This window comes from Triturus cristatus, chromosome 10 (assembly GCF_964204655.1).
Source record: "Triturus cristatus chromosome 10, aTriCri1.1, whole genome shotgun sequence".
Taxonomy (NCBI): domain Eukaryota; kingdom Metazoa; phylum Chordata; class Amphibia; order Caudata; family Salamandridae; genus Triturus; species Triturus cristatus.
Genome location: NC_140593.1, coordinates 135,653,499 through 135,941,856, shown reverse-complemented (window position 1 = coordinate 135,941,856; position 288,358 = coordinate 135,653,499). Strand labels below are relative to the sequence as shown.

General features: G+C 45.6%; 1 protein-coding gene across 1 annotated transcript; it reads right to left on the bottom strand.

The window, feature by feature from the left end:
• Positions 1–125,623: 125,623 nt before the first annotated feature.
• On the bottom strand, positions 125,624–283,047 carry LOC146789039 (uncharacterized). Its single transcript, XM_085631019.1, has 5 exons — positions 282,951–283,047; positions 279,597–280,390; positions 274,412–274,463; positions 207,334–207,423; positions 125,624–126,612 (listed from the first exon to the last, which is right to left on the bottom strand). Exons 1-5 carry the CDS (start codon positions 283,045–283,047, stop codon positions 125,624–125,626), a joined length of 2,022 nt encoding a protein of 673 aa, XP_085487145.1.
• Between the last annotated feature and the right edge of the window lie 5,311 nt (positions 283,048–288,358).

Here is a 288,358-nt window from a genome sequence, read left to right as displayed (position 1 = left end):
TCATATCGCACATTTAACATAAGACAGTTGGTAAAGAACAAAAATAAGTTTTTATGGTCTAATGATTGAGAAACCGAATTTTTCGATGTTAAGAACGCTATTTGTAATGCTACCGCCCTTTCCAGTTTTAACCCTTCACTCACATGCATCATTAACACTGATGCCAGTTCAAAGGGTTTAGGAGCTGTTCTGGCTCAGAGATCTGAATCTGGTAGAGAATGTATTATTGCACACGCGTCCAGAGCACTAACGCCGCAGAAAAAAAATATTCAACTATTGAAAGAGAAACCTTAGCAGTCGTCTGGGCTCTGGAACACTTTAGGATATTTGTCTGGGGTAAAGAATATTTAATAAGAAGCGATCACAAACCTTTAATACGTTTACTTACCACAGAAGGCATGTTGAAAGCTTCTGCACGCATAGCACGCATGTCTATGCGACTCCCGGATTTTGTCTACACTATTGTTTATGTTCCGGGCAAGGATAATGTCACTGCTGAATTCTTGTCTAGAAGGCCTTTGCCTCTCAAAGAAGACATTCATAATGAGTGGGATGATTTTCAAATTGCTTTAGTGCATGATGAAGAATGTATGCCTATAGACCAGGCGGTGGGGAGTGAGGAATTTGCCAAAGAAACTTTGTTAAAAAAAGTGGAAAGCTATATTTTGGGTGGATGGCCAAATAAAAAACCATCAGTCCTGATCTTAGATGTTATTGGGAGGTAAGAAATTAATTGTCTTGCACTGATGGTGTACTTAGAAGAGGCGACCGTGCCATTCCTCCTAACAAGTTAAGACACAGCATAGTTTTACATGGTCATGAAGGCCATAGTGGTATTGTCAGAACCAAGCAAATGTTATGTTATGTTATGTTAGGTGCCATTTGTAAAGCGCACTGACGCCGAAGCTTCCTGGCGCTGCTAGACAGGGAAGGAGAAAACGGAATACAGAGCAACCTAACATAGGGGTGGGAAACGATGGGTCTTTAAGAGTTTTCTGAATGAAAGAAGAGAGAGGGAAGATTTGATAGACAGAGGGAGGGAGTTCCAAAAAGTGGGGGCCAAATGAGAGAAGCGGCGACCACCAAATTTCTTGGTTTTTGTTTTTAGGGATAATTAGTAAGTCATTGCGGGCAGAACGAAGATTGTGTGTGGGGCGGTAGGGTCGGATGAGGGAGTTGAGAAACCCTGGACTGGGGCAGTGAAGACATTTAAAGGTGAGACATGCCACCTTAAAGGCGACCCTTTGATTCATTGGGAGCCAATGGAGGCTGTGAAGCAGGGGTTTAGCGGATTGCCATCTAGGTAATCCGTGGATCAAGCGGGCTGCCTGATTTTGTACGACCTGAAGGCGGTTAAGCAGATAGAGTGGGAGACCGTGGTAAATAGAGTTGGAAAAATCAAGGCGAGAGAGTACAAGTGAGGTGACAGATTGAGTGAGTGCCGCAGAGGGAAGAAGGTGACGGACTTTACGAATCCTCCGAAGTTGGAACATGCATGATGAAATTACCGCTCCAACTTGGGCTTTGAGGGAAAGTTCAACGTCGATTATTACACCCAGACTTTTTATTGTTTTAGCTGGGGTAGGAGGGGAACCAAGCTCCGGCGGCCAGAACTGAGGGCCCCAATGGGTGTGGCTTAGGCCGGGGAGAAGGAGCTCAGTTTTTCCTGGGTTCAATTTTAATTGATTCTGGTCCATCCAGAGTTGTATGTGGATCATTACTGCGTGGAAGGTATTGATAGCTAGTGGGGAGTTAAGTGAGAAAACGAGCTGCAAATCATCAGCATAATTGAAGATTGTGATGTCCCATTTGAGGAGGGATTGAATCAGTGGCCGGAGATACAAATTAAATAGAAGCGGAGAGAGGGAGGAGCCCTGGGGGACTCCACAGGGCGTAGAAGATTTTTTGGCCGTATAAGGGCCCAGGCGAACTGCCTGTGTTCTTCCAGTAAGGAAGGATCTGACCCATTCGAGAGCAGGGCCTCGGATGCCAGCCTGCTCGACACGGTGGAGAAGGATGTTATGGTCCACCGTGTCGAACGCGGCGGACAGATCCAGAAGGACGAGGGCTTGGGGATTCCCGACGTCAGCGTTGCTCCTGAGAGTATTAAGAACCGCCAGAATGACCGCCTCGGTCGAGTGGGCAGGTCGGAAGCCCGCCTCGTTAGGCTCGAGGTACTGGGAAGATTCAACAAAGTTTGATAGGCAGCGGGTGACATGGGCCTCCAAGATTTTAGAGAAATAGGGGAGGAGGGAGATGGGACGATAGTTCGATGGCTCGGCAGGGTCGGCACCTGGCTTCTTAAGAAGGGGCACTAAGATGGCCTCCTTAAAAGAGGTGGGGACACTGCCACTGGTGAGTGATCTATTGAGTAAGTGTAAGATGCTATCTGGCAGATTAAGGCAGATGCTACGCAGAACATAGGGAGGGCAGCAATCATTAGGGGAGCCCGATTTCACACGGGTGGCAAGTTCCGCTAAGGAGGTCGTGTCTAAGACAGGAAAGGAAGTGAAGGTCAAGGTGTTATTGAGGGAAGGGTCCAGAGGAGGAAGCTGGGCAGGGGGAGGGATAGATTTTTTAATTTTGATGACTTTTTCCAAAAAAAGGAGTTCAAAGTATCACAGGTGGCCTGAGTAGGGGTCTGAGCTGGAAGAGATCTTTCATCAGTGGTTAGCTCGTTTAGAACTCTGAACACTTCCTTGGATTTATTTGTAGCTGAAGCAATCCTATTGGAGAAGTGTTCCATTTTTGCTGACCTAATAGCAGATTTATAGTTATTACGTGTGGCCAGGTAGGCCTGTCTGGCTGAGTCAGAATAGTCGCGCCTCCAAGTGCGTTCTGACTGGCGAGTTTTTAATTTCAGAGTCTTAAGGTCGTCGGAGAACCACCTGTGAGAGTACCGATGCCTGGTACAAGGGAAAGTAACCAGGGGGGCGAACTGGTCGCTGGCAGACTCCAGCCAGGAACCTATTTCCTGTTCCAGATGATCGATGTCGCTGGAAGGGTAAGGATCGGGACAAGTTTCGATAAGGGCGGAAAGAAAGCCCTGGGCATCATAGGTGTTCCATTTTCGTGACTGTCCCCCGGCCATTAGGGGAGTGAAAGTCTGGCCGGTGACTGTGATGGTAGTATCCACCAAGTGGTGGTCAGACCAGGTACAAGGGAGAATAGCTGGTGAAGACAGGGCCAGATTACAGGACCAAATCTGGTCTAAAATATGGCCCTTGATATGGGTAGGATGAGAGACATGCTGAGTGAGGTTCAGGTTCGCAAGAGTCTCAAAGAGCTCAGTGGCGTGAGGGCCAGCATTGGGGTTGTTGAACCAATAATTTAGGTCACCAAAAATGGCGAAGTCAGAGTGCACTGTTAATAACGCGGATAGTTGTTCACTCAGGATGAAGGGGAAGGAGGGCATAGAGTGGGGAGGTCGGTATAATAGGAGAAAGGTGAGGGTGCCAGTGTCGGTTTGTACACTAAAAAGTAAATTCTCAACCCCCGGTAAGACAAGGGAATTAGAGGAGATAGAGGTAAGACGTTTAGATATAATGGCTGCCACCCCTCCCCCTGGCCGGTCGTCAGGGCGGTCGGTATGGAGAATGTAGTAATCAGGGGGGAGGGCTGCCAGGATATCAGGGAGAGCCTCGGAGGTTAGCCAGGTCTCCGTAAGCAAGAGCAGGTCGGGGTTGGAGTTAGACAGGAGAACAAAAATGTCCTCGGAGTGTTTCACTAGCGAGCGGGTGTTTAGGTAGAGTACCCTGATTGAAGTGGAGCTCCTGCTAGGCGTACCTGGGGGTAGATGTCCATCTAAGCAGAGTTGGTTATGGCGCGAGATGCCAAGGGCAGTTGTACGTCGGATGGCGGTAGGGGGAGCCGTAAATGCGGGATATTGAAGATCCCTAAGGGATTGGGCTGAATAAGTGATGGGCGGAACAGAGTGCCATGCCCCATGGCTCGGTCTGGCGCGGACGGGTGCAGACGGGCTTGCCTTAGGCGCGCCTTTGGCGCGCAGACGGCGCGCCCGCTGCGCGTCCGAGAGATGCACATTATTTATTGGGAGTGAAAGGATGGCGTGGGGGGTGTGGCCTCGGTCCTCGCCGAGCTGGCGGCGGGAAAAGCTTGTGGGGGCTGCGGCAGCGATAACTCGGCTGCGCAGGAAATCAAAGAAGCCAAGAAGCAAGTGCACACAGGTAAAGTGACAATAAAGTTTTTTAAAAATAAGTTGTAGAACAAGTTAAAAAAGCTCTCGGCTTTCCGCCTCAAGAGCACAGTCTGTCTGGGCTGCGAGCGCTAGTAATCAGCGCTTTTGAAGGGTGGCGTGGGGGGCGTGGCTTCGCAGGGGGCGTGGCCTCGCAAGGGGGCGTGGCCTCGGTCCTCGCCGAGCTGGCGGCGGGAAAAGCTTGTGGGGGCTGCGGCAGCGATAACTCGGCTGCGCAGGAAATCAAAGAAGCCAAGAAGCAAGTGCACACAGGTAAAGTGACAATAAAGTTTTTAAAAAATAAGTTGTAGAACAAGTTAAAAAAGCTCTCGGCTTTCCGCCTCAAGAGCACAGTCTGTCTGGGCTGCGAGCGCTAGTAATCAGCGCTTTTGAAGGGTGGCGTGGGGGGCGTGGCTTCGCAGGGGGGCGTGGCCTCGCAAGGGGGCGTGGCCTCGGTCCTCGCCGAGCTGGCGGCGGGAAAAGCTTGTGGGGGCTGCAGCAGCGATAACTCGGCTGCGCAGGAAATCAAAGAAGCCAAGAAGCAAGTGCACACAGGTAAAGTGACAATAAAGTTTTTTAAAAATAAGTTGTAGAACAAGTTAAAAAAGCTCTCGGCTTTCCGCCTCAAGAGCACAGTCTGTCTGGGCTGCGAGCGCTAGTAATCAGCGCTTTTGAAGGGTGGCGTGGGGGGCGTGGCTTCGCAGGGGGGCGTGGCCTCGGTCCTCGCCGAGCTGGCGGCGGGAAAAGCTTGTGGGGGCTGCGGCAGCGATAACTCGGCTGCACAGGAAATCAAAGAAGCCAAGAAGCAAGTGCACACAGGTAAAGTGACAATAACGTTTTTTAAAAATAAGTTGTAGAACAAGTTAAAAAAGCTCTCGGCTTTCCGCCTCAAGAGCACAGTCTGTCTGGGCTGCGAGCGCTAGTAATCAGCGCTTTTGAAGGGTGGTGTGGGGGGCGTGGCTTCGCAGGGGGGGCGTGGCCTCGCAAGGGGGCGTGGCCTCGGTCCTCGCCGAGCTGGCGGCGGGAAAAGCTGGTGGGGGCTGCGGCAGCGATAACTCGGCTGCGCAGGAAATCAAAGAAGCCAAGAAGCAAGTGCACACAGGTAAAGTGACAATAAAGTTTTTTGAAAATAAGTTGTAGAACAAGTTAAAAAAGCTCTCGGCTTTCCGCCTCAAGAGCACAGTCTGTCTGGGCTGCGAGCGCTAGTAATCAGCGCTTTTGAAGGGTGGCATGGGGGGCGTGGCTTCGCAGGGGGCGTGGCCTCGCAAGGGGGCGTGGCCTCTGTCCTCGCCGAGCTGGCGGCGGGAAAAGCTTGTGGGGGCTGCGGCAGCGATAGCTCGGCTGCGCAGGAAATCAAAGAAGCCAAGAAGCAAGTGCACACAGGTAAAGTGACAATAAAGTTTTTTAAAAATAAGTTGTAGAACAAGTTAAAAAAGCTCTCGGCTTTCCGCCTCAAGAGCACAGTATGTCTGGGCTGCGAGCGCTAGTAATCAGCGCTTTTGAAGGGTGGTGTGGGGGGCGTGGCTTCGCAGGGGGCGTGGCCTCGCAAGAGGGCGTGGCCTCGGTCCTCGCCGAGCTGGCGGCGGGAAAAGCTTGTGGGGGCTGTGGCAGCGATAACTCGGCTGCGCAGGAAATCAAAGAAGCCAAGAAGCAAGTGCACACAGGTAAAGTGACAATAACGTTTTTTAAAAATAAGTTGTAGAACAAGTTAAAAAAGCTCTCGGCTTTCCGCCTCAAGAGCACAGTCTGTCTGGAAATGGTGAAGAAAGGATTTTGGTGGCCTGGTGTGGACATGTTCATTGAACGCATTGTGAGGAACTGTATGTTGTGCACTAATTCTGACAAATCTCTCATTATACTCAAACCTAATATGGGGATCACATAATTCCTGATAATCTATGGAATACTATTGCAATGGATATTATGGGACCCATTGGACCTCATTCTAAATGTATCCTTGCTGTCATTGATGTATTTTCAAAATGGCCGGTTATTAAAATTGTAGAAAAGGTTGACACTGACAATGTTTTGACATTTTTGGATGAAACCTTCACTGAGGAAGGACTTCCTGTACGTCTTATCACAGACAACGGTGTTCAATTTTTGTCCAATAAAGCCAAAACATATTTCAAAAGAATTGGTATATCCCATTGCACCACTTCTTGATACAATCCCAGTGGTAACGGTATCATTGAGTGATTTAACAGAGTCCTCAAAGGCGCAATACAATTAGCTGTAATGGACAATTACAATTGGGAAATGCACATTTTTAAAATTGGATGTACATGACCACTACCAATGTCATGACGGGTTGCTCTCCTTTTGAGGTCATGAGGGGCAGATTACCTAGAACCAAATGTAATCCAGCATGGTTGGCTCCTTCCACCTCTTGCAACCTAGATTTGGTAGCTATCAAGGAACAAATTGCTCAGACTCATGGTACCAATAAGGAATCTTTTGATAAAAAGAAAGGCTCTAAACAAGATCCCATTGTCAAGGTTGGTATGCTTGTTAAAGTGAAGAAACCTTGGAGAGTTAAAAAAGGCGAGAGCCAGTTCATGGGCCCATTTGAAATTAAGGATGTTCTAAAAAACACTGTGAGGCTAACCAATTACAAAGTCTGGAATTTAAGGAGAATTGCTGTTCTCAAAGCTAACAAAGAAGTGTATCTTAACACTAATGATTGCACGCATGAAAAACAAAGTGCAAAGGATATCAGTTATTTAGATAGCTTAGATGAGAACCTGGTTGAGAATCCTGTTTCCATTCCCTGTGTTGACAATGTTCGCAACACTGTTGTATGTACTAAAGAACTTGGGAAACGGTCACGGAAAAAACCTGGTTTGATGTCTGATTTTGTTTCCCTTATCAGAAACAAACTTGTCAAATAATATATATATATAAATATATATATATTTTTTCTATTTAAAGGGGGAAGGTGTGTTGCATATGCATCTTCTGTTTGTTCTCGTGCTTGCATGCACGCTTTTGCCTTGTGTGTTTTGCTTTGAATCTCTTGGCTCATGGCACGATCACGATGTTCTAGAATAGAGCATCTGATCGGGTCTGTGAGCCGAGATTGTCAGTTTCCTGGAGTCTCCCGGTGCTGGAAGAGTTGTAGGCGGTGGTACTTCCTTTTGTGATATTAAACTTCTTTTTCTCTACAAATTGCTTGCGACTCCTACTTAACATGCGCTCTATTTACTACAATATGACGCACCCTTGTGTTTTCCTTAGCGCTGGTGCTAAAATTTGCTGGTGCTAAAAATTACTATCTTGGGCACCCTTGCACTATAGTGCAGGGAGTGATTATTTATATTCAGGAAGGGACACCTTCCTGCACATAAACAATCCATAATGGCGATTTGATAATTCTATGTGTGCTGTAGAATGCAGCACACATAGAAGTAGCAAATCATCATTATTTAATGATTATTCATGTGGGGGAAGGTGCACCTTCCTGCACATAAACAATCATTAATGGAGTTTTGTTCTTTCTATGTATGCTGCAGAATGCAGCACACATAGAAAAAGCAAAAACAAGACGAAATAAAAGCATTTCTCTTCATTTCGCAGTTCTAAGGCGTGCTGTTGCATGGCATTCGTTTTTGGCGCTACCTCAGATGGAACGCCCACAGCAACCCCCATTGCATGCCCCTTTCAGACTAAGTGATGTATGTAAAGGGGCCTTATTTACAAGGCGGCATTAAGCCACAAAAAGTAGCCTAATGCCAGGTTGTAAATAAGGAAAAGGGCATAGCGTCACCAGAATGTCGCTGTCCCCTTGTAAATATATCCCCCAAATGTGGTTACTGTTAAATTGCCTCAACTATAATAGGGGCATATTAACAAGCGTCAGTAATAATTATCGCTGGCCGCTCTTAGCGAGAAAAATGTTATCGCTGGCTATCGCAGAAAATTATCGCCATGCTAGTGTTGTATTAACAACGCATAGCGTAATGGCGATAATTTCCTAGCGATAGCAATGTTTTCCATGGAACATCGCTGGTTATCCAGCGATGTTCCATGAAAACCGCGATAACATTGCTGATACGACCCTGTGGTCATATCAGCATAATCCACCCCCAATGGTAAGTATAGCTAAGTCTGCATTTTAGCAGACGTTAGTTTTTGGAGAAAACAGCGGTTTTCTCCCAAAACTAACGTCTGCTAAAATGCGTGGGCAGCCTTGTAAATATCGCGATGTGTACATCAGCGATATTTACAAATTTGTACTGCCCAGTGACGCCCACTTTGCATCTCATTAGAGATGCAAAGGGAGGCCTCGGGTAAAAGGGTGCTAACATGCGGTAATGCATGTTATCACCCTCTTGTAAATAGGGCGATATTTTTATCTCCGCTTTTTTGGTTTTAAAAGCCAAAAAAGCGGAGATATGGCCCTTGTAAATATGCCCCATAGTTGGTTACACCGTCACCAATGGCACCTCCAGCTTCAGATAAAAGTGTGAGCCCAGCAACAGCAGAAGGGCTACCACCCAGGAAGATATTTTTGAAGGTCGGTGAGCGAGAATGTTCAAGGCAAAGGACAGCCACAATCTCTCTAGGTTTTCTCTTGGTACTATCAGGCTCAAGACTTAGCACTGCACAAAATGTGCAGGATGCAGGGAGGACCCAAGCACAACGCAAAACAAGTGCCTGGAGAACTTAAAGTCCAGCCAAATGAAAATATAAATAAAGTATAAGTATATCAAATAGATCACATCAATTGAATTTAAAACAGACATCACTGTTCCATACTGTTCGTAGTATGATATAATATTTATTTATTTATTCGAATTTTGTGTAGCACAAGCTAGAGACAGAGTATGAGAGACCACTTTGCATAATGTCAAGTTACCAGTCCCTGGTTGTAATAGAGCAGGAATCAAACAGAAAGCAAATAAAACAAAAGAAAGGACGCAATGACACACACTGATAGCAAGGCATACCCCATATATGTGGGTGCTGCACATATTATAGATACATAATTGCAAAATTAGGAGCATACATAAGTAAAATACAAGAACGTGTAAAATGTTGTGGATATAAAATAAACAACTACAGAATACCGACTTTCCGGATCAAATCTGCTTGGCACTGGTATGTTAGCCTCATGTTCTGAATTAGTGTTGAATCAACATCCCTTTTCATTCTCTTCTGAAAGGTGATACAAGAAGGTAATACATTATTGTCAGGAGTTTCAGTCAGATCCTGGGGCCGCTGCAGGAAAGGATTGCGTTAGTGTCTTAGGGGTTTAAGGAGATCCGTTGGTTGACTGCCAATGGAGACACATAAATCAGAAGGGCCACCCTATTTAGAGCGTCTTGAGATGCACAGTTTTCCTCCCCTAGTCTGCTTTGCAAGGCTTGGCAGGCCTGGGCAAGGAAAACTAACAAAGGCTCACACTTGTATGAAGGAAAGCCTTTGTGCATTGTCAAGAAGGTGTGGCTCTCGAAATACAGTGGAAGGTCTTCCAAGTGGGGAATGGGGCATCCACTGTTGTCTAAATCACCTGGTTAGTATTTCTGAAAGATGGAATTTCAAGAAGGGGAGTGTATGAGCTACAAAGTTGTTTTTAGCTGCATGTGATGGGCAGTTTCTTCAAAAGAGGGGTTGGGGTTCAAGAGTGCAGTACCTCTGGGCGATACAGGCTAACTCATGGATGCTTCATGCCTCAATGGTGAGTCAGCAAAAGACACACAATTGATGGACGGAATGCAGAACAAATCAAAACATTCACCCCAGTCAAGAGATCTGGGTTAAATCCATCATTATTTTGCTCACCATGCCACCCCAGTTTAGACCAGTTTAGTATATCAGTCTTGACCCTGTGCCACATGGGAACAGTCCAGCCCAAAAGTGCCAAGTCAGGTCCCCCCTGGACCGGAAACAAGCATCCTAGGACCGGTTTCGGGGTTTCACCCCTCTTCAGCCAGGATAGCTTGATTCCAGTGGCACAATGAACTCAGGACCCACGTTTGGGCATACCTGGCACACTTAGGGCGAGAAAGCAAAAGACACACAATTGATGGACGGAATGCAGAACAAATCGAAACATTCACCCCAGTCAAGAGATCTGGGTTAAATCCATCATTCTTTTGCTCACCATGCCAATCCAGTTTAGATGGTGAGTCAGTTCACTGTGCACAATACTGGAGAGATATGATCCAAACCTTTTTTGTGCCAGTGGCCAGCATAGCCTGTGTGTGTGTTGCCACTTTCAGATGGGTTAGCTGTCGTTTTTGGAACTCTTATAGGTAGATTGTCTCCTATAGCCCAGCCTCACCTCACTCACTCAAAGTAGTTGTTTGGGACGGAGGGCTGTATACCACATAAAGGCATAAGCTGATCCTGGACTCCTTTAGTAAAAGGATGATGTTCGTTTGAAGGTAAAACTCTTGTGTGGGTAGAAGCCTGGTGTTTAGGCCCTATCCACATGGGTAGGTTGACAGTTAAGAATGTGTTGAGATAGGCTTGGATTGGGATGGTGTTATTAAGAGAAGAGATTAAAAGGAACTCTGTTGTGTGTGTATTGAGTTTGATGTGGTACATTGTCATCTAGGACTGGAGAGAGAAATTTCCAGTTTTACAGATTAACACCAGATCTGGAGGTATGATCAGAAGCATTTAGGAACTAGTAAACCCCATTCTATTAATTTGTCCAAGAGAATGAGTAGGGAGAAATCTCCTTTTCCCTTGAGTGTGAAGTGCATTGATGAAATTGCTGTTTCTGTGTTGCATCCCTGTCTGAAGTCTGTCTGTAGCTCATCAAGGAGGTCATTTTCTGATATGATAATTTTTTAGCTGATCATCTGCACAGCTTTCCAGGACCTTTGAGAGAAATGAGGGATGCTTTTTTAGGTCATTAAGGTCCTCAGAGGCGATGTGTAAAGTGTTTGCGCAACACACTCACACAGCAACTCACTGAATACACCACAAAAGAGACTCCACATGGGATTATATAAAATATATATAGTATATTCTACATAAAACAAGACCAAAATGACACAAATCATAAGTACTGTGCATCCAATCCAATTACTCGGATAATACTCATTATCCTGGACAATTCAAGGCAAAAACGACATACAACAGGAAATACTTAGGGCATGAAATGTAGTAGAAAAGCACATCAGTAACAGTAAGTACACATTGGCACAGGAACCCCTACACTCCTATTAGCAGGGTTGCGATAGTCACTATTTCCTGACTGAAACAAGTGCATTAACCAACAGAGTAGGGCGCTGGAGCACTTGGGTGTCTACTACAGATGATATGGAAGCCAGGAAAAGTTCCTCGCGGTGGTACCCAGCCCCGCTCGGGGACCCCCATCAAGGTTTCTCCCCATAATACTTACAGAAGATCAAAATGCTCCCAAGATCCGTGTCAATAGGGGGGGGGACTCCAGAATTCAGTGGGAAGACCTCGCTGGGATCCCCTGCATGTAGAGTAATCAAAGGCAGCTTCCCGAGAGCACTCGGTGAAGCTGCCAAACACATATTGAAGCTCAGTCCCTTTTTAAAAAGCCAGGCTGCCCGCAAAGGAGCAGTGGCAGTGGTGTTTCCACTGAGGCCCCCACAGTACTTTGGGGCACTGTGGGGAGAGCCTTCGACGTGGCGCTCAGGAGCGGGGATGACTTCTTGTGACTGCAGCTTGCAAGCCCTGTACACCGCTTCTCTCATGGTGGAGGGGCCTCGCTGAGGGGCGTTCCAAATGGCCGGCGATATTACTTCCAGGCAGGGAGAGGGTGCCACCGGACAGCACTTCTCTCCCCAGAGTTGTACATCATGGTCCCCTTAATGGGGGACCATACTGGAAAAAACACACCGCTCAATTTAGGAAGTAGGACTCACTCAATAAGCGCTGCTAATGCACTTCTTGCTACAGGGAGCAAAGCCCTCAACACAAGCTGCTCCGTAGAACGTGCACTGCAGCCGACAGGCACAGGGACTCCTGGACACCACACAGTAAGGGTGCGAGCTAGCAAAAATGAACACACGGCTGCAATTGCAAGCTCTCTGTACTGCAGTTTCGTCCTTAGGGAAATAACGCACACAGGGTGAAACCTGTAGCTGGTAGAGTCCCACAGCAAGTGTTTTGTGCAATCCTTTATGGCCCTGAGATTGCAGGGCCATAAAACCCTTGGAGAACATTTGGGGCACAAGGAGAGTAGGAGGCAGGCCAGCACAGAAGTCCTAGTTGCAGAGTGGCAGACCCTCCAGCAGCCCAGCAGTCCGCAGGCAGCCGGCCAGCACAACAAAGCAGTTTGCCTAAATGGCGGTTCCTTCTGGCAGCACATCAGTCCTTTGGCAATGTGCAGTTTGTAGAGCCAGCAGTGTCTGGTTACAAGTCCCATCCAGTGTCTAAAAACATGGGGTCAGAGCTCCAGTACTGATGAATGCAGATGTATCCCCTGTCACACCCAGCCCTTCCTGTGGGATGGTTGTCTTGAAAGTATGCACCAAGTGTAGCTGTCACCTAGCTCAGGCGTGTATTGGAGGCACTCTGCAAAGCACAAAGAGTCATGAGGACAGAGAAATGCCTGCTTTCTAAAAAAGTGTAAAGAAAGCCACTCGCCAACTAATAGGAATATGAAGGCACACCGCACGAGTAATCGATCTGCAATGCAGGTTGTGCATTGTCCAAAAAATCACATTTAAAATGAACAACAATCCTTCATTTATCTTAAGAGCTTCGAACTCAAAGAATTCCAGTCACGGCCCTGAGGAGAAGCCCCGGATTAAAAGGGCTTCGAAATGCGTTGGCACCTTGTTCACCAACAGGGGACTATGTGTTTGAAATAATGCAGCAACTGAAGAAATGAATTCAAAATAGGTTGCTTATAATATATATCCCCGTTGGGTGGTGGCCCTGAACCGTGGGCTTTGGGCAGCTGTTGTTGATCTCTGCTTACGACTGGTAGCAGTGTATATTTGTGATTACATGTCAATGTTGAACAGTCATTGGATGTTTTTTTCTGTGTAATGTGGATTTTTGTCTAAATTCATTTATGTCTAATTGTAGATGAAATATAATATGTGTTTTGTATATGTTTTGTAAATAATGAGAAGTGTGCATTGTTGTTCCTTATCCAACACCAAAAATCTTTTTGTGGACATAACAAAAATATTTAAATATTGATATGATTAAATCATTGGATCGTTATATTTAATAGTTTGGTCTTGCAGTGATTGATAGTGGTTGAATGTCCAGCTAGCTTCTTTCTCTTTAGTGAATCTTAATATTGACCCTGTCGAGCTGGATGGTATAGGGTCCACCCGTTCCTTATATATGCTTTCTAAAAGTGGCATTTCTAAAATAGTAATGTAACATCCAACTACACCAGTAAGCAGGATGTCTCAACACTATTCTAAAATATAGCAAACATGGCAACGCCACTCCTTTCTGATCAGGAATTTTCACATAAAAGTATATAAGGGATGTTCCAATGCTAGCCTATTAGAGGAATAGGCCTCACAACATTAAAATCGAAAATAGGCTGTTTGTCACTACCAGGACATTCCACACATAAAGGCACATGTCCTACCTTTTACTTACACTGCACCCTGCCAGTAGGGCTACCTAGAGCCTCCCTTTGGGGTGGCCAGTGTTTGATAAAAGGGGAACTTAAAACTTGGCAAGTAGTTGTAAATGCCATGGGGAAATTACAGTAAACTGCACACACAGGGCCTGCGGTGGCAGGCCTGAGACAGGTTTGAAAAGATAATTGTATGGGTGGCACAATCAGTGCTGCAGGCCCATTAGTAGCATTTAATGTTTAGGCCCTGGGTATATGGTATACCACTTTAAAAGGGACTTACAAATGTACCAAACAGGTAAAAACCAATCATACCTTGTTTAGAGGAGAGAACAAATGCACTTTAGTACTGATTAGCAGTGGTAAAGTGCCCAGAGTCCTAAAGCCAACAAACAAAAGGCCACAAAAATAGGTGGAGGAAGGCAGAAAGTTTGGGGATCACCCTGTGGAAAGGGCCAAGTCCAACACTACCAATCTTAGATTTTCATTCTGTAAGTTGAAGTCTTCCAGGAAGCTAGTGTTACCTGCAAGATCGGATTATACTTCCACAATTGTTATTTTGTCACTGAACAGGTAATAGATGACAAGTAATTTAGTAGGAATACAGCCAAGTAATTCCCTTTCCACAGATAAAGCTCTAGAATTACTTCTAGCATACAATGGCCTCTTTATGAAATTGCTGTACCTTTTTTCTCCCAGTTTTCTCTTTCCAATCAAGGCAAATATTGTAGCACTCAAGTGCAACAAGTAGGTCTAGTGTTGACTGGTGTGATTAATCCAGCCTAGTTTCAAAGGTATGGAAGTCTGAGGATATTTGAGATAATCAAATCTGAAATCTCAAGGCAATATTTCCTCAGCTGACTTGCAGTTATGCAGTAGGCAGTTCATAGAAGGCTACATGGTCTTGCCTATGGTGGCATTTGTTAGTTTTATCCAAAAGGATCATCCAGATCTTTAATTGAAACATTCAAAATTATCATCTCTGCATTGGATCATAATCTTCTTATTAAAGATGGAGATTGAGCGATTGACTTTGACAGTTTAAAGGGAGAAATAGAGTTTGTGGCTAAAAGGCGTTTTAGCATTGTGATCACCTTCAAATGTTTTCAGAATAATTCTGAGCAGAAAGAGAACAACATGACATCTGTTTGAAGGCTGCTGCTGCAACTGTTCTTACCAGCGGATTTTTCAGTGGCAATTCCCTTTCTCAGGCATGTTATGCTGCATCTTCTAATTTGGTTCCTATAACCATGCCTGGTAATTCCACAGCTGCTATAATGGTAATCTTACAGCCGGCCTACCTCCTGAAAACATGCAGTAGTTCCAGTTCTGCTTACCCTGTAACAAAGGTCTATGTTTCTTGACAAAGCTCTCTCATTTGGGGTTGCACTCTGTGCCAGACACCCATTGCCAAAGAGTGGTGCCAAGCATGGGGCTCATCTTCTACACCTTTCACATACATGGAACTAGCTTGATTTCCCCTAAGTGCTGAGATGTTCTGCTCCCTCATCCGTCCATGGACTACTTAAAAAAAAAGCTTCAGAAACCATTTTTTGGCGCATTCTTTTAACTGGCTTGTTGGATGATTAGCATCTAAAAAACGTTATGCAGAAGTGGTGCAGTGCCATGCGTGATCTTAACATCTCCCTGCTCATACATTGGCATGCGTATAAAAATAGAGTGTGCTCCTCTCTTCACCCATTCTTGTCTCTTCTGCCTTTCTTGTCAAAGTCCATTTTGTGTCCCACATTTGTATGGGACTCCCTGATATCAACCACAGCTCCTTGTTGTGAGTGGTCCTGTTGAAGAAGTAAGGCAACATGGCATCTATTGCAAGCAAGGAAAAAGGACCCCGCCCATCCCAGTTAGGTAGGAAAGGCATCTATAATTAAGGGGCAGTGGTCCATCTCACCTCTGGACCAGGGTAGCGCTGCACCAGCTACACTAATATTATGTAAGCCCATATGTTCCTACATTTGAGGATTTCTTCTAATGAAGTTGTGATTAGGTACTCCATTGGGGTTGATGGCACTGTTTTGGGGTAGGCAGATAAGCTATAATATATCCTGCTGTATTTTTCCTTCCATAATGCAACATGACAGATAATTTATATGACCTATAACTTGGAAAGAGACACACTGCTTATTAAGCCATAAAGAATCATCAAACAACTAGGCTGAGTGTGTTTTGTGATCCTGTGCATCACAGAGGCCAACAAACTCACAAGTGATACAGCCTGGTTTGTAAGAAATTGATTTTCATCCTATCTGTGAAATTCAGTGCGGATTTGCTACTAAATTTACCCGGCCACCTTAACAACCCTCAGGAAATGTGAAATAGAACCTGTGGGGCTTTAGTTGTGAAAAAATTCTCATACGGAACATACTGTCATCAGTGCTCCTGTGTGCAAAGACTTTCTCTTATGACAAAGGCCTCGCTTTATATGTTGGTGAAAAGAGACCTCCATTGCGGCAGCAACAGAGTTCCTGCCCCGCCAAAATTGTGGTCCGCCCACCCGATCTATGTGCAGTTAAACCTTAAGTTTGGCCACAGCAGAGATCATGTCCCTGCTGTGGCCAAACCTCTCCAACATCCCTAGGGAGTAGGGGGCATCAGAGAAATGGCTTTCACCGCCAGAAAAACCCTAGCTGTGAGAGAACGTAAAATACAAATAATGCTCCTCCTCCATGGGTAATGACTCCCATGGAGGAGAAGGGAGCATTACTTTTTTGTTGTAACTTCTCCTTTAAGCCCTGGGTTCTGTGTTGGAATGTGATGACATGGGCCAGAGGTGAGAAGGGACTGAAGGGACAGTTGGATCTGAAGCTGTTTGTCATCGCTGCATATTTGGTGGGTGTTGTGATTAAACACATGAAAGAGACTACAGACTGCGTGTACTCCATCATTACAATACTGGCGACGATCTAGGAGAAACACCCACCAAAGGAAACCCAGCGTGCCACTTAAAAGTGAGAGAAGAAATAAGCTTAAAGGTCGGTTTTTGATTAATAGCTGAACTGAAGGGCTGCCTGCGTGATTCTTGGGAGTAGAGTGAAGATCACCGATGGCATATTTGTGAGAGGCAAGACTGATTTGTTTAGAAATTACAGTCTTGATTTAAAAAAGGAAAAAGAAAAACGCGCATTTCTGAAACCAAAGTGTGAAGTGTAATTCAGACGCGTTTGATGAGCGCAGGATGACAGTGGCTTGAAGATCGATTAATGTACATTTTTAAGAGGCAAGAGTTGTCTAATTTGGGAATTATGGCCTCACTTTAAATAACGCGCATTGTTTAAACAGAAGCGCGAGGTGAGAGTCAGGCGCGTGATAACAGCTGCTTGCTTGTGAAGTCTAAATAAACAAAGGAGGAGAACGTCGGCGCGTGTGGCCTGTGAGCCATGGAATGTTAATGGACTGAGTCAGCTGAGTAAACAAAGGCTGAAGAAGTCAGCGAAGGGTGTCATTATTAAATGGAGCAGCTGTACAAGAATTGCTGAGAATATTTTAGAGTTTTTCGACGCTTGCTGGCAAAATAAATATAAATGGAAGGAAACAAAGGTGAAATCTTCATTTACAAATGGATTATGTGCTGACTTGTTGTTTAGAGCATTCAACAAGTGATTAATAGTACAGTAAATGAATATTGGTTGGTGAAGTTTTCTGTTATAAAAAATTAATAGGAATCCAACAAGGACTGGATTTTGACATCGTTTTTATCAGATTTTTTTTTTTTTTGGTGGAAAATATATCAACAGCTCTAATTACAACATAGTAATTCTGCACATGAATATATATGCATATATTCGAGTTAATCTCTTCCATTTGAGTTTAAAATAAATTTAAGAACAGTGAACTTCAGTGAGAAAATATCCAGACATGGCGTCGGGAAGTGGCATGAGTCAACCACCACAGTTTTTAAGTGAACGAGGGGAACCTGTACTTCCCTGGAAAAAATGGGTACCGCTTTTTGACTCATATTTGTTGGCGATTGGTGGTGAAAAGTTTTCTGCAATTAGGAAACAAGCTATCCTACTTCACAACCTGGGCACGGAAGGAAGGAATATTTATGACAGCCTGGATTCTATACCAATTGGCAGAGGTGCAGGTGAACCCAATGATGTGTATGAAATGACTTTATTGCAATTGCAGAGACATTTTGGACCTCGCATAAATGTAGTTATGGAGAGACACAAATTTTTCATGCGTACACAGGCTAAAGGAGAGAGAGTTGGGAACTATGTGGCGGCATTAAAGTCTTTGGCTCAGACTTGTGAATTTGAACAATTATCTGACTCTCTCATTCGTGATCAACTAGTACGATGCACTAATGATCCAAAGGTTCAGGAAAAACTACTGTCAAAAAATCCTAATCTTAAAGATGCTATTACGATCGTGGAAAGCATTGAACATACTTCTTTTTGGGTCAAAGAGATGCGAAGCGGCGCACCTTCCTCTGTTCCTATGTCTAGTGTCAATATAGTGGATCAAGAAAGTGCGTCATGTGAAACACCTGTTGCGTTGGTTGGTAAAGCAAATACTAACCAAGACAAGCCTGCCGCTAAATTGGATAAACAGAAGCCTGATTTTACTTTTAATAAAGAGAATAAGTTTAAATGTCCCAGATGTGGCAGTCAGAACCACGGACAGAATTACCCAAACTGTTTTGCCAGAAGTACCATTTGTAGAAGCTGTGGAAAAAAAGGTCACTATGCTCGCATGTGCAGGAACACTAAAGTGAATATGTTAAGGGATGCTGATGAGTTCTCTCAGTTAGCAATACATTGTATCACAGATAGTAAAGTTGAGGCAGTGAATAATGAGAAAACTGTAGACAGTGGTGATGTTAACATGCCTTTATGTGATGTATACATTGGGGGTAAATGTGTTCCTGTGTTAGCTGATTCTGGTTCACTTTATACTCTTTTGAGTGATAAGTTTTGGTATACCACTTTTGGTTCTTGTGATGTCGAACTCTTGACACCTGACATCAATCCGGTGGGTTATGGAGGGCAGAAAATCGATTTAAATGGCTTTTCAATTCATCCCATTGTATTCAATGGAAGAGAAACAGTAGGGAAAATATATGTTGCAAAAAGAGGAGATAACCTGTTGGGTTGGCGTCATCAAAGGGATCTGGGCATCATTCTGAACCCCAATGCACCAAACCAAGTTATGTTAGTCTCACAACAGAGTGATGTTCAGGATATTTTGGGGAAGTTTCCTGAAGTCTTTAGTGATAAGCTGGGGTGTCTCAATGGTTTTAAACATAAAATAATTTTAAAGAAAAATTCCACACCCATTGTACACAAAGTGAGGAAAGTTCCCAATCTTATGTTGGAACCCTTAAAAGAAGAAATTAATAGGCTTCTTGACCTGCAGGTAATAGAAGAGATAGAGTCATCTGAATGGTTGGCTCCCATAGTTTTGGTTCCAAGAGACAACGGGAAAAAGATCAGGATGTGTGTGGACTTGAGAAGTCTAAACAACTGCATTTGGGTAGACAGACAACCTTTACCTAACATCAATGAGGCATTATCAAAATTGGTGGGGGCCAGTCTATTCAGTGTAATGGATTTATCTGCGGCTTACCATCAAATTTTGTTAAATGAGGAATCAAGACATCTTACATCTTTTGTAACCCCTTTAGGTGCATACAGATTCATTCGCATGCCTTTTGGTTTAGCAAGTGCTGCAGCTTGCTTTCAGAGAGTGATGAAAAATGTTTTGAGTGGAATTGATTCTGTCTTATTTTTCCAGGATGATATTCTTGTCCATGGTCAAGATAGGGACAAACATGATGAATCAAGACATCTTACATCTTTTGTAACCCCTTTAGGTGCATACAGATTCATTCGCATGCCTTTTGGTTTAGCAAGTGCTGCAGCTTGCTTTCAGAGAGTGATGAAAAATGTTTTGAGTGGAATTGATTCTGTCTTATTTTTCCAGGATGATATTCTTGTCCATGGTCAAGATAGGGACAAACATGATGAAATTTTAATCCGTGTCCTGACAAGGTTGAAGGAACGAGGTCTCACGTTAAAAAGTGAAAAATGCAAATTTAGAGTTACTTCTGTTTCCTATTTGGGACATTCAATTTCTGGAGAGGGCATTAGTCCCAAAGTAGATTTAGCTGAGGCAATATTACAGGCACCATCTCCAGTGAACAAAGATCAAGTTAAATCCTTTTTAGGATTATCTGAGTTTTACTCGAAATTTGTGTTTAATTTTGCGAGTGTTATGCAACCTTTAAGAGTTCTGCTTAAAAAAGGAGTGGAATTTAATTGGTCTGAGGAGTGTGAAAATGCATTTAAAAAAGTAAAGCAGGAAATTGCAAGCATGCCTACTTTAGGACACTTTGATGTTCAAAGAAAAACTGTTTTAACTACTGATGCCAGTGTGCGAGGATTGGGTGCGGTGCTATCACAAGTGGTAGATGGCAGTGAGAAGGTAATTGGTTTTGCTTCTCGTTCATTGAAGGGCGCAGAGGAGCGCTATTCGGTGATAGAGCGTGAAGCTTTAGCTTGCTACTGGGCTATCAACCATTTCAGATTTTATTTATGGGGTATACCTTTTCTTGTGAGAACAGATCACAAACCACTTGTACATATGTTTTCCTGTAGGAATGTCGAAAGCACCACACCAAGGATTAAAAGGTGGGTTGAGGGACTATGGGAGTACAACTTTACTGTGGAATATTTACCTGGACTAAGGAATATTCCAGCAGATTTCCTTTCTAGAATGCCTTTAGAGAAAGGTTCTATTAATAGTCTTGACGGCACTGTTTGTTGGGTGAAAGAGTCAGCTATTGATAAGAAGGAATGGGAAGCTGCTTGTGAGGGTAATGAGGGAAGAAGTATCATCATGAATTTCGTTGTCAATGGTTGGCCTTCTTTGAATATGGTTCCAAATTGTGGAAGAGGTTTCTGGAATGTACGTGAAGAGTTGAATATTCTTCAAGGTGAACTCTTGCGGGGGGATAGGTTGATACCTCCTGTTGGTATGAGAGAGAAAGTTGTCAATCTCGCTCATGAGGGTCATCTTGGGCGTAGTTTAACCAAAGCGAGAGTTAGAGAGTCTTATTGGTGGCCTGAAGTAGATCGCCAAGTGGAAGAAGTGGTCAAGGATTGTGTCATGTGTGCAGGAAATGACAAGTCAAGGAAAGCCAGGACTGCTCCTCTTTCTCCCGTTGCGATACCTGAGCGTCCATGGTCAAAGCTTGCGATTGATATTGTAGGCCCGTTTGACACCTTGTCTCCCTCAGAAAGGTTTGTTGTAGTTTTAGTTGACTATACATCCAAGTGGGTGTCTGCCTCCTGTATGAGTTCGGTGGTAACTAAGAACATTATTGAATTTCTTAAAGACGCTTTCACTTGTGAAGGTATACCAGATGTTCTTGTTTCAGATAATGGGGTGCAGTTCACCTCTCAAGAAATGGCAGATTTTTTGAAAGAGCTTTCCATTACACATCATAGAACTGCTCTCTATGCTCCACAGGCAAATGGATTAGTTGAGAGTATGAATAGATTAGTTAGAGCTTCTGCTCAGAATGCCCTGGAGAGAAGTGCCCCACTCAAGCCCATCCTGAGAGAAAAATTGTGGGCGCATAGGAATGCACCCAATAGTGTGTCTGGGTGTTCTCCGTTTGAAAAACTTAAAGGGAGGATAGCTGGTTCAAAGTTAAATCCTCTTTGGTTGAGTGTGAAAGATAGGGGTTGGGTTGTGCAGAATTGGAGACTTAAAAAATATCAATATGGTTTGATAGGAAAAATGGTGTGTGTCAACCTACTTGGAAAATTGGTGACTTTGTGTTTGTCAAGAAAGCAGTTTGGTCTCCCAAAGGTGAAACAAAGTATTTTGGTCCGAGACGTATTGTTAAAGTCATGAAGAATGTAGTAATGCTTGATAAGGGGGATGTGTGGAGTATGTCCCGGTTGTCAAAATGTGCCCATCCGGCAAATGGTTACAGAGATTCGTTGTATCAGCCCAAGGTTCCAAAATGTAATCAAGATGGTACTTGTACTGATTTGTCCATTCATGGTTCCAGAATCAGGAGACCACCAATGTATCTTCAAGATTATTGTGTTAAGTACAAATAGTATTTGTAAGTTTTATCTTTGTATCTGCAAGTTAACTGAAAATGTGATTGGCTGTTTCCCTAAATTTTGTAATTTACTTATGTATCTGTTCAATCTGTTTTATTGTATCTTTCTTCTTTTCTGTTCTTTCTGCTGAGTTCTTTCACATTTTTATAAGGGGAAGATGTGTTGTAACTTCTCCTTTAAGCCCTGGGTTCTGTGTTGGAATGTGATGACATGGGCCAGAGGTGAGAAGGGACTGAAGGGACAGTTGGATCTGAAGCTGTTTGTCATCGCTGCATATTTGGTGGGTGTTGTGATTAAACACATGAAAGAGACTACAGACTGCGTGTACTCCATCATTACAATATTTTTTTATTTACTAAAAGAAAATCCTGTTTTGGGATTTTCTTTTGAGGAAATAAAAAAAAAGAAAAATGTTTGGCACAGGGCTGTGTCCTGCTGATGCAGCCCTGTAGCAAAGAGTACAATGCATTGACAGGAACCCTCGTGACAGCGGTTCCTTCTAATGGTTTTATACAAATAATGCTCCTCCTCCATGTGAGATGGGAAATGATTCCCATGGAGGAGAAAGGAGGACTACATTTTTACTTACTAAAACAAACATCCTGTTTTGGGATTTTCTTTTTGGAAATAAAAAAAAAAAAGAAAAATGTTTGGCACAGAGCTGCGTCCTGCTTCTGTAGCCCTGTAGCAAAGAGTAAAATGCATTGACAGGAATCATCATGACAGTGGTTCATGCTAATGCTTTTATAAATGACCACCTGCTTGGAGGTCATTTATAAATTAGGCGGGCAGCTCCTCTGTCATGGGGATGGACTATTTTACTTCATCTCCATGACGAATCTGCTTGCTGTCTGCCTGAATATACATCGGTCTCAAAGTGATTAAAGTCTGCATTGATGCTCTTGACACTTTTTCACAAGGGACCTGTAATTTAACTTTATAATATGTGGATGATTAATTGATATCTATTTATTTAAGTTTTGGGGAAGCTTCCTTTGACCACTTTCCTTGGGATCATGCGAAGATTGAGTCACAGGAGTAGATCAGGAAGGCACTGTACAGAAAGTGACTCGGCTCCCATGCAACTGTAAATCTTCAATTAACCACTGTGGAAGGATGAAAACGACTTGAGAAAGACTACCAAGTTCATGCTCTGGCCATGAAATGGTTGAACAGATCTTCTTGTTGTGGCCATCTGACCAGACTACGGTCCAACCAATGACATTAATTACAAATCAGTCTGACCTTGCCCCAAAAGTAATCACATGGCACGCACAAACTAGCGGGTCACAGATTCCTTCTAAAGTGTTGTTTGTCGAGTTTATTGAGCAACCAATTCAGCAATAATGTAGAGCGGTGGATACAAATCATCATACTACAGCATCATGTTGCCAATCACTCCTTTGTTATATATTTTTACCCCATACCGTAATCAAGATGCCTAGGCAGCGTGTTTTAGGCGAGTAGTAACCCCACTATGCATGCATGGATGTGTTGCATGGAATGAGTGACTGAATGTGTACACTGAGCAACATAACTTATATGTCCTGATGAAAGCCCTGGACCTAATCGGCCTTCAATATAGGGGCTGAAACATGTCGACGATAGTAAAGTTTTAGAACCATTAAACCAAAACCACTGAGAATAAAGTGACATATTGGTTGCTTGAGGTATTTCTTTATTAGGACCCTGGCAGGAAAAATATCCAAAGTGCTCCCTGGAACATAGTCAAGCCCATCCTGGTTGATAGGTACCAGGATGAGACCCGACGATGAAGCATACCACTACTAGAGTGGGTAAGTGCCTAACAAAAAGCAGCCGGGTGTTTGATTAGAGGTTGACTTTTTACCTCTGAATCAATAGGGAAGGTATGAGGTTCTTTTTGTGATGTGAGTTATATTAGAGATAAGCCACAATGTTTAAGAAAGTGCACTTGTATATTTACATATGACATTTTTGAGAAAGCTACTGAATAAGTACATCTACAGATGGCGTGTGTAATAGGAGCTATGCAATTTGCATTGCATGGCATTTTTTCTCTTATCGCTGTCAATTTTGTTCTTCTTTTTTAGCCAACAGCAAGGTAGAGGAATCTTCTGAGCATTTTCAGAAGTCCAAAACACGTGCCTGCCACTGACTGGACTTGAGATTTCATGGATAAAGCATCGTCTATTTTCACTCCCAAATTCTTGACAGTATTAACCGCTGACTGGAGAGGGGACATGGCCACCATGGTTTCCAAACGTCTAGCGGAGGGGAGCCAAAGAAGATAATCTCAGACTTTTCCGGATTGCATTTGAGGTGCTTGTGTCTGAACCAGGAGAAAACTTCTGTAAGACATTTATTTGTCTTCTCTCTGTTGAACTCCTCCCCTTTCTTACATGTGAACAACAACTGAGTGTCGTCAGCGTAGGATATAATCTTTGCCTCACCGGCTTCCGCCAGGGGAGCCATGTACAGATTAAAGAGTACTGGGCTCAGAATGGAACCCTGTGGAACGCCGACTTTCAGAGGCGGAACACTGGCTGCAAAATGGGGGGACCAGACTTCTTGTTTTCTGTCCTCCAAAAATGAGGAAAACCACTTCCACACCATGTCACCCAGACCGCACTCCCGTAATCTCTGCAGGAGGTGGATGTGAGGCACGTTGTCGAAGGCCGCAGAGAGGTCCAAGAGGATCAGAACCGTTTTGCCTCCTTCATCAAGGGTCTCTGATGGATTCGGAGACCTCGAGCAAGGCCATCTCTTTCCCACAAAAAGCATCAAAAGAGCATTGAATGGTTGTGATCTTCGCATGGAAGAAATTTGCTAACTGTCCAATCCAATCAGCTGAAAGGACAGACTGTCTGGTCACAGCACTGGGTGAAGAGAAGCTTTGTGCAATACTAAAAATGTCTCTACTTTTATTCCCTGCAGACTCGATTTTAGATGCAAAGAAGCTCTTCTTAACTTCCTGGATCCTTTTGTGGTAGGCTCTTAGGGCCTTTTTTTAATTTCCTTTATTTTCCTCAGTGAAATCTTTCCTCCACATTCTTTCCTGACGTTTACTGTCCCTTTTGCAATGTCTCAAGCTGTCATTGAACCAGAGAGCTGAGCGTCTAACAGCTTTAGGCGAGCGAGAAATCAGGGGGGCAAGAGCCCAGGTACCTTGCTTGACCCAACTTTCGAGGGCCTTGGTATCCCACTCTATATTGCCACTCGGCGTGAAAGGATGTTGGGCTAATTCATATTTGAGGGCAGCCGGGGTAATTCTGTGAAAAGGTCTAGATGTAAAAGGCGGCAACTTAGCCTGGATCAGCAGACCTTTCATTAATTTTGGTAGCCTGAAGCCCACCAGGTAGTGATCTGATCATAGTAAAGGTAGAGGAGCATCAGTCTGGATTTTAATGTTGGAGAATATTTGGTCAAGGGTGTGGCCCTTGTCATGCGTAGGGGAAAAGACATATGGTGCAAGATTAAGCGCGTCCATAGATTCCAGTAGAGAGACAGTATCTGGAATATCCTGAATATCCATATGGATATTAAAATCCCCCAGGACAAGGAAGTGTTTAAATCTGGAGGCCAGTGGCACTATGGAGTAACTAAGGGATTTCAGGAAGTCCCCTGCATGGCCCGGGGGTCTATATATTAGGACTCCAGCTAGGCACTGATGGGGAGAAATAGTGCACTGAAAATTTAGGCACTCAGCCCCTTCAATTCCTTCCATGGGAATACAGGTGATTGGAAGGTCTGTCTTACTGATAATTGCAACTCCACCCCCCTTGCCTCCTGCGCGATCCTTCCTCAAAATAGAGTAACCAGGGGGAATGGCTATAGCAATTGTCGGATTCAACATATCAGTTATATGAAGAAAATGTAGCTTTGCGCCAAGTGTTGGCTGCTAAGACATCTGATGCACTCGCAGTCTCTACCACCACTCCTCATTATTCTGGGGATCCAAATAAATTGAAAGAATTTCTGGATTACTTAACAGTATTTTTTGCCTTCCGCCCAACCCCAATTTGCACTTGACAGAACTAAGGTTGGGTATCTGATTAGCACCTTGTCTATTCCTGCGTTGGCATGGACAACTCCCTTGGTAGCCTTGGAAGATCCTAGGTCGTCAAATTACATATCCTTTCTGGCTGCCTTTAAACAAATGTTTCAAAGACCTGGCTTGGAGACCTCAGCAGAAGAAACCCTGTGTGACATTCAACAGGGGAACCAGGATGTCCAGCAATACATCACGCACTTCAGACAACTGGCCGCAGAGACCACTTGAGTGGAACGAACATTAGTCACTCTTTTTTGCAGAGGTCTATGAGAAGACATTAAAGACGAATTGGTGCATTCTCCTTGCGCAGAAACCATGACTGAACGAATGGATTTAGCACTGCCAGTTGAACATCGCCTCAATGGAATGTCAATTGGAAAGGCGAAAAGTACATGTCCATCAACATACAGGAATGACACAACCTTGTTCTCGTAGAACAGAAGCTCCTGTACCAGAAACATTACCTTCGACAGGAGAAGAACCAATGTAGATGAGTCTGACCAGAGGACCACTGTCTGTGGCCTAACGAAAATACAGGAGAAAACAAAGACTGTGCCTATATTGTGGAGCTTCTGGTCAGATGATTCACAATTGTCCTACCCGTCCATCGAGGGAGTCGGAAAACACCAGATCCCATCCTCTGTAAGAAGGGAGAGGACTGGATGTTCTGGAATACCTTCAATTTGCACGTCAAAAGAAACCTTAAATTCTCTTTTTCTCCTACCTATGTTTCAACTGTTATCTGATGGTACTAAAGAAATTGTACTAGCACTGTTAGATTGTGGTGCCAGCGGAATATATTTGGACTAAAGATGGGCTACAGAGAGACGAATATGACTATCCGAAGGAGACTCCAGATCAAGTAAATACAGTGGATGGGACTCTTCTTGCTTACGGACCAGTCACAGAAATGACGCAGTCACTACAACTGTCTCTTAGAAGACACCAAGAGTACTTGTCCTTTGACCTGATTGCCTCACTCAATACTATCATGATTTTAGGCATACCTTAGCTGATGAGACACAATCCTTACATCAATTGGGAAACTAGGACGTTATCCTTATCGTCACATTTTTTACAACAATTCTGTTATCCTACTGAGGAATCTGGTCTCCAAAAGAGATGCCTATGGGGAAAAAAGAGGCTTGTAACTCCGTTAACACAGTCCAAGGTGTACTCAGTCGCTACCAAATGTATGCGGATGTGTTTCAGAAACCAAAGAACTTGACACTGCCCCCTCACAGGGAGTTTTATTGTGCTATTCTTCTAGAACCAGGAGCGACAGTTCCTTTTGGAAGAATATACTTTCTCACTGAATCTGAGAAGGAAACCCTTAGACAATACCATGAAGAAAACCTTAAAAATGGTTTGATTACTCACTCAGTATGTCTCACCTACTGGGGCACCCCTCTTCTTCGTGCCAAAGAAGACTAAAGATCTACGGCCATGTATAGACGCGATCTCTTGCCCTTGATTAAAGATATTTTGGAGTCTGTTAGAGGGGCACAAATATTTACCAAATTAGACCTATCATCTCCTTCGAGTCAAAGAGAGTGGATAACTGCATTCAGAACACCCTTGGGCTATTTCGAATATTGAGTTATGCCCTTTGGACTAACCAATGCTTCTTCCATCTTTCAAAGATTCATGGATAACGTGTTCTCGGATCTCTTAAATCAGATTGTTGTGATATATTTGGATGACATTCTGGTTTATTCAGCTCCTCCTGAGTTTTATTATGCACATGTCGCTCAAATCCTGGAATGACTACGTCAAAACAAAATTTTCTGTAAACCTGAGAAGTGTGAACTCGACAAATCTGAAGTGGAATATTTGGGTTACCGGATAAACAAGACAGGGATTGCCATGGATCCACAAAAAGTAAAGGCTATTTTAGATTGGACTTTGCCTTCAACCATCAAAGGAACCCAATGTTTCTTAGGATTGACAAACTTCTATTGCCAATTCATCGATAATTCTGCTCACTTTACAAGTTATATATCCCAAACCTTAAAGAAGGAAAATCTCCGACAAGGCTTCAAATGGACCGAAGCTGCTGAAAGAGCTTTTCAGACATTGAAACAGGCATTCACTCAAGCTCCTGTTTTACGTCATCCAGATACAACAAGGAAGTTTATTGTGGAAACACGCTTCAGACAGAGCAATAGGTGCTGTGCTCATACAACAACAAGAAGACGACGGGCTGGAACATCCTTTTTTTTACTTATCACACTCCTGTCAAATTCCGAGAGAAACTACTCTGTTCTCGAGCGAGAGCTATTAGCCATGAAGTTGGCCTGTCGTGCATGGAGGCAGTTCCTAATGGGTGCCAAGGAACTGTTCGAAATCAGAACAGATAATAGAAATCTACAATGTCTTTGCAACGTTTAGTGTCAGAATAATCGTCAGGCCTGGTGGGCTTACCTTTTTAGCCAATACGATTTTACCATCACTTACATACCAGCATCTCAGAACAGTCTGGCAGATGCCTTATACCGTCATTATCCAGAAAGTCCAACACTCCCACAACAAAACATAATCGAGCCACAACGACTCATTGGCACAGTTTAATCATTCATAGACAGAGTCCAATCACAGTATACCTCCCTAAACCAAGAAGAATGGAAGAAGGTGAATGCCCAGATTAAGCAACAATATAGATACTATTACTATGATAGAGCATTATTCCTGCCTACCCAAAAAGTACAACTTGAAGCCTTACAAATGTGTCATGATTCTCCTGTCGCTGGTCATCGTGGTTCGAAAAATACTCTAGAATTATTATTTGGATCGTTTTGGTGGCCACCAATAAGAAAATATACTGAGATCTATGTATCGTCTTGTCCTGTCTGTGCCCAAGCCAAAACGCCTCACACTAAACCAGTGGGGTTACTCCAGCCCCTACCTGTTCCACCAGCACCATGGCATAACATGTCCACTGATCTAATTTCCTCTCTACCTCCTTCTGCAGGTAACCAACTCATTATGGTGACAGTAGATTCCTTTTTCCTTTTCCAAAATGGCACATTTCACTGCTTTAAGGAAACTACCTACCGCAAAAGAACTTGGAAAAATCTTCATACAGGAGATTTACCGTCTTCATGGTCTTCCATGGATCATTATATTCGACCAAGGCCCTCAGTATATATCCCGGTTTTGGAAACACTTTTACAAATCCCGTCATATTGAAGTAGCCTTATCCTCAGGGTTTCATACCCAGACAAATGGTCAAACTGTACGTTTAAATCAGGGGCAAGAACAATGCCTTCATTGCTTTTGCAACTCCATCCAAAGTGACTGGTCTTCATATCCACCCTTAGCAGAATATTCCTAAAACATCACTGCCCATAGTGCCTTCAAGACTACCTTGTTTTTCTGCCTGTATGGTTACCATCTTAGGACCTTTTCATCAGTTTTACAAGACACGACAGTTCCAGAAGCAGCCTCTTTTCTCCAACATCTCCGAGTGGTCGGACAAAAAGTACACATTAATCTTCAGGAAGCCAAAAAGAAAATGAAAGACACCACTGACGTCCATCGACGTCAGTCTCCATTTTATCAGGTTAATTGTAAAGTTTGGCTTTCCTCAAAAAAATGTACCTCACCACTTGTCCCTTAGTAAATTCAAGCCATGCTTTTACGGACCCTTTAAAATCAAAATTAAAATCCAAAAGATTTTTTTGGCTTTTTCCCAACAAACCTGGGGCTTCAGGAGGGGGACCTACTGTTGCACCGTGGACCATGGCTCAGCCAGTGGCGCTGCACGCTTCATCATCGCGGGCTGCGGTGCAGCCTCCTTTTTGGGCGCGTCACGATGCTGTACAGCTGCCTGCTGTTTCAGCATCGCGGTTACACTCCGTGACGCTTATGTCTAGACGAGCATGCCGCAGCACCACGTGGTGGCACGCTAATGCTCATTAATACACATTAGGAACACCACAGCTCCAATTTTGGAGCTGCGGCTTCCAGTACTTCTATTGTGCATATTTTCACTCACCTTTTGTTCTGCACTTTTCACTGCGGCTTTCAGTATATTCTCCTGATCTTATCTTGTTACTTCTTCTTCCCATGAGTCCTCAGTCTTGTTTCTCAGAGGGCCTCGGAAAGTTCTTTGTTTTACCCTTTCTAAGATGGCGACCTTTACTATTCCTTATGTTTCCTTTGCCTATCCAAGATGGCAACTGCCTATTTCCTGTTACCTCACTTCCTGCTACATCACTTCCTGTTACATCACTTTCTGCCTATGGGTATTTAATTTAAGGGGCTGAATCCTTCATTGCCTTACGTTGCAACACCACTTGCTCCTGCTGGTGTGCCCTCGCTCCTGCTGGTGACCTTTGCTTCTGCTTGGTGTATTTTTGCTTCCTGCTGGCGCACTTTTGTTTCCAGTTGGCGCTTTCTGTTTCAGTTTGGATTCCTTTAAACCTTCCACTCCTATTTGGAATTCTTGCCTTCTATTCTCCACTTCTTGCTGGTGTTTGCTCTTCTTTCTGAGCTCTTTCCTTCCTTTCTACTCCTGGAGTCTCCGCCTTCAACAGAGGTTTTTCCTTACCGGGTTTTTTCCTCTTGGGACTTCTTTTGGAAGACACAGTCTGCTCTGGCGTTTTATTGTCAGCAGCACCGTGGATACCAGAAAGGGTCGCCCTTACCTCGGACAGACCCGAACCCTCAAGAACCGAAGTCGAGAACCTCTCCAACCTGCCAGAACTGGTAAGAACATTACAAGTCGTGACAAGAAATGCATTGGAATGGAGTGTGGAATTGTTGTGTTGTGTAATTAATGTAAGAGGGAAAGTCTCTTCAATAGAGTGAACTTATTGTTCTTCTCTTTTCGATTTAAAATCGAACGTCAAATTTTATGTTCACAATGATTGCATTAAATATAAATTATTAATGAAGGATTTCAGTCTTTTTCATTTGGATTTGTTTTTTAAGAGGAGTCTTCCCCAGATGAGTGCACAGCCAGCAAGTCTATACATCAGTTGGATATTCAGCATCTGTTTGAGTATGTGAGGAGTCGCCATGGAGTTGAGTGTCAATTGATTACCTAAGGTGCAGGACCCGCAGGACTTATGGATGACACCCAGGTCTCCTCCCTTCTTATGGTCCGCATGATGGATGCTATAGCCTATGAGAACAAGGATGTGTAAGATTGGCGAAGATGACGGGGTAACCCTTGTTTCTGTGATGGAAAGTCCATCAAAACTGTGATAGGTGATGAAGTGTGCCATGTCTGGAGCATGAAGTACTGCGGATTGAGCATTAATGAGCATGACCTAGAATGCATATTCAGATGTTTAAGGTTGTGTGGTGGTAGGTGGGAAGTGTCTGAGGTTGTGTTTATGTGTTATGTGGAGGCTAAGTAAGTGCTTCTGTGGTCTAAGTTTGGCTGAGAATCTGTGGCTGAGCAGTGTGGGGTGCTAGATAAAGAACACCATTTTTTGTTAACTTACCTTGTATGTTGCAGAGGAGCAGGGGTTCTGGATGAAGGCTCACCTCGGTTCTAACAATCCATTGTTGCCCTGGTCACACCTGGGCAGTGGCACGCCCTGAAGTGTTGAATGCAGTAAGCAGAAGGCAAGAAGTGATGTCACTTCCTGTAGAAGTGGATGATGGGAACTGCTGTGATGTCACTTCCTATGTAGATTTATGATTGGGAATGGTGTCTGCTTGTCTTGCTTCTTCTTTTACAGATGGTTTTGGGGGAAAAACAGTGATGTCACTTCATGAAGTGGTGAATGCTGGGAAATGCAGTGATGTCACCTCCTGTAGAGGTTTAGACTGATAATCACTTATGAGGATTTTGGTGATGGAGAATGAAATCCACATCTCGCTTCTTTTTTTAAAGATGGTTTTGGGCAGGAAACCAGTGATATCGCTTTCTGAAGAGGTGGAGTCAATGAAATAAAATGATGCTGCTTTCTGTGGAGAAGGATGATGCAAAAAGAGGTCCACTTTTCTAGCTTCTTTCTCTAAATATCATTATGGCAGGAAAACAGTGATGTCACTTTCTGAATAGGAGGATGCTGGAAAATGCAGCAATGTTACTTCTTGTAGAGTTGGTTTCTTTGCTCAAATTGTTTTGATCAGTGAATAATCAGGGTGCTGCATGACAGACTTCTTTAATTGGTGACATTGAGGAATCAGAGGCCAGCAAGCAGACTATTAACCCATCAATGCGGGACAAGGCGAGAGCATGGACTGTTGATTTTGTAGTGTGTAGGTAGAAGAAAGGGTTTTATTTTGTGAAATGTTGAAAGCTGAAAGTAAGGTGATGAACTTTTTTGTGGAGTGAAGTTTGAGTGGAGTCATTGAGAGAACCTAATCATGTGACAGGTGATAAAAAGTGGGACATAAGACTTCTAAGTCCATACTATTGAACTGTTTCTGGGCGAAAGGCTTGGTGATTCCTCTATTTAACATTAAAAGAATAATGCAGTTGAGCAGATCTGCCATAGGTGTATTTTGGGGATAATCCTAATCAAAATTGTTTTGACTAATCCACAGGTAGCATTTCCAACCAAAGAAATTGAGAAGGTAAAAAGGTGAAAAATGTCTAAGTTGCAAACAACAACTTGCACAGTATGTTTTGGTGTACAATGGCACAGAATTCAGCATATGAGTTCCATTTACATATAGATATCTTATTTTTTTCAATCTGATAAAAAGCAAAACATGATCTGTATTACTCAGTGTAAAGTTGTCACTTCACCACAAGAAAGCTTCTTCAAACGCGTAGTCTGTATTAAGTAGGGATTTAATCACCTCAGCCATCAACTAGTAGATATCAACTGCCCCAAACAGAATTCTCACTTGTTTCACAAATAACATTCTACTTAGAATTAACACAGACTAATAATTCTTAAACCTTAAAGTGACAATGTCACACATCTTCCCCCCTTTATAATAATAAACAATAAACATCTCTACATACACGGGATAACAATATGGTATACAAAGTAAAGAAATAAATCACACATAGTCTTTCATGTATACTGGGAGTCTCCGCAACCTCTGACTCCTTTCTCTAACACCTGTAACTGTCCTAGGAGAACTATCTGAGGTGGAAACAGACGAACTCGCCAAAGAACATGACGAGTCGTTAGAAACCCCCTGCTCATTGAAGGAAGACAAATTGTGATTAACAGTCACAACACGATTTTTGTTCCATATCCGGCCATCATCAGTTTTAACAGCATTTTTGAACAATTTGACTATTGACATGCACCTAGAAAACTTAGAACCAGGTTGACATCCAACCGGAGCTTTTAATTTCACCAAGTCACCCACTTTTACCTCTTTAGGTTGTACAGATTTCCTCCTATCAAAATAAACTTTCCTCTCTACCTGTTTATCTAGTTCCCTCTCTCTCCAGGAACCAATTTGGTTATTAACCAAACCTTTGTTAAGCTTCATCCAACCTGGACACAACTTAGAATTAGGCACCCTACCTCTGAAAAGTTCAAAAGGTGATCTCCCAGTAGTCATGTGAGGAGACATGCGGTAAGCTGTTATTCTTTCTTGCAAAACCTCCTTCCAGTTTAGATTGTTTACCCTCGCAAGCTGTATACTCTCCTTTAGAGTTTTGTTTACTCGTTCCACAGCCCCATTAGTTTCTGGATGATAAATTGCACTTCTTTTTTGAACAATCCCACACTCACCCAAGAAACTTATAAACTCTCTAGAACAGAATTGTGGTCCGTTATCAGAAAGAATACTATTGGGAAAACTCTCCCTTTTAAAAATCCCTTCCAAAAATTTGATGACACATCCCGATGAGATTTCTCTCACAGCACCCACTTCGATCCATCTAGAATACAGATCTAACACAACTATTAGATAGGGAGTGTCACTCACATCTTGCAGCGGGCCCACAATGTCAATGGCTATCTCATCCCAAGGGTATTTCGGTAGTTTTCTACATACCATAGGAATATGCCTAGTCTTCAACACTTTATCACTCGCACAGCACTCCAGACAATCTCTAACCATCCTTTCAATTTCTAGATCCATGCCTGGCCACCAAAATTGTAACCTTATAAACTCTTTCGTTTTAACAATCCCAAGATGTCCAGAGTGAGCTAACCCAAGAAGTTTGCCCCTTACGCCTGCAGGAGGAACAAGCCTAGTACCACGAGTAAGTAGACCCTCATTAACTGAGAGCTCATCTCCAACCAGAGCCCATGGTTTCTCCAACCGACCATTGCATCTCAAAGTTTCCATCACCTTCTTTATCTATCCATCTTTCTCCAATTCCTCTTTCCAATCAGATTCACTTACGGCCCCTGATGTCACTTCACAAACATTAACAGAGTCCTCTTCTTTACTGACATCATCACTGACAACAGACTCATTAGGATCAACTAGCCTAGACAGACAGTCTGCAGACTTATTGACCACTCCAGGAATATAGTCAACTTCAAAATTAAATTCTTGGAGAGCAATGATCCATCTCCTAATCCTCAAGGAGATAGAATCCAAACCTTTCTTTGAAAATACCTCTTTAAGTGGTTTGTGATCCGACAAGACCTTCACCCTGGTTCCCCAGATCAAATTCTTAAATTTTCTCAGAGCCCAAAAAATGGCCAATGACTCTTTTTCAATCACCGAATAATTTAACTCAGGACCTCTCAAACACCTCGAAGCACACGCAATTAACCTCTCTGCACCATCATGCTTTTGGACCACCACAGCTCCTAGACCCTTCATTCTAGCATCAGTAAAAATATACGTATCCTGTCCCGGAACAAATGCCTGTAGCGAAGGTGCTTTCATCAACTCCTTTTTTAACAAACAGAACTCATTCCCACATTCTGCAGACCACTGAAAAATAATACTCTTGCCCGTAAGACTCCTTAAACTCTGAGTCTTGTCAGCGTAACCAGGAATAAATTTACTATAGAATTCTACCATACCAAGGAAAGATAACAGTTCCTCCTTGTTGGTAGGCTCCTTCATATTCACAATAGTATCCACCAACTCCTTCTTTGGGAACACACCATGACCAGTAATGCAATGTCCCAGATAATTCACCTCCTCGACACCAAACCTGCATTTCTCTCTCTTTAATGTCAAACCTGATTCCTTCAATCGTTTTAACACGGCACACACCCTCGAGTAATGCTCCACCTTTGATCTTCCATAAATCAGCAAATCATCCTGATAGCACCTGACCCCTCCAATGCCTTTCAAAATCCTATTCATGATTCGTTGAAAAACTGCAGCCGCAGAAACCAAACCAAAAGGCATCCTACAAAATTTATATGTGCCCATTGGTGTCACAAAAGCCGTTAACTCCTGTGAAGACTCTTCCAGTTCAACCTGGTGATAGGCCGATGCTAAATCCAGCGTGGTAAAGAACTTTGCACCCTCCAAAGTCCCAATCATCTCATCTATATTAGGTAACGGGAAATGATCTACTATCACCTCCTTATTTAGAGAGCGCAAATCAATGCAAAGCCTAAGCTCTCCACTAGCCTTCTTGGCCACAACAATGGGAGCCAACCACTCTGTTGCTTCCACTGGCACAATGACACCCGAATCGACCAACCGTTCAATCTCTTTTTGCACACCAGCTTGTTCATTAATGGGTATCCTTCTACACCTTGCCACAACCGGAATCGCTCCTTTTTTCAATCGGATGCAATGTCTGTATCCCTTGAGACAACCTAGTTTGTCTTCAAACACCTCAGGAAATTGTTCAGCAAACATTGAGCCAACATCACCCACCTGTTGTACTTGAACTTGAGGAACCATGTTAGGATTCAGAGTAACCCCCAAAAGACGTTGATGAGGCCAACCCAAAAGCGCATCACCAGATTTGGCCACATACACCTTCCCAGCAATCATTCGTCCACACAACTCAATAGTTGCTAAAAAATATCCTAACATTTTAATGGTCGCCCCACCGTATCCTTGTGGAGACACATCACTTTTGAAAAGCTTCACAGAGCTACCAAAATGCTTAATGAAAACATCTTCATTCATCATCGTCAAATGAGAACAAGAATCAAATTTGAATTCTAATTCCACACCTTCAATACTTACTGGGTGTGAAGGATGAACAGCTTCCCGAACATCAACTTGAAAGGTTACTACTTTGACCTGAGGCTGCACTTTTACTTGATCCCTCTTCCTTACCTTACTTCTGCAACACTTTGCAACATGTCCTTTCCTACCACACGTAGAACACGTTATCTTTAAAGCAGGACAAAAGGGTGCATTAGCTAGATGACCTAGCCTCCCACACCTATAGCACGTTGCCTTACTAAAACTCCCTTGTGCGCTCTCATTACCCTGCGTAGAGCTATCTTTCTCTTTTACATCTAAATCTTTTTTTACCACTTGACATACAACCTCTTCAACACTAGTATTATTTGCATTCGGTTTGTTTTTCTCCCCACTCAACTCATCAACACATTTCATCATATGTTCCACCTGTTTTGCAATAGTAATTACTTCATCTAATGGTGGCTCATCTTTCAGCCAAAGTTCTTTCCTTATGTTATCATGAGCACATTTCAAAACAAACTGGTCTCTTATCCTTTCTTCCGTAGCACCCCCAAACTTGCATGAGGATGCTAACTTTCTTAAAGCAGAAAGAAATTCCTCCACAGACTCATCCTTTTTTTGTTCACGCAGTCCAAAATGATACCTCTCCATGATAGTACTTAGACGTGGAAGATAATGCCGATCTAACTGTTCCATACAAATCTCATATTCATTCAAGTTTCTCTGTTCTGCAACAGTAAGGTCAGGTAAATGTTCCAGAACCTCCTGACCTTCTCCTCCTAAACAATGCAGTAAGAGAGAATGCTTACATTCCGCACTTAAATTAGTTCCACAGACTCTGGCGTAGTTCACGAATATTTTCTTCCACTTTTGCCATTTAATACTTGGTTCACCCGGACTTGACAAAAAAAATGGAGGTTGTGTAACGTTCTGCATGTTAAATTACCTTGTTGCCAGTGCCTAAAAACTTAAACCACTTCCAAAAGATACCAGCGTTGAAAAAAATAATTAATTAAGTATGCTGAATTCTTCAAATGGCCAATAAAATATAAATAAAGTAATGTTTTTAAAATGGTATATGTAGCCCACCTTTCAATTATAAAAAAAAAAAATATATATATAATTGTATGTAACACTCCTCCGAAAGAAAGTGCCACACTGAAGAATCTCGCCCACTCGATTTCCAGCCAGCCCAAACCTGCGCAAACAGAGACTGTAAAACGTCTTTTGTATTCTCTCCTCGATTTCCAGCCTGCCCAAACCTGCGCAAACAGAGACTGTAAAACGTCTTTTGTATTCTCTCCGCGCACGCGTGAGAGACAGCCAACACCTTTCTTCCGATAATGCAGTGTACACGCTCCTCTCACTTCGCGCATGCGTGAGAGACAGCCTTTCTTATGGAATACAGTGTACTTGCTCCTTGGGCATGCGCAAACACTGCGTGACTGGAACGCAGATGAAACTCTTCACAACACGCCTCCAATACAGTGTACTTGCTCCTTGGGCATGCGCAAACAATGCGGTGAGCGTCACTGGAACGCAGATGAAGTTCTTCACAAGCCTCCTTGAAAGAACGTCGTCACTGGTTGCCGCGCCCCCTTGAAGGACAATGGCACATCGTCACTGGAACGCAAACCAGACCGTTACTACTACGTCACTGAAACGCTTGCATCCCTCGAACTCCGCCAGCTCTTCACACCCCTAATCCTTTTAAGATTAGCCCTCGGGGTATCGTCAAAAGACGTCGGACGAGAAGTCTCCTCCTCACGATCATCAAAGCAGATGCGAAGCAAAAGTTCACTGCAATGAAACGGATGTGCTGCACACACAAATCTGCAGGTATGAATCGGATGCTCTGGATGTTGAGGTGATGTTCCTCTATGATCCCACGATCGTCGCCAATGTAAAGTTGTCACTTCACCACAAGAAAGCTTCTTCAAACGCGTAGTCTGTATTAAGTAGGGATTTAATCACCTCAGCCATCAACTAGTAGATATCAACTGCCCCAAACAGAATTCTCACTTGTTTCACAAATAACATTCTACTTAGAATTAACACAGACTAATAATTCTTAAACCTTAAAGTGACAATGTCACACTCAGCAGTTCATCTTGATGAGGGGCAGACATTGATGGCAACTGCAGCAGATAGAAGTAAAAATTAGAAAAAGTGAAAAATGAGCCACTGTTTTGCAATTAACTTGTGCAAAAGCGTTCATAAGAGTAAAGAAAGGAAATTATGTAAATTAAATAAAAAGGGTTCTTTGCCATTTTCATGTTCTTTGTAATTGCTACCCATATATGGGATATAAAATTGAAAATTGGATTCAGAAACTGCTCTACTAGTGAAGACAGCAGCAAAAGAGGTGCAGCTATAGCTTCACAATCGATATGTGCTCATGGAAAAGTCGTGGGAGCAATTATGGCGGTGATAATGGGCTTTATAATATGCCGCAGAGAATTCCCATAGAAGCCCATGTTGACACCAGAACATGGGCTTCTATACGAATTCTCTGCGGCATATTATCAAGCCCATAATCGCCGCTTTAGCGGCAGTTTTCTGCCGCTGAAGCAGCGATAATTGTAACGCCGTCCTTGATAATATGCCCCTCGGTTCTCAAACTGGATATTGAAGCTATGGTTATTATGTCAGAACATTACTAAATGGCCAACAAACATATCTCACTAATGCAACATTACACATTTTACACACAGGCACTTGCTAAAAGATTTGATGTGCATGGTTGAATCAAAAATACAGGAGAACTCTACCAGGGCCAGAGTGGCTGTACGGGCATCAGGCGTTTCACCGGGAGGCTGGAAGGGTACACGCTGGGTTTGCAGCAGTGGGGGCCAGTTTTGTTACTGGGGGACGGTTTTGCAGTGGTGCTGCAATATGGGCCCCCAGTAGCAAAAGCAGCAGTGCTTCACACTTGCGCCCCTCTCCCCTTCCTCCCCAGGGGCTGGCTGGTCTGACCAATTTGCCAGGGCTGCTTTGAGTTCCCAGTCCGGCCCGGTCTACACCACTGAAAGGGTGAAGACAGGTAAAACTGTCCTCTGGTCAATGAGCCTGGGAATGGGCAGGGCTGTGGTTGACGTCGGCTGAGGGGAAAAACAAACATGGCGGCCTCAAGCCACCACTGAGCATTTGATGTGTGGGGGGAATTCTTTTTAATGAATGTTGATTTGCGATACTCTGTATTTTTTTTAGCTACGTTTTGATTGGCTGTACACTGCATATTTAACAACGATCACGTTTACATGTCACAACTTGAGTATTACAAGTATTACCGCTATTCACAGCCTTCTCGTTTCATTCCCCCATTTTCGTGCTCCTTGTTTTCATAATATTTAACAATTGAATTAAAACACGAAATGCCATAAACTCCTTTGCAATGGAGATTAAACCTATCATGCGACCACAGGGCAGAAGCTGCACAGTCCTCAGTCATCATCATCTTCCTCAAACAACAAGCAAGGCTGGGAAAACGCACAAAACACAAGACTGCAGTTCCCTCTTTCATATAGAACATCATGGGGTATATTTAGCCAACACATGATGTGACTCAATAGATCGTCACTATTGCAAACTATTGTTTCTTCAGACTTTTACAGGTTGATACATGACCTAGAAGCGGGTCAAATAGTATTCCAAGGGGCTATGAGTTAGGAGGGAAACACAGTTATTCTTGGTGCTACCCTAGCTAAAAGTACCTAGGGGAGCAGGGAAAGTGATGGAACTCGAACAAAAAGACGAGGAGCTGATTAAAGCCTTTCAGTATCGTGCAGATTGCGCTCAAAAAATGTCATGTCTCTGAGCAGTTACAAAAAATATTAATGTCCATGGCTTTTGAAAAAAATGTATGTCTATGAGCAGTTGAAAGTAAGGTACAATTTACAGCACAATCAGATGGTCAGTTCCTCTAAATTGTTGAGCTCCCGTGTTATCGAACTATATTTGTGAACAGATTGGTATTCTTTCCAGCAAACAGCTGGCAACATCACAATTTCTGGGGATTTTTGAGATAATGTCAATTATTTGCCATGCGTGGTCATTCTTATTGTGCCCAGCAGCGCATTCGAAATCTTGCATCAGATCCTGTGTGATGTTGTGCAATTTCCCAGTCATGCATCTACAAAATGTGTTCCTAAATACGTCTGCAGGGTCTCCTAATGTCCTATACCACATTGCTGGCTGAGGTTCCAGTTCCAAAGACAATTAAGCAAGAAACATTTGGATTGAAGGCTCAAGAACTTATGGCCTGATTATGATGATGGTGGGACCGCCATCGACAGCCCGTTGGTGGCGATCCCACCTCCATCGGGATGAGGATTCCCACCCTCCTCGTAATGATGGCGGGGGATGTATGGCGGTCAGAGAGATCGACCGCCATGGATCTGACTGGCTCAAAGAGCCCGTCAGTCCGTCGGAGGAGCAGTAATACCTACAATGGTGGTGGTGCCTGCCAGGCACCGCCATAGGTATTACAATGTTCCTTTCCGCTGGCTCATTCAGGGTGGTGAACCCGCCATGAAAAGGCTGGTAGAAAGGGACATAGGGGCCCGCAGCAGGCCCCCCTTCACCTCTGGGCCTCAGCTTTGGGTCTTGGGGGCACCAATGGTGCCACCCTACATATCCGGTTCTGGGGGCTCAGTGGACTAATGCATCCACTGCAGGGGCCTGTGTTCGACTTCATGGTCATAGGTTCAAATCCTGGCAGGTCCACTCAGCCTTTCATCCATCTGAGGTTGATAAAATGAGTACCATTGAGTTGGGTAACAATAAACATCTGTTATTCAGCGCCTTGAGACCCACAGGTGATAATGTGCGCTTTACAAATACACGTGTTATGTTATCCCTGCACCATGTGGCAGGTGCCGCATGATGCCTGCCATGTAGTGCAGGGATATGTCAGACGTCCATGTTTTGTTTTGTGCGTGTGCTGCAGCCCACAGCACCCGCCGCAATACAAAAGGTTGTGCCGTGGTGGCGGTCGCATCCTAATTGGGCTGGCGCGACTGCCGACTTGTAGTTGCGCGGTCCCATTTCTGAAAGGATGGTGGTCGGACATAAGTCTGACCGCCATCCTAATGAGGCCCTAAGTACTATCAGTAAATTTATATGCCACACAGTCCCCACATTAGTGGTGACCCAATGTAGGAGGGAGCCCCCACGCTGCTGTGACGGTTTTATTTTTAGGTGATTGTTTTCGTGCTCTTAGTAGATAATCATATTGCTATTCCTTTAAAACACAAACATGCACCTTGCAAAGTTAATATCACCAGCAGACGGAATGGGCCACTGTTTTTGATACTCTTCACATTTTGATTTGAGGCCTGGTTGAAGCTGGACACACATAAGGGCTGTTCTCAAGGATGGGTCTAAGCCTAGGAGCAGGTCAAATCTATCTATATCTAATGCATCTCGTGCCTATTTTTTCCCCATCCCCATTCATTTTTGTTGGCCTTCATCGCGCTCTAGCTGGTTCTTTTTTATCCCTGCTGTCTTACTGTGTCACTGTTTTCTTATCTTTCTCTTCCTCATTCGTTCTCCATTATCCACCTTGTCTCTCTTACTCTGAGTCAAAGTCTAATGAAAAATAAGTCTCGGCCCCCCAAAATGAGTGCCAGTGCCCTCCATCTGCGACTACCAGTACAAATTAAGCTCTGCTTTGAGTGCAAGCACAGATGCTGGTTTTGGTTATGACACCATTTTCGTGAAAGCTTAATTTAAAACAATACGTTCAGATGGCTTGGTGAATTCCAAATGCGCTCCAATATGCTTTCAGAACTGAATATTTCCTGCTACGCAATATACTTTTCAGCTGGGAAAAGCCTGACACATGTTGGAGGCAGTGATTTAGCTGGAAGCCTGGTGGTTTGGAGAATGCACTGCTAAGTAGCTTAATTCCTGGAAGTGACAGGCCTTTCACATAACTAAAATAACTAAAATAAACCAGACGGTAAGATTTCTCTAGATCTGCGAGTTTCTTACAATTGCTTTCGTAGTTCAAGCTATGCCTGTGTGATTCTTTGCCAATACTCCTGAGACCCTTTCCAGTCCCATTAGACTCAGAAGTTCTCAGTCATGCATGGGTGCATGTCCTGGAGGTACAACTGGCTAGCAGCCCACATTTCTCAGGCCTTGAAGTCAGCTAGGAGCCCCTGAACCACTTGATCCCTTCTCCAAAAGTCTACCCTTTGGGCTGCCCTCCCGCCACATCTCAGGCATGAAGGTAAGCAAGAGAGGATTTACTGTGCACTGAAGCTTTGCCAATGATTCTACGCATAAAACCAAAAGCTTCCCCTATCCTTGCTTCCCTCAGAACTCAGCTGCACTCGTCCAGAGCAGCTGTCTAGACGCATTGATTCTCCCCACCCTCGGGCCCCTCAAAACCCCCATCTTTCCTTGGTCCCAAATAGGACTCAGTTCGCCTCTTTGTATCTCCCAGGAGCACATGGTTCAGTGGTGATCCTGCTTACATGCTTTGCCCCTCAGACAGTCTTTGGCTCCCCTTGAGTTGCCTCTTCAGACTCTCCTGCTCCCTGTCCTTTTCTGGGCCCTGCCCAACCTCCCACCACAATATCACCTTCTTGTGCTACTCCTGCCCACATGCAGGGCAAATTGAACCCATCTGCCTCCTGTCCCTCTCGCACAAGTGGATCTCACAATTCTGTGTCTGGGTCCAGTCACAAGGCACTGCTGAGCTCTTCCTGCTTCACTTCCCTGGGAGCTGGCCATGATATCCCTACATGACAACCAGTGCCCGTCCGGCTTGTACTGCGCCATCAAACAGGGCACGCTGCTCCAGTCAATGATGCTTCAAGCACCATCTGCTGACCTTCTGCTTGGTGCTCTGCTAGGTACTGGGCACCCCTGAAACTGTTTGCTCTTCCTCTCCCAGGTGTGGATTCCTGCACCGTTCCAGGATATTGTTAGATTGTGTCATTTATGGCCGGGAGCTACTGAGTTCTTACATCATCAATTGTTACACCCTGTCTATGGGATCTTTTGGTAGAATCTCTTTATCAATGCAAAGAAATGCGAACACCTCTAACCAAGTGAAAGGTCAAACACTACACTTCCATCTCTATACCACTTCCCCACTATATGCCCTTTTCATTCACTTTATCCTAGAATGGTGAATTCCCTGTCAGGTCCAGCAAGGTCTCGCTTTGAGTATATATGATGAACCTTCACACCTGCACTACTATTTAGACCACCTGGCTCGATAAAGGCTGACCCTGCCCCATTTAGCTGCAGCTTCAGGTCTTCATAAATGCAACTATAGCCTATTAAACCCACCCAACATCCACCCGCCCAAACGAATCTCTTCAATTTCCAATTTTCTGAATACACACTACCCATAATTTGCTAGTTAGGAGATGGAACTGATTTCATATATTCACAGAGGCCTGGTGTTCAGAGACCAGTTAAGAACCGAATCGTTATTGCCTGATCCATCAGGTCTTCAACTAGTTTTTTTTTATCTTGCCTCATTTTTTTTCTGAAAATTTCTTCTGCAGTAACCCATTCCACCATATCTTCATCCCAACTAACAATAGTCGGAGGCCTGAGGTTTGGCCCATGCATGGCTATTCGACCTTTGCAAGCACTGCGATTAATATCATGAATTTGCTGCCCAAATAGCATTTCTTATTCTTTGGGCATTACCAGGTAAACATAGTTCAGTTTCCGGTTGTAGTGTCCCGATGACACATTGTCTGAGCCTAATTAGCACTTCTGACCAAAAACCCTATATTGATAGTCAATTCCATGCTATATGGATGAAATAAGCCTCAGCAGTGTGGTGCCTCAGCCAGCCAGAGGTTTGTTTCGGATAAATTTCAATCAATTTAGTAGGGGTTAGATAAGAAATGTTTATGTAATTATATATGTACATATTAAATGTGGGTGCGCACAGGAAGCGGTTACCATTTCTCACCTGATAGATCTTTCTGGTTGACTGAGAGGCAGTTTGTGTGACCCATTTGGCCACACAATAAGAACCAGAAATCGGTAACTAAAGTTAAGTGGGTTTATTACAAGTTAATAATCATTCTAGTAAATGCAAACATCAGGAACATGTTACAGATGTAAAGATTTCTGACAAGCAAACTAATGCAGCAAAGCCAATTACAATTCAGTAGCCTAAAGCATAAAATAACAGCAGTCTGAAGAATTTTAATTTGGAGTTTTTTCAAGGTACTCCGCTCCTCCTTTCTAAACATGAATAGATTCTAAAGTCATCTAATCAGGATCTAAGTCTAAAACAAGGGTAGTTTGGAATGAAAGATTTTTCAGGTGAATTTAGAAATGCAGAAGGCATTAGACCTGGGTGGAGCTCGCGAAGTTTCACTCTGCGGAATTCCGCAGAGTTACCAAAAATATTCCGCCAAATTCCGGGGAGTTCCATGAGTATTGCTCAGCTACCCCTTTACACTATATATCACACATTTTGGTTTAGTGTGGATGCCGGGAATGAAGCCATTTTAACCCCCATCACCACCACACATAATGGGTATTCCTGAATAGGACAAGTCCTATTCAGACTTGTCCTCTCAGCAGTCAGGGAGTCCTTTATTTTGAGTTTGAAGTTAGTCCCAACCCCACCATCCCCACCCTGTCCCCCTAAACATAATATGTAGTATGAGCAACGCTGTCATCACCTCAAAGTATGGCAGGCCCGGACCAGCGAGAGCAGCTTCAGATGTCGGAACTGAGGCAATAATATCGCAGTAACATCTAGAATTTATTTATTTGTTTGTATAGCGCCTGAATCGACCCCCGAAGGGGTATCTCTGCGCTTAGGACGGGCGGCAGAACATGAGGCTGAATTACAATGCGTGTGATATCTGCACCCCTCAATATTGGCAGTTAAAGTGCTGGGAAATGTCGTCAAATATCGCTCTTTACTGGTCCTGAGACAGGGTGATTACCAATTCTAGCTCCTTACCAGGCTCATGTCTAAGCCTACACAGTATCTGGACCTTAACATACACCGTTTGCGCATCCAGTGTCAGTGTCACAGCACTAGTGGCATGATTTACAATTCACAAACATAGTGCGTAAGTTTGCATTCATAAATCAGTTTCCTGATAATATTAACCTTGTAGACAATTATAATCAGTCGTTCCTTCCCTTAGCCTCTCTCACCAGTACTGCCACAGTCTCATTCTTCAGCAGTGTCAGTCCCCTGCTTCCACTCTTTAGCAGTGCCAATACTCTCACAGCAATGTCCTTGACTGACTCTTTCAGCAACCTCCAAAGCCCCCGTCCACTGTCACTGCCCAGGTTTCACTATGCGGCAAAGCTCCTGTCTGACCCCAGCAGAGCCCAGTCTCACCCTCTCAGCAGTACCCCGTTTCCTCTTAGCAGTCCCTCTCTCTTCCAGAAGCACCAAAACTTACTGAGCAAGCAATGCTGAGAGCTCACTCCCCAGAAATCTGACTTTCCCAGTAGAGCATCATTTTCACTGCCCCAGAAGTGGCCGCTGTCTCACTCTGCAGGGAACCATCCTCTCTGTCGGAGCAGTGCCAACAGCCCCCACTGCCCACCGCCTCGCAGTGCCACATTTCTGGATGGCTGCAGTGCCTTTAATAGCACTTACTCTGAGGAATGTGTTGAATCCCACTCAAACCAGTGCCTCATATCTCACTCCCTCTGCCCACCACTGATATGAGTCTCACTCTCACTCCTCACCTCTGTCAGGGTTTCTTTCTCTCTCTCTCTCTCTCTCTCTCTCTCAGGTGCCAGCATTCCATACTAACCGGGCAGGGCCCCAGTCTTACCATTGCAAAAACAACAGTTGATGGACAGGATGCAGAACAATGTCATACATTCACCCCAGTACAGAGATCTGAGCCTAAATTCATCGTTTTTTTGCTCACCATGCCCTTCCAGTTTGAACCCAGCCATAAAAATCAGTCTTGACCCTGTGCCTCATGGGAACAGTCCAGTCCGAACTGCCAAGCCAGGTCCTCCCTGGACGGGAAACAAGCATCCTAAGACCGGTTTCAGGGTTTCACCCCTCTTCAGCCAGGAGAGCTTGATTCCAGTGGCATGGAGAGCAAGGGACCCACGTCTGAGCATACCCGTCCCACTCGGGGTGACAAATGCAAAAACAACAGTTGATGGACAGAATGCAGAACAATGTCATACATTCACCGCAGTACAGAGATCTGGGCCTAAATCCATCGTTTTTTTGCTCACCATGCCATTCCAGTTTGAGCCCAGCCATATGCAAATCAGTCTTGACCCTGTTCCTCATGGGAACAGTCCAGCTCGAACTGCCAAGCCAGGTCCTCCCTGGACTGGAAACAAGCATCCAAGGACCGGTTTCGGGGTTTCACCCCTCTTCAGCCAGGATAGCTTGATTCCAGTGGCATGGAGAGCACAGGACCCACGTTTGAGCATACTCGTCCCAGGGAGGACCTGGCTTGGCAGTTCGGGCTGGACTGTTCGCATGAGGCACAGGGTCAAGACTGATTTGCATATGGCCAGGTCTAAACTGGGGTGGCATGGTGAGCAAAAGAATGAGGGATTTAACCCAGATCTCTTGACTGGGGGAGAATGTTTTGATTTGTTCTCCATTCTGCCCATCAATTGTGTGTCTTTTCCAGTCTCACCATTAACACACTGTAAGCAGGACATATTTAATGCCAAAATAAAGTGAAATTACGCATAATTGTGCGTAATTTCACATAATTATGTTGGAATGTTACATAATTAAGCAAAAGCAAATGACACATATTCAATATATCCATACTAATAATACCACTAGTCCACACTTCTTGTTTGTGTGCTGTGTCTGGAGAAAGGGTGAAGAGAACCTAAGAAAGTACCTGCTGGTTCTGGCATGCATTGTCCATTACCAAAGTGTGTCCTTTTCCACGTAAGGTTTGCAAGGGGTTTATGGGGAACCTCTTTGTTTTCCTGCTCTAGATTGTAAGCGTGTATTCGTGAATTATCAGAGGGCCAAGGGAAATCTACCAGGTGTGACCAAGATTATGTGGCAGTGCAACAATACCCAAGTCTGCTCTATGGGAGCTGGATCAGTGACTGGAAAGGAACTGTATAGAACAGAGAAGAATGCACACATGGAAGAACATGCTGGCTGCCTCCCAGCTGGATCGATGACAACATAAAGAAGCCAACACATCTCAGCCGAGCTGAAAGGACCACAAGCCACAGAGGGTTGCAAGTCTGTTGGACTGCAATATCTCTGGGTCACAGAGCAGACCTTCTGACTCGTGGCAAAAGAGTGAGAGTTCTTTGTAAAGGGCTGTGTTGAAAGTGAGTGCTAACACCAAGTATACCTCCAACTCTAGTGTAGCAGAACTGAACCAGGTACACACCAAAACTGCCAGGATTTGTACAGGGGGCCACACTGTCTTCAAGCATTAACTCTGTAATATTAGCTAATGAAGGGGCATATTATCAAGAAACTACGTTAAAATCATCGCCGCTTTAGCAGCAGAAAAATGCAGCTAAAGCGGCGATAATGGGCTTGATAATATGCCCTTGAGAATTCCCATAGAAGCCCATGTTCTGGTGTCAACCTGGGCTTCTATTGGAATTTTCTGCGGCATATTATCAAGCCCATTAACGCCGCTTTGCTAAACGGCGATAATTTTAACGCCCTGCTTGATAATATGCCCCCTGGAGTCTTAAGGCACCAATATATGTCAATCAGCAAAGAAGGCAAGAAAGTCTTAATGCCTCATCCACTTGCATACTGTAGGTCACTAGCCACAGTGCCCTCATATTACTATATAAGAAAACCTCAGGGGCATGGACATTACAGTTGTCTTCCTGTCATGTTTGGCTTGAATCACAGGTTAGTTGACTGTCCACTTTATCTTGTCTTACCAGTTACTACCCACTAGAATGTCAACCTTTCCTTTGCTTTGTTGTTTAATCCTAAGTGACTTTTTCCGTCAAGGCACCTTGGCCATGCTCAACCAAGGGAGTGGGGGGATCAGTGGCTGGGCCTGCACCCATCCCCCACCAATGTAAGAAAGTGTGTTATTACATGAGGAGGATGTTAGACTTTGTTATGCCGTGCTTTGTGGGTGGTTGACCACAGGGTCTGGCCTTTGGCCTGGGTCTGAGGCAAACCCCCCACAAGCAGCCTGAAACGTTTTACGGCATGGACAAAGTGGCTCTGGCCCAGGGCCTCCGCCTTTCAGGCCAGCTGATAGAGCCACCTCTATTCTGCAGAGAGTCTTGCCCTGATGACCTTGAATAATTCTTGAACAGATTGTTTTAAATACCGTTTTCCTTTCATTTATTTGTAATGTGAGTTATGTGTGAGAGTCTATTACAGACATTTTGCAGAGAAATGCTGTGCTTGTGTTTCATGCAACATCCATTAAAACAACTTTCTTTTAGATCAAAATAGGACCTCACATATGGGAAAAGGGACGGTGTAACAGAAATTATTTGCAGTAGTATCAGTGAGCTGTTGTGTTACAATATTGAAAACATCTCTATCCCTGAATATTCGATGTAAACACATGTAGAATTTGGACGAGTATGCCTGTGCACTGTCAGTGACCTAGACAAAGACAGCATGAAAGAGCTGAAATTAGATCATAAATTCAAAGCTGTTCCGAACAGGGGCCCCAAAATATGTTTGGCCCAGGGCCCCCAAACACTTAAGATGTCCCTGCAGGCAGCCAACCCCATGGTATGCGATAGGGCCTGGCGTGCGACCCAGCCCTCTGGCCAACATATCCGGAGGCATCCCCCCGGCTGCCTTCAGCTGTGCCCATCAGGGGGTTGGACTGCTACCAGGCCCTGTAGCCAAACACCCAGCAGACTGCCAACCCCACACCGCACACTGCCTTTGGCATGCATACCGTAGGGTTGGCCTTTGGGTCTCAGGGACCCCATCTCTGGAGCCAAAACATATATATATATTAAAAGGAGGGGGGATGCAGTCCCCCTCCCCAAGCCTTAATTGTCTCTGGGGACCCGATCACCCAGGGCAAAAATCTAAGCAGAGGGGGACATGCAGCATCCCTCTTTGAGCCTTACCAGGGCCAAATATAATTAAAAAAAGGGGAGGGAGGTCACGCCACGCCCTCCCCAAGCCTCATTAGGCCCTGGAGACCACATTCTCCAGGGATCTATGTATTTTAAAAGGGGAGGGGGCATGTGACACCCTTCATGAGCCTTCATAGGCCCCATAAACCAAGTTCCCTTGGGCCATATTCTATTAAAAAGGGGATGGGGGCCACAAGGCCCCTTCCCCGAGTTTTTTCAGATCACATCCCCACAGGTTCTCTCTTTCTAATAAGTGGGTGACCTGGTGCCCACCTGGGGAACCCACCAACCAACATGTTGGAGGCCCAGCCAACATTGCTCCCTTCCTGAGGGAGTAGCATCTTTTTCCATCTTCCCTTGTGACTTGAGCAAAATGTGTTTGGTTTCCCTGCCCGCAGGGCAGGGGTGTAACACAGGCCTCCGCATCCCCCGTGGTGCAGGGGGGCCCCCCAGCTCCAGGGGGCCCCTCAGAACAGAACTACGGTCTGAGGCCTCCGGATAAAATGCGGAGTGGAGGCCCCTCTGTGTACATTGCAGGGGGGCCCCTTAAACTTTAGTTACGCCACTGCCACAGGGGTGCAGGCAGGGAAACATAACACAGGTCTGTTCCCAGCCGGTGGGATCTTTTTTAAATCTCCCACCTGCTGATAGCAGACTTAGTATTTGCTCCCGTTTGGCGGGAGATTTAAAATGCTCCTGCTACACAGGAGCAAGCACATGTTTCCCTGCCCACGCTGGTGCGGGCAGGGAAACTACTGTGTCCCGGGGTGGGCTCACCCGGACACAGAAAGTGAGCCAGCCCAGAGGGGCCTTAAAAAGGCTCAGCTCACGTAGGGAGGCCACGGAGCCCCCCTCCCTTTTAAATACTGCTACGGCCCGGGAGATGCGGTCCATGGGGCCTTTATAAATCTTGGGGAGGGGAGCTGTTCAGCCCCTCCCCTTTTTTTACATTTCATCCCTGGGGGATGGGGTCCACGGGCCTAAGTAGGCTAAAGTAGAGGGGCCACAGTGCCACCTCCCTTTTAAAAAAACTAATGGCCCCAGGGGATGGGGTAACAAGGTCCTTCACATGCTCAGCAAGGGGGTTTCGGAGGAGGGGTCCCCGGAGCTTAAAATGGGCTAGTGGAGGGAGGCCTATTGATGCCCCCTCCCCACATATTTGATATAAAATGGAAGGCTGCTTTTTTGCCAATGATTTTTCAATTTTGGCACCAGGGGTGGGGTCCCTCGGAGTCCCCCTCACAGGGTGAAGAGGGGCAGGTCATCACTAATCCGGCCCCATATATTATTTTTCATTTTTAACTTCAGGACAGTGGGCTAAGTCCCAGAGTCCTGTAATTGGCTGCCAGCAAAAATGTTCTCATGTTGCTGGCAGCAAATCAGAGTTCTCGCTCCAGCAGGATCATGTCTCCTGTGGGAGCAAAGTGTCTCAAGGTAAAAAAGAGGCATTGTGTGTAGTGGAGTGTCATTTTGTGCCATGGGGTGGGCTGAGTGTATTGTGTGGAGTGCAGTAGCACTATGTGGCATGGAGTGGAATGACAATGTGTGGCATGGAGTTACATTGTGTGGTGTGGCATGGAGTATAATGGCATTCTGTGATATGGGTGGCATTGTTTTTCATAGAGTGGAGTGCATTTGGCTTTGAGTGGGTGGAGTGTCTTTGTGTGGAGTAGAGTGGAATGGCATTGTGTGGTTTGGAGTGGAGTGGCATTGTTTGGCATTGATTGGAACTGTGTGGAGTGGAATTGGGTGTATGGAGTGCAGTGGAATTTTGTGGAGTGGAAGGGAATTGTTTGTGGTGGAGTGGCATTAAGTCGGGTGGAGTAGAACTGTGTGGCATTGTGTGGCATGGGGTGGAGTGGAAGTGTGTGACACTGTGTGGAGTAGAGTGGCATTGTGTGTCACTAGGTTGCATGGAGTGGAGTGAGGTGGAATTAAGTGGCATTGTGTAGAGTAGAGTGGTGCAGAGCAGAGTGGAAATGTGTGGGACTGTGTGGAGTGGAATTGTGTGGCTTTATGTGGAGTGAAGTGTAGTGGAATTGTGTGTCAGTGTGTGGTATTGAATTGAGTGGAGTGGAATTGTGTGGCGTTGTGTGAAGTGGAGTGTAGTGAAATTGTGTGGCATGGAGTGGAATCATGTGGCATTGTGTGGAGTGAGATTGTGTGGCATTATGTGGAGTGTGGCATGAATAGTATTTGTGTGGCATTGTGTAGAATGGACTGGCATTGTGTGGCATTGTGTGGAGTGGAATTGAGTGGCACTGTATGGAGTGGAATGGTGTTACATGGAGTGGAGCGGCATTGTGTGGGGTGTGGAGTGTGGTGAAATCATGTGGCATTGTGTGGAGTGGAGTGGATTTGTGTAGGGAGGAGTGGAATTGTGTGGCATTGTGCAAAGTGGAGTAGAAATGTGTGGAGTGGAGTGGGATTGTGTGGTATTATGTGGAGTGGAGTAGAATAGTGTAGCATTGTGTGGCATAGAGTGCATCATAAGTGTGTGGCATAGGGTGGAGTGAAATGGTGTGCCATTGTGTGTAGTAGACTGGAATTGTGTGGCACAGAGTGGAGTGGAATTATGTTATGTGATATGGAGTGGAATAGCGTGGCATTGTGAAGAGTGGAGTGGAATTGTGTGGCATTGTTTGGAGTGGAATTGTGTGGCGTGGAGTGGAGTGGAATTGTGTGGCATTGTGTGGTGTGAAGTTGAGTGGAATTGTGTGGCATTGTGAGGAGTGTACTGGAATTGTGTGGTATTGTTTGGAGTGGAATTGTGTGGCATTGTGTGGTGTGGAGTGGGCTGGAATTGTATGGCATTGTGAGGAGTTGAGTTACTTGTGTGTCATTTTGGCGATGGAGTGGAATTGTGTGGTGTGGAGTGGAAATGTGTGCCATTATTTGGATTGGAGTAGAATTGTGCCGCATGGAGGGAAGTGCAATTGTGTGGCATTGCATGGAGTGTAATTGTGTGGCACTGTGTGGAGTGGAGTAGAATTGTGTGGGATTTTGTGGCGTGGAGTGTAATCATGTGGCATTGTGTGGTGTGGAGGTAATTACAATTGTGTGGCATTGTGTAAAGCGGAGCTGTGCGGCATTCGGTAGAGTGGTGCTCAGTTGAGTAGAATTGTGAGAAGTGGAATTGTGCACTACTGGGTGGAATGGAGTGGAATTGAGTGACATTGTGTTGAATGGAGTGGAACAGTGTGGGCAGGAATGGCCTGTGCAGGTAAGAGTGGTGGGGCAGGGTGGGGAGGCAGTCGACAGATGACGATGAGGGAAAATTAAATTTAAAATAAGAAAAACACTTACCTTGTGCTCGCCGCATCACCAACTTGGAAATGTGGCGAGTGCAAGGTAAATGGTTTTCTTTCTTTTTTGATTTGACTTTCCATCGTAGTTGTCTGTCGACTCCCTCCCCACTCTGCCCCACCTCTCCTACCTGCATGGGCTGACCCTGAGTGTGGGTGGAGTGGGATTGTGTGACATTGTGTGGCATGGAGTGCAATATAATTGTGTGGCATGGTTTGGAGTAGAACTGTGTGGAGTAGAGTGGAGTGGAGTAGGGTGGGTTTCTGTGTTATTATATGAGGTGGCCACAAATCTCTGTCACACTCTCTTTCTTCTGTCTAAATTGTACTACTGCAGCCACATTTGACCAGAGCTGCTCAGATGACTGTATTAAGCTTGCTGCAATGCTCTGGCCAGGCACATCAGTTATTTTTTTTCAATGCATTTGTTTCTTCCCAGAAGATGTGCGGTTCAGATGAAAAAGGTTCAAAATATGCGTGTAGCATTAGAAACTAAAATGCAAGGAGCTTGTGTTTGTTTATAGATGTCAAACAGGGTACATCATCAAAGGTGTAGATGTTTGTGCAAAGAATGCATTACAGCAATCAAATGCAACGTGCCGGAGGTGTAGCTTGGTCAGTAAGATTGGGGGGCTGCGAGCTTTAGATTTCCCTACAATCACGCTGTCATATAATATTAATATACATAATAGGACAAGTAGGGTGCATGGGAGGGGATGAACAGGCAGTGAAAAGGTAAAGGAATGAGGATTGGTAAGAGTACCAAGTGATAGAAACACAACATTTTGTAAAATCAACATTGTTTAGGGCTTTCAAAACAGAGATGAGAGAGAGAGTGTGTGTGTGGTTTTGTCAGTGTATGCAAGCGAAAATCCCAGGTGAAATCTAGCAGGCACCCCACCATACCTGACTGAAAGCACCTTGATCCAACTATTTATCTGAAAATACATTTTTTAGGGGGGTGGGGGTAACACCACAATCCCCCTCCCCCCAAGCTACGCCCCCTGACATTATTTTTTTTGTTTTGCAGGGGAAAAAACTCTTTGGGGATTTTTTTCTTCAAAACAAAAAGTAGTGTTCACCGGGCTGATATGACATGGGAGTTGGACCGGCATTGCATTTAACGAAAAGTGCTCCCGCCATGTGGGCAGCAGCACTTGCAGCGAACCTTCCTCATCTTAGCGGCAGAAGACTTGAGGGGGCATATCAGCAAGGGCTGGCGATAATTATCACTAAGAGCACTTAGCGCTAGGATAATTAAAGCCGGCTATCGCTGCTGTCTATCGCGGAGATAGCGTGCTATCAACAACGCTTATCTCCAAAGCGATAGAAATGCAAGCGTTAGCTGGAAAACAGTGTGACTATCGCTGGAAATCCAGCGATAATCGCACTGTGACCGGAGATACCTTTCTGATAGGGCAGTGTGGTCTTCGCCATGTAATCCACCTCCCATTGGATTACATGGCTAAATCAGAATTAAAGCAGGCGTAAGGAAAGTAGCGATAACCATGGTTAGCGCTACTTTTCTTATCGCTATGCTTCTTAGCGATTCCCTTGATAATTGGAGAAATGTCGGTTAGCGACATTTCTCCAGTTATTTCGGGAAGGAACGCCCACTTTGCATCTCATTAGAGATGCAAAGCTGGGCATTCCATAAACAGGCGCTAAGGCATGGATTCACGCTGATAGGGCGATAAAATTATCGCCGCTTTTCGTCTGAAAATGGATGCTAAAGCGGCGATAATTTTATCGCCTCGCCATGCTGATATGCCCCTAAGTTAGGTGAGCAGGCAGAAGTAGGTCCTCCCCCGCCCCAGAGTTCATGGCCTGTCCGTCAAACTACAAATGAGGCACAAAGTCTGCTGTTCCATTAAAGCTCTGATACTTCCTCCCACCACTATCCCATTATGCAATCATTACCGGAAAGATGAATATTAAAATGTCATAAAAGCGGTCTGGTGTTACAGAGACCGCCCATATTACACACAAGGGGGCAGATTTATGTTCCCTGGCGCATCCCTGCAAATCAGCATGGATGTGGGAGCTTGGACCCTTTTAGTTTCTTTTGGACTCTTGCAGTCAGGGCCTGATATTCACCTCTGCACACACCTCGGTCAGGCACTCCACAAATCAGTTTATGTTGTGTATTTTGGAAGGAAAATCTAATCTCTGCGTGCTTGCGATATTTCTCAGGGTGACTTGTAACGTGCTATTTATTATTTTAAAGTCCTTGCAAAGAGAGCTCAATCTTTTTGTGACGTCGCTGTCTCCAGCAGGAACAACTCGGGAAATTCACCAGAACAAATACATGAGTTCATATTTCCTAATGAACCTTCCTCCCTTAGAGATAAATTTCCAGATACAACCAACCTATTATTAGAATCTGCTTACACACTGCATGAAGGAGACCTTGCTGTAGATGTATGCAGGTATAAATGAAGCATATTTTACAATAAAAAGCTCTCATGAAGCTCTAACACTTGAAAAAAAACTGAAAAGAAATGGAACCAGAAAAATATCCCTATATTGAGGTGATTCATTAAAATAATAAAAGCTTTTAGAAAAAAAAGTCATTGCACCACAAGCTGTGAAATTCAATGAAGGTTTTCAGGGAAAAAAAGAGTCAGTTTTCCTCCCCCTCTCTCTCAGACTTTCAGCTATTGAGCAATTGCATATTTCAAGAACACCTCAATGTAGGATCCATTCCCAACTCAAACGTGAAGGACTCAAGTGATTCCTCTGCACCGAGGGCAAAACACTACCCACTTTTCTTACCTCACCTACATCAAGATGGGCAGAGAGTGGGAGGAGAGATTATCCAATCCCCAAATATCTGGGGTATATTTTTAATCTATGCACCTCCCCTGCCCCTTAATTTCTGCTAAACCATATCAAAAGCAAAGAGACATATGAGTAAACATATTTGCTAAACTTTGAATGGAGTTGTGGAGTCCATCTCGATGATTCAGTGGTGTATGAGGCTACAGGGCCCTCGAACTCCTCAGCATCATTAGTCATTCACAGCAGCTTTGCTCTGTTGATGTAGTCATGGTTCCAATGGATGTATGCCAAGCCTTACTGGGCTTAGGTGATGACAAGCAGCCCCACTGCTGCTGCGACGCGTTAGGTATGGTGGACTCAGGCTTTTGCGTCATGTTTGTCCCTTAACTTATGAAGGATCTTCGGGTGGCAGCTGTAACAGGAACTCAACTTTCTGCCATGTGTGACCATGATGTAAACTTTAATAATATAGTCAAACGTGACCGAAAATGATGCATCTATGTATTTCAGCCAAACCTAAAATCATTTTCCAGCAATTGTTTATAGAGTGAGGGCAATGGAAGGTGAATATATTACACTGTGATGTCTATATATGGTCCTTATTACCAGCACAGTATTATGAAGAAAATAACTCAAAACATTCAAAACCAAAAATGTTCAAATCCTGGCCAAGTTTTACAAAAACAAACTTACTTTATTCCACCCAATGAACAGAGGAAGCGGAAAGAGTAGGGGTGCTTGGTGCACCAAGGTACATCATAAGAGATTGTACACCAGACATGGCCGGGGGGAGGAGTTGTGTTGGGGGGATGAGGGGGGTGGCTGACCTGTAGCGCAGAAGCTTGGGGGCATGAGCCATGATGGGGATCCGCGGGATCTTATAAATGCTCACTAGGAGTCTCAAAGGAGCCGAGAAACATAAACAACTGTCACCATAACCGAGGCGAATAGACGTATATTAAAGAACTTATAGAGAAAATAGAGAACAGTGTTAGTTTTTATTACTTTTTTTAGTACAAAAATGGATTATTGAATTTATTAACAAACCTATATCTGCTTGCATATAACAAAAAATAACAAAAATGAAAATCAAGCACAAAAAAACCTCTGATCATACAATCAAACCTTCACTCATCATACATCATTCAGTCACATACTAAAAAGAAGCAACATCCCGAATAGTATCAACAGTCTAAAGAACAAAATATACAAAGTATTCGAGAGGGCCTAGCGTTACCATCGATACTTCATTAGGGTAATAATGATATTGTTTCTCTAGGTATGATAAATTGAGGAGTCCTCAACACATTAATTGGCATATTACAAACAATATTTGTGTACAGTGATCCTCCAATATTGTCTTCAGAGTTTGCGCCAACACGCGTTTCGGTGATGACCCCGAATCCAGGTCGCACATTCCTCAGGGCACTAAAATCGTTAGATGGTTCAGAGGGTCTTGGTGCAGAACAATAAATGATAAATCTCTAATAGCAACATGGATCATCAGTTTATTCTGCTATTGGTACTCAATCTATACCTCTCTGATGAGGCCCATCAATAACAAATGTGTGCGGGTCGGCTTGTGGTTCCTGACCTCACAGTTCAGAATGGACTGACCCTTTTAGGGGATGGCCAAGGCTATTCTGCATATGGTAGGCCTTTGTCTGACAAGGCATGGAAGAGCAAAAAGGATGACATGGAAGAGGCCCAGAGTCAAGCCTTTTTATTCCCCACTTTTGTGATGTCTAAGCAGAAAGTTACACAAACATTTATCAAAATTATGACTATATTGCAGTAGGAAGCATATATAACAGTGTAAAAAAATTGACTTATTGACATTGCGATAGAATGGAGATATCCCGTCGTGCTAATGCGAGCGACTGTACTTGGAAGGAAAGGTGTAGTAGGGTCCATCTCAGTACTTTCCAAATTCCTACAATATGCTCCACACTCCAGCACACGTTCTCATGACAAAACATGTGTAATTGTAAATCAAATGTCGAACATGAAGGTTAGATTTGCACTGAAATAACAGATTTTTTTTTTTGTAACCCAACTAATGGTACTTATTTTATAAACCCCAGAAGGATCAATGGCTGAATAGACCCATCAAGATTCGAACGTGAAAACATGAGGTCAAATACAGAGTCTTAGATGGATGCATTGGTCCACAGAGCCACCAGACCCAGCTGGTATGCAGACTTTGTGCTGTTTTAATTATGCTGACTGACATGTGACCGCCTGCATTGCGGCATTTAATTAAACAGTACTGGAGTTGTATGTAGCAAAACACCTGTGGGGAGAGTGGAGAGGACAGTGGGGGAGGAGGAGAAGGCACCCTCTGTAAAAAAAAAATAGCAATAGGCACCCTCTGTAAAAAAAAAAAAGATAGCAATCACAATGGGGCAAACAGTGGATTTCAGAGTGTGTCATTGTTTGTCCTGTGGTGAAATGTCCGATAATTGTCCCGGATCTCCAGGACCCGCAATAAATAGTGCAAGGATTGTGAGTCCTTGAGACTGAATAGAGGTTTGCCAGCTGGAGCCCTCGTCATAGACCAAGGAAGGGCAGTTAGTAGGATCATTAAGTTCCTCTAAAAGGCATCTGCCTTACGTCACCCAAAAGCAGTGCAGGCCCTGTGAGTGTATTTCTTACATACTGTAAGGACACACCAGAGCCTAAGAGTGGGCTTCCTTTTCCTCACACTTCTTCATTTGGAACCCCTCTAATATCAGGATTCCCTACTCCCTCACAGCTAACTCTGCTGCAGTCTTGAATCTTTTCTATGCACTTCTGTTTTTTAACCGAACATATTAAATGTCTGAAGGTAACCCTAACACATCACTCTTTCCAAGCTTTATTTATTATTTCAGATCTTTCACCTTAATCTATCACAAATTTTCCTAACATATGTAAACCCGAAAAAGTCAAGGAGTGCCCTTTACTCTTGCTATAGCTGCATGTTGAAATTGTTTAACAGTGGTTCATTGTTTTACAATCTGAAAGGCTTCTTTCTGGTGCCTATAACATCTTAGCCTAATAAACCACAAAACTCTCCCTGTGCAGAGTTTGAAAACGGAAGAGTCATATATATTAGATGTCTTTTATTCTGCAGTTGTGCTTCTTCTATGTAGATGTTTTGTCCACCACTCTACGTTTTCAATGGACCTACAAAGGAAGTTCAAGGAGAGTGTAGTGCATTGATATTTGGACCACACATGCACAGCCATCCTTGTTTGATTGCTCACTTTGCCACTGGATTAAAGCTAGCCTAGCTGATGAGGGGTTATACCCCGAAACCGGTCCCAGGATGCTTGTTGTGGTCCAGGGAGGACCTAGCCTGGCAATTCCGACTGGAGTTTTACCATAAGGAACAGGGTTAAGACTAATTTGCATATGGCTGGGTCTGAACTGGGGTGGCAAAGTGAGAAAAAGAATGATGAGGGATTTCAGGGCCGGCTTCAGGGCAGTGCCACTGGTGCGGCTGCACTGGGCGCTGACCTGTGGAGGGGGCGCTGACCTCAGAAGGGGGCACTGTGTTTAGCAATAACTTATGTTTGGAGAGATGAGGGGCACTTTTGTCCGGTGGTAGCGAGAGAATCCGAGGAGGTGGTCATGGGACGTGGGTGCAACAAAAATGGTTGTCGCACCGGGCACCACCAGCGCTAAAGCCAGCCCTGAGGGATTTAACCGAGATCTAATACTGACTAGGATGAGTGTCTGAAATGTTTCAGCACTCCGACCTTCATCCGATTTTGTTTGCTTCACTCTCCCTAAGTTGGCAGGGTATGCCCAGACATTGGTCCCTTGCTCACTTTGCCACTGGATTCAAGCTAGCCTGGCAGATGAGGGGTGTTACCCCGAAACTGGTTCCAGGATGCTTGTTTCTGGTTCAGGGGGAACCTGGCTTGGCAGTTCAGGATGGACTGTTCCCTTGAGGAACAGGGTCAAGACTCATTTACATATGGCTGAATGATGATGAATTTAACCCAGATCTAATAGTGACTGGGGGTGAGTGTCTGAAAAGTGTCAGTGCTCTGTCCATCATCCTATTGTGTTTCACTGTTTTATCTTCCAGCATACCTGTGGCTGTGGGATAATTAACAGTTGTGCTGGTGTTTTCGCCCACCAGTTTCTCATGCTCATGCTATCCAAAACTCTGGAATTTGAAAGTCCACTGTATTCAGTTTTGCTGCCTTAGTGGCAGAGGATCCTCCATCAAAGAAGCTGTCTCCTCGGTGAGAGGCCCCACAATGGAGCAGAACTATTTGACAGAAATGTTCCCACTAGTCAGTTAGGATGCTGGAATTTCTGCCACATTTTGTTGGTGCTACAAATTCACCTCCAATTAAGGGTACGTTTGCAGTGCTTACAAATGTTATCTCCCTCACATGGCAGGGACTGGGGGAATTTTCCAAGCAAAGCTTGTAAGAGACACTGTACTCACCCCAGTCTTCTTACGGTGCAAACTCCAGATGTTGATGTATCTGACATTGTGCCTCAAATCACAACAGTCCTTATCACATCTTCCGTGGTGTGAGCAAGCCACCCCCGTCAAAAGCGGAACTCCATGGACTGTGAGATTAAATTTGTGCACTGAATTAACCTGTGCATTGAGAGAAGGGGGGGGGAGTGAGCCCTGCGGAATCCAGAAGCACAGGGTCTCCCAAGCGATGGAAGATAAATATTGAGGACAATTAAAAGGGATGAGTGGATTGCGTTGATTAATCTAATCCACTGGATATTACACTGGTCTGCAAGGCAGTCCATCACTTGTGCCCACGGTGCCAACTCAGACATGTGCCAGCCACATACAAAACAGCCATGTCTTGCTCAAATAGGAACAGTCCAAACAAAACTGTCTGTGCAGGATTCCAAGGAGGAGGAACCCAAGACTGGTTCACCCTATTATGACCTCCTAGTAGGGTGCAGCTTGTTTTCAGTGACACATTCAGCACGGGATCCACATCTGGCTATACTTGCCTCACTTAAGACATCAAACTAAAACAAAAAAGTGATCAATAGATTGCTTGAATTAATCACAGAGACTGGTCTGGGCGAGAAACTAGTACATGTTTTTTTTTGCTGATTGTGTCACCTCAGACAGGAGTCAGTCATATGCAATGATTATTGGCCCGGCTCCAGTAGGAACAGTCCAACCAGACCTGCCAGGCCAGGAGCCCTTGGAGTGGGTGATGCCTGCTGGTGGGGCAGCTGAGGGCAATATTGTTGTGAGGCATGTTGACTGACCTGGCATGTGTCACACCATGGCTGGTGATTAGGGCTATGCCACATCAATGGCCAGCCCACCTGTCAGACCTGCATTTGCAGTTAGGCAGCTCTTCCCTAAGCTCCCCTTCATTCCTGGCACTGTGCTGGACAGCGGCAGGCACATTCACCCAGCTGTCATTTCTCAACTCCTGCTTGGATCTTCTTGCAAGTAAAAAATAGGAACATGCACTCAGTAATTTATTCACCCACCCATTACTTCATCAATTAGTCCACCTGCTGTGTTTCATATATGTGTATAGAATGAGCAATTTGCAGGTACTTACTTATCCTGGAAACAAATACAAAAGCAGTTCTTTCAAATGTCAGAATATATGCTTTTGCAGGGCACAAGAGGGGAGTAACCACTCCCATATTTAGGAGATTTTTAGGGGGAAATTGATTCTCCACAGAAGAAGAAATGTCTCCCAAAAATATTTTCCTTTGGTGGAAAAAGTTGCAAGTGCTAATATGTATTTCTGCATCATATAATAATGTGAGATTTTCTTCCTGGTGGAAACTTCCTATGCAAAATCTTTGCTCATTGAAGTGCACCTGGATATCTAAAATTGAAATAGCACTACAATAATACTTGTGGGATTCTTTGTAAATGAGTAAAGTCAGAAGCCTTCTCCAAAAATAGAAGTAATCCCTAGGTAGTGAATGTAGAGCTTCGAGAACTGAGCCCTTTTACAGTGAACTATAAAGTGATTTTCTTTTACAGTTAAGAATCACCCTATTGTAAAGTATAGGGAAGATTTTAAAAACGCATTATCTTGAAAATTTACTTAATTTTGGAAACAATCTGTAAATATTGGAAATATATGTAATCCAAAATATTTTTCCAAGTTTAAATTAAAAAAATTAATTCCGACCTAAAGAAAAATTATTTTTACTAAGCATTATTATGAACATTTTTGTATGAAATTAATTAAAATGTCTTTAGTTATACGTTAATTAAAATATGGTTACATTAATTTTTCAATCAAAATAGGGCATTAAAATATGTTAACATTAAGGGGTCGATTCCGATCCTGTATTTTTATTTCCGTACGACTCGTATCCGTAATTTTTCCCGTACGAATCGTACAAGTCACGTCCGACCCATGGAGTACGATTCGTACGGGAAAAATACATATGGATCGGCCCGATCCGTACGAATCGTATCGGGAAAAGGTGTACGAGACGGACCCGGACACTTTTCCGTACGAAGCCTAAAAATACAGTCCGACCGTACAAGTACGATCCGGACCGGCTTTCCGATATACGATTTGTACGGAAAACGTCCCGTACACGGGGAATGACTTGTACATATGCAATGTCAGTGTACGCACCGTACATACGCAATGTTGTACGCACCAATGTTGTTGTACGCACCAATGTTGTAGTGCGCACCGTACATACGCAATGGCGGTGTACGCACCGTACATACGCAATGTTGTTGTACGCACCAATGTTGTAGTACGCACCATACATACGCAATGTCGGTGTACGCACCCTACATAGCAATGTCTGTGTACGCACCGTACATAGCAATGTCGGTGTACGCACCGTACATACGCAATGGCGGTGTACGCACCGTACATAGCAATGTCTGTGTACGCACCGTACATAGCAATGTCGGTGTACGCACCGTACATACGCAATGGCAGTGTACGCACCGTACATACGCAATGTCTGTGTACGCGCTGTACATAGCAATGTCGGTGTACGCACCGTACATACGCAATGGCGGTGTACATGCCGTACATAGCAATGTCGGTGTACGCACTTGCACATACGCAATGGCGGTGTACGCACCGCACATGCGCAATGGCGGTGTACGCACCGTACATACGCAATGGCGGTGTATGCCCCGGACATACACAAGGCATGGGGGTGTGTGCCTGTATGACTCGTACCCCTGTACCGTACTGAAACATGGACACTGTAAAACAGCACAAGGAGGGTCTATTCGACTCGCACAACACCACAAAACACGTCTACACTGCACAAAAAATGCAAATGACTGACCTGGACACATCCAAACAGGCAAACAGAGGGGCAAACTCACAACCACCACTTATAACACACCCACCAAAAATTCAAACTGAGGCCCACCCACAAATGGACCAATAAAAAGGGCCCACACACGCAAACCATGAGCCTTTGCAACAGACTCACTGCAGCTAGAGAGCACACCCCAACAACTGCACCCATCCACCTTAACATATACCCCTTCACACAACCTCCTTCACACATACCCCCTTCTTCAGATTCCGACCCACACCGTCACATTCAGACCCACACACCCACAACCATCCACACCCTCACCCCACACCATGCCCACAGACAAGAATCCAAAGTCCACAAGGGAGGAGCTGGAGATCCTTGTCAATGAAGTCATCAGAGTCGATCCACAGCTGTTTGGAACATTAGTCAGACAGACCAGCATAGCCGAAAAATCACGCCTGTGGCAGAAGATCGTCGATAGGGTGAATGCTGTTGCACCCATCAGAAGGACCAGGACTGAATGCCAAGCCAGGTGGTACGATCTGCGGAGGGCGGTTACGCAAAAAATGAATGATGACTACGCCCAGAGCAACATCACTGGAGGTGGTGGGCCCCGCAGACCAGTACATTTCCATCCCTGGGAGGAGAAGGTGATGGCCCTGCTTCCGCCGGTGGGAGTACATGGACTTCAAGGACTTCCAGAGCCTGGTGAGTACACAAACAACTTAGGTAACATGGGGGTAATGGCATCCACACCCCAACTACACCAAATGCACGCAACTACCCCCAAGCCCTCACCGGCCAGAACCACAGTCAAAAATAACGCTAGTGCCATTAACATGTGTATGCCCCATTGAGAAAGCAAGGCCATGCTATGTCCCATGCTACACGAAGCACCAACCCAAGAAGGGATGTCCGGTATGCTGGGAGGGTGGGTGGCACAAAACACATTGTTGAACTCCAAATCAGACACAATTGCCCTCATCCCATATGGCCCAGGTACATACCCATGCACCATGCGCAATGCACAGGGATTGGGAAAGTACTGACAAGATACCTCACACTCGGCCTGGGTGTAGGCAGCACAAGGCCCTCCTGTGACCAGTGCAAACACAAACACCAAGACAACAAGGTCAGATATCTAGGACAGGAACTCACACTCACTGTAATGGCAGCATGCTCCATTGGGTAACAGCTACATCAACTGGGAGCCCCAGGGCAAAATCACACTACACACACAAGCAGGCCCTGTCACACACACCCCTCACACAAGCAGACACCCCCGGGACAGGCAATGGATTTACCCACTGTCACAATGGACATGTAACACAACAAGACCAATACATAGCCGAAGAAGCATCCAAGCCAAATTTCTACATGTCAAAGACTCAGGAGAACATATCAATCTGTCCCCCGCAACATACCCACCCACAAGTGAACATTGAGGAGAATGCTAGGCACATACAACTACCTGGAGGAACAGTGCCAAATTGAATGTGTATGAAACATGCATGTTGCATGAAACAGCATTAACATTGTCTGTCTCTCACACACAGGGCAACGTGATGAATCTCCCCCCAACAATGGGGATGAAGATTCACAGTCCCTGGCTCGGGAGGAACCTGATCCCACCGGCAGCGACGCCTCTCAACACTCTGCGGATGACCCCGACCGACCTGGACCCTCTGGTGTCCAAGCCCCAGCAGAACCTGGTTCAGGAACATCTGTGCCAACCACCACCCCCATTCCTGCCACATCCCAGGAGACACCGAGGAGCCCTGCCCGCAGTGAACAACTGAGCCAGTCTGACCAGGAGGGACAAGGTGCGGCGGGCACCCAGGAGGAGGCAGAAAACACCGCCACTGCCATCCCTCAGGGGTCCTGTAGACCCGATGTGCCCAAAACGGCAGGCCAGGCTCGTGTGGGCAGGGGTGGTGGGAGTGGAGGCAGGCGGAGGCGAGAACCTGACCAGCCAGCTGAAGGTACCGGTATGTCACACATACACAACATCATGGATGCATACCGGCGTGACACCAGGGAGTTCAGCCAGCTAGTGGTGACCCTCACAGAGATCAAGAACCAGTAGGCCGAGCAACACGCCAGTCAACAAGAACACCAAGGACGGATGGAGGCAAGACTGGTTGAGCTCCTGGTGGTGCAAAGGGACATAAGCCATTCACTCCGTCGGATTGCCGACAACATGGGCAACCCTCACTGTGCCACCAGGCGAAGACCACCACCAGCCACAGGGAGGGAGGAGGAGGAGGATTCGACCGACGGAGCGTCCCAAGCATCGTCAAGGCCTGCATCTGAGGGTCCCCCGAGGAAGGTGGGTCGTCCATGGAAAGACCATGAGAGGCAGCGGACCATCCACATCTCCCAGGTCACCTGGCCTGGCACCTGGCCTTCATGTGCGACAGCATCACCTCATTGACTGACATCATCTGCCACATGGACCTGCTGGTCACAGTCTGACCAATGATGCCAAACACTGTGGTCTGGACTCTGCTGACTTCAAATGCCAAGGATCCCATCTCCCCCTGTGAACTTTGGATTCTATGGTCCCTGCATTGCACCTTTTTCTGTGCACAAATCTCGCCCCAGAGCTATAATTAAAAAATTAATACTTGAAAGTTTATGTTGCAGTCACTTAGCATGAGTCCACAACATACGTGTGGGGATATGTCAAAGTATGCAAAGGTAGGTCGCACACTGCTCGTCACACCAGCAAGTTGCCCCAAGGAACTGTGGTAAATGTAGTGGCGACGGCGAGTACGCCTATGCCACGATGTATAAAGAACAGTATGTGTTGCGTTAGCCATCCCTGGACACGTGTTTCGAGGTAGTTGCCTCTCGTCAGCAGGGAGCAGGTCAGTGTAAGGGGTGCCGCGTGGACTGCCAAAATGTAATTAAAACAGGTCAAGTACCTCTCATGGCGCGCAGGTGCAGATCCAAGGCTCGTCAGCCCGTTGGCTCAAGGGAGCCGTAATAAATTGTGCAAAGGTAGGTCGCACACTGCTCGTCACACCAGCAAGTTGCCCCAAGGAACTGTGGTAAATGTAGTGGCGACGGCGAGTACGCCTATGCCACGATGTATAAAGAACAGTATGTGTTGCGTTAGCCATCCCTGGACACGTGTTTCGAGGTAGTTGCCTCTCGTCAGCAGGGAGCAGGTCAGTGTAAGGGGTGCCGCGTGGACTGTCAAAATGTAATTAAAACAGGTCAAGTACCTCTCATGGCGCGCAGGTGCAGATCCAAGGCTCGTCAGCCCGTTGGCTCAAGGGAGCCGTAATAAATTGTGCAAAGGTAGGTCGCACACTGCTCGTCACACCAGCAAGTTGCCCCAAGGAACTGTGGTAAATGTAGTGGCGACGGCGAGTACGCCTATGCCACGATGTATAAAGAACAGTATGTGTTGCGTTAGCCATCCCTGGACACGTGTTTCGAGGTAGTTGCCTCTCGTCAGCAGGGAGCAGGTCAGTGTAAGGGGTGCCGCGTGGACTGTCAAAATGTAATTAAAACAGGTCAAGTACCTCTCGTGGCGCGCAGGTGCAGATCCAAGGCTCGTCAGCCCGTTGGCTCAAGGGAGCCGTAATAAATTGTGCAAAGGTAGGTCGCACACTGCTCGTCACACCAGCAAGTTGCCCCAAGGAACTGTGGTAAATGTAGTGGCGACGGCGAGTACGCCTATGCCACGATGTATAAAGAACAGTATGTGTTGCGTTAGCCATCCCTGGACATGTGTTTCGAGGTAGTTGCCTCTCGTCAGCAGGGAGCAGGTCAGTGTAAGGGGTGCCGCGTGGACTGCCAAAATGTAATTAAAACAGGTCAAGTACCTCTCATGGCGCGCAGGTGCAGATCCAAGGCTCGTCAGCCCGTTGGCTCAAGGGAGCCGTAATAAATTGTGCAAAGGTAGGTCGCACAATGCTCGTCACACCAGCAAGTTGCCCCAAGGAACTGTGGTAAATGTAGTGGCGACGGCGAGTACGCCTATGCCACGATGTATAAAGAACAGTATGTGTTGCGTTAGCCATCCCTGGACACGTGTTTCGAGGTAGTTGCCTCTCGTCAGCAGGGAGCAGGTCAGTGTAAGGGGTGCCGCGTGGACTGCCAAAATGTAATTAAAACAGGTCAAGTACCTCTCATGGCGCGCAGGTGCAGATCCAAGGCTCGTCAGCCCGTTGGCTCAAGGGAGCCGTAATAAATTGTGCAAAGGTAGGTCGCACACTGCTCGTCACACCAGCAAGTTGCCCCAAGGAACTGTGGTAAATGTAGTGGCGACGGCGAGTACGCCTATGCCACGATGTATAAAGAACAGTATGTGTTGCGTTAGCCATCCCTGGACACGTGTGGGCAGGGGTGGTGGGAGTGGAGGCAGGCGGAGGCGAGAACCTGACCAGCCAGCTGAAGGTACCGGTATGTCACACATACACAACATCATGGATGCATACCGGCGTGACACCAGGGAGTTCAGCCAGCTAGTGGTGACCCTCACAGAGATCAAGAACCAGTAGGCCGAGCAACACGCCAGTCAACAAGAACACCAAGGACGGATGGAGGCAAGACTGGTTGAGCTCCTGGTGGTGCATAAGCCATTCACTCCGTCGGATTGCCGACAACATGGGCAACCCTCACTGTGCCACCAGGCGAAGACCACCACCAGCCACAGGGAGGGAGGAGGAGGAGGATTCGTCCGACGGAGCGTCCCAAGCATCGTCAAGGCCTGCATCTGAGGGTCCCCCGAGGAAGGTGGGTCGTCCATGGAAAGACCATGAGAGGCAGCGGACCATCCACATCTCCCAGGTCACCTGACCTGGCACCTGGCCTTCATGTGCGACAGCATCACCTCATTGACTGACATCATCTGCCACATGGACCTGCTGGTCACAGTCTGACCAATGATGCCAAACACTGTGGTCTGGACTCTGCTGACTTCAAATGCCAAGGATCCCATCTCCCCCTGTGAACTTTGGATTCTATGGTCCCTGCATTGCACCTTTTTCTGTGCACAAATCTCGCCCCAGAGCTATAATTAAAAAATTAATACTTGAAAGTTTATGTTGCAGTCACTTAGCATGAGTCCACAACATACGTGTGGGGATATGTCAAAGTATGCCTGAGTGTGGAACTAACTCCAGCCATCCATACACTTGGATCTGAGTCCGGTCGAGGACACACATGGGTCACAATGTATCACCAAATACAGACATGCAGCCCAATACTCACCCGTGATGGCCTCAAGCTGCTGAGGGGGGACTTGCAATACTGCTCAGACAGACCAATTTGGAAGAGTATCATGAAGGTGTAGAGGTCATGGGTCATGTTGATGTGCCCGGTGAGGGAGTCCCAGGTCTGTTTGGCGAGGTGGGAGAACTATCTCCTGCATACAGTTTTTATGTGGATGTGATGAATGGTGGCCAGGCCAAGGTGGGCTGCATGGAGTTGTGCCAACGGGGTGTTGGATGACAGGCGTCCAAGGTTTGTTTTAGGTCTGGGGTTGTGGACTGCCTCCTGAGTGTGGTTGAGGAGTCTGAAGTAGGGGTGGGCGGAATTTGCGAAATCCACTTTCGCAAATTATCACGAAAATGTTAAAATTATCGCAAACAAGCGGAAATATCGCGAAGATGCGGAATTTTTTTCCCCGCATGTTCGCGAGATATTCTGCATGGTTGTGGGTCGCCAGCTTACCCATGTGGTTGCTCGCGGGCGCGGCCATCTTGTTTTGAGTTGTCTCGCGGTGCATCATTGCGAGAAGAAAGACGTGATCGCGCGACGCATGACGTCACTGCGGGCGCGAACTGTCGCGAGACAGCGCAAATGGCTAAAAACAATCCAACATCTCATGGAGAACGCGACCGGATCAAGAAAACTTGTTGGCGAACGCAGGGATTCAGGTAAGGCGATCGCGCGCGCGAGAATGTATTATTTTATAGCGCGAGCAAGAAACAAATTATCGCCAAGCTGCGGAAAGTGGAAATTTTGACATTTTCGCGCTCTCCGCGGAACGCGAAAATGTCAAATTATCGCAATTTCCGCGAACGGAACGAAATTTTTGCCCAGGCCTAGTCTGAAGGTGATCCTGCAGCAGACAGTGAGCCATTGTAGCTATCTCAGGTGGACGGTGATGTGGCTGGGGCGGGGGATGTTGAAGATGAGGTGTGCGGATGCACCCTGGATGTGGACAAGTTCTCCTGCAGTTTTGCTGTTGTTCTCCGTAGAGGCCGGTGCTGTATTTCAGGCGGCTGGTGTCGTGGACCTGGGGGACGGTCTGTCTTGCCTTGGAGTGGATCTATCTGTGGATAATTTGCAGCACGCAGAGGGTGTTGCAGCATGAGGTACAGATGGTGGTGAGTTGCATGGTAATTGTGAGCGATGGGTCCATGATGAACACCAGATTGCGTGCGTGGCCACTGGGTGCAGGTGCCGTGCACAGACCAGTGGGACACAAGGAGTTGACCCAGCCGTAAGGGCACAATCCTCAGATGATGACCTCAGTCCTGTCCAAGTCAAGCCTCAGGTGGCTGATGTACAGCCATTAGTCAACGGATCTCATGCCTTCTTGAATCTTGGATGGCTGGCTCTTTCGTAAGTTTGAAGAGCAGCTGGGTGTCAATGGCATACGAGATGATGATGAGGTCGTGTGCGCATGTGATGGTGGAGAGGGGGGTCATGGAGACATTGAAGATCGTCACGTTGAGAGAAGAGCCCTGGGGCATGGGCCAGATGACCCCAAAGTTGTCATTGGTGTTGGAAATGATGACGGTTGCAGTGGTGTGATTACTGTGGAAGATGGTCTGGTGCCGGTTGCCTGGAGCTGTTTGCGTGGAGGAAGTTTGTCAGTTGCTCATTGAGTGTCTTCCTGATTACATTTGCTGGGTAGGGAAGCAGGGTGATGTCCCAGGAGATCCTGAGGGACTGCCGTCCGTTGTTTAACAAGGGCCTGGGTCTCTGCATGCCTCCAGCTCCCATGGAATGTGGCTAACTCAAAGTAACATTCATGACGCGCTGGAGTGGGCTTCAAGGATGGGGAATGATGTGGTTGAGATGTTGTGTCGGAAGGGGCCTGATGGAGAGCCAGAGTGGGTGGTGCACATGAGCCAGGTGGTGTATTTGCTGCTGACAGGAATCCAGAACCTGAGTGGGGGTTTTCCTGCGGATAATAGTGCTGTCTGCCTCTGTGTGCCAAGGCTGTCGTGTATGGCCATGAGCTTGCAGTGGTAGAAAGTTGCAAGGGATGTGATCTGCCTTGCAAGGGTGGGGTGTCTTTTGGATGGAGAACTGCTGTCAGTTCACTCATAATGCTGATGAGCACCTTGATGTCGTGTGTTTTGGTGCCTCGGCCCTATCTTAAGGATCTCCACTTGTCCTTGCTGATGATATGGTGATGTCTGTGTGTGGCGTTTTCTAGGGCTGTAAGGTAACTGATGGTTCTTTGTGTTGCAAGGTTTGCACAAGAGTCCGGCTAGATCTGTATGAGTCCAGTAGGTCTGCCTTGTCCCAGGTGGCTTAACTGTTGTTGTGCTTCACAGGAAAGTCCGTCAATGTGGCAAGATTGTTGGATCAGTTGCTGATCCAGTGTGTGAGGTTACAGGGTGTAGCGGTGGTGTTGTTTTGAGTGTCCCACACAGCTTGTCTGTGGTGACTTACATCAAGCATCTTTGGGGGATCGGTAGCGGGGTGTGGGGCAGTGTGTTGCTTTTCAGAGACGTGGATGCAAATGTTGATGGACCAATGATGGATGTTGGTGTGGTTCTCCTCCAGCAAGAAGTTACTGGCCCCCAGCCACATGTAGCCTGTGGAGGTGTGGGCGTGCGTGCAGATGTACGTGTTGATGGCTTAGCGGAATTGTGGATGTAGGCCTGGAGATCTGTAGATGAGTGTTACTCTGAGGGTTGCCAGGGGATTGGTGCTAAACCGGATTTGTGACTCTGAGGGTGTACTTGGGAATAAATTGCAATTCATCCTCCGGGATTGTTGGTGCCGTCCCTGCGAGTGATTTGTATCCGTCTGAGATGGCAATGAAGAAGTTGTGTGCTGAGGAGGCTTTTGTCCAGATTACTGTCATGAAGGTGATGTGTGTGGCTGTTGTGTTGAGGAGGTAACAGAGTCCAATGGCGTGCTGGTGGATGGCGCGGGTGTGGAGTTGGAGGCACATGACCTGGTTGTTCTGACAGGGTCTGGTAGGCTGGGCAACACTGTGTAGGCAGTTGGTGTTGCACACTCAGCATGCGAGGTGTCGTGTGTGTGCTTAGGGGTTGCCTAATAGCAGGCGGTTGATTGTCTGGAGGATATTGCATGGAGGGTGGCTGCAGCATGAGCCTGTTGTGTGACGTGGGTCATGCAAAGACCAGAGGGTCGTGCACTTTGCACGTTGCAGGCGAAGACGGTCCTGCCTTTGGCACGGCGTTGGCGCAACAGTGGCACAGGAAAACTGCTGGCTGCATTTAGAATGGGTGGAGGGGGAAGGGAGGAGCATTTTGGAGGCATGTGGGTTGCAGAATCTGGGCACTCTGTGGGGCGGTGCCGCAGGTGAGGCAGCAGCAGGCGGAAGGGGTGAGAAATTAGGCAAAAAGTAGCACACAAAGACAAGGAGGTCAGAAAGGCCCAGTGCAACAGGTGTATGTAAAGGAAGGAGTGTCAGGTTACTCATGGGTTACTCCGAGAAAATGTATGAACAATCCCCAGAAATCACGGACACAGGATCAGGCAACAAAATGCGGAGCTGCGCACAGGAGACAAACCGTCAGCTGGCGTTGACGTCCCGTTGTGTGGAGCAACCTGCACAAATGCATACACAAGCAGGTACTTCATGCACAATAGATATTATCAGACATGAAGAACTGCATGCATGTTTCCGAAGTACACATACACTCATATGCTCAATCTTTGACAATTATGCCATAGATGACGCATGCAAACTGCCAAGAGAGCTGCACTGACAGAGATGAGGCACTTTGGATTGTGCTGAACACCTTTATTCCACAAACACACACAAAGGGAAATGCATCCATATGAACAGACTCACAGGTCAGTTGACATAACATGTGGGACATACGCTGGACCCCCCCTTCACAACACGGATGATGTAAATCCCAATGACCTGGGGCCCGATTCACAGAACTAACTTAAGACAAAATCCTAAACTTACTACTTTTGGTATTCACAGAAGTTAGGATTTTGTCTCAAGTTTGTCTTAAGACAAACTTAAGACAAACTTAAGACAGTCTTAAGACAGACTTAAGACAGACTTAAGTTAGGATTTTGTCTTAAGTCTGTCTTAAGTCTGTCTTAAGTTTGTCTTAAGTTTGTCTTAAGTCTGTCTTAAGACTGTCTTAAGTCTGTCTTAAGTCTGTCTTAAGACTGTCTTAAGTCTGTCTTAAGTTTGTCTTAAGACAAACTTAAGACAAAATCCTAACTTCTGTGAATACCAAAAGTAGTAAGTTTAGGATTTTGTCTTAAATTAGTTCTGTGAATCGGCCCCCTGGCCCACAAGTTTAGGGGATGAGCCAAACACATCCTGCTGCACACGGAGAGGCTGCAATTCCCCATAAAGCCTGTTGTTGTGATGTCCCACTCTATGTCCACCCATAGCATCCGCAATGTTTTAGAGGCAACGTATACACACATTGATGCCTTCATCAGACGCCACACTCCACTACACATGACTGTCAAGAAGGGTGACTTACATGTCATGGGAGTGATGCTACATGTGATATGCAATTCAATTAAAAAAGTCTTTATTTATCGATAATTCATCATAAAAAGACAGTTTACAGAGTATAAAAGAATATAAACAGGATAATTTGTCTTTTTAAAAAAAAAATTTTTACGACATAATACAAAATGTTAAAATCACAAAAATCCAGGGTACAATAATTTTATGTGATATGCTCCATGGTGAGAAGACATGTATACATGGTACCACAACATGCACAGAAGCAGGCCCACACATTCCCAACCCGTACCAACACCAAAAAGGCTTGCTGTAATCCTTACCCAAACGGACATTTCCACATGTCCGTGCATGGAACGCTCAATCAGCACACGTTGCAATCCTCATGAGGAATAGCAGGAGGACAACGATGACACGAGCAGACAACAGGCTCAAAAACCTGGGAATGACAGACACACAAGAAGTCACCTGAGACAATTCTCGCCGCACACATGAACAATGTTGCACACATGCAAATTTCAAAGAAAGTCTCTCCGCTAAACTGTGTGGCATGACATCATCACTTGAGTGACACATCTGAACACACCTCAAAGTCACCTTGCATTCAGTCAGCTGGACACACACATTGCAACACATGCCACTCAATGCTACAAGCTTGCACACTCATACCCAGTGACTCACCATTATGAGAAGAAGTTGCGTATGTGCTGACTCCGGATATCATCCTCCTCCTCATCACTAGCCTCGTGACCAAGCCATTGATCCTCCACGGGTGGATGTTCCTGCTCATCTGGATCCAGGATGAGTGGCACTGCCTTCTCAACTGCCATGTTGTGCAGCATGCAGCACACAAGGAAGATTTGGCAGACCTTCTCCGGTGCATATGGGAGGGACCCGCCTGTTTTGTCAAGGCACCGGAATCGGCTCTTCAGGAGTCCAAACGTCCTCTCAATCACTCGCCTGGTCTGCCTGTGTGCATTGTTGTACCGGTGATCTGCAGCTGTTCTTGGGTTGCGGAGAGGTGTCATCAGCCATGGCATGTTGGGATAGCCAGAATCCCCTACATGGAAACATCATGTAAATAAGTGGGTCAGGAGATGCCGTAAGAGACAAAGATACCGCAACACACAGGACAAACAGAGTATACCCACCAACAAGACATGCTCGTTCGTTGTGCAGCCGCAGCATCATTTGTGGCACCCTGCTACGCTTCATGATGTAGGCATCGTGTGCTGATCCTGGAAAACGTGCACAGACATGGGAAACCAGCATGTTAGCAAGACACACCACAAGGACATTTATTGAGTGGTAATGTTTTCTATTGCGATAGGCTTGCTCCTGTGCCTGTGGTGGTACCAAAGCCACATGTGTCCCATCAATGGGCCCAATTACATGGGGCATCCCTCCCAGGGCATAGAAATCACCCTTCACATCTGTCAATTCTTCAGGAGGAGGAAATTTGATGAATTCATCAAGGTGCTCCAACATGACTGCCAAAACATCACGCAGGACACAGCTGAACAATGTCTGTGACATCCCACCAACATCAGCTATGGTAAATTGAAACGTACCTGTGGCAAAAAAATGTAGGGCTGCCATCACCTTCATCTTGGGGGTCAGCGCAGTAGGATACCTGTGTCGCGGTTGGAGGTGTGGTGCCAGCTTGTTTGTCAAGTCCTCAATCAACTGGCGAGTGAATCTGTAACGGCGGATGCAGGCACGTTCCCTCATGGCACCCAAGTCTGGCATTGGTCTTGGGACAGGCGGTGCCCTGCAAAACATTGTTTGGAAGAATGAAGATTGAGAGTCGGGCAACATCAATGAACATAGCACATGCTACACTGCTAATACACATCAGGTAACTATGGAGTCGGGTGTGTGCAATACTTCCAGGACACATATGCCAGCTTGCTGGCACTCCTACAAAATGCCAGATACGCCTGTTTATTGTCAAGTCTACATGACATGCCCTGAAATGAGCTGGGGGCCAGTCTGAGTGAACAGCCAGAGATATCACCGGAGTAACACACAACCACATAGCTGCATTGGAAGGATGTCATCTCATCCAGACAGCTGACTGCAAGGCACACGCACAGGTCACATGGAATGTCAAATGTACATATCAAACACATTGCGATGAAGGGGTACACGTGACAACAGAAAAACACAGCCATTGACACAACGCAGACATGTATGCCTGGGAAAATATGATGTCCGATGCACACAGATCCTACAGCCGTGGGAATACACATGTGGCATGGTGTGCGTAGATGTGTGCCATGCCCATCTCCACACAGACCCATGTTGGATGCACCAACAGCAGATGCAGTTGATGGAACACTGACAGCAAGCTCATGGGAACTCATGACACACACCTGACATAGTCACAAAGGGGCACGCTGATCGTGACATGTCAGTCCCTGTCCCTGGCATCAGGAGATAGTTGCGGGTGTTGTTGACTGTGCCATCCCACTGCTGCTGTGCATGACACAGTTGGACTACAGACACACATGTGGCAAGTGTCAAGGTGATGTGTGCCACATAGTGCCCCATCACACGACATGTGTCCACAGGTCATCACACATCAATTGTGCAACTAGATGAGATGACCTGTGCAATATCACTGTCTGCCACACCTAGGGCCTGCACATGTAAGTATGCAATGACAAGTACTTGATGGACATCCTTGTGCGACTCGTAGCCCTCCATTCCTGGCATGTGTACGCCTGTATTACCATTGTAAGCGTGTGAAACGCACCGTACAACTATTGGCGTACCCGTACGTATGAAATGCACCTTTCAACTAGTGCGTACATGTACGTTTGAGAAGCACCGTACAACTATTGGCGTACCCGTATGTGTGAAACGCACCTTTCAACTAGTGCGTACATGTACGTTTGAAACGCACCTTTCAACTAGTGCATACATGTATGTTTGAGAAGCACCGTACAACTATTGGCGTACCCGTATGCGTGAAACGCACCTTTCAACTAGTGCGTACATGTACGTTTGAGAAGCACCGTACAACTATTGGCGTACCCGTATGTGTGAAACGCACCTTTCAACTAGTGCGTACATGTACGTTTGAAACGCACCTTTCAACTAGTGCGTACATGTACGTTTGAGAAGCACCGTACAACTATTGGCGTACCCGTACGTGTGAAACGCACCTTTCAACTAGTGCGTACATGTACGTTTGAGAAGCACCGTACAACTATTGGCATACCCGTACGTGTGAAACGCACCTTTCAACTAGTGCGTACATGTACGTTTGAGAAGCACCGTACAACTATTGGCGTACCCGTACGTGTGAAACGCACCTTTCAACTAGTGCGTACATGTACGTTTGAGAAGCACCGTACAACTATTGGCGTACCCGTACATGTGAAACGCACCTTTCAACTAGTGCGTACATGTACGTTTGAAACGCACCTTTCAACTAGTGCGTACATGTACGTTTGAGAAGCACCGCACAACTATTGGCGTACCCGTACATGCAAAACGCACCTTTCAACTAGTGCGTACATGTACGTTTGAGAAGCACCGTACAACTATTGGCGTACCCGTACGTGTGAAACACACCGTACAACTATTGGCGTACCCGTACGTGTGAAACGCACCTTTCAACTAGTGCGTACATGTACATTTGAGAAGCAACGTACAACTATTGGCGTACCCGTATGTGTGAAACGCACCTTTCAACTAGTGCGTACATGTACGTTTGAGAAGCACCGTACAACTATTGGTGTACCCGTACGTGTGAAACGCACCGTACAACTATTGGCATACCCGTATGTGTGAAACGCACCTTTCAACTAGTGCGTACATGTACGTTTGAGAAGCAACGTACAACTATTGGCGTACCCGTATGTGTGAAACGCACCTTTCAACGAGTGCGTACATGTACGTTTGAGAAGCACCGTACAACTATTGGCGTACCCGTACATGTGAAACACACCGTACAGCTAATGCGTACATGTACGTTTGAAACGCACCTTTCAACTAGTGCGTACATGTACGTTTGAGAAGCACCGTACAACTATTGGTGTACCCGTACGTGTGAAACACACTGTACACATGCAATCATTGCGTGTGTACGCTTTGTTTTAACATTGTACTGGTGCCGTAGGGGTACGTGTGAAACGCACTGTACACACGCAATCATTGCGTGTGTACGCTTCATTTCACCTTTGTACTGGTGCCGTAGGGGTATGTGTGAAATGCACTGTACACACGCAATCATTGCGTGTGTACGCTTCGTTTTACCATTGTACTGGTGCCGTAGGGGTACGTGTGAAACGCACCGTACCTGTGTGTGGATTTCAAAATTACATAGGGGACACATAAGGGACAAGTCTTAGGCCCTAAATGCATGCTGGTTGTCATGGAGTTTTCAGTTGAAAAGTGTCGATCAGGTGTCCTGGAACAGTCAGTTGGCCACAAAATACAATGTTGCAAAGTGGTTGTTGACTTGACATGATGCTCAAAATTTGAACGATGCGAATGCTGTCATTGGTGTATGTTTAAAGGGATTGGAGTAAACGTACGATGCTAATGAGTCTGACCAATCACTATGTACCCTCAAAATGAATGCCCCTCAGCAAGACAGATATAAGGCAGCCAGAACCCATGGTAGGGCACTTGCCTGCACAACTTTCCAGTCGACCACACTGCTGCTGGGGAGCAAGTGAGTGCAGAGTCCACTACCTTTGCCTATGCACCTGTTGTGCGACTGTCAATATTGTGTCCAGGTGGTACAGACATGCAATGTTGTTTAGAGTGGGTCCCAGGGGGGGTACATGCTGATGTCTCTCATGCAGAACATGATGTAGTTCCTGTGTGCACTCCTCACTTGCATTGTGCTTACTGTGACTTTCACTGCATTGTGCATGACACATTCAGCCTGGCAAATCCTTGGTGGCTTTTTTTCCTATTGTCCTGAGGTGATTCAGTGGTCCCCCCGGTGTGACAGGTGACTGTACCCACAGATGTGTATGAGTTGAGTGGACCTGTGGTGAGAGTGTCCAAATGATGTGTACGACCTCATGGACATTGATGTGTGAGAATGTTCCTTTACATGTGGGTGAGTGTCTATGTGAAGTGTTGCACCACAGCTGCATGGAGGAGGCAACAGATAAACCCATCTGATGTGACAAGTAAGCCGTGCTGTGTGTCTGACTTGCAGAGCTAGCATGACACCTGTGACACCCCACTGGCAAGTGGCACATGTGCAGAGTGAGGGTTGTATCTGCTGTTGTCAATGACAGGCGAGTGATCTGTGCTTGGGTGTGTCTGTCTAGTCTGCTGAGGGTGCGTCAGTGGAGTGGGACATGTGACTGCTTGGCACGTGCTGACCATCAGCCTGCTGTTGCATGTTCTGTACAGTGTGTGGCATGATCAATGAGTGTGTCGCACCCCTCATGCCACCTGTTGACTTTCAATACCTTGTAGTGCATTGGGGCTTGCACACAGGCCAATTTCTTATTGTGAATGAGCAATTCCTGTTCAACATTTCAAAGATGTTCAAATGTGTGTCTCTGGGACATGGAGCAGGTGTATTGATGTTGTTTCACTTTGTCATCCTGACAGGTAACTGCCTACGAGAAGGGGGTGATCTGGAACGACATCGTCAGGGCCGTGAGATCTGAGGGGGAGCGTCATCAGCAGCTGCCACAGGTCCGCAAGAGGTGGCAGGACATCCGGTGCTGGACCCGGAGGATCGCCCGGGTCCAGCTGGGGCTCGACCCTCCTCGCCCCCACGGCGGCCGCCGACACCTGACCCCCCACATGAGACGTGTCCTGGCAGTGGTCTTCCCTGACCTCGATAGGCAGTTACAGGAGAGACTGCAGCAAGGAGGGGGTAGGTACATGGCTGTATGTTGTGTTATGTGTCACCAGCTTTTGGAAGTGCTCTGTAGCCTGGATACACTCCCAGAGTTTATATGTGCAGTGCATTTTCTGTTCCCCAATGTCACCTGGTGCTCTTTTTCATCCCTTCCCCTCCTTGACATGTGTCCCCTGGTCTGTGTGTAATCATATTTGCACATGGTCATCTAGGCTGCCAGAAGATCAAATTGCACATTGCTTTCTGCATCATGTGGGAGAGTGGTCTGTGACTTTTGTTGGTACCTTGCCTGTGCCACGACCTGTTCACTATGTTGGGGGTCCATATTTTTTGGCAATGGTGATGATTCTCAACATAGGAGTGTGAGGTTTCAAATGAACACCTTTGCACTATGCATGATCAATGTTGTGGCCTCAGACATGATGTGCATGAGTGGGAGATATGCATAGTGCCATGACGGTTGATCATGGTACAGTCAGCTCATTCCAGGAACACGGAGCAGTGTGCCCTCTACAGTCCCCTGAGACACCCTGGCCTCCTAATCATGTGTGTCATCCAACACTGTGAACATTCTCTGTGGGTTCAGCAGGGGTCTGCCTCTGTGGCATTGTTCCCTGGCCTAGTTTGTATTTTTAAAATGTGTGCTACATGTGTCCACTGGACAGGGATACACCATTTTGCTTGTGCATACTCACACTGGGCAGTGCATGTGTGGCTATTCACAACAATCTGTTGATGGTTGTTTATCACAAATATGTGTTGCCAGCCCCACGAGGTGATGGTGTGCAAATGTTGCAATTTTTGCTGCACAGTTTTTGTAACCCTGAATAAGAGGTGTCACTTCTTGATCTGTATCAATCACATTCACTCAGGTATGGGGGGTGTGCGGGAGAGGCCTACATGGGCAACCCTGATTTTTCCTTGCCAGGTCTGACCTGTGTGTGAGAATTGGCTGTACATAGATTCACCGTGCAGTGCCCCTGTGATGCTGACCAGTGCTTAATGTTCGTGCTTTGCAGCCTGTGTCAGTTTTTTTAAAACATGAATCCTGCTCATACATTTTTGGCACCTGTGTGTGGTTCAGATGCAACGCAGTTTGGACTTTGTGTGCTGACATCTGTGTGTACATTCTGGCTTACCATTAGGGTGTCCCCACAGTACAGCTAGGCTTTTTTACAACCCAATTGCAGGCCCATTAGCTTATGCATTGTCCTGGGTGTGGACATGTGTGCCACTCCAGATGACAGGCAGTAGGTCATATGTGTAGCCAACTGTGTAATCAAGATGACGGATGGCCATGTGACAACTGACATAATTCAAGTTGTTACTCTAAAAAAAATAGTACCTTGGCACTCACAGCACTTGTCAACAGTTCGTCAATGTGGTAAATTGATGATTTCTGTTAAGAACACTGATGTGCCTGCATGATAAAAGTCTCCCAAGGAAGTGCACACCAAACGACATTTTCATGGAACACGCTGGCACCTTTTCAAAGAAGCCACTGTTAGAATTAAATGGTGTTGCAGATTCTCCATATACATGTTCCCACAGTGGTCTTGATTTTGTGAGACTCCTTTGTTGTTGGGGATACAAACTAACGAGTCTCAAGACATCAAGACCTCCGTGGGCCCATGTATAAGTACTTCCTGCAATACCATTTATTTTTAACAGTGGCGTCTTAGGAAAGGTGCCAGCTTCTTCAATGACAGTGCAAATGTACTTTTGTGTGCACTGCCTTGTGCGACATATTTCATGCAGGCACATGAGTGTTCTTTTCACGAAATGGCGAATTGCCACATTCAAAACATGTCGATTATGTAAAGTATTGTGAGTCCCAAGGTAACAACATTATTTCGTTTAGTGTTCCAAAGTACTTACAGGTCTCTGAGTGTGGTGACACCTTGAGTATTGAGGTGTGTTAGTTTACCTTGGGTGCACCACTACTGTTTCTTTCAGGGTAAACAAGAGGTGGCATGACTTCATTGTATTGCTGTGCACACCGGTTCACAGACACTAGCTTCTCAGTGTATTTCTCATTCAAGTTGTGGCCTGGTGTGTTCTTTTTTTCCTGGTGTCCAAGTGGCATAGTGGGTCTACCAACTGGGCAGTACAGGGCTTACATATGTGCGGAGTAATCTAGCTGTTACTCATGATGCATTGCCTGATAAGCACTGTGACCAATTGTTGTTGTGCTTATGTGTCAGATGTATACAGGTGACTGATGCATTTCGGTTTCTTCTCCTTGCCCACAGCATCATCATCCGCAACCGAGGGAGACACCTGCATGGACCTGGAGGAGGGACCCAGCGACAGTGCCACCAGTGCTGTGGAGTCAGTAGGAGCCAGTGGCACGGAGGGCGAGGGGAGTCAGTCCGAGGACCTGTCTGTAGGTGAGAGCAGCAACAACGCCGATGGGTCTGAGGCTGACATCCTTGAGGAGGCGGAGGCTGCAACACCAACTGGCAGCATCCCCCCATCTGTCCCCGCCTCCACCGTTACCATCTCCGCCCTCCCAGTTGCTCCCGTCCCTTCTGTCCGTGCAGAGTCCCACCATGTCTCCTTCGGCCCAGGCACCGCACCCCCTGCCCCTGTCACCCCTGCTGCCCTCAGTGAAGAGTCTGTGGGCATACTGCGGCAGTTGCAGGTTGGGCAGGCATCAGTGCTGTATGTCCTCCATGAACACACTAAACTGCTCACACAGATGGTGTCGTTCGTGTAGGGCATGTCAGCAACGATGTCTGACCAACGCAGGATTCTGCGGTCCATGAACTCTTCCCTGACGGCAGCAGTTACTCTCCTGCAGCGCTCCGTCCCCCCCTACCCCGGACCCATCCACACTGCCCTCTCCCATGCCTGCCCAACGCACACCCAGACAGTCACAGGCACGCACCCCACCAGACACAGGCAGCACACCCCCATGTAAGGCAAAGCACACACCTCCTAGTACGCACACTCAGGGGGATGTAGGCACACCCACAGGGTCTGGGGGCAGACGACTTACACGCAGCCACAGTCGCAGTCCGCAGTCCTCACAACCCTGTTCCTCCAAAACCACTTCCCTTGGCTCCCCTGCCAAACTCTTACCCAAGGACATCTTTATGGGTGAGCTGGACCTCGCACCCACTGAGCCACCACCCCACAAGCGGGCGAGGAAGTCCCCGGGCACGGGAGTTGAGTCCCCCACCTTTGAAGTCAGGATGGTTTGACCACTCGTGCACCCAAACTTATTCGAAACTGAAGCACGCGCTCCATGCTGAAATTAAAAATAAATTTGACATTAGTAAAGCTAGGCGGGAGTACAAATTAGCCTTGAAAAATAGGAAAAACGAGTTAAAAAGGATAATGTGGCTAGCACTGCATGAGGCATCTATGTTGCATGACTCTTCAGCTTTCTGGAAGGCCGTTAATGCTCCATTTTTAATTAACTCGGACAGGGCTAATATAGAGATAGCAATCCCTGAACAAGATTGGATTAGTCATTATACAAATCTCTATAACTGTCCTACTGTTGCCACAGATGTTTTAGACCCACCAGTAATTGAGCCGTTACCCCAGGGACCAGAACCTCAAAAGTACTTGGTCTTTGACCTTCAGGAAGTAAACGACGCTATATCAGCGAGTCAAGGGGGTAAGGCACCTGGGCCGGATGGCATTCCATTAGATCTTTTTAAATGTAATTTTGACCTATGGGGGCCACTTTTAACTTTATTTTTTAATGCATGTAGCGCGCACGGTCTTCCTCCATACTTGGTTAGTTTCCATTTTAGTTCCCATTTTAAAGAAAGGAGATAGAGCTAACCCGGCATGTTACCGCCCTATTTCCTTGTTAGACTCTTCTATGAAAATCATTGGTAGAGTCTTACTAAATAGGTTACAAGAATGGGCAGAGGAATTGGGAATAATATCTGATATTCAATATGGATTTCGCAAGGGTATGGGGACAGTGGATCAGAGTCTTAATTTAAATCTTTTAATTAATAAATACACGGTGGCAAAAAGGGGCAATTTATATTTAACTTTCGTCGATTTATCATCAGCTTTCGATTGCGTTGTCCAAGCTAAGTTATGGAAAATTTTTAGAAGAGCTAGGTGTGGACACTGTATTAGTTTCTTTTCTTAGACAGCTCTATGAAGGGGCCAGGGCTTGGGTACGGTATGGGTTAGAGGGCCAATGCACTGCTGATTTTAAGATAGGGAAAGGAGTGAGACAGGGCGGTGTTCTCGCTCCTTTCCTTTTTAATCTATATATTAATGGTCTAGAAAAACATTTAGTGCAAAATTGTAGCGATCTACCACAGATAAAAACGAGAACTATTCCGGCACTGTTATACGCCGACGACGCTGTGTTAATGGCTCGTACCCCTTTGGCCCTACAAAGAGTAATTTCCTCCTTTGAGAATTTTATGTCAAACTTGGGGCTCTCTATAAATGTCTCTAAAACTTTCGCCATGATTAGTGGCAGAAGCAAGAACAAGAGCACAAAGCCCATGTTCGTATATGATAAGCCTATTGAATATACCAAAACGTTTGCTTATTTGGGTATCCTATTTGACAGTAAATCAAGCTGGCAACAAGCCGTGAAAGCCAGGAGGATCCTGTTTGTTAGGACGGTGACTGCCCTTTATAACTTTAGTAAGAAATTGGGTAGGAGGCCCCCGTCCGAGCTGTTAAAAATTTATAATGCAAAATGTGTCTCTGTCGCTACTTATGGAGCTGGCGTTTGGGGGACTGTTGATGTTACTTCTTTGCAGACAGTGGAAAATAAATTTTTAAGGTTTTTACTGGCTGTCCCAGATTCCACCTCAACTTACATATGCCATGTAGAACTGGGAATTGGCTATCTGGAAGATACCATTAAAATACAACCGATACTTGAATGGCATAGGATTTGGACCTTGGAAAATTTGTCCTTGAATCGCTCTATTATTTCTGACCTTTTGAAGTTGGAAGGGGTGTTGAGGATTAGATGGCTAGTATACATTAAATCCTTTCTTTGTAATTTGGACCATCGTGAGTTTTTTGATGACCCTACCACCTTATGTCTGATTGCGAGAAAGGACTTGAAAAAATTGTGCTTGGACTATTTAAACGACCGTAGACTGGCAACAGAACTGAAGAAAACTTCCGCACAGGCACACCAGTTGATTTCTACCCATTTCTCAATTCAACCTTATATTCCAACTGTCGTTGGTGTTTTTGATAGTTCGTTTCCGCCTGGGAATCATTCATAGGTTATTAAGTTTTCCTGAACGGAACGATTGGTCTAAATCCCTATGTAATTGTCCATGTGATGATGTATCGATTCAATCCACACTACATGTCATATTTTTATGCAAATTTTATTCTATTCCTAGGAAAAGGTGGATTCTCCCAGTATTGAAATCTTTTGGACTTAGGCACTGTCGACCTGCACTTACAGCCCTGCAAACGTTAGATTCAGTCCATGCCTCTGTTGATGCATTCTTAAAATCTATTTTTAAATCAAGGAATCAACTTCTAATGTAATTTTGTGCATCGCTTTTCTATGTACTGTGTATTTTTGCTTTTATGATTAATTATTTTAATCAAATAAAGCTGAATTGAATTTGAGTCCCCCACCATGTCCACCCCCTCCCCCAAGAGCGCTGCACCCCATCCCTCGGCCACCACACCCTCCGTTGGCCCTGGGGGATCTTCAGGTGCACGGGTTAGGATGGACGTCCTAGCAGAAGTGTGCAGCGCCAAGCTCACCTCCACCTTTGGCGCTGTCCCACCCCCTGTGGTGGAGACGTCCACCCCTGCACCCACCACACCTACCCATCCCCCTCCTGTCCCTGCGGTGCCTGGTACTGCCACTGATGATGCCCCGCACCCCCCCCCCCGGTTACTTTGTGCAGGCAAGGTAGGGGTGGACGCGGTCCCCTACGGCCCCCCTTGGACTTGAGAAATGGACTGGCCATTGGCATTTGTAAATAGTCTATTTTTGCTTTTTGTTTTTGTGCTGAATAAAGCCTTTTCTTTTACTTTCAACACTATTGCATTTCAGGTACTTGATGTTGGTGATGAGGCTCCTGGAGTTGGTGTTCTGGTAATGTGTTAGGGTTCTGAGAAATGTTGTTGTATGATGGTCATGAGGTGGACCATGGTATATGTGTGCCATCACAATGTCTCTGCAAAGAATCATTGGTAGTGTGTGTTCATTTAGTTTGGAGACATTGTCCCAAGGAGTGTTGCTTCCTCTGTGGCACCTGACATCTTCCCTGCAAACAGTTGCACAATTGTTGTGCTGACCTGTGTCAACATTTCCTTTGTTGGGGCCCTTCAACAATGGCCATGCCTGCTCACCGATGTCGCCGGCTGAATCGTCTGTGCCATCCTTGCTAGTCACTGTACTTGTGTTTTGGGTATGTAGGAATGCCTTCCGGGACAAATTTCCCCTTTTCAGCACTATGCATGTGTGTCATCACGGCCTACCACACAAATGGTACTTGTTATCTTGTTATGCAGGGTATTTGGGCACCTGACTCACAATTGTGGGCATTGTATCTAGTGGAATTCAACCCTATTCCTTCCATGAGAGACAACATCTTGGTGGCTGGACCAGCACCTGAATATTCCTATCACTCCTGGGATGTGCGTGACAGTGTGTGTTCCCTTTGGCTATCTTAGTTTTGTATGCAGTTACATGGCTATACAGTCTGTTGGCATGAAATCAGGGTGTGTATTGTGCTGCATCCGCCATGGGTGGGTATGCATGTGTTATATGTCCTCACAACCACATGTGGTGTGTCATGCAGTGTGTGAAAGACATCCATCCTCCTGGGAGTGGGACACTGCTGTCAGTAATGTGTTGTAATAGCACTATCATCATAGTCCAAAGTTAGGGATGCGTCCATACCACCATGTAGGTGTGGTCATCTGATAACGATGTACACCCCCCCATATGTCTGGACACTGCTGGGAGTCCTCTGCACCCACCCCTCATATGTCTGGACACTGCTGGGAGTCCTCTGCACCCACCCCTCATATGTCTGGACACTGCTGGGAGTCCTCTGCACCCACCCCTCATATGTCTGGACACTGCTGGGAGTCCTCTGCACCCACCCCTCATATGTCTGGACACTGCTGGGAGTCCTCTGCACCCACCCCCATATCTCTGTCCACTGCTGGGAGTCATATGCACCCACCCTCATATGTCTGGACACTGCTGGGAGTCCTCTGCACCCACCCCCATATCTCTGTCCACTGCTGGTAGTCATATGCACCCACCCCTCATATGTCTGGACACTGCTGGGAGTCCTCTGCACCCACCCCTCATATGTCTGGTCACTGCTGGGAGTCCTCGGCACCCACCCCTCATATATCTGTCCACTGCTGGGAGTCCTCTGCACCCACCCCTCATATCTCTGTCTACTGCTGGTAGTCATATGCACCCACCCCCCATATGTCTGGACACTGCTGGGAGTCCTCTGCACCCACCCCTCATATGTCTGGACACTGCTGGGAGTCCTCTGCACCCACCCCTCATATGCCTGGACACTGCTGGGAGTCCTCTGCACCCACCCCTCATATGTCTGGACACTGCTGGGAGTCCTCTGCACCCACCCCTCATATGTCTGGACACTGCACCACCCCCATATCTCTGTCCGCTGCTGGGAGTCATATGCACCCACCCTCATATGTCTGGACACTGCTGGGAGTCCTCTGCACCCACCCCCATATCTCTGTCCACTGCTGGTAGTCATATGCACCCACCCCTCATATGTCTGGACACTGCTGGGAGTCCGCTGCACCCACCCCTCATATGTCTGGTCACTGCTGGGAGTCCTCGGCACCCACCCCTCATATATCTGTCCACTGCTGGGAGTCCTCTGCACCCACCCCTCATATCTCTGTCTACTGCTGGTAGTCATATGCACCCACCCCTCATATGTCTGGACACTGCTGGGAGTCCTCTGCACCCACCCCCATATCTCTGTCTACTGCTGGTAGTCATATGCACCCACCCCTCATATGTCTGGACACTGCTGGGAGTCCTCTGCACCCACCCCCATATCTCTATCCACTGCTGGGAGTCATATGCACCCACCCCTCATATGTCTGGACACTGCCGGGAGTCCTCTGCACCCACCCCCATATCTCTGTCCACTGCTGGTAGTCATATGCACCCACCCCTCATATATCTGGACTATTCTGGGAGTCCTCTGCACTCACCCCCATATCTCTGTCCACTGCTGGGAGTCATATGCACCCACCCCTCATATGTCTGGACACTGCTGGGAGTCCTCTGCACCCACCCCCATATCTCTGTCCACTGGTGGGAGTCATATGCACCCACCCCTCATATGTCTGGACACTGCTGGGAGTCCTCTGCACCCACGCCCATATCTCTGTCCACTGCTGGGAGTCATATGCACCCACCCCTCATATGTCTGGACACTGCTGGGAGTCCTCTGCACCCACCCCTCATATGCCTGGACACTGCTGGGAGTCCTCTGCACCCACCCCTCATATGTCTGGACACTGCTGGGAGTCCTCTGCACCCACCCCTCATATGTCTGGACACTGCTGGGAGTCCTCTGCACCCACCCCCATATCTCTGTCCACTGCTGGGAGTCATATGCACCCACCCTCATATGTCTGAACACTGCTGGGAGTCCTCTGCACCCACCCCCATATCTCTGTCCACTGCTGGTAGTCATATGCACCCACCCCTCATATGTCTGGACACTGCTGGGAGTCCGCTGCACCCACCCCTCATATGTCTGGTCACTGCTGGGAGTCCTCGGCACCCACCCCTCATATATCTGTCCACTGCTGGGAGTCCTCTGCACCCACCCCTCATATCTCTGTCTACTGCTGGTAGTCATATGCACCCACCCCTCATATGTCTGGACACTGCTGGGAGTCCTCTGCACTCACCCCCATATCTCTGTCTACTGCTGGTAGTCATATGCACCCACCCCTCATATGTCTGGACACTGCTGGGAGTCCTCTGCACCCACCCCCATATCTCTATCCACTGCTGGGAGTCATATGCACCCACCCCTCATATGTCTGGACACTGCCGGGAGTCCTCTGCACCCACCCCCATATCTCTGTCCACTGCTGGTAGTCATATGCACCCACCCCTCATATATCTGGACTATTCTGGGAGTCCTCTGCACTCACCCCCATATCTCTGTCCACTGCTGGGAGTCATATGCACCCAACCCTCATATGTCTGGACACTGTTGGGAGTCCTCTGCACCCACCCCCATATCTCTGTCCACTGCTGGAAGTCATATGCACCCACCCCTCATATGTCTGGACACTGCTGGGAGTCCTCTGCACCCACCCCCATATCACTGTCCACTGCTGGTAGTCATATGCACCCCCCCCCTCATATGTCTGGACACTGCTGGGAGTCCTCTGCACCCACCCCTCATATGTCTGTCCACTGCTGGGAGTCATATGCACCCACCCCTCATATGTCTGGACACTGCTGGGAGTCCTCTGCACCCACCCCCATATCTCTGTCCACTGGTGGGAGTCATATGCACCCACCCCTCATATGTCTGGACACTGCTGGGAGTCCTCTGCACCCACGCCCATATCTCTGTCCACTGCTGGGAGTCATATGCACCCACCCCTCATATGTCTGGACACTGCTGGGAGTCCTCTGCACCCACCCACGCACCCCCTTGGAGCAGTACACTGCTGGCCTGGACTTACACACACACCAATATGAAGGTAACATGCAGGGCCAGTCCGTAAGCCCGCATTCCTGGCGTATGTACGCCTAGTATCCCAAATGTACTGCTGCCGTAACGGGGTACATGTGGTATGCACCGTACCCATGCATTCATTGCGTGTGTACGGTCCGTATCACAGTTCTACTGTGCCATAGGGGTACGTGTGGTATGCACCGTACCCACGCATTCATTGCGTGTGAACGGTCCGTATCACAGTTCTACTGTGCCGTAGGGGTACGTGTTGTACGCACCCTACCCCCACATTCATTGCGTGTGTACGGTCCATATCACTGTTCTAATGTGCCGTAGGGGTACGTGTGGTACGCATCGTACCCACGCATTCATTGCGTGTGTACGGTTCGTATCACAGTTCTACTGTGCCGTAGGGGTACATGTGGTACGCACCGTACCCACGCATTTATTGCGTGTGTACGGTCCGTATCACAGTTCTAATGTGCCGTAGGGGTACGTGTGGTACGCACCGTACGCACGCATTCATTGCGTGTGTACGTCCGTATCACTGTTCTAATGTGCCGTAGGGGTACGTGTGGTACGCACCGTACCCACGCATTCATTGCGTGTGTACGGTCCGTAGCACAGTTCTACTGTGCCGTAGGGGTACGTGTGACACGCACCGTATACGTCCACTTACGTTGTTGCGGTACGCAGGGGTTGCTGGACACGCCCCCCCCAAGTGACCAGACCCTGGTGGTAATGTATGGCCTCCATATTATAGGTTTGGCTTTGAGTATAGTGACCAGACCCTGGTGGTAATGTATGGCCTCCATATTATAGGTTTGGCTTTGAGTATGGGGTATGTGTTCTGCCCCTCACCCCCACCCTGGCCCCTGGGTGTTGTTCTCACCTTCTGCGGCGTGTGCGTCGGGTGCGGTGCACCAGGTCGTAGGCCAAGAAGACCGGGATGACACATACGACGGGGTTCATGGCGTGTACGTCGTGTACCGGGGCTCCGTTGCGTAGCGGTTCGCGCAGGACTCTGCTTTTCCGGCTGTGTTTGGCTCCCGTAAAAAAAGAGCCGTACGGAGTGACGTAGGGACGATTCGTACTTGCTGGGCCGGAAACCGCTGCCTGAATACGTCCGGACGTCGCGTTCAAGCTGTTCCGGATCAGAATCGTAGATTTTTTGGACCCGTACGGGCTTTTGTACGAAACGTACGGAAATAGGCTTTCTGTACGAATCGTACTTCCTAGGTTGTACGGAAAGTTTACCAGGTACGAGTCGTACGGGGAAAACGCTCCGTACAACGATTCGTACAGCCTTTTTCCAGGATTGGAATCGGCCCCTAAATAGTAAATATATATTATTTTAATATATTTTAAACATTTAATTATGTCTATTTATATATTAACTGCTGTAAATATTTTAATTTAACCTTATTTCCTGTTGAATTTTATTTTAATTTCCCACAACCACTATTTTCTACGGGAGAGTGTTGCAGTGCCAGCTGTGGGCCATGTGTGGGCAGGACATATTACTGTGTTTTCTTATTAGTCATTGACACTCAGATTTTGTGAATAAGCAAAAAGTAGTAAATCTATTCAGAAGTGTAAATTACTCAAAAGTGTAACTTACCTTTGTGAATCAGGCCCCATGTATCAAGACTGCAGACCCCGCTCACAAGGTCCAAGCCATATCCAATAGGGTCACAACTTCTGATTTTCTCTGCTCTCCAGAGAGGCTCGGCACAGGACCACAAGAATTACAGCAGCAGAGAATAGAAATGTACTGCTTGTGCATGACTTGATATGCACTCTTGTTACAGGTCACCTACTGGCTTCCATACGTTCATCTGAATGACCATATTGAACACTGAAAGAGATAGTGCTAACTTATGCCCATCCAATCCTGTACCCTTTTTCTCGGGTTCAGCTGAACAGCTTGAGACCTTTTTTTCAGTTGCTTGGTGTGAAGAAAAAGAGTAACAGTAACAGCTGTGATAATGGGGCACAAGGAAGTACGGAAGGAACGCAGCTGGGATACTATTCCCTACTGCCTCTCTTCCATCACCGCCCCACACTGCTCTAGCTTCACCATTTCCTGCCATTGTTAACTGTTGGTGCAGTAAACATCTTTTACAACGATGTTGATACATCGCATGCCATTCCAACGACCGCGTTGTTACATCACATACCATTACAACGCAAGTTATTACAATAACTTGCTCTAGGGGACAGAAGGTGTTGCAATGGTATGCGGCGTAACAACTTGGTCATTGTAATGACCGCGTTGTAATAGCATGCATTGTAACGTGGCCTATTCACTGCAGCACCTTGACCTAATCTGAGGTCGTAGATAGTAGGAAAAAGTTTGGAGCCTTGCCTGGACAGGTAGTCATTGGCCATGGCACCCCAGCCTCATACTATATCCTTAAGCATGAACACTGAAGCTCCTCCGACACTACAAACCTCTGAGTTGTGGCTGTACACACACAAAGGGAAGCTGCTTCACTTTAATTTTCACATCTAGCTGTGTCCCTGATTGATGTGGAAGCTGAGTAATCCACCACCAAGTGTAACAGGCAACTTTTGGGACATGTGTGCTCCTGCAGATGTCAGGGAGGCAGATTGTCAATTTATGTTCAGTTTATGCTAGCTCTGATTAAGAGATGAGTGCAAACTGAGCTCTATTCAAGTCTGCCATGACAGTTACCTCCAGGTTTCAGTCTAATGCAGACGTCCATGCAAAGCTGCATGGAAAGCCTTATTGGGCACCAAAAATGAGTGCAGTTTCCATTTGTATATGTTGTTCTCCATTCATTTGCATGTGGGTGAAAATTCCACTGACAGCTGCACAAATATGACTTTGGTGCACTCATTATTTGCATTCATTTTTATAGGTCTGATAGACTAATCAACCACCCATATAGCCTGCATAGGTATAAATATTTGCTGGGAGTTTATGGAGTCCCAGTGATTACCTTGACCCAAAGAGATGAAAAGTGTGGTCCTAATCTATGTGTCATAACAGCTGGACGGTGTCAGGCAGAGGAAACAGATTATATTAGTATTTAGAAGCCTCGACGGTCATATTTGTTTCCGGCGCACTTTCTTTTGACTGTAACGTATAAATATTTAAACAAGCTCTTGGACCAAATGCCTCGTAAATAAATCATCACTAATGGTGCTACTGGATGCGGTTGCGTCTTGGCTGCTGTAGGTTCATATCAACAGATCCTAATAGAATTTTCTAGTGAGGTAGCTTTCATGGCTCTTCCTCTCTTCATACATAACGAGGGGTGACCCTGTAATCCTTTAACCTGGGCACTTCGCACTATATGAGAAGAGTGGTTGAGTGACACATTAAATGACCCCTTCACCAATTTTGGAAACCCCTTAGCTGAATGATTCCAACAGAGCCGCTGTTCCCTTATCGCTTTCTGGACCTTTTCTTTATCCGTGCTATTAAAACAAGAAGTATAATTTCCTGTTTCATTTTATCTGATTCTAGATTCCTGTTCATTGCGTGAGAAGCACCATAACGCCAGGGAGAAAGTAATTATAACAAGAGGGGTGCAAAGTTAACTTTGAGAATATCTCCATAATCGGGTAATTTTTGTAGTCGATAAAAGATGATTCACAAAGGTAAACTTACACTTTCATGTACATTTACGACTGTTTGCTAGTCACAAGGGATTTACGAGTGGTATTTTTACGAGTGTGTAGTCTCCACAAATAAAAAGATAGGTCACTCTTCCACTCCTTTCTGTTCTCTCCAGAATTTGATGCTGTAAGGCATTTGGTTATTAGTTTGGAAGGTGGGAGGGTGAAAGCCCCACTCAAATAATAAACACAAACATTGTCAGGGTGAACAACAAAAGTCACTAAATAAACATGTGCTTAGCCTTCTGGTAGGCTTGGGGCAAAAGCAGTTGTGTTTAACTTAGAAGCAATATGTGAAAAGGTATGCAGCACTCAAACAGTAAGAAAGTGAAAACACAACACAAGAAGAATCCCAAACCAATTTAGAAAACTAGAGTTCATTCAATAAAAGGACATCAAAATGCCAAAAACCCAGTCAGTAGAACTGGAGTTATAGGTTTTTAAAGTTACAGGTGAAAATAAAATTGAAAAGTCCAACAGGTCCCTCGTGGTTATCTGGTCGCACTGGACTAGGGTAAATTCACAAGTTCAAATTGACCCCTACGGAGCTCAGATTCGATACAGGGACCAGGTTCATCTCACTGAAGATTTTATCTTCCCTGAGTCCAAGTCCACGCCGGAGCTGTAGCAGAGCTTCTCGGTGCGGCATTCGCGAGGAGACCGTTGTCATGCGAGGACCAGGTTGGCTGTCGCAGATGGTCGCTGTTTGGCATGAGGAGTCGTTTGTCACTGGAGATTTGCATTGCCTGCTGATGCGTATTGTCAGCTGCCAATGCAAATTCTTGGAGCAGATGCAAAGAGTCAGTTGTTACTGGAGCTTTGTTTTGGCAGGTGCTGTAGGTAGTCGTCAGGTGAAGCATGGAGTCTGTTTGCGGTCACAAATCTCCCTGAACCTTCTGGATCTTCACCTGGAGCACAGGACTTGTGGATTTGAGGCAGGAGATGTAGTCTCTGATGCCAGCCAAGGGTCCTGGACCTGGGGACACTTGTTGGGGATCAGGACTCACTCCTGCAGAGGCCAGCAGGAGGGTTCAGGCAGGCCAAGTTGGCCCTGGTAAGACTGGTAGTTGCAGGGAATTCTCTGAAAGTTTGTTGTGTACCTTTAGGTCAAGTCACCCTTGAAATAACTTCTGGAAAGCCTGGGTTCAAGGCAAGCAGGTACAATCTTTCTTCTTCAGACAGCAGGGAAGTCCTTCTTCTGAATCTTCCACTGGTCCAGGAGTGTTCTGACAAGAGGTTCTGAGGGTGTTATATTTTTATACCCAGGGCCACCCTTCTGACGGGGATGTCCCCTTTGTCTAACACTCCCTCTTTCCTAGGTTTGGCTCCAACCTGTATAGGGTAACAAAGGGTAGGCTAGCATAGGTGGTAGCTGCATTTGTCAGTGGCAGGCAGCCGTTAGAAGTCAGGAAGGGTGCGGGCATAACCCTGAGGTTCCACTTTGAAACTCTGGAGGAACAGACTACAAGTCCCAGGACATCCTTCTCAGGAGAGTAACACCCTACACCACACCCACAGCCCTTTAGTCCCGATGTGTGAAAGGAACACACAACAAACTAAAGGAGAGACATTCACAGTCATGTGACCCTGGACACTGGCAGAAAGACATATTTTAATTAGGAAAAAATGCCAACTTTCTAAATGTTTTGTGCAAACAAGGTGTTTGGCCCTACTGGCGGTCATTCTAAAATTGTGAGTAACACAAAAATAAAATTCAGAACAAAGAATAAACAGACCCACGTTGCTGACCGATTTGGTATGTGTTACTTTGTTTATTCAGACTCTTATAATTCTGATCACCTCACCATCACTTAATTATAGTGGTGCATGTAGGGACTTGGTTCACAGCATTAGTTTTTTTCACATTCTCGGACATTCATTTTGATTTCTCAACTTTACACACACTTTTTTTCAGCAACGTGGGTCTGTTTATTCTTTGGTCTGAATTTTATTTGTATTTTTATTTTTATTTTTGTGTTACTCACAATTTATAATGCTGTTCACTGATTCATCACGTTCATGGTGTAATCTTTGTTGGCTCCACTTGTATCTCGTAGCATCAGCTACTGTTTAGAGCTGTATATATTACAAGGAAATTTTGTATTTATTTTCCAGCCATGAGGAAGTCGCAGGCACTCCCGGGCGACGAAACACGTGTTAGCTGGACCAACGAAAGAGAAAATAAAGAGAAGAGTCAATCAAATAGCTAATATTTTGATATTGTACTGTATTTGCGGATAACACAGTAGTGTGTGACATGACAGTTGTGCTCAGGTTTTGATTTATCATTGAGTGTGATCTCTAGGGATCACGAATTGGGAAGGGTGGGTGACCCTTCTCCCTTTGAGCACCTACAAGATACTATAGATCCAGTACAGCACTGATAAGGGTGAGCGCCATTATCAATCAGGGACTTTCATCCGTTCTGTGTGATATCATTCTTTCCCTTCTGCTGCAGAGTAATGCCAATGCCCACCCTTGGCTAAAAACCTTGGCTCAGAGAATGTCTTTTAATGAATCACAGCAAAGAAGCTGCTCCTGTGGTTTGAGCAGCATCTCTATTAAAATTTAGCTGGATTGCCTTTGTTTGTTCCACCTTTTTCACATGTAGGCTTTCCTGCATGAACCCTCTGATAAGGGATAATCCATGGTGATCTAGGAAGCAGGGCATCATGGACCTGCTTTAGTGTACAGCAATTTGGTTCCACAGCTTGCATTGTTGACTCCTCGCTGGATTTGTGTAGCCTGTCAGAACCACCCCAGTATTATTGTGCCATAAAGTTGCCATAGACCTTTTTGAATGTCTCTGTTTGATCATTCAGTTTGTAAAGGATTATTTACATACAACGCCATATTCTGCTTGCCCTTTAGCCACACCTCAATTGTGGGGATTGAATCTATCTTCCAAAATCCAAGCACTCCTTGCTTAACTACACCCTGTGCTGCTCTGAACCACCTATTATGTTGGCGATGGATTTCAGGAAATATACACTTGTCATGTGGCAATACAGTTTGTCCTGAAAGTGGTCCATCTACCCCAGAGTCTCATTTAATTGTGTTCATGTTTGCAACCACTATTGCTGCAACATTCAGCATTCACCGACCAGGCCCTCAGAGCCTTTTGCAGTTCCACTTTTCAGGTGGTACTCTTGGCTGGAAGTCCCCTCTCTGTATAGATTTCCTTGAGCTGGGCCACGGTGTTGTACTCCATTTTTGCCAGCTCAGACTCCATACTTGTAGAGGTGGATTCAGGCACAGCCGTCAGAGAGATCATTTAGAAAAATCAAACATCATGCCAATCTGGGAGAGTTTGAAATCAAATTGGTCTTAGATTATTCGCGTGGATTGGTAGTGTAAAACAAAATTACTGTAAGGCATTGCATAAATGTTCAGATCCCACTGCTGCTACCAGGTTAAGAAATTGGGGATACTGTTGAGGGGGTTAAAGCCCTTCTCCAGCCGGAACCACAATTCTTCTCAGGGTGAAGTCACAAGCAAAACTCTAAAGTAATCTGTGCTCTTCCCTCAGGTAGCTTGGCACAGAGCAGTCAGGCTTAACTCAGAGGCAATGTGTAAAGTATGTGTGCAACACTTCAAACAGTAATACAGTTAAAACAGAGTACATTTTTAATAAAGAAATCAAGACCAAAACGTCAAAACTCCCATCAGTAGAATTGTAGGTATTCAATTTTAAAGATTTTAGTGAAAATAGCACCAAGAGGCGTAAAGGACCAACTGTGGATATCTGGCCGCACCGGACTGGGACAAAGTCACAAGTTCAGGCCAATTGTGGTGGAGCGTGGGTCGTCTACAGGGACCCAGTTAGGCTTGATGAAGAAATGTACTTTTACTCGTGGTAAGCGGAGAGTTGTGATTTGCATCGAAGATGTGTCACGCAGCTGAAAAATGCATTGGTTCCAAGATGCACCTCGGTGTGCGGTGTGAGGTCCTGTTGCATCGAGGATCCCGACGATGAGTGCTTGTGATGCAAATCCGGAATCGAGGATGCGTCATAAAGTCGGGCGATGCGTGGGTTCTGAGAAGGTGCGAGGCTGCTCTGCGGAGTCCGGCTTCATCATCGAGGCTGCTGTCGGCAAGGGATGAGAGGGCCTGCGACACGTGATAACAGGTTGCAATATGATGTTTGTCTTTGTGGCGGTTCCGATCCACGTGGTAATGTTTCTGCTCAGGGTTGCACCATGCAGCAGAGGAGATGCGTTGGTTGTGCTAGATCCACAGAGGCTGGAAGAGCACCTTAGGCCCCCTTCCAAGGGTCCAGGACTGGGGTGGCAATAGTTGGCAGGGTAGACAACTAGCCCTTAGAGTCACTCTGGGTTCTGGGTTCAAGAGATGCAGGGCCAGTCATTCTTACCCAGGCAAGAGGGCAGCAGGTCAGCACAGCCAGACAGTAGCACAGCAAGGCATTACTCCAGCAGGGCAGCAGTCTGGCAGAGTGGCAGTCCTTTAAACAGCTTAGCAGATCTTTTTTGGCAGAGTATCCACAGGCCCAGAAGTTAACTGAAGTGGTGATGTCTGAGGCCCAGCATTTATTCCTAGGTGTGCCATTGAAGTGGGAGAGAAGCTTCTAGGGGTTTCTCTTTGAAGTCCCCAAACATCCTGCCTTCCATGTCCTGGCTCCAGACTAATTCAATGAGGTATGCAGCCCTTTGTGTGGAGGCAGGACACAGCCTATTTGTATGTTAAAAGGGCTGTGCCAGCTCCTCCCTCCCATCCTGCCAGTGATGGCCCATCTAGAAACATCTATGCTCCCTATTGTGTGGCTGTCTAGGAAGAATATACAAAGCCCAGCTGCCAGCTCCACTCAGTCATGTGATCAGAAACAAGCTACAGGCACTGAATAGCTAAGACATGAAAATGCCAACTTTTGAAAAGCTACTGGGGTGAAACCAGTCCTAAGTTGCTTGTGTTCTGGTTCAGGGTGGACCTGGCCTACAGTTCAGGCAAGACTGTTCCCCTGTGGAGCAGGGTCAAGACGGATTTGCATATGGCTGGGCCCAAACTGAGGAGGCATGGTGGGCAACAAATGATTGATTGGGATGCGGCCCGAGTGCTTGCCAGTGGCTGAGATCAATTCAAGCATACCATCCATCAATTTGTTGTTTTTGCAACTTTCTAAAAATGGCACTTTCAAGCCTGTAATTTAAAATCAGACTTCACCATCAGTTAGGATTTGAAATTAGGATTCTAGATTCACCAAACATAAAGTGGTTACATATTCCCCTTTAGAAATCACATAAAATTGTAATAGAGGTAACTCCAATATTATCCTATGTAAGAACTGGGCCTTGCAGTAGTGAAAAATGAATCCAAGAGTTTTTCACTACCAGGAAATGTAAAACATAAAAGTACTTGTCCATTTTTAAATATACTGCACCCTGCCATTTGGGCTGTCCAGGGTCTACACTAAAGGTGACTTGTATGTATTAAAAAGAAAGGTTTGGGCCTGGCAAAATATTTACTTTGCCAGGTCGAAATGGTAGTTTAAAACTGCACCCACAGGCTCTGACATGGCAGGCTTGGCACATGTTTAAAATGCTACTTAAGTGGGTGGCACAATCAGTGTTGCAGGTCCACTAGTAGCATTCAATCTACAGGCCCTTGGCACATACAGTGCCAATTTACTAGGGACTTACAGGTATATTAAAATGTCAATTGGTGAATAACCAATATTACCATGTTTTAAGAAGTGAGCACTGGTTAGCAGTGGTAAAGTGTGCAGAGTCCTAACCCTAGCAAAAATGACATCAGCAAAAATGGATACAAAGGCAAAAGGTTTGGGGAAGACCACCCAAAGGGTGACAGATCTAACACATGGTATACTTAGCCCATCATTGTTCTGATGCTGACACCTCCAAGAGGCTGCTGTAGGACTGAGACCTGCTGACCTCAGTCATTTTCTAGCTGCTCAGGTTCTTTTGTTCCTGTGCATTCATGCTAAATGTTTTCCACAAATGCCATGCAATAATGGAAAGTAACATAATGGCATATTTTGGGTAAATTTGCATAACTATTGTAATGCAAAATTCCCAAAGTTACATGAAATTTTGCGTCAGCATAATTTACATTTTACCGATGGCGAACTTCAGCCTAGAATTCCAGCATTGTTTGCCATGTCTGTAACAACTGTCTCCATCCATTCTCTAACTAATAAATATGAAATATGTGTGTCCATGTTTGTAGGTATTCAGGTATTGGAGAATCTGATATTGTATTGAGGTATGACCCTAATCCTAGTTTAAGACAATGCTAATTGTTGATTCTCCCAAAATCGTAGAGCTTTCAATCCAAAATCCTGTTGGGTGTCTGCAAAGGATTTAAACTGTTCTTCTGTGATCAAATGTTCTAGGATGTTTTTAAAGTCTGGCCAATGTATTTCTGTCCCTTCAATTCATATTCTTCCATTAGACCATATGGCAACCCCTTTCTGCATTCTTCTATTAATGCTTAATTTATTGTGTAGTTTATCCCAAGCATAGTGAAGTGAGTGAATGGCGGGGTTTAATCTTTCTGTTGTCCCTTCATCAGCTGTAGCTTATCCTCACCGCACTCCCAAAGAAGGGTGTTTGTGTGATCATCTATCATATATTTTGTAAGAGAGTTGGGTGGAGATCCAATGTTATTCGATATGGTGCAGTCTCAATTCCATTTGTTCCCTGGCTGTGTGTAATTAGGTTGCTTTTAAACACGGTCTGGTCTGGTCCCCTCGAATAGAAATGATTCAAATATCTTATTCAATTTACGCACTATAGCATTTAGCAATTTTAAGGGGACCATTGCAATTATGTCACTAACACATGGATCTACATTAATTTTAATGCACTGGATTTTGGCCAATTGGCGAAGTCTGCTGTCACTTTATCCAAAAATGTTTTGATGTTATCTTCCAGCATGTCTTATAGCCCAGTTTACTACTATCCTAAAGTATAAAGTAGGCATGTGCAAAAGTGAGTCTTTTCGCCTCCCCAGTTTTGCAGGAAATAATAGGGCATATTTCGTGCCCGCAAAAGAAATTATTGTTTGGCTGCCATGTAGGAGCTGCTCCTATGCTATACCTCCGTGGTGTAGTCTGAATAGGTGTTGATATTGTTGCCATTATACAACCATGGGCCTTTGGTTCTACGAATCTGCAGGTAAAGGTCTCTGTTGCTGTATTTTACGATGGATTTAGGCCCAGATCTCTGTACTGGGGTGAATGTATGATATTGTTCTGCATTCTGTCCATCAACTGTTGTTTTTGCATTTGTCACCCCGAGTGGGACGGGTGTGCCCAGACGTGGGTCCCGTGCTCTCCATGCCACTGGAATCAAGCTATCCTGGCTGAAGAGGGGTAAAACCTAGGGGTGGGCGGAATTTGCGAAATCCGCTTTCGCAAATTATCGCGAAAATGTTAAAAATTATCGCAAACACGCGGAAATATAGCGAAGATGCGGAAGTTTTTTCCCCGCATGTTCGCGAGATTTTCTGCATGGTTGCGGCTCGCCAACTTACCCATGTGGTTGCTCGCGGGTGCGGCCATCTTGTTTTCAGTTGTCTCGCGGTGCATGATCACGAGAAGAAAGACGTGATCGCGCGACGCATGACGTCACTGCGTGCGCGAACAGTCGCGAGACAGCGCAAATGGCTAAAAACAATACAACATCTCATGGAGAACGCGACCGGATCAAGAAAACTTGTCGGCGAACGCAGGGATTCAGGTAAGGCGATCGCACGCGCGAGAGAATGTATTATATTACAGCGTGAGCAAGAAACAAATTATCGCCAAGCTGCGGAATGTGGAAATTTTGACATTTTCGCGCTTTCCGCGGAACGCGAAAATGTCAAATTATCGCAATTTCCGCGAACGGAACGACATTTTAGCCCAGGCCTGGTAAAACCCCGGAACCGGTCCTAGGATGTTTGTTTCCAGTCCAGGGAGGACCTAGCTTGGCAGTTTGGGCTAGACAGTTCCCATGAGGCACAGGGTCAAGACTGATTTGCATGTGGCTGGGTTCAAACTGGAATGGCATGGTGAGCAAAAACATGATGGATTTAGGCCCAGATCTCTGTACTGGGGTGAATGTATGACATTGTTCGGCATTCTGTCCATCAACTGTCCTTTTTGCAGTTTAGAAGTCAAGCAACTGTGGTACATTATGCAACCCCAGATGGAGATGGGCATTCTGGAACTCAATGGGCACTCTTAATTAAAAGGAGTTTTGTGTCCCTACCAGACAGGACTGTGTCAGTCAACCATTCCTCCAAAAACAGCTCCATTCTCTTGCCCTCTGATTTTTTGGGGAACCCAATCAGCTGAATGTTGTTGCAATTGGAGCGTCCGTCAGGGTCTTTAGATCTCAATTTAAGGCTTTTAATCTCGGGTTGCAGGGTTTATAGTTGTGTTTGTACTTCCTTCAATGTGGGGCACATGGAGGTCAATGCAGATTATTTGTTGCCCATCCGCTCAGGAAGCTTCTTGTGATACGCCCTGAGCAAGTTTACCTCAGTTGTTACTGCATTGATTCCAGTGTGCTTTTATTGTCTAGAGCTTATCAAACTTCCTAGCACGTTTCTCTAGTGTAGATTCCACTTGCTGTAGTGTGTCGACAGCTGCTGGTGTTGATGTCAGTGCCTCCATTATGAGCTTGAAAGGGGGAGGCTTAGTGTTCATAGGCTTGACCATCATCTAGGACAGTAGCCCTCGCAGCAGGTCAGACTAGCAGCCATGGGGCACCGTCTATCCCCAGCAGCCAGCTCTGTGTTTGTGTGAAAAGTATCTCCCTGGACTAGAGCTGGTGCCAATATAATCTGTGTCTGTGGAGTTCTTTGAAGTCACCAGTGCTCCAGGGATGAGAGGCTTCAAAGGCAGGTCCACTGGTTAAAGTAGGATTGCCGCTCTCATCTTTAGTGGTGAGCGGAGCTCATGGAGTTGCACTATGCAGAATTCAGCGTAGTTGCATAAAAACTCTGTGGAATTCCGCAGAGTGCTGCGAGCGGGAGGAGTGGCTCCACTCACCCATCCCTACTTTCCATTGCGAGGAGTGGATCTCTCTCGGATCGGATCTCTTGTAGTCAGGGCTGAACTAGTGATCAAGAACACTGCACTCGCTGTCAGGGAGAGGACACTGCACTAGTGATTGTGGAAAGAGTTGCACAAGTTACCGGTGAGAATGCTCGGTACCAGGAAGGGAGCTGCACCAGAGATCAGGGAGACAACAGGACTGGTGATACCACGTCTACAGAAAACTGCACTAGTGATCGTGGAAGGAGCTATGCTAGTGACGGGGAGAGAGATTGTTACTGAGGAGTGAGCTGCACTAGTTATCAGGGCAGGAGACTATAATGTAAACGTTTGAATATTTGGTGTTCTACGGATAGATTTTATTGGGATTAGAAAAAGCTTTGTTTACACAGTGTTCATGGCAATTTAGCACAAAAGCTAGAGCGGTCGGGAGGATGCAGATATTCGCAAAGTTCGAGCTCACTACTATTAAAACCTCAATCCTTCCATAAAAAGAGAACTGGGTGCAGAGCTTTCTCAGGTATCGCACCGAAGATTTGGAACACCCTTCCCCCAGATGTACGCAGAATCTCCTCCTTTACCGCCTTCAAAAAAGAAGCGAAAATGTTTCTAATGAACAAATTAACATCCTAAAACTTTAACTCTCTGATGTCTTTTTGCCACTGATTATATCCAAACACCAATGTCTTCCTCTTTTGTATTGTATGTGATTTCCAATTGTATGTATAATGTGTGATAACAGTGTACTGTAAAGCCCTCTGATACACCCGTGGGTCATGTTCGCGCTATATATAACTTTATAAATAAATAACATGTTATGCTGGAATTTTCACACTGACAGTACTTTTGAAGAATATATGAGTTTTTATAAGGGCCAGAAAATTTTGATTTGTTAATTTATAGCTCATTTGCACCTTTTGCTATTTTATATTTGCTAGGTTTAATTGCCGGAATTTGAACAGATGTATATTTTCTGGCAAGATTCTTTATCTGTTTGTCTCTTGGCTATGAGTAAACACATCTAAACTAAATCTCTAACATTTTGACTGCCACAGCCCAGTAAGTATCAACTTCCTGACTATATGACTGATTCTAGGTAGTGCCAAGTGTGCCAGTCTGTGCTAGAGAGGGACAGAGTAAGAAGAGGAGAAGGCATGGGTCCTACCTTCATTAGCTATAAAGGTTAATGGACCACAAGAAGCCTAAACACAAAAAGTAGCCATGCATTGCCAGGTTTGAAACTAAGCAGAAATGAGATGAATTGTGTTATAGCAAGTGTTTGATAATAGGGAGCAGCTTTGTGTAAGTTACCCCAGCTACATCTGAAAGAAAATCCCTGAATGAACAAGCCTCTTTTGCCACAACTACATGAAAGCTGGGAGTAGGGATGAGCAGACTACATTCGCAGAGTTAAGCTGTAGCCTCAAAGTAGAGTGTGGTGAAAAGTAGTCAGTAGATGATGTTTGCATTGTAAGTGGTGAACTTAACAGATGCACACAGCATTGTATTATGGAGTAGATACTTTTGAAAAAGGGTCAAAGTTTGTATGCATATTTAAGAAAACCTATATGCATACACACCTTTAATTTGTGTTAAATACAGCTGTAAATCCAATGGCTTGATATCATGACAGAAAAGAATAACAAATGAATGTGCTAGGGGAATTAGCGAAGGGCAAGGGCAATTCCTAAACAAAAAAGCTATACACCAGCAATTAAAATAATGTTATGCCAGCAAAGTAAATACATCAAAGAGCACACACTCACTCTAGTCTAACAAAGGGACTAAATTACACCTCATCACAAAACATAATGGGACCACAAAGAGGGCATTGGAATCATCCATGCAATGCCATGTCTTGATGAACAGTTCATTCAACCCATAACAAACCAAGAAAAACCAGAAAAGTCAATGGATTACCAGCCCAAGTCCTCTCTCGCTCTCTCTCTCTACGTCTTATTGTACTTTTTGAAAGACATAATTACATAAGATCTACCAGGCAACTGTAGCTAAAGCAGGAGTATTGTCCTCCTGTAATAAGCACAGAGCTTTCCCAGCCTACTGGACTGGCCCATCTCATTTGCTGATCGGAAAAGAGCTACAGATCTACCACCTCAGTGAACACCTCATCAATGATCAATAAAGAGTCCCATTAACTCCTAGTCCCAGAAGCAAGTCCATCTACTCCCCTTCGAGACACCTTCTCAAGTGATACCATACTTTCACCGCAACCACCCTCTATATTGTTCCAATGCTTCTTAGTTAGCTCAACACTAAAGAAGTTCTAATACATACACAGGAGGAAGAGATTGTTACCTTTGCCTAAGGTTGCAGATTTATATTCCCGGTATTGTGCCACTTGAAAAGGAACCCGGTCACACCACCAAAACCCCTTCATTATACTTGCAGTCTGCAGTCTAAAAATCACTTTTGCATCGCATTTGCATGTGGCAAAATAATCATCACTGTCACTACATAATTACATAAATTCGATGATGTGCACTGTATGACAGCTGTAAAAGTTTACTGCAATCAAATTGCATGGTCATAGATTTACACAGCTAATACCATCACACAGACCTTCTCATATCATCTCACTGACCTTCCAACTCACCCCCAGCTCTATCAGGACTCTCTCCATCTCTGCAAGCAGGGAAGCCAGCACTGAAATGTCAGCACATGAACATAGCGCATGAGTAGTAGCCTGCATGAGGCAGCTCATCCTTGAAGTGTGCCTGTGTAAATGTGAGTGACATCTTTGAACAATGGCTTTTCATATTCATAAACGTAAAGGCTGTGCAAAATATACGAGGGAGATGCATTGCCTTGTCAAATTGACAAATAAAAAATAAGACTCATTAAAGGTTTTGCATTCATTTGCCATCCATTAAGTAGAGGACTTGAACCTTTGTAATATTCAAATTACTTAGTATTCAGTATCATGACAAATTCTAACTTTATGAGAAATAAACAAATTCTGTGTGGCTCTGTAGGTTTCTTTTTAACATACCATGGCCAACACAAAGTTTACAACGCCCCTGCTTATGGCTTTTTTTATGTTGATGAAATCAAGACGGCGTCGGTAAAGGAAATGGATACCTTATGCCAATGCAAACTTGACAGCCAAGTTGAAACTAAGTCACCACCCATCGAGCTTAAATAACTTGTTTACCCTTTTAATTTAATGCAACGTATACTATTCCTAATGATCAAAGTCAATGGTTATATTTAAGAGTGAGTTGAGTGTGTTGTCATGTATGCTTAGGACAGCATTTATGTTTTGCTACTGATTTAAGTCCTTCGTCTGTCTCAGTTCAAAAAATGGCAGGGCGCTCCTGGCACCATTTAAAACTAACAAAGATTTGTTTCTCATAAGTGAATGCACCAGTATGCTCTTCTTATTTTCTTCCTCTGTGATAAATGTTATTTTTAATTAGGCAAAAAGAAGAGTTGTGCAGGATCTTAGGTCGAAAGAATAGTTTATGTCATATGCCACCTAAGGTGCTTCGGTTCACGTCAGGCAGAGATTGGTCAGGGAGAACGCTGCTAATTGATTGTAAATAGTGTCCATACTCATCCGCCGTGCATGCGCAGTCCAGTTTGGCTGTACAGATTTTATGATGTTCTGTGCGCGAGACTGCCGGTTGGCAGCGGCATCGCCCTGAGGTAAAGGAAACAAGATTGAGGTTGCAAGTTGAACAGGCAACGACAAGGGATGGAGGAATGTGAGAAAGTGGCATGGGGGACGCAACAATAAAAAGACGAGGAAAGGATGGGTGTATGTGCAAAGGGGGAAACAAGAAACACAAGCAACAAGTTTAAGAAGCAACAACAAACACGAGCAGGAATCAAAGAAAGAAATAGCCCCCAAAACGAACACATAAACACAGAAGGGTAAAGATACAAGTAATTGGGTGGTGCTCTTTGGGAGGAAACAAAAGACAAAATGTAGGGACAAAGAGGAAGGACTAACCACTATCAAGCAAGCATTTTTGAACGACAATCGAAGGGACGAAAAAAAGGCAATGGGCGAATTGTAAGTCCACAGAGTAAATACAGCATGGCTTGAAGAGACAGCGCATGCGCTGCCTAGGCTCAACCTAAAAATTATAGACTTCACATTTGCAGAGAAGCATTTAGAGTAAAGGAAAAACACATCAAACATGGAGCAAAAGGAAGAGCTCTCTTTGATAATGGCTAATCTGACTTGCCAATAATATTGTCATATTTTTCAAAGATTTTGTTTTCAATGCGCGAATAATTCAAGCTTCCTTAAAGTACTTTTTGGGTGTTTTGTTCAGTTTTCCCACCTGTTATATAGTACCATGTTAGTATAATTCCTGTGTGTTCACAAATAGAGACGGTAAAAGTACTTTGCTTGGTGGAGGAACATTTTTAAATGAGCTTTAGTAGATTTCATTTATTTTGAACTGTATGAAATGCTGCCATCTAGTGTCCAACCACCTTCATCACTCTTGATGGACAAGTTACATCTATAACGAGGTTGAATGCTGTCTAGAATGATACTAGCCAGGCCCGGTTCTATAAGGGGGGCCAGGTGGGCCAGGCCCACCCAAACATGAGCCTGGCCCACCCAAACGTGAGCCTTGGCCCTCGCAGTGACAGCGCAAAGGCCAATACAAAATGACATCTTTAATTCAAAACGTTACTCCTAGCGTTGTTTTCTTTCTTGTTCTGGGAGTTGAGTGATTTGGCCTGGGCTCTTTCTCACCAGCCATCTCCAATCACCCAACTCCGTTTAGAAAGGTGGGCTGTGTCCTGCAGGTACAATAGGGGCATAACGAAGGGGGCAAATTCTTTATTTGGCACTTTTGCCTACCATCCTGCTGTGTGGATATTTCCTTTTCAGTTCAGCGCTGGAGAAAATAAGTTTGTTTATTCCTATTCACGTTTCCTGACCCCTGCAGCTGCATATCAGATCAGGCTGTGACACAAAGTTTAACCAATGGAGTAGGTAAGAGAATGTGTTACTATTTTTTTATTTTTGAAATCTGCACGGGCCCAGCAAGGCACATGCTTTGTGTATGCTTCATTTAAACAGTTTTTATCATCATCATGGCCATGGATGCAAGACAACAATAAAAATGTCCAGATAATTGGTGATTAATGATCCTGCTGGAGAGCAATCCTTTGCCTGTTGGTAGTTTTGAAATGCAGATAGGCTGTATTTAATGTGGATAGCTCAGTGGGTTACTGCTTTTGTCACAGAGATTCTTGTGTAAAAAGAGTTTGGGCCAATTTAAATTTTTATTAGTAAAGCCAACCCCCAACCACTGGTATGCTTTAAATCCTGAATTTGTGCTTCCTCAGCCCAACCCCTCTTTAAATATACTGCCCACCAGTTTGGATGACGTGATTCCTACACCTTGTAATCCTCATTGGCTTATGTGGCATTCCCTATAGACTGATTTACATACTTTTATGATTTATTGTCTCTGTATAATGTGTGCGTGATGTAAAGTAAAGTGACAACCTACACTGATATGAGAAGAGCTATACAACAAATGAAATGCATATGAGAGAGGGACTATGGAGAGATAAAGGGCACTGTTGGAGGGAGGTAGTATTGGTATCTGCAGAGAAAGAGGTAATTGGTGGGGCGCCATAGAAGACTTTCGCACTAGCGCTAGCCCTGTCATAGCTTTTCTGGTTTTATTTAATTAGCAGTCGGGCAACTGTGGAACATATTAAAGTGAGTGCTAATCATATTTACTGCTATAGTCAATGTTTTAAGTTTGAAGGTGATTTTACTAAGGTTTTATATGGGAATAAGGCAAGTGGTGGCTGATATGGGGCTTGGGCCCAAGGTCAGCTGTGAGATAAGGTGCACAGGAGAGGGATGGTAGAAAAGTAGATAATCAGTCCTGGAAGTACTTGTTTTGAAGCCTGGCCTGTTGGAATTTGAGGGTTTGCACTTGGGTCCAGACATTGCTCTTACTTTCAAATTACTCTCCACATGCTCTGTATACACACAGAATGGATCCATTGTATCACGGTGACTGTTTGCAAGTAGATAGGATGCAATCTAGGGCATGTAGGCTACCACAAGAAGTGACAAATTGGGCCTGCAGTGGGCCCACCCAAATGCATCCTTGGCCCACCCAAAAAATAAATCCTAGAGCCGGGCCTGATACTAGCAACTGCAGCATCCCTTTAAATATAATCAAATCTTTTAGCTCCCTGCCTTCCTCAGCAGACATAAGTAGAGGAAGTCCTTTTTTATGTATCCCATGAGTCAAACCTTTTATGGAATGCTGACTGCTGCTCTGAAACTAGCTAACACCTCTTTCTTGTTTTCTTTTTTGCTTTTCTTTCATTTCTTTTCTTCAGATGTGTTATCAGAGATTCTGCTTGGAACGTCCTCCTTTGTTCACACTCGAGAATAAATGTTGTGTCTTTATTCTTTGCTTCTTATGATGGCTCTTGCCATGCAGGTGATATCCTTGGGGCCGGGCCTGCACATTGAGGCCCTGATTTTCCTGTTGTCCAAGATCTGCACCCCTCGTGCAGAATGTCAACGCCTACAGCTAACAGGACGGGGGAGGCTCCTGTGCCACTGCACCTGCTGCACTATTGATGCCTACACCCCTGTCACTTTACAACTCTCTCCTCTCTTTTCTCCATGTCACTTCTTACTTCTTGTATTTGAAAACCAGTGTTCCTAAATATGCCCATTATCTCCCTGCCCGGTCTCTCTTCCTTGTCTCTTCCCGCCGCCTTCCTCCTCATCTATTTTAGAAGCTTTTTTTACAATTATTTCTTTAATATTCTTTCCCTCTGTCATATCTTGTATTATTGAAGAATGTCTACCCTTTTTTCAAATACGGCTGCACGACAAAAAGACACATGTCTGTACCTTTGTTTACGGTGATGCACACAGACACCTCTTTAGATGTAGCCGTAGTAAGGAAACGTAAAATACGATGAAATGATAGCAGTCGCAACCAACGACACATAACTCATCAGCTGTACACTCATCTACCTGCCCTTGTGTCATGTACACGGGCAGGAAGCAGGTTAAAGCCTTCTCTGTCTCTCACTGTGAGTAAGGTCACCCTTCCCTGCTTGGTCCTACAAACTCACAGGTGTCCTGCACTTGCTCCGGGGTGGCTCACAGCAGGGAGGTGACATGGGAACATGAGAGCTGGTATGAAGTCCATCCCTCTAAGCCTCTTAAAAGGACCCGGGATGCTGGAATTACCTACAGCTCCTAGCATGGCAATATGACTACTAACTTGCCAGAGGCGTGGGATCCCACCGGTGACCTAAAATTACACACCTTGGGTGGGAGCTCTAACAGTGGTTACCCACAATGAGTTGTGCACTCACTGCCTGAGCAGAAGTGGTAAGGTCCAGGTACCATTGCCTCATCGCCATCTTCTGTCCATCGTGTGTGATGAGGACAGGCAGTGGCTTGGGAGTTTTGGGGGGTAGGGGAAAATCCGGGGGGGGGGCAGATTTCAGCATGCCTGCTGTCCGGGATTGTCCTGCAACAACCGATGCGCCTCGGGGGTCTCTCTAGTGAGGTGCGGACCTTCATGTTATGTTGGAATAGGAGTCACCAGAGGGCGCTGATCACGCGTACGTATGCGCCGGAGATCCCATTGTTGATGTGTCAGCAGTTGCCCCATGGGGGCAACTGGTCGGCACTGGCGCGGTGGAACGATTCTGGATTGACGACTGTGGGGGATCTATATGAAGACAATGCACTGTTGCCCTACGAGACACTCCGCGACCGGTTCGATCTCCCTCGCGGGGATTACCTACTGCACGCGGCGCTGGTGTCGGCTATTCAGCGACAGTGGAGGGGAGGGTTGTCTGAGCCTGGAACATCCATGCCCTGCCAATACGTGGTACTAGCGGCTGGCGCCATCAATTTATACCAACGGATGACCTGTGAAAGGTTGGTCCCCCTTGTTCGGTTGAAGCAGCAATGGGAGGAGGATATTGAGGGCGAAATACCTGATAAAATATGGGCTGAGTTGTTGGGGAGGCCCTGGAAATGTTCTAGAAACGTCCGATTCTAGCAGATCCAACTTTTCATATTGCACAGGGCTTACCTCACACCTGTTAAAATCCAACAGTATTTTCACACGCTTACGGCGAGTTGTCCTAGGTGTCATGCAGAGGGGCCTGACTTTCGCCATATGCTGTGGAGTTGCCCACGGATAGGGGGCTATTGGCAGGAAATTTGGTCCTTACTGTGTGAAGTCACGGACAGGGAGATTGAATTTGGTATTGCTCTTTGCTTGTTGCACTGGTTTCCCCACACCTCGAAGACTAAAATAACTAGTAAATTTATAGATTTGGGGTTGGTACTGGCCAAGCGGGAGATTACAATTAATTGGAAGGCACAGCGAGGGCCGCGATTGCAGAAATGGAGGGCGGAATTCATCCGGTGGGCGGAATGTGAAACGGCTCTTAGGCTACAGGCGGCTACTCGCGCTCATAGCGATAAGGCGATGGACTCGGCCCGGGCCTGGAGAGCTTTAGCAGACCTTCTGAAACCCATGGAGTCTGATAGTGAGGTAGGATCGGAGATTAGTGACCAGCAAAACATACCCTCCTCTGGGCCTGGTTAGAATGATTCTGGGAGAATGGATGGTTGTTCTAGTCAGCTTGTTAGTAGTCCTGAACTGGGAAAGTTTGAAGTGCACCTTACAATTGTAAAAGATGCAAGTATGAGCAAAACCGAAGACCTTATGCTGTATCCGCTCAACAAGTCATGCCAGGGGAGTTGTGGGAAGGGGAAGTAAGAGGGAGGGGGGGAGTTAACATGGGGTAGGTTTTAGGATTATATGTACTTTTCTCTTCTTGAGGTATGGAACTTCCGAGTGGACTCACTGTTATTAGCGCTGTTACGTTGCATCTTGCAATGAAAAGAAGATGGTACAGTTAGTGGGCGGTATGTTGCAGGATGTTATAATGTGTAAGGACAACATTGACTGTAAACCATGGATCACGAACAGACTTGAGTGTACAAGGAGTATTGTATATTAGGGTACTGATATGTGAGCGGAAGCTCCTGACTGAAGTATTCCGGAAGTATTGTACAAGGTTAATCAATAAACATATTTTACAAAAATAAAAATGAGGACAGGCAGGGACTGATATGGGCCCAGGGAGTCTGGTACTGGTGGGTTCCAGTGACAGGGTTTCCATAAATCTGGTCCATTCTCCAGTGGAAGGCCTCGCCACCATGATTGTCTGGGTTTGAGGGTCGTGGTGGATGGGTAGAGCTTATGGAAAACTGGAAGGCAAGCTCTTTTTATAGGGACAGGGATTTGCGTATTTGTTTTGAACAAATTAGAAGTTGATCATTCTTTTGTGAAGATTGCATCCCACTACTTCCATGGGTTGGTCTTTGTGGGATTAGGACTAATCTCCCTAAATTCTCCCTGAAAAGAGAGGTCGGGGTAAGGGGTGATATCTTCAGTCGGGGCTGGCTTCAGTGTTGGTGGTGACTCGTGAGAAGTCTTTGTCGACGACCTCCCCCATGACCTCCTTTTTCACAGGTTCCCTCACTACCACCCTTCCATGGTGCTCCTAATCTCCCCTTAGCCCCCTCCCACATTTATTTATTTTATAGCACTGCTTATTCCAATGTAGGCTAGCAAACATATTAACTATATATTATACAGGAAATGTTACATATGACAATGAGGACTACAAGGTGTGGGAGTCTCTGTCACGCATTCTGGTAGGTAGTATAAGTTAGGAATGCTTGGTCTGGAGAAACAAAGGAGCAGAATAACTATGGGGCATATCAGCAACAACTGGCGATAATTATCGCTCAGCGCTCTTAGCGTGAGGATAATTATCGCCGGGTAACGTGGATTTTTATCGCTGAGATAGCGTGCTATTAGCAACACTTATCTCCTCAGCGATAAAAATCCTCACGCTAACTGCCTAACGTGAGATTATCGCTGGAAACCCAGCAATTGTAAAAGATGCAAGTATGAGCATGTGCTGAGCGGTGCAGCGAACATGCAAAGTTGGAAAGGTTAGCAGAAAAGAAATACTTTCTCCAACTTTATGCCTGCCGCAAGGAGGTTTAATTTTGAGATCCAAATCACTTTAGTAGATACAGATTAGTGTCAAAATCCATGGATGAATGCATATGAATGTCCATGTACCAACGATGGTATGCCTGATTGATGTAAAGTACCGCATAGTGCTACTTTGTGTTACGTTATAGCTATTTTCCAGTGCAATTCAAGATTTCCACTGAAAAGTAAGCCCAAAACAACACTTTGCAACAGGTATGCATCCCTAATGTGATGTGATCCATCTGCAAAGTGTTAGTAAATCTGGCCTAGAAACATAACACAATGAATGTGATGTCTTATTAATAAAAATGTATTGAAACACAAAGGAACCCTTTTTCACAACCATAGATTAATGAAAGATAGAGGGAATACATAATGAGGTTCTAAACCTATGCCTTTCAATTTGCATGCAGCACTTTGATGCCAGTTCATATCTCAATGTACTATATTATTAGGTTTGTTACTTAAAAACTCCAAGTAACAAAAGGATCTCTGTGACAAAAGCAATAGCCCACTGAGCTATCAACATAAAATACTAATGTGTGATCTGCTTACCATCTATGCTACTATACCATGAGTAAAAACTGTGACTAGACAAATTGCAGAACTTTCTCTCAAGTGCATGAACCACAAGAGTTTATTACGCTGTTGTAATATGTCCTGAAAAAATGGTGTGCACACAACGATCAATGCAGGCTGCTATTATCTCACTTCAGCCTGTCATGCAGGGGGTGCCCCCTTGTCATTGATGCCCGGTGCAAAAGTGGTATAGAGGCAAAGGGTGGGAAGTAACTTAATAAGCAAAATGTAGGTAAATTTAGTAAATGCATTTTATATTTATTCAATAATAGTTCTATATTGGGACAGATAATTAATTTCATATCCATTTCAATTGCATGCACCTTACGAATTGGTCATTTAATTGATATGTGGGGAAGGGTGGGTAGTAATTTAGTTAGAAAGTAATAAGTCTAATACAATTAAAATAACATTCAGATTTTAAGGTACATCATTTTTTTTTTTTTACAAATTACAGTCTAATTAAGAACGAGTTAATTATGGTAATCTATTTCTTAAAAGAACTTTTGTTTTTGAACGATTAGTAATATCGATAAATGGCAAAAAATGGGTACTAAATTAATTTATAATACATTAACTCTATTGTAATTATAAAATAGAATTCTAAAATAGCATTTTTGTTATTGATCAATTTTGGACCAGGTTATAAAATAGAATTCAGAATACATTAACTGTATTTTAATTATAAAATAGAATTCTAAAATAACATTTTTATTATTGTTCAATTTTGGACCAGGTTAAAATAGCTATTCGATAATAAACAATTATAGACTTACATTGCATTTACAATTAAAAAAACTGTAGATGGCAGTGTTGTTTCATTAATATGTCTCTAAAATGGGCTGCTTATTTCATGCAAACACATGCAATGTTTTCAACAATGTACAACAAATGCAATGTAAATATTTGTGATGTAAATGTAATTTACGAAGGGGACAATCACAATGTAATGCAAGTGTTACTACTGTAATTGATCCATTGTAATGTTTTTCTATATAAATGTTTGCATTGAAACGTCTGGCCCCCGCACTATAGAGATCATTTACCTTTAGGATATCTCAAATTCTCAGACTCTGTGTATATTAGTTGAACTTTAATATTCTTGAAAAAAATTGCATAATATATATGTAATCAGTGTTATCTAAGCCTTTTGACACACTCTCATTCTCTTCTCTAACAAGGTAACTACTTTCTGTTTTTGTGAGTACATGCTCACTAGTTCTGATGGACATTGAAGATTGTTTTTTGAAACTGTACTATAAAACACACTCATCAGTATTACATAGTTCACACTGATCTCAGTTAAACACTTCCCTTAATTAACTTCACCATTACCTTAAGTACAATATATGTTCATCATGAATATTTCAATACCATTAAAGTGACTTGGATTATTTCTGTATTTTCATATCAACTGGATCTAATAATGTACAACAACATAAAGTTCTATAATTTTTAACTCAATAATTCAAACTATTATTGTTTCTTTCCAAACATGATTTAATCTTTTCTACAAATACTTCGCTTTAATCTGCTTCAGACTTGCAAACACACTTCTAAGGAAAACTATCTCTTAGTTTGTTATAAGTTCTGGCAGAGACATCCTCGCTTCATCAACAAAGTATCTCAATTGACCAACAAGGACACTACTTGGGTAACTATGAGGAAACTCACACCTAATAATTTAATAATGTCCACACAACATGTGAGTTCAGAGGATTACACTAAAACATTTAAAAAGTAAAAACCAAAACAAGAGAAATCCCACATATTAGGAAAGATTTAATGAGAAACATTACACCAAAACAACTAAAATCCCAAAAAATGGGGGGGGGGGGGGGGGGCAAAGATACGAATTTGTAACATTTCTATGGCGAAAAGCACCAAGTAAAAGTAAAGTGGCAATAAGAAAACACTGTTCATGGTTAACTGAGAGCTAGGCATATTTACAGGCTGACTGAATTGGATATGGTTTCGGCTAGACCTAGCCAGTCATTGTTTGACCTGACAGCTTTGGTTGGTCTTACCCCAAACCTTTTTCCTTCTCTCCTCCTATTTTGCTGAATTTGTTTTTGTTGGCCTTAGGACTAGTTGTGGCTGGCATCTACAAGAAGGGGTGGGGACACACACGCGAAAATATTATAAAAATACTCAAATAAAACGTACCTAACGTGACGTCCTCACTCTGGACCTCTTCTTTGCAGGAACTGGAACCGGATGCTGGAACTGCGTTGCTCAATCCTGAAGCTGCTCACAAGCAGCATTTGAGCAGCGCCCTGATTGGAGGCAGCCGCCTCACTCAGCTCTCCACAGTGCACTGGAGGCCTACACCTACTCTCAACCGAACTGTCTTAAGAGCTGGGTTGAGAGGTTTAAAGTGCGCGTGTGTGGCTGGTCATTACAAGACGGCCGGCCAAAAAGACATGCACACTTTAAACAGTGCATTAGACAGCCCACCCTCCTCCCTGCTGCTGTCAGTCCCAGACAAACCTGATGCTCAGCTCAGGTCGGAGGATGAAAAATAAAATGATAATAAGCTACCATTTTATTTTTTTATCTCTGGGGCTTTGGGAGGGATTCTAAGTAGGGCAACGCTCCACCGCTCCAATGGAGGAGCCACCAGTGTTTAGGACTCTGCACAATCTACAATTGCTAACCAGTGCTAAAGTGGTACTGCTGTCTCCTTTAAGCATGGTAACATTAGCTTACACCAACTTGGCACATTTAATTTTCTTGTAAGTCCCTAGTAAAGCGGTACCACATGTATCCATGGCCTGTGAATTAAATGCTACTTGTGAGCCTGCAGCACATATTGTGCGACCCACCTAGGTATCCCCTTTAAATCATGTCTCAGGCCTGCCATTGCATCCCGTTGTGCAGTTTTAAACTGCAATATTGACCTGGCAAATAATCCTTTTCCCAGGCTTAAACTTTCCTTTTTAAATGCATATGTTACCCCTAGCGTAAGCCCTAAAATGCCCATAGGACAAGGTTCAGTGTATTTAATAAGTTGGACAGGTACTTTTATGTTTTACGTGTCCTTGTAGCGAAAAACTCCTAACAAATATTTTCACTAGTGTAAGGCCTACCTCTCCCATAGAATAACATTAGGGTTACCTTATCACATTTTAATAAGTGATAACTTTTATTTCGGAACAGGTAGAAGTGTCATGTTTGATCTCCTACAAATTGTAATTAAAAATGTTCTTTTATGGTAAAGGTGGATTTTAAGTCACAATTCTGAAAATACTACTATAAGAAAAATTGCATTTTCTTGTCCTAATCATTTGGTGCCTGCAGCCTGCAACAGTGTAACAATGTGGAGCTGGTAGATGGCAGGATGGGTCATCCTGACAGGATAAGTGTGGGCCAAGCTGTCACCTACCACATTTGCACTTCAATAGGGGCTACATCCTGCACTCTCAAAGAACATCACACTAGCCTTTTGCCACCCCAGACATCTTGGGATATGGGCAGGGGAAAAATAGAAATTCCAGAACCAGATGTAGACTTCTCATCCTGATTCCAGGGACACCTGGTGCTATCTTAGTGGGCCAAACATAATCTTGTGCTTAACTCCGGTTCGGCTGATTGGAGTTTTGTCATTTTGGCATCATTTTATTTATTAAATATACTTTATTTTTCTAAATTGATAAGGGATTTATTTTGTGTTGTGTTTTCATTTTCATTTATGTTTGCCTGCTGCATAAATACTTCACATATTGCCTCTAAGTTAAGCGTGACTGCTTTATGCCAAGCTACCAGAAGGTTAAGCACAGGTTAATTTTGTGACTCTTGTGATTCACCATGATGTGGATTGTGGTTGTTGATTTAGAAGGGTTACCACCCCAGCTAACCAACAACCCAATTTCTCACAGTCGTCTCGGTCAAAGTTTTTATCTAAAGTCTATTTTATGGATGTCAAAATCCTCCAATGCAGCAAGGTTGAAGGCTGTATCTCATGAAGTCCCTTTGAATCCGAATAGCTAATGGACGAGGTCTCGCTGAAGTTGTGGAGGTCTTAGAGGTCCAATATTTTGTTTCAGGTCCTCTTATCCACTTCTAAGGCTCCCAGTACCTCAGAAGCAGCATATGGGGTAAAGGTCACACTCCAGGAGAGGCACCAGCAAAGGCCAGCCCAGTTCTACTTGTAAATGGCCCACTTGTCACACCAGGAAAACGGTATCTTGCAGCTTGTCCCTGTGTCCACAGAGGAGGTCAGCCAACTGAGCCCTCAAGTCCACTTTTTAGTCCTAAGTTCAAGAGGGGGAAAGTCCAGGACTTCAGGTCTCCACACAGGGCGTACGCTGCAGGTCCAGTCCTTTTCTGTTGTCACAGGTCTAGAAATTGTTCTGAGGAGCTTGGAGTTAGGTTCTTCTTTTGTTCAATTCACTAGCCAGTGGGTGGGGTGACTACTGGACACTCCTTGACCAATGACCAAAAAAGAAGGGCAAACCTTCCCAAGTTTGAAGCGCATTCGTTTGCCTCACTACAAACTATCCCATTCTCAGTAAAATCCAAAATGGCAAACGCTTTCTGCCCCAGTAGTGAACTTGTGACACACCTATGGGTCTGTTTAAGTTAATGACTAATCCCCTCCAACTCAACCACTCCAAACTAAGGGGTAGATTTACAAATCCCTTGCGCCACAGGTGCAATGCTTTAGCGCATTGTAGTGCACCATATTTACAGGACAGGAAAAGCCACCCTGCGTGACTTTTCCTGTCCTTGTAAATATGGCCCTTTGCACACAGTACTTTGCGTGAAAAGGGCGTTCCATGGGTGTTGCTGTGGGTGTTCCCACGCAACACCCATGGAACCAGACACATTTCCAGATTTATGAGAAATCGTAAATCTGGAAAGGCGCATGCATGCTACGCCTCCCCAGGGGAGGCGTAGGGAGGGGCAAAGAGGAGAAATGTATTCATTTCTCCTTATTTTTTTCCTCTTTCTATGCATGCTGAATGAATTCTGCAGCACGCATAGAAAGAGGAAATCACCTCTGGTGATTGTTTATGTACAGGAAGGTGTCCCAGTAAAACAATGACGTTTTGCAAGTTCTATGTGTGCTAAAGCAGCACACATAGAATTTGAAAAGCTTAATTTCGGATTGTTTATGTGCAGGAAGGGAACCCTTCCTGCACATAAACAATCTCCCTACTACGCAGGCAACCTTGCACCCTGGTGCAAGGGAGCCTGCGCCGGTACATGGCAGCAGTTTGTGCGCCAGCACAGGGGAAAGCAGAGAGGTGCGACATATTGTTGTAAATATGTCGCATCACTTTTCTTTGAAAGTGACTCAGTGCGGCGCAGTCCAATGGCTTGCACTTTCCTTGTAAATCTGCCTCTAAATATGGGGCAAGCTCTCTCCTCCACTGAGATGAAAGCCATGAGGTTAAAGTCTATTATTGGATCATAAGTCCCCTGTTCTCCAGTCTTCCCTTATCAATAAACAGTAAAAGTACATGTATGTCACTGGTCCCTTTTAAGTTTATGAAGTTCCTGGAGACTCCTAATTTACCTGTTTGTGTGAAACTGGGCCACATTCTTTACCCCTGCCAGGGCCAAGCCACTGTTTCTGCTCTGAGAGCAGTATTTCACATCTCATCAAAGTAACAGTGACAGGCCAGCTGCCTACAAGAACTTCAGACAAGATAAGCATGTAAGTTATTTTCCTGTTCAGCCATCAAAAATCCAATCCATTGGATTATTTAAAAAGTATTAAAAACATTAACTGTACTTTTGCTTTTTCTCCATAGACCCAGCTATAGCTCTAACAGTAAAAACAGCATTTGGGGGATGGTCTCTGTAGAGCCATTTAAACATTGTGGGCCACATTTACAAAGAATTGGCATAGGGCAGCACTGCAAGCCTTTTTGCTGTGCTGCCCTATGCAAATTTGAAAGATCAGGAATGTACCGTATTTACGAGATACTGGGCATTCCTGTCCGTTCAGCCAGCGCCGATGCACATTTTGTAGCCGAGCGCCAACACAGACACTTTTGCACCATGGTGGAAGGGTGTCTTTAATGTTGACATGATTGGTTTTGTGCAGGAAGGGTTACCCCTTCCTGCACAAAAACAATCACAAGAGGTGTTTTCCTCGTTCTATGCATGCTGCAGGATGCAGCACACGTGGAAAGAGGAAATAACTAGGAGAAAGTAAACAATTTTTCTTCATTGCCCCTGCTCTGAGGAGACATAAGATGTTGGCGCTGACCCAGGTTTATATGAGTTTGTAAATCTGGGGCAGAGTCCAAATCCATGTGTGTTGCGCGGGAACACCCACAGCAACACCCATGGAATACCTCCTTGACGCAGAGTAAGGCAAGGCAGCTCTTTGCGCTGCCTTGCCTCACTCCATATCTCTGAGGCCATGCAAAGCCACGCAGGGTGGCTCTGCGTTGCCTCATACATATGATTCAGCGGCCTGTGCCACCTGAGCATCAAAACAATTTTAAAATGTAAATGAGGCACTTCATTCCTAAATGTTCCACTTTAAAGTACCAAGCACCATACATTGTGGGCCACAAGGCCTACTTAGAGGTGATTTACTTAATTTTTATACGTAAGGTTCCCTCCTGCCAAAAGATTACTTTTGAGAGGTCTGCTTGTCGGTTTGAAAGCTGCTGGAGTCTGGCCACACAAGAGGACCTGAGGCCATGTATTCCCTGCTAGCCTACTGGATGGCACAGTGTTGCTGCAGTCCACAGGTGACATTGTGTTCTCTATGCCATGGTTAAATATTCTATGTATATACCCATTGCATATACTATGGCTTTACGTGAAAGTAACAGAAGCCAACTGGGAATTAGCACATGCCCTGGGGACTGAACAGCAGTACCCCCATTTTGGAGAGTTAAAAAAACGAGCAACATAAGTTCGTGAGAAATGAGGAGACACTTTCAAACAGGGCTCACTGACACAGGCATGCCCTGAAGCCCTCTAACCTGCCCAGAAGCCTATAATTTAATATCCACTGTGCTTGGCAGTACCTAGTGGTCCTTAGGCACAGAATATCGCCTGGTCAAATTCCTTGTAACTAGTACAAATTCTCCATTCCTATGAAGGTGAGGAGAATGCTCATAGGCTCCATCAGCATCAGAGATATTTCGGAAATGCATAACACAACACAACATAACATAACATGCCTATTTGTAGAGTACAGAATTACACAGATGCATATTGTGGTGCTGAAGAAAAGATGCTTGTTGTTACCTACATTAATGGTACAAGATATAGAATCAATAGAACAAACAGTATCATATATATAATACCAAAGTAAACCTGGCATTTCCTGCTTAGACATTCTCAACATTGGACTCGTTTTCTCGAATAAGCTGTGCCATATGCAGGTTTTCAGCCTCGCTCCTGGGAATGCCAAGGGACCCCTGCTCCAGACGCCTGTTCTTCCTGAGCGAGAAACTACGGAGCTTACTTTTAAGCACAGGGGATTGGAGGCAAAATGCACTCTTCTTCCTTTTTTTCTCTCAAAGGAATATATTTCTTCATCTGGAACAAATTCTTTCTTTACATCCAAATCCGTTTCCCTTTCCATGCTGGAATGGGAGTTTCTCCAGCCTTTGGGTGGATTGACTTTTCAGCCATTCCCAGGGAAGGCGGGGGCAGATCAGAGTTTACGAATGGCCACAAAAGTACATTTGCGGGCATTCGCAAATTTACGAGGCAAACTGCACTCTTTTCTGTCCACTTCCAACTTCTTGCACAAGAGATTTGCGAATATGAATTACTCAGCACTCTTGGCAGCGAATGCATTTACGCCTGTCAGGAGGAATCTTTTTGTGAATTCCTAGCTGCTGTGTGTAAAGTTACATTTACAGCTGAAAATACTTTTGTGGATAGTATCCTGGGCATTGGAACCCTACATTGATTTTTAACGAACCCCTCCTTCAATTTTCATGGCCCACCATGCTTATTCATGAGCCCCTTTTGACCCATCCAGGCACAGAATCGTGAAAAAAGGCTGGTCATTCTACCCAATAAAATAAGACAAACCACCTGCACGGTCTGATTTTTAAAAATTAATTTTAATTTGTTTAAAAAAGCCAAATTAAGAGTCGAGGTGCTAAACAACTAAACACAAAATGGCACATGCATCATACTAAATACCGGTCGCAATTTACGACCGTTATTTTTGCATTTGGGATGCATCAACCCAAATTCAAATTCGCAATTTAAGTAATCACAAAATTTGCAATTACTTAAATTGTGAATGTATTTAGGGAATCGTAAATTGCAATTCCCTAAATGCAATGAATGATGCAATTTCAAATAGCGATTTCGCTATTAGGGGTCGTAAATTACCATCAATTTAAACTTGAAGGTAATTTGCGAAATTTTGAAAAATGCACTAAAGTGTATTTTTCAAAGTTCCGTGTTACACACATACTTGGGGCATGAGTGTGCTCACCATGTGGTAACATGGAGATTTCAGGGGTGCAACAGGGTGTCCTTTTGGCACCCTTACACCCTAGGGGTACTCGCAAATTGGGCATGCAATTCACATTCATTCCTATGGACCTCTTGGCCCATAGGAATGAATGGGAAGCAATTTCTTAATTGCGACTCGCAATTTGCAAGTCGCAATAAAGGAATGTGTAGGAATCACAATTTTTTTTGCAATTCCTACATGCATAGGGATTTGCGATTCCTAAATAACGATTTCTTAAAAATCGCTATTTAGGAATCGCAAATCCTGACTTTGATGAATGTGGCCCAAAGATATTCACAGACTAATTGGTAACAGAAGGGACAGAGACGCCCGGCGGTGGATTTTAGTCTTGGTCTTCGACAGTGTTTTTCATAGAAAACCAACATGTATTGCAGCTAAATACTGTAAGAATCATTTTCCAAAACCGTCAGTATCTTTAGATGAAAACAGAGATATAAATGTGTTCCTTTATAAGTTTATTTTAATGTCAATTCATCTCTATCTATCCTAGTTTTGTTTATCTCAAACCTGATACGGTTTCTCAGAATTGTCTGAGTTATAAGCACTAGAGGGCGGTGCAGCCTTAGTATTTAGAAAGTAAACTTCGTGCACTCTAATTAAGGGCCCAAATTTGCAAGCGAGCAACCAGTATTGAGTAGCTGGCGGTAACAGAACAAGTTTTTGGGTTGGTGGTGGGATGAAGCAGGGGCGAGGTTACGGGGGGAGAGTGGTGCACTAAGGTGGGTAAACATTATGCGGCATTACGGTGCATCACGTGTACGGAAGGAAAGTGCACTTGAGGTATATAATGACTTCCTGCCACAGAATTGTTCTCCAAGAGGGGTATAGTTTAAACTACAGTGAAATACCACAAGGTGACATGTAGACTCAGCTCTGATCAAAGCTCACGGTCTGTGCATTTGGGAGCAGATTTACAAGCCTCTTGCGGCATCTTTACGACACCGTTGCGTCACTTCTGTGACACAGCGTCGTCGTAAACAATGCGCCACGATGCGGCATAGTTACAACGTGACGCATCTAGAGAGATATGTCACGTTGTAAAGCCCTGCACTACATTATACCTGCATCAGGTATAATGTATGCAGGGTGGGCGTTCCGTCACAAGAAAACCTTGTAAAAGTGACGCAGTGAAATCTTCAAGATTTCACTGAGTCACTTTTACCACCCCACTGCGTCAAATCTTTGCGCCTGCTTGAAGCAGGCATAAGGAGTGACGCAGCATGTTAAGAATAGCCATTCCTAACCATTGCGGGAGTTGCGTTGTGCTTGCGACACGACTCCAGCAATGCACTGCCCTTACGCCGACACGCATCTGTCTAGCCTTGCGCATCCATGGCTATTTTTCCGTAATGCAAAATAACTGCCGCATCCCTGCTAATATGCAGGGATGCGCCAGTTATTGTAAATCTGCCCGTTGGTGTTTAAATGGCCTCGTGGAACATCTGACCCGTAAGAGACTACGCCAGAGCAGCGTACAGCGTTTCTCCGGGATCAAATAATTTGATGAAGTGGGGACACTGATATACATAACTGGGGCTCCTTGTTCCACACAGTATGTGACACTGAGGCTAAAGTACACGTGCCCCCCGATAACCTCAAGTCATTCTCCCAAAGATTAACCAACGCCACCTCAGGGCCGCTAACATTCTACGCAAAAGGTGAAACATTTGTCAATCGCTTGAATGATGGCTGGAAAGGGTTAATCTGCTACTTATCATGTGCAAACCTAACTTTCAATATTCAAACTCTGCAAAACACAGGGCAAACCAGATATCCACATTAGCAGTACTTCTTTGAAAATAGCCTTCTATTTCATCTTCAATTGTTAACCTGACATAAATTTTAATGCATCATCCTCAACTACTGTACACGGATTAAGGATAATATGACTATGAATTTAAATGTTACCGCCAGGCACTCTCAAAACATACAACTGGACACACTGGCCTAGAGTAAGCAGCTAGGCCTCTCTTAAACTTTGAGGAGAAGTAGAGCCTGCCCGACCCCCTGTCCATCTTCAGGGATAATGCCTTTGTTTGTGTTTTCTTTTTATGATATTACTCTCACATACAGTTGAAAACAACCCCTTCTATTCCCAGTCTCCTCCCTTATCCCAGACGCACAATGGTCAAAGCTAGAGACTGACTTGCGCCCTTTTACGACTCCAGAAGACACCAAATGCTGCCAAGTAATGCGGCAGCCTGCATTCTTCGGCACGTGGCTCAGTTTTTCCAATCTTCACCGTCTCCTGCAGCCAATCATATGCTTTCCAGGAAGGCAGAGCGAATTGTTCAGCCACGCCCTCAGTGGCATAACGATAATTCAGGAGCTCTCTGGCCGGAGTGCTGTGCTGAGGGGGCTCCCTGGAGCTTGGGGGCCCCCCCGCATTGTGGGGGCCTGTGTTACGCCTCTGCGCCCACTCTATGCCAGTCCCGAGTTCAAGCTTTGACAACAACCTATGGCAGTGCACTGAGCCGAGACTGAGGTAATACTCCATGCAGTACAGTGACCGAGGCTGTGATAATACAGTGAAGAGCCCAGACTGTGATATGAGGGATAAAACACCCCTGTCGTACATTATAAAAATATTACAAGACATTGAGGAGGTTCATAACCATATAGCTGAATGAGGCCGAAGGCAGAGTTACTTCATAAGGGAATAGAACTCCCAAGGTGACTTACAATATCCTTGTCATGTAAGGCAGGGGGTACTTCATCCCATATAATACATGGCCACACCATCACGCCCACTAAAGTATTCAAATCCATAGTCGCTGTAGTGCTGAGCACGCGCATCACTCGGTATTGCCATGTCGGGTGTTGGATGAAGAAGATGCACCCTGCGATTCAGGGTTGGATTGGGATAAAAAATCGGCCCGAGCACACCCAAAAAAAAAAGTGGCCCACATTTGCATATTGCCTTTCCTCAAAAGACTTCTTCAACGAAGTTTTATGAAAAGAAAGGGGGTGGGGGGCATGTTTTATTAACTTCACTTAGATTTTAAAAAAACGCATAGATTAGTTAACACTGCTGAGCCACACATGAATACAAGTGAGGCCACTTCTGTTCAGGCCCCCGCTCAATCAGCATACATTATTGGGCCGGCCCAGCGAGAGAAAGGGAGTGACACCTCCGCCCATCTGCCTCTAGAAAGGCCATTCAGGCCCCCACTGGGCCGCTGGCGGCATCCTAACACCACAGACAGCCCCCAGGCTGCCCAAAAACGCAGCCCACAGCTAGAACTCGGGTACCAGCCCTTCAGCCATTTCCTGAGTGCCCGAGTTACCAATCCGACCCTGCTGCTGTTTGGGGTCAAGTTGGTTTGAACTACATGATGCAGTAATGTTTATACATTGGACTGGTGCTCGGCACGCGGGACCAGTAGAGTCAACCACACACCGAGGAGCTACGGGTGCTCTTCCATGTAGCCACAGCGTGGATCCTTCCCCTCTATTGCTGACGAGCTGAGGTTATCAATCTCCCCGGGTGACACTTTTTGTATTCCCAGCAAGATATGGAGCAGTGCAGAGCCACACCGAAGACTTCTTTGGTGACAGTGCATGCAGTGGATGGATGGCACTCGCCACTTCGCTGCCTCTTCGTGGTGGCAGTCCATATCCCATGCCTAAGGACACATATCTCATACCGAAAGCACCAGTCTGCATCCCAGCCACAGTAGAAGGCACCAGCCTACATATTCTAGGGGTTCTGAGCCTCACCCTTGCCACAAGGCCTGGCTAAACCCTGCATCCCACACTCCATGAAGGCCCTCCCTGGACGAGACCGAGCCACACTACAAGCAAGCCCGGGGCGCGGACGGGCTGCAAAGTAGACCAAGGAAGTGGGGCTATAGTTGGACAGGCCAGCTCAGACATTACACTCAGAGTGCAGCATTCGCCAGGGGTGAGACAAATGACTGAGCAGCATAGCGCCAAGACACGGTAGCTGGTGGGTGGCACCACGTCTTGAATTCTCAGCTGACTAAGCCTACACCCCAAAGTACAGTGAACTAGGGGACGCTGGGATGGCCACCATACCTGGTATTGAGCTGTTTCTGAACTCTGGACCAGTATAAATGCAAGCACCCAAGTGGAAACTATGGGTGGAGCTGTTAGAAATGTACTTTGCAGCCACGGCAGTCGTAGACAACTTGAAATGTTCTCTGTTGTTACACCTGGCAGGGCAGGATGTCTACGAGCTGTCATGCAACCTTCTTGGGGCATGCCCCTCACTCATTTACACTGTCATTGTTGCAGCCTCTAATGGCCACCTTGGAGCAATGGCTAATCCGGACTATGAAGGTTTCCTACTAGGACAAGCCCACCAGGGCCTGGAGGAGTGGGCCAATGATGCCTGTGCTCGACTGACATTGCTGGCCAACACATGCACTCCTGAATGGAGGAAATCATGTTGCAGTTCATCCAAGGGTGTGCCTCCACAAAGCTCAGAGAGCATGTCCTGCAAGAACCTGGCAAGCCGCTACAGGACATTCTGACCTTAGGGCACTCCAAGGAACCGTTGAAAGCCAGAGCACCCCACAAGACCTTGCACAACCCCATAAATACTTAGCTGATAAACCATATCCCAAAGAGGAGCAATCACAGAAAGCTGGCAGGGGTCAGAGGAAACACCTCACATGATGTAACTCACTAAGGGCCTCATGTAGGTAGCTAAATACCGGTCGGTAACGGCCGAAATTCGGTAAAAAACCCGTTACCGACCGGTATTTAGATAGTTGAGATGTAGGAGGCCAAAAACCCATATTCGGTAAATATGAATCGGTAAATACCGATTCAAATTTACCGACTTCTAAAATACCGCTTCAAATTTACCGAATACATATTTTCCGATTCGGTAAATATGAAGTGGTAAATATGAAGTGGAAATACGGAAAAATGATATGTAGGTAAATTCGGTAATTAAGAAATCCTTGCAAATCGGTAAATAAGAGTCGGTAATTAACACTGATAGAAAGCAGGTGGTAATTTTCAACAGTGCATATAAGCAATCCCAAAATGCAACAGCATGGACAACATGGCCACTCTGTATGTCATTGCAAGGCGGCTACGTCTACAGGCTGCAGGACTGAGGATATGGAGACGGGAGGAACGCATCTACAGACAGCGCATCACACTCTTCCAACTGACTGACGCAGAGATACATGAAAGGTACAGGCTACACCCCCAAACCATCATGGACCTGATAAGGGACCTGCACCCACTCCTGGACCAGCCAACAAGAAGGGCGCATGCCATACCACCACATGTGCAGGTTCTCTGCAGCCTACACCTACTTGCATCTGGCAGTTACCAGGGGGTGATAGCTGCGGTGGGCGGTGTATCCCAGAGTTGCCTGTCCCGTTTCTTCAGGAAGTTCCTGGATGCCATGATGCAGAGAATGCACCACTACATCAGCTTCCCAAACACACAGGCTGAACTGCAGAAAACTAAAACTGACTTTTATCACATGGCACAGTTCCCCCATGTCATTGGCTGTATAGATGGCACACACATCCCAATCTGCCCACCAGCTGCCACTGAGCACATCTACAGAAACAGAAAGTCCACCCACTCCATCAATGTGCAGGTAATCTGCGATGCAGGGAACATCATCACTGATATCGTTGCCAAATTCCCTGGGAGCACCCATGACTCCTACATCTTCCAGAACAGTGGGATCTACACACGACTGCTTGCAGGAGAATTTGGAGAAGGATACCTGCTAGGTAAGTAACAGTGACGCTCCATAGTACTCAGTGCAAATCATAGTGTATTGAGGCATGTGACTGATGTCTCCCTTTTACTCACCTAGGGGACAGTGCATATGCCGTGCGGTCATTCATCCTCACTCCCTACCTACACCCATCAACCCAGAGTGAGAGACGATATAATGTGGCACACAAATCTACACGCAATGTGGTGGAGCGCACGTTTGGACTACTGAAGAGCAGGTTTCGCTGCCTCCATAAGAGTGGAGGTGCACGCCAGTACACACCCATCCTCTGCTGCAAGATTATTGCCACTTGTGCAATGCTGCACAACCTTGCCACAAAGAGAGGCACAGAGGTCGAAATTACATATATTGAGGACAATGATGATGAGTCTGCACAGGCAGAGGCCAACGCAGCAGGAGTGCCAACAGCAACAGATGGAAGAGTGAGACGGGCAGAGATCACATGCAACTATTTCTGAATGAGTAAGGGGACACAGCCTGTAGTTGGATGCCATAACGTAGTTTAATCAGGCAGCACTACGCCACAACACAAAGGAAATCGTATTCCAACAACAATGAAAAATAAAATTTTGTTAGTTAAGGGTTACTTCACCCAATTGTGTCATTGTTTTGCCTGACGCATTAATGTTTGCGCCCACGCGCACCAGTGCGGGATGGAATTGAGGGGGCGTCCTCACTGGCTGGGGTACCAGTGGCACCACGTTGACGCCTGTTGCTCCGACGAGTGTCTGGGACAGGGGGGGTTATGCTGCTCCTGCTGGTCGTGTCTTCTGTGTCGCCAGCATCCAAAGCGCCAGCTGTTGCAGACTGGCTGGTGAGCAGCACTTCTAGTGCACTTGTGACCCTAACCATCCCCCTGGACACATCTGTGCTGCACTGTGCAAGGCCCTCCTGCATCGCCACAGAGCGCCTGCAGATCAGCGATGTGGCAGTCGCCAGCCGGTTCACTGCCCTCGAGGTCAGATCCTTCCTCTGATGTCCCCTGCACCGTGTTGCCCTGTCCTCATCGTACTTTGAGCACAGCAGCATGATGGATTGGGACATGTCTCGCATGCCCGCTGCCATATCAGCCATGCCCCCTGCCATGGTGCTGATGCCCTTTTCAATGTTTCCAAAGGTATTGTTGAGGCCACGCATTTGTCGCTGTACGGACACCATTGCCCTTGCCTGGATGCGTTGTATTTTCACCACGGTGCCCTCAAGACCTGAGAACACTCCATGGCCCTGCCCAAGGGGAGGGGGACTCTGCGGCCGAGCCCTGCGGCGCCGTCTGCCAACTGTGTGTTCTCCCTCAGACTCGGAAGGCACACTGGCATGGGTTACATCCTGGGGTACAGTGGACGTTTCCGGGCCCCTCGAGTCTTCGGATGATGAGTCGGTCACATCCAACCTGGCTGCAGGACGCCTCCTCAACCTGTGCAATGCAGGAGGTGAAGATGGTGGTGACACCTGCAGGACTGGGGATGCTGGCAGGAGCGGCGATGCTGGCTGGGGTGGTGTAACTGCCTGTGGTGCCGTTCCCTGGGCGGAACTGGTGGTGGCCTTCTCTGTGCTGGGTGTGTGGTGTGCCCTCTCTCCCTCGTCATGGCCAGTTCTGTGCGCAGTAGTGCCTGTGAACAGAAAAGCGACAGCAGCTAAGTGTACCTGAAGCATTTTCTTGATGACATGACAATACATTTTCTATACAGTATCTCACTGTCCTCGTATCATGTTTGGGCTTTCAGGGACTACATCTCCCATGATGCATTGCAGGCATGCACTAATACCTGTACTGGAGTGGGATTCTCATAGCACATTATGGGAGTTGGGATAGGGGTAGGGGGGGGCACATTGCTGTGCAAGCGTCTTACCTTGTTTGGAGGTGCCTCTGGCGGAGCTGTCAGCGTCCCCAATCCCCACGATGCTTTCTGGCTCAATCGTTGTCTCCACTAGCTCCTCCAGTTCTGTCAGGGCTGGTGCTCTGTTGCGTCCACCTCCTGTCTGGCTGGCCTCTTTATTTAATTCTGCCACCTTCCTCTTTGTGATGATGCGGATGTCATACCACCGCTTCTTCAGGACATCGATGTCCCGGGGGGTCACTCCCATGGCATTCACCTGTGCCTGGATTCCAAGCCAGATCTTTCGTTTTTCTGACTCAGGCACTTGCTGTGACAGTTTTCCAAAAAGTTTCTGGTGCTGCTTCACGACCTCCTCCACCAGAACTTGCAGCTCCTTTGGGCTGAATTTGAGCTTTCGCTTCCTCTCCCCTCCTTCCCTCTCTGTGTCCTGGCTGGCCATTCTTGCAGTCTCCAGGGCTGAATCAGGCAGTTGCTCTCTTCCTCTCCTCAGCACTCCCAGCCTCTCCAGAGTCTGCTGATTGTGTGCACCTGCCTGGGTGTGGCCACTCCCTGGTTGGGTGGGGTTTAAGTAGCACAGGATTGGCTGATTGAAGTCATGTGTTTATGAACTACCGATTCGGTATTTACCGAATCGGTATTTACCGAATCGGAAAATACCACTTCGGTATTTTCCGAATCGGTACATACCGCTTCGGTATTTACCGATTCGGTAAATTCCGATTCATGTTTACCGAATTTTACCGATTCGGTAATGTTTACCGATTGTTGACCTACATATAACTTACCGATTCTTAAATACCGATTCGGTAAAATTCGGTATTTAAGAATCGGTAAAAAAAATGTACCTACATATGGCCCTTAATCTCAACATCAATGCCTCCGGCATCAATAAACTTCAAGTCACAGAACGCGGCTGCTCGCCTCATCCTTAATATCCCAAGAGGCTCTCAGTCAGAGACGGGATTCGATCCCTCCAGTGGCTTGCAATCAGAAAGGGGATTCGTTTCAAGGCCCACTGCATGGTGTTCCTAGCCCTGCCTCAAAAAGGCCCGGACAACTTAATTCACTCTTCCGATGGTACGCTCCTAGCAGGCTTGTCACATCCTACCTATGCAAAAAGGTGATCAGTCCTAGATTTCTGAAGGCAGATGGCGAGGCCACACTCTGGAACACCCTGCCAGTCCATATTTCTGAAATCAACTCATTTGTGGTCTTTAAAAAACTTCTAAAAAACATGTATTTTCTTCTCTTGGACCTCTTACTTAGCTTCTGTGCATTTCTACACCGCTCTGGACTGTCCTCCCTCAGCATTTTGACACCTCTGGGTATAGTGTGTTATACAAATGCTTTTTTCATATCACTGGGGAGGACCATTCTCCAACCTGGGTGATTGCCCAGCGAGTGGCAAATGATGCTCTGCATGTGGGAACAGGAATCATTTTGCTAAAGTGTGCCAATCATCCCAACGCCGGGAAGGTGACTCCTAGAAAACAGCGAATGCCGTCACACCTCTTACGAGTAACCCGGGAGACAGTGACATGAAGGATGATGGCGAAGATAGGACATGACACACTGCGTGTGCCTTCCATCAGTGCCCTGCCAAATCACATTCCCCTCCCCAAATTGTCAATTACTGGTCGGTGAGAGACCAGAGACAGCTATGATTGACACAGGCATTTATCATTGTGATGGCCAAACAAACTTACAACACCTTAAATAGCCAACCGACGTTGAAACGCAAGAAAGTCAAGGTGTTTATTTTTTAAACATGTCTTTATTGAGATGACATATAGTATAGAGACAGCAGTATGGCACAGCCTACATTCATACAGATAATGTCAACACAGGAAGTACATCCCTCCTGGGAGAGGATGCCACATCTCCACTGGCCTTGGGCTCCAACACCCTCTCTACTCACATTACTGCTCTCATGGGCTGAACCGCCTGCCATACCTTATTCAATACAATTCCACCAACCAGTCAGTAACATCTCTTGTAACCTAATCTAATTCTAACAGTCACCAGAACAAAACGTACAGCCTCAATAAAACTAAACAGCAGTCTGGGAAGATGGTCAAGTTCTAGCATATGGGCACCCAAACCCGTTGCCGTCAATGCTGATTTTTCTGCGACTTAACAGAACAAAACACAATGATTCCTTTGGAGAGAGCTTTGTACCTGGGCTCTGTTGGCAAGGCAAAGTACAAAGAGACAGATGCAGTTTCTGTTACATTTGTGCAGATGTATTTTACTCACAGATGAAAAACTAGTAAATACGATAATAACAACAAGTAGGTGCAAAATACAGTGCAGTGTAAGTGAATGACAAAAGTGATCTCTAGTGCACAAGCGACATCCAAGAAAATGAGCAAAAAAAACTAATTTGCAAAACACTCTCTTATGTTTTGATCTCATTTCCGTACTGAATGATAGTCAACAATGTCAAACGGCAACGTTTCGACCCTCATGTCAACTTCATCGGGGCTTCATATTGACTCATTTTTCATCAGTGAGTAAAACACATGGGCACAAATGTAATGGAACATGCATCTATCTCTTTGTACATTGTCTTGCCTGGAGAGCCTACGCACAATGGGCATAATTTATGAGGCCCTACTGGCACTTTTGCGCTGCCAGAACGTCACTTTTTGATGTTTTGTTGACTCAATGTGCCACTGGCATATTTATAAGGCCAAGTAAAGCCACGTACTGTGACTTTTCATGGCCTTATAAATATGTGCCCCTTTCACTGCCGAAAACTGCATGAATGTTGCAAGGGGGGTGTTCCCAGCAACATCCATTGCTTTTTGACTCTGCCCCAGATTTACAAGAAATCGTAAGTCTGAGGCAGCGCCAAAAACTACGAGGATAAATATCTTCATTTCTCCTCGTTTTTCCTCTTCCTATGTGTGCTGCATTCTGCAGCACACATAGAAAGAGGAAAAAGCCTCTTGAGGTTGTTTTTGTGCTGGAAGGTTTCCCTACTTGCACAAAAATAATAATTCCCGCAAAGCAGGCACCCTTGCACCATGGGGCAAAAGTGCCTGCGTTGACGCACGGCAGCCCATTGTGCGCCGGCGCAGTGGAAAAAGACAGGAATGCGCCTAAACTAATAGATACGGCACATTCCTGCCCTTTTCCTTTGCCGTAGGGCAGCGCAACAGCAAGGCCTGCTGCACTGCCCTACGGCAAAAAAAAACCATAAATGAGGCCCTATGTTCTCTCCGAGGGAATCCCCTTTTTTGTTCTGTTAAGTTTAACACCCAGATTCCCAGGAAAACAGGGTCACCCCATATTTGTTCTCCGTGTTTTCTACGACAACAATGCCACCCAAGCAAAAGTATACACCACACAAGAATGCATAAGCGTGCTGCTCGGCTGTCACATGAATAAGAAACTGTGGCTGATCCAGTTTGCATGCCACGTACATGCCACAGAGTTAAATTGATTTCTTAACGAGTTCCGAGATTGGGTGCTTTAAGGGAAGGATGGCATGTCTGCACATCGACCCCACCATCCAACCCGCAGCCTTGAGACATTGTTGAGTGTCAGTTGACCTGCATCTCATGGTTGACGAGGATCTGAGGAAGCTGGAGGACATGGACATAACTGAAGCAGTGGAAAGGCACACCTGGTGGGTGTCGCTGATCGCTGTGACCCGAAAACTCAAACAGCTTAGTGAGACTGTGCATTTACATGTGCCTCCCAAATTTGCTATCAAATTGGAGAGGTACAGCACTCCAACAGTAGACGGCGTTGTGAGTGAGCTGAGAGGAGCTTGTTGTTTTTCCAAAATAGACCTGCGGTGAGGCAACCATCAGATTTTACTGGACCCGGAGTTTAGTTACATTACCACCTTCTTTATGCATCTTGGTCTCTGCCAATATGAGATTCAATTTTTTTAATTCAAACGCTGCGAAGGTATTCCAAAATACCACCAGGGGTGTTTTATGAGGGTAGAACTGCATTCTCAGTGTGAGAAATGACATTCTGGGATTTGCTCCATTCATAGAAGGACATTATACTGTACTCCGAAAGCTGCCGAAAAAAATGCCAAAACAGTGACCTCATCCTGCAAATGTATAGCTTTCTTTAAGTGTCACTTTTCATTATAAGGGATGACCCCGGACCCCGCCAAGGTGAGAGATTTAAAAGCTGAGTGATGGAAGTGAGAAGCTTCCTGGGGATGATAAATTACTGTGGACAGTTCATAAAGAACTTGACTTTGCTCACTGCCCTACTCTGTGAGCTCATGAAGACCTGAACACCGTGGTCATGTGAGAAAAATCATATGGCACCAAAGAGCCACTGTCTGCTGAGACCGCTTTGGTGTTTTTCCTTCTGGCCTATGAAACTGAGCTGTCAGTCAATGTCAGCCTCACTGAGGTGAGGGCAGTACTGACCCAAAAGTAGAGGTGAACAGGGAAATTTCTGTGACCTGCTGTCAACACAACTAGCACAACTCACAAATCTCCCTGGATATTAGGAGGTAACTATAATTGCGTCCTGGATCTCTCCTTAGACCGGTTGCAGCCCCCGTCCGATCGCTCTGCTGCCCACACGCAAGTAGAGCGTTTCAGCTCATGGACAAAATAATGGCTCTTGACGTACGTGTGGAGAAGCCGTAACCCAATGTCTAGAATATATTCCTTCCACCCGGTACCCCAACCCCATAACCGGTTTCTGTGTTCACCGACTATAATTCCCATAGTTCAGCAGACGGACTATCTCGGGAGAGTCATCTCTGATCTTTCGATGCACATCTTCCAACCCTCAAATGGCGACCCCCCCCCCTCTCCATGATCCCCACCTGGAAATTACCACGGGAATGCCTGGAGGACTCCGTGTTTCAACATGAACAGGCAAACAGCATCAAAAAGTTCTTCGCGAAAAATGCCCACACGTCGTCCACCAGGGCATTAGAATGGGACGCCTTAAAGTGGTTACTCAAATGGCATGTTTCAGGCAGATCACAGCAGTCCGCAGGAAGCTCGACCAAAGCCTGCAGGAAACCAAAAATACACTAGCGGCCATGACTAAGGCAGCAGACTCAGGGTCGGCATCCCACTCCAAGTCGCAGAACCCAAGACGGCATATGGGGAAGCACTTGCAGACCTGCGGAGATACAACTTCAAGTTATACGGGGTGAGGCAGCATAGAGAGGGTGATAAATACGGGGCACTTCTAGCTTGGCTCGCCCATCAGAAACAGGATACGCAGCCTATTACCGAAATAATAAGCCCCACAGGGGATGTAGCACACTCCCAGACAGATATCTTACGACTCTTTCAGAACCATTATGCAATGGTCTACAAATGCCCCAAACAAGTCTGCCAAAGACAAGCAGACTACATCCTGGCACCACTCACCATACCTCACATTCCAATAGAGGATAGATCACTCCTTGAAGCAGAAATAACACCCCTGGATGTGAAACAAGCCATACAGGCCCTGGCTCGGAACAAAGCCCTAGGGCTGGACGGCCTGTCCTTGGAGTATCATGGAACTTTCGCCACATTGTTAGCGCCGAAACTAGCAGACATGTACAACACAGCAAAGGAGGAAGGGGAACTTCCTGGCTCCCCTCGGGAATCTCTAATAGATTCATTCCTGAAGCCTGAAAGGGACCCGATGCAACTGGCCTCATATCGGCCAATAACGATGTTATTCGCTGATTGCAAGATCCTGGGTAAAATCCTAGCGGATTGCCTAGCCGAGACACTCCCACCATTAATACACCCAGATCAAAATGGGTTTGTGTTAGGAAGGAGCACTTTACAAAACATTTGCAGACTGTTCCAGGTCCAGGAGTGGGTGGCCTGTCTGATCCTAGACCTGGAAAAGGCATTTGATACCCTGACCTGGCCATACCTTTTCAGGACGCTCGAACGGATGGGGCAAACCTACTATATATGAAGCTCACATCCAGGGTGAGGCTGGAAAAATATATCTCATCGCCCCTTCAAATAGAGGGGGGCACCCACCAAGGATGTCCCCCCTGTTTGCCATGGCGATGGAGCCTCTGGCGATCGAGCTGTGTTGGGGGTAAGAGAGCTGGGGCATGCTGATAGCAGGCACCACACATAGGGGCCGATACCGATCTTGTTCGGAAAGCAAACCATATGACCCGTGTCAGGGGAGTGCGACCGAACAAGTATGTTACATTTGAATGCATCCGGATACGATTCGGTCAGACTCCCATTGACTTCAATGGGAGCCTGTGGGCCGAACACATACACAGGATCCCATTGACAAAAGGGATGATTGGGGATAATCGTGCACCCTGTGGCGGACACCTTTTGTGCCTGACACACTGTGCATGGTCTGAAAAGGGGGACCCATGGGTACCCCCACAGGCACGATTCGGAGGGCCCCGGGTGAAGGGGGCCTGCTACAGTCCCCCAAAGATTGATTCCGGCAGCCTTTTCGATCAGGGCAAAACAAACCTCTCTGCTGGCTACTGCTCCCGGGAGTTCACCCAGTATCGACGTACCCCATGCAGGTGGCAGTGGCACGGGCCTGTACTCAGCGACTCCATCGAATGTCAGGCGTAATCCCCCTGTACACCCCCCTACTCCCCATAGCCGGTCTACCCCGTAATGGCGGGCATTACTCAGCCTAGACATTACAAGTCTGGATGAACCGCTCTGCCCTTGAGGTGGGATCCCTGTTTGCAGAGGGCCAACTTCTCCCATTCAGCCAGCTGGCGGAAGAGATTGCTCTCCCACAGGGGCAATTCCTACTACACAGACAGATAGTTCTCAGTTGCTGACATCTCTGGAACTTTTCAGAGGGGGAGCATGCAACACACCCCATGCTCCATGCAATATTCCTCATGGGCACAGGCCGGCCCTTAATCACCTTGCTTTATAAAGCTATCCGCGACCTTACCACCACTACACTCACCCCACTGCGACAGAAGTGGGAAGAGGAGCTGGGGCGCCCACTGCATGACAAGGAATGGGAACAAGCATTAGAATACCCAAAGAAAGTGTCTAGAAACTCCTGGTTTAAGAACATACAATTTTCCATACTGCACCGGGCTTACCTAACACCAGCACAGCTCCAACGGTACTACTCCGGAACACGCTTCTTGTGTCCGAGGTGCCAGTCCCCGGATGCAACTTTCAACACATGTTTTGGCAATGCCCCACGATACAGCCCTATTGGCGCAAGATTCACGACACACTATGGCAAATAACAGGTCTCCTCAACATGAACACATGGGAGGCCAGTGGGATTGGAGTATTCCATAGGCGGAAGACTCAAAACGTACAAACATGATTTGCCTCCTTGGCCCTCTTACTGGCGAAGAGAGTGCTCGCAATGCACTGGTGGTATTCAGAGGGGCCTCAATAACGGCATGGATGGGGGTGGTGGGAAAGTGAGGCTCAGCGGAGGAAGACACAATAAGGCAGGAAGAGGTGCGGGGCATGCAAAAGCCACACATATCCACAGAGTGGCCCACACTAAAACACCAATTCCAACACCACGCAACAGACACCCAACAACTACCATCATCGTCCCCGGCAGCGGAAGTCCCGGGACGCGTTGCGCTGTCTGATTCTCCTTAGATATCCAGGACGGCTTAGGCACACCCAGACATCGCCAGGACCTATGCACGCAGTGCGCCATCAGGAAGATAGGGACTCATACAAGGCACCCAGACCCACAAGCGTCATGACTCGGGTCACCTCCTAAAGCACTCATATTAATACAACCCCTCAGCGGTCCACTGGGGATGGTCCATGCCCCGCCTTAACCCCCTCCCCCGTCCCTGCTTCCAACCCCCAGTTAGTTGTTTGCACCGTTAGTTTTAGAGACCAGGTTTCACCCAGGAAGACTGGTCACTATAGGAGCCATGCTCAAACACAACTCGACAAGGCACAACATTAGTAGAGCAATCAACTGACATATCCACTAATCAAACGCAGCACCATAGACTCTATGGACACAAAGCAATATGGTATATATATGCAATCAATGTGCCAATGATACGACAATACTTATGTAAAATGTAATGAAAATGAAATCAAATTGTTTAAAAAATATATAAAAGCAAAATAATCATGCACTAGCAATAACTGCAATCAGCATTAAATCAGGTAGGATAGCAAATCAGCATTCAGCCTTCAGCATAAAGCTGATCGCATTTAGCTTCAGTGCAGATAGGGCGTATGGGTAAGAGCACAGAGGGAAAAGGCGTTAACCTACTTTAGGAGGCACACACTAATATAAACAGTTGAAAGAAATGTTGCAGTTAGTTTTGCATCTTGTCCTCCTCTCGTCCAATCAGTTTTCCATGTTCTTCTTGAGAACATACTCTTCCCATACATTCCCACATCTCCACACAAAGAGCACACAAATAATTATCTTGACGTATGAAACATATTTAAACTATGTCTACATATGAGGCCTTTCAATTCTTAGACCACTAGTCCCATGGGAATGAGCACATTTTTAACCTTCTAATGAAACAAATTTAAGTTAGGCTAATCAATAGGCTATGTGAAATAGAAACATCAACTGCAATGAATATTATCGTATCTTTTCATTATAAAACAGAAAAGAAATATGTTATGAGATCAATATTTTCTATTCATGCATTGTATTTAGTGTGTGAAATAATAAAAAGTCATTCTATTCAATGATAAAGTCTTTCTACCAAAACATAAAATATCGTTATTGTTACTCATGTGCTTTCTGTGGTACGATGTGAAGTTTCACTAAAGACATGTTGAGTAAGGTCAACTTTTAAGCATTTTGTTCATGCCACAGCACAATTAACTTTCCTGCTTGTAAAATGAAGCTTGCTTTCGATGTTTTGAGGCCTAGTACTAATAGATATTCTTACATACTGCGTTTTTGCACATTTTGATGCTGTGACAGATCAATATAAATTGCATGTTAACATTGCACGTCTCTTTAACTATTTTATTGTGCATTTTAATAAAAACTTTACCTCAAACTCTTCAACTTCTTCACAGAAAAACACATAAGCATCACTAATTCATTCTAAATGTGTACTCCAATACCTACGTCCAATACACAACAATAATCATAATTCACGACCTATAACCCTATTTACCTCTAATACAGCAGCCTCCTTCGAAATCACACCTTGTCAGTCTTCAAATTCCTGAAATTGGGGGGCGTGGCCAGGCGCCGTACGAAATGGCCGCCTGATTCCGGAGCTCCGCCGGGACCGTTGGTGTCCTCCAATATCCGTCGCTGATCCGAGCTGTGGGGCCGCCCAGTGAATGCCCCCCAGCTCCCCCAGGCCCAGTGACCCAGCGGAGCGCTTTTGCGGACGCCGGAGACCCGTGGACGGCTCGGCACGGCAGCCGCGACTGGCGGCGGTGGCTGCGTGCCTCGCTCCCGGAGCTGCGGTGCCGCTCCTTGTGCTGCCTGAGGCCCAGGCTTCGGCCTGACGCGTGGGGCACACGGAGGGGCGCCACCGAGGGAGGGCGCCGTTCATCTGCGGAGCCGAGGGGCAGCTGGCCTCCAACTGCCTGCCAGCGTCCTGTGCATGCCCCTGCAGCCTCGGGGGGCCGGCGGACTGCCGCGAGTGAAGCGGGACATAGAGGAGTGGTGTGCATGGGCCCTACTGTACGGCGCTGAGACGGGCGGCGCCAAGGGCGCGAAGGTAGGCCCGGCCATCTCCCAGACTGCTGTCGCAGGAGCGAGGGAAGGAGACCAGCTGGGGCTGCTGCTGCGGGGTGACCGGTGTGGCCCGCCCGCTTGGGCCCTCGTTCGCGGCCGTTGGGGCGGCCTGGACTGTTGAGAACCGGCGGCGGGAGGCGGCTGAGGTCGCGGACCCCATAGTGGGCGCGCGGGGCTCGCTCGGGGACCCCCCGCCCTGAGCTTATACCAGGAAAGTGCCGGTGGTGCCAAGGTTGCCCCCGGACCACACGTGGGCGACCGGAGCTGGCGCGGCCCCCTGCGGGCGCTTCTGCGCGAAGGAGGACGGAGGGACGTTTGTCCCCGGAGGTAACGGCGGCACCATGCGACCTAAAGGGGGAGCCGCGACCCAGTCCAACAAGCTGGATAACTATACGGTAGCTAGACCAGCGGCACAGCCTGGAGGGACGGCGAAGGAGGCAGCGGGCCAGGCGGAACCCTCCCTGACCGCCATAATGGCCGCAATTCAAACCCTGGGCACCAACCTGGAGACGAAAATGGATAAGATCACGATAGAGGTGAACTTGCTCCGGGCCGACTTGGGGACCACCACCGACCGCTCGAAAACCAATGCAGCTGACATCGCAGCCCTGCAGGAATCCGAGAAGCGACTCGCGGGGAGGGTCAACGAACTCGTGCACCAGCACAGGCTGATGGCCCAACGGCTCGACGACAAGGAAGACCGGGCCCGGAGAAGCAACATTCGTGTGGTAGGTGTGGCGGAAGGACTTGAGGGGGATTGTATGGAGCTCTTTATTGAGGATTTGATCCTCCACCACCTTAAACCCAAGAGACTATCTAAGCTCTTCACTGTCGAGCGGGCGCATAGGGCCCCGATCCCGAAACCTAAACCGGGGGCCCTCCCGCGAACAATCATTGCTAAAATATTGAACTACCGAGACCGCGATGCAATTCTCCAGGCTGCTAGACAACATGTTGATTTACAGTACGAGGGACACGGTTCGCTTCTTCCCGGACTTCACGCTCCAGGTTCAGCAGGAGAGGCGCTCCTTTCAGGGGGTGAAGGCAGCACTACGAGACCGCGGGATTCGGTACATGATGTTCTTTCCCGCCAAATTGAAGATCATAGCTGGCGGTAAATCCCTTTTCTTCACTTCACCTGCGGCGGTGCAGGAGTGGCTAGACACGGATGGAACTTTGGGGGCCCCCCGGCGAGATGGTGCACAATGGCGAGGCGCAGGGCACTCCTCCCCGGGGTCAGCGACGGGGCGAGGGGACGGAGGAGAGCAGAGCCAGCGGTCAAGATCGAATAGTCCCCGCTGGGACACACCCAGAGACGACGCAGCGAGATGAGCCACGAACGCTCGACTGAGAAGCCATCGGACAGTAAAGTATTAAAGTTGTTGTCTGTGAGACTGGCTTGCTCCATGAGGTGCTGAGACTGCATGCCCGCGGTTGCTGAGCCGGGCTCCCTATGTAGCAGATGTACTTAGGGCCTGGGGGCTGAGTGAACTGGGCACCACGGGCGGGCGGCCAGGAGGGGGCTGGCCCACGAACTTCCCACGTAGAGTTCCTCGGTGGGCTCTCACCAGGGTAGGGTTGGGCGACAGGCGCTCTGCTAATTGGGGCGGTGGGTAGTTTGGAGCCCACGGAGCAGGGGGCAGGGAGGGGGGGGTTTGTTTTGCAAGGGGGGGTAGGGATGTTGAGGACAGTTGTTGTTGGGGGGAGAGGGGGGAGTGTAAGGGTTGTCAGGTCCCGGACCGCGGGTGTTGAGTGCGCTTGTGGGGTGGGGATCAGGGAGGGGCGGGGAGTTGTGGTTCATTTATGGTCACACGAACTACGTTGTCACTCAGTCAGCCGGAACACTGGGGTGGTGGGACGAAGCACCCTGCGGAGCAAGGGCTATGGATAGCCGATGGGAGAAGAGCCTAAAAGTCCTCAGCTGGAATGTTAACGGGTTAGGAGACAGGCTTAAGCGTACTATAGTCCTACAATTTCTCAAGCGGCACCAGCCGGACGTAGTGCTACTGCAAGAAACTCATTTGATGGGTAATGTCTGCCAGGCCCTCAATAGGTATGGCTACACGTTGGCGGCGCACTCTGGCTTTACCTCTGGTTCAAGGGGAGTGGGGATTCTCCTGCGTCGCTCACTGCCCTTCCATATAGACCATATCAAAACTGACCCGCAGGGCCGCTTCACGGCGGTTTCTGGACGGTGGGAGGGCCGTACACTTAACCTACTCTCTATATACATCCCGCCTGGCCTCCAGGCCCGGGCCTTCGCGGATCTGGGCACGTTGCTCCTTTCCCTTCCCGGAGGTCAGTTGATGCTGGGGGGGGGACTTTAACGCCGTGGTGTCCGGAACCCGAGATAGGCAGCCCCCCCGCGACCTCCCCCGAGGGCAGGGATGGTTGGCGGAATTTCTTGAGAACTTCGGACTTACTGACGTCTGGCGCCGGCTCCACCCTACGGACACCCAATTTACCTTCTTCTCAGGGGCGCATCACTCATTCTCCCGATTAGACTATATCCTTACCCTTCTGCACCACGATATGACAGTCCGGGAGACAGAGCTCTCACAGTACTTCGAAGAGAATGTGGGCTCTGTAGACTCCCCGGTCACCTTATGGGAGGCATTTAAACCCGTGATTAGAGGGGAGGCGCTCTCGGTCATATCGGCCAGACGACGGGAGCGGCGCCTGCAGGTTACTACGATCGAGGCGGAATTGGAGGTTCTGGAGGGGGAGGCGACGGAGGGTGGGGACAGGAAAGTTAGGCACAAACTGCAGTTGAAGGCGGCGGAATATAGGGCGCTGGTTACCCAAGAGGCTCAGACCGTGGCTCAGCACAAGCTAGGCAGGATATATGACCAGGGCGATAAAGCCGGGAAATTGATAGCCTGGCTGGAGAAAAAGCAACAGGCCAATAAGGTGGTGCCTGAAATACGCACCGAGTCAGGGAATGTAGTGACGGAACCCCGGGGAATAGTGGAACAATTTGCGAGACACTTCCAGCAGGTCTATAGGAGTGAGTCGGACCGGCCGGAGGAGGACTCCAGGGTCCTCTTAACTGACATTCGCTTGCCCTCCCTTTCGGAAGAAGATCGGGAGGCTATGGATAGCCCGATCACTGAGGCCGAACTGCAGCGTGCAATAGGGGAACTTCGCCCTGGTAAGGCTCTCGGACCCAATGGCCTCCCGATAGAGCTCTACAAACTCCGGCCTGACGTCACTAGTAAATACTTGAAACTCATGTTCGAACAGAGCAAGGAGATGGGGGTGCTGCCCCGTGATCAGCGCATCGCGACTATAGTGGCACTCCCGAAAGAGGGAAAACCCAAAGACTCCTGTGCATCATACAGGCCAATTTCGCTCCTCAACGTGGAGCCCAAAATACTGGCAAAGGCGCTGGCCAACAGGCTCAAGGCGGTGCTTCCTTCGTTGGTCCATCCGGACCAATCAGGTTTCATGCCCCACCGTAACACGGCCCTCAACATTAGACGGTTACATGGCGTTCTGGGGCAGCGCCACAGACTGCAGGAAGACGCAGTGGTGGTCTCCCTAGACGCCACTATGGCCTTCAACACCTTAGAGTGGCCATACATGTTCGCAGTCCTGCATAAACTAGGATTTGGACCTCAATTCATAGCTTGGGTGCGTTTACTATACACCGAACCCCTCGCACAGGTACTGGTTAACAACAAGCTGTCCGAGGTGTTCACGCTTGCAAGAGGGACTAGGCAGGGCTGCCCCCTCTCTCCTCTTCTCTTCGCCCTCTCCCTAGAGCCGCTCGCGGCCTGGATAAGGCAGGACGTCGACCTAAAAGGTATAGCATGGACGGAAGGGTGGGAGGATAGAATATCCCTCTACGCCGACGACATTCTCCTGTACCTTTGCAGGCCGCGCAGGTCGCTCATTGTGGCACTCGACATATTTGCCAGTTTCGGACGTAACTCTGGCTTCCGGATCAATTGGGCCAAATCACATCTTTACGTCTTGCGGGGTGACCCCCCGAGGCTTCCTGACACGTGCCCGATCAAGGTGGCGGAGGACGGGTTCCGGTACTTGGGAATATTCATCACAACTGACAAGACCCTGTTGTACGAGCACAACCTCAAGCCACCGTTGGTTCGGCTACAGAGGGAGGCCAAGGCCTGGCAGCGCCTGTCCTTGTTGGGCCGGGCAGCCTTATTCAAGATGCTGGGGTTGCCGCGGTTCCTCTATGCGCTGCAAAACTATCCCGACGTAGTCCCCAACGCCTACTTTGTGGCGATAGAGGCTGCGCTGCGCGACCTCCTCTGGGCCGGGTCGCACCAAATCTCATTGACTAAACTCACATTGGGGTGGTACGACGGCGGTATAGCCCTCCCTGACATTCGTAAATACTACTGGGCGGCCCATCTCACAGCGATCAATCACGGGACATACGGCGACGGGAACGACCCAGCCTTCGGTATGGATAGATGGCTGCTTCCCGGAGGGAACTATGAGAGAGCACTCTACTCTAAACGAGGTACACATAATCTCACTGGCCCTACACTTCACTCGGTCCAGATCTGGCACATTGCTCAGAGGAAGCTCGGATGGGCGGGAGTCCTAACACTAGCCACGCCACTCTGGGCATCTGAAAAATTGGGCAATCTGGGACGCACCAAGGGCTTCCGGAACTGGGACTTGATCGGCATTTCCCAAATCAGAGACATCTGGGGCCCCACGGGGATCCGCACGTTCGCCCAACTGCAAGACACATATGAGCTGGCACACACTGAATACTTTAGATACCTACAGGTGCGGCACTCCCTACAGGCCAATATTCCACCGGAAACCAAACCACCGCAAACCTCCCCGCTTGAAGATAGGTTACTGGATGGGCATCTCCCAGAACACACTATATCCCTAACGTACAAAAAACTAATTAACAACCCCCCCGATCTGCTTCTGCCCCTTAGAGAAAAGTGGGTCGCTGATGGGCTGGAGATAGACGACGAGGAATGGCTCTATGCTTTAGCTTCCCCCAGAGAGGTCGCGATATCAGCCCGACTGCGACTGATCCAACTCAAGCTTTTACATAGAATCTATATCTCCTGCACTAGGCTACACAAAATGGGTAGGGCGGACACAGTACTCTGTAGAAGGGGATGTGGGGGCACGGGTACCTTCTTCCACGTGTTGTGGGACTGCCCTAAGATTCAACGGTATTGGAGAAGGGTGGTACAGTGTATGGAGGAGGTATGGGAGGTGGAAATTCGCCCGGAGGCCAAGAGGTGTCTCCTTAACATATGGGAGCCAACGGACCTGCCACCGAAGGGGAGGCTCTGGGTGACGCTCGGTCAAATGGTGGCGAAAAGGAACATCGCCAGACTCTGGGGAAGCCCTACTCCACCAAAACTGTCGGACTGGCACGGCGACATGGACTGGTGTATGCTGCGAGAAAAGACTGTATATATAGCAAGAGGGTGCCCCCGGAAGTGGGGGGAAGTGTGGTCCAAATGGAATGATTTCAGGGGGGGCATTTGTGAGCCGCCTGCCGTCGAGCAGGACGGCGCAGGGGCTGTATAGGACTCCCAATGCTCTTGTTGCTCCTGGGGCTGGAAAGTGGGTGCCGTGGTCGCCCACTGGTACGGAGGTATTTATTTATTCTGTTCGAGTGGTGACTGGTTTTTTTTTGGGGAGTTGGGGGGGGGGGGTTAGTTGATCGTTAGGCGCCCGGCGCCATTGTGGTATTCTCCGCTTGTTTATGGCTGTAACACAGAGAAAATGAGTCCTGCATTATCCTTCTCTACCCTGTGAGACGCTGGCACCTTCTATCGCCGCCGTACCCCCGGGTTGACGGCACTGGGCTGTGTTAGATACGACAAAGTGCATGTGTACAAACTACGCGGCCGGCCCGAGGGGTTGTAGGCTAAAGCTGTGTATTGTGAACCATAACAATCAAGGTCTTTCAAAAAAAAATTAAAAAATCCTGAAATTGGGCTTTGGGACTTGGGCATTACTCTAACTTGGGCAATTAGATATAGCTTCTCTTCTCAGAGTGTAAACCATCTCCCTGCTACCAAGTCTGCAGGAGCAGGAATCAGATTAAATAACAACTCGGTTTGTCATCATGCGGACTAATTCTCGCTGCCATCCAAATGGTCGATGGATCTTTGCCGTTGTTTTAGAGAAGATCAGGAGCAGCACAGCACAATAATTGTAATCCAAATTTCTATTCTAATGTATAGTCAATAATGAGAGTTTGGTATGAGTTAAGGAGTTTTCTTATAAATCTTTTTGTAAGTCATCTTTATTACATCTCACCGCCTGGGTACCCCCACGGGTAAATAGCCTTGCTTTATAAATCTAGATTGATTGATAAGTAAATGTATCAATATTAGTCAATACAATCTTATTAGAATTCAAATATCTATCAGTTAGCAATCAATAAATGTTTTAAATAAAATGCATTAAGCGAGTTTTGTGAAGGAGAAGAATCCCTTTTCTAAGAATTGGGAGTCACTAGTGTCAGTCAGAGCCCATAAAGGGTTCTACTTTGAGAGAGTGAGTATTTAAGCATAAGGCTTGGCATATAAGTGGTTCAATCAATCAAAAATAAATCAAAGTCAAATTTCCCATAAAGAGAGGTTCAAGAAACTTAGTAGGCAGGGCAGAAAGGGTCAGGAAAAGTGGGTCTGAAAATACATTCTAAAGTTTTGCAACAAGTTGCTTCTCATTCTCCCTTCAGACAATCAGCGTTCAATGCTCTCCTGGGAACAGGATCATGCCTCTTCTTCTCACCAATGTAAATTCAATAGTCCACAGACAGCAATGTTGAAACTATGTTTTAACAATTCTAGGCTCATGTGGGACATTTTCTCATTCAAGTATTCTTCTCCACGTATAGACTACATCTCTAACTTTCTAATATAACACATTTGTACATAAGTTAATGATCTATGTGAAAATCGAAATATCTGTATTAATGAAAAGAAAACATTGAGCATAAATCCATTCATTAGAAAAATACAATTGAGTTAAAAAGGTCAAGTTCACGTTTAAATGCTGCATTGTTATGTGAGGTTTTTCTTATTTACTCCATTGAATGACAATCGCTAATCATAAGTTAACAGTGTTCTTTGAGTAAGAAGAAATATTTTGCAGGAGTTTGAAATAAAAACATTGATGCAACTATTATTTATTAAAAAACATGTTCATGAAAAGGTCAAGAATTAAACATTGTATGTGTATTTCAGAATTTTCCAGTCAGTCAGCTTGTCAAGCAGTGTTACTTTAGCCATTTGGGGCCTAATATGAGTAAATATGGTTGCATATACTTAGTATATTTTAACACATTTTATTTTAATTAAAGCTTATTATAAACAACATTATTTTGTGTTTAATAAAAAAATGCACCTACAGCACTAAAAAGCCTTGTGGAAAACAACAAATGCCACTTGAATGTCTTGCTGTGAGTACAGCAGGGTGCCAGCTGAGAGACGAAGGGCCATCACTGGAGTTGTCTGGCCTTCTTGTAAACCAGCATGCGTAGAGGCATCCTGACCTCTCCACTGCTGAGTGCGTATGGGCAGCATGTGCCATGTAATCGAGACAGCGCGATAGTTCCACCAGCACGGCCTCATCCTAACGAAGATGGAGTAGACAGTGTCTAAGCGTTGGGTCTTCGACAGCCTTCCTTTCAATGTCAAGACAAGTTTTTTCCACCTTGTCCAGTTCACAATTTAAGGAACATTGCTCACCTCAGGGAATTTAAATATACATTCCCCTAATAACCACTTTAAGGGCCCCATGATCTGCAGCCAGGGAGGAGTTAGGCCTATCATCGTGTTCAAAGTACTCAGCTATGTGGTCAGTCAGTGTGCCCCTAAAGGCCAGGCCTTCTAATGTTGAGGGTTAGAGGTGCCCACTGGGAATGGGGTACGGTGTTCTGCCCCAAGTCAAGCCAAGTATTAAGGGGCTGTGATCCAATACGCCCTGCCCAGAGAATCAGGGGATAAAATAGAAGGGCAAAGGGCAGTCAAGCATAACATTCTGTCTAGACTGACATATAAGTCGTGGACAGGGCAGAGGAAGGACTACAGCTTAACCCCTGGGTTATGATTTATGATGACCCTATGCATCTTGCAGTCATTGAGTAAGCCAAGGTACCAGGCCTTGAGCACTGGAGACAGTGCGAACCTCAGAAAAGGGAGGGTATGAATGGTCGAGTACGGTGTTCATGACACAGTTGAAGTCACCGCAATAAGCCAAGGAACGCGTGCCCTTTGCGCTAAATAAGAAGAGAGGTGCTGAAGGAAGATGGGTTAACCTGAGTTGGGGGGCAAAGATGCCGCCAATTATGAGGGGGAGGGGGGGGGGGGGGGTCTGTCCAAATAAACAGAGTAATTAGTACTGTGAACCTGCCACCTCCATCATCTCTGGAGCCTGTCGCCCTCGGTTTTCATGACAAGGGATTCCTGCAATAATGCTGAGAGTAGCTCTTCTCTGCAAAGAAATTAAAACATTTTATATCATTTAGACGGAGTGTGCATCACTCTAATGTTCCAGGAGATTATCTGATATGTTTGGGTGTGCATCATTGCTTAGCCTGTGTAGATTCCACCAGTTCCCACGTGGAGCAAGAGGTCCAGAGACCTGTTTGTCCCCAGGAAAACAAGGGTAGAGCTGAGGGAAGGGAGAAGTTGCCAACTCACAGAGACCCAGAACTTTGAAAACAGAAACGAAAAAGAAGCATCCAATTGTAAATACAAGGGGGCAGAGGCTAACAACCAGCTGCCCAAACCAAACAAAGAAAAGTCTTACAGATGAGAGGAGCTTGAGGGGAAGCAGCTTAGGCGGATTGAGTGGCCAAATATCTTGAGTATGAGTGATGAATGAAAGACTGAAAATATGTCCTGGAGAGTAGGCCAGTCGGGTGTAACAGCGGCCCAAGAGGAGCCCAGGGTCTGCCTCCAGGACACTCTGGGGAAATTGCCTAGTAAAAGCATGTCTATGCCCCTGACAACAGGGAACCCTTCATCAGGAAATCTCTCAGGAATCGTGTGGAGGGAGTGAGCCTGAATGTCCATAAAGGGCCATAGGATTGATCATGGGGAGACAAGTCCTCTCCAAGAGTCTCCCTCACAGAGGAAAGTCTCTACGGGGAGCCAAGCAGAGGTACTGCAGAAGTCAGGAAGACCCCATGAGGAAAACAGCAGTGATCCTAAATGTAAAGGAGTCGTTTGGCCTATTGAGGAGTGATTTGGGTGGGTCGATCCAGTGTCTTGCAGCAGCCAAGAAGAAGAGTTGCCATCAGCAGAGTCCTCAGAGAAAGAACTAGGTTGGTTGTTCGTGGGCTCTTGGAAGGTACCCCTGTCAAAAGGGCCACTGGTCTACAGTTAGGGACCTGCTCCTGGGACAGAGCCATGGAGGAGACAGAGCTCTCAGTCCATGATCCCCAAGGCATGATGGGAGTCTTCCAGGTAGGTGCCGTGACTAGCCCTGGGCCTCGTCCGACTTTGAGGGTGCCCCCCCGGCTCTCTGCCTAATTCCAACCTTCCATGATGTCCAATAAAAAGTGGCCTTTCTGGTTCGCCATCACTTTAAGGTTTGCAGAGAGCAGGAGTGCATATTTAACCCCCATTTCTTTCAATCATCTTTTCACGCCTGAAAAGGAGGCTCTCTGGCACTGGACCAAAACCATGTAGACATGGAAAATCTAAATTCGATGGTTGTCTATCAGAATGGAGTCTAGTTGTCTTGCCCTTTTGAGGATAGCATCTTGTCCTTGTAGTGAAGGATTTTAGCCACTATTGGTCATTGCAGACCCCCATCAGGGGTCGGCGGACCGGCGCCCAATGGCCTTGCTCAGGGGAGAAGTAAGGCATGAAGTCCTGCTTCAGTACTAGGTCTCTCAATCATAGTTACAGGTAGACCACCATGTTTTGATTGTCACTACCATCTGGAAGGCTTACAATGTATATATTGTTACTGCAGGAGCGTTCTTCTGTGTCCTCTGCCCTGTTCTCAAGAGTGCAGATTTTGTCCTTTTTGTCCAAGAATTGCTTGAGGAGGTCAGAGGTGCAAGGATACAGGTCAGTCAGTGGCTTCTCTGATTGGGTAATAGACTCTGCCAGCTTTCTAGAGTTATCCCGTCGCAAATTCACATGTATCACAATTGCATCTATTGTTGCCTCCAGGCAAATGTGGGTCAAGATGACATCTGGTTTGTCCGGTTCTACCACCTTAGGTCCAATGGTGGGGGAGCAGTCCCATGCTGCAACAGGTTACCAGCTCTGGTAGCCTTGGTGCTACCCAATTTGGAGATTGTCTTGTAGGAAAGCAGACGAGTCTGGGGGAGAGTGTGAGGCCCGCTTGCAGCTGCCAACTTGGACACTCTTCAGCCTTTGGACAGCACAGCTCGGGCAACCCAGCTCGCTCTCTCAGGTGACAACTCAATTTGCCCCTAGGACTCAACCTTTCATGTCCCAAGAGCCCACTATCTATAAGGCTCTGGTCAAAATGAAGTAGCAGAGGGCTCACGTCTATAGAGGGGGCTCGGATATCCCCTCTGTGCTATACTCGCAGCATGCAGGATCATCAAAGCAGCAAAGCTCTCCCACAGGATAAGGTTCCCAAGCCACTAGGCATCCACGGAGTAGGGGGCCCAGGCCCCACCACAGCAGGCCACAGGTATCGTATGGGCCCAATTCTGCAAACGTAGGTCTCACTCTTGCAAGCCTCTCTATCACGGACTCAATGGGCTCAGCAAAACTCTCTAGGTTAGCCCCCCGCTACTCATCCTGGGGCGCCAGCAGTTCTTCCTGGCTCCAAACTCACCAGTTAGACTGCTAGGCAAGCTAGGGAAGCACTTATCTGGCAGCTGATGGCCTGCACCAGGTTAATTTTCTCCAAGTTATCCAGGCAGGGAGTCAGTCCACTAGGACAGGTGCCCTGGGTCCTCTGATGGGCCACCAGGTACTAGCTTGTGGGACTTCAGCAAGGGAGGGGCCCGCTTGTCTGCCACGAAGTTCCCCACCCTGAGGGCTACAGGTGTACAGTCAACCCTCATGAAGGGGTAGCCGTGTTAGACAGCACTGCCTCTAATTGAACGTATGGCAAGCCAGAGCTGCTCCAGCCCACTAGACCTGATGGCGGTGTGGGTCGAGCCCAACAAGCAGTGACAGTGTCCCCAAGACTACCCAGTGCAGACCCACTGTCCAGGCGTGGGAAAACTGCCGGAATGGACAGCTAGAATGTGGATGGTAAGAGCGGTGAGCCAACAGTGTTTAGCTAACATGTCCACCATGCTGGTACCCCAGGCCAAGCCCCTATGTACCAATGTATTATTACCGTCCAGAATGTTTATAGTCAATACTATGAAGTCGATGTATGTGCAGCTTGATATTGAGGGTTGTGAGATACAACCCTCATACATGCAATCAAGAACAGGCTGCGAACACAGCATAATATTATCTCTATCACTGCACTTCCCGACAGATAAATCTTCTATTACTCTCCTTGGCCTGTCGAGTTTTGTTGGACTTGGCCCTTTGTGGCTAAAGTTCCCGAAACGTTTTGCTTTTCCCCTAGACCTTTCTTCTGACATGTGTTGCCAACTGAGATGCTCTGGAAACTTTGCCACTGCTAAACAATGTCAAAGTGCAAGTGTTCCCAGTGTAAAGTGTAATGGTGATTGGTCGACCATTATTGGCATGTTTGCTTTTCTGGTAAAGTCCATAGTAAAGTGCACTATGTGTGCCAGGGCTAGTAATGTAAATGCTACTGGTGGGCCTGCAGCACTTATTGTGCTACCCACTCAAGTAGCCTTGGGAATGGAACTCAGGTCTGCCATCGCAGGGCCTGCGCGCAGTTTCCTAAAATGCCATGTTTTTTCTGGTAAGTGCACGCACTTACCAGACTCTGCACTTCCCTTTTCATACACATCAGGCACGCCTATGGTAAGTTTAGGGTACTCCCTGGACAGGGTGCAGTGCATGTGAAAGGTGGGACATGTACCATGGTGTGTACCATGTCCTGGCAGTGAAATAATCTCCATTTCGTTTTCACTGCTGAAAGGCCATCTTGCCCATTAGAAAAGAATAGAGAGGCTGTGTAATATCTTTTCCAGCCTATCTCCTCAAGGGCTTAAGATGGAAAGGTGACGTTTAGTATGGTTGGGCGTCAGGAGAATGCCATCCACGATGCAGCGTTTGATTACTCGATAGCAAGGACTCTTGCTAGACTCTGGATATGGTCTAGGGAGTGACAACTGCACTGTAACATTATAATGCCGTGGCTATCATACCACACATGCTCTACATCTTGCTGCAAATTATCAAGTGACATTAAGAACATGAAAGGACACCCAACCTTCTATCATCTCTCATTTTGATTGGATTACATATTGGCTCTAATAGACGAGTGGGACATAAGGGTTTAACTACCACCCTTGTCGCAACATACCATTTGACCAGGGTTATTACCGTTTTGATTACTTTCAAATTCTCTGCATGGATTCTACATTGCCCTGAAGAAGTCCTGTTTTTAAGGACAAAACGCATTGGCTGTCTGTCTTTTAAAGAAAGAACCAATAAAGGAAAAGAAAAACTTGACCTGTGCACAACGGCTTCGTGGCTCCGTAGAAAATTATTATTCGAAGGACTTTTTGAATACTGTCGTAAAGTGGTGCATCTCTGATTTAGAGTTTTCGTGAAGTTTAGTATGCCTGAACTCACCCTGCAATAACACATCTTTTTATGAAGATGGTTTTTGCATTGTATGTTTGTAAGCCACTCTTTCAGAAGTGGCTGGGTTTTTGTGCTTTAAACATTTCTGTGTGTCTCTGCCTGGCTGTGGACTGACTGGCTGGATTTGAAAGCAATAGGATCTGGGGAATGTCTTGACCCAGGGGAGGAGGTGAAACATCACAGGCTGACCTGCATCTGGTGTGTAGGAGGAGGAGTAGGCCTAGAGGTGAAGAGGCCTGGGCTGGTGCTATAAAACAATTGTCCCATCTCCTGCTGAGTGATTGAGAATCCAGACTCCCACTAATCAAAGTGAGAAGGTGTCACTGGTAGGGAGGCACCTAGAACTAGTTTGCGCAGGGGTCAGGGCCCCCTGTAACACAAAGACTTCAAAGCCATTGAGGGGTATAACTGTATGAGCTGAAGACCCTGAACTTTGGAGAATGGCTTGGTCAAGTGTGAACAAGACTGGAGCTACTTTGTGGATCAAGAGGAACCTTTGCCAAGGAAGAAACAACTGAAGAGACTGCTGGATAGGACTGCTCTTGCTGTGTGATCTGGGGCTGGCCTGCAGTTTGCTGTTCCAACCAAGGAAAGGCTGTAGGGACTTTGCTGTGGGCTGTGTCTCCCTGCTTGAAGGACTTTGATGTGTGCTGTGTCCTGAAGTAACTATCCCCAAGGGCCTGAGGTGAGCTGGCTCCCTGTTTGGAAACACAGGAACACAAACGTTTCCGGAGAAGACTCTCAGATACGCCGTGGGTGCGTGTGCTCTGTCTAGCCTTAGTCCTTCGAGAGGATCGTCCTGTGAACATGTGTACCGTGGAGCCAACTAAGTCTGAGCGACTCTGTGTGCGTGTGCTAGGGGGCAGCCTGAGACTTTTGTGTGGATTGGCCCATGATCATGCACACCAGAAGAGCGAGTGTGCCTCAGCGACCCTGTGTGCGCGTGCTGTTTGCAGCCTGAGACCCTCGCTGGAGGTGCCCTGTGATCGGGGGCACCGGGAGATAAAGTGTGTCTCAAGCGACGCTGTGTGCGTGTACCTTTTACTGCCTGAGACCTGCGCAAGAGGTGCCCTGTGATTGGGAGCGCCGGAGGATCAAGTGTGTCTCAGCGACGCGGAGTACGTGTTCTTTCTACTACCTGAGACCAGCGCAAGTTGTGCCTTGTGATCATGGTCACAAGATGATCAAGTGTGTCTCAGCGACGCACCATGCGTGTGTTGTGCGTAGCCTGAGACCCTCGTGAGGAGTTGTCTGGTTATCGTGCACCCGGATTTCCCGTGAGTCTTAATTGACTCTCAGTGCGGGTGTAGTGTGCCGCCTGGGATCTTCCCATTGCCCGGAAATTCAGAGAGATTGCATCGGAGGCCCAGCTCGCTGGACAAGGAGAGGAGAGTGGGCACGCACCCCCCAGGTAACGTGTGTCGACTCCTGGGGCAGGGCGCGGTCTCGGAGGGAGACGCTCACAGCCTTTCTCTCTGTCCTGCAGCCCGAGCCTCTGCATCGGCTCGGATTGAGGCCCGTGTGCCAAGGGAGTGGCAGCACCGGGGGCCTGAGTGCGAAGCTGCATTTACCGTATTCTATCTTACCCGTGTGGGGGGGGGGGGGCAACTGTGGCCGGAGACTAACCACAAGCCAGCACGAGCGGCGGAGAGACCGCCGGAGGCACCGTGAATGGTGCTGGAGTAACTTACGTATTGCATTGTGTAGTAATCACTCCAGGCTGGTTGAGATGTTTTAGGAGTATTTATTGTAGATCAATAGTACAGCAGTAATACAGCCCCACCAGGAGCAGCCAGCATGCTGCTCAGCCCTTCTCAACTGTAGCATCTGACTCCCAACATTCCATATTACATCATTCAGGGAGAATTCCACTAGCATAGCATGAACCACATTAGATCCAGGATACTACACATTACTTCTGCGTAGCGGAGTATCTGATGATTGTATAACGCATTGCTTTATTTCTGCACAACAGACTGCCTGTTTTGTCGTATTGCCCATTGCCTTAGTTTGCCTAACGAACTGCCTGATAGGTGTGTTACGCATTGCACTAGGTTTGCATGACGAACTGCCTGATAGATGTGTTACGCCTTGTCATAGTCCTGCATCACGATCTGCCGGATTGTCGTATTACACATTGCATCAGTGTTGCATACTGAACTACCGGATATATGTGTTCTGCATTGCATTAGTTTCGCATAACAAATTGCCTGATAACTGTATTACACGTTGCATTGCTTTTTCCTAAAAGAGTACCTGCAGGGGGACCATACGCATTGCTTTACGGGAGCATAACAGTTTACCACGTTGTTGCATTACGCATTGCATTACAGTGACAGTACAAATCGCCAGATAAATGTGTTACGATCTGCATTATTCTTATGTTGTGAAGTACCTGACTGTTGCATAACTAACTACATATTACAACATTAGGATTACGTAGGATTGTTTAGTTTACCTCAATAATAATAGTCCAGGGGGAACATTTCCCCGACGCATATGTTGGTTTTGTATTGTGTGGTCGCATCGTATATCGTTTTATAAACATATACTTGTTTTTTTATGAAACTCGTGTGGAGTCGATTTGTGGGGTCATCATTGGATTGCTGTGAGCGTAATTGCAAATACTTTACACATTAGCCTTGAAGATAAGCCTGGCTGCTCGTGCCAAGCTACCAAGGGGGTCGAGCGGGGGCTATCTTTAGATGTGACTTGTCTTTTCCCTAACGTTGGGGCTCATGGGTCCCTGCTTGGCCTACGGTACCTAACTCAGCCAACCAGGGAGCTTGGGGATTCTAACAAGTTTGATTTTAGTTAATCTTTTATAGTGAATTGTAAGAGTTTTGGACTCCACATAAAACAGGCACTGTGAGACAGTCTATAAAACGTCACAGGTGTGCATATTATTGTACTCAATACTTGAATAAAAATTATAGTATCCTGTTTCATAGGAACATAAATGACATAAATCATATCTAGCATTGAATGGCACTATCTCCAGCTTTTGGGCCATCAGCCCTGTTTGTAGTTTTCACATTCCTTGCTCACTTTATGCTGATATGAAGGTTTTAATTGTAATAATTCACAGGCACAATGTGCAGAACATGTGTTTCCGGACAGGAGACCTCATAAAGCAAATCAGATGTTCCCAGAGCACATCTCTCAGAGCTCGGCGGTTGGATGGACCACTCTTCTGAGTCATTTCGAGCCTTCGCCCACTATCCTCCTCGGGCGCTTTTCCCAGACAGATTAAGCAGACTTTAGACATCCAAATAAATACAACTACTGAAAACCAGCTGCAAAAATCCTTAATGCATCTTGAGCCACTGACATGTTTCTCTCTATTGCATCTCAGAAACAGTATCCCAGCTGCCTGCCACGCCAGCGGGCGGACGTTTCCGGGGCAGCATTACTCTGATTTCACCCCTGTGGGTGCAAATTTACATGATAGTTCTGCATTACATTCATTTCACTTTAGCAATTTTTCAAGGACATATGCACCGCCTCACCAGTGTCAAGCTGACGCATGCATCAGCTTATCTCTGCAAATGCAACTTTTTGGAGCAAGGGTCCAAGTGCCAGTATAACTGCCAGTGGCAAGTCGCTTCAGCAATGGTGCAAAGGTGCATTGCACACCATCCCATTCCATGTGATATAACCCTAGGTTTGGAAAACCTAAATGACTGCTAACACTGCTGAAGGGGAAGTGGTCATTGCTGAAGCCATTGCTGTGGTTGCAGCGAAGCTGTCCTTGAGATAGGACAAGAGATAGTCCACCAGCTAAATTGCAATGGATGGCGACTCAATTCATGATTAGACCAGCCGCAGCCTGTGCATGTAAGCGCGGTGGGCCCGGGCGAGGGGAAATTTCGATGGACGATGACAAGGTAAAATTAAATAAATAATTAATTTTTTCCTTGTCATCATCCGTCGAAATCCCACCTCACGCGGCCCCACCGCCCACCGCTCTTACCTGCACAGTCCGCGGATGGATTAGACCAGTAGTTATGTCTCAAAATTAAGGCTTAAGAGCCAGATGTGCTAAAGCACTGTTAGCAACAATTGTTTACAAATTGAGCACCAACATTTTGTGACCAGTCTATTACTGTGCATTGAGACTTATGTACTAATAGGTCGCATCACAAAATCTCCAGTCGCAGAGGGTTGTAGAACAACCTATCAAATGAATGTTAATTAGGCAGGTCGCTTTTCTCATCCACTCTGATTGAGTACAAGCAAAGGGATGGTGGATCAGCTGATCATTCTGAAATGGGAAACGTATTTTCTTTCAAGCAGTCTGTGTCACTTAAAGGAACCGGTGCTGCTCTTAAAAAAAAGGATAAAGTTTCTCATTTAGGAAAACATGAGGGGGAGCAGGCAGTGGTCCTCTCAAGACTGATGACAGCATTCACAAAGGGGAAGGTGTCCAAAAGATACTCCTTCCCCTTTACGAATGAGTTGCCACCTTCTTAAATGTGTCAGTAACTGATCAATGGTTTGCAATTGCATTTACAGTCACAGCCTATTGATACATGCCCTCACGACTCCCAGATAGGAGACACCGCTTTTACGCTCCCCTCAAATTGCAATAAAGAATGGATTGCCAATCTCAGTCCGCAAGTGGGAATGGCTTTTCCATCTCGCAATATAGGTTAAGTAAATTGACAAAAAGGAGTTTTGTTGCGCACTTGTGGTTTTGTGATTTGAAGGGTTTGCAATTACAAAATAGCTTTGTACAACTGTTTTCAGATGTACAGGATATAAATAATGATTCCCAAATTTTGCGAATGTCCTATATGCTGGTTTGCACTTTGCGAATTGTGAGTCACAAAAACAAATGTGTTTTGCCGTTCCTCTGTCAACATTGCTAAAATGTCAGGCAGCATAGTACCCCCAGGGGCACCCCGCTGTCCCCCCTCCCCCATAGTAGGTTACCCAAATGACACACACAAGACAGTTGGTGTTGGGTAACAATGCTGCAGGTTTATTACATAATTCCAGGATATGTAATGGGTGGGTTATCTTACGGGCGATCCAAGGGCAGGCAACCAACTGGGTCGCCTGCCCGCCTGATGAGCCGGGCAGCGCGGGAGCGATGCCCGCTGATGCTGCCATCCATGTGATTCTTTCTACGATCACGTGCCGTTGGTAACTTCTACTCACGCCCCCATATCGGGGCGGAGCGTCGCTTAGCAAGCCCCCGGTTGTTCAGGCCCACAACCGCCCGCAGGACTAGCTCTGACGCCGACACGGCTTCCGGGACCTCCCCTGAGGCTCCTCGGTTTTGGCTCAGGCACCCCTTATGGTGCCGCGCAGAGGTACCCTTTGTACCGGCCTGCTTCCAGATCGCCCTGTAACTCCGCCTGCAACGAAAAAAGAAAACATTACAACGCTCAGAAACCCCCCCCACCCAATGCCTACGCCGGGTAAGCGGTAGGGAGGGAAATGGCGAGGTGGGCGACAAAGAGGTCGCCAGGAGGGTGGGGGAAGGCTAAATAGCCTCCCCCTCACACCAGGGCCAGGAAGTGACACGCATTGCGCGTCACTTCCGGCCAGCCCGAGGAGGGGGGTTCCGGTCTGCGTCCCCGCCCCCCTCCCCCTTGTGGGAGGGGGTGGGGAGGGGTGACCGGTGCCCCGGAGGCACTAAGGCGCCGACCGCCAATTGGCCCCCTGCGGGGGCCGCTGTCAGCGGCATAGTACCCCCAGGGGCACCCTGCTGTCCCCCCTCCCCCATAGTAGGTTACCCAAATGACACACACAGGACAGTTGGTGTTGGGTAACAATGCTGCAGGTTTATTACATAATTCCAGGATATGTAATGGGTGGGTTATCTTACGGGCGATCCAAGGGCAGGCAACCAACTGGGTCACCTGCCCGCCTGATGAGCCGGGCAGCGCGGGAGCGATGCCCGCTGATGCTGCCATCCATGTGATTCTTTCTACGATCACGTGCCGTTGGTAACTTCTACTCACGCCCCCCTATCGGGGCGGAGCGTCGCTTAGCAAGCCCCCGGCTGTTCAGGCCCACAGCCGCCCGCAGGACTAGCGGGGCGCCGACACAGCTTCCGGGACCTCCCCTGAGGCTCCTTGGTTTTGGCTCAGGCACCCCTTATGGTGCCGCGCAGAGGTACCCTTTGTACCGGCCTGCTTCCAGATCGCCCTGTAACTCCGCAACAGCCCTGGAGGCGGCTCACCGTCGCAGCCAGGGCCCCCCACCAACCCGCTATAGTCTTACCTGCAACCTCTCCTGTCTAGGGCTTCCTGCAACTAGCTGGAAGGGAAACATCCCTGCCGAAAGGGGAGTTTGAAATGTTGCCCCCTTACTGACACTTTGACAGCGCTGGCGGGACTCAACCTTTGACCTGTGGGATCCTTTACAACCCCAGGCACAAGGCTTGCCCGTGAGCTATAGATGGCCCCATCTATGTCCCCAAGCCCTAGACGCTATCCTGGGTCGGATAGGGTCTGCTATTGTGGCAAGAAGGGATTTACGTAACTTTGGACAGTCCCCTTTGTATGCTAAACCTGGTGCACAGGAGTGCTCCTGGCTGACAGCGCGTGACCATGGGCAAGGGGCGACTCTTGCCCCTGCCCACCATCCCTTATTTCTCATGGAAATTATGCCTCTACAGATCCCTCAGTGATGAAACCCCCTAGGCATACCAGCATCGGTAATCTGTCTGGTTTGAGCAGTGCGCGCTGTCTGTATGGTTCAGGCCTTGAGGATTGACTAAGTCATATTATGTCCCTCCCATCATGCTCCCCGGTGGGAGGGTGGCAGGGGGGGTGCCCCCCCCCCCGCCAACCCAGAGCCTTACCTGCGGTGCCAAATTCCTGCTCCGTTGAAGTAGAGTTTTGGTGGCACCCTGGGCGTGCCAAATGTTCTATTGACACAATGTCCTCTTGTGTTTGGCCTGCTGACACCCCAGTTATTGGGACGGCAGCACCAAATGTTGGCTGGCCGCATCCCCTAAGCGGGGTAAAAGTGTCCGTGAACCAGGTTCGCCGTTCCCTGCAGCTGCAGAACGCGAATTAGTAAAACAAGAGACATGGTTCACACTCATGGTTATTTAATCTACATTAACTTATCCACACAATAACAAAACCACTACAATCACGGCACACCCAAACGGGTGGGGGGGGGAGTGGGACATTGTTTCAGGGGCGAACATACGTTTGTGATAGTCCGACTCCCACCGCCCCACCAATTCCACCTTGGCGGGTGCTAAAACAGCTAGGTGGGCCGCCGTGGCTGCTCCGATCCTAAATGAGTGGCTGGAGTATCACTTCTCTGGCTGTCCCAGCCCTGCTCTGGACACGCTGGCCCCTATCATTCGCTCAAACTGGTATCCGGGGAGGGTTGGCCAGGGCTGTCACGCTTGGAGCATGCGGTTGCGGCATGGGGGCCCCGCATTTGCTGCACTTGTGAGTGAACCGGCATGCTTTGCCCCAGGAGCAAGACCCTGCATTAAAAAGCCTGCAGGTGCCGGAGGACTGTGCCCTAACGCCCGGCTTGCGGCCCCCCCGTCGACCGCCTCAAAAGGGCTTCCTGTTCTGCACTTTCCCCTCCTGTTTGTTTTCCTTGCTCTTCTCGCTACTCGATGCGCCTGATTTTGTTGCTGCCTCCACTGTGTGCTTACCCATGTGCTTCACCCATAACCTGACTTCCAACTGATCCCACTCAAGATCTGGACAAATAGCCCTCTTCTTCCGGAAGTCACAATCATAATGGTACCACCCCATGCCCCCGCACTTGGCAGCCTCCTCTGTGATTACGCTCGCGTAGTGGAAGAGACCTGGCCCTTCATCAGGGAATTTCTCAACTATCACAGCTGCCATGATGGCGAAAACCTGGCCCCAGGTCACAATGCTTTTCTCAGGCCATGCATGGTAACGCACCTTCCTATCCTCCTCCTTGGTGCCCATCCTTCTGGTATCTACCCCCTCTGCCCCATGCATGAGAAGGGTGAAAATGTCTATGAATTCCCTACGTCAAATCCCTTCCTTGGCCACTAATGGAACCATCCAAGCTAGGGAGCAGCGGCCAGATACTAGCGGAGCAGTGGTAACCAGCGGCTTGGGTACTACAGCCAGGGTCTGCGGGGGCCCCACCGGGGGGACCCCCGTTGGTACGTTGAGGGTGCTTGCCACGGCACCTGCCTCTACATTCGTTGCGGGGGGGCAGCGGGGGGGTGCCACCGCAGCAGCAGGCTGACCCCTCAAGGGTGCCGCGTCTGCAGCCAGCAGACTCCCCTCCACCCCTGTGGGACAAGGCTGGCTGCCCCTCTCGCCCCAGACTTGTGTAAAAGCCCCCGGCCCCGGGGTCACGCTCGGTGGGGCTGAGGCGGGCGGCCCCACCCCTGTGGGTGACCTGACTAGCATCAAGCCTGATCTGACCTCCTCCATAAAGTTTTTTAAGGTGTCTGAGAGCTTACCCAGGTCGTCCGATGTCGCAAATGTCAACTGGGATGTGCCGGGGGGGTGGGGGGGTAGGGAGCGGCCCTGTGCACAAGGGGAGGTACGCCTGCGGGACCAATGCGGCCCTGGGGGTAGCAGCGGCTCTGATCCGTGCCGGCGGTTGTTCGGCCGGATAGTCCTTAATTGTGGGGCGGCGAATCCTCTTTGACCGCGAGGGGCCCGCGTCATCTCCCAAGTCCCTGTCAACGGGCGGAACATCACTGGCTATACCAGAGTCAGAGGGGTTATTGGCTTTCAACAGTTCCGTTGCCCAGGCCAAACCCCTGGTCTTTGCCAAATCTAGGAAAGCGGCAATCCGGGCGTCCTCCGATGTGCCTGCCTGGGGCTCCTCGACTTAGGGCCCTGTCGTGAACAGCGAGGGGGGGGATCCTTGGCTGTCCATCTAATTGCGGCGGCGCTCTATACGTCTGTAAGGGGAAAAGAGATCAATTAACCATATGCTAGTCCCCTTAGGTGGTCACCGCCATGCTCCTTGGACTAGGGATGCTATTCCTGGCCCCACCCCTCCCCCACCTGCCCGTACTTACTCCCGAAAATGATGATGATTGCGAAGAGCGTCCGCTGGCGTTCGCTGTCCCGTCAATGAGCTGCGTCCGATCGCAATCAGACCAGAGCGGAACTGTTAGAAAAACACTCCCAAACCGGAAGGGTGGTGGTGTTCTCCCAGACATACACTGTGGTAGCTTGGCTCGAGCGGTCGGGGGTCAGGCACCGTGCTAAGCATACGTCATACCCACACAATAACCATGCGTGCATCCGTTCCAAAAACGACACTACACCTTAAAAATTATACTGAAAATATATCTCTTTATCTTCTTTTCTCTTAGTTGCTGATTAAATAAATAATAATACAATCACAGTACACAAGGCTTTTCCTGTGGAAGGGTAAGTCAAATAAATAATACTTCAACGATTCAATAAATAAGGTAGATCATAAATAATCAAGGCATAAATATAAGTGCATTACATATAGGGCAATTAAATATTATGAGGCAATAAATACTGCGAGACAATAAATACTGTGCGACAATAAATACTGTGAAACAATAAATACTGTGAGGCAATAAATACTGTGAGGCCATAAATAGAATGAATACAATAAATACAGTGCTCTCAATAAATAATAAAAGCCAACAGTGACACTTGAAAATCAGTTCACATTCCTGAGGTACTATGGGATGATTTGGCCCAATCCCAGCTTGTAGAGTTTTGGATGACTTGAGGGGTGTACTACTTGGCTTGGACAAGGCTGAGGCCTAAACTGAGGTAGAACAGGGGGGAATCTAGAGATCTGGCTCTCCCACACTACACAACCCCTCTGTATTAGTCTCAGCTCACCCCTGGCACTATCAAGCTGGTTCCAGCACCTCTCTAGCCCCTAGGATGGTCTCTTAGGGCTCCACAGGGCCTTAGGCGCCCTCTATTCCACTTACTGCCCTTTTTATGAAGTTCCGACGCCGCTGGAGTCGTGAGGCGGTTCCGGTTCGATGTCGGCGGCCTCGGCTCAATGACAGTTCTTGTCGACGCCGGGAGGCGGTTCCGGTTCGATGTCGGCGGCCTCGGATCGATGTCGACTTCGGGCGGCTCCGGTTCGATGACGTCGGGCGGCCTTGGCTCGATGTCGACTTCCGGCGGCTCCGGAGTGCGATCTCCACTCCCGACCTCCGGTGCTCCTTTCCTCAGGTTCCGGCGACTCCGGAGTGCGACCTCCACTCCCGACCTCCGGCACGATTCTCTTCAGGTTCCGGCGACTCCGGAGTGCGATCTCCACTCCCGACCTCCGGCACGCTTCACCTCGGTCTCCGGCGACTCCGGAGGGCGGACTTCACTCCCCCGTCGACGCCGCACACTCGACCTCAGGTGACTTCCTCCTCGACCTCTGGTGTCTCCACGGCCTCCGTCGGCGCCCTCTCTCGACCTCTGGCGGCTCCGGGTACGACGTCTGCTTTCCAGTCAGCGCCGCTTCTCCACCTCGGGCTCCAGGTCTCCAGGCTTCTCGACGTCGGACTTCAGGAAGTTACCAGTAACCAGGTCAGGAACTTGCTGTTCTTTACTTTTAAGGCCTGTTCCGGCTGTCCAGGTCCTTAAGATGGTTTTTCTTGCTTTCTCCCACACAGGGCTCCAGGCTGGGCTCAGTCAGCAGGGACTAGTATCAAGGGTGGGTTTCTGGACCCCACTCCAGGCACACGTTTCCACCCCTGTTGCCTCACTCCTTCCTCCTTCAGTTCTGTGCTCCTCTTTCTTCACCAGTCAGGTGCCAACTGCCAACTCCAACTGCCAACCTGGAGATGCCTTCCCAACATTCTAAACCTGCCTCACACTGTCACAGGGTTCTGGAATGTTCTGGAAGGTGCTGGTAAGTTCCAGTGATGTCACAGGTGACAATGGGTGGCCACCATTTTGTGTCTCAGGCCCTCAGACAGAAGTTCCAGGGGTAGGGAAAATGGCTCCCTGACCCTGCATCAACACTAAAAAGTCTGGTGGTTCCCAAAAAGGAAAAATTCTAACAGGGTTTGAGGCAAAAGTGGGACAAAATAAATAATGATGAGGAGGGACCACCCAAAGGGCTGACAGGTCTAACAGGAACTGTAAAACAAACCATCGTTAGCAAAGAGGCAACCAAGACCACGAGCGCACGATCAGGAAGGAGGGCGGGGGGGGGGGGGGGGGGGTGTTAGGGGGCAATAGACGGGTGCAAATGCGCGCGGCCATATACAGAAACGTTAAGAATCCGCAGCCGCATGTGCTTATTCACCCTTTTAACCTTACCACCCTCCACCACTGCGCCCTTATGGGAATGACCCATTCGCAAGGTATTGGAGGACTTTACATGAACACCGTGATTACATGACACCTTCAAGCAGGGGGTGCTTAAGAGATTCGCACCATATTACACGCTCCCCGTACCGGATCACGCGAGCACCGCACCAGATTATCCATTGAGGTGCGGGGGGGTTTAGTAATGCCCGCAATCGCGTAATGTGAACAATGCATGCACTTGTATCATGTATCCGCCTTATAGGAAGCCAGCAATACATGTTGCATAAATATATAGCGCGAACTCGACCCGAAGGTATTGGAGCGCTTTACATGAGCACCTTATTCACATTACACATTTAAGCACGGGGAGCTTACAAGATTCGTACCAATTACGCCGTGCCAACTAGACTCGAGGTGGAAGGGGGGTGACGTAATGTCCTGGCGACCTAACGCGCCTCTCGCGACCATGCCTACATATGGGTCAGGTTTCAGGCCATGGATCCACGTGACTCACCCGACTTGCAGGAATTGGCGGCAATTTCTTGTGCCCATACGATTTATGCCTCGCGCATTCGCCCCGTTAGGCAGCCAACCAACCTGTTGCCTAATATAACGCGCAAATTAGCGGAGGTGTTGGAGCGCTGTACGCGTTCAACGGACATTGCGAGCCTTGCATCGCGTCCGTAATCAAGAAGGGTTTTGAATTAACCAACGTATGACACATTGACAGCGTTTGCGGGACTCAGGCCCGAGACTTACCATTGAGCATAGCTCTTGGTCCCAGCCCTGTTGCGCAGCCAACCAACCCGTACGCGATCATCAGACATTGCGAGCATTGCATCGCGTCCGTAAACAAGAAGAGTTTTGTTGAGCATAGCTCTTGGTCTCCGACCTCTTGTGCAGCCCACCAACCTGTCGCTACTATGTCGCGCCAGTGCCGTAATAGCGATCGTAAACATTCAAGCACGAAAACGACCGGAGGTATTGGAGCGCCTTACATGAGCAGCCTTGTGTACACCCTACACAAGGCCCTGGTAACTTAGTACTTCAAACACGCTCGAACGTGAAATCGACACGAGGTCTTGTGGCACCTTGCATAAGCCTCGCACACACTTCCACACAGGGCACTGGTGCTCAAACCCGTATTACCCGCTCAAGCGTCCCCTGCCCTGGGCCCCGTATTTAAATGGACCCCCTGGCTTGGCTCACATGAGCACCGACCCGCGAATGCGGACGCGGCCCGATTCCACCGACCCGCAACCGCTCACAGCCTACACGGCCAACAACTAGGCCCCGCTCACCCCAGCGCACCCAGGGCAACACACCTTCTACCCATGCGCCGCCACCCAATGCTTGCCTCTCCCAACCCTCGCTGCATCGCAGCCACCGGAGGGGGTGGGGGGCGACTGATCCATGGAGCGCCACGGGGTTGCGCCGCCCGCGATGGGCGGGCACCCAGGCAGCTCACACCACGTAGTGCTGGGGGCTGGGGGGGGTACGTACGGTGCCGATGCCACACACCGGTTGCGCGGCCTCTGGCCACGAGGACCGCTGCCAACGAGTAATCCATCCCAGTGCCTTAATGCACAGCTAGACACATACATTTGATGCCCGGGGGCCGGGCGTTGCGTCGCGCGAGATATAAATCAATGGACCTAGCCGGTACCTCTTGAACACGAGTATCCGACGTGCAATTATAACAGAGCGACTCCAGCAGCCTCATGCGGCAGCAGTCGCCGGGGTGGCCCAACGCTAGGCATACGTTCCATCACTCATTCGGCCAGGCCCTGCGGCCTAGTAGCTCTCAAAACCGCTCCTTTCCCGCGCGCCCCTAGGACTCCTCATTCCCGCCACAAACCTGATCTATTCAACGATAGCCGCCGCGACCTTTCGAGGCGCTAAGACCCCACTTGCGCCCCCCCCACCCGTGGCCATCCGAGCCACAGGGCCCCGTCAACCTGGTACTGCCCAGGGACAGGGCGGGGGCGGGGCGGGGGGGTGTAGCAAGACTCACCGTTGCTCTTGAGAACCGCACGACGACGAAGAGGCCGGGATCGCAGCGCGAGGCAAGGACGACGACCGGTGGTGTCCGAAGCTGCGACCGATCAAATGGCGAGGTGGGCGACAAAGAGGTCGCCTGGAGGGTGGGGGAAGGCTAAATAGCCTCCCCCTCACACCAGGGCCAGGAAGTGACACGCATTGCGCGTCACTTCCGGCCAGCCCGAGGAGGGGGGCTCCGGTCTGCGTCCCCGCCCCCCCCCCCCTTGTGGGAGGGGGTAGGGAGGGGTGACCGGTGCCCCGGGGGCACTAAGGCGCCGACCGCCGATTGGCCCCCTGCGGGGGCCGCGGTCAGCGGCAAATAGTGACTCAGAGACGGTCACAACTAGCAACCAGTGAACCGCCTGGCTTACAAAGTGATGACTTTACACAGGCCCAGTGGCATTTCCAACACTGCAGACTAACAGCAAGGCACACCAGTTACCACAGTAATGCAAGACACACAATGACATGTACAGCACGGCCATCCAGGACATACAGAATATGGAGAGCTACAGGAAAAGAGGAAAATAAACACGTTTTCAGAGGAGGATCTTGGCTTCTTGCTTGGGGAAAGCATAGCTGAGCCTGACGTACTGTGAGGTCATCATCAGACATGCCAGAACCAATGAAGAGACGAATATGGCTGAGTGTTGGAACACGATGCAGTGGGAATAACCACCAGATTGGTCTAAGGAAGCGGTGCTAACGTGCAGTGTGGAGAGTAAGGAGACGTCCAGCCAAACACTGTGCCTGCTGAAATAAGCATACATAGCAAAGATGGGATATCCTCCGGGCAGGGTCATAGATTCCATACTCGGTGATTGGTCACTGGCAAGGAGACGGAGAGGACTTTTTTTAAATGCAGTCCTTACATTCCTACCTATGTTAGGTTCATACATGCTTACATATCTGGATGTCGTACTCTCAGACAATCTTCGAGTTGTTCAGGACAGATATAATTCTAGACATACAGAACTGGCAAATTAAATAGATATTATTTTGGACTGCACTATGACTGCCACTTACAGCTCCGGGATCCCTTCCTGCTTCCGGTCTTTCTTCACCCTGCTCCAGTTGGTCTGATCATCACCCGAGTCTTCCTCCTTCTCTTTTACTAGCAGACCTCTTTTGCTGCTATGTTGACAAAATGGCACCCGATGCAATACGATCCAGCGTGTTTCTGCGTCATTCTGTAATGCCCCATCTTATGACTGAGCTATCTGATTTTTGACTCGAGTACTCTAAATGCGAGCGTCATATCCGGATTGCAGCCTGTCAGAAATAGAATGGGACTAGAACAGACTGTGCAGTGTATAAAAAAGAAAAAAAGATAAGATTCCACTGGGCAGGCTAAGGACTGACTCAAGTGCAAACTGTTAAAAAACATAAGGATCAATCCTACCAACAGCTATACAAAACTATAATATGTATTAAATTATAATCACAATTAACTCATAAATGACATGAATACACAGAGATATATACAAGACATAAAGCACAAACAAAGAAACTCCATTATATGCAAGAAGTAAAACAGTTTTTTATAAATAGATATATAACAGGTACTTTCTCTTAAACATCTTTGGGCATTGAATGCATAAATTTTTTCTCAACATTTCTAAGACCACAGATATATGAGATTATAATTTAATAAATAACATAGTTTTTGCATATTTGTTGGTAGAGTTGATGCTTTTTTGCACAGTTGGGACTGCCAGTCCTTAACCTACCCAGGGGAATTTTACCGTTTCTCTTATCTTCCTGACTCTGTGGCTTTGGTTTTTTAGAGGTTGCTCTTGTTTCTTATCATCAATGTATAGTAAAGGTCTGTGCAGTCTCCTTCAGAGAGAGAATACATCTCCTCTCTAACAATATCCTTACCTGCACCTCGTTGCCTGGTGGTGCTGGGGTTCCAATAGGGTATTGTGATCCATGGATGGATGGCATCCGCAGTGTGATGTACGAGGAAAATACACCAGGTCCTTTTTTTGTATTTCTTTATCCATGCATTTTCAACAGCAAAAAAGGCAGAAATAAGTACAGGCAATGTATCATGACGAATGTACAGGTTTCCACGGATACAATGAAATAACGAAGCAGGCATTGAGGCTAGAGGAGCACAGGGAGCAATAAATCAGTGCACAAAATATCAGAGGCAGTATAATGAAGATAACTATAGTTCACACATAGCAGCAGTGTTCAGTCTTAAGGTGGTTCCATGAGGGGGGGGAGAACGGGGGCGTACAGAAGCGTATATCATGCATGAAGGACTCAGGTAGGTGCCACATTATCAGTCCGTGTGTTGTCGGACCCAGGGTGTGAAAGCAGATATGCCGTGAGGGGTCCCCAATGACGGGAGGCTAGGGGGAGCAGTTCAGCAAAGGCGTACATTTGGTCCTGCCAGAATACCATGTCTCGGATCCAATCCTAAAATTTAGGTGCTCTGCCCCGACCCCACCGGCATGCTATGCGCCGTTTGGCGAGAAGGCGACTGAGTGAGACGAATTTCCGGTGTTTTACTGCTAGGGCCTCAGTGACCCAAGGAGAGCAAAAAGGGGAGTGTGAGGAAGATGTAACAAGGTCATTTGTTCCAGGGCTTCGAATACAAGGAGCCAATACTCCTGCACGGCACTGCAGTCCCAGGCAGGTGCAGGAAGTTAGCCCCTGCGACCCCACACCTGTCACATCTTTCATTGTCTCGCAATTTAAAGTGATGAAGCCTAGCAGGTGTATAGTATGTGTGATGTAGGAATTTGTAATGGAGAATGTGGAGGCGGCAAATGGACGTGATTTGTTACGTCTGTTTGCAACAGTAGGTCCACTGCTCATCAGTAATAAACACTCCCAATTCTACGGCCCATTTGTCCCTAGTAGTGTTCTGTGTGATGTTCTGATTGGTGTACAGAGTATGGTATAGGGAAGAATAATATCAGGCGCAGAGGGGTAACCTCCGGGGGCTCCCGAGATAATGTAGGGGTATGCTCCTTAAGTCCATGGCGCAATCGGATATATAAAAAAAAGTCCATCGGCGAAGGTGTCTGTGTGGAGAAAAGTTGCTGCGAGGTACGGAATTTGCCATGAAGGTAGAGATCCCCCAGGTTTTAATACCATATTTAACTTGGGTTTCCTTAAAAACACCTTCCTGAAGGAGAGGCATTTTCGGGTGATATACCAGGGGAAGCAGGGCTGAGTATAGCATGGGGGCCTGAGTTCTTGTAACAATGTGTTGCCATGCCTTCACAGTGCTGGTGATTGGGGATGGATCATCAGTGTGCAGTGCAGTGGCGGTGAATATGGCGCCCTCTAATGGAATGGGATCGGATAACCAGTGTTCGGTGGCCACCTGAGGCATGTATCTGAGGGGGTGGAACCAGAAATGGGCATAATGGGCCTGTGCGCATGTGTAGTAGAGTTATAAATTTGGTATGTCGAACCCCTCTTGTGAGTATGGCATTGTGAAAAAGGCTCTAAATGGATTATAGGGTATGTTCATAAATAAATAAAGGAGTTTATCAGGGATATGCGTCCTGCAATGGATAGCGGAAGGGGGATCCATCGTGAGACATTGTCCCTTATCCCATCCAGGGTACAACCGTAATTGAGCCGCATCAGTTCCTCGCAGTTCATGGAGACGTATATGCCGAGATATTTAACCTCTTCAGGGCATCACTCGATGGGAATGTCCGGAGCAAATTCCGTGACCGAGGAAGTAAGGGGGAAAATTTGGGACTTAGACCAATTTATATGGATCCCAGATAGTCCCCCAAATCTCACAAACTCGCAAAGCAGCGAGTTAAGATTTATCTGTGGTTCCCTGACATATAGCGTGATGTCGTCTGCATATAGAGAAATCAGAATATGTTGAAGTGGGCATCTAAGGGTTTTGTCCTGATGATATTGTCTAATCTTGGCAGCGAGTGGTTCAACCACGAGGGCAAACAAAAGAGGTGAAAGCAGGCATCCCGCCGGGTTCCGCGACAGATGGGAAAGGAAGGTGAAGAATGGCCATTAATAAGGACCTTGGCTTCGGGTTTGGTGTAGAGCAGGCAAACCCAAGATATAAATCCCCGCGGCAGGCCCATGTTTTGCAGGTTTACGAAAAGGTAGTCCCATTCCAAAGAGTTGAACGCCTTTGTGGCGTCAAGAAATACAGCTGCCAAGGGTATCTTTGGGTCTACCGTGCGAAGGGTGGAGAAGAGTGTGCGAAGATGATGTGAAGTCGCCCGGCCAGGGATGAAGCCAGCTTGGTCCGGAAATTCTAATTTGTCCATTAGGAAGCTGAGGCGATTAGCTAGGATTTTTGCGAGGATTTTAATATCCGTGTTAATCAAGGATAGGGGTCTGTAAGAGTCACAATAATCCGCTGCTTTACCGGGCTTAAGAAGAGACTAAATCAATGCCAACCTCATGGATGGGGGGAGATAACCGAGCCCCTGCGCCTCATTGAAAACAAGTTTGAGGACCAGGAGTAGTTGGGCAATATACGCCTTATAAAAATCAATAGGAAGGCTATCTGAGCCTGGGGCCTTACCAGATTTCATTTGTATTACCGCCTCATGAATTTCGTCAATCTCAAAGGGTGCAGCAAGAAACTCCCGCTGTGTATCACCAAGCCAACCAAGGGTAATATCCTGCAAGAATGAGGTGAAATCGGGGGATTCAGCTCTGTAGGTACCATATAGGGCAGCATATGTAAATGTAGTTGAGCTTATATAGCGCACAGCTACCCGCTGTGGGTTTCCCGGCGCTTGCTTAGGGAACCCGTCCTGGTATTCCCCTGTGAGATAGCAGGGTATCCACAAGGTGAAAGTCAGGCATCCCGCCACGAGGGGCCGTTGTGGAGATTAAGCAAGCTATTGCCCAGAGTCGCAGAGTGTGAACCCGTGAGTCGAGGAGGCACCGGGGCGAGAATTATCGAGTCCGTGGAATTTTTAGCCCAAGACCCGCCGAGGCGGGGAATTGAACCCTGGTCCAGGACCGATCTCAGCTTCCGGGTCTGCCGCCTCTAACCCCTGAGCCACACTTCTCCACAGCATAGAATTCAGTAAAGGTGTGCAGAATGTCCTGTCTGTCCCTATGTCGTACGCCAGTAGAATCTTTAATCTCAAAGATGTAATTAGCAAATCTAGGGAGACGGATAGTTTGTGCTAGCTGCCTACCAGGGCGTTCGCCCTCGGCGTACCTGCGAGCGGTATAGTATTTTCCTCGAAAGCGTGCCTCAGAGTCCACTGTCTCTTTATATTCAGTGAGTTTTCCCTAAAGGACGCAAGAGATTGGTCCGAGTTATTCCCCCCAGAGATCAGCCTCCAGCTGCTTGAGTTCGCACTCTAGCCTGTGAAGGGTGTGGCGCAGATCACACAAAACCCCAAAGCTTTTGGCCATGCAAACCCCACGAATCATGACCTTAAAGGTCTTCCAGACCACACCCACCGAGGAGACCGAGTCAATGTTGACCTGAAAGAAATTGGTGATTTCCTCTCCGATCTCAGCCCTAAACACAGCGTCAAGCAAAGCCTCGGCCATGAGTCTTCAGAGTCGAGGAATGGACTGCAAGCTAGGCGGGGCAATCTTTATAAGCACAGGTGAGTGCTCTGAGTAAGTTCTGTCAAGGTGAGTGGCCTGTTTAAGCCAGGAGACAACCCCCCGGGAGACCCTCCAGTGATCCAGACGAGCCCAAGAGGCATGAAGGGCAGTATAATGGGTGCCCTCTTTCCTTTCAGGGTGGACGTGGCGCCAAACATCTGTGAGCCCATGAGCCGTGAGTATTCCCTGTATAGCCGCTTGTGTTTTGGTATAGTGTATGGGGAAAGGGTTAGATCTATCTACTGTCGGGTTGAAGGCGGAATTGAAATCTCCCCCCCAGATAATATGAGTGGATCCTACTTGTAATATTCGTCCCCACAGTGTAGTATAGAAATCTGGGTCATCAATGTTTGGCCCGTAACAACATACTATCGTGACTGACTGGGTTCCCAGCGTGCCCCAAAGCATACAGCTGCGCCCCAGGAGGTCCTGCTGTGTAACCCCAGAATAAAAGGTGTGTTCCGTTTTACCAGAATCACTACGCCTCTGGGGTACGTGGAGTAGGAGGAAAAGACTTGTGTCATGGCCCATTTACTAGCGAAGGTAGGGGAGCGGGCAGGGTCCAGGTGGGTTTCCTGCAGCACGGCTATGTGTACATGATGCCTGACCAAATATGTGAGGATTTGCCTGCATTTCCAGGGATCGCGAAGGCCTCTAACATTCCAAGTAATTAAATGAAGGTGTAAAGGCTCAGCGTGAGATGACATAACAATTTACGTTAAGAAGGATGAAATATGTCCTGTACAAAGTGTTATACAATGCGCCTTATAGTACTCAGTCTGCTGGCTGAGATAGAGAACAATACAAACAATTATCGCTAACCCTTCCACCAACCCCACCCACAGCGGCACCCCAAACGTGCCGGCAGCACCACCTTTACCCAAAACTACTAACACATTGCAACAGTGCAATAAGGAATGAGTCATTGTTCAAGAAATTATTCTTGGGGGATCTCCCGTGTGGAGGTAAGCTAATGAACAACGAGAACCTCCCCTGTTTAGGATGCAAAGGGCCCTCTCCCACAAATCAGGAAGAAAGGGCGGTTGTTCGAAGGGGGAGGGTTACTTGGCTTAACGTGGCTTGTAGGTTAAAATAACGCCTACAACGATGGATTTGTGAACATAAAGTATGAGCGTCAAGTGGAAGACATAGCATACCAGAGGATGAAATAAAGGGGTTATGACATTCACCAATGAAGTTTTATATTTGAAAAGCATCCATTTCAGCACTTATCTGCAATCAAACAGCAATATGAAGAGAGTTCTAGCTCGTCAAGAGCGGGATATGGTGAGATGACCTGCGACTCCGCCTCACATCCAAGACTCACACAGAGAGGGACGAAGATGCATCAAGTCAAAGTATCTCCAGGGTGGTGAGAAGAAACACCAGCATGGTCAGTTATCCCATATGGAAATGGACATCTATAGCCAGAACTTGGTGTAGTCAGTCAGCACTCAGTGATGGAGATTGAGAAAGGCGGTCTGGAGTGTTCTTCATGACAGTACGGAGAAAGTCATCCACTTGCTGGCCATTGGTGAAGAAATTATGTTTGTCACGGTAAGTGACTCTCAGGCGGGCGAGATATAATAGGGCGTATTCGATCTGTAGCTTGCAAAGTCTCTGCTTGGCTGGAAGGAACTTACGCTGGGCCTCCTGCACCGCCATTGTAAAGTCAGGGTATATCGAAAAGTTGGCACCCTCAAATAGTAAGTTTTGGTGATCCCTGGCTAGTTTCAGTGCAGCATCGCGGTCCCTGTAATTTAGGAGGAGGCCAACTATCAGACGTGAAGTGGCCTCAGGGGCCGGGCGGGGGCCCAGGGATCGATGGGCTCATTCCACAATGAATTGGGAGGAGAAAGCGTCTGCTCAAAAGGTGGTGCATAAAAGACGTTAAATGAAGTCCTCCATTTGGCCTGTATTCGCACTTTCAGGGATTCCAGTAACGTGGATATTATTGCGTCGGCTTCGGGCCTCCAAATCTTCGTTTTTTGCTGCAATTATCTTGAGGAGTTTATCTATTTGCGCCACTTGTTGTGTCACCTGGGAAGTAGCATCCTCCGTATCGGAAATGCGCCTCTCTGCCTCCTTAAGTTGTTTGTCGTGTTTCTCCACCTTCAGGACTATATAGTCCATGCGAGTATTCATGGAGTCCATTTTGTTTGAGAGGTCAGTAAAGCTGTGTTGCATTGCCAAGAGGAGAGATTTGCTCTCATCCGCTGGGGTTGGTGGAGGATTAGAAGACAACGTGTCGGCCGGTAGGTCTGTTTCTTCAGCATTGGAGCGGGTGACAGCTCTCTATGTGTCAAAAGGGAGCTTAGTTTGATGGCCGTCAGGCTTCCCCATTATGAAGGTGTTCTGGAGAGAGATTGTCTTGGTGAGGAGAGAAGTAAATGTACTCTTCTACTATAGGGCCGTCACCAGGAGGTCGGCTCAGGAGGAGGGTGTCGCAGTGGCCCTGTTTTGAGAAAGTCAGAAGGCTACGCGTAGGGAACAGGAACATCCAGCAATGAACAAGTATATGTCCTTGCTTTCCCAGGGAGAAGCAACCCTTGGCGTAAGGACAGTTGATGCAAGGTTCCAGGAGCAGCTCCAGTCGCCAGGGGAGGAGAGCAGAGGGTTCTGGCCACGGCAGCCCGGAGAGAGTAGGCTGCCCAGAGGAAGACGGGGTCTGGAATGACAGCTGATAAGGTTGCAGGTGATATGATGGCTCAACCAGTTCCAATCTCTATAATAAATGTGGCGCAGAATCTCGCCCAGATGCTGCATCCAGGCGCTGTGGGGTCTGCCAAGGAGGTGCAGCAGCAGGTCCTGGGGGGAACCCATGGCATGGTGCTGCGTCAGCAGTGCGAGAGATCTATCCCAGTTTTGCCCCTCGAGGATTATGTCGCCATCATAGTGTAGCCTGCAACAATATCAAAGCTCTGGCCAGCAGATCAAGTGGGATGGCCTCTTCACAGAGTAGCGCGGTGATACAACCAGGTCTCTGCGCTGGGAAACGATAGCCGAGAGTGTGTCAGGCAGATCAGCGTGGTTTCAGTGAGGGCAGGCTGGTTGTGTCTCAGTACATTACGCCAATCCTTCCCCCGACCCCCGGTCGCCTGAAGAGTCCAGGTAGAATGGGGAGAGCCAGTCCGGTGTACGGGGGGGGGGGGAAGAAAGCGCCAGGAAGAGACAACAGGGACGCCGGCATTATGGGACCTGAACCGGAAGAAGAAGCTCCGTGCCGGTATGCATGTAGGAGCGCTTGCTGCTTCACCGTGGTAGGGTCTTGTGCCGAGGCTATGGGATACAGCCCTCTCGCTGCAGGGTCCGCAATGCCGGCAGGAGCAACTTGCAGCTCTGGTGGAAGTCCGCAGTGTAGAGCCCCGGATAGCGGGGAGAGTCAGAGGCAGAGCACCAGCACAGGCCAAGCGACCTAGGCGCCACGTGGGATCTCCGGTCGTCAGCCGCCCGCGAGTCACCGCAGGATTCTGCCTCAGCCCCAGGCAAATCTCTCCAGCGCTTATCAGTGTCCAGCGGCAATTTCAGGGACTGAGTTTACAGCAGCAGGTAGCGGCGGTCATCAGGAGTCCCCACCGATGAAGGGGAGGGTTGTTGCAGCAAATTAACTCAGGATAAATGCTGAATTAGGGAGCCAAGTGTCCAGAGCCTCACGGGCGTGCGTCCATCTTGGTCGTGCTCCACCTAGCGCACCCCCTAAATACACCAGGTCCTTGTTGATGAAATGTGCCACATGGGAATGATGTAGGTAGATTGTAACCAGCCATCTCCGAGGTCATCTCGGTCAAGCAGGGCCTGGAGAGCACTGTGTCAGAAGGTATGGGAATCAGACCAAGATGAACATCCTTTATATTGGCTACTGTTTGCAATTTGTGAATATTTTATACATGACTTTTTGATAGTGCTGCTTGTTAATCTCTCTTTCCAAATCTCTAAAATAGTGACTCAGTTGAGAAATTTGCATTGCTGTGCAATATTTTATGTTTTTTTGAGATTTTTCAGGATTGTTTCATAATTTCAACCCTTATTTGCGAGCACTCAAACTTTCCTCAAGCTTTTTCCTACACATCAACACTACTGCGTAATCACGCATAATACATATTATAACGTATTTGGATTCTCCACCTTCTTTCTTCAAAAGTAAAAGTGAAACCATGCAGCGTACCGTCACTCCAAACCATCATATCGAATTGGGCATTTTGATTTACTCATTTGAGTAGACTCATCACCACGCATGACATCATAATGCTATGTGCCACCATTTTAAGTTGGGTCTGTTGTACTTTCATGTTTTTCCTAGATACAGCATGATGGTTTAGACATCGTCTGACATCAAATTGTCATCGTTGCAGTTGTGTTGTAGTAAGTGCTTTCACTACCAGATACCTATCCTCCAACAAGAAGTTTGGTAGCATCCAGGTAGTATTATAACTTTACAATTATTTTGGGACAATTACTCTGCTTTATGACACACCGCGTAATCGCCTGCATTAAGGAATTACATTTGGTTGACTTAGTATGTGCTGCCCATACATTTTTCCTGACACCAACCCAGCCATTTTTACCAGCACCAGGCGAACCTGCCATGAAGTGGTAGGAATGGAAAGAATAATTTTCAAATTATGTCTCTAATTTAGAGGATGAGCATTCGGTGAAACTTGCCACAGTAAAGAATAATAAAATCCTATTGGACACATTAAGTCCTGAAGGATTACTTATTTACAACCAAATGGTAATAAAGTGTGTTCTGCTGAGGAAAGTGAAGTTTACAAAAATGCCATGGACGATTTAAATACCTATTCTACTCCCGCTTTTTGTGCAGCGAATGACAGACGCAATTTATTTCAGAGAAAACTTAATAAAAATGGATCAGTACAAGATTATGTAGTGTCTCTACCAGATACTAAGGGGGCCCCCCTGCAAAGTACATGGAGGGGGCCCCCCATTCTCTGCGACAGTCAAGAGCTCTCAGGGCAGAGACCCGCCATACTGCAGGGGCTCACCCCAGCCATAAAAGAAGGATTCTGGTCCCTCCATTGGTCACATCCGCCCTTTCGTCAGGCGATTTACATACATCAGTAAATACTGCTGCTGCACCCTACAGCAAAGTTACATAACACTGCCTCCAGCCGGCCCCCCAAACACATCCTCCTACTTGATAACCCACCTTCAAGCGAAGCCCGCTCAGTTGACCACCTCCAAACACAGACCACTGCCTTCATGCCTGCTACTAACGCATCCATTAACTCAACTCTCACCCGTATCAAACCGGCAGATATGCTTTTCCGTCCGCCTTTAAAACCACCCCTCGATGTCACTGTGAGCCCGTGATCGCCGCCCACTGCTCCCCTGTCCACCACCAACAGAAAGACTGATGGCCGGTCCCCATCAAACCACTGCCTACCAGTAAAGACAGAGCCTTTCAGCTGCTGCCGTGCCCAATGCCACAGTAGTAGTTTAAAACATGTTAAACAATCTCTTCAACTGACCACCCCAAAACAGTTCTTCCTGCTAGCCTCTACGGCATTAAAGCCGCTCCTGCTACTTTTCATCCTCTGTATGATGCACACAATATAATAATAAATGTACAAAGGGTCCGATTTTAATTTCCTCATGCCAACATTAATTTACACTATGTACCCCACTAAACCATGCCTCCTGTCAAAGACAAACCTGATCCCATATGTAGCACCAGTCAGCAAGAACCCCAAGGACAAACACAAGAGAGAATGCGCGATTCATGTAATTAAACCTACAGTGACAACGTAGCATTTCCTCACCCACTGTCAGCCCAGCGAAGTCTACAACTGTGCAGTAGCCATCAATTCCGGCAACATCTAAAGCGCATTTTCACTTCCTTTCAATGGTAGCTTCTGATACATATACCTATGCCTTGTGGGCGGCATCTACCACAGACCACAGCATTCTTTGTCTCCGTAAGACTAACCGAATGCTGTCGGTGAACGCTTCTTCCTTACTAATAACTAATGGACGATAACAAAAAAAATATAGTATTTTCTTATGCAAATAGTGTATCAAGCACTTGCTGCCCGCAGTCCTCACCAGATCCACACATATCAATATGCTGCTATCGCACCATCCTGTCAACCCTATTATTATCTGGAGATGTTTTCATCCCTTCGGTGAACTGGGAAAAGCAATACCTTGCACGAAAACAAGTCCCTTTAAAACCTTTGCTACTCATACAGGCTCACAAAGCACTTACTTGTTTTACTAACTGTCATTGTAAAGCAAACAGATAACTCATTTCTAGGATTGGAATTACTGCTTGGAAGTGTGGAAGTTAATACTGAGACGTAGGTGATTTTTTGGCTGTCTGCCAGACACTCGTTCTTCCCTGCATGTGCACACAATGCAACAATACAATTTAGCTTAACAAATTGTTCAGTAATGTACCGGAAGGTAAAGAAACAGCCCATATTATATTTACAAAGAAAAATAGACAAACGTCCACTTTACACCCCATGAAAAGCCTTGGCGTGCAAATCCACGCCACCTAATTCAACCCTGCCAAGTACCACGCATCTGGCGTTCAGACTAACGCATTTCAGTGTGGTGATCTGCATCACCACACTGAAATGCAAAATCCCGCATAACAGGCATCGCGCCTCCTCGGGTACCAGTGCTGCTAATCAATGCTGGTGTTGTATTATTTCCATGTGGCCACCGTCTGTTTTCTGGTGCTTACCCTGTCTCCTAAACGCGATGCGGTAAATTTCGTTATGCAATACAGCTGCCTGAATGGTAGCCCTGTAATGTAGCCCTTTTCTATGCCCACAACATTTTGCTGTATTTCCGTAATGTGTCCATAAAGTTAGGTCTCGCGAGGATTTGTTGCAGGCGTGCGTGCGCCATGCACCAGCAGCCCTACGATGTCAGCCGCTTAGAGTGCCTCATCTGCAAGGACTGGTTCCTGACAGGAGCTATGGTGATGTTGTGACCCGGGATAACCTCAGCCTCCCTGCAGGGAGCGATGTGCAAAAACAGCCGCTCTGCATGGAGGAGCCGGGATCTAAGATTCCAACATGATGACACCACAGCGCTGAAGTGCCCAATTCCATTGCTGTTTTGATGTTGGGGAAATGGAAATAACGATGAGTAAGCTGATTCCTACTTGTTTTCTTTGAAACTTTCACATGGCGGTAAAAGTTACTTTCAGCAGCAGACATACCGGAATGAAAAACAAAAACGTTAATTGTGAAGGTCCCGTAACTCCTGTGACCTAGGTGTATTGGTAACTCTTACCTGTGTCATAGTGTTGATTTCTTCAGATGCAAGATAGATATATAACTGCACTGATTATGGGTGTCACATTGAGTAATTGCTAAATGCGTGACAATGGTTTCCGAAAGCGTTACTGTACCCAGATGACATTGTATTGATACCGAACAATACACTCTCAGAGTGCATCGACATAACCTCCCCTCCCCTTACTGCCATGAATTATTGCTCCTCAGAGGGTTAGCGCCTCCAGTCATCTCTCGTAGTTCCACCTGTTACTGTGGTCAGTGACCTCGCAGCCATCCAACGCCTGTTGGCCCTCCCGCGGACCTCAATGCTCCTCTTTTGACTAGAGTCCATCGAGAGGCCTGCTCTAACAGTCTACTATATTGCCTCATCCAGCCTCTCAAGTTCGGGCCTCTGCCGTCTGGTCGCAGGCCCGTGAGGCCCAATTTACACACACACAGAAGAGGCCTGAGGTCCCCGTTCATCTAGCAGGTGTTGTATTAATGCACCTACAGTCCTTGCTCCGCAGATGAGCTGATTGCGCCGAGGGTCTAGGTGCCTACCATGGCGCAGGGAGCTGTGGTCTAACTTCAGTCTGAGAGCATCAGAGGTGTCACTGCACACACTGCTTCAGGCTCGGATCTCCCCTCCTCTCACACCCCTGGCTGAATGGACGAAACACTTAAGTCCAGGGCAGTCTAGACCACATAGTCCTAAAACAAGTTAGATCCCAGTTGCACCCTACCTCAGACAGAAGATCACTGAGGAGGCACTAGAGGGTAGGACACTGGGTCTTAACTGTGATTTTAGCATCCCAGAAATGGACTGATTACTCATAGATGAAAGCAGCTCTTTTTGGAAAGTTTAATCTGACCACAGATTAGCTTTTAAAAAAAACTTTGCAGCATTTCTACGTAGAGTAACCAGACATTATGGGAGGCCTGATTGGACCTTGAATGAACTGCCACTTTTAAAGTGCTGCAGTAAGTCTAACCTGGAGCAGGCAAACCTCTGATTTCTGCAAGGAACATCCAATGATTTTATTTTGTAGAGTTACATTAACATGTAGCCGATGGAAAACTGCTTGGCGCTTACAAATTTGCAAAGACACCTGGCAGGCTGGTCACCATGAGGGTGCAGAGGAATACACCTCAATCAGAGCACATTTTCACACTGATTCACTCATAGATGCCAAGGGTTCAGATTGGTAAGTGTGACGTTTTCATAATTTAACTGGAATAAAGGGTGACATTCACGCAGTCTGACTCTGCTCAGTTTTCAGTAGCCTGCTGTTAGCGCACTTTAGTTCAGTGACTTTCTTAGAGTTTCTAGTTTCTCAAATGGGTGTAATTTCTGATATTTATATGTTTCCCTCCTCTTCATTGCTTGATTTTGCTCACGAGAAAGTGTCACTCATAGTCATTGAAATGTCACTCATAATTACACTGAAATTATGAAAATGTCAAACATAGCAATCTGAAACCTTGGCAGCTATGCTAATTCTACCACACACAGCACATTTGAACATCTCATAATTCCATGCCACACAATTCAACTATAAATAATGTAACCCTACAACATTCAATACCACATAATTACAATCCTAAAAATTAAAAAAAAACATATTTCCACTTCACTCCATACCACATAATTCCACGTCACATAATAACATTCCACACAACTTAATACCTCTCCAAACCACATAATTACACTCCACACAACACAATTCAACTACACATAATTCCACTTCAACCTATATAATTATACTTCACACAACATATTTACACTCAACTCCAAAACACATAATTACCCTCCACCTCCACAAAATACAACTTTGCAACATGCTGCATAATTCCACTCCGCACTATTATACACCGCACCATGCCACATAATTCCACACGTCACACAATTCCACAATTCATCCCCACACAATTCATCACACAACATAATTACACTCCACATAATACCACTCAGCACCACATAATTTACCTCAACATAATTATTCTCTACTCCATATTGCATAAATGCACTCCAGACAAATCCAGTCTAAGCCATGTAGCAACATTCCACATATTTACACTTCACACCATGCCTCATAATACCACTCAACACAATTTTCACTCAACAGCGCACACTTCCACATCACACAAATTCAACTCTACACATTTCCATTCCACACCACATAATTCAACAACAAGCTACATAATTCAAACCAACAACATAATTACAGAACACACAACATACATCCAATTTACACCACAAAATTCCACATCATGCTACAATATTTAACAGCACACAACATAAGTAAACTCCACTAGATACCACTCCACACACAAAATACCATTCCAGATAATCTCACTCCAAGACACACAATCCCACTCCATGACACACAATCCCACTCCACATAATTAAAGTACACTCAATACCACACAATTACTATCCACTTAATTCCACTGAACACCATGCCACATTATTTCACTACACAGATCCAATTCACACAACACAATTCCAATCCAAACCATATATGACTTGCATATATTGCAAATGCTTGTTTACCTTACAATGCGTCCCTGCAGATCCTGTTCCTGGAGCTGCAAACCTTCTCCTGCCCCTGTCAGCTCTGTGCTGTCTCGTCCCTTCTCAGAGGTTGTGCCCTGTGGTGAATGCTCTCTCTGGGGCCCCCACCCCAATCCTTGTTCCGGGCCTGGCTCTGACTGAAGAGAAACAATGTAACTTGTTACTTTGTTTCTCTTCAGTTTTGGCCCAGCGCTATGAGCTCAGAACAGGCTGCACACTGCAGCTGCCTTAGAGCAAGCCAGGGGCGTAACAAACACCCCCGCAGCCACTGCGGTGCAGGTTGGGGGGCAGTCTTCAGTACATGAAGGGGGGCCCCATCAGCTCATCGGTAGAGAGCTGTGAGAGGCTTGCTCTAAGGCAGCTGCAGTATCAGGAGCTACCATTGAAAGGAAGTGGAAATGCGCTTTAGATGCTGCCAGTATTGATGGCTACTGTGCGGTTGTAGACTTTGCTGGGTTGACAGTGGGTGAGGAAATGCTACGTTGTCACTGTAGGTTTAATTACATGAATCACGCATTCTCTCTGGTGTTTGTCATTGAGGTTCTTGCTGACTGGTGCTACACATGGGATAACATTTGACTTTGACACTAGGTATGGTTTAGTGGGGTACATAGTGTAAATTAATGTTGGCATGAGGAAACTAAAATCGGACCCTTTGTACATTTAACCCCTTCAGTGCCCATGACGAGATAGTCTCGTCATGGAGCGCGGTTGCGCTGTGCCCATGACGAGACTATCTCGTCATGAACCCCGCCCGCTAATGAAGCGCCCGGCACAGGGCGTGGAAAGGGCGGGGCACTCAAGGGGTTAATATTATTGTGTGCATCATGCAGAGGATGAAAAGTAGCAGGAACTGCTGTGATGCCGTAGAGGCTAGCAGCAAGAACTGTTTTGGGGTGGTCAGTTGAAGAGATTGTTTAACATGTTGTAAACTACTACTGTTGCATTGGGCGGGGCAGCAGCCGAAAGGCTCTGTCTTTACTGGTAGGCAGTGGTTTGATGGGGACCGGCCATCAGTTTTTCTGTTGGTGGTGGACAGGGGAGCAGTGGGCGGCGATCACGGGTTCGCAGTGTCATCCGAAGGGGGTTTTAAAGACGGGCGGAAAAGCATAACTGCGGGTTTCGTAGGGGTGAGAGTAGAGTTAATGGATGCGTTAGTAGCAGGCACGACGGCAGTGGTCTGTGTTTAGAGGTGGTCAACTGAGCGGGCTTCGCTTGAAGGTGGGTCAACAAGTAGGAGTATGTGTTTGGGGGGCCGGCTGGAGGCAGTGTTATGTAACTTTGCTGGAGGGCGCAGCAGCAGTAGTTACTGATGTATGTAAATCGCCCAATGAAAGGGCGGAAGTGACCAATGGAGGGACCAGAATCCTTCTTTTATGGCTGGGGTGAGCCCCTGCAGTATGGCGGGTCACTGGCCTGATAGCTCTTGACTGACGCGAAGAATGGGGGGGCCCCTCCATGTACCTTGCAGGTGGGGCCCCCTCAAGTTTCGTTATGCCACTGGAGCTAGCCTCTCACAGCTCTCTACCGATGAGCTGAGGGGGGCCCCCTTCATGTACTGAAGACTGTATGCCCCCCGCACCACGGGGGCTGCGGGGATGTTTGTTACTCCCCTGCTCTCTACGCAACAAACCCAATCATTCGCATATGATAAGAAAACAACCTATTATGCACACTAATAACAGACTAATACAAGAAAGCTTGTGGTTATATGGTGATTACTCACTTTAACATGTAAACACTTAAGTGGAAAAAGCCTGGTTTATTAAGGACTTGTGCTCCACTTGCGTCTGGGCTTAGAATACATAAGGAACTACTTTGTGATGTTTCTTACACAAGACAATATTCAATGGAAAAAAAGAGAACCAATTCCTTGTCAAAGAGAATACTAATTATAAGGACAAGAGTAAAACATACACATCCAAGTTATATAGCAGCGATTGTTATAAATGTGGTATTAAGACCCATTGAGCCCGTGATAATTCTTGTCCTGCTATAAAACAAAGTTATTCTCATTGGGGTATTGTAGGTCATTTCACCAAAGTATGTTGGAGAAAAGGACACTATCCAGAGCCAGATGTTTAGTTGATCATCATCATTAGCTGTACTCAAACTCCCACATATATCAAGTGTCAATCCAAATGCTTAATTCTTGTCTTAAGATCGGTAGAGGTAGAGCTCAGTTGTAAATATAAAAACATTGCATTAAAATAATAATGATATACTGCCTGTTCAATTATAAATAAATATTCAAATTCAATACATGAATTAATAAAGTGCAAATGCGATAAAATACATTATTCGCTTTCCAGGTTGAAAGTAACACACATACATATAAAATATACAATGATAAAATTTATAGTAAAAATGGACAGCAATGGATTAAAGTTTCAAGCCCTTTCCCTTGCTAACTAAATTTATAGCAAATAAATATCTTCCTAGACTAAAAACAATTTTCTGACAAGTGCCTGTTTTGCAAAATTTTTAAGCTCCTAAATATGAACTAATTCCCATATTACGGCAAGTGGTTGTGATCCATTTTTTCCGAGAAATGGCATACACTGGACAAAAAACATATTATGTGGGAGTCATTTTCTACCGCGTTTTGTGAGCATAGGGTGCGGAAAACCTCTTTACCATCAGCATTTTTGCACAACCACTTGGATTTGTTGGATTTAATCTGTAGGACATCAAAACGAAACTTCATGTATAGTGATTTGGCCAATTGTAGTTGTACTTCATCCAAATATAGTTCGAAACTTGGAGATGGTTTTATAGATAAAAACTGCGATGTCAGCCTTCCTATTTTAGGGCAATGATAGATGCTGCTTTGTATATACATTCAGTAAGAATTTTTCAAGACCTTTTTTGAGAAAGATGTTACTAGGTTAGGTGCATCCCAAAACCAATTTAGACCTAATTTATAAAACCAGCTTCACACTTGTCAAACCCATGGAAGTGTAGTATGGTGATCTCAATTAACCCTTCTTTATAGCTTTTGAGTTCTTGTGTGGTCCACAAACGGACCCAAAATAACAGAGGTCTTAATGTAGCTTGATACTCAATTCACCTGATGTTAATATCCTGGATAATGGGAATCATGGGTGTGTGCACTGGTAGATGCAGTAACATCCTTATAAATGTATTTTCCTCCACAGTAAGCATATTCAGACTGTTTGGTCCCCAGAGTAAGAGTAAAGATGGTCACAGGTAATTTTTAGGAATGGCCTAGTTTTACTCAAAATTTGTGAAAATGTTTTCAGATTGCACTCATAATTTAAGACACCTTTTGAATGAAATCTGGACTGGCAAAATGGTCTTGATAAATTGAAAAATGATATCTGTACCGCTTTATTCCACAAGGTTTTTGATCCTTCTATCTGAACTATTGTCACCACTGAGGAGCAATGTGTCTCAAGTAGAGGAGTAAGCAAAAGTAGTCCAGTAGCCTTCGTGTTGAGGTCATGCACCAACTCAGAAGTTATTCTGTAATTGAGAAGGAGATATAAGCTTGAGTATGGGGCATGTCTTATGTTTTAAAATTCATCTAGGTAAGTAAATTTGTTCTTAAAACAGATCACAAGGCATAAACTAAAGCCTTGACAATGAATGTCTTGTTGAAGGCCACTCCCTACATTGCCGGAATTTCACTTCAGAAATGAGACTACAATTATGTGGTGAAATATGTTTTTGAAGCAAAACAAATGTGACTGATTTTCTGAGTAGAGCATCTTTGCCATATTTTGCCAGTATGAATGATAAAAGGGATGAACTGTGTGTTAGCAAAATATTTCCGGATGATTAAGGCATATCCAAAGAAAAGTGGAGAGAGGCTTGTAATAATAATAATGAACTTTTGTTAGAGATCGACCAAATGAAGCAAACAAGTACTCTGAATAAAGATGAAAGAATGTTTTGGGTACTATGCAATAAATTGTTACAAGATAATACTGGATGTTTGCCCAGAGGGCACAGAATTATTTGTCTCACGTCATTGAGGAGTAGGAGTCTTAAATGGTATCATGAAGGACATTTGGGAATAGTAGGAATAAAAGAATTAAGCATATTTATTGGTGGACAGGGATTGATGCTGGGGTGGAGGAATGTGTTCCCGAGTGTGTTGAGTTTGCTTGTGATGAAAAATCTCTAGTTACTTTCGGCTCCCCTCCAGATCCCATAGCTCTACCGCATTCTCCATGGGAAACATTGTCAACTGATAATCTAGGACATGTTCAAGTACCTGTGGTACTCCAAAACATATTTTGCTCATAATAGATATTTTTTCTAAATGGCCTAATGTAAAACTTTTGAATACGGCTGCTGTATCTAGTGTTAGATTTTAGGATTGTGTATTCCAAAGGGATCTTCCCAAAGGCTTGATAAGCAATATTGGCTCACAGTTTTGTTCCACAGAGGTAGATACTTTTTTGCCTTGGAATGGAGAAAAACATATTGTTTACAGCTATGTATCATCCTGTAGAGAATGGTAATGTTGAACGATTTAATAGGGTCATTATGGGCAGTATAAATATAGAAAAGGAAACCTCTTTGGAACAAGAATTGTTCAGAGTGACTTGGACATATCTTACTACTCCCACTGTTATTGTTTTTTGTCAATGAAAGATTTTAATTGGTAGAGAACCTTATTCTACGGACAATTTGTCCCTGATGAATCCAGAGAGACAAAGAGACTGGTCACTCTCTAGAGTGAGGGAGAACATTCTATGTGCCCAAAACATATAGAAGGATTATTATGATCGCAAACATGGTGCTACAGAAGAAAAATTGTGTGTAGGAGATTCTGTTGAGTTGAAATTTCCCATTAGGTAGGTGAAGGCTCAAAGCACATTTTCAAACCCATTGAATATAAATCTTAACTAACACAGCCACGTTGAGTAATGGAAGAGTCTGACACCAGAGCAGCATCAAATTAAATTGTCGAAGTGGAGGACAAAACCTGGCCACGACCATGACATATGGTTGGATTTTTAATATGAGTATTCTATGTAACACAGATGTGTTATATTCCATATATGTACCCTAATATAGCCTCAGGTAACATCATAACCCTTCACCTATATTCTCCCCTACATTACATACATAACGGTTCTTAGGGACTGAGCTTCTACCTAGATACGACACTGCATTCAGAACACCGGATTTTCCCTGGTAAAAGCCTCATACATTATGCATGGGGGTTATTGAAAGCACAGCAGGACTACCATCTCCTGTATAATATCTATGTACAAAGTTCATTCCCGACGTCATCCTAAGTTCGACAGAGTAATACAGCGAGGTAGAGCCCCCGGGGAGACATATGGGTATATATACATCACATCTTGCTAAGACAGGGAGACAAGACCAGGACTTCCCGGCCGACACACTGATGCGAGACGCTGAGGTTCCTGCATGCAGACACTCCAGCTCGCAGTGATCTAACATCCCTTGCGGGGTGTCCAACCCAATACCAAGAAGGGGTCCCACAGTCCCTCATTCCAGGTAATGGGGTTGACTTTATCCTAAAGGGATTCTTGGCTTAACACCTACACACATGCTAGGTACACTTAGGTACATCTAGTTAGGGAGGCATCATAGGAGTATGCACTTTTATTGTCATGTATTTTATATACTCGTATATGTAGTCATGATTCTTGCAAGATGGTAGAACTATCATCCTTTTACTTTCATAATGCTTCTAATCATTTATATCTGTTACTGTCTAGTGGTTGTTGCAGCTCATCTAATTTACACTAGAATAACAACTGTTCAATAAATGCTTATTGAAAATCATCCAGACCGTTTATTCTGTGTATCTCTCTGAGACTAAGTGAGCACGAGTGACTGAGCGAAAAGTAGTACACTGTTTCCACGATCTTGAGGGATCAGGGTTGTCATGTTCGAAGCTTGCCAAGAACTATTCTCTCCTTGGTAAGAGAAGGTTTAATTGGCACTATGAGCTAGCTGATACAGAAAGACCAACATACCCGGTGGGGGTGTTTAGAATCAGTCTGACACAAGTCCTGCAAGTGTACTTTGTCCGAATGCGCAGATCCTGTATAGGTTTTATAGGAACTACATGACAGAAGAAGACAGCAAGACATGCAATCCGTCTGCGGAATTTCGTTCATTGGATGACGGTGAGATTGTATCATGTCCGTGACAAAGCGTGCGGTGGCAATGATGGAATGTTCAGAAGTGGGAATGTGAGATGCAGTGGTAAAGGCAGTGTGGAAGATAAGAAGGTTACCAGGTGTGGACATTCTGATGTGGGTCCCTGGAGACTGAAAGACATTGCCGTTAATTAGTTATATGCTTTTGTTTTTCTTTTTGATTTCTCCTTAACGGTATAAAACAAGCCATACTGTTGACACAATTTTTCTTATTTATTAGGAGAGGGGTGAAGTGATGTTATTCTGATTGGTGTTCTGATAATTCATTAAGGGGAGAGAAGCGTAGTGTTCTAGTTCAATGTACCATTTAGCTCGATTGTAAGATGTAGATTCAGCTGCATCCTAGGGTGGGAGCATCCTAGGATCCTTGGCAGATAACTGTGTGGGGTTTCAGTGTTGCAGAAGGCCAGTATCATGGATGACCCTTCAACCGCCCATACTGAAGAGAAGGCTAGATGAAGCCTTGGATATAGCCGGGACTCTGACCCTCTCCAACACAAATGTTGGTAGATGCAGGGTACGCTCTGCAGTTACCCAGTGGACATGGGGGATCTTCATCATTCAGGGCCACCCGAATGTTGTTGCTTTAAATGCCCTGTGTTTTACCCACTCTGACGTTTGATGTTTTAAAAGAAAGACTGTCTTTATTACTTTTTTTTCAATTCAATTTTTATTGATTTAGACCTTGTCAGAGATCAACAATATAAAATATGTACAATAATCTGTGCAATTATATAAAAGTAACAGTTCATATCCTTCATTTCTTTAAAAGTGGTAAAAAAAGTTTGCATTTTTTTTTAATAGATTATAGTTACTTGCCAGATTAGCTGTCCCTGATTTGTGCCTGTTACTGAGCTAACGTCAGTGGATTCTGCAACTTCTTGTTTTCAATAAAGATTGCCTAAAAACAAGTCGTTCTTGATGAGGGTCAAGGGTCACATGCAGTCACTTTCTGTGATGTGTGTATGCGTGTATGTGGTATTCGTATAGCGCAAACCTGGCCAATAGGCAGCAGAGCGCGGTACACTGTAAAAGGCAGACCTGAAATCAGAGAGTGAATCTGGGGGAGGGTCGTGCACTGGGTTCGAGAGGGGAGGCGGACGATTTCCTGCATCAGGAGTTCCTTTAGGGCAGGAGTCATCTTACTTCCGGCCCTAGATGAGGCGTGCTGCGGTGGGCAGGTGGCAGGGGGGCACACTGCTCGCCGCAGCATGTCTCACTCAGAGCTCCAGTGATGCCATGAAGTGTTACTGCCATTAATCTCCAAATGTCCAGCCACATCCTCATCTGTCCTCTCTCAGACCAATACTTCCAGCTTTCAGTAAACTGTTTGGGCAGGTCGAGGCAACCTCGTCTCGCCCTCTCCCTGGTTCTGGATCCCCGTGTGCTTTACACATCGTAAAAGCGACATTCAGGAATGGCCACGTTAGTGTACGCTGTCAAGTTTATTGGGACGATCTGGAGTAATTATGTAAACAGGTGGGTACCACAAAGCCCACCGCCGGCAGCATCACGGTAGACTTACAGATGACATGAAAGGCTTTTCATTGATTGTATTCCTAGATGGTCCTAAGTTTGTTTCCGATTGCACTACTCTTTCAGTACAGTGTTCGACTGCTGCTCGAGGGTGCGGCGGAAGGCCACGTGCAGAGGTGGAACCGGATGTTCAAATTAGTGTGATTTTTCCACGATTAGTCTCAGTCACAGATCACTGTTGAGAACCGTAGGCAGGCGGCGGCTTCATCAACTCAATGCTGGCGACTCCCAAGCAGTACATCACTCAGAGGCCTATGAAGGCATGGGCAACGTGGGCTTTCTCTCTATCTCACGTCTGTCTGGTTCTCTATCTCGATCTTTATCGTATAGGTCAATATCATTTGTCCTCAGGGGACCTGAATTTGAAAACTGGGGCAAAAATGTAAAGCTGCTGAACAGAAGGACTGAAAATATTTCTTGCCGCGGGGCGCCCAAAATCCTGGGGTTGACACTGCATCCATGGCGTGTTACTGAAGGGTGACCTACTCACTATCTCCGCGGTGCTGCTTGCTTTGGGGCATATCAACAAGCGGCAGCGATAATTATCGCTGGCCGCCCTTAGCTTGAGGAATTTTATCGCCGGCTAGCGCAGATAATTATCGCCATGCTAACGCTGTATTACCAATGCATAGCGCAATGACGATAATTATTCCTGTGATAGCGATGTTTTCCATGGAACATTGCTGGTTTTCCAGCGATGTTCCATAGAAAACGGCGATATCCTTCTTGATAGGGCTGGGTGGTCTCAGCCCTATAATCCACCACCCATTGACTAACATTGTTTAGTCAAAGGAAAAGCAGGCGTAAGGAAAGTAGCGATAACCAAGGTTAGCTCTACTTTTCTAATCACTATGCTTGTTAGCGTTCTCATTGATAATTGGAGAAATGTCGGTTAGCGGCATTTCTCCAGTTATTTTGGGAGAGAACGCCGTTATGGGAAAGGGCGCTAAGGCAAGGATGCACGCGATAGCGTGACCTTGCTGATAAAGCGATAAAATTATCGCCGCTTTTCTTCCGAAAACGGACGCAAAAGGAGCGATAATTCTTTATCGCCCCTTAGAGTCACATGGGGCCATATTATCAAGGAACCGCGATAACATTATCGTCGCTTTAGCGGCAGTTTCCTGCCGCTAAAGCGGAGATCATGTTATCGCCATTCCTTGATAATATGGCCCATAGTCCGGCGCTGTGAATTTAAAACAAGTAAGGAACTTTTATGGCACAATTAATCATTGCAATTACAGCATACAAGCATTCAAAATGTAGAATTATAGAATGTATGACTAATCTGCTGTAGCACAAAACTCAAACCCAGTTGTATGTTCAGGCTCCGTATTGTGTGATCTTGTTATAAACACCATCCATAACTTTTGAAAACGACCAGTTAACTGGGGGTCACTGCCACTTCGGCAAACTACTACCTCGCTATCCTTCTATTTTTTCATATATGAGTCTTAAAGCACTGGTCTCAGAAGTAGCCTCATCTGGACTAGCAAACGATTACACATGTGCAATGTGTTTGTAAGAGACATCATTTAGCGTCTATTACACCGTTTGATGGGAATAGCGAAAAACTCTGATTGTCTGCAGGCAAAACCTTTTTCTAATTATTTTTGTTTTCACTCCAGACTCAGCGTTGGGTCACAATATTTTTGCCAGACATGATTCTCGGTCGTAGAGGAGACCCCTCTGTACGTGACTCCGCTATTCTAAATTGAGGAGCAACATAGGTTTTGCTTGTTTTATTACGATTGTTTTAGTCTGTAGGGGTGGAATATTTTATTCCATATGGTGTCCAAGTGTGCATTACCAAGTTTGCACCCCGAGGGTTTACATCCAGGGAGGTATCCATCTCTCTCCATAGTAATTAGCTGAATGGTCCTTCTGGGGCCCCTTTTGGCTTAGACCAATGCTACACAAAAGAGCTTTAAGAATAAGGCATTGCTTAAACAGATTATTTTCTAAGTAGGCTTGAGCTTATAATATCTTGCTTGACTTTTCAGTTATAAGCCAGGCCTATTGGCTTTCACAATGCTTTTGGGAATAGGCAGAACTGGAGGCCAGCAGAAGTACACTTTAATCTGACAGCACTCATAAAGTATGTTATTTCTAGAATATTAATTGACCATTTGTAACTGGGCCCACGTGGTACAGAGCGCAGGGGCCGGACTCATCCTTGCCTTCCCCAAATGGACCCACGTCACCCCCACCTCAAGAAGCTCCACGGGCTCCCCATCCAGTCAAGATGCTGACACCCGCCTACAAAGCCCACTCCAGCACCAGACTTATTTATCTCTGGTTCACCCTTCTTTCTCTCTGTTCCTCTTAATCCTCCAATTTTTCAATTTACCTTTCTGTCTTGGAGCCAGTACGCTGCCACCAGACCTTTCTGTCCCTCCCAAACCTCAGACTTGTCAACCCTGTCACTCTCCCAGTACTTCAGCCAGCATCTCCACATACAGCCAGGAACAGGTGAACCCTATTGTGTCTGAACAGCACCGGACGGTCACATATAATATCAATGTGTCTAATCACACCCGTCTCTTTCACCTCGCAGGACCTGATATCCCATGTTCACCTCCTTCCTAGCTCTGCTGATCACTGCTACCTTCCTAGCCTCTAGCCACACTGTTTGGGGCAGTAATCAGAAAAGTGCCTCCCTGTCCCATCTTTCCTGTTGCTTCTCCAATTCACCCTTGCAGATAAATAATCTCCAGCCTGTGGCTTGAACCAAATCTTTTTCCACCACGTGGAGCAGCATGGCATCAGGGAGCGGATATTTGTCCCTCAGCTCCCATAAGGTGGACATTTGTTGAGTCCAACTCTTGCCGCCCAGACCAGACCAATGTTTAGTAACCTTGTCAAAGTCCTTCCCAAGATGCTGCCCACAACACTACATGTGTGCTTTCCAGATCATATGACAATGCATTGGTTCCACACCTTCCTTTTCCGGACACTTCATTCTACTGGCCTGCAACCAAGAACCCACCGTTAGTGCCTGTCCAAATTTAATCCCACATGAGATCGATCCACCATCTTTTAATGTTCTTGCATTTACCTTCATTCAAACCGAGCTTTCTTCGGTGGCTGCCAATATCCCAAAAGAATGGGTGCCAGACCTGGCCTCTTGTCACTCGCTCTTGCTCACGCACTTCAGCAAAACATCCATCACCTGCTTCACAGTCACATTCACACTATTCCCATGAAAAAGCAAAGGGCCTCCCTCATCAAACTACCATGTTCATTTGCTCCAACCACATCAGACACCAGGAAAGCACCAAAGAACAAACCAAAAAAACAACCCAAAAAAGATTAAACTCCCAGACGGATGCACACCCAGCTCTCCTAGTCAATGACACCTTTCAAAATGCCTGCTATAACTGTTAACCTATCAACTCTCTTCCCTCTCCCCTTGTCCCACACATCTAGAATCCTCCCACCCAACTCTCTTCCCTGACTCAAAACTCCCGAGAAGTATTTCACACACAAGGCTGTCCCGGTCAATTTATCTGAAATAGTTTCTGGCACTCAGCCTTTCTCAACCTTACTCATTAATATCTATCATTTCCTCTTTCTTCAAACTGACTAACATTTTTACTCACACCAGCAGAGTTCAGGAACTCCTTCCACGCGTGCCTGCAAGCAGTTGTCACCAATGCTCCCAATCACTGATCAGTCAGCTGCCATATCCTCAGTGTCTGCTCATCCATATCTGCCTCTGGGCCAAACTATGAACCTTGACCCATTGTGTATGCAATCACCCAGAGGGAGACTGTCTGTATTCTGCATGTAATATTTTGGCAGATTGATATAATATTTTGACATGCAACCAATCTATATGAATTTTTTTATCTGTCCATCTGATTCATTTATGAATGGCGCAATGACACTGGTTAAGGGCTCTGCTTCTCCAGCCACTGAAGGCACTTTGAGATGATGATTGCCCACGGGGATTTAGAAGAACCGGATCATCTCTTTTCAAATGTCCAAAATTCCAGGAGAGCGGAGGATATTGAGAGACAAGTAAGCCATCCAAATTAATTTCTGTTGAAGCTACCAATCATATCTTTTCTGATGAAGATAGTTTATATGAACACAATTCAGAACATATGGCAAGTCAAGAATCTCTCCTTGAAATGATTACTAAATATGGTAATGCTGTGTTATGGAATGAGAAGATGAGTGACATAAAATGGGCCACTGAAGGGTTATCATAGGCCTTGTGATCTAAGAGTAGACAAGCATCTAGACAGATATTTCAGTATGGGCGTGCTGTGTCCCTAACATATTCATTTTCTGGCCTATGGAGCTAAGTACATCTACCTAACATTGATTATTCAGATAAAGATAAAGGGGTTGAGAGATTGCACATGCTCAGAGAAAAGAGTTTAGTGCTTCCTGACTGGTCTCAACTTCCTGAGACAAAAAATAATGCATGGGCTCTATTTGTCAGATGATGAAGAGGTCAAGGTTATAGGACTTCGGGCCAGTTGTACGATGCTTTTTAGCATGCGTAAACCGGTCTTAGACCCATTTGCGCATGCTAAAAAGCATGGGCCCATGTACAAACAGTATTTTGCGACGCAATTTGCGAGGTGCTATTTGGCATCTCGTACATCTGGCCCTAGATGTGGTTGTTTGTGGGATTCCAAAAAAGAAACACGAAAATATAAATAAAACAAAATAATTTGCTGACATTAGCTTTCTAGTAAAGGCGGCTTAAAGGAAATAGTGAAAACACATTTATAGACAGCCAGGACACATTAGAGCATTTAGAGATACATGCTCTAGTAGTCACAGGGTCCGTAACATTCCCCTCAACTCTAGTGATACTGGGTTCAGTGTTCCCTAGTAGACAATTCCACTTCAAATTAAGAGTTCTCACCTCCAACTAACGCTCACCAGTGTTGAGCCTTTATTGAGCCTGCCCAGGTGAGCAATCATTGAACCTGACCACCTAACAAATATAATTTTTGTAAATATTCAACTACAGTAACAAAATGCTTCATTTGTGGAACTATGATTTATGTGCCAGTTTTGCATCAGACCATGTATTCTTTTCAGCATGCCCAACAACATGAAGTGCTTATCAATGTAGGATAAATCATTTCACGAAGGATAATTACTATGGTAAAAGAATAGGTAACTGGTTGTGAGACTTCCTTGTGTGAGGAGGTTTGCCTTGCTCTTTGTCCCAGAGGAAGGGCTGAAAAAGTACAGGTTGCCTCTGAAATGTTCCAGAATTATATATCTGCTCCAATTAATACCCAAGGTAAGAGTAATTCCTGCACATAGCCTTATCTTCAGTTCTAGAGATGAAAGTATGGAATTCTGGAGTAAAGTTAAAGACTACGTTAGATTGCCTGGTTGAGGTAGGAAGTTCTTGTAGCTATTGGGTGGTTTAAGCCCTTGAGATGACCTCCATGCATGCTTCAATCATACAGGCCTTTACTCTTTGATCTCACACTTGGCAGTACAGAATCTCCCTTTCAAGTGCTTGTCCCACCAACAGGTCTTCTCTCACATTCTAGTCCTAGTGCTGGCCAGGAAGCAACCAATATGTTTCTTATCCTATTTAATGTCTCTCTCAGGTTTCCAGTTGAACTACAACTGTAGGCTAGATAGGGCCAGTATTTATTTTAGTTTGGGTGCCCTGCCATGAAACCATGGCCAATAAATACATAAACATCCAATAAAAGTCTTTACACTTTGGGACACGGCCGACGTTTGGACAAGCATGGTGTCTGTCTGATGAGCTCCGAGCTCTCTGTAAAAGTTGCAAGCAGCGTCCCTAGAAACCCAAGACATCGCAGGAGTCCATACATATGCAGCAGAATGCTAGTAGTATTACTAGACCAGTAATGCTGACCTTAGATGTGGGATATCAGTGCTCTTTCTGAGTCAGTGGCGTCACTAGGGTTGGTGTCACCCGGTGCGGGTAACTCATGGTGTCACCCCCTCAAGACTTACCGCATGGACCTCCTCCGCTCCGAGTCTGCCAGTGGACACAGTTGGCAAATAATGGGACCATACAGAATCCTTAGTAACGTTTGTAAATGTAGGTCCTATATTTTACAAAATGTGCCTGTTAACAACAGTGTGATAATGACTCATTAATCAGCTTGTACAGTGGGCTACCTGCTAGTCAACAGTTTATTGGAATTTATAATATCATAGGTATGGTACTTTGTACTGGTGTGGTGTTCCCACTATCCAGCAACACGATATATCAGTGGTCGAAGTGGGGGGAAAAAAGTAGGGGAACTGTGGGCGGAGAATCAGAGGGCGGGAATAACCCAAGGATTGGATCAGTGGGCGGAGCCAGAGGTGTGGCCAGAATGCGCAAACATCCCATTTTTTTGTATTTGTTTGGTTTCGCTGCCCAGTTTTATCAACCAATGGATACACATGATTATTTAAGGTTATAATGAGTTATTGATAGTAAAATGTATTCACAAAGTGGGATATGCTTCTAATCACAGAATGTCCCCAAATACGATAAAAAGCACAAGCCATTTGTCTCCGAGCCATGGAGTTTCTGTCATCAGCACTTCTCCCTTTTCCACAACAGCAGTTCAAACATGAATGGCTAAAAATCCTAGTTTGCAAATGTTTTCTAAATAATAATGTCTCTGCCGTATTTACCTCATAATGCAAGATCTGCAGCATGATCTGACCATTTCAACTAATAAATTGTTTGTAGCTCAAACGTATCAAAAGTTAATAAAAAATGTGTTGCTGCGGAGTAGATGACAGTTAATAGCTCACTGTTCTATGTTAGGATTTTAACTTATAAACTGCAAGTAACAAAAGGATCTCTCTGACAAAAGCAGTAGCCCACTGGCCTATTTACATTATGTGCACTTTGTAATCTGCATGGTACATGTTCTTTGCAGCAGGTACATTAACCCTCTGAGCTACCTTTCCATGAGCCAAATCTTCCATTAGACAAAATTCCGATCTCTCTCTAGGAAGAACATTAATCACCAGAGTCATCATGACATTTTTATTGTTACCGAAAATTGCTGGAGGCCAGGAAGTAGGCAGCAAGCGCTTTTAAAACCATAATAGACTTGCAAAAATGATGCCTCCACCTAAAGTCAGCACCTGGTGCGGTCACACCGGTTGCACCGCCCTAGAGCTGCCCTTCTCAAGGGTCCTGTGATCTCAGTGACAGGGTCACTGTTCTAGGGTGTACTGCTTCATAGGCCTGCCCGCAAGACTGGAGGTGAACTTCAGTATGAATAGTGGTGGACAAGCCTTGAAGGTTAACCTGCACTTGTCATGCTATGGTGCACCTGCTGGTGCTACGACACCAGGGATTCTAATGTCTTGCGAAGCCTTTTAAGGTCTAGCATGAGATAATGCTCTCTCAGGAGAGTGGTCTGGTGGACTGGTTATTAAGGCTGAACCTGTTTCCCCAGTTCCAAATTCAGCAGCTCTGGCCATAGTGCCACATCCTCTCCCCACTGAACACCATACTGCCCCACTGAGAAAATCTCAGACTGCCTTCAACTACAACCCAATTGTTGCCAGCTATAAACACCTGGATGCGGCTCAATTTAAATTACGCACTGGGCAAGAGCAATATGTGGCCTACAAGTAAAAAGTGACAGCATCCTGGAAAAAGCAAACAATCATAGGGAATGCAAAATTTTGCAAACCATGTGAAATGTAAGCAGGAACAAGATGGTTACCTTAACGCTTTTACACTCACTGTTCAAAAATCAGAGAGTGCTTTTGTCTGAAAAGTTAAGGACATGACAACAGGGCCCTGAATGGACCTATTTCAATGGCCATTGCGTATATCCTTACAAAACGTAAGCAGTATGGTAAAAAAAGACAACATCCCTAGATGCAGAGCAGCAGTACAAATTTTGTTTTTCAATCCTCACATTGCAGTACCTCCAGGATTGGTGCACTAGTTCCAAGCCCTGGGAAAACAAGGCCAAGACAACAAAAATAGCGCTTCACTGGCAAACTCTGTAAAAGTGGCGCTAATGTGTTTGGGTGTGAATGAAATCAATCTGGCCAGTTTGCTACCACTCTGTCTTACTTTATTTAGTTATTTATTTTGCATATTTTTAAACTTTTATTCCCGATGCTGCACTTTGGAATTAAATGTCAGAAAAATACGACATTGATTTTCCAGCAAAAGTGATTTTCTTTTTTGGATCCATTTCACAGGGGAGCAAATAAAAGAAAGGAGAGGAAAGAGAGTGAGAAACCCGTGTTGCAGCCACTGTTTTCAGTAAGAGAAGAACTGCCGAGCTAGCATGCGAGAGGCCTCAGCATGTACACAGAGCTGCTGTGCCTGAAAGTTGTCTTTGCAGGCCTCCCGACAGCTCAAAAGATGGGCCCACAACTCGGTGATCAGAGGCAGGCAACCTTGCTCCGCACTGCCTTCGCCCTCCCCCTGCGCCCTGCTGGGTGTCACCCCATGTGAGGGTGTCACCCGGTGCGGTCCGCACCCCCGCACCCCCATAGTGACGCCGCTGCTTTCAGAGCCGAGCTGGATCGCTGTTGTGGAAGCCCTTCGGCCATCTTGCAGCGTCCAGGCAGAGCGACGTCATGAAATGGAAGCCAAGTTGACGTTCCATTCAACCTGGCAGCTCGGAGCTGGGAGTGGCAGTGCGGGGTCAAGCTTTCTGAGGACTGGCAGAAGTGGTGCCTCTAGCAATGAAATGAAGATGGATCACACTGACTATTTCCGCCAATACCGCACCAAATGAGCCATGTTGAATATTCTCGACACAGACTAAACACTAACCATAGTAAAATATTAGCTTCTAGCATCTAGGGCCCCATACTTTGGTTGAAAAATCTATCAGGCTCACATGAATGGCATAAGGTCTGGGATGTTAAGGAGGTAAGGCACACAGTGGGACCCTAGCACCAAGAGCCCTCAAAGCCTGTATTGCCTAGCTGGTGGTTCCTAGTTTGAGTTTGATAGAGGCACGGGCACCATTGTTCGAGACTCTTTTGCCACTAGAATGGACGTGCCCAGCGTCAGATTGGCAAGGTGGGCAATCGGAGAGGTGGAGAAGTGTGGTTCAATGGTTAGAGCGGCAGACCCTGATGCAGAGGTCCGGCCCGGGACCAGGGTTCAAATCCCGCTTCGGCGGGTCTTGGGCTTAATTTCCTCGGACCTGATATTTCTCGCCTCGGTGCCTATTCTAATCATGGGTCCCACTCTGCAATTCTGGGCAATAGCTTGCTTGATCTCCACAACGGCCCCAATAGCGCTAGGATGCCTGGCTGCACCTTGGGGGTGGCCAGGAGTGGACACTTTCCAGGGAAAGCCAGGATGGGTTCCTCTGCGGTATAAGTACAGCGCCGGGACACCTCCGTTGGTAGGTAGCTGCGTGCTTTACAAATGCCAGATTATTATTATTATCGGGTATTGCCCAAAGGGCCGAAGGCAAAGGCCAGCTGGTGGGACGTTTTTTTCAGCCATAGATAAGATCACATTTTCCTGGGCCGGCTTGGCTGCTGGAGTTTGATCTTAAAGGCTGCTGCAGCCTTAGAGGGAAGATCGGAGCTCGTTATAACCAACTATAGAGAATGTCTGGCTCATTGTCTTGTGTAGTCGGACAATGTGCCAAACTGAGCAGGTGCAGCATGTGGTGGGGCTCCTCCTGTCTCGAGTCTCCCCCTCTGACAGTGAGGCCACTGGGAGTGGCCGAGCTCTTTTTGAGCATCACAGCCAGCATGAATGTTAACTGGGGTGAAGTGAATGCGGGCTGTGCAGGGAGAAAGAATAAGTGTGATGATTATCTAAAAGGCTCTACTTTTGTTTCCAGCAGCAGCCCTCTGACACCTTTCCATCTGGGAGGGGACTCTGGTTCACCACTGAACGAAAATAAAAAATAATGCAAGCAATCAAAATAAACAAAAAGAAAAATGGTTTTGACAACTCAAAATGTATATATTTTTTAAACATTAATATGAAAAAAGTTATTTTGGGGCTTGCGGAGAGGCTCCTGAGTGACAACCAAAAAGAAGAATACCCGTGGCTCCTTGGGGGTGAACAGAAGCCTGCAGACACGAAGGATGCGGATGGTTCTCTGACTCACGGCCTGATATAATACAGGATATTCAGGGATCTTTGGGGTGGAGATCACAGACTAAGGGACGAATAGGTGACTAACACATTCAGGCACCCAAAGTAGAGAAATGTATAGGCCTGAATATAACGTGAGGAGACCTGTTGGTGAGTTGCAGTGGAATAATGGTGTGTCTAGTGATGCGTCTAGTCTTGGCCAATGCCACTGACCCCATGAGTTTAGAAAGCTTAATTTATCAGAGATTCCTCCCAAAATTACTCCCGATACTAAGCAACGTTTCATGAAAGGTCATTATCCACAAATGTAGGCCACTTTTTCTTTTTGTGCCCAGGCCTAATTGTGTTCCCAATCCAACCCTGGACGTGGCAATGTTGTTGCCTAATTCCCCTGGGAATGCATCAGCCCTGTACTATTAGGCAGGGAGCCTGGCAGCGGTGTTGTTGACTGACGCCCGCCTTGGAGAAACACATAAACAAACACCATTCTACCGAAAATTGACATGCTTTAGTAAACAAAGAGTGAATCTTTGGGGACCTCCCCAGGGCAAATAATGACGCACAAACAAGTCAAAAAAGGAGACACTGGGTCACCCACTATAAAGGAAAATTTCCAAATGTACCAGAGAGACGTACACAACTAAATTTCCCATATGGTCACAACCCCGATGGTGAAGGCGGACCTTTCCCCGGACCGCCCAGGTGTTACCAAAGAAACAGAGGCAGTGGGAAACCACGTGGTCACCAATGAAGCTAATATTGAGGTCATGTGCCAGGATCTCGAAAAAAGTAAAAACGCAAGAATCAAAGTGGAAAATGAGATGAAGGCGCTGTGGGAGAGCTGTACAGACTTAGTGGACCAGTATCAATGTTGAGGCAATGTTGAGTAGATCAAAAGAAAGGGACAGCGCCGTTCAGTACGGTAGATCCCGCTTCTGCTCCATACTTAAGAAAATCCAGACCTACGAAATCCCTATTGTCCAAACTCATAAAGTGGGTTCACGACAAAACTCGCCTAGAGCGCACCCAAAACACATTATAGCTAAGCTGGGCTCCTCCCAGCAAAAGAATACTATAATGAGTGAGGCTAGACAAAATGACCATGCGATGTTTCAGGAACAATCAATTGACATTTTTCAAGATCTCTCTCAAATCACCCTGGACACAAAATGCACACTGGCATGAGTGGCGGCTGAAATGTGGAGAAGACACATCCGTTACAGATGTCTGTTTCCTTTTGCAGCTTGGTTCCAGCCAGACTTAAAAAATCGCAAACGGTGTGCACAGTGGAGAAAGCACAGGACATCTTGGCACTCTGGAGGGAAAGCCCTCACTCACTGGCGAGAAAAGAGACACATCAGCAGCAGAAGGCAAAAGAGAAATGATAGAAAGTTGGCGCACCACGCCGAGTAACATGTAAAGGAGACAAGAAAGAAACCGGAATCTAGGACAGCTTTCCATTGACGACTAGCTGAAAATAACAAACTTTCCTTATGCACAGCATAGGTTTTCAAAACTCAGGAAAAACAGGAGGGGCGACACAAGGTCATAACAAAGCCTGAAAAGATTGAATATGCATATTGGTGTCACAGTTGCAGAAATACAAAGATATGTAGCTACTTGCTACCTGTGGAACGGGGCTTTGTAATTATAGTCGTATTTGGTATTGTTTTCTCTATATCTATGAAGCAGTATATGTGAATGGTCAAGAAGGATGCCGGATTAGGGCCGCACGGGGGAGCACTGTGGATCACAGCGTGACTCATTACAGCACAAGGGATGTATCAAATCCATTGTGTGTTTTGCTTAAAGTTTGACGGAAGTGGGGTGAGGTTTTGGGTTAGGGAAGGGCAGTGCTTAATTTGAGCCAGTGGTTTCCGGTGCTCAGCACCGGCACTTAATCATCAACACCGGCGCTTTTCATGAGCAGCAGTTAAGGACACATTCATTAATGGCAGGCACAGGGAGATTAAGTTATTTACCCAGAATCACAGGATGTTGAGCCACCACCGAGACTCGAAGCTGGTTCCCTAGCTAAGAAGTCAGCAGCTCTGGCGATTACGCCGCATCCTCTCACCACTTTCATGGTTAGTAGTTGGTTTTGTTTTAGGAGGCGCTAACAGGATAAATGGGCTGGTGCAAGCTGCCTACTGACAAGACCCCTGGCACTTATATTTTTACAAATTAACCACTGGGGAAGGGGGGATGGCACTGCCCTCTAGGGGAATGATTTGTGGTTCTTTAAGTGATAAAACTGGTGCCTTTTAAAAAGATTTAGAGTACCAGTGTACTTCTTGAGAGGAACCTGATGTTCTCAATAGCAATAGAAAATAAAACCCATCACGTTTTTAACTGTTATAATTATATAACGGAATGTGTGACATAAAGCCCCTAATGTCCGACTCATCTGACCCATTTTAAAGCATGGAGGTCGCCATCTTTCTATTTTACGCAGAATCATTGTCATGTCTGTCATTCGAAACAGATGTTGTCTGACCTTCTCTTTCAAAGAGCTTCGAAAGTGTCAGTGCGTTCGACTGACGACATAGAAAAAACCCCTGCTGCAACATCTGTCTGGGTCAAGTGTCTACTTGTCATCATGTCAAGGTCAAATAAGAACAAGTACACACATTTAGTCAAAATAGTGTAGTCTGAACTGCCGCCACTTATGTCAGAAATTCCAATCTCTGAGAAGATTTAATATAGAAGGACTGCCATTTGACCACTTAAGAGGAGAGGTCATTAACCCGTATTATCGCATGAGATTCTACCAGAAAACGGTGTCACCTACTGCTGGCACACTTCAAAGATATCTTCACTATTGGAATCAAGTGTCAGATTCCATCAGGCTGCACTGCCTTGTTGCACCTTGGGTTTAAATCCAATGGATCAATTTCTTATATTTATTTTCTTCACCTTTATCTTTGTTTAAACATGCAATTTTCACCATTTACTCTCCTTTTATCTTCAATTCATTTTATTTAAACGAAGGTATCTCACAAAATTTCAGGCGTCAGGAGTGGGTTCCACAAGCCGTGACATTAAAACCGCCCAATGCATTTCGGGAAGTTAGTTCCCTTCTTCAGGGGCATCTATAATGTACAAAAATTGAATAATTTAGCTGTTTTCATCCTCTTTCATAAAGCACTTAATTAAAATTAAAAAGACAAGGTATTTCAATCATAAATCAGCAACATAATAACCACTCGATTTACGCATTGCATTTAGCCGTGTTTAGGGTCTAATGGCATTCTCATATCATTCATATGCCCTGGTTTCTTCACAATGTTTCCCACAAGGTTCACCCATTGCACCGTAATTGTTATTATTAAGATATTTACGAATATACGCTGCTTTGTTCTTACCCGAGCTTGTAATTCACCCCATTTTGTGTAAAAACAAATCCACCCGTCTTTCCTTTCAGCGCGTTGAAGCGCTCCTAATGTCGGTTAAACCAATGCTACAACAACATTCTCATTTAAATTGCCGCCCGTATTCTACGTCAGCCTGAAATTCGATGCACGTGTGTACCTCACATCTATGCACTGAACACTAACAAAGGACTACTTGAAAACATAAATTACTACAATTCCCAGAAACCATCCCACGAGTCTTTCTTTGTAATCCGGTCCTTGTTAAGAATTATTTGTATTCCCATTGAGTTCAGTAAATCCGTGCATAACTGATTTATATTAAATAATCCATTTCTTTATGATAGTTACTGAAATCTTAAAACGAGTGCTTGCTTTGTTCAAATGTTCGACGTGAATGAGAGCCCAAATCCTGTGTTTTTCACCTTCTGTGTAAATCCGTGTTAACATCTTCTTTCATCACATTTCTTATACTTTATCTTCTCAAAATAATCTGTGGGTGCAATCTCGTTTTGAGACGAATGTAATCATAATGATGCAATTCAAGGGAAAGAGATGCACTCCGTGTACTCAATATTGTAATCCTTTCTTTGGGGTGAATTACAAGCTCGGGTAAGAACAAAGCAGCGTATATTCGTAAATATCTTAATAATAACAATTACGGTGCAATGGGTGAACCTTGTGGGAAACATTGTGAAGAAACCAGGGCATATGAATGATATGAGAATGCCATTAGGGCCTAAACACGGCTAAATGCAATGCGTAAATCGAGTGGTTATTATGTTGCTGATTTATGATTGAAATACCTTGTCTTTTTAATTTTAATTAAGTGCTTTATGAAAGAGGATGAAAACAGCTAAATTATTCTATTTTTGAACATTATAGATGCCCCTGAAGAAGGGAACTAACTTCCCGAAATGCATTGGGCGGTTTTAATAAATGTCACGGCTTGTGCAACCCACTCCTGACGCCTGAAATTTTGTGAGATACCTTCGTTTAAATAAAATGATTTGAAGATAAAAGGACAGTAAATGGTGAAAATTGCATGTTTAAACAAAGATAAAGGTTAAGAAAATAAATATAAGAAATTGATCCATTAGATTTAAACCCAAGGTGCAACAAGGCAGCGCAGCTTGATGGAATCTGACACTTGATTCCAATAGTGAAGATATCATGTCACAGTGCAAAGAGACGAAGCGCGAAGCAGGTGGCACGCCATTATAAGCATAACAACAAAGAAAGAATTACAATATTGAGTACACGGAGTGCATCTCTTTCCCTTGAATTGCATCATTATGATTACATTCGTCTCAAAACGAGATTGCACCCACAGATTATTTTGAGAAGATAAAGTATAAGAAATGTGATGAAAGAAGATGTTAACACGGATTTACACAGAAGATGAAAAACACAGGATTTGGGCTCTCATTCACGTCGAACATTTGAACAAAGCAAGCACTCATTTTAAGATTTCAGTAACTATCATAAAGAAATGGATTATTTAATATAAATCAGTAATGCACGGATTTACTGAACTCAATGGAATACAAATAATTCTTAACGAGGACCGGATTACAAAGAAACTCGTGGGTTGGTTTCTGGGAATTGTAGTAATTTATGTTTTCAAGTAGTCCTTTGTTAGTGTTCAGTGCATAGATGTGAGGTACACACGTGCATCGAATTTCAGGCTGACGTAGAATACGGGCGGAAATTTAAATAAGAATGTTGTTGTAGCATTGGTTTAACCGACATTAGGAGCGCTTCAACACGCTGAAAGGAAAGACGGGTGGATTTGTCTTTACACAAAATGGGGTGAATTACAAGCTCGGGTAAGAACAAAGCAGCGTATATTCGTAAATATCTTAATAATAACAATTACGGTGCAATGGGTGAACCTTGTGGGAAACATTGTGAAGAAACCAGGGCATATGAATGATATGAGAATGTCATTAGGGCCTAAACACGGCTAAATGCAATGCGTAATCGAGTGGTTATTATGTTGCTGATTTATGATTGAAATACCTTTTCTTTTTAATTTTAATTAAGTGCTTTATGAAAGAGGAGGAAAACAGCTAAATTATTCTATTTTTGTACATTATAGATGCCCCTGAAGAAGGGAACTAACTTCCCGAAATGCATTGGGCGGTTTTAATAAATGTCACGGCATGTGGAACCCACTCCTGACGCCTGAAATTTTGTGAGATACCTTTGTTTAAATAAAATGAATTGAAGATAAAAGGAGAGTAAATGGTGAAAATTGCATGTTTAAACAAAGATAAAGGTGAAGAAAATAAATATAAGAAATTGATCCATTGGATTTAAACCCAAGGTTCAACAAGGCAGTGCAGCCTGATGGAATCTGACACTTGATTCCAATAGTGAAGATATCATGTCACAGCGCAAAGAGACGAAGCGCGAAGCAGGTGGCACGCCATTATTAGCATAACGACAAAGAAAGGATTACAATATTGAGTACTCAGCGTGCATCTCTTTCCCTTGAATTGCACACTTCGAAGATATAACATCTTGCTCAGTGATGATAAAGCTACTGCAGCATGTGTTTGCCGTTTGCAGGGAACGCTGCCTTCAGACTTCCACTTCTAACGGCAGCCCTTGGTGTCAACAAGGTACGCGGTGCTTCTCTTCTCCTTAAGAAACTTTAGACTGCAAGTTGATTTTCTATCCATGCTCTCTCTAAGTATAGCTCATAGAAGTAGGATTTAGGGTGTTAGGTATTAGATGACATTCTAAACATGTTAGAAATGTTCATTTTATTCTTGTTGCTTACAATGTTCCTTGTTGCTGCTTTAATAATATCCTCTGTAGTAGTTTTAGACATACTGAGAAACAGTCTATTTCTGTCATAATAAATGCTTTTATTTGAAAGCGTCTATTTTTCTTAGTACAGTGTGTGTGTGTGTGTATTATTGTGAATAGGTTTGTTTCTGTTACCACAGTGTCCTTGATCCCCTCATAGGGGTTGTTAGTAACTCAAAAGCAATAACTCTACTTCAACAATGTATTGGATAGGGTTCTGTGGGACTACAAAAACTTGTCTTTCACATTCAGTGCAGGTGCATTGAACTAGGTTCACTGGTGTCACCAGCAGGTCGCAAACAAATCTTGTAGAACTATGCCAAAGCCATAATTTGAACAGCATGTCAAGGGATTGAATTCCCTGGTTAAACACCACAAGATATGGAGAGATTTAAGGGGGATTCTCTCTGATGTGATCTGCTGTCAAGATATTCAACTGAGGTGATCTGATACCCAACTGATAAAACATATGTCATATCCAATGCGATATTAAGCAGCAACAAGAAGTAAGGGGGGGAGTTATGACTGGGATGCAAAAAGACATTTATTTTGACATACTCAAGGTAATCAGAGATAAGGAGGGGCGATATCTATATTTGAGGGGTAGACACCACGGGGCTATGTTTGATTATATTAATGTTCACATATCTAACCAGGGACAGGTTAATATCTCCAGGGTGTGCTAACTAAAATTAGGACATGGGGCTCAGATCACCTTCTTTGGGTGGGAGATTTTAACATGGTACCAAAGGCAAATGTCAGATATACATCCACGAGATAGGCACATTAAAGGGACATTGTCTCATGGACTTAAACACAAATTGCTAGACGTGAACTTGATGGACATATGGAGAACCAAACATGCAAGCGAGAGGGAGTTTATCTTTGTCTCACGGTTTCATAGATTATATTCACTCATCAATCTTATCTGAGGTACACAGGAACTGGTGAATACAACAACCTCAATCATACATGATCCTTTAGCAATATCTGACGATGCGATGCTAGAGTGGGTGGAGGACCAATCGTGCGAGACACACTGGACAGCTACATGGACACTTGATAAAACCGTACTATTTAAAGATCAGCTATGTGCGCAAGCACTACTGGACATGATCACACAACAATTTAGCAAGAAATGAGACAGGTGATGTTTCACCGAATATATTATGGGACGCCTTTAAGACTGTCTTTTAAGGCGGCAGTACTGGGAAAGGACAAAATGAATGATCGGGAATACCTATAGGGACACCTTAGAGGGGGTATGTACTGCTTTCATAGAGCAAAACAGACTTGTAGGCTCCCTGGAGACCCTGCGAAAGATGACTGCTTTGAAGGGCCTGATTAATCCATTGACCAATGAAAAATCAGAGAAGATCTTGCTACATCTCAGTCAATGGTTCTATGAGCAAGCCAATAAGACTGTGTCGATACTAGTGAAAAGTCTTCAGCAATACATAACAGCAAAGCAATTCCTAACTCTTATCAGAAGTGAGGGCCTCATCTTGGGTTTAAACTCTGATAAGTTAAGAGCCTTCAGAGATTACTACTCATCCCTATGAAGCAAAACCACTGTTCAGATAGAGGAAATGGACAGCTTCCTCGGGGAGGTCCACCTCAAAAAATTAACCAAAGCTAATAAAGCTAGTCTGGAAGAGTTAATCATTTTAGAGAAGTTTGTGAAGGTAATTGTTGTATATATGTGCTTGCTTTGTTATGGCTACTTGGGGTCAGTAGTCCATTCTTTGTGTTTATGTCTCCTCAACCTCCCTCACTACCTATGAGTGTTCTATCTGGTATGTGAATGTGCCAGTCTTGGCAGTTGATGGTCTGGTCAGCTAGCGAAGTGCTTTATCTCTGCTGTGCTATCTTAATAAATCTATCTTGTAACCTGAAGACGTGTCCTGATGCCTATCTAATCTACTTACAACATTTTGGCGACGTTTTGGCTGACCAGACCAAGGCAGAAGCACAGCGCAGCACGAGAAACACTTCGCATCAAGAACCCAAGACACCTTGTCATCCATCTGCGGCTAAAAGCAACTGTAAAAGTAAACAAGATACCTCTGGTATGCCGCAAAAACTTAAAGAAACCTGCTGTATGGACGAAATTTTCAACCAAAATATGAAGAAACCGACAAAATCACCAAGAGAAGAAGCAAAACTCCGCAAGTCATTTAAATAAACAACGTTGAAAGCAAGAAGATATCTGCCGCAAGTTATTTAAATAAAAAGGTGAAAGAAACTGGTAACCTGAGAAACTGAAAACCCGAGTAACGCTTGAAAATCGGCAAAAGAAACAAGAAACTAAAAGAAATCAGCTAAACTACTCCATTTGTTGTCTATCCTGTCTCAAGAAGATATCTGCCGCAAGTTATTTAAATGAAAAATTGATAGAAACTGAATTGAAAGGTATCCTGAGTAATGCGTGAAAAATCGGCTAAAGAAACAAGAATATAAAAGAAACTGGGCAATACTTACAACAGTAATCTCTGACCTGCATCCTGACAAATCTCCAGGTCTCAATGGACTGACCAATAGATTTTACAAATACTTTACCTGGAATTGATCTAAATTGTTTATTCCTTTGCACGCTCTCACGTGTTGATGCCGTAGATGTCCGAGGCAAATATTACTGTTGTACATAAAGCTGGTAAACCCACAAATAAAAGCGAGGCTATCGACCCTTAGCACTTTTAAACTCAGCTGAAAAAATCTTTACAAAAGTCTTGGCTAATGGACTAATGCCACAAATGCCCTATCTTGTTGTGCCTGTCTCGGCTGGGCCAAATCGCAGTGATTAAGCAGAACATACTACCTCGATTACTCTACTTGTTTCAGGCACTCCCAATTAAGTTACAAAAAAAAGAGATATAAATCCCTAAAAAAAATTGACACCCTTATTTGGACTGTTAAAAGGGCACCAGTATCAAGGAAAATATCAGGCAGCACAACTTATAATTTAATGTACATGGTTCCCGTCTGAGACTGAGGGGGCACTGGATCCACACGGATGCTGCAGTGATGGGCTGTGTCCAAACCATGGTCTATACCCTAGCTAGCCAAAGGCGAGTGACCCCCGGGGGCTAATTATCAGAGATCCTCAAACCAGCATTGGAAGTGTGGCACACAATTCTGAGAAACCAGACGTTGATCACCTTCCCCTCCCCAAATACTGGAAAACTAGACTTTCTGTCAGGGACTGTGAAGGGTGACTTAGAGACTTGGGAAGAAGGGGGAAGTTGAAAGTTGATAGATTTGCATCAGGGGATCAAATTAAATCATTTAATTAATGTGTACAGGTATATATATATATATATTGTAAGAAATTGTCCTTCTGTGCTACTTCCAAATGACGCATTGGGCCCTACACCCAGAGAATGACAGACTGCACCTAGGGGCATATGTATCAAACTCCCGTTTAGCGAATCATAATTTGCGATATTTTGCGATTCGCAAATTGAGATTCGCTAAGCGGGATGTAAAAAATTAATCACAAATATATTGCGATTTCTTAAAAATCGCTAAATATTCTCGGACACCCGTTTTGCGATTTCTTAATAGCGAAATTCGCAAATTAAGAAATCGCAAAAACGGGAATCTGGAAACCAGGTGCAGCCTGATGACATCACAAACAGGAAACTGGAGTGATTTCCTGCACCTGATCACCTGAGCCACACCCAGAGGCTGCTTGGGGAGTGTGAGGAGGCATCCCAGGAGAGTGCAACCAGCAATGGATTCCACCAAACAACAGCAGGGCAAGGATGCAGAGAAGAGGAAGAGAAAGCATAAGTTCTCAGAAAAGGAGCAGGAGGTCCTCATTGAGGAGATGGTCTGCAGCCATGAGCTGCTCTTCGGCAAGAAGGCACTGCGTGTCACAGAGGCGAGGAAGAGGAAAATTTGGCTAGAAATAAAAAATAAGGTGAATGCAGTGGGAGTCACCAATCGTACCATCGATGAGCTGCGCAAGCGGTGGTACGACATGCGCCAGAGGTCCAAGGAGAGGGTGGCAGCCAGACTGAAGGACGCAAATCAGACTGGAGGAGGACCATCCACTGCAGAGCAGCCAACACCCCATGAGGAGCTTGTGGAGTCAACTCTCCTGCATGAGAGCGTTGGTGGTGTGGCTGACATAGACAGCTCCGACCCTGCATCCAGCAGTCAAGGTAAGATGCATGCAAAATCAATCTGCACTCCTCCCCATCCCATGCACACTTCCCCAAATGCGCATAGTAAACTCCCAAAATGTCATTCCAGCCCAGGTCTTACAGCACACCCAGCAATGCATCATGGGACTCGTAGTACTATGTCTGACAGTGTGTCCATGAGACAAAGGAAATTTAATGCAACATGTGGGTTGGGTATAAGTGAATGATACAGTGTCAGAGGTTAGCCAAAAAAAACTGTAGGAACTTTATTGATTGCTACATGCAGACAATAACACAAACTCATGTAGTCCCCTTTACATCCACAGCACATTCCAGGGCACAAGAAGACAGCGCAGAGGAAGAGGAGCCTGCACACCCTGCGGACTCCAGTGACGACACTGAGCAGCAGCCAATCCAGCGCAGGAAGCGCGCACATGTGCCCCCACTGCCTCCATTTGAGGACGAAATACCTGCCGCAGGGGATGACACCGACAGGAGAGAGGGGAGTCAGGGTGTGTCACACATGCCCATTCATGACACACAAAGGCCAAGGAGTAGACCACAGGACACATGCAGATCAAGGCCCAGGAGCAGCACTGCGACTGAAGCAGAAGGATCTGTGTTCTCAGGCCTGGAACAGAGCATGCTGCAGGAACAGCGCCTGCAAAGCACTGAGATCAATAAATAGACAGCTTTGCCGCATACACAATGAGCAGAGGAACATGGGAAGGGCTTCATGGCAGGGGCGATCCGTGAGCTCTGTGACACTTTGAGGCAAAACCAATCCGCCAATGACAGGGCTGGCTGACGTGCCAATGCATGCTTCCACAACTACACGAAGGCCGTGAACCGCCTCTGCATCACCACCAGCACCCTCACACGCAGAAGCGTAACTATGCAGGTCGAGATGGCGCACTACTGCCAGGATATAACCCGAGGACTTGCGCAGGTAACCACTGCTGTGGAGCAGCTGCAGACGGCCAATGCTGGTGGCAGCGCACTCATGGCCTCTGCCGACACTGAGGACACCTCAAGTCGGAGCAGCGTCACTCCCACCTTGCCAGGGGAAAGACGACGCAGTGCCAGACAGGGCGCAGGACAAGGGAACACCATGGGGGGCACTCAGCCTGGACGTCACCGAAGGAGGTGAACATGTGCGGTGACACTTACTGCAACACGGGTGAATGAACACTACAATGCTGTTTGCACAGTTACTTGTGCCTTACCTGCACTGTGTGCACAACATGTGCTGGGGACAGCTACTATTTCTTTAATGTGAAGTGTGAATAAACACTTCACACATCATCAAGCTTTGTTGTCTCATTTCATCATTACTCACCTAGAAGTAGTTTTGTGTGATCTCTGTTCGTCTCTGGCGTCCAGCAGCTGCCCCAACTCCTGCAGCAGGTCTGGCAGGGGGAGCAGGGCGCTCGTCATACGATGTGTCTGTATCGGTCACATCAATTGTGGTGCCTTTCTTCATTGCCATGTTATGTAGCATTGCACAGCTTGCCACGATTTTACAGCAGGTCTCAGGGCTGTATTGCAGTGCGCCTCCACTTTTATGCAGGCACTTGAAGCGGCTCTTCAGGATTCCAAAGGTACGCTCAATGACGCAGCGTGTAGATCTGTGTGCCCTCTTGTAGCTCCTCTCACTTGCATTTGCAGGATCCAGATATGGGGTCAGGATGAAGTCGCGCACCTCATAGGCACTGTCATCTGCATGGACAAACAAAATAGGTAAGTCAATGTCCCCCCCCTCAAGTGATGTAGTGGATGTATTGATGTGTGCCATGAATTTACCTAGCAGGTACCCCTCCCCAAACTCTCCGGCACTCAGACGTCTGTGTATTCCACTGTGTCTGAAGATGAAAGAGTCATGTGTACTGCCGGGGTATTTGGGTACGATGTCTGTGATGATATACTTTGCGTTTCACACAATCTGTATATTGAGGGAATGGTAGCATTTCCGATTTCTGTAGACATATTCAGTTGCTGATGGGGGTGTGATGGCCACATGGGTCCCATCCATGCAGCCAATGACGTGGGGGAAACGTGCAATCTGGTAGAAGTCCAGTTTTGTTTGCTGTAATGCCTGTTGGGTGGTGGGGAAGTATATGTGATGTGATAGCCTCTGTATCATTGCATCTAGAAAGGCATGGAGAAAGCGCGAAAGTGCACTCTGTGACACCCCACCAACCTCCGCTATTACCCGTTGGAAACTCCCTGACGCCAGGAGGTGCAGGGAGCACAGGACCTGCACATGTGTGGGAATTGTTTGTGTCCTGCGTGTAGGGTGTTCCAAGTAGGGTTTCAGCTCCTCAATCAGGTCCATTATGGTCTGTGGGTGCAGCCTGTACTTGTCATAGATGTCCTCTTCTGTGTGCTGGAACAGAGTGATGCGCAGCCTGAATATACGTTCCTGTCTCATTCTCCTCTGTGCAAGAGCCCGAATACGCAGCATCCTGGCTATCACGAACATTGCTGCCATTGTGGGTGGGTCTGTTGCATTGTGGGGTGGTTTAAGTACCTTGCACCAGTTTACCACCTGCATGCAATTGGTGTTAATAGCGATTTCTTAATTTGCGAATTTCGTGAATTCACAATTTGCGATTTTTTCATACATGTGTCAGCGAATTCTTATTTTGCGATATCCTTTTAGCGAATTTCGCTAGGTTGAGAAATCTACGTTTTCTCTAAATATGTGTGCCATACATGTGGAATTGCGAAAAATCGGTCGCAAACGCTGCTTTTTGCGATTCGCAGCGTTTGCGACTAATTTTTCCTTTCATTCATATGGGCCCTAGAGCCTTAACAACGTTAGAAAAAACTCTTCACTACGTATGCCAGTCCTAGGACACTTATTTCCACTATATATGCAGCTCTAATGAACATAGGGGGTCCTTTAGAACAGACATTTATGAGGAAGTGGGACAGCTATCTGGGGTGAAAGATCACCATGGACCAATAGCAAACGCTTTGGGCTGATATCTCATCTCTTTGTAGAAGTGTACAGAATAGGGGACAGATGTATACAATTATGATGGATTGACCGGTTCTACCCTAGAAGCCAAAACAGATGTATGGCAATACACAGGGTGTATGCTTGAGGGGGTGTGGCCAGATAGCAGACACACTGCATGCCTGGTGGGCGTGCCCACAGCTGACTCCCTTTTGGAAGCAAATACTTGGCCACATCAAATGAGTGCTGGGATCCCCACTGCGATGAGACCACGCTACCATCAGACTTAAGTCTTTGGCTGCCGGAGATCGCGCCCACGCACAAGGGGGACTAGAGACTAATATGACTTTGGGGGCCAAACAACTTATCGCTCTCAAATGGAAATCATGAAGCATTGCCATAATGCAAGAATAGGCTAGCAAACTCTGGCTGCTGTTGGCCATGGAAAAGAACTTGGGAACTCAATGTACTGGGCTTTAAATACAATGGGTCAGTGGCACCCTCTGGTGGGATACTTGAAGGACAGGAGGCTTGTCTCTGGCTACCCCAAAACTTTACGATCTCTCCTTCTTGATGATTATTTCATGGGACTGGGAAAATGCAACTTCAGTAATCAACCAAGCACGAGATAATATAGAAAAGCCACCACTGAGAATGAACGCCTCAGCATAAGCACTGCATTTGTGTTTCACCTGGAGAGGAATGTCGGAGATGAATGTAGCATATAATAATTATAGTTCATATGCCCTTGGTGAGGGGCGTAACTTTGTGATTAAAAAAAATATATATATATCTTTGGAAAAACATCTGACCACTCACTCGATCAGGGAGTAGATCTTCTTGGCTGGCTCTTGTAGGAAGGGGGGGGAGAGGATGGTATGAACTTATCAAGCTATGTAGATTACCATTCGACCATAATCAGAGTGGACCAGAGATACTGTGGCAGTTAGAAAGCTTTTTGCATGCAGATGTTTACCCTCCCAGCTCACCAGACCGTATTTCACCTTAATATAGGACCAAAATATCAACAAGGTAAGTGTACCTATGTAAGTATAGGATTTCTTTATGTGCCAAAAGGATGTCGAACACTGGGCCATGGCAGAAGAAGAGAACCTGCTGCGAGAGAAGGTATGCGGTACATGGAAGTACATTCCCTGTCTCATATGTGGAGGGAGGTAACCCAGAGCCTTTCGGAATACACATTTCTATCTGCTGTTTTAAACATGGCCGCCACAGAGTCAGAGGTTTCTGCACACGGTGGTAATTAAAGCCTTGTACTGTCTGAGTCAGGCGTGGAGCGATGGGTCCTCACCTAGAGTATTCAGATACTGGTGTTTCAGAAACCTTATAAAGCACTCATGCATAAAATCATAGATTATTGTCTGCCAGTAGAAAATGTTTGCTTAGGATGGTTAAAGTTTGGACTATTGTTTATTAAAATAGCGAACAAAGCAAAACCAAAGGGAATGATGGACGGAGTGTTGAACATTGCAAGCGCTCACCCCCAGTCAACTGATCTGGGTTAATCCATCATCATTCTTTAGCTCACTTCGCCACCCCAGTTCAGACATGGCCATATGCAAATCAGTCTGACCCTGTGCCTCATGGGAACAGTCCAGCCCGAACTGCCAAGCCAAGCCAAGCCATGTCTTCCCTGATGAAGAATGGCGAACCTCATTCTCAAGATGATTATGCATGTATATTGCTAGTGTGCGCACTGATTAATACATAAGACTGGATATAATGTACAATCACCCAGAAAACTCATAAAACAGAGGTTTAAAAAGCATACCTTTACTTTACTTAACTCCACATCTATGTGCTATGAGGATATAGATCTTCAAGGTGCATAGTGGTGGAGTTAGCAATATTACATCTATGCTTACCTAAATGCACTTACTTTCTCAATATTTCGGCCCTGGATATTTTGGCCACAGTTTTTTGGCAGCATGATGTTTCTGTAGTCCATAGTTTGGCATACACCCCTATAGACTTGAAGGACAGGGTCTATCAAGCCATGTACGTCCTGGTAGTCACATCCACTTGGACAAAGAACGCAATCTTGAGACTGACCACCCCTCTCTGCAGGACATCAGTGTACCCTTTACAAGACACGATTCTAGCTGTACCCGGTCTCTCACATACTCAGCCTAAATGACACGTGCCCCACACAGCCACAAAACACAGCACCATGGAGGGAAATTAAAGGCAAGTATGACACACCTCTAGAGTGGCATAGGAAAGCACTCATTGCACCTTCCACAAGCTTGGCAATGTTGCCTGAACACCGATTAATTCATTTTAACTGTGCCTATACTGAAGAGACAGATTACATCCTTTGCAAAACATGGAGTATATACAGTGAAGTTACAGATTGTCAAATTCACTTTGAAAAAACACACGAGGCAGACCAGTAGCTGTCCCGCAGGGAGCAGGATCGGACGTCTCCCGCGGCCATGCAAAGAAGTTTGGCATGATGTGTGAAGCCGAGTTCGCACTCGTCCCATGGTTCAATTTATGATGAACTAATCGGTTGCAATGCAAAATGCCCATTCAAAGGAGATGACAAAACTCCTGCCTCATTAAAATGCATGAGTCAGGAGTGCTTTTAATGTAAGAATGTGAAGGACAGTAGACCTCCTTCCAGCCATTTGAATTCACTGCATGCCAATATTTTTAAAGCAGACTTAAAGGTACCCAGCAGCTTTCAAAATAAAAAGTCACATGCAGTCAATTACATAGCTGGGAGCAAGCAGTGGTCCCCACTAGGTGAGGAGCCATTCTTCAGAAGCTGACCATTGGGCAGTGCTTTATTTGCAAAATAATAAGTGCCGGTGCCCAAAGAGCTGCTCAGACCCCTGCGGCCCGTGCTATAAAATGTCAGCGTGCCGAATACCGAGGGTGTGTAATCATGAATCCCCCTCAGGCCTCTTTAGTTCACTACCACACACTCCTTGCCCATTTCTCTCACTCCTGCAGGTTCCTGCTTCCTCCCTTCATGATGGGGTTTCTGTCTTTCTCTTCCAACGGCGTGTCCGACACAAAAAGGCTGTCAGAAAGTGACTTTAGGGGACCCTAGTAGGGCCCCCTTCATTCTGCAGCATCCGGTTGGGGGCAGAGGGGGTACCTGAGGGACTGTTTGGCAGGCACTGTGGTGTGCCCGCGACAAGGTGCAGGGTTTTACACACACACACCATTTCCCTATAGGAGCCTGTGTTGTCAGGCGTAACACAAGCTCCCATAGGGAACAATGGGAATCCGACCGAACAGTGTTCAGTCACATAGTAATCAAGCGGGCGGAATCGGCGACTGCGAGTTGGTCAGTCCCGAGTCTGAGTCGGTGTCAGGCGAAACGTTTCCACCCAACATTGTAAACGGCCCCTAAATCCACATAACTCTTTGTATGAGTAAACAGGAATATTTTGGAGCTTTTTCGTTATGCAGTAAGTGGGAGGAGGCTTTATGGTAGCATATAAACACTAACCGGATAGGAGGCCTTGTTAGGATTCCTGTTTGCACGAGCAAAGAATTATACACAGTGGTAAGAGCAGGGTCGGCTTTAGGGCAGTGCGACCCTTGCAGCTGCCCCTGGCACGGACTTTGGTGGGGGACGCGGTGTTTAAAAATAACTTCTGGTTTTAAAAGCAAGTGAACTTCCTTGTGGGTCCAGCAGTTTTCAGGCAACAATAAAAATTTCAAGATACAGAGGGTTAATATGCCTGCTGCAAAGAACGATACATGAAGATCATGGAACTGAGTGTGAGTGAACTATAAAAAAAAATGGAATGCATTTGAGAGAAGGGGCTATGGAGAGATGAGGGGTACTGTTGAAGAGTGGTAGTGAGGGAATTCGTGGAGATGGAGGTAAGGAGGGGCACCAAAAAAGACTGCTGCACCTCGCACCACAAGCGATAATGCCAGCCCTGAGTGAGAATCAGTGACAACGCATAGTTGGGCAGTAAAAACCTCCATCATTTTGCTGCAGTGACACTCCACAAGCCCATTGACCACAGTACTGCCATACCTTCTGTATTAATGATAGTTACTCCCCTTGTAAGATAGTACTCTGGGAAGAGATAGGTTGTTACTGCTGGTAATAATGACACTACATTAAAGTTTGTTGCTCCTTGCCTTGTTTCTGCTTTCATTGTAGCTCTCTAGGGTGTCTTCCAGTATCCCTTGAGGTGTGCTGATGTTCTTGCTGATGTTCTTGCATCTGGAAGGAAGAGTTGTTTCTTTTAAAAAAAAAATCTTTTTATTGAGTTTACTCATTGATAAAGTTGTTAAATAAAACACCAAGATAAACCAAACTTAGTGGCATTAACTAGGTGCGAGACTCAGCATACGTTATGTGCCAGGTACAACTTGATCTTTACAGTCAGCGGCTGGGGATCCACTTCCAACCTTCCTGTCCACTCGTCCTTGTAGCCTCCCGATACGCATCTCCACAGCCCATCTCTCAATTGCACCAGTCCAACATCACACACTATCCTTGGTGAGAGTAATCTCATCCCAGTCATTTCATCTATATTCTCACCAATGGTCCCAGACCGTATTAACCTTTCTCAGGCATCCCTTTGCTTTATAAATTGACTCCTCCACTTGCATGCACCAGTCCAAGTTCTGAGCCCAGCGGTCCAACGAGGAGCAACCTCACTGCCCCACAGTTTAACAATATCCTGACAATATCCTATTTTACAAGCATCAGGGCAGTGGTACTGAAAAATAAGAGCATGCTTAGGTACTAATTGCATCCTCCAAATCCTAAGAAGTGCCACCTAAGATGTAATGTTCACTGTGCTCTCCATGATCCATGATAGGCACCTAGTCACTGCCCACCAAAACTGATGTATTTGTGTGCACCCCCTAGGGCGGGTACCATTGAGCCCCTATGAGCCCCGCCCCACTAGTATTTACCCTTACCAATACTTTCAATTCTTTAAAGCCTGTTTCTAGTAAGGTAAGCTCGATGCAAGATCTTCAATTGTACCAGGTGGAATAAAACCCTAATGGTGGCTTTCCCCGGGTATTTGCATGCCTCGTTCCAATCTTCCTCATCTTTTTTTCCAAGATCCCTTTCCTATTTTTCCTTGGGGACAAGCAACAGACGATGTTTGTTGTTTATTAGTGTCCCATATACTTGTGATAGGGCAAGTTTGTGCAGTGGAGCCTCCAGAAGCTTATATTCCATTGGAGATTCATCCACAACCTGCTCCAAATATTTATTGTACTGACATAAGGCATTATTAATTTGAAAACATTGAAATTGTTATGTTCCACACAATTTGAATTGTTCCTAAAGGTTCATAAAGGACTGTAACCCTTGAGGTACCTATATATCTCCAAGATTGGAAATACGAAAGAGATCCCATTTCTGAAATCCCTCCTGCTGATCAAGTCCAACAGCATGGCTGAATTACAGAAAGGTGTCTCCAGTGTCAGTCTGTCCCACCAACCGAGGGCCAGATTAGCTTTACTCTACACTTTAATAACTGGCTAGTGTGGCTTGGGGTCAGGGGCACGGGATCTTTGACCCAAGCAGCCTCTTCCACATATTCTCTCAAATATCCCTTCTATGTTCTGTACTTCCTGTCTGCCACAGAGATAGTTCTTGCACCTCAGTAAACACCCACTTGGTAATCACCTGTAATTGGGTCACCTGGGGATACAGTGTTAAATCCATTCATCCAATACCCCCTCATATGGATTCCTCGTAAGCTTTTCTGGGAGATCCCCCTTTCTCAAAGTAGCAACCGTGTATACTATCTACCTTCTGAAAGAAACTGTCCAGGATGTCATAGGGTGTGTTTTGTAACACATATAACTTGGGCACTGTGATCAATTTATAGAGAGCAGCCCTCCCCATTAGTAATAGTGTTCTAGATCAGTGCTGTGGTTCTCTAGCATCTTTCCCAGGTTATTGCACATCAAGACATTAGAATTGTTCAGGATATATATCCCCAGCTATTGGAATCCCTCTACGTCCCACTGTAATTAGTATCTCTAATCCGGCAGATGATCCCACATGGTCAATGAAGGGGCACACCACCCTCCTTGTGCCAATTTATGCAAACCCCGGCATATTTCTCAAAATCATTCCACATTTTAGAAAGGGAGTGGCCAGGAACTGATACATAAAGAAATAGATTATCTGTGAATTATGAAACAATTTTCTTCGAATTTATGGTCCCATCTGAGCTTCTGGACTAGAGCTTCGTAATGCACCCGGCTGGCCAGAGGCGCCGGCGCAAATAATAAAGGGGACAATGAGTAACCCCATCTTGGTCCCCGACCGAATGGCAATTCTTTGTAGAGAACAGCATTGACCCTTGCCCTAGCCACAATGCAAATTATGATAAGTTGACCCACGCCCTGAATTCTGGGCCAAATTCCATCTTGTGAAGGATTGCCATTAAATATGGCCATTCGAGTGAATCAAATGCCTTTTTGGCATCAAAGCCCCAAGCCATCCACCCAGGCATTAAAACAATTCTGCAGGGAAAGCATTGCAGCCAGGCATCTTTTCATTATGCATTTGTTTAATAGTTGCTATTATCTTCACTACTTCTAATTTTCAGACCATCTAAACTGCGCCATCTCTGGACAGTGAAGGTGTCTCTAACAAATTCCTCCAGTTTCTCTGCAAAACAAACAAGTCCAGACCTAAAGAGCTGCTCTAGGTATGTTGCAAAGCAATATCGGTTATGGTGTCCATCTGATTGCACTGCTTAATTATAATCCTCCTGACACTCCTTTAGCCTTTGTCTCTAAGTGCTAACTAGGAAAGTAGTTTAACTGCCTTATAGCCCATGTCATATAATCCATGTTATGATGCTTAGTCAGAAACAGTGCCCTGGCATCACCCTCCATAATCGCACTATATTCGTCCCTGGCAAGCTCAAATATTGCAAAATGTTTCATCCCTTGGATTCTGTATATATTCTTTCTCCCTTTGAGTCAATCTCGACTACGCTAGGGACGCTTTGAGTTTTTCCTTACACTTGCCAGTGAAATGACAATAAGCTGCCCTCTTATTACTGTTTTACAGGCTTCCCACACCGTCACCTCCAAAACTACCGAACTCACATTTTCTTGGAAGTGTAGATCAGTGGAGCATGTTACTTGTATTTTATTATTATTATTATTAGCTACATTTGCATGGTGCAACTGTTACCCAGAGGTGTCCTGGTGCTGTACAACACTACCACAGCTTCAGGTAAAACAAAACAGGCACAACTAAAGAGCTACCTGTAGGAGACAACAACCTAAAGAGTAGATAGCCACATTTTAAGCAGTTTCCTAATACTGAGATTATCAGTAAAGCATAATAAAACAGGAGGAGACTATGCAGCCTGCGCAGAAAATACCCTACCCCGATATGAACCCTCCTGATTTTAGGAACTGTGTTAGAAATTGTGTTTCTGATATGCTAAGATACACACCCTGGTCAGGAGAACCCACCACTCTAGTCAGTGTAAGTTAGATACACAAATGAGAGAACCTGTGCTCACCCTCTCGTAGCTTGGCACAGAGCAGGCAGGCTTATTAAAAGAGGCAATGTGTAAAGTATGTGATACACACACACACAGTAACACAAAGAATACATCACATAAAGACTCCACACAGGTTTAGATATATAGCTTATTATATTCTGAACAAAACAAGACCAAAACAATAAAAATCATTTAAGTATATCTTAAATTATCTCATGAAACATACAAGGTGACCACAGGAGCATGTTTGCTTCTCTTAGAACCTATACGGTAGTGTTTTGAGCAAGGCACCAGGAGTTCCCTTGTTGAAGGAACGCGAGACCAGAGCCACCGATGTAAAAAACAACCAGATTGCATGATACAACTGTTCCCTTATCATATCGGATTAAAATAGTGCTCCACACAGCACTTGTGGAAAGTCTTGTGCTGGCCCCTTGTGACCTGGTTGTGCGATAGCTCCGCGGTGCTTGGGAGTGTGCATGATTATTTCGGAGACCTCACGGGTCCGAGTCTTAGATCAAAGTACCGTAATTCTGAGACAGCGATACAGCCGCGGGCCGTGTTGGACTGCCCTTGGGGAAGACTCGATGATCCAATGCTCGGAGGAACACTGCAGCACGGATGCGCTGCTGAAGTCAGCACGCAGCATTGGCTCAGCTCATGTCGGTTGGGTTGACTCGTCGGCACGGGAAGACCTCTTGTTGTCAGGGCAACCAGGCGGGGGCCATGCTGAGAGGGATTCCCTTGGCACTGCAGCATCTTTCTCAAGCCGGGCACTTGGTCTGGAGTAGCGACACATTCGTTCTTCTCACAGAGCACACATTGATACTGATCAGAGGCACACCGGCCGGACTCACAAATGGTAGAGTCCCACAGGAGCATTGGTAGAGTAAAGTCTTTGACAGCGCTAAGACTTTAGGAACAGGGGACAAGTCAGCAAGCCCTTAGAGAATTCTAGCAGCAGGCAGCAGGCCAGCACAAAAAGGCAGGCAGCAAAGTGGCAGTTCCTCCTGCAGCACAGCAGTCAGCAAGCAGCAGGCCAACACAGCAAAGCAGTTGGCAGAGTGGCAGTCCCTCCTGGGAACACAGCAGTTTCTTCTGGCAATGTGCAAATGTAGAGCCAGCGATGTCTGGTTACAGGTCCCAAAAGTGTTGTTTAGAAGGGGTTAGAAACTCAGTATTTATGCCTTTGAAGTGGAGGTGACTTCAAAGGGAAGTATTTGAAGTGCACAGGTCCCCTTTCAGCCTAGTCCTATCTGCCTGGCTAACATTGGGGGGTTAATCAGTGCTTTGTGTGCGGCCAGGACACAATCCATTGAAGTGTACATGTCAGTCCCTCCCCTTCCTTCTGCCCAGGAAGGCCCATTAGTATGCAGATGAATGCAGATGCAGCTGAGTCCCCTGGTTTTGTGGATGTCTAGAGGGAATGCACAAAGTGTAGCTGTCACCCAAACCCAGAGGAGTATTGGAGACAGGCTGGAAGGCACACAAAGAGCCAAGAGCAGAGAAATGCCCACTTTTTTAAAAGTGGCTCTCCTAAACTAGCAATGCCAAATCCCACTTTTCCAGTAAAGAGAAGTTTTCATTACCAATCCAAAGATCTAAAAACATAAAACAACTACTCCTCTGCAATCAGGAATTACAGTGTAAAAGTATTTCAAGGAATCCCCAATGTTGCCGTCTGCCGCAGGTTATTTAATAACGGAACAGCCATAGCTCTCTTGCGGTCCAAATAAACTACTCCAGATGTAAGTGAAAAATTACATAAGGTTTGAAGAGGTGATGCAAAGCAATGTGAAATCTGCTTTCAGACCTTAGGGGGCAAGGAGTCCAAAAGTGATCCAGATGAAATAGAGTTGGCCAGACACAAAAATGATGTCCATGGGGCCCAGCTTCGCATTGGTAGGAGATATTTGTGCATATTGAAGAAGGTAAATTGCTTGCATATGAAGTACAACAACACAACTGCACCACAACAATACAGTCCAACTCTTTAAGAATAGAACACCACAATAATGCAATGGTAAAAAAAAAACAATATTGCAACAACCACAAAAGCACAACACAAAATACACAGCAACAGAAAACCCCAGCAAAATGCAGCAACAAGGCAACATAAAAATACAACAAAGCAACATACCAATACATTTAATCAAACAACACAATGTAACAACACAACCATCTACCAATGTGCTGTTTTTTGTGTTCTATTAGTTTAAGCTGTGCTATTGTGTTCTGTTGCGTTATAGAATTTGTTATAGACTTTAACAACCACTATCTGTTTCTAGTAAACATTTTATACCACTAAAGTTACAGTCAAAAAGATCAATTTGCCACTTCAAAAGGTGCACCATGCAGCAATGGTATTTGTCAGTCTACAACATTTGTGAAGACTAAGCTTTAAATGTACCTATGCCATGCTCACTTTATGTAATGTAGTCTCTGAGTATTTGGTTCAAATGTGAGACATACTCAAGATCAGCATTAAAATACAAATGGTAATACTTTTTCGACTTGTGTAAGTCGCTTATCGTAAACCTTGACAAGAAGAACATCAGACATCTGTTCTCTCAAACTTATTGCTGCCATAACTACTGGCACTTTCTTGAATGAATTGTTCAGAAGGAAGTTCCAACCTGTCTCTAATTATGTTATGTTGCCTTGTAATTTACTTGCAAGTATTTGATGATATAATGTCCTTCATCAGGAATACTTTATTTCTGTAACATTTGTCTCCCAGATGTTCACCTCAAAACTCTTCTGTTTGGATTTCTCCTATCTAGCCAAGCATGTTACATAACATTCATATATCATTCAACAGAATATAGCCAAATAAAGAAAATGAGAGAAACCACAGAACCTTTGCATGTTGAAAGAGCTGAAATATCCACAAAACAGCTTCTCCCGGGGAGACCTTTGGGGATGGTTTCTACTGAATTTAGCTGCTGCACATGAGTTGTTTTTGGACATGTGCCTGTAGAAGAAGTGGAATTTCTACCAGTTACGAAAAGAGAAACTGAAGCTAAACTACCCATTAGACACCAGTATCCAGTTCCAGGATGAAAATGGAGGATTGGAATTTCCTTCACAGAAGATTATTACATCTCCAAAAACCTAATTGCTTCCACCTTCTTCCAGTAAAAACTATTTGAAAGTTTTCAAGTGGGATTAACATCAGGTTGGTACGGTAACTGATTGCAGTGATCATGAGGAGGGAGAAACATCCTTAATTGCAGGCAAGGATGTTGTGTAGCCACAAATTGATGATGGTAATCTGCCGCCTATACTTGGTAGCGCATCTAGATCGGCAGGGGCGAATGTAGGGAAATAAAATGGAAAGGAAAAGTTGTTTAAGAAATCTCAAACTTAGCTGCTATTTATTAGCTTCCATTCCAGTATGATATTGTTATAGAAAAATCCTCTACACAAGATCATTGAAGAGTGCGCTGCTCTTAATCTGACGAGAACAATAATCAAAAAAGTAAATAAATGGTCATCAAAGATCTGAATATCAAAAGGAAATCTTTCAGGTCCACTGAATGTACCTGGGATAAGATATTTCCCAGACGAATCTTGCAGCACTCCATTATGAGCATAGACACCACAAGAAACATCTTTGAAGCTAAACCAGTATTCTGTAGACTTGAAATAGACTCACTTACAAAATCACCTGAATATCACCTAGCAATCCATCTGAAAAATAATTTAAACTCTACAATTTTCCTACCCTCAACAACTCTAACAAAAAATCTGAAGTTGTTTCCCAATAGTTTAAGGTGAAAATCTCCTAAAATGGACAAAGATGAGATTATATCACCACAATGAGAGAGAGAGGAAGAAAGTCCTGGGCACACGCCCTTCTTATTTAACTTCTAAATCACAAAAAAGAGCATGGATGTTAAATGACCTTTGGGGAAGATATACCTGCGTCACTCAAACACTAGCCTCCAGAGATCAAAAAGATATTTGAGGGGTCGCCTCACCCACAACTTATCGTAGTATGCTTCATCATCAGTGGCCCGCCACACCACAGTAGGATAACACCACTCTGGTGGACTCAACCATAAAGGGAGTTCTTACATGTTTTATTGTCTCAGAACAATTGCAGGGGTCCAGATGCAATAACTAAAAATTCCTAAGGGTCCACTCAAAAGATCTCCTTTTATTAACAGGAGCCCTTGGTGCAATTAAAACAAAAATCTGCGTGGTTCGATGGTGAAAATATGAGTTCACCACATATAATTGGCAACATGTTGTTTCCCACTTGCCATGTGGCCTTGAGCATAGCGCTCAGTGAGGGGGGCAAGCACAAAGCTCATTATAATGCTCTCTCCAATGTACATGAATGCTTCAGACGCAACCAGTATGATGTAGTAAGTCACCCATGTAAAATGTCAAACTGTATCTCAGAAGGTCTAACAAATATTCACATGCCAGATCTCAGATGGACTGTTCATACATGGATTACATACATCCTAACAATACCAGCATCATCCAGGATGTCCTAGTCTTTTAGTTAATGAGGGCATAGACTGGCAATCAGCAATACCAGAGGCTTTTCCTAAGACAGCCTTTGGCTATATGCATGAAATCATGATAACAAGCATAGACACAACCAATCATTATGGTTACTGAGTAGTGTAAACCTTTTCTAAAACCACACAAACCCACACAAAACTGGCACTGCATGGGAAGCACTAGGGCAAACAACAAGCACACGCTTAACATGAACAACATATAAGCAGCAGCAGTGCAAGCTTCATTCTCACTAGGGGTGTGTCAGCGTGTCAAGAAGAACAGATTTGTTTGAGAAGGTCTATGGAAGAGGTCACAAATCTTAAAAGGCTGCAAAGTTTTCATCTTTCCACTTTAGAATTGTACCTTTTGGAGCACATATTCTTTTTTTAACACTAGCACTTCGTAATTTGGAGAATAAAGATAGTATTTTTTCCAGTGTAATGATATTGTACACAACACGTTCTGCAAAAATTAGAAGAAAACAAAATCAGTATTCAGTTTGCGACATGGATCTGTTGTAAGTAATGTGAATATAATGTCGCTGTGCAGTGAATCAAAATCGTGGAATCTTAAAAAAACTTCGCTCTCTGGAATGCGAGGATATACTGGAAATCTTTGTGTCCTTAGCAAAGGGCCAAAGTCGGAATCTTCGCAAAACTTTGCTGTCGAAAGATTACACACCTCTAATTCACACAAACAAATAAACGTGTTCAGTGGCATAGGGTGTAGATCATGATGTACAGTAAAGGCGCAGTTCGGTGAACATTGACGGCAATAAATACAATCCAGAGGCAACTTAAAGAAGACTTTGTCAGCCTCACCAAAGGAAACGCAAAGATCACTGCAGCGGGGACTCAACTCCCTGACCTCAGATTACAACTGTTCAGGTCATCAGATGTAAGGTATCTGAAACCTGCCCCTTCTTGCTGCCTACCCTATGATCACCAGATGTCTGAACCCTGCCCCTTCATTCTGCCTACCCTAGGATCACTAGATGTCTGAAACCTGCCCCTTTTTACTGCCTACCCTATAATCACCAGATGTCTGAAACGTGCCCTTTCCAGCTGCCTACCCTATGATCACCTGATGTCTGTAACCTGCTCCTTCCTGCTGCCTGCCCTATGATCACCTGATGTCTGAAACCTGTCCCTTCTTACTTGCTCCCCTATGATCACCAGATGTCTGAAACTTGTCCCTTCTTGCTGTCTACCCTATGATCACAAGATGTCTGAAACCTGCCCCTTCTTACTTGCTCCCCTATAATCACCAGATGTCTAAAATCTGTCCCTTCCTGCTGTCTAGCCTATGATCACCATATGTCTGAAACCTGCCCCTTCTTGCTGTCTACCCTATGATCACCAGATGTCTGAAACCTGCCCCTTCCTGCTGTCTACCCCATGATTACCAGATGCAGGGGCGGCCTTAGGCATGTGCAAGCTGTGCACCTGCACAGGGCCGCCAAACCCCAGGGGCCGCCTGGCCACGAGGAATCTGATACAATACATTTTCGTGGCGGCCCCTGGCAGGGATTTGGCGGCCTCTGGCTTCCTCCCTGCCCGGACCCCCTTTTCCGGGGCCCCCTACCTTCGCTCCCTGCTCAGGGCCACCATGAGCCTAGAGCCGCCCCTGCCAGATGTCTGAAACCTGTCCCTTCCTGCTGTCTAGCCTATGATCACCAGATGTCTGAAACCTGCCCCTTTTTACTTGCTCCCCTATAATCACCAGATGTCTGAAACCTGTCCCTTCCTGCTGTCTAGCCTATGATCACCAGATGTCTGAAACCTGCCCCTTTTTACTTGCTCCCCTATAATCACCAGATGTCTGAAACCTGTCCCTTCCTGCTGTCTAGCCTATGATCACCAGATGGCTGAAACCTGCCCCTTCTTGCTGTCTACCCTATGATCACCAGATGTCTGAAACCTGCCCCTTCCTGCTGTCTAGCCTATGATCACCAGATGTCTGAAACCTGTCCCTTCCTGCTGTATAGCCTATGATCACCAGATGGCTGAAACCTGCCCCTTCTTGCTGTCTACCCTATGATCACCAGATGTCTGAAACCTGCCCCTTTTTACTTGCTCCCCTATAATCACCAGATGTCTGAAACCTGTCCCTTCCTGCTGTATAGCCTATGATCACCAGATGGCTGAAACCTGCCCCTTCTTGCTGTCTACCCTATGATCACCAGATGTCTGAAACCTGCCCCTTCCTGCTGTCTACCCCATGATCACCATATGTCTGAAACCTGCCCCTTCTTAATTGCTACCCTATGAACACCTGATTTCTGAAACCTGCCCCTTCTTACTTTCTATCCTATTATCACCAGATGTCTGGAACCTGCCGCTTCTTGCTGCATGCCCTATGATCACCTGATGTCTGAACCCTTCCCCTTCCTGCTGCTTATCTTATGATCACCAGATGTCTGAACCCTGCCACTTCCTGCTGCCTATCTCATGATCACCAGATGTCTGAACCCTGCCCCTTCTTGCTGCCTGCCCTATGATCACCAATCTGCCTGTCACTTCTTGCATTCCCCTGGGCTCTGCCCCCTTCCCAGGCCAGCATAGGTATTTTTATGCCTCAATATAAGCACATCATCAGCCATATAGGCGTTGTGTTATGACTCTGGGGCTCTGCCAACCCCCCCCCACTCACAATGGTATGTCGTTGAATGTATTTGTAAAGTGGCAACTAACGTCAGTGGCGTAGCTAGAGCATGTGGCGCCCGGGGCTATCCCTCAGATTGTCGCCCCCCCCCCTCCCCGAGGCATGCACTTCAAAGAGGTCCGAGAGACACGTAGTATCGCCGCTAATAGTTACCTTGATCATGCAACTTACATGCACATACATGACACGGTCCAAGGCTACACAGTTGAATACAGCGTGACTGGCAGTACAAAAGAGAACACACAGACTGCATGATCTATCTGGGGACTCAGAAAAACCGCATGTGACATCCATCAGAGAGCTGCGTGAACAATTACCTGGTAATCCCCTCAACACAATGCAAACATGCACACACATGACACTGTTCATGTAACCTTCATCTACAGCTGACATTAAATGACCATACATCTCTTCTTAGTCTTATAAGGACCAGTAAAACTCACTCTTTTCCAAATCTCTTTCTAAATATTATCACTTTCCATGTAATGTTCCTTTGATGGGAAGAGGAGGTTTCTGAGGTGGGAGTATAAGGCAAGTGATACTACTCAGGCTCCATCTGTTCGAGTCTTCATGGAGGATCCCTCTTCATTACTACCTCCACCTGACCCCGGACTCTGCAACGCACTCCCTTACAGGCTCCCTCTGTGCGAGCCTTCAGGGAGAATCCCTCTTCATTACTACCTCTACCTGACTCCGGACTCTGCAACGCACTCCCTTACAGGCTCCCTCTGTGCGAGCCTTCAGAGAGAATCCCTCTTCATTACTACCTCCACCTGACCCCGGACTCGGCAACGCTCTCCCTTACAGGCTTGATTATCCACTACTCCTCTCTCCAGTGCACCTTATTTCACATCTGACCTTGGGCCCCAGCCCCATATCAGGCACCATCGGGCTCCACTCTGCTTTTTCCCAGTAAAAACATTAGTAAAATCACCTTCAAACTTAAAACATTGAATATAGCAGTAAATATAATTAGCATGCACTTTAAAGTATGTTCCACAGTAGCCCTTATGACCCGACTGCTAATTAAATAAACAAAAACAGAAAGGCCATGACAGGGCCGGCTTTAGCGCTGATGCGAAAGTCTTTTTTGGCGCCACACTAATAACCTCTTTCTCCGTAAATACCTTTACTACCACCTTCCAACAGTGCCCCTCATCCCTCCATGGCCCCCCTAGTGACCTCCTCCTCAGATTGACTCACGCCACAAGTGCCCCTCATCACCCCATAGCCCCTCCCCCTCATGACCTCCTCCTTGGACTCCCTCACTGCCACCATCCACCAGTGCCCCTTCTCTCTCTGTAGCCTCTCCCCCTCATGACCTCCTCCTCAGACTCCCTCACTACCACCCTCCACCAGTGCTCCTCATCTCACCCTAGCTCCCCCTCCACACCATGACCTCTTCCTCGGATTCCCTCACTGTCACCCAGGGCACAAGTCCTAAAAAAAGAAGTGGGGGGACGCTGACGTCACAACAGCAAGTGATGTCACGAAAGGTGGCTTGCACCATCAGACTCATTGCCTCCCCTCGCTCACCCCTTAGATGCCATTATCAGGGAAGTCAGCGCGTGAGCAGCGTTCTGAATGAGCTCCGATCTCGCCCCAGAGAGGCCAAAGAGTAAATGTGTGGCTCCATTTGCTCCAGTAATCGAGCTCCCGTTAAAATAAGTGAGGGGACGCCATCCACCCGCCTGGTACCCCGACTCGAGCCCTGCAGTCACCCTCCCCCAGTGCCCCTCATCGCTCCACAGCCCCTCCAACTACCTCCTCCTCAGATTCCCTCACTGCCACCCTCCACCAGTGCCCCTCATCGCTCCGTAGCCCCTCTCTCATATGCATTTGTTGTTTAGCGCTACTCATATCAGTGTAGTGTGTCAGCACTTTACACCACGAACACATTATACAGAGACAATGAATCATACAAGTATGTAAATCAGTCTACAGGGAATGTCACATAAGCTAATGAGGATTACAAGGTGTAGGAATCACATGTCATCCATACTGGTGGGCAGTATATTTTGAGAGGGTTTGGTCTGAGGAAACAAAAATGTATCTCTGCCCAAACATACTCATTTTAGCAACATTAGAATGATGAAAGACTGAGGAAGTTCTAACTATATCACAAAACAAATCTATACCATTCATGTTTGTATGCAGCTCTTTGGTGACAGTTCATTGGTCACTGCCCTATGTTAGGATTGTAACTTCTGAACTGCAAGTAACACAAGGATCTCTGTGGCAAAGGCAGCAACCCACTGAGCTTCCACACAAAATACAGTCCATCTGCATTTAAAAACTACTAACAGACAAATAATTGCTCTCCAGCGAATCATTAATCACCAGCGTTATTGGGGCATTTTTTATTGTCTTATTGTTGTCCTGCATCGGCCATGATAATGATAAAAACTATTAAAATAAAGCTCACACGAAGTACCTGTCCTGCTGGACCTGCGCATTTTTTTTTTAAGAAAAGAAACACATTCTCTTACCTACTACTGCACTGAATTATCCACGGACTCAGCAGAGCAGACTACCCCAGGCCAGGTCCTCACGAGAGTGCGTAGTGGTGACGCGCGTCACCGCTACGTTCTCATCTCGAGGGCCGGGCAAAAATGTAGCCCAGGGCCGTCATTGGTAGCGCTGGCGCGCTCTCCAAGATTGACGGCCCTGGAGCGGGATGGGAACAGTTTACGCAGGCGGTGCCGCGCGGGCAGAATAACTGTCATCAACGCGCTGCTTGCGGCCGCATCGGACTTTATAATTTATTTGGTGACACTGTGTCCCTAAATAAATTATAAAGACCGCCGCCCTAAATATAGTGCCGCCTGGGGCGGTCCGCCCCCCCCCCCCCCAGCTACGCCCCTGACTAACGCCGAGTGAGCTTCTTTGCACTAAAAGGATAAAACGACAACTAAACAGAGAACGAGGGACAGGGATTAAAGTAGCCAGGTTTTAATGGCTTTTCTCAGTTTAATACGAGAATGTTTGGACTGGTTTGAAGTGGGGCGAGAATTGCACAGTTTGGTCGCTGCAGAAGACAAGCCTCAGTCTCCAAAGGTGACCTTTCTGGTGTTCCGGTGCAGAGAACCGGAAGCAGAATGTAATTTAGCCAAGAGTAATATTGTATTGTGTTTCTAGAGTTGGGACTTGGTTATAAGAGAACGGTGATGGCGGACAATTTTATGGATAATGGTGTGGGTTTTATGGGATATTCTCGAGAGGGTGAGCAGCGTCATCAATGTAAGGACTGTGCACCCTCCTTATAGATAAGGAATCTCTGGCATAACAGGGGCGTTCTTGTTATGTAGTGGCCACACTTGGCATAGGTAGGCATTCCTGACATTTTAGGGTGGTACATGCTCTTTGCAAGTTTTAGTTAAGATTGCATGTGATAAAATATCATCTATGGTGGTGGGGGGACAAAATGGGCATTAAATTGTAAACATAAAAAGTGTATGGGGAGGGAAAAAGGGTGAATTGTGTTTGAAAATCCGATAAACTGGTTAAAGAAAAGAATAGCTGCCTGGCTCAAAATGAAAACGTGGTGTTTGAAGGCTGCTTGTGTGACTTTTTAAGAGTTGATATTAGGTGAGCCCGAGGCAGTGTTGGTCCCTGGACCACACACCCACCATGTGTCATCAGCATACATGAAGAAGCAGACCAGTCTTGTCACCTTGCAGCAAGGTTGTTTGGGGGGGGGGTGGAGAAAGAATAGTTGTTGTGTGTTCATGTGCATGTATGTGAGCGAGTGCCTGTATTTGTCATGCGATATGTCTACGCAGGCGTGTGTATGTGCACAGGGCCAGCTTTAGAGCTGGTGGCGCCCAGTGCAACAATGTTTGTGGGTACCTCGTATGACCACCCTTTAACAGTCCCCCTCAAGTCTCCATAACCGCTTTCTCTCATATAAATTTGTTTTGTTTTATAGCGCCACTCAATACCAGTGTAGGGTGTCAGGGCAATTTACATCATACACATTACACAGAGACAATGAGTCATACATGTGTAAATCAGTCTATGGGAACTGTCACATAAAAGAGAGAACTACAAGGTGTTGAAGTCACATTTCATCCATACTGGTAGGCAGTATACCTTAAGAGTGCTTGGTCAGCACAAACTCAGATATGAACACCTCCCACACTGGTTGGGGGTTGTCTTTACTAATAGGAATTGTTTTCTACCCAAATGAATCTTTTTTGCAACATTAGGATAATGAAAGACTGGGGGGGAAATCATAGCATTCTAACCTATACCTTGCCGTTTGCATGCAGCTCTTTGATGTCAGTTAATAGCTCACTGTGCTATACCAGGATTCTAACCTGTAACGAGCAAGTAACAAAAATATCTCTCTGACACACTGCAAGGTACAAGTGCTTTGCAGCAGGCGTGTTAACCCTCTGTGCTACTTTGAGTCAAAAGTTCCACTAGGCAAAGCTCTCATCTCTCTCCAGCAGCTCCATTAATCAGCAGAGTTATCTTGATATTTTTATTGTTGCCTGAAAATTTCTGGAGGAGAAGAACGCTGCAGCAGGTGCTTTTAAGAGTCAAAAGTTCCACTAGGCAAAGCTCTCATCTCTCTCCAGCAGCTCCATTAATCAGCAGAGTTATCTTGATATTTTTATTGTTGCCTGAAAATTTCTGGAGGAGAAGAACGCTGCAGCAGGAGCTTTTAAATCCATATTATGTTTGAAAACATGGCGCTTCCCACAGTTGGCCCTGTATATGCATGTGAGTAATGTGTGATGAGCGTGTATGTGCAAGGCAGGTCTCCCTTATGTCATCTCTCTGAAATTATGGCATCCCTACTGGCATAACATTAGGTCAGACCCCCCGGTTTATCGATGGTGGTTCCCCGTGCAATGGTGGCCATGCTTGTCTTAATAGGGATATCCCTGCCATAATATTGAGCGGCTCATGAAAAATGGTGGTGATCCCAGCATAATGTAACCTTTCCTGGCATTTTGTGGGCATTCCTGCGATAAAGCTGGCCACCTATGCATTATACATAATGCATGTATTTCTAGCATATTGTGGACATCCCTGTCATCATGATGAGCATTCTTGCAACAATGGTGGACAATCGATTCATCATGGAGGCCATCCCGGGTAGACTGTGGCCCTCACTGATATTATGTTTGGCATCGATAGAATGAGGGTGGTAACACAGTGCTGGCATTTTGTCGACATGCTTGTCCAAAATGTGGGCATTGTTTACGTAGTGTGGCTGCCACTTTTGTGTGGTGGGCATCCAAAAGCCGTCCTTAAACTGCCCTATTTTGGGCGTCCTTGGCAAAATAGTGATCACGCTTGACATAAACGGTGGACGTCCCGTGCATATGTTAAGCATCCCCCACGCACCCCTCACACAAGAGAATGATGCATATGTGCAAGAAAGAGGGAGAATATGTTTCCTTCCCCTGGGTGATTGGGACTACAGAACGACACCTACAGCCAACACAAGACAGGATACTAAAACAGTAAGCATTGGCGTAAAATCCCATTCCCAAGTTTTAGATGGAAGAGCATCCTTTGTGAAGCATCCCACGCATTATGGGTGAGAGTTCTGCAGCCGGTGTACAAAGATGCAGCAAGACACTACTACACTTAGGCTCCCACCTCACTAGGGTTAACATAACAATGAACCTTCCACAGGCTGCCACGTACTCGCACATGTAGAGTTTCTGCAGATAAGATATGTCACAGTCTGATCCAATTTGCACTCCCTGGTAGGACTTATAATTATGTGACACATGACCTTTCAGATATTCTGCAGTGTGTATGTTGAAATGAGTAGTGTGGTGGCAAAGATCACTGGAGAATGTTACGGTTGTCAGCACAGCCTCTGGCAAGACTCACACAGGCTAATGATTGTCATTCTTTAAACAAGCATTGGCATAGCCAATAGGTCTCGCCTTTGGGACCTAATAAGTGTTTAGCCATGCAACGGTTGATGTTGTTGCACCAAGGATATTGTGCTGCATAACTAAATACTTAAACAATATGATGTGGGAGCACACCGCTGACCTCTCAGGCAAGGTTCGCCCCTGGCATTCTGGGAAATGCAGTTTCTTCCGATGTTTTTGAGTGTTTCGCCAAGGTTGGCACAGATAGTGCTGATCTCTAGGCACGTGTTTCTGGTTTATTAACCATGATCAGTAGAGAATACAGCTAATATTTGGGGTTTGCTGAGTAGGCTGCCAATCATTACATCAGGTCCTGTACGACTCACAGGCGCGCAGGTGCTTCATCCACGAGCTCGTCAGCTCAATGACTCACAGGAGTACTTTAAATAGACAATATGATGTGGGAGCACACCGCTGACCTTCCAGGCAAGGTTCGCCCCTGGCATTCTGGGAAATGCAGTTTCTTCTGATGTTTTTGAGTGTTTCGCCAAGGTTGGCGCAGATAGTGCTGATCTCTAGACACGTGTTTCTGATTTATTAACCGTCATCAGTAGAGAATACAGCCAATATTTGGGGTTTGCTGAGTAGGCTGCCAATCATTACATCAGGTCCAGTACCACTCAGTGGCGTGCAGGTGCTTCATCCACGAGGTTGGCACAGATAGTGCTGATCTCTAGACATGAGCTTCCGCTGGGAGGTGAAGCAGTGTGATCCCACATTTGTTTCCTGTTTATAAGGCTCCCTCGAGCCGCTTTGAGCTGACGAGCTAGTGGAGAGGCACCTGCGCGCCTGGAGAGGTACTGTGACCCGAGAAGACTTTGGTAGCCTGCTCAGCAACCCCAAATATTTTCATGCCTAATCTCTACTGATGACGGATAATAATCTAGAAACACGTGTTTAGAGATGGCCAGCATTGATCTGCACCAACCTGGTGAAACACTCGAAAGAACTTTTGTGCAAGTACACACGCTTGATGAACTGCATCCACCATAATGCTTAGGGGTGACCCAGCTGGGAGGTGAAGCAGTGTGATCCCACATTTGTTTCCTGTTTAAGGCTCCCTCTAGCCGCTTTGAGCTGACGTGCTCGTGGAGAGGCACCTGCGCGCCTGGAGAGGTACTGTGACCCGAGAACACTTTGGCAGCCTGCTCAGCAACCCCAAATATTTTCATGCCTAATCTCTACTGATGACGGATAATAATCCAGAAACACGTGTTTAGAGATGGCCAGCATTGATCTGCAACAACCTGGTGAAACACTCAAAAGAACCTTTGTGCAAGTACACATGCTTGATGAACTGCTTCCACCATAATGCTTAGGGGCGAACCTGCTGGGGGGTGAAGCAGTGTGTTCCCACATTTGTTCCCTGTTTAAAAGGCTCCCTCGAGCAGCTTTGAGCTGACGAGCTCGTAGAGAGGCATCTGCGCGCCTGGAGAGGTACTGTGACCCGAGAAGACTTTGGCAGCCTGCTCAGCAACCTCAAATATTTTCATGCCTAATCTCTACTGATGACGGCTAATAATCCAGAAACACGTGTTTAAGAGATGGCCAGCATTGATCTGCAACAACCTGGTGAAACACTCGAAAGAACTTTTGTGCAAGTACACACGCTTGATGAACTGCATCCACCATAATGCTTAGGGGCGAACCCGCTGGGAGGTGAAGCAGTGTGATCCCACATTTGTTTCCTAACTAAATACTTACAAGGTCCCAAAAGCGAGACCTATTGGCTATGCCATGCTTGTTTAAAGGAGGCCTCGAAACGGGTCTCTATCGGGCTCCGTTTGGTGCCCCGTCACAGGCAGTCTGTTTCTTACCGGACTGCAGTGACAGCAGGCACATCGATGTGTGCAGCTCACACTGCTCACTTGTCACTAGTGCAGAAGTTAGGGCATTACGTCATGCCAGGTGAGCGTTGTAGGGGAAGGAAAATCCTTTAAAGAGTCTTTTCTCTTTTTGAAACTCAACATTGTCGTGGTGTCACCAGGGCTTTAAGTGGAAGCTTTTTCAATATTATATACAAGCCATAGTTGCTGCTTATTTATCTTATGCAACTAAAACCCATTGACTAAGCCAATAGTTCTGACCTGTACGTGTATTTGTTACTTCTTACATTATATATCTGAATGCAATGACGGAAACAGCAAAACACAAGTCTGGCGGCACACTATGCTAAGCACAGATCTTTAGCTTACGTGCTTTTAAGCCACTCCCTTAATTACATTGGCCACGCCCCTTTGAGAGAACCCCCTAGTTTTTTTATCCCACTGAAAGCCCTGGAGCAGTTCACACTCCTGCTGTGCGCACTTCTCACGGTTCTGTGTGCACAAGGAAGCACACACAGTCCCTGTGCCCCCTGTGTGTTTGTGTGCCAGGGGTAGACCGGCTCCTCCCACCACACACCTGTTATTGGTGTATGAGGGAAGTTCACTGTATGTGCTGTACTCGTCCTGTGAGTGACTGAGGCTGTGTAAACCAATGTCACTACACAAGGGTCATGACCATTGCCAATGCCAAGGCTTGTTTGCTTGAGAGGACAGCAGGCCATTTGTGAGAGAGCCACACTCTGAAGTTCAAGACTGGCCCTGGGTACACACCTCCACTTCCAGATAACATCCCTGCTCCAAGCGCCTGAATTCTGGTTGGATATTAAGTGTAATTACACATTGTTGCTGCCTGTTAATGATTCCGCAGGACCAGGAGCCGGTTAATAGGGTTTTAAAATGATTTACAAGCGACATCAATAGGGAACCGTCTAATTCCAAGGTCTTTGAAGTTAATGGAAATAAAGTGAGTTTCCCATTGAATGTCTTGCTTGGTTTTATCTGATTTCTGGGAATCCGGCGAGCAGCTGATGAGAAGGGAATGATTACAGAATGAGATAGGGAGAGGATATTGTGTTTGAGACCTTCTCGGAAGCGAGTTCTGCTGGCATCCCTATGCAACACTGTGTGCTTTATGTGCAAGGGATGTGTGTGTGTGTGCATGTGTATGGGGGAGTGTGTCTGTGCGGATATGTAATGTGTGAGTGCGTGTGTGTCTGTGTGAGCATGTCTGTGTATGTGGGTGTGTGTATGTGGGGAAGTGGGTCTGTGCGTGCGCGTGTGTGTGTGGATATGTGATGTGTGGGTGCGTGTGTGGGTGGGTATGTGTGTGTGTGTGTGTTTGTGTGTGTGTATGTGGTGCGTGGTGCATGTCTGTGTGTACGTGTGTGTGTCTGTGTGTGTTTGGTGACCTAGGATTATTTACATACGGCGCCCCCTCATCTGTCAGTGAAGCCTCCATAGATCCTGGTAGAGTCAAGTTGATGCTGCCTCCAGCTGGCACCGTAGGTGGGCACCACAGCATTGGTCATAGGGGATGGCTGATAATATGCCAAAGCCATTCAGTACCCCACGAAGCCTACCTCGCATGGCGAATTCACATGATAGCGGCCTAGAACCTTATTCATGAAAACATTTTTTTTAAGTAAAAAAAAAACTTAGCTATTTTTATTCGGGCTAAGCGAGCCAACAGCACTTTTTTGATTAACCACATTACTTTGCATAATTTTGGACTGACCTGTGGGTGTTTTGTGTATCTTTGAACCTCTGTATCACCAGCATCACACTAACACTTTGTCTTCAAAAGGAAATCATTTTTTCACAGCCACATGCATGGTAAATTCTCCAATTAAGTTTTTAACATATAACAATCAAAGCACTGGCAAGAGAAACAAGCACGGAATTGAAACCAGTGGTGCGCGCGCACCACAGAGGAGGGGGGTGAGGGAGTGCGGCAGCAAAGCGAACGTGCGCTAATTATAGACACATGTTTATAATTAAAACCAGATGCCGCTGCTGCGCGCAACAGACACCAATAGGCCATGGGCGGTTACATTTGTAAAGGAAGCTGGTACATGCACCCGCTTCATCAATTGCGTGCTGTCTTTTTTTAAAAGACGCACGCAAAAGCCAATTGCAGCCGATGAAAACAAAAGCACACGCACAAGCGTGTGGTCAGCTTTCAGAAGCCCCTACATGAAGTCTCGCTGCGCAAGCAGTGATGCGCACTGCAACGCTAGGCGCGAGACCTAAAAAAACAAATGCAGTTTGAGATTTGTTAAATGGAATGTATGTCGTCATCCTGCAGTCTTTTTCCCCGCAGGCAATCACAACGCGGTCGTTACAACTACCGCGTTGTGATTCTGCATACCATCACTCCGCAAGTTGGAACAACGACTTGCGGAGGGGGGGCGCTAGATGTTCGAATAGTATAATTTACTATTCCAACTCCAGTCTGTGCGGACACTAGGGAAGGTGTTGGATTTTAAATCCAACACCTCCCCCCCCCTCCGCAAGTCGTTGTTCCGACTTGCAGAGTAATGGTATGCGGAATCACAACGCGGTCGTTGTAACAACCGCGCTGTGATTCCCTGCGGGGAAAAAGTATTGTGGTAAACGTTGTTTACCTGTTAAATGCAGTGTCTAATTTGAGCTGGTGGATTCAGGTGCTCAGCACTGGCACTTAATTGTCAACACTGGCACTTATGACAGTTGCCACATGGTGGTGCTGTTTATATAATTTACAGATGAGCAGAACAGCAATTGTTTATTAATTCAGTATACATATTAAAAACAACTAATACCTGCCACCAAAGCCATTTTTATAGCTTTGGAGGCCAGGAATAGTCTGAATTGTCACACTTGCACCAGAATGCCCATTAGTAGTTGTGTAGGTACTTTCATTGGCAATGCTGGCAGTGGCAATGGGGGGTGCAAGCTGCGGAGGCCTGACTAGAGCCCTGGCACTTATTGTTTTACAAATTAATGTAGTAAGGACTCCCTTAATACGTACATACATTGTTAAGTTAGCATAACCACGTTAGATGTTAGAAAGCCATCTTGCTGCTTTTGCGCACGACACTGCGTTTACATGTTATTGCTTAAACAAACTGCTGACTCGAGTTTTGCCTCACACGAGAGCAATCTGTTGTTATCATCCCGAGCTCTGCGAAGCGACCTTGGTCTGCACACGATGTGACAAACAGTCTGAGTTGTTAGACTATGCATGTTTTCCACTCTAGGTTGATCGACCCACTATTTAGTCATAACACACAAGCAGCTGCACATACCTGAAAGTTGGTGCTTTTAATATCACAGACATCATGTTTATTATTCAGACCGAAGACGAGCCTTCCTGCGAGAAGACTCCTGATGCTCCTGTGATGTGATTTCACTAAGCTGATCTTTGAGGTATGGGGTCCCCTATTCAAGCCTAAGAGACCTTCTGTTAGTCTAATAATAATATTAGCTTCTTAGTAAAGGGAAGGTGGTAGTATCCACTGTCATTATAATATGATCACCCCTTTTATATTCTATGGAATTGTAACTATGCTGATGGTTTTGATTTTAATCATTTGTCTGCTTGTATTAGCCAAAGTACTGCATATTAGGACACGTGGTCTATAAAAATAAACTCTTTTTATTTTCACCGTGTCTCTGTTGATTCTTGTTGTGGACTGATGTGAGAATAATATACGAACAGGTATTTCCGATTCCCACCATTCCTGAGTATGTACTGAGTCGCTTGTTCTGGGTTGTCTTTTCATTGGGACCGCCGAGCTAAATCTCGGATAACGAATGGGACACTTATGCTAGCCGGATACTGGGTTCTGGGTTCTGAGGTGAGTTTCTGGTACACCACAACTCACTGAGGTCCTGGGGTTCTACGCATAGTTCTGTGTATAAGCAGAATCCCTGCAACATGGCGCACCTAACGTTTGGTGTATGAGTTGAAACGCCTTAGTAGTGCTCGCGTTTGTCCACAACACCCTCATTCTTGTTTCCGGATAACAAGTCTGACGGATTTAAAACCTACCTAGGTCTATTGATATAGGTTCTTTCAAGCTTGATAATTAAAAAGGTTATTGAACCCTTGTGCTACTGATAGTTTCAAGTGTGTGTTGTCCTAATGTCGGTGGATATTGCGGCGCATAGCCGTGCAGCTCTGAAACGTCATTTGATGCAGTATGGGGTGCCGGACACTGGTATGAACGTCATCTTTGTGGTGGGAGCCGATGCGGCTCATCCCTATGAGTTGTTCTACTCTTGGGTGACGATTCCGGCGGTGGGGGATGATGACACCTTTCATTCTTACACTGCCGCTGCCGTGCCAGCGAGCTATACGCCGTATAGGACACAGGAAATACCGATATCTGCTCGGCAGCATCTTATTTGGTTTAATGGCGCCCTTCCCCATGTGGTTATACCGCCGAGAATGGGCCCTTTATCAATTGCAGGGGCCACTTGGCCGGTACTAGCCGGATTTACGCCTCATCCCCGTTACCTCACGGTGACGGTAGCTGAGTTGCGTGTACTACACACTGCCCTAATTACGGTATATAGGGCGTTGGTGCAGTACGTGTCGCGCAATATGCAGGCGGGGGCACCTGCTGTTGCGGGGCAGCCTACTGATCATCACGCGGTGGTCATTAGTCCTGTTATGGTTAATTCTGTTATGGGCAAGCGCCCCCAAAATAGGGATGATTTCCCCTTTTGGCTTGCTGAAAAATTTGACCAGATAGAAGCGGTTTACCCGAATACTACTCCTGTGGAGAAACACAGGATCCTCACCATTAGTTTGCCTAGGGACTTGGTCCCCCACATAGATGATTGTGTAAATTTCGGCAAGGTCTTTGCAGCGACGTACGCGCAGTGCTTTGGCACTCCGTCTATGTTGCAGCTGCCCTCCGTTATCAAAAGAGTTCAAGAGAACCATGGTGCGGAGTCTGCGATAGAGTTAGGGATGCGGCTCCTCGGTCAATTTGACCTGGTGGCTACCATGATAATTGGAAACCTAAAGGGTGATGCTTTGCATTTCCAGGTTCGAAATGAACTGAAGCGAGTTGCTGAGGAGGACAAACCGCAGGAATTTGCGAAAATAATCGCAGAGGCATATCGGGATTTGGGTCGTAGCTCTTTAGGAGTTAAGCCTGTCATAAAGAATCCCGATCTAAAACAGCAGGGTAAGGCAGAAACGTCTGGTAAGGACGAACGACCCATTTTTCCAAAACAAAAATGGCAGTTTAAACAACAGGGAAAGCAGCAGCAACAGAAACAGGGCTCTCGGCCTGCCTCTCCCGTACAGTCAAGTAGTGAACGCACTTATGATCTGCGCGATCGTGCTGCTATAAAGTCTCCTGATAGATTTCAGGTTTCTGAACAGCGCTCTCCTCGTTCTTCACAGGAAACATCGGCTACACAGTCCGGTGGCGGAGGCGGTGGCAAAGGTCGGGGTGCTCCACAACAGCGTGACCAGCCCCGACAGACTGAGGGTGAAGGCAAGCAGGACGAATTTGCACGACAAAGACCCCCGTTTCAGAAGAAGAAAATGGCGGCTCTGACGGCAAGGTATGCCTCAGATAGTGCGGACACAGCTTCGGAACCGGACATGGGCGCTGACGCTCCTGGACAGCGCAGCGGAAATTACCATAGTCCGTCAAGCTCTGCGTACATTTCTGGCGGTGACAGCAACTGATATCTCGGTTACTGTTGAAACAGCTGACACCAGAGTGGCTCCCCCTGACAGACTTTATGAAATAGTCTTATTAATTGAGGGTGACATACAACGTACAATAAAAGGGATTTTTTGGGATAATCTGACCACCACCTATGATATCCTCCTAGCGGAGGCAGATTGGCCCCCAGCTTTCATTTTAGAGGCTCTTAGAGGGGAGGAAGTAATCCTCCCGTCCTTTGCGCACACAGTGCCTAAGGACCAAGCTGAAGTGTATGCTGGGGAGTGGGCGCTTGCGCTTGCGCCGGCGGTGTATCGTACTCAGGTGGGATGGGACAGGTTGTCCCCCTGCCATGAGATTCCATTGCGGTCTATGCCCCAGCCTCAACCTCAATATCCTATGCGTCGTGAAGCGAGACCCCACGTCGCGGCAATCCTTGAACAATTGGAATATCAGGGTGTTATTGAAACATGTGTGTCCCCTATGGATAACCCTTTATTCACTGTAACGAAGCCTGACGGCTCGTACCGTTTAGTTTTGGATTACCGGCACCTAAACTCCCATTGCCGGACCTGCGCGGTACAAAATACACATAGCTCGGCTTTGGTCGACAGTCTCGTGCGTAAAAGGTTTAAAACGACACTTGACATTTCCAATGGCTTTTTTAGCCACAACCTGTCCACACTGAGTAGCCAGTGGACAGCGTTTACTTCGGGCGGCAAACAAAAACAGTTTACAAGATTAGCCATGGGTTACAAAAATAGCCCTGGCGTCGTTTCTGCTCGCGTGGTTTCTCTCTTAGAAAGAATAGACCCCGACGCATACTCCTATGTTGACGATATCTATCTTACAGATGATGAGCTGATGCCGCATCTGTCTCGAGTCGACAATATTATCGTGAGTTTTGCTGACTATGGCTACAAATTCAATTTTGCGAAGTCACACATCGCAGAATATACGGTGTTGTTTTTGGGCTACGAGCTCAACAATGAAGGTAAGGGGTTAGCCCCCCACTTTCTGGAGAAGTGTGCACGCTTAAGTGCTCCTACGACACTGAAGAAATTACAATCTCTGCTGGGCTTTCTGAATTTCGGCCGTACGTACATTCCTGATTATGCCCAGCGTATCAAGCCGCTTTACGCCTTGGTACAACCTTCGTTTTCGAAGTCTAGCTGACAGCTAGAACACTCTGCAATTTTACAGTCTTTACAGGCTGACCTTCTTGCTTCACAATACTTGCTGACACGTGATAACCGCACTAACCTGGTAATAAGAATAGTACCAGGCGCCGTGGGGTTCACGTATTTGACGTTTAATGAGGGCGACACAGTCCCCATTGCGTACAAATCCCACTTGTACACCTCTGCTGAATTACGTTTTTCCACGGTCGAAAAAGTTCTGACTGCTGTGCAGATGGCGATCCTCAAGGAACGCGCACTGTCGCATGGAAAACAGATTCTGGTTGTAACACCATATCCTGCTTTAGAGGCAGTGACTAAAGCAAGTGTACCAAATTCTAAAGCTTTGCATCCACGGTGGATACAATGGGCCACAACACTGACGTCGCCAGATGTCACTTACATCTTTGATGCCTCATTACAGACTCAAGAGTACTTGCAGTATGAATTCGTTCATCCGGCACCTCTGTCTTTGCGCCCGCTCGAAGAATACCATTGTGTCATATACACTGACGGGTCTGCGCAACCCGCAATTGGATCGAAGCACGCTTATTCAGCGGCTAGCGCAATTGTCGTAGGTACATTCGTAAATGGTGAATTCCAATCAGATGCTGTGCATACGCAGTCATTGGGTGATTGTACCACGCAATTAGCAGAGCTCCGGGCTCTGGTGCTTGCACTGGAGTTTGCTGATCCCCGAGTCACTACTCTTATAGTGAGTGACTCCTTCTACTGTGTCCAGTCCTACAATGACAATTTACACTTCTGGTCTCAGAATGATTACCGCGACACTAAAGGTAGCACAATTAAGCATAAAACGCTTTGGGTTCGAGTGGCAGACTTTAAAGAACGTCTCCCTCTCGTGAGTGTTATTCACACTCTTGGTCACCAGCGGCTTGGTGTCCATGCTGTCGGCAACAGCTTAGCTGACGAGGCAGCGAAAACAGCAGTGGCTACATACTTAGTGGCAGCAGTTACAAGATCCAAAAGTAAGATTGATGATGACATCTTGGCAGCTATTGCTGCTACAGAGAAGGGAGGTGATTACCCGAAGGGTTTTCCCTCTCGGTATATTTATCATTTAAGTCCTGATAACGTCCCGTTAGTGAGGATTAACGACGTTGGTGACAGAATTATTCCCAACGCGGACTGCAGACCAGCACTGATCCTAGCTGCGCACGAGGGGTTGGCGTCAGCCCACGCCGGTGTGTCAGCTACTATATCTCTGTTACAACAACGTTACTGGTGGTTTGGTTTATATAAACAAGCGCGCGCTTATGTTCTTGATTGTGACATTTGCCAACAGATTAAACCTTCTACTGTTGCGCGCCCACCACAGACACAGCTGTACATCTCTAATAAGCCATTTGGTTGTGTTTATTTAGATCACTGCGGTCCTTTTTCTTCTGATACTGCGTACAAGTACATCTTGGTTGCAGTGGATTCGTGCACACGTTTTGTATGGGTATGGCCACAAAGGAGTGCTGACTCGCGGACTGTCATCAGGGATTTGCGTGTCTTTGTGGGAACTTTTGCGTGTGGTACCTTCCATTCTGATCAGGGCCCTGCGTTCGCCTCTAGGGCTTACAAGGAGGCTATGAAAAATTTGGGGGTCCTTGTCAAATTTTCGTCTCCCTACCGACCTGAGGGTAATAGTGTGGTGGAGCGAATGAACCGTGACTTAAAGCAATCATTGACAGCACGTGTTTTAGGCACAGGCCGGAACTGGCTGGCCCATTTGTATAACGTCCAACGTGCACTTAATAATCTCCCTAGAAGGTCTCTGGGTGGGCGGACCCCGTACATGATGCTCTTCGGAATCAGAATGTTTGTTCCAGACCTTGATGGTCTAGACATTGCGGCGTTGACCGCACCCTTTGACGTAGATGATCACTGTGCTGTTTTGCAGACTCTACAAGAAGCCAGAGACTCTCTTTCGAAAGAGCATTTGCCCTCCACATCTGAAGCTGAGGTTCAGATTCCGGTAGTCGGCTGGCTACCCCGAGTTGGAGATCTGGTCCGTGAGAAGGTGGAGAACAAGAAGGAGTTCGGCCCCTCTTATCGTGCACCAGTTCCAGTGCTTGGAGTGCAGGGTACAAGAACAGTCATTTTACCTCCACTTCCTGGTCGCAAAGAAAACAGGTACATCTCTATTGACAATGTCAAACTTCAGCGAGTGGCCGATACTTCTTAGTATGACTCCGGCAGTTTCATGCCAGACAATGCAAAGACATTCGATGTTGGTTCCTGCTTCTACCACCTTGTCTGATGTTGCCATCGAGATGCATTCAGTTACTGATCCCTTGCTGATACCACCGGTTGGTGGTTTGCCCGAAGAGACTGAGTATGCTTATCCTACACGTGGACCCTCGCCTGTTTTACAATCTACAGCGCTTGGCCAGTCCCGTTTTTCCTTTGACACTAACTCTTTGCCCTCAACTCCCCCATCAAACATTGCTGTTTTTGTAAGTTGGTTTAAGAAACATTTTTTGATAGCCCCTTGGACATACATCTGGTTGATGCTTTTTGGTATTTTTTTGTTCATGTCCATTGGATTTGTTGTAGTTTTCTTCCGTTTGGTGGATGGCCATTATCTCAAAGAGAGATCGACAATTAGACTTATCAATGGAACTTTGGCCCCCCACTCCTCATCCCACATCATGAAAAGGGACCAGACTTTTGTGAATATTACTGCCTGGCCCGTCATGGATGGAATCGCATGGGATGCAGTTAAATTTCAAATTCATGGGCCTACAGAGGTCATTAATGTGCCTAATGTATTTCGTGTTTCTATGGGTGATGTAGTTAAACAGAACATACGTTCTGATGATTGGGATGTACACGCCATTGAAGCACTGTTTTCAGATTTGAAATATTATGCCGCCTTTGATGCTGAGGATTTGTATGAAAATGCGGCTAATTATGCGGAACAGTATTGTTTTCAACATTATGGCAATCACTTCCTGCATAAATCGAATTCGTTTAGAAATTTTGTAAATTTTACCCAGTGGGAGCATTGTCCCACCCCCTCGTTTGGCAGTTCACATACATTAGTTGATAAGTTTACTTATTTTACTGATTTCGGTGTTTCAGCCCCGGCATCCTTTTATTTTAAAGTTAAGCCTGAGTCTGCCTCCAAGGTTAGACTGACACACACCAAATTGCTATATTCTAAGTCCTTTATGGATGAGTTGTCAATCAAAGGTTATGATCTATGGAAGGCTACTATTGATCTTAAGTCGGTTTGGGGTTCCAAACCGTGGCAGGTTCAGGGAACTGAAGCTTTGCACCGTGCCTGTCTAGTACCAAATCATATGTTGTTTTTAAATGCAACCATCTTCCAAACCACCTGTTTCGGATTGGCCACTTCTAAAAAACTAAATTCGCCTTCTGTGCCGGATCTGGGTGCTTACCCAAATTGGAATAATCACACAGATCTGTCCCTTCCTGCTTTGCAGTTATTAGTTTCTAATTCATCTTTCAATATTTCGAAATTTAATAGTGAGGGATGGTTAATTTGGCAAAGCAGTTCTGATACCTGTCAACGTCGTTTTCTAGGACTGAAACCGGGGTATACTTAAGATCGCGTGGACCCCCGGTTTGAGTCGTCACATACGGTAACTACATACTCTGTAGGGAAATTATGTCAGTCCTGGCTGCGACATTCCACCTTGGCATCTGTCAAAGTTCATTTATCAAAGTTACATGACAAAATAGATTTGAATGATTTTGTTAAAGGTCCTGTGGGTGGCAGATCCAAGAGATGGGCGTATGCTATTTACAACGAAGTATGGAAACTGTCGCAAATTGAGGCAGCTTCAAGATTGAGAGCTATTGATCACGCTAATATGGAAAAAGTATTAGCAGTTATTGATAACAGCATTAACACTCTTTCTTCTCGCATTTATACATTAGATAATATTGTTTCTTCAGTTGTGGATATTGTGCAGGATGATATGTCTGTGTTGTATCATGGTCAAAACCAGTTGCGTTCTGTTATGCAGTTTGCATGGACATTACAAACATTGAAGGCAGGGAAGGTCCCTTGGGACTATCTGAATACAACATCGTTATTTCTTCCCTTTAACCTTACTGACAAACAGCAGTTCATGTCCATGAAGGATGCTACATATTCCTTGCTCCATATTGAAAAATTGGAGCCGTTACCTTTCTCTGTAGCGGAAGTCGACTCCGCTGTGTGGCTCTTACACGGATTGATAACTCTACCGTTTGCACTTTTTAAGTTTACCTCTTGTATGAAACACTATGCTCTGGGTAGATATGAACAGCTGGGTACCGCTTTCATACATGAAGTCTGGTCCCTCCCCTTTACGTATAGATGTACAAGGGACGGTACTGAGGTTTATCTGAAGGGTGAAGAATGTACAACGTCACCTGATCATTCTGTTGTATGTAGGCACATTCAATTGCACGGTGCTTGTAATGTACACGCTCCGAATTTGGCCTGCGTCCTCAAAGGTATCCCGGTACCAGTGATTACGCCATCTTTCACGCTGCTTGCAAACGGTAGTTATTTAATTTTAAACAATGAAGCTTGCTGCGGGATGTTAGTAGGGATCCCGTATATAGTAACTGTATCACAGAGGGTTGTCTGCTGCAATAACGTCCTGTTTCCACCCCCGCATGGGAGGCTGGATGCTTCCATCTGGCCTTCGATTCCAACCTTGAAAGCAGAGTTCAACAAGATGAGCAGAATAAGAGCGCTATTATCCCAAAAGGAGGTGCCATTGACTTCCTCCCGGGAAACATTTGTCCTTCACGTAGCAAATACGCGCACTGGGGTACAGGCGCTTTTGAATACTGACCTCCCCCTGCATTTTGGAGCTTTGATCCAAACAATTTTCAATGCCTCGTCCACGACTGGCCTGGCTCATTTTTTTAAGCTTGTGGGCTCGGGCCTCGTGACTTCTTTCCAAACTATTTTTGGTGTGATTCCGGCATTTTTTCATTCTATTTTCTCCAGCGTCTTTGGAGGTGTCCCGTTAATTCTGGCTCTAGTGGCAGGTGTGCTACTTTTACTTTTCATCTTGCGGAATGGCTGCTCTTTCTGTGCCACACGACAGCCTGTCCCGCCTGCGGCTTCTTCGTGACAGGATGCTTGATTACTATGGGGTCCTGCCGCTGGCGACTTTGAGCCTGGCATATGGATTATCCTTCCGGTATTCCTACTTCACCTGCGTGCAACCTGTCTTCCACTGCCTAGATTGTCCCTTTGAATGGCCTATGGATTTGTGCTTATCCAACATGGTGTCTCCGGACCCGGATTATGATCGGCTGATGAGGCCCTTAGTGTCTCACGAGTCTGCCTGTTCTGGTGTTCGGATTATGGCCTGCGGTGCGGCGCATGGTATCCTGGGTAATTGGGACATCGTGAGAGCGGCATATGACTTCTTGGATATGAGTTATTTGGAAGTACACGCTGGTTGCCCTCTGATGGTGCTAGAGGCTCCGCTAATAGAAGAACACGTATGTTCCTTTTCTTTGCTTAACTGGATGGCTGCAACCTTCAGTGGCCGTGCCAATGATTTTCTGCTGGAAGCAGTGGCCACATATGCTGCATATACTTTCATGGATTGAGTGAACTATCGTCCACTGTGTTTTCCTCACGTGTCTTGAACTGTCCCTGTACGTCTGCACTTCTGCCCGGTGAGGCGTTTTTTCATTTTTTCACCCCCCACGACACGTTTGAGGTTTTTTGTTTTTTCTCTCCACTTTTGGTTTTTCATACTCGGACTTTGCCTGAACTGAAACTTGTTTTTTAAATTGGATACGCCTTGTTCTGCTCTGTCGCACTTGAACTCTGCGTTCTCTCTTTTCTTGCATACTAAGTAGTGCTTCGATCAAGGGGGCATGTAGTAAGGACTCCCTTAATACGTACATACATTGTTAAGTTAGCATAACCACGTTAGATGTTAGAAAGCCATCTTGCTGCTTTTGCGCACGACACTGCGTTTACATGTTATTGCTTAAACAAACTGCTGACTCGAGTTTTGCCTCACACGAGAGCAATCTGTTGTTACCATCCCGAGCTCTGCGAAGCGACCTTGGTCTGCACACGATGTGACAAACAGTCTGAGTTGTTAGACAATGCATGTTTTCCACTCTAGGTTGATCGACCCACTATTTAGTCATAACACACAAGCAGCTGCACATACCTGAAAGTTGGTGCTTTTAATATCACAGACATCATGTTTATTATTCAGACCGAAAACGAGCCTTCCTGCGAGAAGACTCCTGATGCTCCTGTGATGTGATTTCACTAAGCTGATCTTTGAGGTATGGGGTCCCCTATTCAAGCCTAAGAGACCTTCTGTTAGTCTAATAATAATATTAGCTTCTTAGTAAAGGGAAGGTGGTAGTATCCACTGTCATTATAATATGATCACCCCTTTTATATTCTATGGAATTGTAACTATGCTGATGGTTTTGATTTTAATCATTTGTCTGCTTGTATTAGCTAAAGTACTGCATATTAGGACACGTGGTCTATAAAAATAAACTCTTTTTATTTTCACCGTGTCTCTGTTGATTCTTGTTGTGGACTGATGTGAGAATAATATACGAACAGGTATTTCCGATTCCCACCATTTCTGAGTATGTACTGAGTCGCTTGTTCTGGGTTGTCTTTTCATTGGGACCGCCGATCTAAATCTCGGATAACGAATGGGACACTTATGCTAGCCGGATACTGGGTTCTGGGTTCTGAGGTGAGTTTCTGGTACACCACAACTCACTGAGGTCCTGGGGTTCTACGCATAGTTCTGTGTATAAGCAGAATCCCTGCAACATTAAGCACTGGTTAAATGTGAATCTCCGCTTCTTTATTGCAACTTATTTCAAATGAATCTGCAGCGCCAGTACTCTGTTACAAGCATAAACAAGAAACACGTCCTGACAAACGGCGTTTTAAAGAAAAATAAATACAAAATGATGTCTCCAGTTTAGCTCTGGAACAGTTTTAGTGGGACTATTAATGAGAACCAAAAACTAGTGGGTCCTGCTGGCTGCTTCTGGCACATGCTCTTGGCATATTGCCTTAGTCACATATTGTTTACTATTAATTAATGTCTTCATAAGGCACATATTGCAAAATGAATCATGCATTGGTAGTAACAATAAACCAGGCAAAAGGATCTGCAGCCAAAGAACACACAATTTGGTGATGTAGACTAGCAGAGAGCCACAATCAAGTTTCCTATTAGTAAGGTTGCCTTCCTGCCCAAAACTCTCCCTGCCTGCCCACCTGGAGAGATCCTTAGACCTCCACTGCACCGTGCCCAACCTCCCTGAATGCCAATAACCCTCCCTGATTTCAGGCACATCTTCAGGATTTTGGGGGCCCTGGGCCAAATGTATTTTGGGGGGCTCCTGTGTGGCACAGCCTTGAATTTATAATCCAGTTTCCGCTCTTTCATTCCCTCTTTGTCCAGGTCACTGACAGTGCACAGACGCACTCTCAAATTCTAAATGTGTTTACATCTAATATTTAGGGATAGTGATAGGTGAGGTCCTGTTTTGTTCGATAAGAAACTTTTTTTTTATAGATGTTGCATGAAACATAAAAACAACATTTCTCTACAAAATGTCTCTAATAGACTCCCACACATCACCCATATTAACCCCTTCGCTGCTGCGGACATTCCGCTGCAGCGCTGGGGGGGGCAGGGGGGCAGCGCGGTGGGCCTGTGCTCATGACCGAGCCGCTCCGTCATGAGCCACAGTTGAGCTGTGCTCATGACGGAACGGTTCCGTCATGACTCCGCCCATTTGCGTTGTCCCCCCGCACAGGCGGGGAAACAGCGCCGCGCAGGCGGAGCGGCCGCCAACGGGGGTGTCATGACGGAACCGTTCCGTCATGAGCACAGCTCAACCGTGGCTCATGACGGAACGGTTCCGTCATGAGCGGGGAAGGGGTTAAAAATAAATTAAAGGAAAACGGTATTTAAAAAGATCTGTTTAAGAATAATGCAAGGTGAAGGTCATCATGGCAAGACTCTCTGCCTAATAGAGCTGGCTCTATCAGGGGGCCTCCTGATATGCAAGGGCCCTGGGCCAGAGCCCACTTTTGCCCAGTCTTAAAATGTCTGCCTGATTTCCCTTGCTTACTTCACCCCCACACTCTACTGGCTGACCTTTTACCACCTACCAGTGTCCCCTCCTCTTTTCATATCCCGCTCCAGGGCGTCCCACTTAAGGAAATAGAAGGGACTGAAATAGCATGCTTAACTGGAGGAAATGGGGAAATTTCCAGCTATTACATGTGGTGGAAATAGTTCAATTTTTGTCCACTGAGCATGCGCAATAGAACGTTCAGCCACCTCTATCTCGAGCTACAATATCAACTTTTGTAAAGACTTTCAATTGTAAATGATATCCTATGTCTTTTTGTGCTGATGCGCATGCATAAGAATACTGGGATGTCTGTAGAAGTAGTAAGGTGCCCAAAGGAAGTCTTTATTCTGCCCCTTTACAAATCTAAAAAACCTGCAATTACATTCACTAAAGTAGTGAGCAAATGTTTTTCAAATGGAACGCACTCACGAACTGGGTGTGCCAGGGGTGAATTACTGCATATGATATACATGCAGGAGGTCTGTATGCAGCATTGCTTTGTGGAGGGGGTGTGGGTTAGTGAGAGAGATATTCAAGCACCATGGCTCAGGAATGCAGTAGAGCTTTTGTACAAGCTAATACAAGTTTTACTGTTTTCAATGGTGCCCCCTCCCCCCAGGTGCTGGTTGAAACAAAGAGCCCAATTCTCAAAGATAAATACACATGAACATATTTACGTATTGTCTATATTTACTCCTACTCCTATGTTTAACTCTACTTTTCTTTTTGCTACTCACCATTTCATAGTAGAGACTTACACCTTGGTGTAGACTTACATCTCACCATTTTCTCAAATGAGGGGGTGTATCCTGTATAAATGTAAGTCTACTACTTGTAACTTTCATCTGTTGGTGGAGACCTCCGCAGTAGGGCTTGATTTTCCCTATATAAAAGTATAGGGAAATTGAGGAAATGTGTATTTTAAAAAAATATATACAAATAATCTAAAATATAGGATAATGCAAATTAATTAAAAAGTTTAGTATTAATCTGTAAATAATAATTAAATGACTGTCAAATTAAATGGGCATTAAATAATTAAATATATTATTTAAATGTATAAATATTACATTTTCAACAAGAATTGTTACAAAAATGCCTCACCCTCATTAACATTTTTATTTTTTGTAATATTTTATAAATGTGGCAAAAAGTAATGTATTTCATTATTTTAAAACTTTTTATTGTTTTAAAGAAAATGTAAATTTAAAATTTTTGGAACTTACATTTATTACAAAATATGTATAATGCCAAACTAGTTTCATTAATTTTACATTAGTTCATATGGGATGTAAGTTGGAATCCTTACCACCATTGTTTTCTATGGGAGTATGTTGCAGTATCATTGGTTGGCCATGCATGATGCTTGGCATACTCCAAAACTGGTTGGAGTACATTTCAGCCTCTAGTGATACCTTAAGGACTGTACTAACATTATAAGTATATTATGTGTGTCAGGTCAAAGGATGCTTGGGAATAGTACCTCCCAGATGCCCACCTTTTGGCATTACAGAATCTGATTGGTAGTTCCACAAATTATCAGAGTGGTCAGATGAGGGGAAGAGAGAGACATGAACAGAAGGAAAGCTAGATAAATCACTTTTTCCTGGAACTCAATGGATAATTATAACAAACTATATTACAATAGAACATATAGGGATTTTTCAGACTAACCTAAGAACAATGATTACCTGTACAAAATCTTAGCATGAAGTGTTCAACCTTGAGACCCTCTCCCAATCTTTGAAAGGTGCCCATTTGTTAACTTGGTCAGTCCCTGTCGTTTAGTGTATGCGCCATTAGAGGAATGATCTTTGCCACATGCTAGTAAGTTGTTTCACAGATGGATTTAGGCAAGAATTGCTCTTAGTCTTTTTGGAAGCTCCTTAATGTTTAACATCAACCACACACTGAATACTCACATACTGTTGTTTGCAGTTTAACTCAGTTTCTTTCACTCCTTTTGTTTTTATGAAATGTATCTACAGAGAGTTGTTTTCACACTGTGGTTTGCAGTTGTTTCAAAAGCTTTCTTTGGGGAGTTAGCTTTCATAAGCAATAAGTGGTTCCTGTGTTTTCGTACCAAGAACACATTCTTTTCTGGCCCTCACATAAATATACTTCAAAATTCTCCCACTATATCAATCTCAGTCTTATGTATAGGAATTAAAAAGGAAGGTTTACTTCATACCCAATTATTCTATTTTCTTTCAGTTCTCCAAAGGTGCTCCTTGACCTCCTGCTCTGTTGATTGAAGTCTTAAAGGACTCAGGAGTAGCCACTTACCGGTACCTGATTCGGATTGCCACCATGTCCCAACAGCCAGCCAGGTACACCAATAATAAGCAAATGGTTGACGGCATAGTCAGTTTTTATAGTCAAATTGGTCGCTAGGATTTACCCAAGTCTCGCAAGAGTTTGAAATCTCAAAATAGGTGGCCATTTTCTTGATTCTTTCCAGCAAAACCACCACAATGAACCTCCTTTCAAATGTCTTTTCCGACACAGGGGTTGCAAACATGGGTGATGGCCATGCTGCAACTTTCTCCCAGGAAATTGTAGTCGTGAACAGTGAACTCTTATGTTTTATAATCTTGACTAATCATTTGTTAATCTGTGTGGTAATACATGGAGATATACATATAAAGAAGCCACACTTTGTGTAACTGAATTATAATCATGAGCTCATAGTAAATTCACGTTAGACCAAATGTACATTCTTAATGTTGGCCAAACTGCGACCAGGCCTTAACTGCTAAAAAGCCTTTCACTATTAAACGTAATATTGATTTTGAAATGTGCTTTCACATTATCCTTCTCGTTGCAGGAGAAAGATAAAGCTTAGTTAGTAGAGGATCTTATTGTTTTCTTTAGAGAAAGTTAGAGTAGATAATATTAGTCAACAGTTAGTTGTGATTTACACCATGCATGGGGAGGAGAAAGGGCCTCCTGTACCAGGCGGTCCGGACCGATGAAAAATCCAAGGTTCTGCAGCTGTGTGGACTTTTGTTCGTTGATGGGAACAAGGGGAGTTTACCTGGTCTAAGAAGACTGGACATCCTGATTGGTCACAGCTCAGAAGAGTTGGTGGGAAGAAGTTCTGAGGAGAATGCAATGTATTTAACTATGTCTTAGAATAGTTTAGGAAATCCTAACCTGACTTTCCTGAGGGAAAACCTTTCCCTAACTCTGCTGATATTCCATGTTCTTGAGTTAGACTCATGCTTCTTGCCCAGAATCTTTATTTGTTTTACTTTAAGCTGATACCTTCTCCTTATGATTTCCCATTGTCATCTTTAGATGTCCTATTTAGTTTAGGGAAGTTCCTTTATGGAACTGATACTTTCTCTTCTCTGCATCTTGTAATGATTTACGCTGCCATCTATCTGTTTATGTGCCATTGAAGTGATTAACTATCCTGAATTTCTATACTTAGCTGGCAAATGATTTACTATATGAATAAAGCCTATAACTTATACTAATATTGTACTACATGTTATGGTTTGGAAACCATCCTAAGATAATTTTGTGGAGCCAAATGGTTTTCACTGTAATTTGACTTATTGTACTGACAACAGCTCCCAGAATACACATTCAGCTGATATCTAAAGGTGTATTGGCGGGGTAATCTATTTGATGACTACACCAGAGACCGAAGGTATAGGAAATTGTTTGATATCCCAACCTTTAACAAGGCCATAACACCATATCTGGGTTAATATGGTCATCTCAGAGTCTTTGATTCAATATGGTAACTCTACAAATACTCTTACCCCAGCTGAAATAAGGAAATGATTTCAAGCGCTTCAGAAAAAAGGTGAACGTCCTTAAGTTATGGATGTGTGCCATTAAAATATTACCAGTCAAATTTTGTGATCTTGACAATCTTCTCACATTGCGAACATTGCTAAGTATCTCAATTCACAAAGTGTTGCCTACAAGTGAAGAGTTGCAGCACAAAAATGTTTTGGGGAAGAATTATTTAGAGTATATAGTTGTTCCTGCACAAACCTTTTTGAAGGATTATTCCACCCCTCCAAAAGAAAAATGTTCAACTGTTACAAAACTTAATGAAGGGCACAAAGCTTTGAAAAAATATTTGCAAAGTTTGACACAAGTCTTTGAAATGTTGAACACACTTAGGGTACATTCTGGATTCAAACCCAAAAAATGGTTATTCTTTTTGTGATCCAAAAACAAATTAATCAACTCAGACCAAGTATTGTACTTGCAAGCTCCTCGAAGAGATATTTTCTGGAGGCCTCTTCACATATCCACTCTGTTGTATTCAATGATTCAAAGGTGCCGAGGCTCACTCACTGATAGTTTAAATAGGTAGTTTCGTCCCTCCATGTCCTGTATCCTCCTGAGAAAGAGAGAAAGTGATTTGAGTGCTTCAGAGGTATTAGCTTGTAAAGCTAGAAACTGCTGTTTCTCCAATGAGGAAAGAGAGAAAACCACCAGTAGCTCCCTCCATCTTGTGTTTCTCACCATCAATCACCCGTCTTGCCTACAAGATGTACATCTCTTTAGGAACGAAGGTAAGATTCATGAAGTGGGCCTGTGGGACTTCCCTGCTCCCACAATGGCATAAGTGGGTCAGGGTGTTTGCACAAATTGAGGAAGCCATCCTCAGCATAGGCATGTGTTGACTTTGCACTTCCCCGACCCTCACAATTCTTCCTGCACCTGTACAGGTGCTTTCATGGGAGGTGGGCACCCAGATGATTGTGATCGGCAGCTGGTGCTCATGAACATTGGGCAGAGAGCCTCACACAGGGAAAACCTCATAGATCATAAGCAAACAATCTTTCCCTTCCTGCACCCAGAGCAATTGTCAAAGGATAATTCAGATTCACTCAGTCACAGCAAAGTCTCTTTCTCTGGTAAAAGCAACCGAGAATTTAACCCAGAACAACCAAAGAAACCCAAGGGAGTCGAAAAGCATCCAGAATGCAAATCAACAATTCCCTTAAAAAGTGAATGGCAGGTGGCAAGAATGGCGAACTAAGATGAGAGAAGGATTATTCTCTCCAGAATGCCTAGGCAAGGTGGGGGAAATCTTATGAAATTCTCAAAAACAATTACATGGATTGGCTGAAAGACAGAGCTTTCTGTGGATTTAGACCAACAAGAAGTTGAGGGGCCAATGTTGAACAAAGATCAGCCTAGATCTTCCTCTCCTCTCAAAGGCACCCAGATGTGTCCATGGATATCCCTCTCCCTTTCCTCGCCTTTTCTTTCCAGTCCCACATTTTCCTTGTGATCCTCCCCTTCAACTATAAATGCACTCGCTTCATTACTGAAACATGTTATATATGGAGCATCCCAGAATTTAATCCATTTAGAAGAACTAAAAAGAGAATATTCGTACCACATGCACCCATTTCATGAACAGTGTTAGTAGCTAGAGTCTGTCTCACCATTTGTTGCAGTGCATTGGGCAGTTGAGTCCACACCTTCTTCAATCCACTCAAAAACTGGGTACCCACAAGAAGGCAGAGGCATGCTGACCATGCTGACCACAAGTATTATAACAAGTATTAGCATGTTAACACCCACGTGGCAACCTGTATTAAGGGTAGAGGTCTGTGAAATTAAAATGCCACCAGCAGAGTTCTGCAAAGTTGACAATATTGCAACTTGAAAAGAATTGGAGTTTGCCAACTTTGAATATAGGCAAACGTTTCTGCAAAGATTATTTTTCATTAAAATTAATGTTTTGCAGGAAAATTATCATCAAAACACAAAAATGACGTGATAACCTGTTAGGGAGCATCTGAAGAAATTATTTCAAATGCTTCTCTTGCGATTCTGTCTTCCTACTACTATATCCCTACTGTAATGTCTGGCAATTCCAAGAGGTGCCAACTTGTTTCTGTCCTTGGACAGCTATCAGGTTTTACCACAGGGCTGTTCCCTTGGAAAGGGTTGTATTGTTACGGGCGCCCCTCCTTGGTGAATGTATGACAATAGGAGACGCCCATCCAGAACAGACCATGAGGCAAAGTGCCCGATTGCAGTAGGGATCATTACCTGGTGATTCTTAGAAGAGAGGAAGGTCCTCTCTACATACATTTTCATTCGCTCACTTTAAATTAAGTATAGGGTCCCATATATTAGCCCTAAATGAATGCCCAAGACCTATTTAGCCTGTCCAAGGGAAGACACATGTTGGCATCTCAGAGGTAAGTAAGAGCCATAGCACCCATTGACATACCTTATGGTATTTTTAGTTAGACCTAGGGTACCACCTAAATAAAGGATACTTTGTGGTTTACTCTAAGGTATTTTTAACAGCATCAACTGGATCTCAGTGTTCTATCCAGAAAAAAAGTATTTTTTAGGAACTCCATCAAGACAGCCCAACTTGAGGTTGAGTTCACCTTGGTACTACTATCTTACCTGGGTGGACTGGCCAATGATGAGGAATGTCACATTACGTGAGTGAGTCCACCTCATCCAATTCTTGGAACTGCCAAATATTATAGTAGGGATATAGTAGCAGAAAGACAGAATTGCAAGAGAAAAATTTAAAATGATTTCTTCAGATGCTCCCTAACAGGTTACCACAACTTTTTTGTGTTTTGATGTTATATTAGAGGTAGACTTCAGGCTTCTCTCAGCCTCTTTTACTCCTTTGGTGTTTGAGATTGCAAGGAAATTATACCGCAAAACTTAGGTGCCACTGTTTTAATTCTTTCAAACTTCCCAGTTGCAGGTTGATCACCAACATTCTCTTTTTTTAACATCAACGTCCAGAAGTTGGCAGAGTTTTTTTTTTAAACTTCCCGTATCTAATGAGAAGCAAACTCTGCACCCCCCAGACCTTGGGTGCCGCTCTTCTACTCTCTTTGGGTCCCTCACTATATGTAATTGCATCTCTCCTGCCTCATCCAGCTATGAGCATCCCCAGCAGAAGCATTCAAGTAGCGCTTTATCAGCATAAACTAAAGATAAATGTGTGGCCATTGCTCGGGACAGTGGAAAAACTTAATAGTGAGGCTGTAGCATTTTCCACATAAGCAAACATCTGCGCCTAATCCATCGTCTACTGCATGATGTTAATGTTAAGAAATGTTCTAAAGCGCTCGAATAACCTGGGGTGTCTTGGCGCTGGCTCAGGTAAGAAACATGAGAGAGGCTGTATGAGTTCATTATTGAAAAGCCAAGTTTCAGAAGTTTTCTGAACACCAAAAGAGGTGGTGTGGACCTGATGTTTTTAGGTAAGAGATTCCAGTGTTTAGTTGCACCGGACATGAAGCTACTTCCTCCCCATTTGGTTTTCTCAAACCTGAAGGTGGAGAATTGTTGTGTTCTCCTTCCTTGACCTAAGGTTTCTGTTTGATTCATACCAGGATAAAGCCTGTTTTAGAAATTCCGGACCTGTGTCGTGCAAGGACTTGAAGGTTAAGCACAAGGCTTTAAATTTAATTTGGTTTCTGACCGTCAATCAGTGAAGGTCTTTGATGGCTTTGGAGACCGAAGCTTACTTGGGGATGCCTAGGAGTAGTCTGGCAGCTTCTTTTTGTAAGATTTGTAGTTTTTCCAAATATTGTTCCTATAAGTTAATGTACAGTCCATTACAGTAATCCATTTCAGATAGACTTAGTGAGGATACTGATTTCCTAGTCTCAGTGGGAAGATAGTGGAGAATCTTTTTTATTACTCTTAAGGATAAACAAGGAGGATATGACCATGTTCACTTGTTTGCTGAGATTTCATTCATCATCAATTATCACCCATAGGATTTTAGCTTTAGAGGTTGGCAATGGGAGAGGGCCCATTTCTGAAGGCCAGTTAGACGGGGTCCAGAATTGAGGGCTGTTACCAAAAATAATTACCTTGGTTTTATTTGTTTAGTTTCAGACAGTGATTACCCATTCAGACACCGATTTCTCTTATCAATAATGTAGCTGGGAGCTCATGTAGTTTACATCATTAGATGCTGACAACACAATTTGTGTGTCGTAAGCGTATGAGGCGAGGGAGAAGCCAAATGATCTAATCAGAAGGGCGAGCTCTGTGACATACAGATTAAAGAGAGTTGGGCTAAGTGAGGACCCCTGCGGGACTTCACAAGGGAACGAGAAGGTATTTGAGCTGAAGCTGTCCAGCATCACAGTGTTTTCTCAACCCTCTAAAAACATTTCAGGAGTTCTAGAGCTGTATTTTTTATGCCCAGGGTCTCCAGATGTTGGATCAAGATACCATGATTCACTGTGTCGAATGCCACCGATAGGTCAAGCAAGACAAGAACTGCGGTGCCTCGTTTGTCTAAAATAGTTTTAAGCTCATCAGTGGCTTTGATAAGTCGAGGCTCTGTGCTATGTACCATTCTAAATCCAAACTGAGTGGGATCAAGTAGATGGTGATATTGGATGAATTGGGTCAATTGGATATTCGTGATTTTTTCAACTATTTTCGCTGGAAACAGTAGTCTGGAGATTGGGCAATAGTTAACCGTGTCATCTGGGTCCAGTTTGGGTTTTTTAAAAGGAGAAGAATGGAGGCTTTCTTCAAAGAGATAGGAAAGAGGCCGGTTGAAAACATAGAAATTAAGATGTTAGTCAAAATAGCTGCTATGGGTTCTGGGAGTTGTTTCATCACAAAAGATGGACAAGGATCATAAGGAGGTCCTGACTTTGTGGTATGAATAAGCACCTCGACCTGTATGGTGGAAGCTGGGGTGATTTTGGTTAAGCCAACCACAGCGATATCATTTTGAATTTTAAGGTTGTGGGTATGGCGATCTTACTGGTTAAGGAGTTGGTGTCTGAATAGATTGTAGATGAGATCTATCTTGTTGCAAACGTGTTGGGCGATGGTGTCGCAGGAGGCTTGAATGTTGCTGGTTCCCTTGATCTCAGGTTGTTTGGTCAGTTTATTTATAACCTGATATAATTCCCTGTCAAAGTTTTGGTGGATTCAATCTAAGAAGTAACATACACTGTTTTTTCTTTGGTGAGGAGTTCTTTGTATTTAGACAAGGATCGTTTATAGGCTTCCTTTTTATATGAGTCATAATTAGATCTCCATTTACTTTCGTGCTGTCTGCAGTTTTGTTTTTTAGCCGAAGAGCTTCAGTATACCAGGGTGCAGAGGGAGCTTTTCTTCTAAGATCAACTGTTTTAATAAGGGCTGAGTGAGAGAAGGCAGTGTCTAGCCAATTTGTGTAGTTGTGCGTGGCTAGTTCAGGGTTTTGAGGTGAGAGAAGGCAGTGTCTAGCCAATTTGTGTAGTCATGCATGGCTAGTTCAGGGTTTTAAGGTGAGAGAAGGCAGTGTCTAGCCAATTTGTGTAGTTGTGCGTGGCTAGTTCAGGGTTTTAAGGTGAGAAAAGGCAGTGTCTAGCCAATTTGTGTAGTCGTGTGTGGCTAGTTCAGGATTTTGAGGTGAGAGAAGGCAGTGTCTAGCCAATTTGTGTAGTCGTGCATGGCTCGTTCAGGGTTTTGAGGGGAAAAGGTTGGTCATATATGAGCTTTTTGCTGAAATAGATTACAGTCCAGGATGTTCCATGCACGATAGGGGAGGGAGCCCGCCTGCTTGTTATAGTCTAGAGCAGGACTAGCACTATTAAGTTCAAAGAGGATGGTGGAATGATCAGACCAAGAAAGCGGTCGAAGTTTCAAGGCCATGATTAATTTGTTATTAGAAAAAATGACGCCTAGCGTGTGGCCTGCTGAGTGAGTGCCGTGTTCTACTAGTTGTGAGAGCCCAACATCATTCATGGTTTCTAAGATGGCCTTAGTATCTTTGTCGTCGAGAGCTTCCAAATGAAAATTTAGATCACTTAGCACTGTGTAGTCGATATTGCAGACTTCGTTTTCTAAGAGAGTGCCAATTGAGTTCAGGAAATTGTTTCTAGGGATAGGTGGGCAGCTAACCTCTAAAGGATTGTTTTTTGGTTTCCTCAAACCAGAAGGATAGTGCTTCGCATTCTTCGTTAGGATTAGGCCCAAATCTGGCCTTGATAGGGTCTTTCTATCTGACACTGAGTCTTCACCCTCGTTTTATAGGATGGTCAAGTCTGAAGATGGGGTAACCGCGGGGACAGCGTTGATCAAGTCAGGACTGGAGGAGCCTTTGGCCCATGTTTTGGTGACAAAAATAATGTCTAGCTGGTGTCCATTGATTAGGTCAGCCATTTCAATGGCGTGTTTCACTAAGGAATGAGCGTTAATGAGCGCACAGCGATACTGTGTTAGAGAGTGGTTAGAGGTACATTTTAACAAAAATCTAGCTGAAACTAATGAAAAGTTACAGTTGCCACACATCATGTGCAATGCTGTGTCAGACACTCCACAAAAATTACTTGCTCACCTTCAGCTTTTTATTGCTAAAATCAGCCATATAAAGAGGTAAAAATGTTGGCCAGACAGAACAATCCCTACTTGATAGACTGGGTAATGGCCTTTGTCTGCAGCATAAAATAAAAACTAGAAATACTTAGATTGATTTCAAATTTGGGAGTAGGATGAGTTCTTCTTTGTCAGGTTTTCACTATTAACAGAAATCCAGTTCAGTTCCTTTCAATAGTCTTTATTCGGTCATAGCAATGACCATAAAAACACAGAATTAAAATAAATTATGCATCATTTAGTTTTTCGCATCAAATTAAAACGAACTGAACAGAAATTCATATTCCTATCATAGACACTGTTTTCAAAGATGCAGATGTTTCAACAGAGCACTCGGACTTCAGAAGAATCACAAACATTTTGCATCCCTTAAATGTCCCATACTGTTCTGCAGAGTCCTTTTTAACAGAAAGAGGTGCTACATAATTGCTTGAAAAGTTGCATTTCTTTCTGTATAATCACACAGCGCCCCCTGACACACCCAGCCATCTACACACATGCCTGGCCACTCCCCACCCCTTTTTACACCTCTCATATCCACAGCGTGCAGGTCTGCACAAAGAGCACAAACTCACGCTTGGGTACTCATGGGCAAAGCGCCAGCTGGGAAGAGGGCCCTGCCAGTTAAACACTCACTGCTAACCCCTACTTTGACCTGCAGGCCTAGAGTTCAAATCTTTGTGAGGCCAACACAGCATTTCACCCTTCTGAGGTCTGCAGCACAGTAACATTAAATAGGAGGTCAATAATACGCCTGTTATTTGCAGTGCTGAGATGCGCTATATAAAATGATGCTATAATTATTTTGGGAAAACACGCGTCCAGTCTGCAAATCACATTACAGTATTTTTTGCATTTTTCTCTGACAAATGAGGCAGCGGCTTGATATTCAGGAATGCTTTGAGAAAACAGCTTTTAGTTTCTGACCATACTTGGGATTCTGTAGGGGAATTCCTCGCCCTAGAAAGGGCCTGTCCCTGCCTCTGTCTGCAATAACCAGACAGGAGCGATGCTATGTTTGGGCATGAGGGATGTGGATTGAAGAACGCCCTGCCTGTGTTAACACAATGTGAGGGGCTCTCCAATATTCACATTGCTGTCTGCTGACTCAGCTTGTCTGCTGTCCCAGTTCCTGAGCACGCTGCACTCGTCTGCATCGGTGGAACCATTCCCATGCAGGTCTCTGACGTGTGTCCACATTCTAGCATTCATTGTGGAACCCTACTCAATTTGTTTGGCTTCAAACAAAACACTTATCCTGCAGCTGGTAGTGTTTATACAGCCCTCTCGGCAATAATGCACACTGTGTACTCAGCTAAATCCTACTTAATATGTTTAGTAAACACCGGAAACCTCTGTGAGCCGACAGCGGGTGACACAATCTTGGCTATTTTGAGAAAAATGACGGTGCTCTTATACCATTAAAGGCCCGCTCCAGCATTAAAAGCCCAAGCCGAATGAGCTTGCTAGGAACGGCTCTAAGGCTACTAGAACCTTCCGCCCCTAGAGGGCAGAATGTTCTAATTAGCAAAACCATGTACTCACGGAGCTCGGGGGAGTTGCAATCCTCTCTGGATGGTGAGGCCTTTGTTAAACATTGGATTGTTGATCCACCGGGCTTTTACAGGCCATTAGAAGCCCAAAGCACTCCATTGTATTCAATTGAGTGCTCAACATTCCAATGTTCTAATAAACATTCGATTTTTCCAGCCATGGCTCAAAGTTACAGTTTCAAGAAGTTTTAGCTGTATCATGAAGAGAAATTCTGGATTTGCTATAGAAAGTGAGGGAATTTTATTTGCACTCTAGTGTTACCATATGACTCCATGTAACAAAGACACTCCAGTTCTAGGAAGGTTCATTTCACCCTTGACTCCAAACAGTGAACTGTTTTGTGCAAAATTCTTCCACTGATCCCCAAACCTCTCCTAGGACATCTACTAGGAGTTTGCTTGGAACAGACAACATCAGGAAAAGTTGAGGTCGTCCGCACAGTCATGGAGTTTGATTGCGACTCAGAAACAGTGAAGGGATTGGTTCTGTGGCCTTTCTTCATTGCTCCTTCCACTTTTATTTTTTGGTTTAGCCTGCCCATGTTACCAAGTGTCTTTTATCCTTCTTTTTACAAAGGACCACCCACTCCCTTGTTTCAGATGTCATTGATTTCTGTTTCATATATTATTTTATCGGGTTGTTCTTTAGCCACTGCCTTACTTAATTTCCTTTTAGTGTAAGGCACCGCCCTCTCTGGCCCTCCTTTTCTAGGCTGATGTTTTTGTTTTTTCAACCTGCTCCTGCCGCTAAATAGCGCCTTGACACCTTCGGGTAATTGTTTGCGTTTTATAAATTCAAATAACATAACATTTCTCTTGTGGTGCAGGCGAAGCAATGACTGAACAGGAGAGCTCATTGGTGAGGTAATAGCCGGCTGGACATCACGTTTCCAGCACTAGGTTTTCCTTTACCACATCGGTGCACTCAGAAATTCAAAGTTTGGTTTAGTTCAAGCAAACCCATTGGATTGTTCCAAGTGAAAACAATGATTGGTTAAAGTAAGGTCCATCTCTGGAATATGGTCCTGTGACATGGAGTCATATGGTACCCAAACAGCTGTCAGTGATTGATGCGGGGTTGCGATACCAGACTGTGCCCCTATCTCAGCTTTTACTCAAATTATATGGCCCTGCACCTTAACACTAAGGACGTACATGTTGATTTATTAGAGTTCCATTGGTTTTCTTTAAAAGATATAGTGCCTCTATGGTTCGGGCTTTACATTTTATTTCACCTTGGCATGGATGTCATTTGTTAATCCTATTCTTAATGACTTTGTTTAAAAAATGTCAAAAGGCTTTGCTACTTTCCTAGCATGGCAAGGATGGCACTGTGTTCAACCTATGGTTACAAACTCTGCTAGAAAAACAGACATTTTTGATGAGTAGTTTTGGAGAGTCAGTATTATTGACGAGTGCTCCATATGAAGGAACTGCCCTCCACCTAAAACTTGGGAACTACCCTGGATTCACTGCTTCCTGGTTTGCATAACTTATGGGGTGCTAGAAGCCTGAAAGGGCATTTATAGTTCTCGCCTTGCTATCGCGTAAGCGATCGCAAAGCGAGACTATTGTAAGCGGGTTTTAAAAGTGCTCCCAAAAAGTGGATTGCATGACTAGCACGCGCACAATCACGTGCATCGTGCCGCCATGCAATCCGCTTTTTGGGAGCACTTCAAAGGGTCCGCTCCCCTGCTCCCGCCAAGCGCGCGCGCCACGCTCCGCTTTTTGGGAGCACTTCAAAGGGTCCGCTCCCCCACCAAGCGCGCGCGCCACGCTCCGCCGGGCTTCTCTTGTTTTAGCTGTCCCTCGGGGACAAGCCTAAGCTTTGGTGAAAGGCACAGGAGGCACTTTGCATAATAGTTGCTGCCACCTGAAGCCAAGCTATCACATTTCCGTGTGCACGTTTCTTTTCGTCGTGTGTGCGTCCTGCGGCAGGCTGCTCTGTTGCTTGTCACTGTCACGTTGCTCCAAGCCTGGTCTGCAGACGAGACTAATCATTAACCCTATGGCCCGATTTCTGAACAGATTGGCTTTGGACGAGGAAATTGAATGCAGAGATCTCTATTTGCATAATTGCTAACAAAATCTGTCTCTCCTTGACAGCGACCGAAGACTGTCCTTTTCAAAGGAGACGAGCTAAAAATAGGCTTTTAATGTCGCTGCTATGGTAGCGTCTCCATTTCAGCCCGCCTTCGGGTTATAAATAGAACGGCTTGTAAACATGCGCTCTCGTGCCCTACCTGCTCTAAGGCGCCAACACCGGTATCCTCTGCCAGATTGTCTTTAAAGGCTGGTTTTGGCATTTTGACATCAGTCTAAAGTGTTTTGTTGTTGTTCAGTTTCACTGTGTAATGTATCCGTTCAGGCTTGTGAACATGGATGCACTAACATGTACTAGACAGGGCTGTGAACACGCTTGTGACTTTGTACTCTTTGATAAATGTTCCACAGCTCACCACTGGTACATGTTCCTTAAAGAAGTGTGTCTTCAGCTCTCTCCTGAATAGATCAGCCTTGAAACAGGGCGGATAGATACAGGCATGTTGTTTCAGCTCATTGGTGCAGAGATGAAACACCTTGTTTCTTAGGTCCCACCGACCAGACAGTTTTTAGCCTTTTGAGGACTACACCAAATACTTAGAGTGGGCTTAGAGCCTCCACATTGTTTACCATTGGTGGTTTTATTGTCACTTTAATGTACTTGCTTAATGTTTTCCCTCTCAATTCTTGCGTTTATCCCTCTCCTTGAGCATAACGTCTTAACTATTCTTTTGATTGCCTGACTTTAATCTTAACACTGCTCACTTTAGGGGACTACTTTTTTTTTCACTTTTTCACTCCATGATAGCGCATTTGTTTTCCAGTTCTCTTCCTCTTATACTTCCCCCCCCTGTACCCACTCCCCGATGCTCTGTGTTGCTCTTTCTCTTGTGTGCTGCTCTCTCTCTTGTGCTTTCCCCACCACAAAATCTCCTAAACTTTGTGTTGCTCTTGCCTTCCTGTGATTCGTTACTCTCTTTCTTTATCCCTCCTCCCCCACTAAACTTTTTTTGGTTTATTTTAATTCTTATCACCCACCGTTGCTTTCTCCCACCTGCTCCCCCATTGTTCATCCACCCCACATGCTCCTTATATATATATTTTTTTAATTTCTTAAATCATTTCGAGGACCTAGCAGCTCCCATTTGCTGCCAGCCACTCTATTTACCAAAATATTCTTCATAGCAATTGAAAATGTATTTTATTTACTGTGCTAAATGGCATTAGCCATCTATCATAGGTAAATGAAAAAATGAATAAAATGGTGCACATGTCAATTAGTAAGCTTGCGTATGCGCAGTGATGCATGCACACGTATATATCATCTTGCATGTGAAGGCCTACTGAATGACACAAGTGTCAGTAGTGTTATAACACATATGCGCCATGCATGTAGCCTCATGACACTTTTTTTCTTTTTCTTTTTTATATGCCGTGCTGCACAGCATCAGCAAAAAACATTTTGCTTTTCATCGATGTTGTACAGCATTGCCAAAAAGTATTGGCAAAGTCAAACGTTCCTAAACGCGAGACCTATCTGGTTTGCCATTGTTTGTTCTTTTTTTCACTTCTGTGTCTCTAGTCAGATGGTATTTCAGTTCTCGGCCTGCCCTCGGAGCCTGTAGCACACAGCTAAAGGTCATATAAAGTGGCCTGTTGGAGCTGGGACTGCAGAGTAGTCGCTGTGCCCAGAACCTAATGCACATGACCGAAAGCAATGCACAGCCCACTTCTAAAAAGACATAATAACCCAACACTCTGTATAGTTAATGCCCTAGAGAAAAGATGGTCTCCTAGAGTGACTTTGAGAAACGTAGTGGTTGTATAACATACACTAGGCAGAAGTGGACTCTGTGTGCCAAAGGTACAGGGAGACAGTCAACTTAACAGAACAGTGAGGGCAATTCATACAGGCAGGAAGAGGTGAGGCCTTAGTGTGTGATTGAAGAACGCAGTGTTGGCTGAATATGTACCACACGTCAAATGTACCTTCTTTGTATACCTTACTACGCCAGGCCCAAGGATCACATGCTCTAGAAATGGGCCTCTCACACACCCCTAAGAGGCACAGTAGAATAGGAGGTGGTTCATGAATGATATGCCTAAACCAAGTCCTAAATGCAACTTTCAGCATTTCTACATTTTCTTGGCCTAACAAATTCCTCCCTGTTCAGCTGGCTGACATGCTTTGGTAAAATTGCATTAGTCACTGGTCACGTGCTCTCTTTCCTTATTGAAAGTCAGACTTCCCACTCCAATTTATTTTTTGTATGCCGAATCATGACTAGTATTACGAAATAAAAGCAGGAATAATTGAAGTCACTGTGTTGTTTAATTGCTAAAAAGAGTCCCAGTTGGACATATAAATGAAGGATTGTGTGCCAAAGCCTGGATCTTCAGACTAATGCACACTGAAATATTCTATCCAAAGCAGGAAGCCATTGCCGAAGCCGGGTATATTATCAACATTAAGCAGGTGATGTTCATATGGAGCAAACAGGGTGCAAAACTCTGCCCTTGCTCCATATTGTGAGTAAAATCTTTGAGGTGACGCTGTCTATCCAACTGTGTGCTGCAGGGTCATTCTGATGGCAGACTTTCTGCTGGACAAAACCTCAAAACTGACACCACAGCCTGACATGGGGATTTTTGAAGGAGGCCTTGAGAGTATTTTGGCCTATTAAACAAGCATTTGCAATGCAATATGTCTCGCATTACGCGAGTTTGAACTATTGACATTGCAAATAACAGTGCCTTTTATTTTTGTTTTCGTTTCTAAAACAAATAAAAGGCATTGTCATTTACAATGCCAATAGCTTAAACTTGCGTAAATGCGAGACCTTTTGCATTGCAAATGCTTGTTTTAATATATGCATAGATATGTCCCCCAAAAATGAGATCAAGGCTTTGCTGAAATATATTAGGTTTTCTCCATTCTGTTAGGTTGAACACTGTGATTAAATATATTTTTGCAAGAAGCCCATGACGGCGTGGTTCTCCAACGTTCCTGTTTGTACATTACATTGAATACAGGTACATCCCAGCCATTGATTGCACTGCCATTGATAGTGCTGTAAAGAGGAATTTGTGTGAGGTTACACCTGATAATCTATATAAAAACATATTTAAATACTTTAAAAATACATTAATCATATTAACAATCACTTAAAATTTCAAGCTAACAAACATATATATTAATAATTACATATATCACAATTAATTTAAATAAAATTGATGCTAAAAAACTAACATTTATATAAAGAATTACATATATTTTTAAATAATAGAAACATTAACGATACAGAATATAAAAAAAAATAACAATCAAAAATAGAAAACAATAGCAAAAGTGTTGGACTTCAAAGGAGTCAGATTGAGTAATCTAACTCCAGAGTAAGCTAAAGTAGGAAAAGCATTTGGCTTTGGAGGGGTTAGATTTACTATTGTTGGGTAGTTTCCACCCTACGGTAGGGACTGGTTGTTTGTGGACAGTACAGCCGTTGGGACGGTGCCAGATTGAATCCACGCTTTCCCTCAGGATAGGTTGCTCTAAAGGCCAGCTAGCTCACAGTGGCACCATAAGCACCCCTAATCCTAGACGGGGAGCAACTGGTTCTGGCAACCACTGAACATGACAACCGTGCTTCCCCCCAGGGATCACGGTAACATATCTAGAACCCTTATGCTCAGTCACTCGTGCTCTCCTTCTCTCTGAGAAATATATAAGGGATGCAAAGTGGGATGTTTTCAATGTTATTTCAACCAACCTAATTCTTGTATAAAATATATGTGATGTAATGATCAATAGACAGAAGCAAATGAAAGTTATTAGAAGTACCAGGACAGTGAACAGAATGAAAAGTTCCACCATTGTGCTGAAGCAATGTATATATGCAAGCATATAGAAATTATCTAAAGATCTGGCATACTCCTACTATATTTCCCCTAACCTAAGTGTCTGGGATGTGTGTGTGTTCTGCCAAGAATCCATGTATTGGATGATGCACCCCCTGTTACCTGAAAGGAAAGAATGTAAGTCCCCATTGTGGTCACGAGTTGGACACCCTTTGCATAGATATCAGCAAGCTGCTGGGCCGAAACTTCAGCATGTAGAGACCTCACCAATGGGAGCAAAGCGCTCCTCTGCCTAAACCTGGAAATGTTTGTTTATTTATAATGAGAAGTATCCTTGCGAGTACTAAGACAGGCCTGCTTTGTTATGGTCTATAGATAGGTGTGTTGCCTTGTGGATGAAAAAACAGAATGACATTTGCACAATGTGTGTCTATGCCTTGCACAGGGTGTTCAAGGAGTCGTGATAATGGTCCCGCGAAGTGGAATCTGTAAGCAAAGCAGTTTCAAAAAACCGAATCCAGCATTGTCACGCACACAAATGTGTGTAAGAGGTTATTGTGTGAAAGGGAAGGCAACTTAAGAAACATGTTTTTATAACAAAGGGAGAGGGACCCCTGTACCAAAGGAGAGGGGTACCAAGCAAGACCTTAGTCAGAAAAAAAGACCTCCCTTGGATCTATATGTTTCAACAATCACTCAAACACACAAGTCTCACATTAGCAGGATGAGAATGGGCATCAAAAAATGCAATCAAAATACTTATTGACAAATTTATTCAAATTAATCACATACGTCACAAAAAATGTAAAATATTACACAAATATTTTAAAAGGACAAACAATTTTCCAAATTTTAAAACATAAAAAGTAAAACTCAATTAAAACTTCTTTTTATGATTCATAAGCAAATAATGTAACGAATCAACATCAATATTCATACAAAACGGTACATTTATAAATTGGGAAAAAGAAAAGAGAAAAGGACAAGTTAATCCTAATCAAGATAGGGAATCGCCAAATCAAAGATTCATCGGTTGTGACCACAATGAAACTCGATCATAATATACATGTCACAGAACCATTGTTATCACAGATTTTATACGATTTCCTTTTATTAGAGCATCGACGCGTTTCGGTAGGCCCTAGTATACAGCCAACACCTTCCTCAGGATTAATTGCAGATCCCAATTTCTATATATTTAAAATCTGACAAAAATATACAACAAAGTAGTATAAGTGACTCCCCAAGTGATTTGTCTAAAACAATATTTGATACATTTCGATGACCCAGACTCATCCCATACTTTAGCAAATATGAAACAAACACACACACATACGATAGTCTGTAAATACTAATACTGTTCATCAGTTAGTAAGATTTAAAAAAACTCTCACAATTCCACAAGGATAAATTTAGTTAGCTACTTGTTAATGATGTTGTAAGCTAAGACATTCTAAGAGGCTGTCCTCTCTTAATTAGTGGTTCAGAACATTTAATGTTTACTAAACGATGGTTTTTCTAGTTATTAGACTCACAATTGTTGTATGCTGAACCATTCAATCGTATATAATTTCACGATTCCTCTTGCATGAACCTGGTCTGCTACTCAGCACACAGACATCACCAAAGGTCTATTTGGGTAAGAAAGGCCTGTTTTAAATGAAGACATGGTATCTTGAAACAGCACTACACTCTACTGGTAATCGGGTTTATGGTTAATTCATATTGTCTATAGGCGTTTTTAAATTTACCTCATATATGTCTTAGGGTTGCTTAAATCGTAGCGCCTCAAATAGATTATTCGGTTGGTGTCCTCATGGGTATTTGTCTTATAGGGATACGGTGCCTAATACAAATTAAAAAAATATATTTTACGTAACAACCCAAAGAATACTGAACACCCCTATTGGTTAATCCAGTAAAGCTATTAGCACACAATAGATCCAATATTTACCATCTATATGTGCTTGGTGCAGATGAATTTTATATATTCCAGCTGTGTCTACCTTAATTCAGAGATAACCGCAGGTCCATGTCCAAGACGATCTCTGAAACAAAGTAAAGACCTATACTAACCAAATTTAACCAAGGAAATAACATCTTATATGCTCGGCTATTATCTATACTTTTGTCGCAGTCAGCAAGGCACATAGCATGTCTCTTATTGATACCACTCTTATATAGGCAACAATAGTGATTTAATTATGACATTAAGACATCACATGCTGCATAATAGACGGGCTGTTCATAAATATATACAGATACAACTATCACGTTCAAAAACTCGCTGTTCAAGGGATATGCTCAGAGATAGGCTGACTACAAGTATCTAATATTACTACTGACAGACAGCCGTGGTTCTGGTGTTAGTCTCAGATATCCTTTTCTACGCAGAGGACAGACACAGACTCTCTAAGCTATTCAGCCAATATTTACGAGTATCAAAAGGATCACCAGTTACCTTTAAAAAATTCTTTTGTATACACCAAAGGTAGTGGAGATAAAAACGTCCCAAATCTGGGATCTGATCGCTCCCTACAACGAAGAGACGACAAACACAGCATACGTTAAGTGAAATATCTAACTCCCACCGCAAACGCGGTCTCCTCAACGTACTATCTGCACACATACCTTGATAGGGTCCGGTAATGTCCGCGAAATGGTTTCCTCTGATTCAATTGAACGAGGTGCAAGAAAACAAACGCGCTTAAATATCCCCCGGCATGTAACAGATAACCCGGAACTATAGAAGTCCTTCCGGGGCAGAAAATAGACACTGGATAGAACCCAATGGAAATAACCTACAAATCTTAAGAAACATGTACATGGTGAAAGATGGCAGTGTTTCTTCATGGGCCTAACTAAGACACATGACATTATTCCCTCTCCTGCATAAGCAAAAGTAGGAAAAGTGTTGTACTTTGGCGGGATTACATCTACTAATCCCACTCCAATGTAAGTAGGGAAAGCGTTGGGATTTGGAGAAGTTAGGTATTCCATTCCCACTCCAAAGTAAGCAACAGTAATAAAATTGTTGGGTTTTAGAGGTGTTAGATTTACCATTACCACTCCATACTAAGCAACAGTGGGGAAAAGTGTTCGATTTTGGAGGAATTATATTTAGTATTCCCACTCCAACATAAGCAAATACATGGAAATTGTTGGACTTATGAAGGGTTACATATACCATTGAAACTCCTAACCATTTTTAAACAAAATGTACATACCTAACATCATAAAATTATTAGAACATATTAAAAATAAAAAAAATATATACTGCATAAAAAATGTAAAAAATGAATACCAAAATAAAAAAATGTAAACTAAAAAACAAAATATAAAATTTAAAATAGGTACACTTCTCTCTCCACTACCCCAAAAAAATCGACAACCCCTCCAAAAATATATAATAATTCATAAATAAAACTATTATAAATAAAGCAATATTGAATATTCAAATGATAAACCAATATCGCCATTATTATAAAATATATTTACACTGTTTAAATATTAAATACATTTCATAACCAATTAATTACAATATGACAATTATTTTACCTAATGAATAATCAATTAATAAATTGACATAATTAAATACTAATTAAATATTTATTTAAATAAAATCCAATTTGTAAAAAGAATTATAATTTAAATAACTTCCCACCCAATTTCTCTACAAAGCCAGCAACCTGCAACTAATAAAAATTAACAAATTAACTATGCAGAAACAAAATATACATTAAAAATCACAATATTTACTTAAATAAAAGAACAATTATTCAATATATATATTTAATTAACATATTAAATAATTCAAATGAGAAAGTAATAATTTTCCTGTAAAAAAAACTTCCCACCCTATGCCTCTGGAAACCCAACCACCTGCTAGTAAATTATAAATTACTAATTAAATGTAAAAAGAAAAACAATAATTGCAAATTAAAAATTACAAACTATACTTAAAAATGTAAACACGTGCATTAATAATACTAACACCTATAACTAACACATGTAATTCCGAATGTATATTAAAATATTTATTAAAAACACTTGATATAACTATATTAAAATTAATTATATATACAGCATTTTTAAAAACATTATGTACATAAAGAAGCAGTAAGTAAGTAAGTAATGTTTATTATTTAGTTAATTAAAACCATAATAATCTAAAACAGGTAGCAAAAGCACAAAATTACAGTGAAGAGTTAAACAGCAATTTAGTATAAAATCGTTTTGTTTTTTAAAAATTCAAGCAGAAAATTAAACATCATTTGTCCAACTTCTGACCCTTTTTAGCAATGCTTTTTGAAGGCTTTAAGAAATTTGATCAGTCTACTATGCAATGGAGGGTCTGAGGGGCTTAGGCATGCCATTATTGCGGCTCTACAGGATCTAATTCTTCTTTCATTGAAACTTGTCTTTAGAAAGATTACACGTTCAACCCGCAATTTTTTACATGTGCAGATTATATGAATAAAGTCTTCTTTATAGTGATTGCACAGCCGGCACGATATAGGGCCTGTGTGCCGCCAAGCTGGCTGCTCAGCCTGAGATGGTAATGTTCCAAAACGCAGTGCCATAAGTTGTTTTTTTATGTTAATTGAGTAAGTTTCACATAAATAAGCTGCCGGTGCGAGGGACTTATAGTGGTTTATCACCATCCAAGCATGCGACCTTGATCTTAGAATATTTTTGTCCCATAGCAATGAATGAGTTTTTGAAGCTTTATTTACGACTTGTTTGAACGATTGGTATGGTAAGTTTTTGTTCCATATTTCCGTCGTACATGTGACCGAAAGGGATTTACAAAGGTAATGATTAAAAGGAGAAGAACTATCTTGATTAAGTTCAGTCCAGATGGCCTTGTTGATTTTTGATTTTACAGCATTTAGCTTAAAGCGGTACCAGGTTTTCACCGTCTCATACCTTCTGCCAACGACTTCATTTATGAGACCGAATTCCAGCCGGACCTGAGCTGGGGAAGCTGACCTTGGAATCTGGAATACTTTTTTGTAAATGGAAGCTATTAGTTGGTTTAGGAGCTCTCCATCCTCGCCATGGAACACCGCACTGGCATATGTTAGAGTTGGCAGGATTTTTGCCTTCATTACGGTGAGCAAGGGTTTATAAGAAGGGCCCTTCAGTTTTTTGGCTAATAGGCTGAACGCAAATATTAGTGCACTTGTTCTCTGAGACATATATTTTTTGTGCTCCATAAGATTTCTTGTGTTGTCGATATAAAAGCCTGAGTATTTGTATTTTTTTACCTCCTCGAGTTGGACTCCGTTGAGCCAGATTGTCTGTTTTCTTAACTGTTTTTTCCCAATCACCATAGTTTTTGTCTTAGTTGTATTTATTTCAAGTTTGTTTTCTGAAATGTAGATTGACATTTCATTCAGGCATCTTTGCAGGCCGATCTTAGTTTGGCTCATTAGTACCACATCATCCGCGTAGGAAAGATGCGAAAGTCTCAGTTCGCCAAGCTTTGGTGGGTGGGAATTAGTGCAATCTAGCCTTGGAGAGAGGTCAGATAAAAATAAATTAAAACATAAAGAAGCAATCAGTTCAGTTCAGTTCATAAACTTTATTCGACAGTTAAAAAACGTCATAAAAGTACATAGATAAAAACATACATGCGACATTACACAGGAGAAATACATATCATCATGGGTTGTTTACAGGGCATACAGAAGTCAGCAGTAAAAAACCAGAGAAAATAGCTAAAAAACCATACTTTTTCTTGCAGCAACAGATTTCAGAATAAAAGTTGCTATATAAAAACACAAATCCGGGCTAGCAAGTGAAAATAACAATTTCATGGCATTTGGGGTAGAAGACACAGAATGTTTTTTAAAAAACGGTTTCAAGTAAACAATACGTAGGGCTTTGTAAAGGGGGCAGATTAACATAAAATGAAGGGTACTTTGCTTGGTTAATTCATCACATGGACAGACAGATGTTGTATAGTGATTCATTATAGGAAAGGCCACAAGATTGTGGACAATACCAAGCCTAAGTCTGGATAGGACGAATTGGTGAGATTGCCTGTAGATTATTTGGAGATAGAGAGGCAAACCAGGACCCTCGTTTGCATTGGAGGAATAGAAAGCATGAGTTGAGTAATTACTTGTGTCTGCTTTCCGTTTAACGAATTTTACCCTCAAAAATTCCTCTTTCACTTCCTTTTTGGATAAAGTGGTTACAATCTCGGGATCTTTGCGTACATCCAAATCAAAGATGTCTCTAAAAGTAGTGAACACATACTTTATCCATGGTATATTCTTGAAATTATCCAAAGACAGACAATCTTGGATAATACTCTTTGTGAAGCCTGTTTCGTCCTTCAGCCAAATAGACCTCCATACCAGGAGGGGTCTCAATTCAATCAGATCGGCTATATGGTCCAACCTTAATTCCTCGTGGACCAGGTAATTAGATGCCGATGAGGGTAAACAAAGTAGCCGTTTCAAAAATAAATTTTCCAGAATTTGTAAGTCTTTGTTACACCCGTGCCCCCATACCCCTGAACCATAAAGTGCTATTGATGAACATCTGTGTCTATAAATATTTAGCATTGCTGGGATCCGTCGGCTTCCCAATTTGTTGGCAAATCGGAAGACACCTAGTGTAGCCTTCTCCAACCTGGCTTTTATATTAATGTGTTCAGGTGTCCATGAGCCCCGACTGTTAAGAGTAATGCCCAGATAACAGAAGTTATCTACAACCTCAATTCTGTTATCTTTAAAATAGAAAGACTTAAGGTGATTCACCTTTTTGCCACAGACCATGATGAATGTTTTAGAATTGTTAATTTTAAGTTTCTTACCCTGGATAAAGTCATAAAAACAGTTCATTAGCCGCTGTAGGCCGATTGGGGTTCTAGATAATAAAACGGTGTCGTCCGCATATAACAACACTGGGATTGGAAGGCCACCTGCTTGTGGTGCGTCAGCTTGGACCTGTTTTAGTTCTTGTTCCATAGAATTAATAAAAAGGGAGAAAAGCAAGGGGGCCAATACGCACCCCTGCCTAATGCCTGATTTTACCATAATCTTTCTCGTACACTCTCCTGCTGGTCCATATCGTATCTGAGTAGTGAGGTTAGAATACAACCTAGCTAAGAAATGGATAATGGCTGAGGGAGCTCCCATATCGAGAAGGGTTGTCCACAACAGGGAGTGGTTCACCAGGTCGAAGGCACTAGAGAGGTCCGCAAAGCAAAGAAATAAGGAACCCGATTTGGCCTTAGTATATTTTCCTATTAAAAGGTTGAGGTTAATGCACTGGTCAATGGTCCCCAAACCCTTTCTGAAGCCATATTGTGATTGTGCCAGGATATTATTATTAGTCACCCACTCCTCCAGGCGTAATAGTAGTACGCGGCTCATAATTTTAAGGGAGGAATCTAAAAGGGAGATGGGACGGTAATTTTTGGCCTCTCCTCTATCTCCCTTCTTATAAATCGGGATAATAACGGATTCACTCCAGGTTGCCGGGGTGGAGAGATCATTGGCAGCATTAAAGACCTGGGTCAATAGGGGGCTCCAAAGGGCCAGATCGTGTTTGTAAAGATCTATAGGGACCCCGTCAGGTCCCGGGGCTTTACCTCCTTTACTAGAATTAATCGCTGTGACTACTTCTCGGATGGTGATTCCCAAAGTCTGCGGGGTCGGCTGGGGATTCATACAAATTTTATCATAAGACTCCTCGGGGGGGTCAAATATTCCTGAAAAATATCGGACCCAGCTATCTTCGCTTACTAATGCGGTAAGTACTGGGAAATCTTCTTTCTGGAGGAATGGGGCATTAATCGTACTCCAGAACAATTTACAATCCCGGAGAGCTGCTGCACAATCCAGATTGTCCCAGGCTTGTTCCCGGAGTTCGTTTTTCCTGCGTTTAAGTTCAGTGTTATAGTTGGACCGCAAGGATTTAATCGCTTCCCTGTCTCTAGGATGGTTGGATAGTGCTTGCTTCAGGGTTTTTAGCGCTGACGTACAGGCTTGGTCGAACCAGCCAACCTTATCCCGTCTAGAAATCAACTTATTATTAGTAAAAATTCTATTAATAATAGTGCCTAAATCCTCAAAATCCGCTATAATACCCTTAGAGAGGGCATTGACTTCCAGACAGCGAAATATCTGCCTGGAACCACCTGCCACAACTGCACTATGTAGTTTTTCTGATTTTTCTGTGCACCACTTTATCCGGGTTCCATTAGGCCTAATTGGGACAATATTGTCGACAACCCTGCCTGTAGGCGTAATTCTGGGGCCCCAGATAAGAGTAGACATAGTTAGGGCATTATGATCACTCAGGCAATAGTCCTTAATTATTGGCACAGTGCAAAATGGCATCAAAAGGGTTGAAATCAATACATGGTCAATAACCGACTCATTATCCCTCCCTTTAAACGTGGGAACAGTGTTGCCCTCTTTATCAAGAGCTGGTTGGTGGATAACTAGATCAAGTTTTAACAGAAGACCATTAAGGGAAGTCCCATATGGGGTGTGTTGAAAATGTGCTAAATACTCCCCCGAATCCCCATCGAACCCACAAACTGAAGTTTGAGAGTGCGGGCACGTTCTGATATTGAAATCCCCTCCCCAAATGATGTCGTAAACTGTGTGGGAATTATTACAGATTCTGTTTAGGGAGGCTTCCAGTTCGTCCACAACCAGGGTGCTGGTCGGATCAAATGTGTTATTGTAATGATTGATCAGTAAAGTGTTCCTACCCTTTTTGGATTGTAATTCCAGGATTTGTGAATGTGTGCCAACAGTAGAATATGAGCCTACAGTTATCGGGAGATCGACTGATATGAGGACAAGCAGACCCCCTTTAGCCCTCCCCATAGCAGATTCCTTGGCAACACAGTTATAGGAAACAAAACCATCAAAATGAATGTCTAAAGTGGACCATGTTTCCTGTAAACATAGAATATCAAACCCAAGGATAAGTTCCCTCCACCCTAGAGCCGAAGCTCTCTGTCGCCAGCCAGCTATATTCCAGCTCATCATAGAATACCCTTGATCCCTTGGGGTTGATATCTCTTCCAAGGGAGTAATCATTGTACGTCCGCTATCAGCAATAACCTCATCGTGTGGTAAAAGGTGGACTTCAGTAGGTTTGTCAAAAGTTAAGGGGGTCAGATCAAGTAGATCAGAAGTTATTTTGCCAACCGTTACTGGTAAGATATAATCCTCCCCAGTAACCCCGCTATCGACCGGATTAGTCACGGTGGGTAGGGGGGGAACAGTGGTGAAAGCACTGGATAGTCAGTCGACTCCCTCTAGCCCATCGAGACAACTATATCGATTATAATCCCAGAAGGTGTTCTGCGGGGTTGGAAATGGGGGCAATCTGGGGTATCTTGGGCGAAAAGGTCTTCCCCTACGTTCAACCCTTGTCCATTCATCGCTTACATCATAGTACAGGGGGTTAATGGGTGGGGGGAAGAAAAAGGAGACAGGGAGAGTCTGTATAGTGGAATCTAATGATCTATTAACGCCCGCACATATGTAAGACACAGTACGTGGGTCTCTAAAACTAACAGTGATACAGTCTCCCTTAATGGATTTAGGGGTTTTACCAATCCATGGTACCCTCCTCACCATGATGACTTCATTGTGCAGATGTGCCGGTAATGGTCGATTCCAGTTAAGCCATTTTATGACTTGGTTTTTAAGGGAGCTATAGGTTTCGGTTTCACCCTTGTCTAATGGAGGTGCTCCTGCCAGAATTACCATGAACCGGTTGGCCTCCGGTGGTAGGTCGGGCCGTCTAATTTTTGGAGTTTTGAGGTCTTCAGGTGGGGGCCCTTGGGTATCAATAGGCAAAAGAGCGGGTGGGATATGCGAACCTGGGGGGGGGACTTGGATATTCTGGGGGGCAACTAGGCTAACAGAACTAGGAACTTGGGGAACATGTTGGATGCTTGTGGCCATTGAAACGGGAATTGGGGGCACAGTAGTAGAAGGGATAATTTGGGGGGCAGGCATGCTAGGAGGGAGACCAGAACTATTAGGCTTGGGGGAGTTAGCTAAAAGTAAAGCGGTTGATTTCTCTATATTAGACATTCTAAAATCAAGCCTATCTAGTTTGGCCTCTAAGGGAGAAATAAAAGATTTTAGTAGGGTTGCAATTTTATCCATGGAGATATCGTTACTGGGTAAACTCCCTCCACCTTCGGAATTCAGCAATGCCGATACTCCGTCTATTCTAGCTGTTTTGGATGCCCTCCCGTTATTTTTACCTTTTTTGTAATGCTGTCTCTTCCGTTTCTTAATAGCCCCTTCTTTTCCCCCCTGAGTTGAAAGAAGGGGAGAATTTCCATCAATTACAGAGGAAAGGGAAACATTTGCACAATCAGAGACATGGCTAAAATCAGCAATGACGGTGGAGGAATTAGATATAACAACAGAGTCAATACTAAGCTGGGGGGCAGAATCGGGTAGTAAAGGATGAGCATCCACCACAGGCAAGCAGTCAGTAGGTCTTTCAGGAGTTTTGGCATTAGCAAAAGGACCCATACTGGAACGTTTAAGAGACATTAGTTCCTTGGACAAACGTTTCTCCAGTGTAACAATTTCTTTGTCAATAATATTGTTAGCCCTAATGAGAAACTTCTCCATACCTCCTGCGGCAGATTGTGATCCTCCAGCCAACCGGGATTTGCTCCTGGTTTCGCGTGATACACAGGGAATCAGGCAGCAGGAGGATTAAGGGGGGTAGCCCGGTCCGGTCACTACCGGTCACGAACGGGCACAAACGGGCCCTGCTCTTGGCCCGGTCTTCGCCCCGAGCTTCACCCCGCGCGCGTCCCGCTAGCGCGTAAGGGTGTAGTATATTAAATAGGGGGAGGAGTCGGAGGAGGAGCTGGCGGGAAGAGGCCACAGGTGCTGCGGTGAATTCCGCGCTGTGCACAGTGGTCCTCGCAGTCCCGCCAGCGATTAGGGCACACACAGCAGCTCCCGTAGCGCAGCCAGAGTCCGCAGGCAGCAAGGCTCGAGTCCCCCAACACTCCAACCAACACGGGCAACAGAATCCTCTGGTTTCAGCAACGAGCGGCACCCGCGAAGCGGGGGCCGCGAGTCTTAAGAGGAGGCGGTGCAGCTTTCCGGGAGGAGCTGGCGGGAAGAGGCCACAGGTGCTGCGGTGAATTCCGCGCTGTGCACAGTGGTCCTCGCAGTCCCGCCAGCGATTAGGGCACACACAGCAGCTCCCGTAGCGCAGCCAGAGTCCGCAGGCAGCAAGGCTCGAGTCCCCCAACACTCCAACCAACACGGGCAACAGAATCCTCTGGTTTCAGCAACGAGCAATCTTTTTACCTTCTAAATTCTGTTCCTTGATATTTTTCTAGCAACAATATTTTTGAGATGATATTTATGCAAAAATATATTTTTGATTCAATACTTGTTATTTATCAATTGGATAATTCATTCATCCAATCTTCTTAATAGGCAGTGTTTGCCCACTTTCTCTAGCAAATCCTCCATTATTTCTGTTTGCACTTATAGCTTTATTAGAGGGAGTTGAGAGTCAAGACTAGATTAATCATCAATTCATTGTGGCAAATAAATACAGTTGAATGTGGGCTAGTAATAGAGACACACCAACAATGTCATTTGTCAGATGCAATGGGCCTCATCTGTTATGATAAAAGGTTAAAAATAAATGTAACAGGGCTGAATTATGTCTAGGGCAAACACATACGGAAGCCAATAGGCCTTTAAGGATGGATTTTTATTACACTATGTTGAGGCCTGTACATAGGTATTTTGTTACGCTAAATCTCACTGATCACTGTAGTGGACAAGGGTTTGGATGTTGGTTATCCCTTCTGACAAACCCTGAGGGTAGAAGATTTGCATTGTAATAATCCATTTTAGGCCTTATTCGGAGGATACTAATTGTTTCACCTGACCGAACTTTGTGTATATTTGTAATTTTATGACTTGTCATATGTCTTTGTTGGAGAGGCCAGGGCTCCCCAGATTTAACTATATTATATGTTAAAGAGCAGCCATGATGTGTCTTTTGTGGGTGGGCAGAAGTTACTAAATTATAATACTACAGAGGTTTAATTGTGGGAAATTGATAACTTTACTATTTCTTAAAATTTCGAAGTTAATAACTTTTCCCAGTTAAGCTCCTGACTAAATTTGCACCTATTTGTGGGAAAATTCATCCAAAAAATCTTCTTGCAAAATCAGAGGAAAAAAGCTTCTCCAACATCCGTGACCATTATCACATGACGCTCACACTTCCAATATAGACTCTTCCAATCAAGCATATTAAATAGGATTACTTGACATCATACTAGGGCTCTACAGCACTTCGGGGACACACCAGTGGCAATACAATGTCTGTGAGTCCAAGCCCAACCCAAGATTTTCCAATCCAGTGCCCCAACAGATGTTTGGAATAAGCACAAGATGTACCATGGCTTTGGTGCTCAGGCAGTGGAGGGTTTTCTGGAATGCATAGGGATGCTTCCTAGACCCTGATTTCATTTTCAAAGAGAAGCCTGGGACACAGGATGAAGGTGAGATGCTCTCAAGAGTGTATCTTTAGGGGGCTGTGGGCTATAACATCCTTTCAAGATGGGCAGTCTCAGGGTGTTGGGTGGCTCCTTTGCCTTGGGATCATCAGTGTTGGCATACATGAAGATGTCCTGAAGTTAGGCGGTCTTCCCCCAGTCCAGCCATCTCTCTCCCAACACACTCCACTAGGGAGGTAGAGCAGAAGCCAGTTAATGCATAGTGAGACTTGGTGTATCCACCCTGGTGTATATTATGCATCCTGGTGTTTATTTGATTACAGTGACAAAATAAGTGCATTTACTATGATGAGAGAGAGAGAGCAGTAGATGTTCTGAGTCTTCTCTGTTCAGCAGCATTTCTGTTTCACGAAAATGGTGGAAGATGACTGAGCAAAATGGACAGAAGTGAATCCCCCCACGCATTTTTAGGTTTTATTACGGGGAATAAGAATTTCAGTTTTTAGTGTTTATTTTTGGTGTTTTTCAAAGAAGTGTTTTCAGTTGTATCCTAACCTTTGGATATTAGTGTTCAGCCCTGCCTAGTTTCCCAGATCCGTGCATTACTATTTGCTCAGTCCAATTTTCTTTGCATTTTGGGACTTGTAGTCTTGTTTGTATCATTGTAAGACGAGGACTACAAGTGTCAGAAAACAAAGGCAAAAAATAGGCTGGTCCAGTTTGTTACACATGGGCCTGGAAACCTGCAAACAGGTATGAGTGTGACCATGTTTATACAGCTTCCCCACATACACACACAAAAGATGCACAAGAATGTGTTCTGCATGAGTTTCCAAAACATGCTCCTTTAATTGCTGTGCATATTGTGACATGCATAATTTATTTAAAAGAGAAATACTATGGAATGTGTAGTGGTCTCCACCATGGAAGTCAATTCACCAAAATGCCAGGAGTAGCAACGAGACATCTCACGCCATTTGACCTTCACTTTGACTCACACACATGGTTACACATACTAACACATTCACACGCTCTCATGCACATAAACATACTCTGACCCGCAAACATGCATACAATATACATTTAACAGCATTTTTACTTACCTTAGCTTCCAGATTGTGTCATATTCCTGCTAATAGACTTCATTTTTTATTACACTAATAGTAAATAAGATTATTCACTATTTCTATCATTTAATAAAATGACAGAAACCAGACAAGTAGAGCTCCAACCAGAGTCCATAAGGAAGAGCTGCCCCTGTGTTCCAGACACTGATTTTGCCATCTCTGAGGCCAGGGGTAGCAAAAGCAGTGCCAGGGCTAGCAAGGAGCAAGACAGGGTCGACCCCTAGATGGCGTCCATGGTCTCCACGTGTATGAAATGGGCCTACAGGAAACTGCTAAGCACAGTCTTCCTGTCTTTTGACCTAGTCCTTTTATCTCACTCGATCAAATTGGGAAACTCACACTGACGCCTCTCTCTCACACACGCTCAGTGACTCTTACACTTTCACTGGACTCTGTCTGGTTTGCCAGACTATTAAGGGCCTTATTTTTAAGGCCTCTGCGCCACCCGAAAGTCACTTTTAATGACATTCCAGCAGCGCACATTTCAGTGCCATATCTACAAGGCCACGTAAAGCCACCCTGCATGACTTTTCATGGCCTGGTAGGTATGGCGTGAGGGAGGTGTAGGGGAGGTGCAACGAGGAGAAATAACTTTATTTCTCCTAGTTTTTTTCATCTTTGTATGTTTGCTGCATTCAGCAGTACACATAGAAGGAGGAAATTTCCTTCATTGATTGTTTTTGCGCAGGAAAGTTTACTTTCCTGCACAAATACAATCATTCCCACAACACAGACACCCTTGCACCATACCTGCTCTTTTCTTTTGCCGTAGGGCAGCGCAGCGCAGCAGGAAGGCTTGCAGCGCTACCCTATGGTAACATATTGTAAATGAGGCCCCAAGAGTACAAGAATTGGTTATGGTGAAATATTGTTTAGGAAACCAATACCTGGACACAATTGGATGCCATTCGCCTAATCTCATTTATAATATTATGAATTTTTCAGGGTGGTCAACCCTGTCCACATGGTGGTATTGTGTGGAACTTGTATATATCTTGCCGACATATGATTAATTTGTACCCCTGCCTTCTTTAACTGCTGAACCCTGATTCTTGCAGCATGCTCCCTCCCACTTTTCTAGATGATTCCTATGCCTGCTTGGAAATGGTGCTGCTGTTATCTGCATATTCATAGTTGCCATGGAGCACACACAGGAAAGGGGGTACAATCTGCAGAAGATGTGCACCTACTTGGCAAGGCTAAGATGAACAAGTCATCTCCCCTCAGTGCAAGTATTTAATCCGAAGTAGGGTAAGTCCTTTTCTGCATGAAGCTACTTTAACAAACCAATTGATTGATGTATTTTGGTACCAAACTCTCATTAGGCAAGAATGGGGGTAGCTGGCCAAGTTCTGACTTGACAGAACTCTTAGGGGTGTTTGGTGACCGTGCCAGGAAATGTTTTAAGCTAATAATAATAATAATAAGGGATTTTTATAAAGCGCTTGGTTACGCTCAAAGCGTGTCCCCGCGCTAAGACAGATGGACTCCCAGGGACTCAGGCATTGAGACTGTGCAAGCTAACGTGTATATAGATATGTTTTTAACTTCCTCCTAAAGCCAAGTTCAGATGACTCAAGACGGAGGTCCAAAGGTAAGGCATTCCAGCTCTTAGCCGCCAGGTAGCGAAAAGATCTGCCTCCCATGCAAGCCCGCCTTATCCTCGGGACCTTTAAAAGGCGTCCGTGGGAGGAGCGAAGGGAGCGTGTTTGTTCATACCTGGTGATCAAGTTCTGGAGCGGTATTGGCGCTTTTCCAGTAAGGTTGCGGTGGCAGGTACAGAGGGCCTTAAACTCAACCCTGCTCCTCACTGGCAACCAGTGAAGAGTCCGAAGGGCGGTATTAGAGGCCACTCTTCTGGGAAATTTTAAAATGAGGCGAGCTGCCGCGTTCTGCAGCACCTGAAGGCGATTTAAGGCCTTGTTGGTTGCTCCCAGGTACAGCAAATTGCCATAATCCAGGCGTGATGTGACAAGGGCATGCACCAACGTTCTGCGGGCTGACGTGGGGAGGAGATCTAAAACCTTCCGTAAACTTTTCAGGACGCTGAAACAGACGCCCGCCACACATCCTATCTGCGGTCCAAAAGACAGGTCAGCATCCAACCAGACTCCAAGGTTCCGAACTTCCTGGCAGGGTGTTGGAGCCTCTCCCAAGCATGCAGGCCACCACGCCGACGACCAGACAGATGGGATCTCCCCCACTATGAGCACCTCAGTCTTGCTGCCATTTAGTTTAAGGCAGTTGGTGGACATCCAGGTGGCAAGGTCTTGCATGCAGACTCTGAAACTGTCCACCGCAAGACCGGGCGCTCGCGAGAGGGAGATAACCAGCTGCGTGTCGTCGACGTAGGACACGATGTACAGACCATGGCCCACAGCAATAAGGGCCACTGGGGAGACGTAAAGATTAAATAGGGTAGGGCTCAGGAACGATCCCTGGGGTATGCCCTGGTCCAATCCAATATCCCTGGAATAACACTCGCTCTGGCGGACCTGAAAGCTTCTCCCCGTCAGGAAGGACTGGATCCATGCGAGGGCAGCTCCAGTTATTTCGCCATTATTCAGACACCGTAGCAGGGTGGAATGAGCTACGGTGTCGAATGCTGCACTCAGGTCCAATAGGATGAGGGCCATAGTATGACCCTCATCCACCCCCTGGCGCAAGGTCTCCACAGCCATCAAAAGCGCTGATTCCGTTGAATGGCGGGGACGGAAACCAAACTGGGTATCATGTAGTAGGGCAGCCTCATCCACGAAATCCATCAGTTGCATATTTACCGTTTTTTCCACCACTTTAGCTAGATAGGGCAAGAGGGATATCGGCCGAAGGTTCTCTAATTTCTCAAAGCTGATGTTAGATTTCTTTCTAAGAGGTAGAACTACCGCCTGTTTCCAGGCTTTGGGCACGGTCTTGGTGCTAAAAGACACATCCAATAGGTGTCTTATATATGGTTCTAGCACCGATAGACTATCCACTAGCCGTTTCGGCGTGGTGGGATCCCTCGGGGAGCCTGATTTGACGGATAAACAGATTTTTAGTAGGTCCTCCGAGGGCGGGGTGACAAAGTTGGTCAATGTATGTCTGTCCCTACATTCCCTCGGGCTTTCCGCAAAATCGGTTCCAGCAATGGGATGACTGGGAAATGCCGAGTAGATATTTGCTATCTTTTCGGAAAAAAATTCCGCAATCCTATCACAGGATTCTACCGAACAGTCATCTGGAGCCATGGCTGGTTTCCCACTCGAGAGGGTTTTATAGAGCAAAAAGAGCTCCCTCGTTGAGTTGCCAGCTTCGCTAACTCTAGTGGTGTAATATGCTGCTTTAGACTTCCTGATGAGCCCGTGATAAATTCGCCTCTGTGTTAGGTAGGCCTCCCTAGTTTCCTTGGACGGAGCCCCCCGCCACTGTCTTTCGGTTCGCTTCAATGCAGTTTTCGTGACCCGTAGTTCATCACTGAACCACGGGGCAGTTTTTTTAAGGCGGCCACCCAATCTGGCATGCGAAAGTGGGGCTGTGCAGTCAAGTGCCTCATTGATACGCTTGCATAGATTGAAATTAGCAGTATCAGCATCGTCCCCCCCAGGGCTTCCCCCTTTGGTCAGTACCGCACTGAATTTATCCTGAGAGAAGGTGGCCCATCTCCGCCTGGGATGGTACAGTGTAGCTGGCTCCGGGGGTTTAACCCCAGAAATTCGTATGAAGAATTGATCCGACCAAGGGATGGGAATGGGGGTTCTAGCTTCTACTTCCCCCCAATTGGCGAATATAGGGTCCAGTAAGTGTCCCAACTGGTGAGTTGGACCAGTTACTATTTGATTTAATTGGAGGGCTCCCAATGCCTGGCAGAAGTCCCTACTAACATGTAGGTTAAGATCCCCCAGTACCAAATATTTGTCTGTGCATAACACAGCCTCCATTATGCCTTCCACCAGACTCTCCCCAAACCTGGCTATAGGGCCTGGGGGTCTATAAATTAGCATGCCCTTCAGCGTACAGCTCTCATTCACTTTGACCGTGAAGCTCCCTGTTTCACTGTCCAGGATAGAGGAGTGGTCTAATTGACAACGTAGATTTTTCTGTGCTATAATGGCAATGCCCCCTCCTCTACCGGTGAGTCTATCTTGCCTAAGCATAGTATAGCCCTCTAGAAGTGCCTCTAGGGCATCAGGGGTAGAGCCTTCATCTAGCCATGTCTCAGTAAGAAACACAAGATCCCATTGTTTCTCAATGAGTAGGTCGTAAAGATCTAATTTGTGTTTCCGCAGAGAACGTACGTTAAGTAGGCCACAATCCAGGATATAGTCTCTAGGGGCCGCATCCCTGCCAGGATCAAAAAAGAAGTGACAGTGTTCACAGCCAGTACTGTCTTCCACTCTCAATTTATGTAGACATGGGGTAGACATGCGAAGAGTCAGCAGTTCCTGCCTGCTCCATCGTATATGTCCCTCCCGTGGGACAAGAGGTATGGCCCTAGACCGCGTACGATCGCGGACGGGCGCAGACGGGCTTGCCTTAAGCGCGCCTTTGGTGCGCTGTCGGCGCGCCCGCTGCGCTCGTCCGCTGCGCGTCCGGGAGAGACACATGAGATAGTGTGAGGGGGTGTGGCCTAGCACCGAGGGGCGTGGCCTGAGCAGGAGGGCTTCCCCGGGATGTCTACGCAGGAGAATTACAGGCAGGACTGGTAGCAGAATGCAGCGGCAAGGTAGGAAGTAACAACACACACAAATATACAATTTTTAAAAATAAGTGCTCGTGGCTCCCGGCTTCCGCCTCAGGAGTTCAATCTGTCAACATATGTTTTCAGCTGGGGGTATTTCCACGGCATTAGATTGGGGTGATGCCCCGCTTAAAGAGAAATTCCCTATATAATGCAAATAATTCACTTGAATCTGCAGGATCTCCATAATCTGCTCAAGAATCTTGAGTGCTGGGTCTATCGAATTTTTGGCTGAAACTTCCAAATCACAAACATATGTGGCCCTTTTATGCAACCCCTGGACTGAATATGGATACCTTGAGGACATGGTCGGGCTAAAATGTGTTAGGAACCAGGTTGTCCTAGAATGTCTCTTGTCCCATTTCTTCATCTCATCTATGCGCTTAGATGCCCTGTGCATCCTGCGCTGGCCTTGTTTACAGTAGGTCGATGCCTGCTTAGTTACCAGCAATGCCCAGTTTAGGATTTGGCAGGAGTTGGAGGGGATTGGAACCAGGTAACCCGCTCCATAGGTACACAACCACCTTCACTTCTTCCGTCATGCTACGTCCCTCGCTCTACATCCCGCTGCTACATCACAGCCATTGCTTACTCGCCGAACTATGTCCCCATCAACAGTAAATCTTTTCTGCACTCCTCCGGATGCCAAACCACACACACCACCAACATGCAACCGTCCCCTCTCTCCGCCACTGGTAGATGGCTTCAACCAATATCCTCACTGTCCTAATCTCCACCTGTCCTTTCTTTTCCTGGCAGTCGCAGATTCTTTACTCCTTCATCAATGCTCTGCTTCTGTCTCCCTGTTGTTCATGGACCACTTTTATTGCCTCCCTCGTGTTCCAAATGCTGTGGCCCTTTCTAGTCCCAGATACTGATCTGCCTTCTGCTCCCCATCTTCATTTCACCAGTACGAGTGGTACAAAGTTAGTGCCAAAATTAACAGGATGTGGTAACTCTTTAAAGCTTCTAGCATGAAACACAAAGTTAGGACGTCAGGGCCAGTGATACTGTCTCCATGCGGCTTAGTCTGCTGCTAAGAACACGTGTGAGAAAGTGCCTTGTATATGTCATGTAGTGAGGCTGGCCGGAAGGATGTGTCATTTAATCAATTGGGTTTACAGTGATCTCTTGCCCCCTCCGCCAGGGAAGGGGGTCCTAGGACTTTACAAAAAATATACAACTGAGATCCCAATACAAATAAAATGTGTCCCTTTACAATCACCCCGTGGCTCTGGTGCTGACAGTGCGCACATGGGCTGTGAGGACACCTCTGTTGAGTGTAGGGACCCAGGAGTAGCGATGCTTGGATTATGTGAACCAGGTCTTCAGGAGGGTTGGCCTTTCAGGGGCGCGGCAAGATTAATTTGTATAAGAGATGAGGCAGGCAGCATGCTAATTACCACTCGACCGCTTCTGTAATATGCCTTAATTGGCAACACACAGGGATGCTTGCATTCCCCTTCCACTCTGCATCTCTGTTGTATGTTAGTGAAGCTTGGTGAAGATTTTTTCAGTGTACAAAAATGAAAGTAATGGCCACTATTGGAGCAGTAGAGAGAATTGGTTATTTATAGAGTTGAGGGCGCTGGCAGGGGGGCGCAGAGACCCCTAAAGAAAGAGGAAAGATACCCATAGGAGACGAGTGGTGGACTCCACCTACAGCGGCGACAGACTCGCGGCCGCTAGCCACACCCCCAGGAGAGTTGTGGCGACACCAAGTGGGTGCTGGTCTTAGGGTAAGGTGGGAACAGAAGCAGGGAGGACTCTCAGACAGAGCGGGGCTTGTTTACAAGCCCCTTGCGCCACCCCTACGTCACTTTTCCCATGTTAACAAGCATTTGCAATGCAATAGGTCTCGCCTTTACGCGAATTTGAGCTATTAGCATTGTAAATGACAATGCGTTTTATTTATGTTTTGGTTTTGAAAACATAAATAAAAGACATTGTCATTTATAATGCCAAACTCGCGTAAATGCGAGACCTATTGTATTGCAAACGCTTGTTAAACCCAAACTGAATTATATCGGCCACGCCCCTATGAGAGACCCGCCAGTTTTTTCATCCCACTTAAAGCCCTGATGTTAATGCAAAGTCTCTGACTGCAGCGCCTTTGGGCTGATTTACAGTTTCACCCTGAGAGCCGACTCCAAAGCAGGAATGTCGCTCTTCAGTTGAGCTGGCTTTCTTTTCCCCTTGGGAACTGCGAAGGCTGGCCTTGAATTGCCGAGATAAGTCAAGCACAGAGGATGGAACGAAAACAAAAAACGTGAAATGTAAAATTAACACAACACTGGAGCCCCCGGCACTGAAGAAACAGGACAGGAAGGAATCTTTTTCATAATTCAAAATGTATGGAGTTAAATTAAGAGAAAAGGTAGAGTAAGAACGAAACTGAAAGGCAGAGGGAGGAAGTATTAAATATGCCAGAAGGAAGAACGACAGGCCCGTGCAGCGATTGAAGAAAAGCCAAGTGGGCCTGCTGGAGGAAATAAGGCTGCGACAGCGTGCTGAGAGGAGGAGCGCGAGAGACCTCTGGCAGATGCTGTCCATATAGCGTGAAGATAGGAGACGCGCTGTGGAAATAGGAGATCAGCTTGGATGCTGGTGCATTTTTTATTGTTTTAAAAAAATATTTAATAAACAAACAAAAAATTATCATGTGCCCAGAAAAGGGAGAGAGGAGGGACGAAGGAGAGAGGAGGGATGGGGGAGGGGGCGGGAGCAAAGGTAAGACGGACGGGTACTGCTCGCGCACGGAACACATCAATGATATTTATAAAGGGAATGAGCAGCATCGGGTAAGCGAGAAACTAGTTTTGTATAGCGCAAACTACACCTGAAGGTATTTGGGTGCTTATATGAGCACCAGTTGCGTTATCGACACGTTGGACGGCCCCGGCGGCGCCTGAGGGAGATGGCGACAGGAGGATGCGGTGCCGCATGGGGTACGTAAACAAGCTGTCGCCATTGTGAAAAAATATAGTGCTTACTGACTAATTAAGGAGACAGTGTAACGCCACAAGTAAAACATCCAGTTCAGATGGACCATCCAAAAAGGAGACAGGGCGGTAACAAAGAAGCCTCATTTTCAATCCGATGCCACCGTTTAGCATAAACGATAACCCCAGCCAATCAAAAAGATGGGCGTGGCTTCAACTTCACTTTTGAAATATCCCAATTACAAGAAGCCTCGCAGAGGGTGCAGCGCACGTGCGCTGCAACGCAGGTCTGCGAGACCTAAAAATGATGCAAAAGTGGCGCACGGGGCTTGTAAATAAGCAGGGGTGGGCGTAATGTGCGTAAGGGACCTACACGGAGAGGTACGGAGATAAAACCAATCTCCGCACTCTCCGCATAGTTCCCTTACGCACATCCCACCTCCTGCCTGCCTGCCGCCCACCTCCCGCCCGCAGTCTTAAATACATTACAAAAGCAATTGTTAAGTAACCTTACCTTATCGGCGGCGTCCCCGGGCTTCGATCCTTCTCCAGCGTGTCTTCTTCTGGGAACTGCGCATGCCCTGAGTGTGTGGAGACTTGCCCTGTTTCTCCGCCTATTATCGCGGAAGGCGGAAGGGCAAATCTCAGCACATTCCGTGGGCGGAACGGAGTTGTCCGCCCACCCTAATAAATAAGCCCCAGAAACTCTAGGTGGTCCCTAGTTAAACCAGACTTCCATCCCGACGGGTTAGAGAGATACAATGCCAACTCACACAGGAACAGTGTAAAAGGGATGTCTAACCTCTGGATGTCTGTAATAAATGCAAACCTTCAGTCTGACGGAGTAAAAAGAAACTATAATGGCGACTCATAAAGGGACGGTGTAAATCGGAAATCTAACCTATGGGTATATTTAATGAATGGAAGCCTTTAGTCTGAAGGAGTAAAAGGAAACAATAAAGGTGACTCACAAAGGGTCGGTGTGGAAGGTAAGTCTAACCTCCAGGTATATGTAATAAATTCAAGCCTTCTCTCCAATGGAGTAAAAGGAAACAATAATGGCGACTCATAAAGGGATGGTGTGAATCAGAAATGTAACCTCTGGGTAAATGTAATACATGCAATCCTTCAGTCTAAAGGAGTAAAAAGAAGCAATGTGTAAAAGGGAAGTCAAACCTCTGGATTTATGCAGGGCACAAGTCCTAAAAATAGAAGTGGGTGGACTAACCTAGTTAGGCAGTATGCAAGCGACAACAAGCCACGTGACATCACGGCACGCAACATCACACATGCAATCACAGAAATTGACATCATAGAAAGTGGCATCACAAGCCACGACTTTAGAGGAAGTGGCATCACAAGAAGTGACATCAGATCTAAAGCCCTCACATATATGTTTAGAAGGTCTATCATGTACGTTTGTGCGCATTGCGAAGATAATAGCACTGTGAGCTATGGAAGAGGATATGTGACTTCTACACCTTGCAGTTCCCCAGTTTTATGTAACATTCTATATATTCATTTACAAACTTACTTAATGTATTGCACATGCAATATATACGTGTTGATGTAAAGCGCTCTGACACCCTGCATTGGAATGAGTAGGGCTATACAAGAAAGAATAGTGGTGCTTAAATTATTTCAACGCCTCCTCAGGTGTAGTAAGCTCTATATAAATGCAATTTGCTTTGTGTAAATACTGGGAAAGACCAAACACATCTGATATTCTTACAGTGCATGCATATCTCCTAAAAGGGACTGAACAAAGTGAAAAGCTGCCTCTCTTAAGTATGTGTGAAGTGCTAACAAGGTGTGAGCCTTTGTTTCCCCTTCGCTCCAATTGCATCAGGTGTGAGGCTCCTGACCGCTCCCAGCCAAGAGACTCGAACAAAAGGAGGCCAGATGACCCCTCAAATTTGGCCTTTGTTATGGACCCAGTAGGAGTCTTAAATAAATATACCCGAACCCCGCCTGCAGGTTGTTGCTTGTTGAAGATGGAAAGCAGACAATGTGCAGGCGCTGCTGAAAGTGTCCCGGTGTTTGGAAATTACACCGGGACGAGTTCCGCACATTATTCAGTGGAGCTCAAACTCTTGGCAGGATGGACGGCGTTCACTCTGTGAAAATAGTGGGTGGACGCCGTCCACCCATGTGTACCCCGACCCGTTCCCTGGGTTTATGTAATAAATGCAAGCCTTCTGCCCAACGGAGTAAAAAGAAATAATGGTGACACACAAAGGGACGCCCGAGGGAGTAAGAAAGTGGTCCTTATATTTGTTTAAGAGATACTCTTTCATGTAAGAAGCAGTTGGTTCTAAGTGCTTACATTGGTTATAAATACTTATGGTCATTATTAGCCAATAGGAGCCCGGGCAAACAAGTTAGATCTAATTTCTTCTTAAAATACTTTTTTTTATTATTTTTGACTGCTTAAAGGGGAAAAGAAAGAAAGGAAAACATCAGGATGCGAGGTCATTAATTTTCCAACTTCCTTCAATAGAGTATGTTGTTAATATTGACCAGGAAGTGTGGCCAGTATGCTGATTGCCCCAAAGAGTAACTATGAGTACTTATGCACATGTGAATCAGGTGCATGGAGTACAGACATCCAGGGTTCATGGACAACATTTAGGGATCGCCAGGGGTTGTAGCTGCGACCCCTGGCTTGTCCCTGGATACTCCTGGCACTGCTTTTGCGACTCCTGGCCTCGGAGGTGGCAAAATCAGCGCCTGGAACACAGGGGCAGCTCTCCTCAGTGGACGCTGGTTGGAGCTCCACTGCCTGGTTTCTGTCAATTGTTTTATTATACAAATAGTGAATAATATTATTCACTATTAGTGTAATAAAAAATGGAGTACATTCGCTGGAATATGACTATCTGGAAGCTAAGGTAAGTAACGCATGCTGTTA

Excerpts from the sequence above, each read along its gene's own strand:
- LOC146789039 (XM_085631019.1), bottom strand. The coding sequence starts at position 283,047 with ATGACGGAAGAAGTGAAGGTGGTTGTGTACCTATGGAGCGGGTTACCT. Across the intron at positions 280,391-282,950 it reads TCCTAAACTGGGCATTGCTG|CATTCGACACCGTAGCTCAT; the intron begins GTAACTAAGCAG and ends ACCTGAGTGCAG. Across the intron at positions 274,464-279,596 it reads GGACTCTTCACTGGTTGCCA|GGGGGAAAAGAAGGGGCTAT; the intron begins GTGAGGAGCAGG and ends CTTTCAACTCAG.